This window comes from Denticeps clupeoides, chromosome 1 (assembly GCF_900700375.1).
Source record: "Denticeps clupeoides chromosome 1, fDenClu1.1, whole genome shotgun sequence".
Lineage (NCBI taxonomy): Eukaryota > Metazoa > Chordata > Actinopteri > Clupeiformes > Denticipitidae > Denticeps > Denticeps clupeoides.
This window is the reverse complement of record NC_041707.1, coordinates 19,591,715-19,811,426: the sequence shown is the minus strand read 5'-3', so window position 1 is coordinate 19,811,426 and position 219,712 is coordinate 19,591,715. Positions and strand designations below refer to the sequence as shown.

General features: G+C 39.9%; 2 protein-coding genes and 135 non-coding genes across 148 annotated transcripts; 1 reads left to right on the top strand and 136 right to left on the bottom strand.

The window, feature by feature from the left end:
* Positions 1 to 4,976: 4,976 nt before the first annotated feature.
* On the bottom strand, positions 4,977 to 7,451 carry LOC114800786 (ADP-ribosylation factor 6). The gene is made up of 2 exons (XM_028998581.1): positions 7,329 to 7,451; positions 4,977 to 7,112 (listed from the first exon to the last, which is right to left on the bottom strand). The coding sequence occupies exon 2, from the start codon at positions 6,564 to 6,566 to the stop codon at positions 6,039 to 6,041; it is 528 nt and encodes a 175-aa protein (XP_028854414.1). The 5' UTR covers positions 6,567 to 7,112; positions 7,329 to 7,451; the 3' UTR covers positions 4,977 to 6,038.
* Positions 7,452 to 9,966: 2,515 nt separating this feature from the next.
* On the top strand, positions 9,967 to 29,752 carry aspg (asparaginase homolog (S. cerevisiae)). Of its 12 annotated transcripts, XM_028998489.1 has the most exons (19): positions 10,482 to 10,874; positions 12,678 to 12,807; positions 13,402 to 13,437; positions 15,338 to 15,449; positions 15,568 to 15,693; positions 15,813 to 15,896; positions 16,016 to 16,142; positions 16,239 to 16,351; positions 16,498 to 16,683; positions 16,838 to 16,951; positions 17,431 to 17,550; positions 17,624 to 17,719; positions 18,017 to 18,180; positions 18,433 to 18,519; positions 26,797 to 26,896; positions 28,173 to 28,238; positions 28,336 to 28,359; positions 28,737 to 28,785; positions 29,039 to 29,752. In XM_028998489.1, the coding sequence occupies exons 1-18, from the start codon at positions 10,595 to 10,597 to the stop codon at positions 28,779 to 28,781; spliced, it is 2,010 nt and encodes a 669-aa protein (XP_028854322.1). In that variant the 5' UTR covers positions 10,482 to 10,594; the 3' UTR covers positions 28,782 to 28,785; positions 29,039 to 29,752. The 12 variants fall into 12 exon arrangements, with proteins under 12 accessions (XP_028854304.1, XP_028854287.1, XP_028854277.1 ...); XM_028998509.1 differs by lacking the exon at positions 28,336 to 28,359; XM_028998480.1 differs by having other exon boundaries at positions 10,483 to 10,874; positions 28,737 to 29,752.
* A 6,456-nt stretch (positions 29,753 to 36,208) lies between these two features.
* Positions 36,209 to 36,282, bottom strand: trnai-aau (transfer RNA isoleucine (anticodon AAU)). The gene has a single exon. It is a non-coding gene; the product is annotated as a tRNA-Ile (tRNA).
* A 2,906-nt stretch (positions 36,283 to 39,188) lies between these two features.
* trnat-agu (transfer RNA threonine (anticodon AGU)) lies at positions 39,189 to 39,262 on the bottom strand. The gene has a single exon. It is a non-coding gene; the product is annotated as a tRNA-Thr (tRNA).
* Positions 39,263 to 39,473: 211 nt separating this feature from the next.
* On the bottom strand, positions 39,474 to 39,547 carry trnat-agu (transfer RNA threonine (anticodon AGU)). The gene has a single exon. It is a non-coding gene; the product is annotated as a tRNA-Thr (tRNA).
* Positions 39,548 to 46,876: 7,329 nt separating this feature from the next.
* Positions 46,877 to 46,950, bottom strand: trnat-agu (transfer RNA threonine (anticodon AGU)). The gene has a single exon. It is a non-coding gene; the product is annotated as a tRNA-Thr (tRNA).
* A 403-nt stretch (positions 46,951 to 47,353) lies between these two features.
* On the bottom strand, positions 47,354 to 47,427 carry trnat-agu (transfer RNA threonine (anticodon AGU)). Its single transcript has one exon. It is a non-coding gene; the product is annotated as a tRNA-Thr (tRNA).
* Positions 47,428 to 47,952: 525 nt separating this feature from the next.
* trnat-agu (transfer RNA threonine (anticodon AGU)) lies at positions 47,953 to 48,026 on the bottom strand. The gene has a single exon. It is a non-coding gene; the product is annotated as a tRNA-Thr (tRNA).
* Positions 48,027 to 55,246: 7,220 nt separating this feature from the next.
* On the bottom strand, positions 55,247 to 55,320 carry trnat-agu (transfer RNA threonine (anticodon AGU)). Its single transcript has one exon. It is a non-coding gene; the product is annotated as a tRNA-Thr (tRNA).
* Positions 55,321 to 56,087: 767 nt separating this feature from the next.
* Positions 56,088 to 56,161, bottom strand: trnat-agu (transfer RNA threonine (anticodon AGU)). Its single transcript has one exon. It is a non-coding gene; the product is annotated as a tRNA-Thr (tRNA).
* A 1,536-nt stretch (positions 56,162 to 57,697) lies between these two features.
* trnat-agu (transfer RNA threonine (anticodon AGU)) lies at positions 57,698 to 57,771 on the bottom strand. Its single transcript has one exon. It is a non-coding gene; the product is annotated as a tRNA-Thr (tRNA).
* Positions 57,772 to 59,099: 1,328 nt separating this feature from the next.
* Positions 59,100 to 59,173, bottom strand: trnat-agu (transfer RNA threonine (anticodon AGU)). Its single transcript has one exon. It is a non-coding gene; the product is annotated as a tRNA-Thr (tRNA).
* Positions 59,174 to 59,571: 398 nt separating this feature from the next.
* trnat-agu (transfer RNA threonine (anticodon AGU)) lies at positions 59,572 to 59,645 on the bottom strand. Its single transcript has one exon. It is a non-coding gene; the product is annotated as a tRNA-Thr (tRNA).
* Positions 59,646 to 60,973: 1,328 nt separating this feature from the next.
* trnat-agu (transfer RNA threonine (anticodon AGU)) lies at positions 60,974 to 61,047 on the bottom strand. The gene has a single exon. It is a non-coding gene; the product is annotated as a tRNA-Thr (tRNA).
* An 849-nt stretch (positions 61,048 to 61,896) lies between these two features.
* Positions 61,897 to 61,970, bottom strand: trnat-agu (transfer RNA threonine (anticodon AGU)). Its single transcript has one exon. It is a non-coding gene; the product is annotated as a tRNA-Thr (tRNA).
* A 399-nt stretch (positions 61,971 to 62,369) lies between these two features.
* trnat-agu (transfer RNA threonine (anticodon AGU)) lies at positions 62,370 to 62,443 on the bottom strand. The gene has a single exon. It is a non-coding gene; the product is annotated as a tRNA-Thr (tRNA).
* Positions 62,444 to 62,973: 530 nt separating this feature from the next.
* Positions 62,974 to 63,047, bottom strand: trnat-agu (transfer RNA threonine (anticodon AGU)). Its single transcript has one exon. It is a non-coding gene; the product is annotated as a tRNA-Thr (tRNA).
* Positions 63,048 to 64,141: 1,094 nt separating this feature from the next.
* Positions 64,142 to 64,215, bottom strand: trnat-agu (transfer RNA threonine (anticodon AGU)). The gene has a single exon. It is a non-coding gene; the product is annotated as a tRNA-Thr (tRNA).
* Positions 64,216 to 65,438: 1,223 nt separating this feature from the next.
* On the bottom strand, positions 65,439 to 65,512 carry trnat-agu (transfer RNA threonine (anticodon AGU)). The gene has a single exon. It is a non-coding gene; the product is annotated as a tRNA-Thr (tRNA).
* Positions 65,513 to 65,751: 239 nt separating this feature from the next.
* Positions 65,752 to 65,825, bottom strand: trnat-agu (transfer RNA threonine (anticodon AGU)). Its single transcript has one exon. It is a non-coding gene; the product is annotated as a tRNA-Thr (tRNA).
* Positions 65,826 to 66,594: 769 nt separating this feature from the next.
* Positions 66,595 to 66,668, bottom strand: trnat-agu (transfer RNA threonine (anticodon AGU)). The gene has a single exon. It is a non-coding gene; the product is annotated as a tRNA-Thr (tRNA).
* Positions 66,669 to 67,708: 1,040 nt separating this feature from the next.
* trnat-agu (transfer RNA threonine (anticodon AGU)) lies at positions 67,709 to 67,782 on the bottom strand. Its single transcript has one exon. It is a non-coding gene; the product is annotated as a tRNA-Thr (tRNA).
* Positions 67,783 to 68,549: 767 nt separating this feature from the next.
* Positions 68,550 to 68,623, bottom strand: trnat-agu (transfer RNA threonine (anticodon AGU)). Its single transcript has one exon. It is a non-coding gene; the product is annotated as a tRNA-Thr (tRNA).
* Positions 68,624 to 69,846: 1,223 nt separating this feature from the next.
* Positions 69,847 to 69,920, bottom strand: trnat-agu (transfer RNA threonine (anticodon AGU)). The gene has a single exon. It is a non-coding gene; the product is annotated as a tRNA-Thr (tRNA).
* A 239-nt stretch (positions 69,921 to 70,159) lies between these two features.
* On the bottom strand, positions 70,160 to 70,233 carry trnat-agu (transfer RNA threonine (anticodon AGU)). Its single transcript has one exon. It is a non-coding gene; the product is annotated as a tRNA-Thr (tRNA).
* A 1,327-nt stretch (positions 70,234 to 71,560) lies between these two features.
* trnat-agu (transfer RNA threonine (anticodon AGU)) lies at positions 71,561 to 71,634 on the bottom strand. Its single transcript has one exon. It is a non-coding gene; the product is annotated as a tRNA-Thr (tRNA).
* A 398-nt stretch (positions 71,635 to 72,032) lies between these two features.
* trnat-agu (transfer RNA threonine (anticodon AGU)) lies at positions 72,033 to 72,106 on the bottom strand. Its single transcript has one exon. It is a non-coding gene; the product is annotated as a tRNA-Thr (tRNA).
* Positions 72,107 to 73,434: 1,328 nt separating this feature from the next.
* trnat-agu (transfer RNA threonine (anticodon AGU)) lies at positions 73,435 to 73,508 on the bottom strand. The gene has a single exon. It is a non-coding gene; the product is annotated as a tRNA-Thr (tRNA).
* An 849-nt stretch (positions 73,509 to 74,357) lies between these two features.
* On the bottom strand, positions 74,358 to 74,431 carry trnat-agu (transfer RNA threonine (anticodon AGU)). The gene has a single exon. It is a non-coding gene; the product is annotated as a tRNA-Thr (tRNA).
* Positions 74,432 to 74,829: 398 nt separating this feature from the next.
* Positions 74,830 to 74,903, bottom strand: trnat-agu (transfer RNA threonine (anticodon AGU)). Its single transcript has one exon. It is a non-coding gene; the product is annotated as a tRNA-Thr (tRNA).
* Positions 74,904 to 75,433: 530 nt separating this feature from the next.
* trnat-agu (transfer RNA threonine (anticodon AGU)) lies at positions 75,434 to 75,507 on the bottom strand. The gene has a single exon. It is a non-coding gene; the product is annotated as a tRNA-Thr (tRNA).
* Positions 75,508 to 76,601: 1,094 nt separating this feature from the next.
* trnat-agu (transfer RNA threonine (anticodon AGU)) lies at positions 76,602 to 76,675 on the bottom strand. Its single transcript has one exon. It is a non-coding gene; the product is annotated as a tRNA-Thr (tRNA).
* Positions 76,676 to 77,898: 1,223 nt separating this feature from the next.
* Positions 77,899 to 77,972, bottom strand: trnat-agu (transfer RNA threonine (anticodon AGU)). Its single transcript has one exon. It is a non-coding gene; the product is annotated as a tRNA-Thr (tRNA).
* A 239-nt stretch (positions 77,973 to 78,211) lies between these two features.
* trnat-agu (transfer RNA threonine (anticodon AGU)) lies at positions 78,212 to 78,285 on the bottom strand. Its single transcript has one exon. It is a non-coding gene; the product is annotated as a tRNA-Thr (tRNA).
* A 1,799-nt stretch (positions 78,286 to 80,084) lies between these two features.
* Positions 80,085 to 80,158, bottom strand: trnat-agu (transfer RNA threonine (anticodon AGU)). The gene has a single exon. It is a non-coding gene; the product is annotated as a tRNA-Thr (tRNA).
* Positions 80,159 to 80,688: 530 nt separating this feature from the next.
* trnat-agu (transfer RNA threonine (anticodon AGU)) lies at positions 80,689 to 80,762 on the bottom strand. The gene has a single exon. It is a non-coding gene; the product is annotated as a tRNA-Thr (tRNA).
* A 1,095-nt stretch (positions 80,763 to 81,857) lies between these two features.
* Positions 81,858 to 81,931, bottom strand: trnat-agu (transfer RNA threonine (anticodon AGU)). Its single transcript has one exon. It is a non-coding gene; the product is annotated as a tRNA-Thr (tRNA).
* A 1,224-nt stretch (positions 81,932 to 83,155) lies between these two features.
* On the bottom strand, positions 83,156 to 83,229 carry trnat-agu (transfer RNA threonine (anticodon AGU)). The gene has a single exon. It is a non-coding gene; the product is annotated as a tRNA-Thr (tRNA).
* Positions 83,230 to 83,468: 239 nt separating this feature from the next.
* Positions 83,469 to 83,542, bottom strand: trnat-agu (transfer RNA threonine (anticodon AGU)). The gene has a single exon. It is a non-coding gene; the product is annotated as a tRNA-Thr (tRNA).
* A 769-nt stretch (positions 83,543 to 84,311) lies between these two features.
* On the bottom strand, positions 84,312 to 84,385 carry trnat-agu (transfer RNA threonine (anticodon AGU)). Its single transcript has one exon. It is a non-coding gene; the product is annotated as a tRNA-Thr (tRNA).
* Positions 84,386 to 85,425: 1,040 nt separating this feature from the next.
* trnat-agu (transfer RNA threonine (anticodon AGU)) lies at positions 85,426 to 85,499 on the bottom strand. The gene has a single exon. It is a non-coding gene; the product is annotated as a tRNA-Thr (tRNA).
* A 767-nt stretch (positions 85,500 to 86,266) lies between these two features.
* Positions 86,267 to 86,340, bottom strand: trnat-agu (transfer RNA threonine (anticodon AGU)). Its single transcript has one exon. It is a non-coding gene; the product is annotated as a tRNA-Thr (tRNA).
* A 1,222-nt stretch (positions 86,341 to 87,562) lies between these two features.
* On the bottom strand, positions 87,563 to 87,636 carry trnat-agu (transfer RNA threonine (anticodon AGU)). The gene has a single exon. It is a non-coding gene; the product is annotated as a tRNA-Thr (tRNA).
* Positions 87,637 to 87,875: 239 nt separating this feature from the next.
* Positions 87,876 to 87,949, bottom strand: trnat-agu (transfer RNA threonine (anticodon AGU)). The gene has a single exon. It is a non-coding gene; the product is annotated as a tRNA-Thr (tRNA).
* A 1,328-nt stretch (positions 87,950 to 89,277) lies between these two features.
* Positions 89,278 to 89,351, bottom strand: trnat-agu (transfer RNA threonine (anticodon AGU)). The gene has a single exon. It is a non-coding gene; the product is annotated as a tRNA-Thr (tRNA).
* A 398-nt stretch (positions 89,352 to 89,749) lies between these two features.
* trnat-agu (transfer RNA threonine (anticodon AGU)) lies at positions 89,750 to 89,823 on the bottom strand. The gene has a single exon. It is a non-coding gene; the product is annotated as a tRNA-Thr (tRNA).
* Positions 89,824 to 91,151: 1,328 nt separating this feature from the next.
* Positions 91,152 to 91,225, bottom strand: trnat-agu (transfer RNA threonine (anticodon AGU)). Its single transcript has one exon. It is a non-coding gene; the product is annotated as a tRNA-Thr (tRNA).
* Positions 91,226 to 92,074: 849 nt separating this feature from the next.
* Positions 92,075 to 92,148, bottom strand: trnat-agu (transfer RNA threonine (anticodon AGU)). The gene has a single exon. It is a non-coding gene; the product is annotated as a tRNA-Thr (tRNA).
* Positions 92,149 to 92,547: 399 nt separating this feature from the next.
* On the bottom strand, positions 92,548 to 92,621 carry trnat-agu (transfer RNA threonine (anticodon AGU)). The gene has a single exon. It is a non-coding gene; the product is annotated as a tRNA-Thr (tRNA).
* A 530-nt stretch (positions 92,622 to 93,151) lies between these two features.
* trnat-agu (transfer RNA threonine (anticodon AGU)) lies at positions 93,152 to 93,225 on the bottom strand. Its single transcript has one exon. It is a non-coding gene; the product is annotated as a tRNA-Thr (tRNA).
* A 1,093-nt stretch (positions 93,226 to 94,318) lies between these two features.
* Positions 94,319 to 94,392, bottom strand: trnat-agu (transfer RNA threonine (anticodon AGU)). Its single transcript has one exon. It is a non-coding gene; the product is annotated as a tRNA-Thr (tRNA).
* A 1,223-nt stretch (positions 94,393 to 95,615) lies between these two features.
* trnat-agu (transfer RNA threonine (anticodon AGU)) lies at positions 95,616 to 95,689 on the bottom strand. The gene has a single exon. It is a non-coding gene; the product is annotated as a tRNA-Thr (tRNA).
* Positions 95,690 to 95,927: 238 nt separating this feature from the next.
* trnat-agu (transfer RNA threonine (anticodon AGU)) lies at positions 95,928 to 96,001 on the bottom strand. Its single transcript has one exon. It is a non-coding gene; the product is annotated as a tRNA-Thr (tRNA).
* A 405-nt stretch (positions 96,002 to 96,406) lies between these two features.
* trnat-agu (transfer RNA threonine (anticodon AGU)) lies at positions 96,407 to 96,480 on the bottom strand. The gene has a single exon. It is a non-coding gene; the product is annotated as a tRNA-Thr (tRNA).
* Positions 96,481 to 97,802: 1,322 nt separating this feature from the next.
* On the bottom strand, positions 97,803 to 97,876 carry trnat-agu (transfer RNA threonine (anticodon AGU)). Its single transcript has one exon. It is a non-coding gene; the product is annotated as a tRNA-Thr (tRNA).
* A 530-nt stretch (positions 97,877 to 98,406) lies between these two features.
* On the bottom strand, positions 98,407 to 98,480 carry trnat-agu (transfer RNA threonine (anticodon AGU)). Its single transcript has one exon. It is a non-coding gene; the product is annotated as a tRNA-Thr (tRNA).
* Positions 98,481 to 99,574: 1,094 nt separating this feature from the next.
* trnat-agu (transfer RNA threonine (anticodon AGU)) lies at positions 99,575 to 99,648 on the bottom strand. The gene has a single exon. It is a non-coding gene; the product is annotated as a tRNA-Thr (tRNA).
* Positions 99,649 to 100,869: 1,221 nt separating this feature from the next.
* On the bottom strand, positions 100,870 to 100,943 carry trnat-agu (transfer RNA threonine (anticodon AGU)). The gene has a single exon. It is a non-coding gene; the product is annotated as a tRNA-Thr (tRNA).
* Positions 100,944 to 101,182: 239 nt separating this feature from the next.
* Positions 101,183 to 101,256, bottom strand: trnat-agu (transfer RNA threonine (anticodon AGU)). Its single transcript has one exon. It is a non-coding gene; the product is annotated as a tRNA-Thr (tRNA).
* Positions 101,257 to 103,053: 1,797 nt separating this feature from the next.
* trnat-agu (transfer RNA threonine (anticodon AGU)) lies at positions 103,054 to 103,127 on the bottom strand. Its single transcript has one exon. It is a non-coding gene; the product is annotated as a tRNA-Thr (tRNA).
* A 1,328-nt stretch (positions 103,128 to 104,455) lies between these two features.
* trnat-agu (transfer RNA threonine (anticodon AGU)) lies at positions 104,456 to 104,529 on the bottom strand. Its single transcript has one exon. It is a non-coding gene; the product is annotated as a tRNA-Thr (tRNA).
* A 525-nt stretch (positions 104,530 to 105,054) lies between these two features.
* Positions 105,055 to 105,128, bottom strand: trnat-agu (transfer RNA threonine (anticodon AGU)). The gene has a single exon. It is a non-coding gene; the product is annotated as a tRNA-Thr (tRNA).
* Positions 105,129 to 105,364: 236 nt separating this feature from the next.
* On the bottom strand, positions 105,365 to 105,438 carry trnat-agu (transfer RNA threonine (anticodon AGU)). The gene has a single exon. It is a non-coding gene; the product is annotated as a tRNA-Thr (tRNA).
* A 397-nt stretch (positions 105,439 to 105,835) lies between these two features.
* trnat-agu (transfer RNA threonine (anticodon AGU)) lies at positions 105,836 to 105,909 on the bottom strand. Its single transcript has one exon. It is a non-coding gene; the product is annotated as a tRNA-Thr (tRNA).
* A 1,699-nt stretch (positions 105,910 to 107,608) lies between these two features.
* On the bottom strand, positions 107,609 to 107,682 carry trnat-agu (transfer RNA threonine (anticodon AGU)). The gene has a single exon. It is a non-coding gene; the product is annotated as a tRNA-Thr (tRNA).
* Positions 107,683 to 108,905: 1,223 nt separating this feature from the next.
* On the bottom strand, positions 108,906 to 108,979 carry trnat-agu (transfer RNA threonine (anticodon AGU)). Its single transcript has one exon. It is a non-coding gene; the product is annotated as a tRNA-Thr (tRNA).
* Positions 108,980 to 110,201: 1,222 nt separating this feature from the next.
* trnat-agu (transfer RNA threonine (anticodon AGU)) lies at positions 110,202 to 110,275 on the bottom strand. Its single transcript has one exon. It is a non-coding gene; the product is annotated as a tRNA-Thr (tRNA).
* Positions 110,276 to 110,511: 236 nt separating this feature from the next.
* Positions 110,512 to 110,585, bottom strand: trnat-agu (transfer RNA threonine (anticodon AGU)). Its single transcript has one exon. It is a non-coding gene; the product is annotated as a tRNA-Thr (tRNA).
* A 1,321-nt stretch (positions 110,586 to 111,906) lies between these two features.
* Positions 111,907 to 111,980, bottom strand: trnat-agu (transfer RNA threonine (anticodon AGU)). The gene has a single exon. It is a non-coding gene; the product is annotated as a tRNA-Thr (tRNA).
* Positions 111,981 to 114,275: 2,295 nt separating this feature from the next.
* Positions 114,276 to 114,349, bottom strand: trnat-agu (transfer RNA threonine (anticodon AGU)). The gene has a single exon. It is a non-coding gene; the product is annotated as a tRNA-Thr (tRNA).
* A 2,404-nt stretch (positions 114,350 to 116,753) lies between these two features.
* On the bottom strand, positions 116,754 to 116,827 carry trnat-agu (transfer RNA threonine (anticodon AGU)). The gene has a single exon. It is a non-coding gene; the product is annotated as a tRNA-Thr (tRNA).
* Positions 116,828 to 120,934: 4,107 nt separating this feature from the next.
* trnat-agu (transfer RNA threonine (anticodon AGU)) lies at positions 120,935 to 121,008 on the bottom strand. The gene has a single exon. It is a non-coding gene; the product is annotated as a tRNA-Thr (tRNA).
* A 986-nt stretch (positions 121,009 to 121,994) lies between these two features.
* Positions 121,995 to 122,068, bottom strand: trnat-agu (transfer RNA threonine (anticodon AGU)). The gene has a single exon. It is a non-coding gene; the product is annotated as a tRNA-Thr (tRNA).
* Positions 122,069 to 122,836: 768 nt separating this feature from the next.
* Positions 122,837 to 122,910, bottom strand: trnat-agu (transfer RNA threonine (anticodon AGU)). Its single transcript has one exon. It is a non-coding gene; the product is annotated as a tRNA-Thr (tRNA).
* Positions 122,911 to 125,859: 2,949 nt separating this feature from the next.
* Positions 125,860 to 125,933, bottom strand: trnat-agu (transfer RNA threonine (anticodon AGU)). The gene has a single exon. It is a non-coding gene; the product is annotated as a tRNA-Thr (tRNA).
* Positions 125,934 to 128,755: 2,822 nt separating this feature from the next.
* trnat-agu (transfer RNA threonine (anticodon AGU)) lies at positions 128,756 to 128,829 on the bottom strand. The gene has a single exon. It is a non-coding gene; the product is annotated as a tRNA-Thr (tRNA).
* A 1,321-nt stretch (positions 128,830 to 130,150) lies between these two features.
* trnat-agu (transfer RNA threonine (anticodon AGU)) lies at positions 130,151 to 130,224 on the bottom strand. The gene has a single exon. It is a non-coding gene; the product is annotated as a tRNA-Thr (tRNA).
* A 717-nt stretch (positions 130,225 to 130,941) lies between these two features.
* Positions 130,942 to 131,015, bottom strand: trnat-agu (transfer RNA threonine (anticodon AGU)). The gene has a single exon. It is a non-coding gene; the product is annotated as a tRNA-Thr (tRNA).
* A 399-nt stretch (positions 131,016 to 131,414) lies between these two features.
* trnat-agu (transfer RNA threonine (anticodon AGU)) lies at positions 131,415 to 131,488 on the bottom strand. Its single transcript has one exon. It is a non-coding gene; the product is annotated as a tRNA-Thr (tRNA).
* A 1,918-nt stretch (positions 131,489 to 133,406) lies between these two features.
* trnat-agu (transfer RNA threonine (anticodon AGU)) lies at positions 133,407 to 133,480 on the bottom strand. Its single transcript has one exon. It is a non-coding gene; the product is annotated as a tRNA-Thr (tRNA).
* A 904-nt stretch (positions 133,481 to 134,384) lies between these two features.
* Positions 134,385 to 134,458, bottom strand: trnat-agu (transfer RNA threonine (anticodon AGU)). The gene has a single exon. It is a non-coding gene; the product is annotated as a tRNA-Thr (tRNA).
* Positions 134,459 to 135,785: 1,327 nt separating this feature from the next.
* Positions 135,786 to 135,859, bottom strand: trnat-agu (transfer RNA threonine (anticodon AGU)). The gene has a single exon. It is a non-coding gene; the product is annotated as a tRNA-Thr (tRNA).
* Positions 135,860 to 137,174: 1,315 nt separating this feature from the next.
* On the bottom strand, positions 137,175 to 137,248 carry trnat-agu (transfer RNA threonine (anticodon AGU)). Its single transcript has one exon. It is a non-coding gene; the product is annotated as a tRNA-Thr (tRNA).
* Positions 137,249 to 139,354: 2,106 nt separating this feature from the next.
* Positions 139,355 to 139,428, bottom strand: trnat-agu (transfer RNA threonine (anticodon AGU)). The gene has a single exon. It is a non-coding gene; the product is annotated as a tRNA-Thr (tRNA).
* A 1,322-nt stretch (positions 139,429 to 140,750) lies between these two features.
* On the bottom strand, positions 140,751 to 140,824 carry trnat-agu (transfer RNA threonine (anticodon AGU)). The gene has a single exon. It is a non-coding gene; the product is annotated as a tRNA-Thr (tRNA).
* A 1,317-nt stretch (positions 140,825 to 142,141) lies between these two features.
* Positions 142,142 to 142,215, bottom strand: trnat-agu (transfer RNA threonine (anticodon AGU)). The gene has a single exon. It is a non-coding gene; the product is annotated as a tRNA-Thr (tRNA).
* A 1,228-nt stretch (positions 142,216 to 143,443) lies between these two features.
* On the bottom strand, positions 143,444 to 143,517 carry trnat-agu (transfer RNA threonine (anticodon AGU)). Its single transcript has one exon. It is a non-coding gene; the product is annotated as a tRNA-Thr (tRNA).
* Positions 143,518 to 144,846: 1,329 nt separating this feature from the next.
* Positions 144,847 to 144,920, bottom strand: trnat-agu (transfer RNA threonine (anticodon AGU)). The gene has a single exon. It is a non-coding gene; the product is annotated as a tRNA-Thr (tRNA).
* Positions 144,921 to 146,367: 1,447 nt separating this feature from the next.
* On the bottom strand, positions 146,368 to 146,441 carry trnat-agu (transfer RNA threonine (anticodon AGU)). Its single transcript has one exon. It is a non-coding gene; the product is annotated as a tRNA-Thr (tRNA).
* A 716-nt stretch (positions 146,442 to 147,157) lies between these two features.
* Positions 147,158 to 147,231, bottom strand: trnat-agu (transfer RNA threonine (anticodon AGU)). The gene has a single exon. It is a non-coding gene; the product is annotated as a tRNA-Thr (tRNA).
* A 1,321-nt stretch (positions 147,232 to 148,552) lies between these two features.
* Positions 148,553 to 148,626, bottom strand: trnat-agu (transfer RNA threonine (anticodon AGU)). Its single transcript has one exon. It is a non-coding gene; the product is annotated as a tRNA-Thr (tRNA).
* Positions 148,627 to 149,941: 1,315 nt separating this feature from the next.
* Positions 149,942 to 150,015, bottom strand: trnat-agu (transfer RNA threonine (anticodon AGU)). Its single transcript has one exon. It is a non-coding gene; the product is annotated as a tRNA-Thr (tRNA).
* A 1,228-nt stretch (positions 150,016 to 151,243) lies between these two features.
* On the bottom strand, positions 151,244 to 151,317 carry trnat-agu (transfer RNA threonine (anticodon AGU)). Its single transcript has one exon. It is a non-coding gene; the product is annotated as a tRNA-Thr (tRNA).
* A 1,326-nt stretch (positions 151,318 to 152,643) lies between these two features.
* On the bottom strand, positions 152,644 to 152,717 carry trnat-agu (transfer RNA threonine (anticodon AGU)). The gene has a single exon. It is a non-coding gene; the product is annotated as a tRNA-Thr (tRNA).
* Positions 152,718 to 153,433: 716 nt separating this feature from the next.
* On the bottom strand, positions 153,434 to 153,507 carry trnat-agu (transfer RNA threonine (anticodon AGU)). Its single transcript has one exon. It is a non-coding gene; the product is annotated as a tRNA-Thr (tRNA).
* Positions 153,508 to 154,831: 1,324 nt separating this feature from the next.
* On the bottom strand, positions 154,832 to 154,905 carry trnat-agu (transfer RNA threonine (anticodon AGU)). Its single transcript has one exon. It is a non-coding gene; the product is annotated as a tRNA-Thr (tRNA).
* Positions 154,906 to 157,016: 2,111 nt separating this feature from the next.
* trnat-agu (transfer RNA threonine (anticodon AGU)) lies at positions 157,017 to 157,090 on the bottom strand. Its single transcript has one exon. It is a non-coding gene; the product is annotated as a tRNA-Thr (tRNA).
* Positions 157,091 to 159,712: 2,622 nt separating this feature from the next.
* On the bottom strand, positions 159,713 to 159,786 carry trnat-agu (transfer RNA threonine (anticodon AGU)). Its single transcript has one exon. It is a non-coding gene; the product is annotated as a tRNA-Thr (tRNA).
* Positions 159,787 to 161,905: 2,119 nt separating this feature from the next.
* Positions 161,906 to 161,979, bottom strand: trnat-agu (transfer RNA threonine (anticodon AGU)). Its single transcript has one exon. It is a non-coding gene; the product is annotated as a tRNA-Thr (tRNA).
* Positions 161,980 to 163,301: 1,322 nt separating this feature from the next.
* trnat-agu (transfer RNA threonine (anticodon AGU)) lies at positions 163,302 to 163,375 on the bottom strand. The gene has a single exon. It is a non-coding gene; the product is annotated as a tRNA-Thr (tRNA).
* A 724-nt stretch (positions 163,376 to 164,099) lies between these two features.
* trnat-agu (transfer RNA threonine (anticodon AGU)) lies at positions 164,100 to 164,173 on the bottom strand. Its single transcript has one exon. It is a non-coding gene; the product is annotated as a tRNA-Thr (tRNA).
* Positions 164,174 to 164,890: 717 nt separating this feature from the next.
* trnat-agu (transfer RNA threonine (anticodon AGU)) lies at positions 164,891 to 164,964 on the bottom strand. The gene has a single exon. It is a non-coding gene; the product is annotated as a tRNA-Thr (tRNA).
* Positions 164,965 to 166,288: 1,324 nt separating this feature from the next.
* trnat-agu (transfer RNA threonine (anticodon AGU)) lies at positions 166,289 to 166,362 on the bottom strand. The gene has a single exon. It is a non-coding gene; the product is annotated as a tRNA-Thr (tRNA).
* A 1,317-nt stretch (positions 166,363 to 167,679) lies between these two features.
* Positions 167,680 to 167,753, bottom strand: trnat-agu (transfer RNA threonine (anticodon AGU)). The gene has a single exon. It is a non-coding gene; the product is annotated as a tRNA-Thr (tRNA).
* A 1,329-nt stretch (positions 167,754 to 169,082) lies between these two features.
* Positions 169,083 to 169,156, bottom strand: trnat-agu (transfer RNA threonine (anticodon AGU)). Its single transcript has one exon. It is a non-coding gene; the product is annotated as a tRNA-Thr (tRNA).
* A 716-nt stretch (positions 169,157 to 169,872) lies between these two features.
* trnat-agu (transfer RNA threonine (anticodon AGU)) lies at positions 169,873 to 169,946 on the bottom strand. The gene has a single exon. It is a non-coding gene; the product is annotated as a tRNA-Thr (tRNA).
* A 1,323-nt stretch (positions 169,947 to 171,269) lies between these two features.
* trnat-agu (transfer RNA threonine (anticodon AGU)) lies at positions 171,270 to 171,343 on the bottom strand. The gene has a single exon. It is a non-coding gene; the product is annotated as a tRNA-Thr (tRNA).
* A 1,329-nt stretch (positions 171,344 to 172,672) lies between these two features.
* trnat-agu (transfer RNA threonine (anticodon AGU)) lies at positions 172,673 to 172,746 on the bottom strand. The gene has a single exon. It is a non-coding gene; the product is annotated as a tRNA-Thr (tRNA).
* Positions 172,747 to 174,900: 2,154 nt separating this feature from the next.
* Positions 174,901 to 174,974, bottom strand: trnat-agu (transfer RNA threonine (anticodon AGU)). The gene has a single exon. It is a non-coding gene; the product is annotated as a tRNA-Thr (tRNA).
* A 1,321-nt stretch (positions 174,975 to 176,295) lies between these two features.
* Positions 176,296 to 176,369, bottom strand: trnat-agu (transfer RNA threonine (anticodon AGU)). The gene has a single exon. It is a non-coding gene; the product is annotated as a tRNA-Thr (tRNA).
* Positions 176,370 to 177,697: 1,328 nt separating this feature from the next.
* trnat-agu (transfer RNA threonine (anticodon AGU)) lies at positions 177,698 to 177,771 on the bottom strand. The gene has a single exon. It is a non-coding gene; the product is annotated as a tRNA-Thr (tRNA).
* A 717-nt stretch (positions 177,772 to 178,488) lies between these two features.
* trnat-agu (transfer RNA threonine (anticodon AGU)) lies at positions 178,489 to 178,562 on the bottom strand. Its single transcript has one exon. It is a non-coding gene; the product is annotated as a tRNA-Thr (tRNA).
* Positions 178,563 to 179,884: 1,322 nt separating this feature from the next.
* Positions 179,885 to 179,958, bottom strand: trnat-agu (transfer RNA threonine (anticodon AGU)). The gene has a single exon. It is a non-coding gene; the product is annotated as a tRNA-Thr (tRNA).
* Positions 179,959 to 181,287: 1,329 nt separating this feature from the next.
* Positions 181,288 to 181,361, bottom strand: trnat-agu (transfer RNA threonine (anticodon AGU)). The gene has a single exon. It is a non-coding gene; the product is annotated as a tRNA-Thr (tRNA).
* A 717-nt stretch (positions 181,362 to 182,078) lies between these two features.
* On the bottom strand, positions 182,079 to 182,152 carry trnat-agu (transfer RNA threonine (anticodon AGU)). The gene has a single exon. It is a non-coding gene; the product is annotated as a tRNA-Thr (tRNA).
* Positions 182,153 to 183,475: 1,323 nt separating this feature from the next.
* On the bottom strand, positions 183,476 to 183,549 carry trnat-agu (transfer RNA threonine (anticodon AGU)). The gene has a single exon. It is a non-coding gene; the product is annotated as a tRNA-Thr (tRNA).
* Positions 183,550 to 184,879: 1,330 nt separating this feature from the next.
* trnat-agu (transfer RNA threonine (anticodon AGU)) lies at positions 184,880 to 184,953 on the bottom strand. The gene has a single exon. It is a non-coding gene; the product is annotated as a tRNA-Thr (tRNA).
* A 1,080-nt stretch (positions 184,954 to 186,033) lies between these two features.
* On the bottom strand, positions 186,034 to 186,107 carry trnat-agu (transfer RNA threonine (anticodon AGU)). The gene has a single exon. It is a non-coding gene; the product is annotated as a tRNA-Thr (tRNA).
* Positions 186,108 to 187,435: 1,328 nt separating this feature from the next.
* On the bottom strand, positions 187,436 to 187,509 carry trnat-agu (transfer RNA threonine (anticodon AGU)). Its single transcript has one exon. It is a non-coding gene; the product is annotated as a tRNA-Thr (tRNA).
* Positions 187,510 to 188,825: 1,316 nt separating this feature from the next.
* On the bottom strand, positions 188,826 to 188,899 carry trnat-agu (transfer RNA threonine (anticodon AGU)). Its single transcript has one exon. It is a non-coding gene; the product is annotated as a tRNA-Thr (tRNA).
* Positions 188,900 to 190,228: 1,329 nt separating this feature from the next.
* trnat-agu (transfer RNA threonine (anticodon AGU)) lies at positions 190,229 to 190,302 on the bottom strand. The gene has a single exon. It is a non-coding gene; the product is annotated as a tRNA-Thr (tRNA).
* Positions 190,303 to 191,019: 717 nt separating this feature from the next.
* On the bottom strand, positions 191,020 to 191,093 carry trnat-agu (transfer RNA threonine (anticodon AGU)). The gene has a single exon. It is a non-coding gene; the product is annotated as a tRNA-Thr (tRNA).
* A 1,323-nt stretch (positions 191,094 to 192,416) lies between these two features.
* trnat-agu (transfer RNA threonine (anticodon AGU)) lies at positions 192,417 to 192,490 on the bottom strand. The gene has a single exon. It is a non-coding gene; the product is annotated as a tRNA-Thr (tRNA).
* Positions 192,491 to 193,819: 1,329 nt separating this feature from the next.
* trnat-agu (transfer RNA threonine (anticodon AGU)) lies at positions 193,820 to 193,893 on the bottom strand. The gene has a single exon. It is a non-coding gene; the product is annotated as a tRNA-Thr (tRNA).
* Positions 193,894 to 195,216: 1,323 nt separating this feature from the next.
* Positions 195,217 to 195,290, bottom strand: trnat-agu (transfer RNA threonine (anticodon AGU)). Its single transcript has one exon. It is a non-coding gene; the product is annotated as a tRNA-Thr (tRNA).
* A 1,329-nt stretch (positions 195,291 to 196,619) lies between these two features.
* trnat-agu (transfer RNA threonine (anticodon AGU)) lies at positions 196,620 to 196,693 on the bottom strand. Its single transcript has one exon. It is a non-coding gene; the product is annotated as a tRNA-Thr (tRNA).
* Positions 196,694 to 197,773: 1,080 nt separating this feature from the next.
* trnat-agu (transfer RNA threonine (anticodon AGU)) lies at positions 197,774 to 197,847 on the bottom strand. The gene has a single exon. It is a non-coding gene; the product is annotated as a tRNA-Thr (tRNA).
* Positions 197,848 to 199,175: 1,328 nt separating this feature from the next.
* On the bottom strand, positions 199,176 to 199,249 carry trnat-agu (transfer RNA threonine (anticodon AGU)). Its single transcript has one exon. It is a non-coding gene; the product is annotated as a tRNA-Thr (tRNA).
* Positions 199,250 to 200,565: 1,316 nt separating this feature from the next.
* trnat-agu (transfer RNA threonine (anticodon AGU)) lies at positions 200,566 to 200,639 on the bottom strand. Its single transcript has one exon. It is a non-coding gene; the product is annotated as a tRNA-Thr (tRNA).
* A 1,328-nt stretch (positions 200,640 to 201,967) lies between these two features.
* trnat-agu (transfer RNA threonine (anticodon AGU)) lies at positions 201,968 to 202,041 on the bottom strand. Its single transcript has one exon. It is a non-coding gene; the product is annotated as a tRNA-Thr (tRNA).
* A 904-nt stretch (positions 202,042 to 202,945) lies between these two features.
* Positions 202,946 to 203,019, bottom strand: trnat-agu (transfer RNA threonine (anticodon AGU)). The gene has a single exon. It is a non-coding gene; the product is annotated as a tRNA-Thr (tRNA).
* Positions 203,020 to 203,880: 861 nt separating this feature from the next.
* trnat-agu (transfer RNA threonine (anticodon AGU)) lies at positions 203,881 to 203,954 on the bottom strand. Its single transcript has one exon. It is a non-coding gene; the product is annotated as a tRNA-Thr (tRNA).
* A 1,318-nt stretch (positions 203,955 to 205,272) lies between these two features.
* On the bottom strand, positions 205,273 to 205,346 carry trnat-agu (transfer RNA threonine (anticodon AGU)). Its single transcript has one exon. It is a non-coding gene; the product is annotated as a tRNA-Thr (tRNA).
* Positions 205,347 to 206,674: 1,328 nt separating this feature from the next.
* Positions 206,675 to 206,748, bottom strand: trnat-agu (transfer RNA threonine (anticodon AGU)). The gene has a single exon. It is a non-coding gene; the product is annotated as a tRNA-Thr (tRNA).
* Positions 206,749 to 208,069: 1,321 nt separating this feature from the next.
* trnat-agu (transfer RNA threonine (anticodon AGU)) lies at positions 208,070 to 208,143 on the bottom strand. The gene has a single exon. It is a non-coding gene; the product is annotated as a tRNA-Thr (tRNA).
* A 2,717-nt stretch (positions 208,144 to 210,860) lies between these two features.
* On the bottom strand, positions 210,861 to 210,934 carry trnat-agu (transfer RNA threonine (anticodon AGU)). The gene has a single exon. It is a non-coding gene; the product is annotated as a tRNA-Thr (tRNA).
* Positions 210,935 to 213,817: 2,883 nt separating this feature from the next.
* trnat-agu (transfer RNA threonine (anticodon AGU)) lies at positions 213,818 to 213,891 on the bottom strand. The gene has a single exon. It is a non-coding gene; the product is annotated as a tRNA-Thr (tRNA).
* Positions 213,892 to 219,712: the final 5,821 nt, after the last annotated feature.

Genomic DNA, 219,712 nt, shown 5'->3' with positions numbered 1-219,712 from the left:
TGAAAATGCAATCCTTTCACGTCCCTCGCACTGTGATGTCCATGCTTATTATGTATGCATTAGGTTGTACGAACCCTGGGAACTCCACATGGGGCACAGTGTATCATTACTAATTATGTACTAATGTACTACAGATTGTGAGTCGCTTAGAATAAAGGTGTCTGCTAAATGTCCTGTAATTGTTAGTTTACAGGGAACTTCATGGTTAGTTTTGTAGATAAACGAAGCCCTTTGGAACATTTGAGCTGATACATGACATAAGCTCACCTAATTTCATTCTTTGTAATTGTCACGCCTAAACATGAGTAGAGACTTTTTGACAGATTTTGGCGACAGATAAACACCCAAAACCCTTGCAACATGCTCCCTTCACTGCTTATCACTACTGTTCACACATGACTTCATTCAAAGCCTCACAACAGGAAGAAGACAGCAACCTTTAAACCACTTCCTGTGTCAAATACAGAGCAACTTGCATTCTTTAGTTCTGTCTCATTGGATTTGAGCATTAAAGGCCTTCAAGCAATATCAGGGATGTCAGTGACGATATTTTGGTTAGTGCTAAAACACTCTTAATTTGTCTGATCATGATATCTGTAGATAAAACAGTGTAAAACATTTACATTATTTATCAGACGCCCTTATCCAGAGCGACTTACAATCAGTAATTACAGGGACAGTCCCCCCCTTTTGGTTCATAGGCGAGTGTGTTACCCACTAGGCTACTACCACCATCATTTCACCCATGACATGATTCTAGAGGAAGTGATCAGAAATACACAGCACTTAACATATCTTATCTCGATTATAACCCATGTGGTTAGCATAGACATCATCCCTGGAGGGCAAATGCCATAGCAACCTGCCCTACAAAAATTAGCCATGATTACAAATTTCTGATGCAAACGTGGCTGGATCAAAGGAGGACAACAGAAGCAGACTATTAACTTATTTTTTCACCTACTAGGAGTCAGAAAAAAAGTTTCTGGGCCACAGAAACCATTGTCTAATCCATATATAAATGCATACAAGATTCTCCAGAAAATTCCCATTCTTCTCTTTTTTGTCCAGGAAGTTCAACTCAAGAATCCCAAGCATTCACCAAATCCCAAGAGCTGTTTGGTCCCTTTCCTGTTGAGAGCAGAATGAGTCATTAAAAGAATGACAAGGGGAAGAAGGGCCTTTACTTTTTCCCCCTGCCTGCTTTACTCTTAGGAACTGTTTTACTCTTAGGAAGTCCATTACAAGAAAAAACATTTGTATAGGTTTCGTATGAAAGGAGTCAGAACCAAATTACTAAACTAGAGTAAGAGAAATTCATACAGATTTTTTTGTAGTTTTACTATAATAACTGGTTATTAAACTTTATGCAAATTCTTGTGTTTGTCATATGACTGGTTTTTGGGACCGTGATTGTTAACCTGGAGTTTTATTCTGCATTAAGCCAACACTGTCGGTCTTCCTCTGGGCCCCACATTAAGGGAGACTAAAGTAAAATTCTGTATAAAAGCACACATGAGAACAATCCATACCCTCCATTTTTGTTTACTCAGCCTATGTAATTGTCCCACACAAGCTGTGTTCTCTCTGATCCCTCATATGTGTTGACTGCACCTCATGAGCAGCTGGGCTGTGCTCCTCTGCACCATCTCTCGGCTGTCATGACAAATCAATACATGCTGTTGAACTATAACACCATTCCCTTACTGGTGTCTCTGCTGAACATCTGTTACTGCAGGCGGTTCGGCCTGGTCTTCAGGGTGAAGGAGGCTACAAAAATGGACGAGCAAGTCAGATGGGATCTATCCAGTATAAGATATATGAAGTGGTGCTTAGACTTTTGCATGGAAAATGAAGTGAATGTCATTGTGAAACACTGCAGCACAGCACACGGTGCACACAACAAAACATGGTCTCTGTTTTAATCACCCTTAAACCCTTTTAATGAACCATCACCAGCCACACACTGCCCGGGGATGGTTGTTGGGATAGTTGGAAATTACTATTAATGAATGACTTTTATTGTTATTCATTTAATAAATTTTTTTATATGTTTGTGTTTTTGTCTGCATGAACAGGTGAATTTAATAAATCTAATAATATATGAAGAACTGCGATCCACATACATACTCATTCCATACATAACTACGAAACTTGACCTTCTACAGATTACTGTACTTGCCAGAAAAATGCCAGAACCTCCACGATGCTCTGGAGAGCATGTAAGCCACAAATATTTCCGAAACAGGAGACCGTACAGAATTCTAGATTTGAGAGGTTCCACACACACATCCAACAACTGCAGTTGTAGATCAAACCCTAAAAAGGACATGCAGTCCTTCAGCTTGTCTGCCTCCAAGGAAAGCTGTGGAACAAAACTAATCCCATGTTTCCAGCAACAAAGTGCAGCCAACCAAGCCCACAAGCTACTCTCTGTCTTGGTGAACGCTGAATGGTGAACGCTGCTGTTGTCTTTAATCGGCTTTAATGAGAGAACTGATGCACTCGTCAGTCTCTTCCGAGTTTGCCTCAGCCCTTCATCCCGCTGTTTTCTTCCAGTTTCTCTTTCTTCAGCCACTGACTAACTGTGCTGATGCCAGATGTGTAAAATAGTTTATAGAATGAAAACGGTGAGATTAAAATGTCAGTGGTAGCAATTCCAGAGGCAGTAGAATAGTTTTAATATCTTTAAAAACTAAATTTTAATCAATACATTTAAACTGCTTGCCAAAAAAGAAATTCCAAGTTACCAGACAAACTTGCCCAAACACCAGCACTCGTTCATCACATTGCTGTAGTTTAGCTACAGCAGCAAAAATACTTGTTTTCATGTGGGTCAGTGAAGTGGACAGATGGACAGATCTTTAGTTGTATAAATCAACAATGACCAAAGGTTCACTCTGTGTACAGTTATCAGAGAAAAAGATTAAACTATTATATTTCTCAACAAAACCTTTGAAGAAATACGATGCCATGAAGGATTACCATAAAAATACATGCTGAGCTCAGCATCCAAAAATGGTCTAGTTGCATTTTGCAATCTTAAATTATTGTTCGCTTTCCCTTTAATGTACAATGGTCCATATAGTCAATTTTCCATTGAACTCAAATTCCTAATTCATTTCTGGTTAATGTTGCAATCAACTACTAGAACATTTAACTGAAATGAATGTAGCTTCTGTCATTTAAAAATGATGCCTTCAAAAATATTTAAAGGGCAAATATATTTTTATGGTTCTTACAGCCTCCTTTTTCAAGTCTGAACAACCCCCCTCACATCCGGTGTAAAAAAAATCCCTTATTACAGAGTTAAGACAGGGAGAAGCAGCTATTTATAGAGCTGCAGTTATTTGATCACCATCACCTCCATTGTCAGGCCTCTGGTCCCACCCACATACTCTCAGATCACAATGACCACTTCCTCACTAGGGCCACCCATGGCTGAAGGAGCCGACCATTCCCCTCAAGTCACAAACCTGCGTATATATAAAACTGCGTATATATAAAACATACCATAGAGAGAAGGATCCGGTTTTATAATAATCTAATTCATTGTTCAATAAAATAGTTAATCTGTCAGTTCTTCATTTTCCATGATGAGTTTTATATATAGTTTGTAACATGGTAAGTTTTTACTCGTACAAAATAAAAGTCTGAAAGGATTGCTGTTGGATCCCACACCACCGTTATGCAAAACCACCTTAACCATACAGTATTCATGGCGTGGGTAACATTAAATCTTGTCGAACTCTCGGACAACCGAACAATAGTGAGGTTCCTGCTCATGGCATGAACATGAGCCTACAAGTGCAAAATGTGGAAGAACATCTACAGAGAAGAAGGGAAGTGAAACCCAGTGGCCGTCACACAATTGGTGAGGAGGTTCCTGCTACGCATTCCTGTTACTGTGGACTAATTCCATCTTAAACATAATGCTGATCTTAAAATCTAATCTTAAAAAAGCAACAGCTATCAGAATAACTTTCCTTTAAAACATATTTCAGTCCACTCATTCACTGCAGTGTCAAAGGTTAGCACTGTTATAATGTTTAAAATGTGAATGAGGTGTATATTTAAAATCTTTCATAGAGAAAGGTAAATACTCTTTAGCTTTTAATGTGATAAATCATTAATTTCCCACATTAATTTCCCACTGGCTATTTCAAAAATAATTTAAAAGGTTCTTAACTTTTCTGTTCCACAGCTCTATAATTCAATTTATTCTGTCCAAATATGCAGACATTAATGCAGGGCACAGGGAACAAACAGAAATCCCAGACTCGACCCCTCATACCAGATTGTGGTACAGTGCGTCCAACATGATTGATTGCTCATCTATACAGGGAACAAGAAAAGAAGCAACAGCTGATTATATTGAAATCGTTCAATATGGCCAACCTTCTTAACCACATACAATCTTGCAAAATCACAAAGGCCTTGCAGTTTATATAATTTTTTAAAGACAGTGTTGCCCTTCTAACTTAACTTCAGCCTTAAAATGCAGTCAGTCAATGGCAATGCGGTCATTTTATTGGTTGGTACAGACAAGGGAGTAGAAAAAAAAAAACCTCAATATGATCAACTACCACCACTGGCATCAATTTTTTTTTTTTTGGAAGGTAGTAAGGATTGTTAACCATGAAGCTCAAATATTCTCGCAACCTAACTGCATTTCTACTAAAGGCACATGCACAACATTCATAGTGGTCAAATGCTAAATACACTCAAAATCAAGCTGAACTTCGCACTGCTGGCAAAACGGTACACAAGAAAACACAGACAACTTCCTACAAATTAAACACTCCTTCATGGGTGGGGGCGTTCCGCTGGGTTTGCTGGGATAACTGGAGTTAAAAGGTCATGAGCCTTTTGATTTTGTACTTACATCAGAAAAAAAAAAACCCGAAGCACCAACCGAAGAATTTATTAGAACTTATTCTGATAATTGTAACTGTAATGATGCCAGGACAAGTAACTAAAAACACTTAAAATGACTGCGTTTAATTCAATGGTACGGTTACATTGTTTCTTTACATGTTTCTCAGAATAAAAAGCAAAACAGGAGGAACAAAAAGAAAACAAAAGTGTTCCTGTTTGAAATGTCAACTCAAATACCAATTCAAAACTTAAAAAAGAAACTGAAAGCATCTCAGTCGCTGCAATGGAGTCACTTTTTTTTTTCTCTTCCCCTGATTAGTTTGTTGGCTACATATGCATTCAGTATCTTGCCCCACTGCCTGAAGTTTTCTTCAAAATGGTTTCTACCAGGCTACATAGCGCTTTAAACCAAGTAATCATTGTTAAATGAAACACACACAAAACACTTATTCAAGTTCTCGAGCATTTATCTGGTCATAGGGTTTAGGAGGACAATTTCCTAAACAGGTTCCAAGTACTTTTCAAAAAGTTAGTCAAAACAGACAATTTACGATGACGACGCCTCAGGGCAACGTTGTGGACTTGCAGTACACACATCATTTATTTTCAGACCCCTGACGCTCCTTCCAGCAGACCCGTTCCACTTCAGGTTGGTTCCCCCCTCCCCATATCTTTTAACTGCCTCCTCAAACCAAATTGTGCTGCAACTTGGTTTCAACTTGCTAAGACTGATGGAACACACACAAATAAAAGGAACCATAAGGCTTCCACCTCAAGGCAAAATGCACCCCCAAAAAAATAAAAAGTGACATTCATGACAGCATCTATGCCATACACTTTGAAGAAGGAAAAAAAAAAAACAGAAATACAAAACCTTCATTATAAATTCAAAATAATCTGAGTGCTTTAAATGATGCCCCCCGCCCACCCAAATGCACAGTAATTCTGAAATTATGACAGCGTGCTACCTACAAGAGCTCAAACTAAAAGCAAAAAAAAACAAAAAAAAAAATGTTAACGAGATAAATTAGTTACGGCAATAGTCAAAAAAATAAATGAATATATAAACCAAACTTCTCTTGTTTCACCGTATTCTCGCGAGAAGTCGTGTTATTTGTTGGTTAAATCTCTTGGGGTTCTAGCTAAAGCGGCGCCGGCCATTAAGACTTGTAGTTCGACGTCAGCCAGGTCAGACCCTCGTATAGTCCGTCGCCCGTGGTCGCGCACGAGGGCTGCACGTACCAATTCCGGTCCCGGATGCGCGTGAGTCCGAGCTTCTCCTGGATCTCGTGGGGCTTCATCGCGTCCGGCAGGTCTTGCTTGTTGGCGAAGATCAGGATGATGGCGTCCCGCATCTCCCGGTCGTTGATGATGCGGTGCAGCTCCTGCCGCGCCTCGTCGATGCGGTCCCGGTCCGCGCAGTCCACCACGAAGATCAAGCCCTGGGTGCCGGTGTAGTAGTGCCGCCACAGGGGACGGATCTTATCCTGGCCGCCCACGTCCCACACGTTGAACTTGACGTTTTTGTACGTCACCGTCTCCACGTTGAATCCGACGGTGGGAATGGTGGTGACCGACTGTCCCAGTTTCAGTTTGTAAAGGATGGTGGTCTTGCCGGCGGCGTCAAGTCCGAGCATCAGTATTCTCATCTCCTTGTTGCCGAATATCTTCGATAGCATTTTCCCCATGTTGTAAAGCGCGCATAAATACCTCCCCTCGGCACGAAATATCGGTCCAACGCGTCACAGTGCGCCTGGCTTTGGTTCGAGCTCAGCGGGGTTAACACGGGCGGAGGGGCGCAGAGGTGACGCCGCTCGTCTGTGCCATGTGTCCGTCACTCGTCCGTACGCTGCGAAAACAGACCCGAACTTCCCGGTCCCCCTCGGTCCTTTTCTTAACGGGAAGCGATCCGGACTGGTTACCTGGGATTAATTCGTGTACCTTCGATAATCCGCACAGGTCCTGTAAAAGGTTCGGCGAGACGCTAAATCTGCATGTTCGCGTCTTTTGTTCGGTGACGCTCCCCTTTCCCCGGACACGATCGATGGAGAATTCGGAACAGGCCCCTTTTCAAGCCTGCGGTGCTTCAGACTTCCTCTTGGCCCGAGGTCTTCCCCTCTCGCCCTTGCTCGCGAAACTGAACGCGGACCCAGCGGCTCCTCTTCCGCCCGGATCCGTCCACTCGAGCCTCGCGGGCCGCCAAATGTCAACCAGGCTCCCCCGAGAAAGCCCTCCTAGGATCAAAGGAAGGGGTGTCAAAGAGGCACAAGTTAGCAGCCGGGCTAACTCGCAGCGCTAAAACTGTGGACAAAAGAGTGCGGGAGTTAGCCGGTTAGCCGCCAAGCAGCAGCAGCCGGCGCCGTTCTAAGCCCATTCATTCGTACCACGGAGCAGAAAGGAAACAAAAAATGTACAAACATGTGTATATATATTATATACACCCCCATTACCTGCGGCGACTCCCCACTCTCCGGCAGCACCCGCCCGGGCTCGTCCCTCCTTCACAGCAGAGTGTCAGCGGCTCTCTGAGCGGAAAAGGTGTGGACCCGGATCATCCGCCACTTCCTTTCCACCATCCGCCTCGAGGATGTTGCCAAATCCGCTTATTCTGAACTCGTTCGTTTTTTCCTTCCTTTTTTTTGTAAAGTAATATTTCTTGTTTTTGAAATTGCCAGCACGACAAATGAACTGAACAAAATGCACGCATGTCTTATAATTATGCTTTAAAAACCAAACTTCATCTAATTCTCGTGTCTTTTGTATATGGCAGATCTGGCAACACCGTATAACGCAAGCAGTCGGAATGACAGCGTTGTATTCATTCACTGGAAGAGACGTCAATGAATAAAAATGCAGCAAAATTAAACTCGATACATAATCATGTTCTACCATTATATTATTATGTGCACGTAAGTATATATTGTTCTGTATGGTGGGACGCTGCAACAATGTGTTTAAGAGCAAGTGCTGCACAGCTTTTGCTTCATTCGAAGAGGGGGAAATGCAACAGAGCATTTGCAGAATGGACGACCATCATTGTGAACAACTTGGATGAGTCACTGTAGACTGCTCCTGTCTAGTGTATCTAGACAGGTTAATTCAGTACTATTTAAAAAATAAATACGTACAATCATGTAGATGTGTGCAACTTTTAAGATGACTTAAGATAACTTTTATGAATTAAGATTTGTTACCTTCACTGATTCTTTTTTTCTGTCTAGACTAGGGTCTGCAGAACCGTAACCATCTGTTCTTGAACTTCAGCTCTTGGGCCATTAATTAGGAAATGGCTCCACCACATGGTTGTTCTTAGGGATGTATTAGATTGTTTTTTTTTTTTTTTTTTACAAATCCTTTACACACACACACACACACACACACACACACACACACACACACACACACACACACACACACACACACACATATATATATTTAAAAATCTGTCACTATGCTATATTGTACTACCATATTGATTTGTTACAGAAAAACATGATCAATAAACATAAACAACATAAAGACAATGATTAATATGATCAATATGATATTATTGAGGCATTATGCAGTTTTAAGTGTATGAGATGCCTTGAGTCTCTTGTCTTCAGTGCAGGTGTCCTGTGGTCTAGATGAAATACTGGGTCTGGTAAACTGCATGGTATTTTTGGAGGTCAGCAACAAGTGGCTCCATTTTCTAAAGGGTTCTGTTGTTTCAATCCTGGCAATGTGTTTCTGCCTAATGTCACTAAATGTCAGAGTTGCCCAGGTCGGCTTTAAAAATGCCCCTGCATTTGACTTTGTTTCTGTGGAGGACCTGAGTTCATCCCTATCGTGTATAAGTGTGATTGATGGTTTCCCTGTCTCGCTTCCTTCTGTAAAGAGATGGAGCTGTTGTCCGGGTCTCCCCACTAGACTCCTGGTCCATACTGCAGTCTTCTGAAGGGCAGGATGGGATTTTCTCAGATGGTTTTTCTTCAGTTGACTGAAGGTTATGAGGTCAGCTGAAATCTTCATCTCTTGCTTTTCCAACTCTCTCAGCTTCCAGCGGTACTCCAGCTCCAGGCTTCGAACGAGGTCCTTGTGTTGCTGGCTGTGGTATCTGTAGATGTGGTGTCTATTTGTGGTGGAGCTCAGTGGCTTCTGCATTTTGCAGCACTATTTGTTTAATCTCTAAATATACATGTTGAAACATAGAGCCATGCAAGCAGATTTAGAACATAAATCAATTCAAATGATCACCAAAATGTGTGTTTTTGAAACTCACCTGGGCAAAGAGCAGAACGTCTACAGTTGTAAAGCACAGAGCCCAGCAGTGCCAGATCTGTCATCCACCCTGATCATTTCTGGACTGAAAAATACGGAGTTGAATCCTGTACTCAAGCTGTGCCTCAGGGGGGATGGCGACAGTAACCTTATACCTCACTGTTGGAATTTCTTCATAAGCAAACCTTTTTTTTTATTTTAGCCATACATACAGCTTGCAAGGCATATTACCCGAAATAAACTGAATTAAATAATGAACTAATTATTATAGCGCATTCGTTCAACGTCCTGAATGACAATTGGCTTTAGTTTGAGCCTTATATTGAGGGAGGTCTTTTTTTTTTTACAAATCATTAATGGCCCACAGAGAAAGGGACAATGATAGACTATTGGCAATTAAATATTGAACATAGCGTTCAGGTAACAAGAGCTTCTGTTTAGGCAACAGCACGCTCAAGCCGCTTCATCAAAGTTTTACCAACTGTGCTTCATTCATTACCTGGCCTTAAGAGTGAATTATACAGATATAAGATCGCTAAATTAAAATGGGATTTTAGCACATAACATCTGACATTTAAATCAGTTACTTGTTATGCTGAAATGAAGGTCCAATTCTGTGAGTTAATCGACTACTCAGACTGCATCGGAATTTATGATGCGGCGGAGTTGAGTCACAGTTTGCAGTAAGTGTGAAAAAGCCCTGGAGGACACTGGCGTTCGGAATCCGTCAGCGCACGTCGCACAAACCGGTCCTAAAATCAAAGGAGACCTGGCGCACGACGCGACCGGGACGCGTGTTGCGCGTCACTGCGCCACCTGGTGGCTGGAAGACGTTCAGCGTCCGCCGCGACTGGGCTGGCGGGGAAGGGAGGCTGCGTTTGCCTGCGTTTGCCTGCGTTTGATGGTGATTATATATAAAGTCAGTGCACTCGCAGCGGTCTCTTATATAATGTACGAAAGTGCGATTCCAAAAACACCGCGGACCCCCAACGAGGCATCCTGAAGGGCTCAAATGCAGAACTTTTTCTCCCGTGTGTTTGCCGATGGCCATCAAAATGTGAGGTAAGTGGATGTTAGGGTATATTTTACACATTTGAGTAAATTCTAGACTCGACTCAACTCAACACGCAAAAAAAAATAAAAACCCTCCACACATAAACAATGGTTTACAGTTGAGTAATGAACTTTGAAGGTGAGATTTAACTGGAGATTTAATGCAGGTCCCTGCATGGTGCTTTAACGTTCTTTTGAACGTTTTTTTTTTTTTTTTGGTTGTTGTTGGTGTCATTGAAACATTTTTCCAAGTTTGTGTGTGAATGGAGGGATCATTCCGTCCTACTCATCACCGTATCTCCTGAAATGCCACTCTCGCCTAAAAAAAAGACCCGGGCTGCCTCGTGTCGCACGGTCCCTTTAAGAAGGGCCGACGTTCCGACCAGGTTCACTCGTAGCGGCCATGGCGGAGTGTACGCGTCCCACCGCCGTCTTCTCCTCCTCCGCCGGGGACCTGAGCTCCCTGGCCAGGGCTCTGTCGCAGACGCGCCTGAACTCGATAGACAGGCTGGATATTTGCAGTTCGCAGACGTCGCTGCACCGGAGCGCCATGGGCCAGCAGGGACGGAGGAGGAGGCTGTCGAGCAGCGCCAGCGACCCCGCGGAGGTGAGCCCCGGCGCCGAGGCGAGGGTCCTGGTCATCAACACCGGCGGCACCATCGGAATGATGTACCACGACAACGGTAAGCACGGACCTCCGGCTCTGGAGATTAGTCCGAGGCGCATCCTTGTCTTGTGGATTAATCTACTTAGTGAGGCGACAATAGCCGCCTTTGTGTTCAGTGACTGGCAGGTTAATGCACTTTTAAACATCTTTGCATGACCGAAGAGAGTCGTGTGGGAGAAAGAAGGGATGCAGGGAAAGATAAGTCCCCCAAAAAAGTCACCTGGATCTATGCCAGCAGTACAGTATTAAAAAGTGCTGATAAAATGTCATTATGGAAGAGCCACCGTGTCCTGCTGACACCCAGAAACAGTTGCCCTTACTGCGTCACTCTGACGAAAGCAACGTCTCTTTTGAAAAGGCAGTAAGTTTAGAGTAACGGCCGTAATGACAGTGCTCTCAGAATCCACCTGCTTTGTGTCTCTTGTCTCTCGAAATGGAAAAAAAATCGGAGACCTGCACCGAGTGCTGAATTGAGTCAAGGTGGCATTAGAAATTTGAGGTGCTAACTCCAAATTCTCTAGGTCCAAGAGCGTAGACCAATGTCCTTTTGACAGTCATCCCGATCCAGTTGCCGCCATTGGTGTGGACAGTTCAATGATCGCCGATTCCACACCCGGGTTGAGAGATGCCGAATGTGCTGGAAAAACGAGTCCGGTCCATGAAGGTCCAGCCTTGCAATTTAAGGATTTTCTTTTTATGTTTTTGTGCCACATACCACAGCAGGGTGGTCGTAGCCTAGGGGGTAACCAGAACACCATAAAGTCACAGTTTGGAACCCCACCTACTACCATTGTTTCTCTGAGCAAGACACTCAACACTGAGTGCCTCCTGAGGGACTGTCCCCTGTAACTACTGATTATAAGTCCCTCTGGATAAGGGCGTCTGATAAATACCATCTAAAGTCCCATGATTGGGACTGACTCACTATTAGGTGGGTGATCAGTATTAATCTCTGTGTATAAATGCATTTTATAAATATTAGTAACTAAACATTCAAACATTTTGCTTTCATTGTGTAAAAGTACTCATTAATTATATTGTGAACGGTAAATGTCTGGCAACTCCAATGCAGTTTGACATTTTTACTGTCAGTATAATGCCAATTGTTCTGTATAAAAACAAGAAACCATTGTAATGATTGAAGTCAATTTTGAGAAGGTTACATGTAACTTTATCTTTTAACAACGGTTACAGCAGGTATCCTCACAGTTATTCTCAAGGATACTCCACCTTAAACCCCTCCAGCTTAGATTGTGTCTGAACATGAAATATTCATCATTATTGAATAATAATCATAGTTGCCATTTGTTGCAAAGACTGATTAGGCTATGTTCCATAAGAAAAGTATAATTTGTTTAAACCAAGGTCATTTTAAATTCCGGATGTGCTTACATAAATGTGCCAACCTCTCTCTGCCCTCTTTTAATAATTAGGCTGGGTATATAATTCATTGTTGTCATTTGGCGTGTTTTTTTTTTTTTTCTTGACCTGGATCAGTCATTTGTTCTATGTGCAAGGTTATTACAATCACTTGCTCACTCATTTTAACTTGAAATACTTGAAAAACACAGAAAGGACACCTTCATCTATGAAAAATGCAGTCCTGATTTGAAGGACCTGTTCCATATTCCCCTCAGGGAAAGAGCAATGGTAGTTAGTGGTGATGGTATCACATGACATTTCAAATGAGGAAATAGAATATTAGGAAATGGCTTAGGGTGAGAAATATGCTGATGTGATCTTTCTGAAGTATTTTGTGTGTAAAATATTTCTCTTCATTAAACACTTAACCACATGGCAAAATGTTTTCCTTCCTCAGTGTTGAGCCCAGAGCCCAACGCATTGGTCAAAGCTCTGAAGAAACTTCCCATCTTGCACGATGAGCTGTACACTCAGCAAACCAGGCTCTATGACCACTATGGGCCTTCAGAAAATACTCTTGTCCTGCCGTAAGTGTCCCACACAAAGACCTTAGCTCTGAGTAACTGTTGAATTATTATATCCAATTTAACAGAATTGATATTTAGATCATGTTTTCAGCTGCAGTAATCTAATTTTACACTCTCCATTGCCTTAGCGTCAATCATTTGTACTGTACATAATTTTATGTACATTTGCTAGAAAGTATGTGAACCCCCTGTAATTATATGAAATTCTGCAGAAATTGGTCATGAAATGTGTCCTGATCTTCCTCTGAAGTCACAGCAATAGACAAACACAGTCTCAAAACCTGGTGTGTTTTTTTAAAGGGCAGAACTGCTTTAACTAAAACCTCCAATTTCATCTCATTGATTGGACTTCAGTTTGGCTCCTGACTCCAATTAGATCTTGGAGATGTCATTGGCCAAGTGGTTCACATACCTTTTATGCACTGAAATTTTCAATTAAAACATGAAACATATAATAATAATATTTTTCACGTGTTTAAACTGAGCAGACTGATAAGTCTTTATCAACAGTATTCATGTGTATACACACATACATACATACTAACACCAACCATTTGTTTGCTGTGGGCCATTTTCTTCTATGTGTTTTGACAGGATGCCAACACACCATGCTGATGAGCTCTCTAAAGGGTCTGGTAGTACTGATAGCCTACGTTTTGGCTGCTTGCACAAAATGCATCTGCAAAATTGTCTATCTGTGAATGTATGCGTTTGTGTGAGGCATCAATACAGAAAAATAGGTTGGTCCATCTTATCAATGGACACAAATGCCAGTTCACCTCTATGTGGATATACTGCTGTGCTCCTGAAAAAGATATGGGTCCCTTCTGGCTAATCTTAACATGTGCAGGCTAGTACACCCACATAATCAACACAGTCCGTTGGAAATGTACCCGTATGTGGGCTTGCTTGGATTATAAATTAAAACTCTGAAATGGTAACCAAAGGGCACCTACAGTTAAAGCACATGAATGCATGATTACATAATGGTCATGTGGGAGTTTCTGTATTTAGCATACATGCTGACTTGTGCATGCGATTGAAACAAGAGCTGTGTTGCCAAATGTGAAAGTGTGGAGTTTTTTTTTTTTTCCCATCTGTTTTTTGCAGACCTGTGAGAGATGTCTTAAGCACTAGGTCTTCATAGGTCTTCAGTACTGCATATATTTCACATGTAACTGCAATGCCGGATTTTTTTTTTGTTAAGCAAATCAGATTTTTTTTTTGTCTGTCTTATGTTCTAGAACTAAATATAATATCTAACTGGTAAGCATGAATGCATTATTAGATAAAATCCTTGCCCAAAAATATATGGAATTCCTACAGTTCTGGAATGTACAAACAATTCACAGATTTGACAGCATTTTTGTCTAATGATTCTGACCTTGTAGAACATACCATAAATGTATTGCGTGTACTAATTAATAGTAAATATTTTGCCTGATCAGGGGAATTAAGATCAATTTCTGACAGTGTCAGGAATGTAGGATGACCATCCCATGGGGTGTGGGCTGTTACAATTGTAGTGGTTTCATATTTTACCAGGCTTTATAGCGAAAAGTTGTAATCTCATAAGGTTTGTGGTGTGTGTGTGTGTTTTGGGAGGTGGTTACAGGGGGTGTGAACCATATATGGTGGACTTTGGGCTGCGTGGGGTGGTGGTGTTGAGAGAATCACTGTGGTTGGTGGACTATGGATGAGAGAAGAGTGTTTTTTTTATAGTTAAAAAAAACACAAGGTCAACTAGAACTACCAGACTGGTTTGTACAATAACAAGCAGTATCAATGTTTTATTTTATATACATTTTTGTTTTATTGTCTTTTAATTATTTTGGTCATGGTGTTTTATTTTATTGTATCACTAAGCACCTTTTATCATTATATTGCACAAGGCATTATATAAATGAAGTTTGATTGATGGAATAAATCATTTATATACCACCACAGGATTTCTTTTAAGGTGCATACAATAAAGTGTGAATAGGTTATCAGTCAATTTTATACATTTACACAGATAAGTCAGAACATTATTACCATGGATCCAAACATTTAATCCAACCTGTTGAGGGCTCCATATATTAAGTGGAAGTAAAGTGAGTCCTTGAAAGAAAAATGGGTCTCAAGTAGCTTTTCTTTTTTTTTTTTAAATTTTTTTTTTTTATTTCGAGATATTCAGTGTAGTTGAATATATCAGACTGCAACTTGATCTGCTGCTATCCTTTATATAGCTGATTGACAGCAAAATCATTTTGTCAGTTTTTATGGTGCTTGTCTGTTAAACTTGTAATATTAATGATTATAATAGAAATATTTATAAAACCACTTTACCAAGCCCTCTGTGTATATGTAGACAGTCTTCAAGGTAACTTGAATATTTTTTGCTTTTTCCCCAAAAGGAATGCTAACTGGCTTGATTGTTCACTGATATAAATCGGCTTGCCTTTTCTGCTTGTTTTTGGTTTGCTGTGATTTTTGATTATCTTTAGTTACCTCTTCTCTAACAGTGTCTCGTCTCCTTTGTCTAACCCAGGCTCTCTAAACAAAACAAAAGGATAGTGTACACAGTAATGGAGTATTCGCCATTACTGGACTCTTGCAATATGACCACAGATGACTGGGCCAGTATTGGAAAAGATATTGAGGTGCTCATTTAACCCTTTAACTCCTTACTCTTGTAGATATGGCAAACTTCAAATAAAGCTGTGATTACAATACATTGTTCTATTTATAAATTTTGTGTGTGTTTTTTTTGGTCCACAGAAAAATTATGAGAAGTATGATGGGTTTGTCATCCTGCATGGTACAGACACGATGGCTTACACTGCATCTGCCCTGTCCTTCATGTGTGAACACCTTGGGAAGCCAGTCATCCTGACTGGCTCACAGGTAAGCCATATCAACAGCTTTTCGCAAAAGTTTTTGTTTTGCATTCTAAAAATTATTATTTTGTTCTTCTGCTTGATGTGTCGGGTGAAACACTGGGTGACTTGAAATTTTTGTGTTAGGTTCCCATTTATGAAATGAGAAATGATGGCAGAGACAACCTCCTGGGGGCGCTGCTGATTGCCGGCCAGTTTGTGATTCCCGAGGTGAAGGCTTAAATCAATTTGTGTTAAACCTCACCAATTCCATTTCAAAAGCATTCCAAAAATTGTTCATAGTGGGGTTTTTTTTTTTTTTTTTTTTTTTTTTTTTTTTTTTTTTTTAGGTTTGTTTATACTTCCATCACAAGCTGTACAGGGGCAATCGTGTCACAAAAGTGGATGCTGGGAGTTTTAATGCCTTCAGTTCTCCAAATCTTGCTCCACTGGCTAATGCTGAAGTTGATATCAAAAGTAAAACCTACACACAAGCAATGCCTTGTCATATTGTTAATATTATTTAATCACATACTCATTGTCAATTTATTGTTTTATTGTTTTGTTACATAGTCAACTGGGACACAGTTTGGAGGGCCAACACAACCGCTAAATTTACAGTGAGCACCGAGATGAATCGCAATGTGGGCCTTCTGCGTCTGTTTCCTGGCATCACAGCGGAAACTGTAAGATCCAGGTTTTTGTTTTTATAGTTAATGACTACATAAAATAGAAAAATCAAAATGTGTAGTTTCCATACATTTTTGTGGCCACTCCTGTAAGGATTAGTTTAAAAACGCTCCTTCTGATGAAATACTGTTTGTTTTTTCAGGTCCGTGCTTTCCTGCAGCCCCCCATGGAAGGTATTGTACTGGAGACATATGGTAGCGGAAATGCCCCTAACAATCGCCCTGACCTGTTAGCTGAGTTTCGAAAAGCCACAGAAAGAGGAGTGGTTATTGTCAATTGCACTCAGTGTCTCAGAGGATCTGTGACCACATCATATGCTACTGGAAAGGTCTGGGTTTGCTTTTTGAATTTGCATATCTGTATGCTTGCAGTTTCTTATCTTTTAATTTCTAATCGTCTGTGTCAATCATGAGCACAATGAACTCTCAGTTGTTTTGATTTATCAACCAGGAACAAATCAATAATGTCCTTTCATTTTGCAGGCTCTTTGTGATGCTGGTCTTATGCCAGGCTGTGATATGACCCCTGAGGCTGCATTGTCAAAGCTGTCCTATGTGCTGGCCCGTAAGAACCTCAGTCTTCAGCAGAAGAAGAAGGTATGTAGTAAAACAACTGCCATGACCCTGTTTCACTCGTATGCCATATACGTTTCAGAATTGATACATAATTGATGTGGTCCACTGAAACATTAAAATGACTTCAGAGTCTATTTGTAGGTCTATTGTAGGTCTGTGGCCTATGACTGGAATCTACGTGAATTATTTGTACAACTGTTACATGGTGGTTTTCCTGGTATTTGAAAATCTGTCTTTGTAGAAACATTTCATTGAATTATTTGACAGCACGCCCTAGTTACATACAGAAATGTGAGGGGGTGGGCAAGGAAAGTAAATATTTACTCACTAGAGTAAACAGTAATTTCAAAAGAGAGTACACTTGTTCTTGGGAGGTAGATAGACAACCTGTCCCCCAGGACAAGTGGAGCAAAAGTTCTCGGTATGTATATGTTAAGGCTTTTTTTTTTTTTTTTTCTTGTACTCAATCACACTTTTTGCAATGAATTAACACTTTTCAGATGCTGAGCCGTAACCTTCGTGGAGAGATGATAGCTGACCTAGAGGGTGCCAAGCTAACTCTCAGTGACAGTCGTTTTATTCAAATAATTGCAAAGTCCCTCAGTATCAGCTGCAAAGAGGTGAGGAAACATGATCTTTGTCCAATTAGTAAAAGAAAGGAAATGATGACAGTCATGTATCTAAAATTGCTAGGAGCTGGAAGCGATCCGTGATGCTCTCAATCCAACATTAGCTTGTGCTGCAGCCAAGATTGGAGACATTGAGGCCCTGGAAGCAATCAGGGAAATGGTGAGGCTTGTTTTGTACTCTACTATAATAGCACTAACTGAGAATGAAGCTGATCACTTCCCTGTGCAGCAATACATGTAGTTTTGTATAGTTTTTTCCCCTTAATAAATAATCATCATATAAAAAATTTACATCTGTATAAAGAAATACTGGCAGAGATTGCGTTGAACTGTATAAAAAATATATATTTTTCACAGTTGCTTTTTCCAGTTTTAGTCCGTGGTATGGCAGCATACCATGTAGCAAAATGTGAATATGTTCTGATTTCCTGGCAGCCATTTTTTTTTGTCATTTTAGGGCAGTAGTCTAAGCATGGCAGATTATGATGGCCGCACTCCTCTACATATTGCAGCCTGTGAGGGTAACCTGAAAGTTGTGCAGTACCTTCTGGAGCAGGGTGCCACTGTCTATGCAAGAGATCGTTATGGTGACACACCCCTGACCAATGCTGTGCGCTTTAGGTACAGTGTGTTCTTTTGTGTGTGGATGAGCATGAGTGGAGTTTCAAATTCAAAGTAAACCTTAGTCATCTTGGCTATATACAGTCCATTAAATTCTGACCCAAATAGAAACACAAGCAAAGAACTGATATGGGTTGTAACTGACACACATACAGACTGAAGTATATAATGTTACCATATCAATGTTACCATAAATGCTCTCTTTCTGCCTGTCTTTGCCCCTCTCTCTTGTGTCTCTCTCTCCTGCTCCAGGCACAAAGATGTTGTAAAGCTTCTAAGGAAAACTGGTGCCCATTTCTGTCAAAGTGAGATAGAAGATGCAGGGAATGAGCTGTGCTGGTGAGAATCAATTACATTTTATTTTTACTATGCTGACATACAGTGGGGCAAAAAATTATTTGGCAGCAAACTGTTTCATACTTAAAAAGATGAGAGTTCTGTAATTTTCATCATGGGTAAACTTCAACTGTGGGAGAAAGAATCTAAAAAAAAATCCAGGAATCACATTAAATGATTTGTAAAGAATTTGTTTGGATGTGATGCAGAAAATAAGTAATAAGCACCAGCAAACAAGGAAGAATTCTGACCCTCGCAGACCTGTTACTTATTTAAGATCTTCTATCCTCCACTCGTTAGCTGTATTAATGGCGCCTGTCCACACCTTCAAACAGTCAGACTCCAACCTCCACCAGGGCCAAGACCAGAGAGCTGTCTAAGGATACCAAGGACAAGATTGGCTCATCCCAGTCTTGTGCAGGTGTAAAATCTACAATAGGCAAGCAGCTTGGTGAGAAGAGATCAACTGTTGGAGTAAACGGAATCACTGACAATCTCCCTCAACTTGCGGCTCCGTTCTCAAGATCATTTGTACCCCACGAGATCAAGTCTTGCATGGTGAGGAAACTGCCCCGAACTACATTTTGGAAACTGGCCAATGATTTAATCAGGCTGAATCAGGGCTGCTTTTCTACAAAGGGGACAGGACAATTGAATTGTATTAAGGAAAGGATGAATGGGACATGAATTGTGAGAGTTTTGACTCGGTGAGTGCATTAAAGGTGAAACATGGCTGGATCTTCCAGCATGACAATAATCCCAATGAAGGAATGGCTACTTAAAAAGAATTATAATGTTCTGGCCTAGCCAGTCTCTAGGCCTTAATCCAGTAGAGAATCTGTGCCCAGCAACAGCCCCAAAACATCACAGCTCTTGAAAAGATCTGCTTGGACGAATGGGCCTAAATACCAACTACAGTATGTGCAAACCTGGGGAAGACCTACAGGAAATGTTTGACTTCTGTCATTGACAATTAAGGTTGCATTACAAAGTATTGAGGTGAACTTTTGCTATTGACCAAATACTTTATTTTCTGCACTATTATACAAATAAATTCTTTAAAAAAAACCATACAATGTGATTTCTTTTATATTCTGTCTCTCACAGTTGAGGTGTACCTATGATGAAGATTACAACCCTCCCTCATCTTTTTTTAATAGAAATTTAAATGACTAATATCATTTGACAGGAAAGCTTTTAAGGTAAAAAAAAAAAAAGCCAGCCCACACAATAAACTATCAAGTATATAATAAATATATACATAAAAATGAATAATAATACCCCCCCCCCCCAAGACATCTAACAAACATTATGTACAAAGCAGACATAAACATTCCAAATAGTACCAAGGCTATAAAAAATTTATAAAATAAAAACAAGCAGGAATGGGTTGAAACAAAAAGAAATGTGCAAAAATTAAAATTAAATGAAATAAATACCTGCAGCCGGTAATCATGTCAATAAGGGCATGATCAAAACATATGATCTGTGAGTAGCCAAATCCTGACAACATCTCTCACAGGTGGGATCAACACCCTCATAGATCTAGGAAATCCTGACTAAAATGTTTTACTGAATCAAGTCTAGCACAGTAAAATGGCCTCCCTTTCCACTTCTGAAATGCCTTCACTCACTGAGCTGTAACATTATCAAGAAATGATGGACTGAATGAATGAACAAGATTATACAGATGAGAAATCACCCATTTCATGGGAAGAAATGGGGTCAGGAGGGAGTCTATGGATGAGGCCCCTGGGAGACCCAGAAAATGGGGTTTCAAATTAAGGACTAATCTTTACACCTGCGAATACCTAAAACAAATTGTACTTGTGCAATATAAACTTCTGTGAAAGCTGCTGAAATTATGCAAATGTATTATTGATATACAGTTGTGGCCAAAAGTTTTAAGAATGATATGCTGTTTTTCACAAAATGTACAAGTTTCAAAGGCTTTTTTTGAAAATTACATCAAGTTTATGCAGTGCTTTTTCAAGACCTCAGCAATTTGCCCTGGCATGCTGGCAATAACTTCTGGGCCAAATCCTGACTGATGGCAACTCATGCCTTCATAATCAGTGCTTGGAGTTTGTCAGAATTTGTGGGTTTTTGTTTGTCCACCCTTAATGATTTATCACAAGTTCTCAATTGGATTAAGGTCCAGAGAGTTTCCTGGCCACGGACCCAAAATTTCAATGTGCCACCATTCTGGAAAAGGATGTTTTGGTACCATTCTGTATTCATGGCTGTGTTCTTAGGCAAAATTGTGACTCAGAGGTAAAATGAGTCAGAGGTTGGAAGATGTGAAAGAGTGTAGGAAAAAACAGATGAAGGTGAGACAGTAAAGGTTATGTCGAATGAAGAATGGATGATAGTCATTCTTGGATCCAGAAGACAGAGTGAGGGCAAAGGACAACGCGGTGGTCAGAGATGTGAAGTAGAGTAGAAGAATGGTCTGTAGTTTGGGAGGGACGATTGAAGACCCGGTCCAGGACATTCCCTCCTTTGTGTGTGGAAGAGCTGATGCTATTGGCTAAGGACATAGAGTGGAGAAGGGGGAAGTAGACAAAACTATGTAGTTTGTCTTGTGGAAATGTGTGATGTGTGAGAGGCAGTGGTGTGAACGACCAATTACGTGATAGTAAGAGGTCAGTACCCCCACCTCTTTCCTAGGAAGTATAGGCAGAAGAGAGGGCAGCAGGTGTAGTTGTATTCTGAGGGGATATCCAGGTCTCTGTTAATGTCAAGAAGTCCAGGGAGTGGAGCGTAGTGAGGTCAAAGAAGAAGTCAGCTTTTTTAAAAGCAGACTGGCAGTTCCAGAGCCCACCTAGCACCCTTGTTTGAGAAATAGATGGCAACAGTAAACTGTCAAACGAAGATGGACCGGTCTCAAGCTCTGAGGTATACAAAGAGGAGTAAAACTGTTCATTCGTTTCCGATGGATCAGTTTTTAGGCTACTAGACGCGCGGATTTCTAATAATTGATGAGATGAGGAGGCCTGCTGCAACTGATGAGCTAAAAGTTTGCTGGATTTGTCAACATGTTCATAGTTTTGAGTGTTTAGCTTTGAGTAACAGGTTACCAACTTTACTTTTCTTGGCAGACGCTTTTATCCAAGCGACTTACAAGGAGAAGGCACAAGCAATTCTCATTCAGTTTCCATAGATTGTGAGTCAAAAAAGAGCCCTGATTAGGCATAACTTGTCAAGAATAGAACATGCTAGGGAATTGTTAAGTTCTAGACAAATTTTTGTGTGTGTGTGTTAGTGTTAGACTTGTTTCAAATAGTTTCTAACAAGTAAGTTTTCAAAGGTTTCTTAAAGGTGGTAGTCTCGGCTAGTCGAATGGAACAGGACAAGTTGTTCCACCAGCTAGGGACAACAAAGGAGAATAGAGTTGATTTGGATCGAAGACCCCATGAAGAGGGATTTTCTCATTTTGTTTGCTGATCTGAGAGGGCATACAGGGGTAAAGCTGGCTAGTTGTGTATTGATATTAGAGGGTGCACTTCCATTTACAGCCCTATAGGCAAGAATCAAGGATTTGAACTCAATGCGAGCAGCTACCGGGAGCCAGTGGAGAGAGGTGAGAAGAAGTGTGACATGGGTGTGTTTCGGCTGGTTGAAAACGAGGCGGGCTGCCACATTTTGGAACATCTGGAGGGGTTTTAGGGTAACTGCAGAAGCTCCAGCCATAGTCGAGTTTAGAGATGACCATTGCCTGGACGAGGAGCTGTGTAGCCTGAAAGGAAAGGCCTAATCTTGCAAATGTTGTAGAGAGTGAACCTGCAGGCTCTGGAGATCGCAGCAACATGATGGTTCAGACTCAGTTTGTTATCAATCCAAACTCCAAGGCTTTTTGCAGACGCAGTAGGTGTTAACAGTAGCGAGCCAATTGAGAAGTTTTGCTGAGGGGAGTTGTTGCTCGGAAAGATCAGAATCTTCAGTTGGAGGTGTCACTCAGACATCCATGCCGATATGTCTGAGAGACAGGCCGAAATTTTTGTTGCAATAATGGCATCTTCTGGTGGGAAAGACATATAGAGTTTGGTGTCATCAGCGTAGGAGTGATAGGAAAAGCCATGCGATTGGATGATGTGACCAAGTGAGCGAGTGTATATTGAGAATAGAAGGGGGCCAAGGACAGAGCCTTGAGGAACATGTCATTACCCTAGAGAGGGCAGATGTCTCACCTCCCGGTGATACCTTGAAGGACCTGTCTTGGATGTAAGAAGTGAACCAATTTAGTACAGTTCCTGTAATTCCTAAATCTGAGAGTGTGGTGAGTAGAATTTTGTGATTAACTGTGTCAAAGGCAGCAAAGTAAGATGAGGACAGATGATCTGCGGGCAGCTCTTGCAGCACCAAGGTCATCCACCATTGACAGGAGGGAGGTTTCAGTCGAATGTCCTTTCCTGAAACCAGACTGAAAAGGGTCGAGTAGATCATGGTCATGGAGAAATGAAAAAAGTTGAGCCAGGACTGCTTTTTCAAGAATTTCTGAAAGAAAAGGAAGGTTGGAGACTGGGCGGTAGCTGTCCAGTACAGACTATTTTAGTGTGTTTTTTTTTAGCAGGGGAGCAATGATGGCCTGTTTGAAAGCAGTGGGAAATGTTCCTGTTGTGAGTGAGGAATTTAAGACGTGTGTCAGCAGATGTTATGTTGGGTTGTATCGACTGAAGGAGGTGTGAGGGGATGGGATCCAGGGAGCAGGTGGTGGGGTAACTTGACTGGAGAAGTTTAGACACGTCCGATTCAGAGAGCGGAATGAAGGAAGACAGTGTTTTGGTTTCAGAGGTAACAGCGGGATGAGGTATGGGGTTAGGGTGTGAGAATTGTTTGCTAATGACAGCCACCTTCTCTGTGAAGAAGAAGTCTTCAGATGAGAGAGAAGTAGAGAGTGGTGGAGGATTCAGGAGGTGGATAAAGTAGAAAATAGTTTACAAGAGTCTGCAGTTGCTTACCTTGTCCTGGAAGTATCTAGTTTTTGCTGTAGTGACAGCAGGAGAAGGACTTACTAGAAGAACTAAGTTGAACCAGGCACTTGGAATGAGTACTGAGATGAAATCAGCTGTTTGTGGCTTGTGGAGGTTGAGATTGAAGTCTCTCAGTAGCACAAGGGGCAGTTCCTCATCTACAATGGTGGAGAGAGTTATGTCTAGATCCTCTACAAAGCTCCCCAGCAGACCTATGGACATTTTTAAAGGATGTGTAATAGTTACTGCATGGAATTCAAAACTGGTAGTCTGTGTAGCAGAAACTGGAGTGAATCTCCATTCCTTGGAAATTAGCAAGCCTGTGCCACCTCCCCTACCAGTGGGGCGGGCGGTATGAGAGAGAGGTAGAAGTCTGTGGAAAGGGCTGCAGGTGTAGCTGAGTCATTGGGGCGGATCCAGGTCTCAGTCAGTGCGAGTATATGGAGGTTGCGTTCTGTTGCAAAAGCGGGAATGAAGTCAGCTTTGTTGACCGCCGACTGACAGTTCCACAGCCCGAACGAGTAGAAAGAAGTTGGAAAAGAACATACGTGATTTTACCTGTTTTTGGTTTTACTGCTCGGATTAGTCGTGCAGGTCTTTACCCAAGTGGGTCTTCACTCAAGGGCTGATGAGAGTAATACCCAAAGTACAGGTTAACTTCATTAGTAGAGAGGACATCAAACTCTGCCCAGAGAGACAGGCACTCTTTATGTAGGTTTGGAGACGGAAAAGAGGCATAAATATAATCAAGCCGACCAATACGCTGACTTAGTTCTAGTAACTTCAAAACTGCAAATAATTTCACCTTTTATGTATGCCTTCAAAGTTTCCCAAGGAAGAGAAGCTGACATCCCTGGAGTCCTATTAACAGAAAGAAAAAACAAAATCAGTTTGAGGGGAGACAAAAACAACAAAATTCCTGATAAGAAAAGCTGTGTATTAAAAAGCCAAGGGGATGCAGGCAATCATGCTCCCTCATTTACAATGTTACTGGGGCATGAGCCAATACTAACATGACCTAACTGAATGAAGAAGTTGTTTGTTCAGGAGGAAATAATCAATACGGGTAATGATATGATGGACATGCGAAAAGGAGTATTGTCTCCCAGATGGATTTATGGAAATGCCAAGGATCGGAAACAGAAATCTCATCATTAATTTAAGTTTTGGCAAATTTCGTGCCCAACATTTAGAAGAAGAACTGAGTGGCACTGAGTCAAACACAGTCCCCACACACTGCTACCCTGGGCACCTGTCATTGCTGCCCACTGCTCACCAAGGGTGATGGGTCAAAAGCAGAGGAAACATTTTGTTGTGTTCACCGTGTTGCAGTGTATCATAATGACAATCACTTCACTTTCTTTCACTTTCATTCCTGGAGTCCCTTCAGCCTTGGAGTTCCATGCCTCAGACTGGCCCACTTTAGATCCCAACATATTATTATTAAAATCATGCAATTTATAACCTTACAAGTTTATTCAGCAATAGTGTGCTGTTCTGAAAATCCAGTGTATTTTGTGCAAGTTAGGGTTGCTTCACAATGTAGACTATTTCAACATCTCCAACACTATTCTTTACAACACATCCTTTTCAACATCAGAATCTTTATTCTGTTCAAATAAGTGTTCACAGATGTTAAAACTTAAATAGCTACTTGTAAGCCAGTCCAATCACATGGTAGACATCAGTTAGCAGGTTCTACTGAGAGAGGATGAGATGAACACAAATGACAGTTTTTTGGGTTGCTGCATTGGGTTGTTGTGTTTTTCCCCACACATGAGCAGAGTTTGGGGTTTTAGACAGGCAAAATCTGAGCAGATTTTTTCCATTGGCAAAAAAGCTGTTATGTCGGGCACCGAGTCCACAATGACATTGTGAACTTCAACCTTGCAGTCTGTATAAGGTGATGCTAGCTGCTCATCTTCTGTAAGCTTTTCTTTTTCTCAGGAAGGGCAGTCTGCACTACCACCACCTCACACTCTTTCTCCTCTGGCAACTTTTCATTAGCCCAATCTCATCAGCTGTGTACTTAACTCCTGCAAAGGTCCTAGCACATTCCTTGAGACCCTCCTCTGTCCCATTGAGCTGTGATATTCATTCCCCCTGTCTTAAGTATTTTGAAAGGGGGGTGTGTGCCCAAAATGTGAATGATAAATTGAGCAGTGAGCACTGTGTTAAGTTTTGTCATCTACAAGGTTATGTATATCCTGTGACTGAGTGCAAAATAATCCAGACTCATCTTCATCTCATTCCTAACTTGTGGTTCAGGGCTGCTGGATCTATAATCATTCCCTGAGTAGACTCTGCTCTCTCTTTCAAACTTCCTCTAGTTTTCCTTGCCTCGCCTACTCCTTTATCAATAGTACATTTGGAAATATACATTTTGACTTAACCAATTTAAGATATTTTCAATGGCAAAATATGCAGGCTTATTTCATATTACTTTCATTCCATTCCCTTTCAATTGTGGGCTTTGCATATTTACTATCTTACTTTTAATGATAAAAAATATAATGGGCCACTACTATCTTTGGCCATAGAAAGTGGCTATATTGGAACTAATGCTTTCTTTTTTCACATACTCTGTTACAACAGCTCACCTGTTCCTTCCATACTGACAGGAGCTATCCCCTCATCACTACTGGCTCCTTGCTCGACTTCTGGCACTAAATCACATTTTAAAAATTCATGTCATAATTCTTAGCACAAATCTTTTTTTTTTATAAAGCTTTCTGATCAAGTTAGTTTGATTTAATGTAGTACTGAATGACCTAGCATCTTGGGGCACCAGTATGTACAACGTCTTCAGTACGTCCAACATAGCTCATAGCAACATACTGGGGCAGTGGTGGCCTAGCAGTTAAGGAAGCAGCCCTGTAATCAGAAGGTTGCCGGTTTGAATCCCGATCCGCCAAGGTGACACTGTGGTGCCACTGAGCAAAGCACCGTCCCCACACACTGCTCCCCCGTCAACTTTTGTGAAGTTGACATTGATGTTCAAAAAGCAAAGACAAATAAATTAAAACGGTCCTCACTCTTTAATTAACTAATAAATGTGAAGAAAACATATCACAAACCTACATAGCAGCTTAGATGCTCGACTGCGCCCACCTCTCTCATTTTTTTGAAATAGGAAAACTTGCACACTCGATGGCTCTCAAATTTTGACCCACTGTATAAACTGTTGCTTCTTGAGGGAGAAATATGGATTTGCATACGGCTGAAACAATGTTTAAAAAAAGAGAAATTTATACTTTCAGAAAGTACACTTAACGTGTATGTATGTGGTCTTCATATGTATGTGAAGTCTTGTGTCAAGCACAGATGTGGAGGGGCTGGAAATCTGGCTTCTTGCTGGAGCGGACTTCAACATTCCCAGTTTTGATGGACGCACTGCTTTAGATGTGGTGAGTGTGCATATGGGATGTGTTTTACCAAAATTAACAGTAGAATAACAGGAGGTCATGGTAGGTCATTAAGGTTTATTTAATATTGAGTAGATTGTTCCGGATTGGTTTACTGCATGACAAACCTACCCTGTGACGTAGGAAAAAAATAATGTAGGGATTACGTATCATAGCCATAATTTCTCTCTCTCTCACACACACACACAGCAGCTGCTTACTTATTTATCCCCTTAATTTATTTATGTCTTGATTCTTTATAGTTTTCTTGTGGGTACCAACTTTTTGTAAATTTGTAAGTTTGTTCCAGTGGTAGGATTGGGATTGTCATTAGCAATATGCACTACAAAGATATTTTTTGGAGTTTTGGTGTTCTAACGGTCCAATTTATGCCTGTTAACTTGTATACAGGTCGTGGCCAAAAGTTTTGAGAATTACACAAATATTCCCATTGAACCATTTGTGATGTGAGACATGAAGGGGATATGGTCAGGAGAGATTTTGTGAAGTATTGTGAAGGGGATTGGATCCAGTGGACAGGTGGTTTGATTGCCTGTAGATATGATCTGGATGATTTAATCTGATGTGAGTTTTGAAAATTGTTCTAGGGTAGTCAGTGAGTCTTCAGAGGGTAAAGTAGGGATTGTGGTGGTGAAGAATGTCTGGCAGATTTCCCCTGTGAAGAAGTTGTAAAAATGTTCAAGTAGCCTAGTGGGTAACACACTTGCCTATAAACCAGAAGACCCAGGTTCAAATCCCACTTACTACCATTGTGTCCCTGAGCAAGACACTTAACCCTTTGCCTTTTATTTTTTTTTGATTGATTGACCTTGTTTTATGCTCTTTACCCTTTGACCCTGACAACGACTTTGAAATGTTCCCTTTTTGCCATTGTTTTTGAACCCGATGTTTTCGACCAGGAATATGTCCTGCTGCCTTCCGGTACCAGTACTCAGAAGTTAGCACTGAATCCTCCCACGCTTTTCACTGAACTCCTCGAATTCCCCTGTTTCCTCGTCACTGACCACCACAGCACCTGTACCAACCCACAAACTGCCAACCGAGACCAAAGCACCGGTTGCTATTGCGTCTGACCTCCATCGCTCTGACACATTCTCAAAAATTGTCCATGACTGTAGGAAAACTAATAATATGCCTATGATATATAAACTGCAAGTTAACCAAATATTTTAGTAAGTAGTGCCCTAACACTGACTAGCCAAATTGTTGCATAGTCCTGAAAGAGCAATTGTACTCACTATGTGTTTCTTGTCTTTAGGCCATAGCTGCTGGTAATATGGAGGTGATTAATTTTCTTCAGCAGGTTGATCAGTTTAAATATCAGGTAAGGATATGCATTTTTAAAAAATCTTTTTTTTTTTCTCAAATTTTTATAATTGTCTTTTCATTATTTTGTTTGTTTTTTGTGTTTTCAATTGCAGCCAGTATTTGATGAAAATGATGAGGTAAAATGTGTGATATTTAGCTCAGGAAGTGTGTTTGACACTAGATTTGATTATAATGTTTTATAAATATTATGTTTTAACATAATATTTTTAGTGTCCCCATTTTATTTTTAGGTTTTAGAATTTTTTGTTAAAACAACATTAAATACATACACTTCATAGTCATATTTTATGCTGTGAACAGGAAGAATAATATTTTAAAAAACTAGAAAATTACTGCAGGAGTACAGGGGCAAAGGAATGTCATTACAAAGGGGTATACAGCAGAACAAAAGCTGTTGTTAAATTGTCATTGTTAAGTCACTCAGGTCACTAAGTGATTCTTTTGAATGATAAAACTTTAAATTTTTTAAAATTGGTTTAATGTCTGTTCACAGGATGGAGAATTCATCAAGTTCACTGCCAATCCCGTGGGATCTTAAGGAGGTGAACTCCGCAAACTGTTGTGCACTCATTTCGCTCTTTTGACACATTCTCTCTCTTGGTAGACTTTAAGCAGGTTCAACAACCCAAAATAAGATTTTTTTTTTCCCCTCAACATAAACGTGAAATGTTAACATGATGATATTTTTAAATTGGTCCGAACTCTAAAAGTGCCCAATGCTATCAAGAATTTATGCTGAATATGTTGATGTATTGATCAGTACTTAACAATTCTATTTTTGTGTAATATCTTTAGAGCAACACTGTTACAAAGCACACTAACCCTGTGTGCATGGGTTGGTAAATGTCCGTCCTTGCACGAGGGAGCAGCACTGAATGTCAGAACCAGTCCAGGGTGAACTGAATATCTGTAAAATTACTAGATGACTCAAAAGCATAAAATGTTTAAAAAGTTTAAATGTGAATTTATTCAGTACAACTTAAGAACTAGGCTGATACAATAGGACTTAATACCTCAGACTGCACAATTGTAATAACACATTGTCAGGTGTGTATGACTGACATTTAATGTGCAATATGAATGTGTTACATATGGCCGAATGTCACATTTTTGACTATCATAAATTGTTATAATATCTGTTCCTCTTGGAGCATCTTAATTCAGGTTAATTATTTTTGTGTTTATAGTAGAATGCAGATGGACTCCTTTTTGTTGTCTGTATTTATACATTTTAAACTCATTTCTGCAGTTATCCATATGACCTCACCCAACAAAACAATGTATGTGTGTGTTTTATTACTTGTCATATGATTGGGTTGTTTTGAGTAGTGTGAAAATTATACCTTTTTGATTTGAATGTATAATGGAAATTGGGCTTCTGCAATTTTCTCAATTTCGTATTATATAAAATGGATGTTAATGTTTATGATTTTAAGTTCTGGCAGAGCAGACACAATTAAAAATCTAAAGCACAAAGATGCCAATAAAAGGCGGTCTGGTAATAAAGAAGAGTCAGAAATGTTTCTTGAGTGAATAATGATTGTCCTCAGTCTTTTTTGTATTTATTCATGTTTTTGTTGTTTTTGTTTTCATTGGGCAACTTCACTCATTACTTCCATGCAAATCTAATTTCTTTGCTTAAAATTTTCAAAAAGGGCAAAATCACATCAACAATATAATTCCATCATACACTACAATTCAGAAGCATATCCCTGTCCTGGAGAGAGGTGACAAAATAAGGAAAGGACTCCACAATATCTACAGTATATTAATAGCAACACTGGTTATGAAAAATAATGACAGAAATAAGTAATTACTGTAAGACTCCGTTCTTTACTGCCGCATACTTCTTTTATGATTATTTCTGCAGACACTGCTAGGATTCAAACAGGTATGTGCTGTGTTTTTAGACGCATGTAATAAGCCACACCAACCAAGTCGCATTAATCTCTTTTCTTTTACTTTACTTTATTCTGCAGATGCTTTTATCCAAAGCGACTTACAAGAGGAAGACACCAGCAATTCCCGTTCGATTTCTATAGATTTTGAGTTTACAAAAACTAAGAGCCCCGATAAGGCCTAACTTGTCAGCAAAGAGCATGCTCGGAGATTAAGTGCTAGATGAAGAAAAAAATATTATATATATATATATATATATATATAATATAATATATATTGGTATTATTTTGTTCAGTGTGTACGCATGTGTGTGTGTGTTGGTGTTAGATGTGTCTGAAATACTTTTTGAATAAGAGGGTTTTCAACTGCTTTTTTAAGGTGGTAGTAGTCTCGGCTAGTCGAAGAGAAGGGCAGCCAGGGACAACAAGGGAGAACAGAGTTGATTGGAATCGGAGACCCCGTGAAGAGGGAACTTTCAGTCTCATTTCATTTGCAGATCTGAGAGGGCGTGCAGGAGTGTAGCTAGGTAGTATTGTATTGATATAGGAGGGTGCAGTTCCATTTACAGCCCTGTAGGCAGCATTGAGGATTTGAACTCAATGCAAGCAGCTACCGGGAGCCAGTGGAGAGAGGGGAGAAGAGGCGTGGCATGGGTGTATTTTGGCTGATTGAAGATGAGATGGGATGCCATATTTTAGATCATCTGGAGTGGTTTTATGGTGACTGCAGAGGCTCCAGCCAGGAGAGAGTTACAATAGTCGAGTTTCGAGATGACCATTGCCTGGACGAGGAGCTGTGTAGCCTGTTGTGAGAGAGTGAACCTGCAGGATCTGGAGATCGCCGCAACGTGATGGTTCAGACTCAGTTTGTCTTTTCCTGGTCAGTGGGGAACTGTCTTGTTATTTGGGTACTTGGAAATTATTGCACCATCAGGAGATTGAGAATACAATTACAACAGCGTGTGATAAATATGGCATTTTATTCCTTTCATTTCATAATAGAAAATTTTCACTTCTGATTCAAAGTTAACAAATTGTAGTGTGACTATGTTTTCCATGAAGCATTAGGGCAAAATCAGATAAAAGCATATACTGTTGGGTCAAGCTACTCACACTGTTAGAATACCAAAATATTTGGGGTCTCGTTTATAACCTTTGTGTATGCACAAAATTGACCTGCATAACCGTTGCATCCTCATAAAAACTCACATAAATGATGCATATGTCTCATGGGGAGCAGTGTGTGTGGATGGTGCTTTGCTCAGTGGCACCTCAGTGGCACCATTGAGATTTGAAAAGAGGGATTTCGCTCCCTCTATTGGCCAAGATGCCACTGAAAATAGCACCGTCCCCACACACTGCTCCCCGGCGCCTGTCATGGCTGCCCACTGTTTTTAACTGGGTTAAAAACAGAGGACATATTTCTTTGTGTGCACTGTGTGCTGTGCTGTGTATCCCAGTGACAATGAATTCACTTTCATGTTTGGGACTTGAACCAGCAACATTCCGCTTATGGGTCTGTTTCCTTACTCGTCGGGTCACCACTTCTGGATTTTCCTCTGCTTCCAATGTGTTCATATTGATTGTGTAGTGTGAGCAGTCAGATCACATGACAGTACAATGTGGGCACATAAATCTTGAGGTTTTTTTGCATGTCATTTATTGGTACAGTTTGAGATGGGTGTTTACCCCACGGCAGGAAACAACCAGGGAAAAATTGCAGTGTATGCTTAAATCTAGTGATCAGAGCTGGGCTTTTAAAGCTGTACTTGTCAGGTCAGGCTCAGGCCAAATTCTGTTGGGTTCAACATTTTTATTTCTTTTTGTTAATCACCCTGCTACTGTAACCACCACATTTTTTTCAGTTTTCCACTTCACCCACAAGCACATATATTTCAGTTCCATGTGCAAATCTATGTGTGAACAATCACAGGTAGAGTTCAATTTATAAAGTGTATGTTGTGTGCGGGTGTGCGTGCACATGTTTTCATTGTGTGCCTCATTTTCATCTTTTGATCATATGTACACTATTAGTTCTTCACAATTTTTTTATAAATGTAACCCCCGATGAGGTTAGATCTCCTGTATACTACACAGGCACTTTAACCAACTAAGCCATGGCACCAAATTCTCTATATATTGTATTTTTTATATATTGTTTTTTGCTTTTCTGTCAAATTGTAGTGGCGCATAGTTCTAAAAAAGGTTCAATTCAATTCCTCTAAATCAGGCATAGTTTTTGTTCATGGCAAAGGTGTCTGTTGGAACTAACAGTTTATGGCATTTCTATCAAGTTGTAATGGTATCTATTTTTTTTTTTTTCGTTTTTTTTAATAAATGAAGGCACCGCTGTGATTTGAACCCAGGATTTCCTTTTTACAAGACTGGCACTTAAATCAACTAAGCCATGGTGCTAAAGGCCTTGCATATTGTTTTCTGGTTATAACGGCATAGGGTTCACAAGGTGTCCTTGAAAGCTTGAGCAATTTTAAGGAACATCAGTTCAAAGGCAGGCAACACTGGCATTCAATCGCAGGATCTTTGGATTAGTAGACAGACACTTTAACTAACTAAGCCATGGCGTCAAAGCCATTGTACATTATTTCTCATTTCATCATAGAGTGCTGTTTTTTGATTACAAGAGCATAGGGTTCAGATAGTTTCCTTGAAGGCTTGAGCATTTTTAATAAAAAGCTCTCCAAAGGCAGGCACTGCTGGGATTTGAACCCAGGAGCTTCGGTTTCCTTTACAGGCACCTTAACCAACTAAGCCATGGCCCCAAAGCCAGTGCAAATTTAAGAAAAATCTGTCCGAAGTTGAAGTTTCACTGTCCCTTTCAGCTATACATGTTAGAAATAAAATTTCTCTGGAACCTTGTGCTAACATTTAAACAATTCGTTTAATTAGACAAAGTTACATACTGACATAAAGTGCACATGTGCGACACAGACAGTCTGGGCTACATAAAGTGTGGGAATGTAAATGGGACACAGGCAGTGCAAGAGTAACATTTAACAAAAAAAATGTACACAATGAGACAGACAGCACTTAACAGGTGAAATGAATAATAAATGTGTGAATTAAAATAGTGCAAATATTGCTGTGCAAAATGGAATGGTGCATTAATAGATCTCCACACAAGAACCTTTGATGTTAGGTGGAGAGTGGTCAACAGTCATCTTCTTCGTCTTGTCCATGTTCAGAAACAAATTGTTGACCTTACACCAGTCCATCAGTCGTTGCGCCTCCATGATGTGGTTGGAGTTATGCATCGCTGCACAGTCGTGGGTCATCAGGGTGAACAGCATTGGACTGAGCCCTGATGAGCTCCAGTGCTCAGTCTGGTGGTGCTGGAGATGCTGTTCCCGAACCGAACAGACTGAGGTCTCTCAGTCAGGAAGTCCAAGATGCAGTTGCAGTGGGAGGTGTTGAGTCCCAGTAGGCTCAGCTTCTCGACCAGGTGCTGAGGAATGATGGAGTTGAATGCTGAACTGAAGTCTATGAACTGCATGCGTATGTGTCCTTATTCTCCAGATGGGTGAGGGTCAGATGCATGGTGGTGGTGATGTCATCGTCTGTGAAGCGAATTGCAGTGGCTCCAGGGTAGAGGGCAGCAGGGTCTTCATATGTTTCATAACCAGCCTCTCAAAATGTTGCTGTCAAAATGTAAATGTTGCTTTTGTTTTGGTTATAACAGTATAAGGTTCACATTGTTTCTTTGAAAGATTCAGCAATTTTAAGAGAAATACGCCAAATGAAGGCACCACTGGGATTCAAACCCAGGATCTCCTGTTTACTAGACAGGCACTTTAACCAACTAAGCTACGGCACCAAAGTCAGTGGAAGTGTTTTCACGATTAAGAAATTTCAGAAAAAATTGTCCAAACGCAAGCACCACCGGGGCTCGAACCAAAGATCTCCTGTTTACTAGACAGGCACTTTAACCAACTAAGCCATAGCACCAAAAGCACTGTAAACACTATATACATAGAGCGCTGTATTTGCTTTTAAAAACAGTGGCTTCACAAGGTCTTACTTGAAAGATTCAGTAATTTTAAGAAAAGTTACTCCAAATGAAGGCACCACTGGGATTCGAACCCAGGATCTCCTGTTTACTAGACAGGCACTTTAACCAACTATGCCATGGCGCCAAAGTTAGTGAAGGTATTACCTTAATTCCTCAAAGAGAGCTGTGCATGCTCACTCTACCCTGGAAGTGGGTCCCTCTCTGTAGCACTCCTTCCCAATGTTTGTTCCTTTCTTTTTTCTCTCTCTCCTATAGTTTTTTTGTGTCTGGAGTTTTTCTTTGTGTGCAGTAGGGTCAAGTGTGCTGGCTGTCAACTAAAGGTCCTGTCAAACCCCATTGAGACATACTGTATGTAATTTTGTGCTATTTAAGATTTAAATGTTGCTTTTGTTTTGGTTATCACAGAATAAGGTTCACATTGTTTCTTTGAAAGATTCAGCAATTTCAAGAAAAATTACTCAAAATAAAGGCAGCACTAAAATTCAAACCCAGTATCTCCTGTTTACTAGACAGGCACCTTAACCAACTAAGCCACGGCACCAAAAAGGCGGTAATAGTTATATACATAGAGAGCTGGTTATAACAGCATTAGCTTAAAAAGGTCTTATTTGAAATAATCAGCATTTTTAAGAAAAATTACTCCAAATGAAGGTGCAACTGGGATTCAAACCGACGACCTCCTGTTTACTAGACAGGCACTTTAACCAACTAAGCCACGGCGCCAAAGTCAGTGGAAGGGTTTCCACGATTAAGAAATTTCAGAAAAAATTGTCCAAACGAAAGCACCACCGGGGCTCGAACCAAAGATCTCCTGTTTACTAGACAGGCACTTTAACCAACTAAGCCAAAGCACCAAAAGCACTGTAAACACTATATACATAGAGCGCTGTATTTGCTTTTAACAACATTGGCTTCACAAGGTCTTACTTGAAAGATTCAGTAATTTTAAGAAAAGTTACTCCAAATGAAGGCACCGCTGGGATTCGAACCCAGGATCTCCTATTTACTAGACAGGCACTTTAACCAACTAAGCCACGGCACCAAAGACAGTGGAAGAGTTTTCTTATTTCATCTTGGAGACCTTTGCATGCTCACTCTACCCTGGAAGGGGGTCCCTTTTTAAACAACTAAGGTACAGTACTGAAACAACTGCAAGATTTATCTTTCTTTTCTTGCTTATAACAGTATTAGCTTCACAAGGTCATATTTGAAAGGTTCAGCAATTTTAAGAAAAGTTTGTCCAAACGCAGGCACCACTGGGATTCCAACCCAGGATCTTATGTTTAATACACTGGTGCTTTAACCAAACAATCCAAGCCAAAAAATGCTCAATTGCTTGTATATTATTTGGTCGGTGGAAAGCTGTTGGTTTTCTATGGAGTTCAAGGCCTATTGCAATTCTAACATATTGTAAAGAATTTTAGTTTTTTTAAATAAATGAAGGCACCACTGGGATTCGAACCCAGGATCTCCTGTTTACTAGAGAGGCACTTTAACTAACTAAGCCATGGCGCCAAAGTTAGTGAACGTGTTACCTTAATTCCTCAAAGAGAGCTGTTCATGCTCACTCTACCCTGGAAGTGGGTCCCTCTCTGTAGCACTCCTGCCCAATGTTTGTTCCTTTCTTTTTTCTCTCTCTCCTATAGTTTTTTTGTGTCTGGAGTTTTTCTTTGTGTGCAGTAGGGTCAAGTGTGCGGGCTGTCAACTAAAGGTCCTGTCAAACCCCATTGAGACATACTGTATGTAATTTTGTGCTATATAAGATTTAAATGTTGCTTTTGTTTTGGTTATAATAGTATAAGGTTCACATTGTTTCTTTGAAAGATTCAGCAATTTCAAGAAAACTTACTCAAAATGAAGGCAGCACTAAAATTCAAACCCAGTATCTCCTGTTTACTAGACAGGCACCTTAACCAACTAAGCCACGGCACCAAAAAGGCGGTAATAGTTATATACATAGAGAGCTGGTTATAACAGCATTAGCTTCAAAAGGTCTTATTTGAAATAATCAGCATTTTTAAGAAAAATTACTCCAAATGAAGGCGCCACTGGGATTCAAACCGAGGACCTCCTGTTTATTAGACAGGCACTTTAACCAACTAAGCCACGGCGCCAAAGTCAGTGGAAGAGTTTCCACGATTAAGAAATTTCAGAAAAAATTGTCCAAACGCAAGCACCACCGGGGTTCGAACCAAAGATCTCCTGTTTACTAGACAGGCACTTTAACCAACTAAGCCAAAGCACCAAAAGCACTGTAAACACTATATACATGGAGTGCTGTATTTGCTTTTAACAACATTGGCTTCACAAGGTCTTACTTGAAAGATTCAGTAATTTTAAGAAAAGTTACTCCAAATGAAGGCACCGCTGGGATTCGAACCCAGGATCCCCTGGTTACTAGACAGGCACTTTAACCAACTAAGCCACGGCACCAAAGACAGTGGAAGAGTTTTCTTATTTCATCTTGGAGACCTTTGCATGCTCACTCTACCCTGGAAGGGGGTCCCTTTTTAAACAACTAAGGTACAGTACTGAAACAACTGCAAGATTTATCTTTCTTTTCTTTTCTTGCTTATAACAGTATTAGCTTCACAAGGTCATATTTGAAAGGTTCAGCAATTTTAAGAAAAATTTGTCCAAACGCAGGCACCACTGGGATTCCAACCCAGGATATTGTGTTTAATACACTGGTGCCTTAACCAAACAATCCAAGCCAAAAAATGCTCAATTGCTTGTATATTATTTGGTCGGTGGAAAGCTGTTGGTTTTCTATAGAGTTCAAGGCTTATTGCAATTCTAACATATTGTAAAGAATTTTAGTTTTTTTAAATAAATGAAGGCACCACTGGGATTCGAACCCAGGATCTCCTGTTTACTAGCGAGGCACTTTAACTAACTAAGCCATGGCGCCAAAGTTAGTGAAGGTGTTACCTTAATTCCTCAAAGAGAGCTGTGCATGCTCACTCTACCCTGGAAGTGGGTCCCTCTCTGTAGCACTCCTTCCCAATGTTTGGTCCTTTCTTTTTTCTCTCTCTCCTATAGTTTTTTGTGTCTGGAGTTTTTCTTTGTGTGCAGTAGGGTCAAGTGTGCGGGCTGTCAACTAAAGGTCCTGTCAAACCCCATTGAGACATACTGTATGTAATTTTGTGCTATATAAGATTTAAATGTTGCTTTTGTTTTGGTTATAATAGTATAAGGTTCACATTGTTTCTTTGAAAGATTCAGCAATTTTAAGAAAACTTACACAAAATGAAGGCAGCAATAAAATTCAAACCCAGTATCTCCTGTTTACTAGACAGGCACCTTAACCAACTAAGCCACGGCACCAAAAACGTGGTAATAGTTATATACATAGAGAGCTGGTTATAACAGCATTAGCTTCAAAGGGTCTTATTTGAAATAATCAGCAATTTTAAGAAAAATTACTCCAAATGAAGGCACCACTGGGATTCGAACCAAGGACCTCCTTTTTACTAGACAGGCACTTTAACCAACTAAGCCACGGCGCGAAAGTCAGTGGAAGGGTTTCGACGATTAAGAAATTTCAGAAAGAATTGTCCAAACGAAAGCACCACCGGGGCTCGAACCAAAGATCTCTTATTTTCTAGACAGGCACTCTAACCAAATAAGCCATAGCACCAAAAGCACTGTAAACACTATTTACATAGAGCGCTGTATTTACTTTTAACAACATTGGCTTCACAAGGTCTTAATTGAAAGATTCAGTAATTTTAAGAAAAGTTACTCCAAATGAAGGCACCGCTAGGATTCGAACCCAGGATCTCCTGTTTACTAGACAGGCACTTTAACCAACTAAGCCACTGCGCCAAAGACAGTGGAAACGTTTTCTTATTTCATCATGGAGAGCTTTGCATGCTCACTCTACCCTGGAAGGGGGTCCCTTTTTAAACAACTAAGGTACAGTACTGAAACAACTGCAAGATTTATCTTTCTTTTCTTTTCTTGCTTATAACAGTATTAGCTTCACAAGGTTATATTTGAAAGGTTCAGCAATTTTAAGAAAAATTTGTCCAAACGCAGGCACCACTGGGATTCCAACCCAGGATCTTGTGTTTAATACACTGGTGCTTTAACCAAACAATCCAAGCCAAAAAATGCTCATTTGCTTGTATATTATTTGGTCGGTGGAAAGCTGTTGGTTTTCTATGGAGTTCAAAGCCTATTGCAATTCTAACATATTGTATAGAATATATATTTTTTTTAAATAAATGAAGGCACCACTGGGATTCGAACCCAGGATCTCCTGTTTACTAGACAGGCACTTTAACCAACTAAGCCACGGCACCAAAGACAGTGGAAGAGTTTTCTTATTTCATCATGGAGAGCTTTGCATGCTCACTCTACCCTGGAACTGGGTCCCTCTCTGTAGCACTCCTTCCCAATGTTTGTTCCTTTCTTTTTTCTCTCTCTCCTATAGTTTTTTTGTGTCTGGAGTTTTTCTTTGTGTGCAGTAGGGTCAAGTGTGCGGGCTGTCAACTAAAGGTCCTGTCAAACCCCATTGAGACATACTGTATGTAATTTTGTGCTATGTAATAAGTAAATGTTGCTTTTGTTTTGGTTATAATAGTATAAGGTTCACATTGTTTCTTTGAAAGATTCAGCAATTTTAAGAAAACTTACTCAAAATAAAGGCAGCACTAAAATTCAAACCCAGTATCTCCTGTTTACTAGACAGGCACCTTAACCAACTAAGCCACGGCACCAAAAAGGCGGTAATAGTTATATACATATAGAGCTGGTTATAACAGCATTAGCTTCAAAAGGTCTTATTTGAAATAATCAGCAATTTTAAGAAAAATTACTCCAAATGAAGGCACCACTGGGATTCGAACCAAGGACCTCCTTTTTACTAGACAGGCACTTAAACCAACTAAGCCATAGCACCAAAAGCACTGTAAACACTATATACATAGAGCGCTGTATTTGCTTTTAACAATATTGGCTTCACAAGGTCTTACTTGAAAGATTCAGTAATTTTAAGAAAAGTTACTCCAAATGAAGGCACCGCTGGGATTCGAACCCAGGATCTCCTGTTTACTAGACAGGCACTTTAACCAACTAAGCCACGGCGCCAAAGACAGTGGAAATGTTTTCTTATTTCATCATGGAGAGCTTTGCATGCTCACTCTACCCTGGAAGGGGGTCCCTTTTTAAACAACTAAGGTACAGTACTGAAACAACTGCAAGATTTATCTTTTTTTTCTTTTCTTGCTTACAACAGTATTAGCTTCACAAGGTCAAATTTGAAAGATTCAGTAATTTTAAGAAAAGTTACTCTAAATGAAGGCACCGCTGGGATTCGAACCCAGGATCTCCTGTTTACTAGACAGGCACTTTAACCAACTAAGCCACGGCGCCAAAGTCAGTGGAAGGGTTTCCACGATTAAGAAATTTTAGAAAAAATTGTCCAAACGCAAGAACCACCGGGGTTTGAACCAAAGCTCTCTTGTTTACTAGACAGGCACTTTAACCAACTAAGCCATAGCACCAAACTGCAAGATTTATCTTTCTTTTATTTTCTTGCTTATAACAGTATTAGCTTCACAAGGTCATATTTGAAAGGTTCAACAATTTTAAGAAAAATTTGTCCAAATGCAGGCACCACTGGGATTCCAACCCAGGATCTTGTGTTTAATACACTGGTGCTTTAACTAAACAATCCAAGCCAAAAAATGCTCATTTGCTTGTATATTATTTGGTCGGTGGAAAGCTGTTGGTTTTCTATGGAGTTCAAGGCCTATTGCAATTCTAACATATTGTATAGAATTTTTTTTTTAAATAAATAAATGAAGGCACCACTGGGATTCGAACCCAGGATCTCCTGTTTACTAGACAGGCACTTTAACCAACTAAGCCACGGCGCCAAAGTTACTGAAGGTGTTACCTTAATTCCTCAAAGAGAGCTGTGCATGCTCACTCTACCCTGGAAGTGGGGCCCTCTCTGTAGCACTCCTTCCCAATGTTTGTTCCTTTCTTTTTTCTCTCTCTTCTATAGTTCTTTTGTGTCTGGAGTTTTTCTTTGTGTGCAGTAGGGTCAAGTGTGCGGGCTGTCAACTAAAGGTCCTGTCAAAACCCATTGAGACAGACTGTATGTAATTTTGTGCTATGTAATAAGTAAATGTTGCTTTTGTTTTGGTTATAATAGTATAAGGTTCACATTGTTTCTTTGAAAGATTCAGCAATTTCAAGAAAACTTACTCAAAATGAAGGCAGCACTAAAATTCAAACCCAGTATCTCCTGTTTACTAGACAGGCACCTTAACCAACTAAGCCAGGGCACCAAAAAGGCGGTAATAGTTATATACATATAGAGCTGGTTATAACAGCATTAGCTTCAAAAGGTCTTATTTGAAATAATCAGCATTTTTAAGAAAAATTACTCCAAATGAAGGCGCCACTGGGATTCAAACCGAGGACCTCCTGTTTACTAGACAGGCACTTTAACCAACTAAGCCACGGCGCCAAAGTCAGTGGAAGAGTGTCCACGATTAAGAAATATCAGAAAAAATTGTCCAAACGAAAGCACCGCCGTGGCTGGAACCAAAGATCTCCTGTTTACTAGACAGGCACTTTAACCAACTAAGCCATAGCACCAAAAGCACTGTAAACACTATATACATAGAGTGCTGTATTTGCTTTTAACAACATTGGCTTCACAAGGTCTTACTTGAAAGATTCAGTAATTTTAAGAAAAGTTACTCCAAATGAAGGCACCGCTGGGATTCGAACCCAGGATCTCATGTTTACTAGACAGGCACTTTAACCAACTAAGCCACGGCGCCAAAGTCAGTGGAAGGGTTTCCACGATTAAGAAATTGTAGAAAAAATTGTCCAAACGCAAGCACCACCGGGGTTCGAACCAAAGCTCTCTTGTTTACTAGACAGGCACTTTAACCAACTAAGCCATAGCACCAAAAGCACTGTAAACACTATATACATAGAGCGCTGTATTTGCTTTTAACAATATTGGCTTCACAAGGTCTTACTTGAAAGATTCAGTTATTTTAAGAAAAGTTACTCCAAATGAAGGCGCCGCTGGGATTCGAACCCAGGATCTCCTGTTTACTAGACAGGCACTTTAACCAACTAAGCCATGGCGCCAAAGTTAGTGAAGGTGTTACCTTAATTCCTCAAAGAGAGCTGTTCATGCTCACTCTACCCTGGAAGTGGATCCCTCTCTGTAGCACTCCTTCCCAATGTTTGTTCCTTTCTTTTTTCTCTCTCTCCTATAGTTTTTTTGTGTCTGGAGTTTTTCTTTGTGTGCAGTAGGGTCAAGTGTGCGGGCTGTCAACTAAAGGTCCTGTCAAACCCCATTGAGACATACTGTATGTAATTTTGTGCTATGTAATAAGTAAATGTTGCTTTTGTTTTGGTTATCACAGAATAAGGTTTACATTGTTTCTTTGAAAGATTCAGCAATTTTAAGAAAACTTACTCAAAATAAAGGCAGCACTAAAATTCAAACCCAGTATCTCCTGTTTACTAGACAGGCACCTTAACCAACTAAGCCACGGCACCAAAATGGCGGTAATAGTTATATACATAGAGAGCTGGTTATAACAGCATTAGCTTCAAAAGGTCTTATTTGAAATAATCAGCAATTTTAAGAAAAATTACTCCAAATGAAGGCGCCACTGGGATTCAAACCGAGGACCTCCTGTTTACTAGACAGGCACTTTAACCAACTAAGCCACGGCGCCAATGTCAGTGGAAGAGTTTCCACGATTAAGAAATTTCAGAAAAAATTGTCCAAACGAAAGCACCGCCGGGGCTCGAACCAAAGATCTCCTGTTTACTAGACAGGCACTTTAACCAACTAAGCCATAGCACCAAAAGCACTGTAAACACTATATACATAGAGTGCTGTATTTGCTTTTAACAACATTGGCTTCACAAGGTCTTACTTGAAAGATTCAGTAATTTTAAGAAAAGTTACTCCAAATGAAGGCACCGCTGGGATTCGAACCCAGGATCTCCTGTTTACTAGACAGGCACCTTAACCAACTAAGCCAGGGCACCAAAAAGGCGGTAATAGTTATATACATATAGAGCTGGTTATAACAGCATTAGCTTCAAAAGGTCTTATTTGAAATAATCAGCAATTTTAAGAAAAATTACTCCAAATGAAGGCACCACTGGGATTCGAACCCAGGATCTCCTGTTTACTAGACAGGCACTTTAACCAACTAAGCCACGGCGCCAAAGACAGTGGAAACGTTTTCTTATTTCATCATGGAAAGCTTTGCATGCTCACTCTATCCTGGAAGGGGTGTTGTGTTTGCTATCTTCGAATAACAACGCGGACTCTCGACACGCGGTCTGCTTCTTTTCTCTTTTATTTCCGTATACCCAGAATCCCTTACAACAACACCCACAACCTGGAACACACAAAACGCACACTGCCCATGTGCATATGTAACATTTCCCCCCCCCCAGGAGGAGTGGCAACAACACAATATAACTAGGCGACCGGGGTCGACTACCCGGAACCCCAGCATAGCCATGTGGGTTATTCTGCCACGTGACAGGCTATGCCCTAACTACGTGGTGTGCTATTCAGTCACATAGTCCTTGAGGTAAGCCGGTCTACAGCGGACACGGACAGGGCGTGGTGAAGCTGCGCTCGCCCGGCCTCCAGCCTCCACTGGACAGTTCCGTGTATCATCGGGTAGGTCCTCCACTAGGTCCAAGTCACTAGCCATGGAGTAAGGGTCTACGGGGGTGAGCGGTGACACCTTCTTGAGCCGGCTCGCATGCCACTTCGTACCATCAGCCAGGCGGAAAGTGGCCAAGCCCAGCCGCCCCGTAATCTGCACTGGTTCAGACCAAAAGGAAAGGAGCTTGTTGTCCCGGTGAGGCCGACGAACCCTGACCCAATCATGGACTGCCAGACAGGAAGGTGTCACCTTCCGTCGGCGATCAAAGGACTGCTTCATCCGGCGCTGAGAAGCCGAAACCCTGTGACGCAGGGCCGCTGCAGTAAGCGGAGGAGGCTGTGGCCGCAGCCGGTCTAACGGAAGCTGCAGCTCCCTACCCAGCATGAGGAGAGCTGGGGAGACGCCAGTGGTGGATTGGAGAGATGATCTGTAATGAAGCAGGGTGCGCTGCAGGGCTGAGGAAAAGGCCAAGCCATCGGCCAGGTGAGCCCGAACACCGTTCTTCAAGGTCTGGTTAAACCTTTCCACACCACCGTTGGCCTCTGGGTGGTAGAAAGCGGTGCGTGTGTGTCGAATCCCCCTGTCCCCGAGGAATGTCTGAAAATCCATGGAGGTGAACTGAGGCCCATTGTCTGTTGTAATGGTGTTGGGAAGGCCCCACCTTGAGAACAGACAGTCGAGGAACTCCATGGCCGCCTGGGACGTGACCGAGCCTGTGGAGGAGATCTCGGGCCATTTTGAGTACAGGTCATAGGCAACCACTAGAAAACGCTGATGATATGGGACCCCCTGAAATGGCCCACAGATATCCAGCTGAACGTGCTGCCATGGCCCGGCCGGCCACTGCACAGGTTGCAGTGGTGGAGGTGTGGGAGGGCCCGTCTTTCCACTGACGAGACAGGCTGAGCAGTCCTTCACCGCAAATTCAATATCCCTGTCGATCCCAGGCCACCACACCCTGTCACGGCAGCGCTGCTTGACTTTTACGATGCCTAGGTGTCCCTCATGAGCCATGGCCAGGATGCGAGGTTGTAGGCTGCCAGGGATGACGGAGATGCTAATTCGGCTGCTGACTCCATCTGAAAAGCCAGTTCCACAGCTTTGGCGAGCGTGAGGTCGTCCGAGGACATAATTAACTTTTCGCGGATTCTGGGATTGTTTGTATGCTCTGCCAATTGATCCCGAATGAACTCGTCTTCCATTGTTCCAAACTTACAGAAACTCGCCAGCCCCCGCAGGTCCGTCACGTAATGGTGAACCGACTCGCCCGGTTGCTGCCTCCTCTGGCGAAAAACTACGCGGCGCAGGATAACGCTCTGTGGGGCGGCGAAATGCGCGGCCAATTTTGCGACGCCGTCCGCGTACGTTGTGTCGGCTCCCAGGGTCCTGAAGACCCGCTGCCCTTCCGTGCCCAGGTTATGGAGCAGCAAGGCTCGCAGACGCTGGTCTGGAGAATCCGCGAGGCCGACGGCCGTGAGATACGTCGAAAAGGATTCAAACCAGCGGTCCCAGGGCACCGGCGGCTCGCCGGGCAAAGCCAGAAAAGGAGGTGGAGGAGGTAGAAAAAACTCCATCCTCGTCGCCAAATGTTGTGTTTGCTATCTTCGAATAACAACGCGGACTCTCGACACGCGGTCTGCTTCTTTTCTCTTTTATTTCCGTATACCCAGAATCCCTTACAACAACACCCACAACCTGGAACACACAAAACGCACACTGCCCATGTGCATATGTAACAAGGGGGTCCCTTTTTAAACAACTAAGGTACAGTACTGAAACAACTGCAAGATTTATCTTTCTTTTCTTTTCTTGCTTATATAACAGTATTAGCTTCACAAGGTCATATTTGAAAGGTTCAGCAATTTTAAGAAAAATTTGTCCAAACGCAGGCACCACTGGGATTCCAACCCAGGATCTTGTGTTTAATACACTGGTGCTTTAACTAAACAATCCAAGCCAAAAAATGCTCAATTGCTTATATATTATTTGGTCGGTGGAAAGCTGTTGGTTTTCTATGGAGTTCAAGGCCTATTGCAATTCTAACATATTGTAAAGAATTTTAGTTTTTTTAAATAAATGAAGGCACCACTGGGATTCGAACCCAGAATCTCCTGTTTACTAGACAGGCACTTTAACCAACTAAGCCATGGCGCCAAAGTTAGTGAAGGTGTTACCTTAATTCCTCAAAGAGAGCTGTGCATGCTCACTCTACCCTGGAAGTGAGTCCCTCTCTGTAGCACTCCTTCCCAATGTTTGTTCCTTTCTTTTTTCTCTCTCTCCTATAGTTTTTTTGTGTCTGGAGTTTTTCTTTGTGTGCAGTAGGGTCAAGTGTGCGGGCTGTCAACTAAAGGTCCTGTCAAACCCCATTGAGACATACTGTATGTAATTTTGTGCTATGTAATAAGTAAATGTTGCTTTTGTTTTGGTTATAATAGTATAAGGTTCACATTGTTTCTTTGAAAGATTCAGCAATTTCAAGAAAACTTACTCAAAATAAAGGCAGCACTAAAATTCAAACCCAGTATCTCCTGTTTACTAGACAGGCACCTTAACCAACTAAGCCACGGCGCCAAAGTCAGTGGAAGGGTTTCCACGATTAAGAAATTTTAGAAAAAATTGTCCAAACGCAAGCACCACCGGGGTTCGAACCAAAGCTCTCTTGTTTACTAGACAGGCACTTTAACCAACTAAGCCATAGCACCAAAAGCACTGTAAACACTATATACATAGAGCGCTGTATTTGCTTTTAACAATATTGGCTTAACAAGGTCTTACTTGAAAGATTCAGTAATTTTAAGAAAAGTTACTCCAAATGAAGGCACCGCTGGGATTCGAACCCAGGATCTCCTGTTTACTAGACAGGCACTTTATCCAACTAAGCCACGGCGCCAAAGACAGTGGAGTTGTTTTCTTATTTCATCTTGGAGAACTTTGCATGCTCACTCTACCCTGGAAGGGGGTCCCTTTTTAAACAACTAAGGTACAGTACTGAAACAACTGCAAGATTTATCTTTCTTTTCTTTTCTTGCTTATAACAGTATTAGCTTCACAAGGTCATATTTGAAAGGTTCAGCAATTTTAAGAAAAATTTGTCCAAACGCAGGCACCACTGGGATTCCAACCCAGGATCTTATGTTTAATACACTGGTGCTTTAACCAAACAATCCAAGCCAAAAAATGCTCAATTGCTTGTATATTATTTGGTCGGTGGAAAGCTGTTGGTTTTCTATAGAGTTCAAGGCCTATTGCAATTCTAACATATTGTAAAGAATTTTAGTTTTTTTAAATAAATGAAGGCATCACTGGGATTCGAACCCAGGATCTCCTGTTTACTAGACAGGCACTTTAACCAACTAAGCCATGGCGCCAAAGTTAGTGAAGGTGTTACCTTAATTCCTCAAAGAGAGCTGTGCATGCTCACTCTACCCTGGAAGTGGGTCCCTCTCTGTAGCACTCCTTCCCAATGTTTGTTCCTTTCTTTTTTCTCTCTCTCCTATAGTTTTTTTGTGTCTGGAGTTTTTCTTTGTGTGCAGTAGGGTCAAGTGTGCGGGCTGTCAACTAAAGGTCCTGTCAAACCCCATTGAGACATACTGTATGTAATTTTGTGCTATGTAATAAGTAAATGTTGCTTTTGTTTTGGTTATAATAGTATAAGGTTCACATTGTTTCTTTGAAAGATTCAGCAATTTCAAGAAAACTTACTCAAAATGAAGGCAGCACTAAAATTCAAACCCAGTATCTCCTGTTTACTAGACAGGCACCTTAACCAACTAAGCCACGGCGCCAAAGTCAGTGGAAGGGTTTCCACGATTAAGAAATTTTAGAAAAAATTGTCCAAACGCAAGCACCACCGGGGTTCGAACCAAAGCTCTCTTGTTTACTAGACAGGCACTTTAACCAACTAAGCCATAGCACCAAAAGCACTGTAAACACCATATACATAGAGCGCTGTATTTGCTTTTAACAATATTGGCTTCACAAGGTCTTACTTGAAAGATTCAGTAACTTTAAGAAAAGTTACTCCAAATGAAGGCACCGCTGGGATTCGAACCCAGGATCTCCTGTTTACTAGACAGGCACTTTAACCAACTAAGCCACGGCGCCAAAGACAGGGGAGTTGTTTTCTTATTTCATCTTGGAGACCTTTGCATGCTCACTCTACCCTGGAAGGGGGTCCCTTTTTAAACAACTAAGGTACAGTACTGAAACAACTGCAAGATTTATCTTTCTTTTCTTTTCTTGCTTATAACAGTATTAGCTTCACAAGGTCATATTTGAAAGGTTCAGCAATTTTAAGAAAAATTTGTCCAAACGCAGGCACCACTGGGATTCCAACCCAGGATCTTGTGTTTAATACTCTGGTGCTTTAACTAAACAATCCAAGCCAAAAAATGCTCAATTGCTTGTATATTATTTGGTCGGTGGAAAGCTGTTGGTTTTCTATGGAGTTCAAGGCCTATTGCAATTCTAACATATTGTAAAGATTTTAGTTTTTTTTAATAAATGAAGGCACCACTGGGATTCGAACCCAGGATCTCCTGTTTACTAGACAGGCACTTTAACCAACTAAGCCATGGCGCCAAAGTTAGTCAAGGTGTTACCTTAATTCCTCAAAGAGAGCTGTTCATGCTCACTCTACCCTGGAAGTGGGTCCCTCTCTGTAGCACTCCTTCCCAATGTTTGTTCCTTTCTTTTTTCTCTCTCTCCTATAGTTTTTTTGTGTCTGGAGTTTTTCTTTGTGTGCAGTAGGGTCAAGTGTGCGGGCTGTCAACTAAAGGTCCTGCCAAACCCCATTGAGACATACTGTATGTAATTTTGTGCTATGTAATAAGTAAATGTTGCTTTTGTTTTGGTTATAACAGAATAAGGTTTACATTGTTTCTTTGAAAGATTCAGCAATTTTAAGAAAACTTACTCAAAATAAAGGCAGCACTAAAATTCAAACCCAGTATCTCCTGTTTACTAGACAGGCACCTTAACCAACTAAGCCACGGCACCAAAAAGGCGGTAATAGTTATATACATAGAGAGCTGGTTATAACAGCATTAGCTTCAAAAGGTCTTATTTGAAATAATCAGCAATTTTAAGAAAAGGTACTCCAAATGAAGGCACCGCTGGGATTCGAACCCAGGATCTCCTGTTTACTAGACAGGCACTTTAACCAACTAAGCCACGGCGCCAAAGTCAGTGGAAGGGTTAAGAAATTTTAGAAAAAATTGTCCAAACGCAAGCACCACCGGGGTTCGAACCAAAGCTCTCTTGTTTACTAGACAGGCACTTTAACCAACTAAGCCATAGCACCAAAAGCACTGTAAACACTATATACATAGAGCGCTGTATTTGCTTTTAAAAACAGTGGCTTCACAAGGTCTTACTTGAAAGATTCAGTAATTTTAAGAAAAGTTACTCCAAATGAAGGCACCACTGGGATTCGAACCCAGGATCTCCTGTTTACTAGACAGGCACTTTAACCAACTAAGCCACGGCGCCAAAGTCAGTGGAAGGGTTTCCACGATTAAGAAATTTTAGAAAAAATTGTCCAAACGCAAGAACCACCGGGGTTTGAACCAAAGCTCTCTTGTTTACTAGACAGGCACTTTAACCAACTAAGCCATAGCACCAAACTGCAAGATTTATCTTTCTTTTATTTTCTTGCTTATAACAGTATTAGCTTCACAAGGTCATATTTGAAAGGTTCAACAATTTTAAGAAAAATTTGTCCAAATGCAGGCACCACTGGGATTCCAACCCAGGATCTTGTGTTTAATACACTGGTGCTTTAACTAAACAATCCAAGCCAAAAAATGCTCATTTGCTTGTATATTATTTGGTCGGTGGAAAGCTGTTGGTTTTCTATGGAGTTCAAGGCCTATTGCAATTCTAACATATTGTATAGAATTTTTTTTTTAAATAAATAAATGAAGGCACCACTGGGATTCGAACCCAGGATCTCCTGTTTACTAGACAGGCACTTTAACCAACTAAGCCACGGCGCCAAAGTTACTGAAGGTGTTACCTTAATTCCTCAAAGAGAGCTGTGCATGCTCACTCTACCCTGGAAGTGGGGCCCTCTCTGTAGCACTCCTTCCCAATGTTTGTTCCTTTCTTTTTTCTCTCTCTTCTATAGTTCTTTTGTGTCTGGAGTTTTTCTTTGTGTGCAGTAGGGTCAAGTGTGCGGGCTGTCAACTAAAGGTCCTGTCAAAACCCATTGAGACAGACTGTATGTAATTTTGTGCTATGTAATAAGTAAATGTTGCTTTTGTTTTGGTTATAATAGTATAAGGTTCACATTGTTTCTTTGAAAGATTCAGCAATTTCAAGAAAACTTACTCAAAATGAAGGCAGCACTAAAATTCAAACCCAGTATCTCCTGTTTACTAGACAGGCACCTTAACCAACTAAGCCAGGGCACCAAAAAGGCGGTAATAGTTATATACATATAGAGCTGGTTATAACAGCATTAGCTTCAAAAGGTCTTATTTGAAATAATCAGCATTTTTAAGAAAAATTACTCCAAATGAAGGCGCCACTGGGATTCAAACCGAGGACCTCCTGTTTACTAGACAGGCACTTTAACCAACTAAGCCACGGCGCCAAAGTCAGTGGAAGAGTGTCCACGATTAAGAAATATCAGAAAAAATTGTCCAAACGAAAGCACCGCCGTGGCTGGAACCAAAGATCTCCTGTTTACTAGACAGGCACTTTAACCAACTAAGCCATAGCACCAAAAGCACTGTAAACACTATATACATAGAGTGCTGTATTTTCTTTTAACAACATTGGCTTCACAAGGTCTTACTTGAAAGATTCAGTAATTTTAAGAAAAGTTACTCCAAATGAAGGCACCGCTGGGATTCGAACCCAGGATCTCATGTTTACTAGACAGGCACTTTAACCAACTAAGCCACGGCGCCAAAGTCAGTGGAAGGGTTTCCACGATTAAGAAATTGTAGAAAAAATTGTCCAAACGCAAGCACCACCGGGGTTCGAACCAAAGCTCTCTTGTTTACTAGACAGGCACTTTAACCAACTAAGCCATAGCACCAAAAGCACTGTAAACACTATATACATAGAGCGCTGTATTTGCTTTTAACAATATTGGCTTCACAAGGTCTTACTTGAAAGATTCAGTTATTTTAAGAAAAGTTACTCCAAATGAAGGCGCCGCTGGGATTCGAACCCAGGATCTCCTGTTTACTAGACAGGCACTTTAACCAACTAAGCCATGGCGCCAAAGTTAGTGAAGGTGTTACCTTAATTCCTCAAAGAGAGCTGTTCATGCTCACTCTACCCTGGAAGTGGATCCCTCTCTGTAGCACTCCTTCCCAATGTTTGTTCCTTTCTTTTTTCTCTCTCTCCTATAGTTTTTTTGTGTCTGGAGTTTTTCTTTGTGTGCAGTAGGGTCAAGTGTGCGGGCTGTCAACTAAAGGTCCTGTCAAACCCCATTGAGACATACTGTATGTAATTTTGTGCTATGTAATAAGTAAATGTTGCTTTTGTTTTGGTTATCACAGAATAAGGTTTACATTGTTTCTTTGAAAGATTCAGCAATTTTAAGAAAACTTACTCAAAATAAAGGCAGCACTAAAATTCAAACCCAGTATCTCCTGTTTACTAGACAGGCACCTTAACCAACTAAGCCACGGCACCAAAATGGCGGTAATAGTTATATACATAGAGAGCTGGTTATAACAGCATTAGCTTCAAAAGGTCTTATTTGAAATAATCAGCAATTTTAAGAAAAATTACTCCAAATGAAGGCGCCACTGGGATTCAAACCGAGGACCTCCTGTTTACTAGACAGGCACTTTAACCAACTAAGCCACGGCGCCAATGTCAGTGGAAGAGTTTCCACGATTAAGAAATTTCAGAAAAAATTGTCCAAACGAAAGCACCGCCGGGGCTCGAACCAAAGATCTCCTGTTTACTAGACAGGCACTTTAACCAACTAAGCCATAGCACCAAAAGCACTGTAAACACTATATACATAGAGTGCTGTATTTGCTTTTAACAACATTGGCTTCACAAGGTCTTACTTGAAAGATTCAGTAATTTTAAGAAAAGTTACTCCAAATGAAGGCACCGCTGGGATTCGAACCCAGGATCTCCTGTTTACTAGACAGGCACCTTAACCAACTAAGCCAGGGCACCAAAAAGGCGGTAATAGTTATATACATATAGAGCTGGTTATAACAGCATTAGCTTCAAAAGGTCTTATTTGAAATAATCAGCAATTTTAAGAAAAATTACTCCAAATGAAGGCACCACTGGGATTCGAACCCAGGATCTCCTGTTTACTAGACAGGCACTTTAACCAACTAAGCCACGGCGCCAAAGACAGTGGAAACGTTTTCTTATTTCATCATGGAAAGCTTTGCATGCTCACTCTATCCTGGAAGGGGTGTTGTGTTTGCTATCTTCGAATAACAACGCGGACTCTCGACACGCGGTCTGCTTCTTTTCTCTTTTATTTCCGTATACCCAGAATCCCTTACAACAACACCCACAACCTGGAACACACAAAACGCACACTGCCCATGTGCATATGTAACATTTCCCCCCCCCCAGGAGGAGTGGCAACAACACAATATAACTAGGCGACCGGGGTCGACTACCCGGAACCCCAGCATAGCCATGTGGGTTATTCTGCCACGTGACAGGCTATGCCCTAACTACGTGGTGTGCTATTCAGTCACATAGTCCTTGAGGTAAGCCGGTCTACAGCGGACACGGACAGGGCGTGGTGAAGCTGCGCTCGCCCGGCCTCCAGCCTCCACTGGACAGTTCCGTGTATCATCGGGTAGGTCCTCCACTAGGTCCAAGTCACTAGCCATGGAGTAAGGGTCTACGGGGGTGAGCGGTGACACCTTCTTGAGCCGGCTCGCATGCCACTTCGTACCATCAGCCAGGCGGAAAGTGGCCAAGCCCAGCCGCCCCGTAATCTGCACTGGTTCAGACCAAAAGGAAAGGAGCTTGTTGTCCCGGTGAGGCCGACGAACCCTGACCCAATCATGGACTGCCAGACAGGAAGGTGTCACCTTCCGTCGGCGATCAAAGGACTGCTTCATCCGGCGCTGAGAAGCCGAAACCCTGTGACGCAGGGCCGCTGCAGTAAGCGGAGGAGGCTGTGGCCGCAGCCGGTCTAACGGAAGCTGCAGCTCCCTACCCAGCATGAGGAGAGCTGGGGAGACGCCAGTGGTGGATTGGAGAGATGATCTGTAATGAAGCAGGGTGCGCTGCAGGGCTGAGGAAAAGGCCAAGCCATCGGCCAGGTGAGCCCGAACACCGTTCTTCAAGGTCTGGTTAAACCTTTCCACACCACCGTTGGCCTCTGGGTGGTAGAAAGCGGTGCGTGTGTGTCGAATCCCCCTGTCCCCGAGGAATGTCTGAAAATCCATGGAGGTGAACTGAGGCCCATTGTCTGTTGTAATGGTGTTGGGAAGGCCCCACCTTGAGAACAGACAGTCGAGGAACTCCATGGCCGCCTGGGACGTGACCGAGCCTGTGGAGGAGATCTCGGGCCATTTTGAGTACAGGTCATAGGCAACCACTAGAAAACGCTGATGATATGGGACCCCCTGAAATGGCCCACAGATATCCAGCTGAACGTGCTGCCATGGCCCGGCCGGCCACTGCACAGGTTGCAGTGGTGGAGGTGTGGGAGGGCCCGTCTTTCCACTGACGAGACAGGCTGAGCAGTCCTTCACCGCAAATTCAATATCCCTGTCGATCCCAGGCCACCACACCCTGTCACGGCAGCGCTGCTTGACTTTTACGATGCCTAGGTGTCCCTCATGAGCCATGGCCAGGATGCGAGGTTGTAGGCTGCCAGGGATGACGGAGATGCTAATTCGGCTGCTGACTCCATCTGAAAAGCCAGTTCCACAGCTTTGGCGAGCGTGAGGTCGTCCGAGGACATAATTAACTTTTCGCGGATTCTGGGATTGTTTGTATGCTCTGCCAATTGATCCCGAATGAACTCGTCTTCCATTGTTCCAAACTTACAGAAACTCGCCAGCCCCCGCAGGTCCGTCACGTAATGGTGAACCGACTCGCCCGGTTGCTGCCTCCTCTGGCGAAAAACTACGCGGCGCAGGATAACGCTCTGTGGGGCGGCGAAATGCGCGGCCAATTTTGCGACGCCGTCCGCGTACGTTGTGTCGGCTCCCAGGGTCCTGAAGACCCGCTGCCCTTCCGTGCCCAGGTTATGGAGCAGCAAGGCTCGCAGACGCTGGTCTGGAGAATCCGCGAGGCCGACGGCCGTGAGATACGTCGAAAAGGATTCAAACCAGCGGTCCCAGGGCACCGGCGGCTCGCCGGGCAAAGCCAGAAAAGGAGGTGGAGGAGGTAGAAAAAACTCCATCCTCGTCGCCAAATGTTGTGTTTGCTATCTTCGAATAACAACGCGGACTCTCGACACGCGGTCTGCTTCTTTTCTCTTTTATTTCCGTATACCCAGAATCCCTTACAACAACACCCACAACCTGGAACACACAAAACGCACACTGCCCATGTGCATATGTAACAAGGGGGTCCCTTTTTAAACAACTAAGGTACAGTACTGAAACAACTGCAAGATTTATCTTTCTTTTCTTTTCTTGCTTATATAACAGTATTAGCTTCACAAGGTCATATTTGAAAGGTTCAGCAATTTTAAGAAAAATTTGTCCAAACGCAGGCACCACTGGGATTCCAACCCAGGATCTTGTGTTTAATACACTGGTGCTTTAACTAAACAATCCAAGCCAAAAAATGCTCAATTGCTTATATATTATTTGGTCGGTGGAAAGCTGTTGGTTTTCTATGGAGTTCAAGGCCTATTGCAATTCTAACATATTGTAAAGAATTTTAGTTTTTTTAAATAAATGAAGGCACCACTGGGATTCGAACCCAGAATCTCCTGTTTACTAGACAGGCACTTTAACCAACTAAGCCATGGCGCCAAAGTTAGTGAAGGTGTTACCTTAATTCCTCAAAGAGAGCTGTGCATGCTCACTCTACCCTGGAAGTGAGTCCCTCTCTGTAGCACTCCTTCCCAATGTTTGTTCCTTTCTTTTTTCTCTCTCTCCTATAGTTTTTTTGTGTCTGGAGTTTTTCTTTGTGTGCAGTAGGGTCAAGTGTGCGGGCTGTCAACTAAAGGTCCTGTCAAACCCCATTGAGACATACTGTATGTAATTTTGTGCTATGTAATAAGTAAATGTTGCTTTTGTTTTGGTTATAATAGTATAAGGTTCACATTGTTTCTTTGAAAGATTCAGCAATTTCAAGAAAACTTACTCAAAATAAAGGCAGCACTAAAATTCAAACCCAGTATCTCCTGTTTACTAGACAGGCACCTTAACCAACTAAGCCACGGCGCCAAAGTCAGTGGAAGGGTTTCCACGATTAAGAAATTTTAGAAAAAATTGTCCAAACGCAAGCACCACCGGGGTTCGAACCAAAGCTCTCTTGTTTACTAGACAGGCACTTTAACCAACTAAGCCATAGCACCAAAAGCACTGTAAACACTATATACATAGAGCGCTGTATTTGCTTTTAACAATATTGGCTTCACAAGGTCTTACTTGAAAGATTCAGTAATTTTAAGAAAAGTTACTCCAAATGAAGGCATCGCTGGGATTCGAACCCAGGATCTCCAGTTTACTAGACAGGCACTTTAACCAACTAAGCCACGGCACCAAAGACAGTAGAGTTGTTTTCTTATTTCATCTTGGAGACCTTTGCATGCTCACTCTACCCTGGAAGGGGGTCCCTTTTTAAACAACTAAGGTACAGTACTGAAACAACTGCAAGATTTATCTTTCTTTTCTTTTCTTGCTTTTAACAGTATTAGCTTCACAAGGTCATATTTGAAAGGTTCAGCAATTTAAAAAAAAATTTGTCCAAACACAGGCACCACTGGGATTCCAACCCAGGATCTTGTGTTTAATACACTGGTGCTTTAACTAAACAATCCAAGCCAAAAAATGCTCAATTGCTTGTATATTATTTGGTCGGTGGAAAGCTGTTGGTTTTCTATGGAGTTCAAGGCCTATTGCAATTCTAACATATTGTATAGAATTTTTTTTTTTAAATAAATGAAGGCACCACTGGGATTCGAACCCAGGACCTCCTGTTTACTAGACAGGCACTTTAACCAACTAAGCCACGGCGCCAAAGTGAGTGGAAGAGTTTCCACGATTAAGAAATTTCAGAAAAAATTGTCCAAACGCAAGCACAACCGGGGTTCGAACCAAAGCTCTCTTGTTTACTAGACAGGCACTTTAACCAACTAAGCCATAGCACCAAAAGCACTGTAAACACTATATACATAGAGCGCTGTATTTGCTTTTAACAATATTGGCTTCACAAGGTCTTACTTGAAAGATTCAGTAATTTTAAGAAAAGTTACTCCAAATGAAGGCACCGCTGGGATTCGAACCCAGGATCTCCTGTTTACTAGACAGGCACTTTAACCAACTAAGCCACGGCGCCAAAGACAGTGGAAATGTTTTCTTATTTCATCATGGAGAGCTTTGCATGCTCACTCTACCCTGGAAGGGGGTCCCTTTTTAAACAACTAAGGTACAGTACTGAAACAACTGCAAGATTTATCTTTCTTTTCTTGCTTATAACAGTATTAGCTTCACAAGGTCATGTTTGAAAGGTTCAGCAATTTTAAGAAAAATTTGTCCAAACGCAGGCACCACTGGGATTCCAACCCAGGATCTTATGTTTAATACACTGGTGCTTTAACCAAACAATCCAAGCCAAAAAATGCTCAATTGCTTGTATATTATTTGGTCGGTGGAAAGCTGTTGGTTTTCTATGGAGTTCAAGGCCTATTGCAATTCTAACATATTGTATAGAATTTTTTTTTTTAAATAAATGAAGGAACCACTGGGATTCGAACCCAGGACCTCCTGTTTACTAGACAGGCACTTTAACCAACTAAGCCATAGCACCAAAAGCACTGTAAACACTATATACATAGAGTGCTGTATTTGCTTTTAACAACATTGGCTTCACAAGGTCTTACTTGAAAGATTCAGTAATTTTAAGAAAAGTTACTCCAAATTAAGGCACCGCTGGGATTCGAACCCAGGATCTCCTGTTTACTAGACAGGCACCTTAACCAACTAAGCCAGGGCACCAAAAAGGCGGTAATAGTTATATACATATAGAGCTGGTTATAACAGCATTAGCTTCAAAAGGTCTTATTTGAAATAATCAGCAATTTTAAGAAAAGTTACTCCAAATGAAGGCACCGCTGGGATTCGAACCCAGGATCTCCTGTTTACTAGACAGGCACTTTAACCAACTAAGCCACGGCGCCAAAGTCAGTGGAATGGTTTCCACGATTAAGAAATTTTAGAAAAAATTGTCCAAACGCAAGCACCACCGGGGTTCGAACCAAAGCTCTCTTGTTTACTAGACAGGCACTTTAACCAACTAAGCCATAGCACCAAAAGCACTGTAAACACTATATACATAGAGCGCTGTATTTGCTTTTAACAATATTGGCTTCACAAGGTCTTACTTGAAAGATTCAGTAATTTTAAGAAAAGTTACTCCAAATGAAGGCATCGCTGGGATTCGAACCCAGGATCTCCAGTTTACTAGACAGGCACTTTAACCAACTAAGCCACGGCACCAAAGACAGTAGAGTTGTTTTCTTATTTCATCTTGGAGACCTTTGCATGCTCACTCTACCCTGGAAGGGGGTCCCTTTTTAAACAACTAAGGTACAGTACTGAAACAACTGCAAGATTTATCTTTCTTTTCTTTTCTTGCTTTTAACAGTATTAGCTTCACAAGGTCATATTTGAAAGGTTCAGCAATTTAAAAAAAAATTTGTCCAAACACAGGCACCACTGGGATTCCAACCCAGGATCTTGTGTTTAATACACTGGTGCTTTAACTAAACAATCCAAGCCAAAAAATGCTCAATTGCTTGTATATTATTTGGTCGGTGGAAAGCTGTTGGTTTTCTATGGAGTTCAAGGCCTATTGCAATTCTAACATATTGTATAGAATTTTTTTTTTTTAAATAAATGAAGGCACTACTGGGATTCGAACCCAGGACCTCCTGTTTACTAGACAGGCACTTTAACCAACTAAGCCACGGCGCCAAAGTGAGTGGAAGAGTTTCCACGATTAAGAAATTTCAGAAAAAATTGTCCAAACAAAAGCACCAATGGGGCTCGAACCAAAGATCTCCTGTTTACTAGACAGGCACTTTAACCAACTAAGCCATAGCACCAAAAGCACTGTAAACACTATATACATAGAGTGCTGTATTTGCTTTTAACAACATTGGCTTCACAAGGTCTTACTTGAAAGATTCAGTAATTTTAAGAAAAGTTACTCCAAATGAAGGCACCGCTGGGATTCGAACCCAGAATCTCACGTTTACTAGACAGGCACCTTAACCAACTAAGCCAGGGCACCAAAAAGGCGGTAATAGTTATATACATATAGAGCTGGTTATAACAGCATTAGCTTCAAAAGGTCTTATTTGAAATAATCAGCAATTTTAAGAAAAGGTACTCCAAATGAAGGCACCGCTGGGATTCGAACCCAGGATCTCCTGTTTACTATACAGGCACTTTAACCAACTAAGCCACGGCGCCAAAGTCAGTGGAAGGGTTAAGAAATTTTAGAAAAAATTGTCCAAACGCAAGCACCACCGGGGTTCGAACCAAAGCTCTCTTGTTTACTAGACAGGCACTTTAACCAACTAAGCCATAGCACCAAAAGCACTGTAAACACTATATACATAGAGCGCTGTATTTGCTTTTAACAATATTGGCTTCACAAGGTCTTACTTGAAAGATTCAGAAATAATTTTAAGAAAAGTTACTCCAAATGAAGGCACCGCTGGGATTCGAACCCAGGATCTCCTGTTTACTAGACAGGCACTTTAACCAACTAAGCCACGGCGCCAAAGATAGTGGAAATATTTTCTTATTTCCTCATGGAGAGCTTTGCATGCTCACTCTACCCTGGAAGGGGGTCCCTTTTTAAACAACTAAGGTACAGTACTGAAACAACTGCAAGATTTATCTTTCTTTTCTTTTCTTGCTTATAACAATATTAGCTTCACAAGGTCATATTTGAAAGGTTCAGCAATTTTAAGAAAAATTTGTCCAAACGCAGGCACCACTGGGATTCCAACCCAGGATCTTGTGTTTAATACACTGGTGCTTTAACTAAACAATCCAAGCCAAAAAATGCTCAATTGCTTGTATATTATTTGGTCGGTGGAAAGCTGTTGGTTTTCTATGGAGTTCAAGGCCTATTGCAATTCTAACATAATGTATAGAATTTTTTTTTTTTTTAAATAAATGAAGGCACCACTGGGATTTGAACCCAGGATCTCCTGTTTACTAGACAGGCACTTTAACCAACTAAGCCATGGCGCCAAAGTTAGTGAAGGTGTTACCTTAATTCCTCAAAGAGAGCTGTGCATGCTCACTCTACCCTGGAAGTGGGTCCCTCTCTGTAGCACTCCTTCCCAATGTTTGTTCCTTTCTTTTTTCTCTCTCTCCTATAGTTTTTTTGTGTCTGGAGTTTTTCTTTGTGTGCAGTAGGGTCAAGTGTGCGGGCTGTCAACTAAAGGTCCTGTCAAACCCCATTGAGACATACTGTATGTAATTTTGTGCTATGTAATAAGAAAATGTTGCTTTTGTTTTGGTTATAATAGTATAAGGTTCACATTGTTTCTTTGAAAGATTCAGCAATTTCAAGAAAACTTACTCAAAATGAAGGCAGCAATAAAATTCAAACCCAGTATCTCCTGTTTACTAGACAGGCACCTTAACCAACTAAGCCAGGGCACCAAAAAGGCGGTAATAGTTATATACATATAGAGCTGGTTATAACAGCATTAGCTTCAAATCCCAGCGGATTATTTGAAATAATCAGCAATTTTACGAAAAGTTACTCCAAATGAAAGCACCGCTGGGATTCGAACACAGGATCTCCTGTTTACTAGACAGGCACTTTAACCAACTAACCCACGGCGCCAATGTGAGTGGAAGGGTTTCCACGATTAAGAGATTTTAGAAAAAATTGTCCAAACGCAAGCACCACCGGGGTTCGAACCAAAGCTCTCTTGTTTACTAGACAGGCACTTTAACCAACTAAGCCATAGCACCAAAAGCACTGTAAACACTATATACATAGAGCGCTGTATTTGCTTTTAACAATATTGGCTTCACAAGGTCTTACTTGAAAGATTCAGTAATTTTAAGAAAAGTTACTCCGAATGAAGGCACCGCTGGGATTCGAACCCAGGATCTCCTGTTTACTAGACAGGCACTTTAACCAACTAAGCCACGGCGCCAAAGACAGTGGAAATGTTTTCTTATTTCATCATGGAGAGCTTTGCATGCTCACTCTACCCTGGAAGGGGGTCCCTTTTTAAACAACTAAGGTACAGTACTGAAACAACTGCAAGATTTATCTTTCTTTTCTTGCTTATAACAGTATTAGCTTCACAAGGTCATATTTGAAAGGTTCAGCAATTTTAAGAAAAATTTGTCCAAACGCAGGCACCACTGGGATTCCAACCCAGGATCTTATGTTTAATACACTGGTGCTTTAACCAAACAATCCAAGCCAAAAAATGCTCAATTGCTTGTATATTATTTGGTCGGTGGAAAGCTGTTGGTTTTCTATGGAGTTCAAGGCCTATTGCAATTCTAACATATTGTATAGAATTTTTTTTTTTTAAATAAATGAAGGCACCACTGGGATTCGAACCCAGGATCTCCTGTTTACTAGACAGGCACTTTAACCAACTAAGCCATGGCGCCAAAGTTAGTGAAGGTGCTACCTTAATTCCTCAAAGAGAGCTGTGCATGCTCACTCTACCCTGGAAGTGGGTCCCTCACTGTAGCACTCCTTCCCAATGTTTGTTCCTTTCTTTTTTCTCTCTCTCCTATAGTTTTTTTGTGTCTGGAGTTTTTCTTTGTGTGCAGTAGGGTCAAGTGTGCGGGCTGTCAACTAAAGGTCCTGTCAAACCCCATTGAGACATACTGTATGTAATTTTGTGCTATGTAATAAGTAAATGTTGCTTTTGTTTTGGTTATAATAGTATAAGGTTCACATTGTTTCTTTGAAAGATTCAGCAATTTCAAGAAAACTTACTCAAAATGAAGGCAGCACTAAAATTCAAACCCAGTATCTCCTGTTTACTAGACAGGCACCTTAACCAACTAAGCCAGGGCACCAAAAAGGCGGTAATAGTTATATACATATAGAGCTGGTTATAACAGCATTAGCTTCAAATCCCAGCGGATTATTTGAAATAATCAGCAATTTTAAGAAAAGTTACTCCAAATGAAAGCACCGCTGGGATTCGAACCCAGGATCTCCTGTTTACTAGACAGGCACTTTAACCAACTAACCCACGGCGCCAAAGTCAGTGGAAGGGTTTCCACGATTAAGAAATTTTAGAAAAAATTGTCCAAACGCAAGCACCACCGGGGTTCGAACCAAAGCTCTCTTGTTTACTAGACAGGCACTTTAACCAACTAAGCCATAGCACCAAAAGCACTGTAAACACTATATACATAGAGCGCTGTATTTGCTTTTAACAATATTGGCTTCACAAGGTCTTACTTGAAAGATTCAGTAATTTTAAGAAAAGTTACTCCAAATGAAGGCACCGCTGGGATTCGAACCCAGGATCTCCTGTTTACTAGACAGGAACTTTAACCAACTAAGCCACGGCGCCAAAGACAGTGGAAATGTTTTCTTATTTCCTCATGGAGAGCTTTGCATGCTTACTCTACCCTGGAAGGGGGTCCCTTTTTAAACAACTAAGGTACAGTACTGAAACAACTGCAAGATTTATCTTTCTTTTCTTTTTTCTTGCTTATAACAGTATTAGCTTCACAAGGTCATATTTGAAAGGTTCAGCAATTTTAAGAAAAATTTGTCCAAACGCAGGCACCACTGGGATTCCAACCCAGGATCTTATGTTTAATACACTGGTGCTTTAACCAAACAATCCAAGCCAAAAAATGCTCAATTGCTTGTATATTATTTGGTCGGTGGAAAGCTGTTGGTTTTCTATGGAGTTCTAGGCCTATTGCAATTCTAACATATTGTATAGAACTTTTTTTTTTTAAATAAATGAAGGCACCACTGGGATTCGAACCCAGGATCTCCTGTTTACTAGACAGGCACTTTAACCAACTAAGCCATGGCGCCAAAGTTAGTGAAGGTGTTACCTTAATTCCTCAAAGAGAGCTGTGCATGCTCACTCTACCCTGGAAGTGGGTCCCTCTCTGTAGCACTCCTTCCCAATGTTTGTTCCTTTCTTTTTTCTCTCTCTCCTATAGTTTTTTTGTGTCTGGAGTTTTTCTTTGTGTGCAGTAGGGTCAAGTGTGCGGGCTGTCAACTAAAGGTCCTGTCAAACCCCATTGAGACATACTGTATGTAATTTTGTGCTATGTAATAAGTAAATGTTGCTTTTGTTTTGGTTATAATAGTATAAGGTTCACATTGTTTCTTTGAAAGATTCAGCAATTTCAAGAAAACTTACTCAAAATGAAGGCAGCACTAAAATTCAAACCCAGTATCTCCTGTTTACTAGACAGGCACCTTAACCAACTAAGCCAGGGCACCAAAAAGGCGGTAATAGTTATATACATATAGAGCTGGTTATAACAGCATTAGCTTCAAATCCCAGCGGATTATTTGAAATAATCAGCAATTTTAAGAAAAGTTACTCCAAATGAAAGCACCGCTGGGATTCGAACCCAGGATCTCCTGTTTACTAGACAGGTACTTTAACCAACTAACCCACGGCGCCAAAGTGAGTGGAAGGGTTTCCACGATTAAGAGATTTTAGAAAAAATTGTCCAAACGCAAGCACCACCGGGGTTCGAACCAAAGCTCTCTTGTTTACTAGACAGGCACTTTAACCAACTAAGCCATAGCACCAAAAGCACTGTAAACACTATATACATAGAGCGCTGTATTTGCTTTTAACAATATTGGCTTCACAAGGTCTTACTTGAAAGATTCAGTAATTTTAAGAAAAGTTACTCCAAATGAAGGCACCGCTGGGATTCGAACCCAGGATCTCCTGTTTACTAGACAGGCACTTTAACCAACTAAGCCACGGCGCCAAAGACAGTGGAAATGTTTTCTTATTTCATCATGGAGAGCTTTGCATGCTCACTCTACCCTGGAAGGGGGTCCCTTTTTAAACAACTAAGGTACAGTACTGAAACAACTGCAAGATTTATCTTTCTTTTCTTGCTTATAACAGTATTAGCTTCACAAGGTCATGTTTGAAAGGTTCAGCAATTTTAAGAAAAATTTGTCCAAACGCAGGCACCACTGGGATTCCAACCCAGGATCTTGTGTTTAATACACTGGTGCTTTAACTAAACAATCCAAGCCAAAAAATGCTCAATTGCTTGTATATTATTTGGTCAGTGGAAAGCTGTTGGTTTTCTATGGAGTTCAAGGCCTATTGCAATTCTAACATATTGTATAGAATTTTTTTTTTTTTAAATAAATGAAGGCACCACTGGGATTCGAACCCAGGATCTCCTGTTTACTAGACAGGCACTTTAACCAACTAAGCCATGGCGCCAAAGTTAGTGAAGGTGTTACCATAATTCCTCAAAGAGAGCTGTGCATGCTCACTCTACCCTGGAAGTGGGTCCCTCTCTGTAGCACTCCTTCCCAATGTTTGTTCCTTTCTTTTTTCTCTCTCTCCTATAGTTTTTTTGTGTCTGGAGTTTTTCTTTGTGTGCAGTAGGGTCAAGTGTGCGGGCTGTCAACTAAAGGTCCTGTCAAACCCCATTGAGACATACTGTATGTAATTTTGTGCTATGTAATAAGTAAATGTTGCTTTTGTTTTGGTTATAATAGTATAAGGTTCACATTGTTTCTTTGAAAGATTCAGCAATTTCAAGAAAACTTACTCAAAATGAAGGCAGCACTAAAATTCAAACCCAGTATCTCCTGTTTACTAGACAGGCACCTTAACCAACTAAGCCAGGGCACCAAAAAGGCGGTAATAGTTATATACATATAAAGCTGGTTATAACAGCATTAGCTTCAAATCCCAGCGGATTATTTGAAATAATCAGCAATTTTAAGAAAAGTTACTCCAAATGAAGGCACCGCTGGGATTCGAACCCAGGATCTCCTGTTTACTAGACAGGCACTTTAACCAACTAAGCCACGGCGCCAAAGTCAGTGGATGGGTTTCCACGATTAAGAAATTTTAGAAAAAATTGTCCAAACGCAAGCACCACCGGGGTTCGAACCAAAGCTCTCTTGTTTACTAGACAGGCACTTTAACCAACTAAGCCATAGCACCAAAAGCACTGTAAACACTATATACATAGAGCGCTGTATTTGCTTTTAACAATATTGGCTTCACAAGGTCTTACTTGAAAGATTCAGTAATTTTAAGAAAAGTTACTCCAAATGAAGGCACCGCTGGGATTCGAACCCAGGATCTCCTGTTTACTAGACAGGCACTTTAACCAACTAAGCCACGGCACCAAAGACAGTGGAAATGTTTTCTTATTTCCTCATGGAGAGCTTTGCATGCTCACTCTACCCTGGAAGGGGGTCCCTTTTTAAACAACTAAGGTACAGTACTGAAACAACTGCAAGATTTATCTTTCTTTTCTTTTTTCTTGCTTATAACAGTATTAGCTTCACAAGGTCATATTTGAAAGGTTCAGCAATTTTAAGAAAAATTTGTCCAAACGCAGGCACCACTGGGATTCCAACCCAGGATCTTATGTTTAATACACTGGTGCTTTAACCAAACAATCCAAGCCAAAAAATGCTCAATTGCTTGTATATTATTTGGTCGGTGGAAAGCTGTTGGTTTTCTATGGAGTTCAAGGCCTATTGCAATTCTAACATATTGTATAGAATTTTTTTTTTTTAAATAAATGAAGGCACCACTGGGATTCGAACCCAGGACCTCCTGTTTACTAGACAGGCACTTTAACCAACTAAACCATAGCACCAAAAGCACTGTAAACACTATATACATAGAGCGCTGTATTTGCTTTTAACAACATTGGCTTCACGAGGTCTTACTTGAAAGATTCAGTAATTTTAAGAAAAGTTACTCCAAATTAAGGCACCGCTGGGATTCGAACCCAGGATCTCCTGTTTACTAGACAGGCACCTTAACCAACTAAGCCAGGGCACCAAAAAGGCGGTAATAGTTATATACATATAGAGCTGGTTATAACAGCATTAGCTTCAAAAGGTCTTATTTGAAATAATCAGCAATTTTAAGAAAAGTTACTCCAAATGAAGGCACCGCTGGGATTCGAACCCAGGATCTCCTGTTTACTAGACAGGCACTTTAACCAACTAAGCCACGGCGCCAAAGTCAGTGGAAGGGTTTCCACGATTAAGAAATTTTAGAAAAAATTGTCCAAACGCAAGCATCACCGGGGTTCGAACCAAAGCTCTCTTGTTTACTAGACAGGCACTTTAACCAACTAAGCCATAGCACCAAAAGCACTGTAAACACTATATACATAGAGCGCTGTATTTGCTTTTAACAATATTGGCTTCACAAGGTCTTACTTGAAAGATTCAGTAATTTTAAGAAAAGTTACTCCAAATGAAGGCACCGCTGGGATTCGAACCCAGGATCTCCAGTTTACTAGACAGGCACTTTAACCAACTAAGCCACGGCACCAAAGACAGTAGAGTAGTTTTCTTATTTCATCTTGGAGACCTTTGCATGCTCACTCTACCCTGGAAGGGGGTCCCTTTTTAAACAACTAAGGTACAGTACTGAAACAACTGCAAGATTTATCTTTCTTTTCTTTTCTTGCTTTTAACAGTATTAGCTTCACAAGGTCATATTTGAAAGGTTCAGCAATTTAAAAAAAAATTTGTCCAAACACAGGCACCACTGGGTTTCCAACCCAGGATTTTGTGTTTAATACACTGGTGCTTTAACTAAACAATCCAAGCCAAAAAATGCTCAATTGTTTGTATATTATTTGGTCGGTGGAAAGCTGTTGGTTTTCTATGGAGTTCAAGGCCTATTGCAATTCTAACATATTGTATAGAATTTTTTTTTTTTAAATAAATGAAGGCACCACTGGGATTCGAACCCAGGACCTCCTGTTTACTAGACAGGCACTTTAACCAACTAAGCCACGGCGCCAAAGTGAGTGGAAGAGTTTCCACGATTAAGAAATTTCAGAAAAAATTGTCCAAACAAAAGCACCAATGGGGCTCGAACCAAAGATCTCCTGTTTACTAGACAGGCACTTTAACCAACTAAGCCATAGCACCAAAAGCACTGAAAACACTATATACATAGAGTGCTGTATTTGCTTTTAACAACATTGGCTTCACAAGGTCTTACTTGAAAGATTCAGTAATTTTAAGAAAAGTTACTCCAAATGAAGGCACCGCTGGGATTCGAACCCAGGATCTCCTGTTTACTAGACAGGCACCTTAACCAACTAAGCCAGGGCACCAAAAAGGCGGTAATAGTTATATACATATAGAGCTGGTTATAACAGCATTAGCTTCAAAAGGTCTTATTTGAAATAATCAGCAATTTTAAGAAAAGTTACTCCAAATGAAGGCACCGCTGGGATTCGAACCCAGGATCTCCTGTTTACTAGACAGGCACTTTAACCAACTAAGCCACGGCGCCAAAGTCAGTGGAAGGGTTAAGAAATTTTAGAAAAAATTGTCCAAACGCAAGCACCACCGGGGTTCGAACCAAAGCTCTCTTGTTTACTAGACAGGCACTTTAACCAACTAAGCCATAGCACCAAAAGCACTGAAAACACTATATACATAGAGCGCTGTATTTGCTTTTAACAATATTGGCTTCACAAGGTCTTACTTGAAAGATTCAGAAATAATTTTAAGAAAAGTTACTCCAAATGAAGGCACCGCTGGGATTCGAACCCAGGATCTCCTGTTTACTAGACAGGCACTTTAACCAACTAAGCCACGGCGCCAAAGATAGTGGAAATATTTTCTTATTTCCTCATGGAGAGCTTTGCATGCTCACTCTACCCTGGAAGGGGGTCCCTTTTTAAACAACTAAGGTACAGTACTGAAACAACTGCAAGATTTATCTTTCTTTTCTTGCTTATAACAGTATTAGCTTCATAAGGTCATGTTTGAAAGGTTCAGCAATTTTAAGTAAAATTTGTCCAAACGCAGGCACCACTGGGATTCCAACCCAGGATCTTATGTTTAATACACTGGTGCTTTAACCAAACAATCCAAGCCAAAAAATGCTCAATTGCTTGTATATTATTTGGTCGGTGGAAAGCTGTTGGTTTTCTATGGAGTTCAAGGCCTATTGCAATTCTAACATATTGTATAGAATTTTTTTTTTTTTAAATAAATGAAGGCACCACTGGGATTCGAACCCAGGACCTCCTGTTTACTAGACAGGCACTTTAACCAACTAAGCCATAGCACCAAAAGCACTGTAAACACTATATACATAGAGCGCTGTATTTGCTTTTAACAACATTGGCTTCACAAGGTCTTACTTGAAAGATTCAGTAATTTTAAGAAAAGTTACTCCAAATTAAGGCACCGCTGGGATTCGAACCCAGGATCTCCTGTTTACTAGACAGGCACCTTAACCAACTAAGCCAGGGCACCAAAAAGGCGGTAATAGTTATATACATATAGAGCTGGTTATAACAGCATTAGCTTCAAAAGGTCTTATTTGAAATAATCAGCAATTTTAAGAAAAGTTACTCCAAATGAAGGCACCGCTGGGATTCGAACCCAGGATCTCCTGTTTACTAGACAGGCACTTTAACCAACTAAGCCACGGCGCCAAAGTCAGTGGAATGGTTTCCACGATTAAGAAATTTTAGAAAAAATTGTCCAAACGCAAGCACCACCGGGGTTCGAACCAAAGCTCTCTTGTTTACTAGACAGGCACTTTAACCAACTAAGCCATAGCACCAAAAGCACTGTAAACACTATATACATAGAGCGCTGTATTTGCTTTTAACAATATTGGCTTCACAAGGTCTTACTTGAAAGATTCAGTAATTTTAAGAAAAGTTACTCCAAATGAAGGCATCGCTGGGATTCGAACCCAGGATCTCCAGTTTACTAGACAGGCACTTTAACCAACTAAGCCACGGCACCAAAGACAGTAGAGTTGTTTTCTTATTTCATCTTGGAGACCTTTGCATGCTCACTCTACCCTGGAAGGGGGTCCCTTTTTAAACAACTAAGGTACAGTACTGAAACAACTGCAAGATTTATCTTTCTTTTCTTTTCTTGCTTTTAACAGTATTAGCTTCACAAGGTCATATTTGAAAGGTTCAGCAATTTAAAAAAAAATTTGTCCAAACACAGGCACCACTGGGATTCCAACCCAGGATCTTGTGTTTAATACACTGGTGCTTTAACTAAACAATCCAAGCCAAAAAATGCTCAATTGCTTGTATATTATTTGGTCGGTGGAAAGCTGTTGGTTTTCTATGGAGTTCAAGGCCTATTGCAATTCTAACATATTGTATAGAATTTTTTTTTTTAAATAAATGAAGGCACCACTGGGATTCGAACCCAGGACCTCCTGTTTACTAGACAGGCACTTTAACCAACTAAGCCACGGCGCCAAAGTGAGTGGAAGAGTTTCCACGATTAAGAAATTTCAGAAAAAATTGTCCAAACGCAAGCACAACCGGGGTTCGAACCAAAGCTCTCTTGTTTACTAGACAGGCACTTTAACCAACTAAGCCATAGCACCAAAAGCACTGTAAACACTATATACATAGAGCGCTGTATTTGCTTTTAACAATATTGGCTTCACAAGGTCTTACTTGAAAGATTCAGTAATTTTAAGAAAAGTTACTCCAAATGAAGGCACCGCTGGGATTCGAACCCAGGATCTCCTGTTTACTAGACAGGCACTTTAACCAACTAAGCCACGGCGCCAAAGACAGTGGAAATGTTTTCTTATTTCATCATGGAGAGCTTTGCATGCTCACTCTACCCTGGAAGGGGGTCCCTTTTTAAACAACTAAGGTACAGTACTGAAACAACTGCAAGATTTATCTTTCTTTTCTTGCTTATAACAGTATTAGCTTCACAAGGTCATGTTTGAAAGGTTCAGCAATTTTAAGAAAAATTTGTCCAAACGCAGGCACCACTGGGATTCCAACCCAGGATCTTATGTTTAATACACTGGTGCTTTAACCAAACAATCCAAGCCAAAAAATGCTCAATTGCTTGTATATTATTTGGTCGGTGGAAAGCTGTTGGTTTTCTATGGAGTTCAAGGCCTATTGCAATTCTAACATATTGTATAGAATTTTTTTTTTTAAATAAATGAAGGAACCACTGGGATTCGAACCCAGGACCTCCTGTTTACTAGACAGGCACTTTAACCAACTAAGCCATAGCACCAAAAGCACTGTAAACACTATATACATAGAGCGCTGTATTTGCTTTTAACAACATTGGCTTCACAAGGTCTTACTTGAAAGATTCAGTAATTTTAAGAAAAGTTACTCCAAATTAAGGCACCGCTGGGATTCGAACCCAGGATCTCCTGTTTACTAGACAGGCACCTTAACCAACTAAGCCAGGGCACCAAAAAGGCGGTAATAGTTATATACATATAGAGCTGGTTATAACAGCATTAGCTTCAAAAGGTCTTATTTGAAATAATCAGCAATTTTAAGAAAAGTTACTCCAAATGAAGGCACCGCTGGGATTCGAACCCAGGATCTCCTGTTTACTAGACAGGCACTTTAACCAACTAAGCCACGGCGCCAAAGTCAGTGGAATGGTTTCCACGATTAAGAAATTTTAGAAAAAATTGTCCAAACGCAAGCACCACCGGGGTTCGAACCAAAGCTCTCTTGTTTACTAGACAGGCACTTTAACCAACTAAGCCATAGCACCAAAAGCACTGTAAACACTATATACATAGAGCGCTGTATTTGCTTTTAACAATATTGGCTTCACAAGGTCTTACTTGAAAGATTCAGTAATTTTAAGAAAAGTTACTCCAAATGAAGGCATCGCTGGGATTCGAACCCAGGATCTCCAGTTTACTAGACAGGCACTTTAACCAACTAAGCCACGGCACCAAAGACAGTAGAGTTGTTTTCTTATTTCATCTTGGAGACCTTTGCATGCTCACTCTACCCTGGAAGGGGGTCCCTTTTTAAACAACTAAGGTACAGTACTGAAACAACTGCAAGATTTATCTTTCTTTTCTTTTCTTGCTTTTAACAGTATTAGCTTCACAAGGTCATATTTGAAAGGTTCAGCAATTTAAAAAAAAATTTGTCCAAACACAGGCACCACTGGGATTCCAACCCAGGATCTTGTGTTTAATACACTGGTGCTTTAACTAAACAATCCAAGCCAAAAAATGCTCAATTGCTTGTATATTATTTGGTCGGTGGAAAGCTGTTGGTTTTCTATGGAGTTCAAGGCCTATTGCAATTCTAACATATTGTATAGAATTTTTTTTTTTTAAATAAATGAAGGCACCACTGGGATTCGAACCCAGGACCTCCTGTTTACTAGACAGGCACTTTAACCAACTAAGCCACGGCGCCAAAGTGAGTGGAAGAGTTTCCACGATTAAGAAATTTCAGAAAAAATTGTCCAAACAAAAGCACCAATGGGGCTCGAACCAAAGATCTCCTGTTTACTAGACAGGCACTTTAACCAACTAAGCCATAGCACCAAAAGCACTGTAAACACTATATACATAGAGTGCTGTATTTGCTTTTAACAACATTGGCTTCACAAGGTCTTACTTGAAAGATTCAGTAATTTTAAGAAAAGTTACTCCAAATGAAGGCACCGCTGGGATTCGAACCCAGAATCTCACGTTTACTAGACAGGCACCTTAACCAACTAAGCCAGGGCACCAAAAAGGCGGTAATAGTTATATACATATAGAGCTGGTTATAACAGCATTAGCTTCAAAAGGTCTTATTTGAAATAATCAGCAATTTTAAGAAAAGGTACTCCAAATGAAGGCACCGCTGGGATTCGAACCCAGGATCTCCTGTTTACTAGACAGGCACTTTAACCAACTAAGCCACGGCGCCAAAGTCAGTGGAAGGGTTAAGAAATTTTAGAAAAAATTGTCCAAACGCAAGCACCACCGGGGTTCGAACCAAAGCTCTCTTGTTTACTAGACAGGCACTTTAACCAACTAAGCCATAGCACCAAAAGCACTGTAAACACTATATACATAGAGCGCTGTATTTGCTTTTAACAATATTGGCTTCACAAGGTCTTACTTGAAAGATTCAGAAATAATTTTAAGAAAAGTTACTCCAAATGAAGGCACCGCTGGGATTCGAACCCAGGATCTCCTGTTTACTAGACAGGCACTTTAACCAACTAAGCCACGGCGCCAAAGATAGTGGAAATATTTTCTTATTTCCTCATGGAGAGCTTTGCATGCTCACTCTACCCTGGAAGGGGGTCCCTTTTTAAACAACTAAGGTACAGTACTGAAACAACTGCAAGATTTATCTTTCTTTTCTTTCTTGCTTATAACAATATTAGCTTCACAAGGTCATATTTGAAAGGTTCAGCAATTTTAAGAAAAATTTGTCCAAACGCAGGCACCACTGGGATTCCAACCCAGGATCTTGTGTTTAATACACTGGTGCTTTAACTAAACAATCCAAGCCAAAAAATGCTCAATTGCTTGTATATTATTTGGTCGGTGGAAAGCTGTTGGTTTTCTATGGAGTTCAAGGCCTATTGCAATTCTAACATAATGTATAGAATTTTTTTTTTTTTTAAATAAATGAAGGCACCACTGGGATTTGAACCCAGGATCTCCTGTTTACTAGACAGGCACTTTAACCAACTAAGCCATGGCGCCAAAGTTAGTGAAGGTGTTACCTTAATTCCTCAAAGAGAGCTGTGCATGCTCACTCTACCCTGGAAGTGGGTCCCTCTCTGTAGCACTCCTTCCCAATGTTTGTTCCTTTCTTTTTTCTCTCTCTCCTATAGTTTTTTTGTGTCTGGAGTTTTTCTTTGTGTGCAGTAGGGTCAAGTGTGCGGGCTGTCAACTAAAGGTCCTGTCAAACCCCATTGAGACATACTGTATGTAATTTTGTGCTATGTAATAAGAAAATGTTGCTTTTGTTTTGGTTATAATAGTATAAGGTTCACATTGTTTCTTTGAAAGATTCAGCAATTTCAAGAAAACTTACTCAAAATGAAGGCAGCAATAAAATTCAAACCCAGTATCTCCTGTTTACTAGACAGGCACCTTGACCAACTAAGCCAGGGCACCAAAAAGGCGGTAATAGTTATATACATATAGAGCTGGTTATAACAGCATTAGCTTCAAATCCCAGCGGATTATTTGAAATAATCAGCAATTTTAAGAAAAGTTACTCCAAATGAAAGCACCGCTGGGATTCGAACCCAGGATCTCCTGTTTACTAGACAGGCACTTTAACCAACTAACCCACGGCGCCAAAGTGAGTGGAAGGGTTTCCACGATTAAGAGATTTTAGAAAAAATTGTCCAAACGCAAGCACCACCGGGGTTCGAACCAAAGCTCTCTTGTTTACTAGACAGGCACTTTAACCAACTAAGCCATAGCACCAAAAGCACTGTAAACACTATATACATAGAGCGCTGTATTTGCTTTTAACAATATTGGCTTCACAAGGTCTTACTTGAAAGATTCAGTAATTTTAAGAAAAGTTACTCCGAATGAAGGCACCGCTGGGATTCGAACCCAGGATCTCCTGTTTACTAGACAGGCACTTTAACCAACTAAGCCACGGCGCCAAAGACAGTGGAAATGTTTTCTTATTTCATCATGGAGAGCTTTGCATGCTCACTCTACCCTGGAAGGGGGTCCCTTTTTAAACAACTAAGGTACAGTACTGAAACAACTGCAAGATTTATCTTTCTTTTCTTGCTTATAACAGTATTAGCTTCACAAGGTCATATTTGAAAGGTTCAGCAATTTTAAGAAAAATTTGTCCAAACGCAGGCACCACTGGGATTCCAACCCAGGATCTTATGTTTAATACACTGGTGCTTTAACCAAACAATCCAAGCCAAAAAATGCTCAATTGCTTGTATATTATTTGGTCGGTGGAAAGCTGTTGGTTTTCTATGGAGTTCAAGGCCTATTGCAATTCTAACATATTGTATAGAATTTTTTTTTTTTAAATAAATGAAGGCACCACTGGGATTCGAACCCAGGATCTCCTGTTTACTAGACAGGCACTTTAACCAACTAAGCCATGGCGCCAAAGTTAGTGAAGGTGCTACCTTAATTCCTCAAAGAGAGCTGTGCATGCTCACTCTACCCTGGAAGTGGGTCCCTCTCTGTAGCACTCCTTCCCAATGTTTGTTCCTTTCTTTTTTCTCTCTCTCCTATAGTTTTTTTGTGTCTGGAGTTTTTCTTTGTGTGCAGTAGGGTCAAGTGTGCGGGCTGTCAACTAAAGGTCCTGTCAAACCCCATTGAGACATACTGTATGTAATTTTGTGCTATGTAATAAGTAAATGTTGCTTTTGTTTTGGTTATAATAGTATAAGGTTCACATTGTTTCTTTGAAAGATTCAGCAATTTCAAGAAAACTTACTCAAAATGAAGGCAGCACTAAAATTCAAACCCAGTATCTCCTGTTTACTAGACAGGCACCTTAACCAACTAAGCCAGGGCACCAAAAAGGCGGTAATAGTTATATACATATAGAGCTGGTTATAACAGCATTAGCTTCAAATCCCAGCGGATTATTTGAAATAATCAGCAATTTTAAGAAAAGTTACTCCAAATGAAAGCACCGCTGGGATTCGAACCCAGGATCTCCTGTTTACTAGACAGGCACTTTAACCAACTAAGCCACGGCGCCAAAGTCAGTGGAAGGGTTTCCACGATTAAGAAATTTTAGAAAAAATTGTCCAAACGCAAGCACCACCGGGGTTCGAACCAAAGCTCTCTTGTTTACTAGACAGGCACTTTAACCAACTAAGCCATAGCACCAAAAGCACTGTAAACACTATATACATAGAGCGCTGTATTTGCTTTTAACAATATTGGCTTCACAAGGTCTTACTTGAAAGATTCAGTAATTTTAAGAAAAGTTACTCCAAATGAAGGCACCGCTGGGATTCGAACCCAGGATCTCCTGTTTACTAGACAGGAACTTTAACCAACTAAGCCACGGCGCCAAAGACAGTGGAAATGTTTTCTTATTTCCTCATGGAGAGCTTTGCATGCTTACTCTACCCTGGAAGGGGGTCCCTTTTTAAACAACTAAGGTACAGTACTGAAACAACTGCAAGATTTATCTTTCTTTTCTTTTTTCTTGCTTATAACAGTATTAGCTTCACAAGGTCATATTTGAAAGGTTCAGCAATTTTAAGAAAAATTTGTCCAAACGCAGGCACCACTGGGATTCCAACCCAGGATCTTATGTTTAATACACTGGTGCTTTAACCAAACAATCCAAGCCAAAAAATGCTCAATTGCTTGTATATTATTTGGTCGGTGGAAAGCTGTTGGTTTTCTATGGAGTTCTAGGCCTATTGCAATTCTAACATATTGTATAGAACTTTTTTTTTTTAAATAAATGAAGGCACCACTGGGATTCGAACCCAGGATCTCCTGTTTACTAGACAGGCACTTTAACCAACTAAGCCATGGCGCCAAAGTTAGTGAAGGTGTTACCTTAATTCCTCAAAGAGAGCTGTGCATGCTCACTCTACCCTGGAAGTGGGTCCCTCTCTGTAGCACTCCTTCCCAATGTTTGTTCCTTTCTTTTTTCTCTCTCTCCTATAGTTTTTTTGTGTCTGGAGTTTTTCTTTGTGTGCAGTAGGGTCAAGTGTGCGGGCTGTCAACTAAAGGTCCTGTCAAACCCCATTGAGACATACTGTATGTAATTTTGTGCTATGTAATAAGTAAATGTTGCTTTTGTTTTGGTTATAATAGTATAAGGTTCACATTGTTTCTTTGAAAGATTCAGCAATTTCAAGAAAACTTACTCAAAATGAAGGCAGCACTAAAATTCAAACCCAGTATCTCCTGTTTACTAGACAGGCACCTTAACCAACTAAGCCAGGGCACCAAAAAGGCGGTAATAGTTATATACATATAGAGCTGGTTATAACAGCATTAGCTTCAAATCCCAGCGGATTATTTGAAATAATCAGCAATTTTAAGAAAAGTTACTCCAAATGAAAGCACCGCTGGGATTCGAACCCAGGATCTCCTGTTTACTAGACAGGTACTTTAACCAACTAACCCACGGCGCCAAAGTGAGTGGAAGGGTTTCCACGATTAAGAGATTTTAGAAAAAATTGTCCAAACGCAAGCACCACCGGGGTTCGAACCAAAGCTCTCTTGTTTACTAGACAGGCACTTTAACCAACTAAGCCATAGCACCAAAAGCACTGTAAACACTATATACATAGAGCGCTGTATTTGCTTTTAACAATATTGGCTTCACAAGGTCTTACTTGAAAGATTCAGTAATTTTAAGAAAAGTTACTCCAAATGAAGGCACCGCTGGGATTCGAACCCAGGATCTCCTGTTTACTAGACAGGCACTTTAACCAACTAAGCCACGGCGCCAAAGACAGTGGAAATGTTTTCTTATTTCATCATGGAGAGCTTTGCATGCTCACTCTACCCTGGAAGGGGGTCCCTTTTTAAACAACTAAGGTACAGTACTGAAACAACTGCAAGATTTATCTTTCTTTTCTTGCTTATAACAGTATTAGCTTCACAAGGTCATGTTTGAAAGGTTCAGCAATTTTAAGAAAAATTTGTCCAAACGCAGGCACCACTGGGATTCCAACCCAGGATCTTGTGTTTAATACACTGGTGCTTTAACTAAACAATCCAAGCCAAAAAATGCTCAATTGCTTGTATATTATTTGGTCAGTGGAAAGCTGTTGGTTTTCTATGGAGTTCAAGGCCTATTGCAATTCTAACATATTGTATAGAATTTTTTTTTTTTAAATAAATGAAGGCACCACTGGGATTCGAACCCAGGATCTCCTGTTTACTAGACAGGCACTTTAACCAACTAAGCCATGGCGCCAAAGTTAGTGAAGGTGTTACCATAATTCCTCAAAGAGAGCTGTGCATGCTCACTCTACCCTGGAAGTGGGTCCCTCTCTGTAGCACTCCTTCCCAATGTTTGTTCCTTTCTTTTTTCTCTCTCTCCTATAGTTTTTTTGTGTCTGGAGTTTTTCTTTGTGTGCAGTAGGGTCAAGTGTGCGGGCTGTCAACTAAAGGTCCTGTCAAACCCCATTGAGACATACTGTATGTAATTTTGTGCTATGTAATAAGTAAATGTTGCTTTTGTTTTGGTTATAATAGTATAAGGTTCACATTGTTTCTTTGAAAGATTCAGCAATTTCAAGAAAACTTACTCAAAATGAAGGCAGCACTAAAATTCAAACCCAGTATCTCCTGTTTACTAGACAGGCACCTTAACCAACTAAGCCAGGGCACCAAAAAGGCGGTAATAGTTATATACATATAAAGCTGGTTATAACAGCATTAGCTTCAAATCCCAGCGGATTATTTGAAATAATCAGCAATTTTAAGAAAAGTTACTCCAAATGAAGGCACCGCTGGGATTCGAACCCAGGATCTCCTGTTTACTAGACAGGCACTTTAACCAACTAAGCCACGGCGCCAAAGTCAGTGGATGGGTTTCCACGATTAAGAAATTTTAGAAAAAATTGTCCAAACGCAAGCACCACCGGGGTTCGAACCAAAGCTCTCTTGTTTACTAGACAGGCACTTTAACCAACTAAGCCATAGCACCAAAAGCACTGTAAACACTATATACATAGAGCGCTGTATTTGCTTTTAACAATATTGGCTTCACAAGGTCTTACTTGAAAGATTCAGTAATTTTAAGAAAAGTTACTCCAAATGAAGGCACCGCTGGGATTCGAACCCAGGATCTCCTGTTTACTAGACAGGCACTTTAACCAACTAAGCCACGGCACCAAAGACAGTGGAAATGTTTTCTTATTTCCTCATGGAGAGCTTTGCATGCTCACTCTACCCTGGAAGGGGGTCCCTTTTTAAACAACTAAGGTACAGTACTGAAACAACTGCAAGATTTATCTTTCTTTTCTTTTTTCTTGCTTATAACAGTATTAGCTTCACAAGGTCATATTTGAAAGGTTCAGCAATTTTAAGAAAAATTTGTCCAAACGCAGGCACCACTGGGATTCCAACCCAGGATCTTATGTTTAATACACTGGTGCTTTAACCAAACAATCCAAGCCAAAAAATGCTCAATTGCTTGTATATTATTTGGTCGGTGGAAAGCTGTTGGTTTTCTATGGAGTTCAAGGCCTATTGCAATTCTAACATATTGTATAGAATTTTTTTTTTTTAAATAAATGAAGGCACCACTGGGATTCGAACCCAGGACCTCCTGTTTACTAGACAGGCACTTTAACCAACTAAACCATAGCACCAAAAGCACTGTAAACACTATATACATAGAGCGCTGTATTTGCTTTTAACAACATTGGCTTCACGAGGTCTTACTTGAAAGATTCAGTAATTTTAAGAAAAGTTACTCCAAATTAAGGCACCGCTGGGATTCGAACCCAGGATCTCCTGTTTACTAGACAGGCACCTTAACCAACTAAGCCAGGGCACCAAAAAGGCGGTAATAGTTATATACATATAGAGCTGGTTATAACAGCATTAGCTTCAAAAGGTCTTATTTGAAATAATCAGCAATTTTAAGAAAAGTTACTCCAAATGAAGGCACCGCTGGGATTCGAACCCAGGATCTCCTGTTTACTAGACAGGCACTTTAACCAACTAAGCCACGGCGCCAAAGTCAGTGGAAGGGTTTCCACGATTAAGAAATTTTAGAAAAAATTGTCCAAACGCAAGCATCACCGGGGTTCGAACCAAAGCTCTCTTGTTTACTAGACAGGCACTTTAACCAACTAAGCCATAGCACCAAAAGCACTGTAAACACTATATACATAGAGCGCTGTATTTGCTTTTAACAATATTGGCTTCACAAGGTCTTACTTGAAAGATTCAGTAATTTTAAGAAAAGTTACTCCAAATGAAGGCACCGCTGGGATTCGAACCCAGGATCTCCAGTTTACTAGACAGGCACTTTAACCAACTAAGCCACGGCACCAAAGACAGTAGAGTAGTTTTCTTATTTCATCTTGGAGACCTTTGCATGCTCACTCTACCCTGGAAGGGGGTCCCTTTTTAAACAACTAAGGTACAGTACTGAAACAACTGCAAGATTTATCTTTCTTTTCTTTTCTTGCTTTTAACAGTATTAGCTTCACAAGGTCATATTTGAAAGGTTCAGCAATTTAAAAAAAAATTTGTCCAAACACAGGCACCACTGGGTTTCCAACCCAGGATTTTGTGTTTAATACACTGGTGCTTTAACTAAACAATCCAAGCCAAAAAATGCTCAATTGTTTGTATATTATTTGGTCGGTGGAAAGCTGTTGGTTTTCTATGGAGTTCAAGGCCTATTGCAATTCTAACATATTGTATAGAATTTTTTTTTTTTAAATAAATGAAGGCACCACTGGGATTCGAACCCAGGACCTCCTGTTTACTAGACAGGCACTTTAACCAACTAAGCCACGGCGCCAAAGTGAGTGGAAGAGTTTCCACGATTAAGAAATTTCAGAAAAAATTGTCCAAACAAAAGCACCAATGGGGCTCGAACCAAAGATCTCCTGTTTACTAGACAGGCACTTTAACCAACTAAGCCATAGCACCAAAAGCACTGTAAACACTATATACATAGAGTGCTGTATTTGCTTTTAACAACATTGGCTTCACAAGGTCTTACTTGAAAGATTCAGTAATTTTAAGAAAAGTTACTCCAAATGAAGGCACCGCTGGGATTCGAACCCAGGACCTCCTGTTTACTAGACAGGCACCTTAACCAACTAAGCCAGGGCACCAAAAAGGCGGTAATAGTTATATACATATAGAGCTGGTTATAACAGCATTAGCTTCAAAAGGTCTTATTTGAAATAATCAGCAATTTTAAGAAAAGTTACTCCAAATGAAGGCACCGCTGGGATTCGAACCCAGGATCTCCTGTTTACTAGACAGGCACTTTAACCAACTAAGCCACGGCGCCAAAGTCAGTGGAAGGGTTAAGAAATTTTAGAAAAAATTGTCCAAACGCAAGCACCACCGGGGTTCGAACCAAAGCTCTCTTGTTTACTAGACAGGCACTTTAACCAACTAAGCCATAGCACCAAAAGCACTGAAAACACTATATACATAGAGCGCTGTATTTGCTTTTAACAATATTGGCTTCACAAGGTCTTACTTGAAAGATTCAGAAATAATTTTAAGAAAAGTTACTCCAAATGAAGGCACCGCTGGGATTCGAACCCAGGATCTCCTGTTTACTAGACAGGCACTTTAACCAACTAAGCCACGGCGCCAAAGATAGTGGAAATATTTTCTTATTTCCTCATGGAGAGCTTTGCATGCTCACTCTACCCTGGAAGGGGGTCCCTTTTTAAACAACTAAGGTACAGTACTGAAACAACTGCAAGATTTATCTTTCTTTTCTTTTCTTGCTTATAACAATATTAGCTTCACAAGGTCATATTTGAAAGGTTCAGCAATTTTAAGAAAAATTTGTCCAAACGCAGGCACCACTGGGATTCCAACCCAGGATCTTGTGTTTAATACACTGGTGCTTTAACTAAACAATCCAAGCCAAAAAATGCTCAATTGCTTGTATATTATTTGGTCGGTGGAAAGCTGTTGGTTTTCTCTGGAGTTCAAGGCCTATTGCAATTCTAACATAATGTATAGAATTTTTTTTTTTTTTAAATAAATGAAGGCACCACTGGGATTTGAACCCAGGATCTCCTGTTTACTAGACAGGCACTTTAACCAACTAAGCCATGGCGCCAAAGTTAGTGAAGGTGTTACCTTAATTCCTCAAAGAGAGCTGTGCATGCTCACTCTACCCTGGAAGTGGGTCCCTCTCTGTAGCACTCCTTCCCAATGTTTGTTCCTTTCTTTTTTCTCTCTCTCCTATAGTTTTTTTGTGTCTGGAGTTTTTCTTTGTGTGCAGTAGGGTCAAGTGTGCGGGCTGTCAACTAAAGGTCCTGTCAAACCCCATTGAGACATACTGTATGTAATTTTGTGCTATGTAATAAGAAAATGTTGCTTTTGTTTTGGTTATAATAGTATAAGGTTCACATTGTTTCTTTGAAAGATTCAGCAATTTCAAGAAAACTTACTCAAAATGAAGGCAGCAATAAAATTCAAACCCAGTATCTCCTGTTTACTAGACAGGCACCTTAACCAACTAAGCCAGGGCACCAAAAAGGCGGTAATAGTTATATACATATAGAGCTGGTTATAACAGCATTAGCTTCAAATCCCAGCGGATTATTTGAAATAATCAGCAATTTTAAGAAAAGTTACTCCAAATGAAAGCACCGCTGGGATTCGAACCCAGGATCTCCTGTTTACTAGACAGGCACTTTAACCAACTAACCCACGGCGCCAAAGTGAGTGGAAGGGTTTCCACGATTAAGAGATTTTAGAAAAAATTGTCCAAACGCAAGCACCACCGGGGTTCGAACCAAAGCTCTCTTGTTTACTAGACAGGCACTTTAACCAACTAAGCCATAGCACCAAAAGCACTGTAAACACTATATACATAGAGCGCTGTATTTGCTTTTAACAATATTGGCTTCACAAGGTCTTACTTGAAAGATTCAGTAATTTTAAGAAAAGTTACTCCGAATGAAGGCACCGCTGGGATTCGAACCTAGGATCTCCTGTTTACTAGACAGGCACTTTAACCAACTAAGCCACGGCGCCAAAGACAGTGGAAATGTTTTCTTATTTCATCATGGAGAGCTTTGCATGCTCACTCTACCCTGGAAGGGGGTCCCTTTTTAAACAACTAAGGTACAGTACTGAAACAACTGCAAGATTTATCTTTCTTTTCTTGCTTATAACAGTATTAGCTTCACAAGGTCATATTTGAAAGGTTCAGCAATTTTAAGAAAAATTTGTCCAAACGCAGGCACCACTGGGATTCCAACCCAGGATCTTATGTTTAATACACTGGTGCTTTAACCAAACAATCCAAGCCAAAAATGCTCAATTGCTTGTATATTATTTGGTCGGTGGAAAGCTGTTGGTTTTCTATGGAGTTCAAGGCCTATTGCAATTCTAACATATTGTATAGAATTTTTTTTTTTTAAATAAATGAAGGCACCACTGGGATTCGAACCCAGGATCTCCTGTTTACTAGACAGGCACTTTAACCAACTAAGCCATGGCGCCAAAGTTAGTGAAGGTGTTACCATAATTCCTCAAAGAGAGCTGTGCATGCTCACTCTACCCTGGAAGTGGGTCCCTCTCTGTAGCACTCCTTCCCAATGTTTGTTCCTTTCTTTTTTCTCTCTCTCCTATAGTTTTTTTGTGTCTGGAGTTTTTCTTTGTGTGCAGTAGGGTCAAGTGTGCGGGCTGTCAACTAAAGGTCCTGTCAAACCCCATTGAGACATACTGTATGTAATTTTGTGCTATGTAATAAGTAAATGTTGCTTTTGTTTTGGTTATAATAGTATAAGGTTCACATTGTTTCTTTGAAAGATTCAGCAATTTCAAGAAAACTTACTCAAAATGAAGGCAGCACTAAAATTCAAACCCAGTATCTCCTGTTTACTAGACAGGCACCTTAACCAACTAAGCCAGGGCACCAAAAAGGCGGTAATAGTTATATACATATAAAGCTGGTTATAACAGCATTAGCTTCAAATCCCAGCGGATTATTTGAAATAATCAGCAATTTTAAGAAAAGTTACTCCAAATGAAGGCACCGCTGGGATTCGAACCCAGGATCTCCTGTTTACTAGACAGGCACTTTAACCAACTAAGCCACGGCGCCAAAGTCAGTGGATGGGTTTCCACGATTAAGAAATTTTAGAAAAAATTGTCCAAACGCAAGCACCACCGGGGTTCGAACCAAAGCTCTCTTGTTTACTAGACAGGCACTTTAACCAACTAAGCCATAGCACCAAAAGCACTGTAAACACTATATACATAGAGCGCTGTATTTGCTTTTAACAATATTGGCTTCACAAGGTCTTACTTGAAAGATTCAGTAATTTTAAGAAAAGTTACTCCAAATGAAGGCACCGCTGGGATTCGAACCCAGGATCTCCTGTTTACTAGACAGGCACTTTAACCAACTAAGCCACGGCACCAAAGACAGTGGAAATGTTTTCTTATTTCCTCATGGAGAGCTTTGCATGCTCACTCTACCCTGGAAGGGGGTCCCTTTTTAAACAACTAAGGTACAGTACTGAAACAACTGCAAGATTTATCTTTCTTTTCTTTTTTCTTGCTTATAACAGTATTAGCTTCACAAGGTCATATTTGAAAGGTTCAGCAATTTTAAGAAAAATTTGTCCAAACGCAGGCACCACTGGGATTCCAACCCAGGATCTTATGTTTAATACACTGGTGCTTTAACCAAACAATCCAAGCCAAAAAATGCTCAATTGCTTGTATATTATTTGGTCGGTGGAAAGCTGTTGGTTTTCTATGGAGTTCAAGGCCTATTGCAATTCTAACATATTGTATAGAATTTTTTTTTTTTTAAATAAATGAAGGCACCACTGGGATTCGAACCCAGGACCTCCTGTTTACTAGACAGGCACTTTAACCAACTAAACCATAGCACCAAAAGCACTGTAAACACTATATACATAGAGCGCTGTATTTGCTTTTAACAACATTGGCTTCACGAGGTCTTACTTGAAAGATTCAGTAATTTTAAGAAAAGTTACTCCAAATTAAGGCACCGCTGGGATTCGAACCCAGGATCTCCTGTTTACTAGACAGGCACCTTAACCAACTAAGCCAGGGCACCAAAAAGGCGGTAATAGTTATATACATATAGAGCTGGTTATAACAGCATTAGCTTCAAAAGGTCTTATTTGAAATAATCAGCAATTTTAAGAAAAGTTACTCCAAATGAAGGCACCGCTGGGATTCGAACCCAGGATCTCCTGTTTACTAGACAGGCACTTTAACCAACTAAGCCACGGCGCCAAAGTCAGTGGAAGGGTTTCCACGATTAAGAAATTTTAGAAAAAATTGTCCAAACGCAAGCATCACCGGGGTTCGAACCAAAGCTCTCTTGTTTACTAGACAGGCACTTTAACCAACTAAGCCATAGCACCAAAAGCACTGTAAACACTATATACATAGAGCGCTGTATTTGCTTTTAACAATATTGGCTTCACAAGGTCTTACTTGAAAGATTCAGTAATTTTAAGAAAAGTTACTCCAAATGAAGGCACCGCTGGGATTCGAACCCAGGATCTCCAGTTTACTAGACAGGCACTTTAACCAACTAAGCCACGGCACCAAAGACAGTAGAGTAGTTTTCTTATTTCATCTTGGAGACCTTTGCATGCTCACTCTACCCTGGAAGGGGGTCCCTTTTTAAACAACTAAGGTACAGTACTGAAACAACTGCAAGATTTATCTTTCTTTTCTTTTCTTGCTTTTAACAGTATTAGCTTCACAAGGTCATATTTGAAAGGTTCAGCAATTTAAAAAAAAATTTGTCCAAACACAGGCACCACTGGGTTTCCAACCCAGGATTTTGTGTTTAATACACTGGTGCTTTAACTAAACAATCCAAGCCAAAAAATGCTCAATTGTTTGTATATTATTTGGTCGGTGGAAAGCTGTTGGTTTTCTATGGAGTTCAAGGCCTATTGCAATTCTAACATATTGTATAGAATTTTTTTTTTTTTAAATAAATGAAGGCACCACTGGGATTCGAACCCAGGACCTCCTGTTTACTAGACAGGCACTTTAACCAACTAAGCCACGGCGCCAAAGTGAGTGGAAGAGTTTCCACGATTAAGAAATTTCAGAAAAAATTGTCCAAACAAAAGCACCAATGGGGCTCGAACCAAAGATCTCCTGTTTACTAGACAGGCACTTTAACCAACTAAGCCATAGCACCAAAAGCACTGTAAACACTATATACATAGAGTGCTGTATTTGCTTTTAACAACATTGGCTTCACAAGGTCTTACTTGAAAGATTCAGTAATTTTAAGAAAAGTTACTCCAAATGAAGGCACCGCTGGGATTCGAACCCAGGATCTCCTGTTTACTAGACAGGCACCTTAACCAACTAAGCCAGGGCACCAAAAAGGCGGTAATAGTTATATACATATAGAGCTGGTTATAACAGCATTAGCTTCAAAAGGTCTTATTTGAAATAATCAGCAATTTTAAGAAAAGTTACTCCAAATGAAGGCACCGCTGGGATTCGAACCCAGGATCTCCTGTTTACTAGACAGGCACTTTAACCAACTAAGCCACGGCGCCAAAGTCAGTGGAAGGGTTAAGAAATTTTAGAAAAAATTGTCCAAACGCAAGCACCACCGGGGTTCGAACCAAAGCTCTCTTGTTTACTAGACAGGCACTTTAACCAACTAAGCCATAGCACCAAAAGCACTGAAAACACTATATACATAGAGCGCTGTATTTGCTTTTAACAATATTGGCTTCACAAGGTCTTACTTGAAAGATTCAGAAATAATTTTAAGAAAAGTTACTCCAAATGAAGGCACCGCTGGGATTCGAACCCAGGATCTCCTGTTTACTAGACAGGCACTTTAACCAACTAAGCCACGGCGCCAAAGATAGTGGAAATATTTTCTTATTTCCTCATGGAGAGCTTTGCATGCTCACTCTACCCTGGAAGGGGGTCCCTTTTTAAACAACTAAGGTACAGTACTGAAACAACTGCAAGATTTATCTTTCTTTTCTTGCTTATAACAGTATTAGCTTCATAAGGTCATGTTTGAAAGGTTCAGCAATTTTAAGAAAAATTTGTCCAAACGCAGGCACCACTGGGATTCCAACCCAGGATCTTATGTTTAATACACTGGTGCTTTAACCAAACAATCCAAGCCAAAAAATGCTCAATTGCTTGTATATTATTTGGTCGGTGGAAAGCTGTTGGTTTTCTATGGAGTTCAAGGCCTATTGCAATTCTAACATATTGTATAGAATTTTTTTTTTTTTAAATAAATGAAGGCACCACTGGGATTCGAACCCAGGACCTCCTGTTTACTAGACAGGCACTTTAACCAACTAAGCCATAGCACCAAAAGCACTGTAAACACTATATACATAGAGCGCTGTATTTGCTTTTAACAACATTGGCTTCACAAGGTCTTACTTGAAAGATTCAGTAATTTTAAGAAAAGTTACTCCAAATTAAGGCACCGCTGGGATTCGAACCCAGGATCTCCTGTTTACTAGACAGGCACCTTAACCAACTAAGCCAGGGCACCAAAAAGGCGGTAATAGTTATATACATATAGAGCTGGTTATAACAGCATTAGCTTCAAAAGGTCTTATTTGAAATAATCAGCAATTTTAAGAAAAGTTACTCCAAATGAAGGCACCGCTGGGATTCGAACCCAGGATCTCCTGTTTACTAGACAGGCACTTTAACCAACTAAGCCACGGCGCCAAAGTCAGTGGAATGGTTTCCACGATTAAGAAATTTTAGAAAAAATTGTCCAAACGCAAGCACCACCGGGGTTCGAACCAAAGCTCTCTTGTTTACTAGACAGGCACTTTAACCAACTAAGCCATAGCACCAAAAGCACTGTAAACACTATATACATAGAGCGCTGTATTTGCTTTTAACAATATTGGCTTCACAAGGTCTTACTTGAAAGATTCAGTAATTTTAAGAAAAGTTACTCCAAATGAAGGCACCGCTGGGATTCGAACCCAGGATCTCCTGTTTACTAGACAGGCACTTTAACCAACTAAGCCACGGCACCAAAGACAGTAGAGTTGTTTTCTTATTTCATCTTGGAGACCTTTGCATGCTCACTCTACCCTGGAAGGGGGTCCCTTTTTAAACAACTAAGGTACAGTACTGAAACAACTGCAAGATTTATCTTTCTTTTCTTTTCTTGCTTTTAACAGTATTAGCTTCACAAGGTCATATTTGAAAGGTTCAGCAATTTAAAAAAAAATTTGTCCAAACACAGGCACCACTGGGATTCCAACCCAGGATCTTGTGTTTAATACACTGGTGCTTTAACTAAACAATCCAAGCCAAAAAATGCTCAATTGCTTGTATATTATTTGGTCGGTGGAAAGCTGTTGGTTTTCTATGGAGTTCAAGGCCTATTGCAATTCTAACATATTGTATAGAATTTTTTTTTTTAAATAAATGAAGGCACCACTGGGATTCGAACCCAGGACCTCCTGTTTACTAGACAGGCACTTTAACCAACTAAGCCACGGCGCCAAAGTGAGTGGAAGAGTTTCCACGATTAAGAAATTTCAGAAAAAATTGTCCAAACGCAAGCACAACCGGGGTTCGAACCAAAGCTCTCTTGTTTACTAGACAGGCACTTTAACCAACTAAGCCATAGCACCAAAAGCACTGTAAACACTATATACATAGAGCGCTGTATTTGCTTTTAACAATATTGGCTTCACAAGGTCTTACTTGAAAGATTCAGTAATTTTAAGAAAAGTTACTCCAAATGAAGGCACCGCTGGGATTCGAACCCAGGATCTCCTGTTTACTAGACAGGCACTTTAACCAACTAAGCCACGGCGCCAAAGACAGTGGAAATGTTTTCTTATTTCATCATGGAGAGCTTTGCATGCTCACTCTACCCTGGAAGGGGGTCCCTTTTTAAACAACTAAGGTACAGTACTGAAACAACTGCAAGATTTATCTTTCTTTTCTTGCTTATAACAGTATTAGCTTCACAAGGTCATGTTTGAAAGGTTCAGCAATTTTAAGAAAAATTTGTCCAAACGCAGGCACCACTGGGATTCCAACCCAGGATCTTATGTTTAATACACTGGTGCTTTAACCAAACAATCCAAGCCAAAAAATGCTCAATTGCTTGTATATTATTTGGTCGGTGGAAAGCTGTTGGTTTTCTATGGAGTTCAAGGCCTATTGCAATTCTAACATATTGTATAGAATTTTTTTTTTTAAATAAATGAAGGAACCACTGGGATTCGAACCCAGGACCTCCTGTTTACTAGACAGGCACTTTAACCAACTAAGCCATAGCACCAAAAGCACTGTAAACACTATATACATAGAGCGCTGTATTTGCTTTTAACAACATTGGCTTCACAAGGTCTTACTTGAAAGATTCAGTAATTTTAAGAAAAGTTACTCCAAATTAAGGCACCGCTGGGATTCGAACCCAGGATCTCCTGTTTACTAGACAGGCACCTTAACCAACTAAGCCAGGGCACCAAAAAGGCGGTAATAGTTATATACATATAGAGCTGGTTATAACAGCATTAGCTTCAAAAGGTCTTATTTGAAATAATCAGCAATTTTAAGAAAAGTTACTCCAAATGAAGGCACCGCTGGGATTCGAACCCAGGATCTCCTGTTTACTAGACAGGCACTTTAACCAACTAAGCCACGGCGCCAAAGTCAGTGGAATGGTTTCCACGATTAAGAAATTTTAGAAAAAATTGTCCAAACGCAAGCACCACCGGGGTTCGAACCAAAGCTCTCTTGTTTACTAGACAGGCACTTTAACCAACTAAGCCATAGCACCAAAAGCACTGTAAACACTATATACATAGAGCGCTGTATTTGCTTTTAACAATATTGGCTTCACAAGGTCTTACTTGAAAGATTCAGTAATTTTAAGAAAAGTTACTCCAAATGAAGGCATCGCTGGGATTCGAACCCAGGATCTCCAGTTTACTAGACAGGCACTTTAACCAACTAAGCCACGGCACCAAAGACAGTAGAGTTGTTTTCTTATTTCATCTTGGAGACCTTTGCATGCTCACTCTACCCTGGAAGGGGGTCCCTTTTTAAACAACTAAGGTACAGTACTGAAACAACTGCAAGATTTATCTTTCTTTTCTTTTCTTGCTTTTAACAGTATTAGCTTCACAAGGTCATATTTGAAAGGTTCAGCAATTTAAAAAAAATTTGTCCAAACACAGGCACCACTGGGATTCCAACCCAGGATCTTGTGTTTAATACACTGGTGCTTTAACTAAACAATCCAAGCCAAAAAATGCTCAATTGCTTGTATATTATTTGGTCGGTGGAAAGCTGTTGGTTTTCTATGGAGTTCAAGGCCTATTGCAATTCTAACATATTGTATAGAATTTTTTTTTTTTAAATAAATGAAGGCACCACTGGGATTCGAACCCAGGACCTCCTGTTTACTAGACAGGCACTTTAACCAACTAAGCCACGGCGCCAAAGTGAGTGGAAGAGTTTCCACGATTAAGAAATTTCAGAAAAAATTGTCCAAACAAAAGCACCAATGGGGCTCGAACTAAAGATCTCCTGTTTACTAGACAGGCACTTTAACCAACTAAGCCATAGCACCAAAAGCACTGTAAACACTATATACATAGAGTGCTGTATTTGCTTTTAACAACATTGGCTTCACAAGGTCTTACTTGAAAGATTCAGTAATTTTAAGAAAAGTTACTCCAAATGAAGGCACCGCTGGGATTCGAACCCAGAATCTCACGTTTACTAGACAGGCACCTTAACCAACTAAGCCAGGGCACCAAAAAGGCGGTAATAGTTATATACATATAGAGCTGGTTATAACAGCATTAGCTTCAAAAGTCCTTATTTGAAATAATCAGCAATTTTAAGAAAAGGTACTCCAAATGAAGGCACCGCTGGGATTCGAACCCAGGATCTCCTGTTTACTAGACAGGCACTTTAACCAACTAAGCCACGGCGCCAAAGTCAGTGGAAGGGTTAAGAAATTTTAGAAAAAATTGTCCAAACGCAAGCACCACCGGGGTTCGAACCAAAGCTCTCTTGTTTACTAGACAGGCACTTTAACCAACTAAGCCATAGCACCAAAAGCACTGTAAACACTATATACATAGAGCGCTGTATTTGCTTTTAACAATATTGGCTTCACAAGGTCTTACTTGAAAGATTCAGAAATAATTTTAAGAAAAGTTACTCCAAATGAAGGCACCGCTGGGATTCGAACCCAGGATCTCCTGTTTACTAGACAGGCACTTTAACCAACTAAGCCACGGCGCCAAAGATAGTGGAAATATTTTCTTATTTCCTCATGGAGAGCTTTGCATGCTCACTCTACCCTGGAAGGGGGTCCCTTTTTAAACAACTAAGGTACAGTACTGAAACAACTGCAAGATTTATCTTTCTTTTCTTTTCTTGCTTATAACAATATTAGCTTCACAAGGTCATATTTGAAAGGTTCAGCAATTTTAAGAAAAATTTGTCCAAACGCAGGCACCACTGGGATTCCAACCCAGGATCTTGTGTTTAATACACTGGTGCTTTAACTAAACAATCCAAGCCAAAAAATGCTCAATTGCTTGTATATTATTTGGTCGGTGGAAAGCTGTTGGTTTTCTATGGAGTTCAAGGCCTATTGCAATTCTAACATAATGTATAGAATTTTTTTTTTTTTTAAATAAATGAAGGCACCACTGGGATTTGAACCCAGGATCTCCTGTTTACTAGACAGGCACTTTAACCAACTAAGCCATGGCGCCAAAGTTAGTGAAGGTGTTACCTTAATTCCTCAAAGAGAGCTGTGCATGCTCACTCTACCCTGGAAGTGGGTCCCTCTCTGTAGCACTCCTTCCCAATGTTTGTTCCTTTCTTTTTTCTCTCTCTCCTATAGTTTTTTTGTGTCTGGAGTTTTTCTTTGTGTGCAGTAGGGTCAAGTGTGCGGGCTGTCAACTAAAGGTCCTGTCAAACCCCATTGAGACATACTGTATGTAATTTTGTGCTATGTAATAAGAAAATGTTGCTTTTGTTTTGGTTATAATAGTATAAGGTTCACATTGTTTCTTTGAAAGATTCAGCAATTTCAAGAAAACTTACTCAAAATGAAGGCAGCAATAAAATTCAAACCCAGTATCTCCTGTTTACTAGACAGGCACCTTAACCAACTAAGCCAGGGCACCAAAAAGGCGGTAATAGTTATATACATATAGAGCTGGTTATAACAGCATTAGCTTCAAATCCCAGCGGATTATTTGAAATAATCAGCAATTTTAAGAAAAGTTACTCCAAATGAAAGCACCGCTGGGATTCGAACCCAGGATCTCCTGTTTACTAGACAGGCACTTTAACCAACTAACCCACGGCGCCAAAGTGAGTGGAAGGGTTTCCACGATTAAGAGATTTTAGAAAAAATTGTCCAAACGCAAGCACCACCGGGGTTCGAACCAAAGCTCTCTTGTTTACTAGACAGGCACTTTAACCAACTAAGCCATAGCACCAAAAGCACTGTAAACACTATATACATAGAGCGCTGTATTTGCTTTTAACAATATTGGCTTCACAAGGTCTTACTTGAAAGATTCAGTAATTTTAAGAAAAGTTACTCCGAATGAAGGCACCGCTGGGATTCGAACCCAGGATCTCCTGTTTACTAGACAGGCACTTTAACCAACTAAGCCACGGCGCCAAAGACAGTGGAAATGTTTTCTTATTTCATCATGGAGAGCTTTGCATGCTCACTCTACCCTGGAAGGGGGTCCCTTTTTAAACAACTAAGGTACAGTACTGAAACAACTGCAAGATTTATCTTTCTTTTCTTGCTTATAACAGTATTAGCTTCACAAGGTCATATTTGAAAGGTTCAGCAATTTTAAGAAAAATTTGTCCAAACGCAGGCACCACTGGGATTCCAACCCAGGATCTTATGTTTAATACACTGGTGCTTTAACCAAACAATCCAAGCCAAAAAATGCTCAATTGCTTGTATATTATTTGGTCGGTGGAAAGCTGTTGGTTTTCTATGGAGTTCAAGGCCTATTGCAATTCTAACATATTGTATAGAATTTTTTTTTTTTAAATAAATGAAGGCACCACTGGGATTCGAACCCAGGATCTCCTGTTTACTAGACAGGCACTTTAACCAACTAAGCCATGGCGCCAAAGTTAGTGAAGGTGCTACCTTAATTCCTCAAAGAGAGCTGTGCATGCTCACTCTACCCTGGAAGTGGGTCCCTCTCTGTAGCACTCCTTCCCAATGTTTGTTCCTTTCTTTTTTCTCTCTCTCCTATAGTTTTTTTGTGTCTGGAGTTTTTCTTTGTGTGCAGTAGGGTCAAGTGTGCGGGCTGTCAACTAAAGGTCCTGTCAAACCCCATTGAGACATACTGTATGTAATTTTGTGCTATGTAATAAGTAAATGTTGCTTTTGTTTTGGTTATAATAGTATAAGGTTCACATTGTTTCTTTGAAAGATTCAGCAATTTCAAGAAAACTTACTCAAAATGAAGGCAGCACTAAAATTCAAACCCAGTATCTCCTGTTTACTAGACAGGCACCTTAACCAACTAAGCCAGGGCACCAAAAAGGCGGTAATAGTTATATACATATAGAGCTGGTTATAACAGCATTAGCTTCAAATCCCAGCGGATTATTTGAAATAATCAGCAATTTTAAGAAAAGTTACTCCAAATGAAAGCACCGCTGGGATTCGAACCCAGGATCTCCTGTTTACTAGACAGGCACTTTAACCAACTAACCCACGGCGCCAAAGTCAGTGGAAGGGTTTCCACGATTAAGAAATTTTAGAAAAAATTGTCCAAACGCAAGCACCACCGGGGTTCGAACCAAAGCTCTCTTGTTTACTAGACAGGCACTTTAACCAACTAAGCCATAGCACCAAAAGCACTGTAAACACTATATACATAGAGCGCTGTATTTGCTTTTAACAATATTGGCTTCACAAGGTCTTACTTGAAAGATTCAGTAATTTTAAGAAAAGTTACTCCAAATGAAGGCACCGCTGGGATTCGAACCCAGGATCTCCTGTTTACTAGACAGGAACTTTAACCAACTAAGCCACGGCGCCAAAGACAGTGGAAATGTTTTCTTATTTCCTCATGGAGAGCTTTGCATGCTTACTCTACCCTGGAAGGGGGTCCCTTTTTAAACAACTAAGGTACAGTACTGAAACAACTGCAAGATTTATCTTTCTTTTCTTTTTTCTTGCTTATAACAGTATTAGCTTCACAAGGTCATATTTGAAAGGTTCAGCAATTTTAAGAAAAATTTGTCCAAACGCAGGCACCACTGGGATTCCAACCCAGGATCTTATGTTTAATACACTGGTGCTTTAACCAAACAATCCAAGCCAAAAAATGCTCAATTGCTTGTATATTATTTGGTCGGTGGAAAGCTGTTGGTTTTCTATGGAGTTCTAGGCCTATTGCAATTCTAACATATTGTATAGAACTTTTTTTTTTTAAATAAATGAAGGCACCACTGGGATTCGAACCCAGGATCTCCTGTTTACTAGACAGGCACTTTAACCAACTAAGCCATGGCGCCAAAGTTAGTGAAGGTGTTACCTTAATTCCTCAAAGAGAGCTGTGCATGCTCACTCTACCCTGGAAGTGGGTCCCTCTCTGTAGCACTCCTTCCCAATGTTTGTTCCTTTCTTTTTTCTCTCTCTCCTATAGTTTTTTTGTGTCTGGAGTTTTTCTTTGTGTGCAGTAGGGTCAAGTGTGCGGGCTGTCAACTAAAGGTCCTGTCAAACCCCATTGAGACATACTGTATGTAATTTTGTGCTATGTAATAAGTAAATGTTGCTTTTGTTTTGGTTATAATAGTATAAGGTTCACATTGTTTCTTTGAAAGATTCAGCAATTTCAAGAAAACTTACTCAAAATGAAGGCAGCACTAAAATTCAAACCCAGTATCTCCTGTTTACTAGACAGGCACCTTAACCAACTAAGCCAGGGCACCAAAAAGGCGGTAATAGTTATATACATATAGAGCTGGTTATAACAGCATTAGCTTCAAATCCCAGCGGATTATTTGAAATAATCAGCAATTTTAAGAAAAGTTACTCCAAATGAAAGCACCGCTGGGATTCGAACCCAGGATCTCCTGTTTACTAGACAGGTACTTTAACCAACTAACCCACGGCGCCAAAGTGAGTGGAAGGGTTTCCACGATTAAGAGATTTTAGAAAAAATTGTCCAAACGCAAGCACCACCGGGGTTCGAACCAAAGCTCTCTTGTTTACTAGACAGGCACTTTAACCAACTAAGCCATAGCACCAAAAGCACTGTAAACACTATATACATAGAGCGCTGTATTTGCTTTTAACAATATTGGCTTCACAAGGTCTTACTTGAAAGATTCAGTAATTTTAAGAAAAGTTACTCCAAATGAAGGCACCGCTGGGATTCGAACCCAGGATCTCCTGTTTACTAGACAGGCACTTTAACCAACTAAGCCACGGCGCCAAAGACAGTGGAAATGTTTTCTTATTTCATCATGGAGAGCTTTGCATGCTCACTCTACCCTGGAAGGGGGTCCCTTTTTAAACAACTAAGGTACAGTACTGAAACAACTGCAAGATTTATCTTTCTTTTCTTGCTTATAACAGTATTAGCTTCACAAGGTCATGTTTGAAAGGTTCAGCAATTTTAAGAAAAATTTGTCCAAACGCAGGCACCACTGGGATTCCAACCCAGGATCTTGTGTTTAATACACTGGTGCTTTAACTAAACAATCCAAGCCAAAAAATGCTCAATTGCTTGTATATTATTTGGTCAGTGGAAAGCTGTTGGTTTTCTATGGAGTTCAAGGCCTATTGCAATTCTAACATATTGTATAGAATTTTTTTTTTTTTAAATAAATGAAGGCACCACTGGGATTCGAACCCAGGATCTCCTGTTTACTAGACAGGCACTTTAACCAACTAAGCCATGGCGCCAAAGTTAGTGAAGGTGTTACCATAATTCCTCAAAGAGAGCTGTGCATGCTCACTCTACCCTGGAAGTGGGTCCCTCTCTGTAGCACTCCTTCCCAATGTTTGTTCCTTTCTTTTTTCTCTCTCTCCTATAGTTTTTTTGTGTCTGGAGTTTTTCTTTGTGTGCAGTAGGGTCAAGTGTGCGGGCTGTCAACTAAAGGTCCTGTCAAACCCCATTGAGACATACTGTATGTAATTTTGTGCTATGTAATAAGTAAATGTTGCTTTTGTTTTGGTTATAATAGTATAAGGTTCACATTGTTTCTTTGAAAGATTCAGCAATTTCAAGAAAACTTACTCAAAATGAAGGCAGCACTAAAATTCAAACCCAGTATCTCCTGTTTACTAGACAGGCACCTTAACCAACTAAGCCAGGGCACCAAAAAGGCGGTAATAGTTATATACATATAAAGCTGGTTATAACAGCATTAGCTTCAAATCCCAGCGGATTATTTGAAATAATCAGCAATTTTAAGAAAAGTTACTCCAAATGAAGGCACCGCTGGGATTCGAACCCAGGATCTCCTGTTTACTAGACAGGCACTTTAACCAACTAAGCCACGGCGCCAAAGTCAGTGGAAGGGTTTCCACGATTAAGAAATTTTAGAAAAAATTGTCCAAACGCAAGCACCACCGGGGTTCGAACCAAAGCTCTCTTGTTTACTAGACAGGCACTTTAACCAACTAAGCCATAGCACCAAAAGCACTGTAAACACTATATACATAGAGCGCTGTATTTGCTTTTAACAATATTGGCTTCACAAGGTCTTACTTGAAAGATTCAGTAATTTTAAGAAAAGTTACTCCAAATGAAGGCACCGCTGGGATTCGAACCCAGGATCTCCTGTTTACTAGACAGGCACTTTAACCAACTAAGCCACGGCACCAAAGACAGTGGAAATGTTTTCTTATTTCCTCATGGAGAGCTTTGCATGCTCACTCTACCCTGGAAGGGGGTCCCTTTTTAAACAACTAAGGTACAGTACTGAAACAACTGCAAGATTTATCTTTCTTTTCTTTTTCTTGCTTATAACAGTATTAGCTTCACAAGGTCATATTTGAAAGGTTCAGCAATTTTAAGAAAAATTTGTCCAAACGCAGGCACCACTGGGATTCCAACCCAGGATCTTATGTTTAATACACTGGTGCTTTAACCAAACAATCCAAGCCAAAAAATGCTCAATTGCTTGTATATTATTTGGTCGGTGGAAAGCTGTTGGTTTTCTATGGAGTTCAAGGCCTATTGCAATTCTAACATATTGTATAGAATTTTTTTTTTTTAAATAAATGAAGGCACCACTGGGATTCGAACCCAGGACCTCCTGTTTACTAGACAGGCACTTTAACCAACTAAACCATAGCACCAAAAGCACTGTAAACACTATATACATAGAGCGCTGTATTTGCTTTTAACAACATTGGCTTCACGAGGTCTTACTTGAAAGATTCAGTAATTTTAAGAAAAGTTACTCCAAATTAAGGCACCGCTGGGATTCGAACCCAGGATCTCCTGTTTACTAGACAGGCACCTTAACCAACTAAGCCAGGGCACCAAAAAGGCGGTAATAGTTATATACATATAGAGCTGGTTATAACAGCATTAGCTTCAAAAGGTCTTATTTGAAATAATCAGCAATTTTAAGAAAAGTTACTCCAAATGAAGGCACCGCTGGGATTCGAACCCAGGATCTCCTGTTTACTAGACAGGCACTTTAACCAACTAAGCCACGGCGCCAAAGTCAGTGGAAGGGTTTCCACGATTAAGAAATTTTAGAAAAAATTGTCCAAACGCAAGCATCACCGGGGTTCGAACCAAAGCTCTCTTGTTTACTAGACAGGCACTTTAACCAACTAAGCCATAGCACCAAAAGCACTGTAAACACTATATACATAGAGCGCTGTATTTGCTTTTAACAATATTGGCTTCACAAGGTCTTACTTGAAAGATTCAGTAATTTTAAGAAAAGTTACTCCGAATGAAGGCACCGCTGGGATTCAAACCCAGGATCTCCAGTTTACTAGACAGGCACTTTAACCAACTAAGCCACGGCACCAAAGACAGTAGAGTAGTTTTCTTATTTCATCTTGGAGACCTTTGCATGCTCACTCTACCCTGGAAGGGGGTCCCTTTTTAAACAACTAAGGTACAGTACTGAAACAACTGCAAGATTTATCTTTCTTTTCTTTTCTTGCTTTTAACAGTATTAGCTTCACAAGGTCATATTTGAAAGGTTCAGCAATTTAAAAAAAAATTTGTCCAAACACAGGCACCACTGGGTTTCCAACCCAGGATTTTGTGTTTAATACACTGGTGCTTTAACTAAACAATCCAAGCCAAAAAATGCTCAATTGTTTGTATATTATTTGGTCGGTGGAAAGCTGTTGGTTTTCTATGGAGTTCAAGGCCTATTGCAATTCTAACATATTGTATAGAATTTTTTTTTTTTAAATAAATGAAGGCACCACTGGGATTCGAACCCAGGACCTCCTGTTTACTAGACAGGCACTTTAACCAACTAAGCCACGGCGCCAAAGTGAGTGGAAGAGTTTCCACGATTAAGAAATTTCAGAAAAAATTGTCCAAACAAAAGCACCAATGGGGCTCGAACCAAAGATCTCCTGTTTACTAGACAGGCACTTTAACCAACTAAGCCATAGCACCAAAAGCACTGTAAACACTATATACATAGAGTGCTGTATTTGCTTTTAACAACATTGGCTTCACAAGGTCTTACTTGAAAGATTCAGTAATTTTAAGAAAAGTTACTCCAAATGAAGGCACCGCTGGGATTCGAACCCAGGATCTCCTGTTTACTAGACAGGCACCTTAACCAACTAAGCCAGGGCACCAAAAAGGCGGTAATAGTTATATACATATAGAGCTGGTTATAACAGCATTAGCTTCAAAAGGTCTTATTTGAAATAATCAGCAATTTTAAGAAAAGTTACTCCAAATGAAGGCACCGCTGGGATTCGAACCCAGGATCTCCTGTTTACTAGACAGGCACTTTAACCAACTAAGCCACGGCGCCAAAGTCAGTGGAAGGGTTAAGAAATTTTAGAAAAAATTGTCCAAACGCAAGCACCACCGGGGTTCGAACCAAAGCTCTCTTGTTTACTAGACAGGCACTTTAACCAACTAAGCCATAGCACCAAAAGCACTGAAAACACTATATACATAGAGCGCTGTATTTGCTTTTAACAATATTGGCTTCACAAGGTCTTACTTGAAAGATTCAGAATAATTTTAAGAAAAGTTACTCCAAATGAAGGCACCGCTGGGATTCGAACCCAGGATCTCCTGTTTACTAGACAGGCACTTTAACCAACTAAGCCACGGCGCCAAAGATAGTGGAAATATTTTCTTATTTCCTCATGGAGAGCTTTGCATGCTCACTCTACCCTGGAAGGGGGTCCCTTTTTAAACAACTAAGGTACAGTACTGAAACAACTGCAAGATTTATCTTTCTTTTCTTTTTCTTGCTTATAACAGTATTAGCTTCACAAGGTCATATTTGAAAGGTTCAGCAATTTTAAGAAAAATTTGTCCAAACGCAGGCACCACTGGGATTCCAACCCAGGATCTTATGTTTAATACACTGGTGCTTTAACCAAACAATCCAAGCCAAAAAATGCTCAATTGCTTGTATATTATTTGGTCGGTGGAAAGCTGTTGGTTTTCTATGGAGTTCAAGGCCTATTGCAATTCTAACATAATTGTATAGAATTTTTTTTTTTTAAATAAATGAAGGCACCACTGGGATTCGAACCCAGGATCTCCTGTTTACTAGACAGGCACTTTAACCAACTAAGCCATGGCGCCAAAGTTAGTGAAGGTGTTACCTTAATTCCTCAAAGAGAGCTGTGCATGCTCACTCTACCCTGGAAGTGGGTCCCTCTCTGTAGCACTCCTTCCCAATGTTTGTTCCTTTCTTTTTTCTCTCTCTCCTATAGTTTTTTTGTGTCTGGAGTTTTTCTTTGTGTGCAGTAGGGTCAAGTGTGCGGGCTGTCAACTAAAGGTCCTGTCAAACCCCATTGAGACATACTGTATGTAATTTTGTGCTATGTAATAAGTAAATGTTGCTTTTGTTTTGGTTATAATAGTATAAGGTTCACATTGTTTCTTTGAAAGATTCAGCAATTTCAAGAAAACTTACTCAAAATGAAGGCAGCACTAAAATTCAAACCCAGTATCTCCTGTTTACTAGACAGGCACCTTAACCAACTAAGCCAGGGCACCAAAAAGGCGGTAATAGTTATATACATATAGAGCTGGTTATAACAGCATTAGCTTCAAATCCCAGCGGATTATTTGAAATAATCAGCAATTTTAAGAAAAGTTACTCCAAATGAAAGCACCGCTGGGATTCGAACCCAGGATCTCCTGTTTACTAGACAGGCACTTTAACCAACTAACCCACGGCGCCAAAGTGAGTGGAAGGGTTTCCACGATTAAGAGATTTTAGAAAAAATTGTCCAAACGCAAGCACCACCGGGGTTCGAACCAAAGCTCTCTTGTTTACTAGACAGGCACTTTAACCAACTAAGCCATAGCACCAAAAGCACTGTAAACACTATATACATAGAGCGCTGTATTTGCTTTTAACAATATTGGCTTCACAAGGTCTTACTTGAAAGATTCAGTAATTTTAAGAAAAGTTACTCCGAATGAAGGCACCGCTAGGATTCGAACCCTAGGATCTCCTGTTTACTAGACAGGCACTTTAACCAACTAAGCCACGGCGCCAAAGACAGTGGAAATGTTTTCTTATTTCATCATGGAGAGCTTTGCATGCTCACTCTACCCTGGAAGGGGGTCCCTTTTTAAACAACTAAGGTACAGTACTGAAACAACTGCAAGATTTATCTTTCTTTTCTTGCTTATAACAGTATTAGCTTCACAAGGTCATAGTTTGAAAGGTTCAGCAATTTTAAGAAAAATTTGTCCAAACGCAGGCACCACTGGGATTCCAACCCAGGATCTTGTGTTTAATACACTGGTGCTTTAACTAAACAATCCAAGCCAAAAATGCTCAATTGCTTGTATATTATTTGGTCGGTGGAAAGCTGTTGGTTTTCTATGGAGTTCAAGGCCTATTGCAATTCTAACATATTGTATAGAATTTTTTTTTTTTAAATAAATGAAGGCACCACTGGGATTCGAACCCAGGATCTCCTGTTTACTAGACAGGCACTTTAACCAACTAAGCCATGGCGCCAAAGTTAGTGAAGGTGTTACCATAATTCCTCAAAGAGAGCTGTGCATGCTCACTCTACCCTGGAAGTGGGTCCCTCTCTGTAGCACTCCTTCCCAATGTTTGTTCCTTTCTTTTTTCTCTCTCTCCTATAGTTTTTTTGTGTCTGGAGTTTTTCTTTGTGTGCAGTAGGGTCAAGTGTGCGGGCTGTCAACTAAAGGTCCTGTCAAACCCCATTGAGACATACTGTATGTAATTTTGTGCTATGTAATAAGTAAATGTTGCTTTTGTTTTGGTTATAATAGTATAAGGTTCACATTGTTTCTTTGAAAGATTCAGCAATTTCAAGAAAACTTACTCAAAATGAAGGCAGCACTAAAATTCAAACCCAGTATCTCCTGTTTACTAGACAGGCACCTTAACCAACTAAGCCAGGGCACCAAAAAGGCGGTAATAGTTATATACATATAAAGCTGGTTATAACAGCATTAGCTTCAAATCCCAGCGGATTATTTGAAATAATCAGCAATTTTAAGAAAAGTTACTCCAAATGAAGGCACCGCTGGGATTCGAACCCAGGATCTCCTGTTTACTAGACAGGCACTTTAACCAACTAAGCCACGGCGCCAAAGTCAGTGGATGGGTTTCCACGATTAAGAAATTTTAGAAAAAATTGTCCAAACGCAAGCACCACCGGGGTTCGAACCAAAGCTCTCTTGTTTACTAGACAGGCACTTTAACCAACTAAGCCATAGCACCAAAAGCACTGTAAACACTATATACATAGAGCGCTGTATTTGCTTTTAACAATATTGGCTTCACAAGGTCTTACTTGAAAGATTCAGTAATTTTAAGAAAAGTTACTCCAAATGAAGGCACCGCTGGGATTCGAACCCAGGATCTCCTGTTTACTAGACAGGCACTTTAACCAACTAAGCCACGGCACCAAAGACAGTGGAAATGTTTTCTTATTTCCTCATGGAGAGCTTTGCATGCTCACTCTACCCTGGAAGGGGGTCCCTTTTTAAACAACTAAGGTACAGTACTGAAACAACTGCAAGATTTATCTTTCTTTTCTTTTTTCTTGCTTATAACAGTATTAGCTTCACAAGGTCATATTTGAAAGGTTCAGCAATTTTAAGAAAAATTTGTCCAAACGCAGGCACCACTGGGATTCCAACCCAGGATCTTATGTTTAATACACTGGTGCTTTAACCAAACAATCCAAGCCAAAAAATGCTCAATTGCTTGTATATTATTTGGTCGGTGGAAAGCTGTTGGTTTTCTATGGAGTTCAAGGCCTATTGCAATTCTAACATATTGTATAGAATTTTTTTTTTTTAAATAAATGAAGGCACCACTGGGATTCGAACCCAGGACCTCCTGTTTACTAGACAGGCACTTTAACCAACTAAACCATAGCACCAAAAGCACTGTAAACACTATATACATAGAGCGCTGTATTTGCTTTTAACAACATTGGCTTCACGAGGTCTTACTTGAAAGATTCAGTAATTTTAAGAAAAGTTACTCCAAATTAAGGCACCGCTGGGATTCGAACCCAGGATCTCCTGTTTACTAGACAGGCACCTTAACCAACTAAGCCAGGGCACCAAAAAGGCGGTAATAGTTATATACATATAGAGCTGGTTATAACAGCATTAGCTTCAAAAGGTCTTATTTGAAATAATCAGCAATTTTAAGAAAAGTTACTCCAAATGAAGGCACCGCTGGGATTCGAACCCAGGATCTCCTGTTTACTAGACAGGCACTTTAACCAACTAAGCCACGGCGCCAAAGTCAGTGGAAGGGTTTCCACGATTAAGAAATTTTAGAAAAAATTGTCCAAACGCAAGCATCACCGGGGTTCGAACCAAAGCTCTCTTGTTTACTAGACAGGCACTTTAACCAACTAAGCCATAGCACCAAAAGCACTGTAAACACTATATACATAGAGCGCTGTATTTGCTTTTAACAATATTGGCTTCACAAGGTCTTACTTGAAAGATTCAGTAATTTTAAGAAAAGTTACTCCAAATGAAGGCACCGCTGGGATTCGAACCCAGGATCTCCAGTTTACTAGACAGGCACTTTAACCAACTAAGCCACGGCACCAAAGACAGTAGAGTAGTTTTCTTATTTCATCTTGGAGACCTTTGCATGCTCACTCTACCCTGGAAGGGGGTCCCTTTTTAAACAACTAAGGTACAGTACTGAAACAACTGCAAGATTTATCTTTCTTTTCTTTTCTTGCTTTTAACAGTATTAGCTTCACAAGGTCATATTTGAAAGGTTCAGCAATTTAAAAAAAATTTGTCCAAACACAGGCACCACTGGGTTTCCAACCCAGGATTTTGTGTTTAATACACTGGTGCTTTAACTAAACAATCCAAGCCAAAAAATGCTCAATTGTTTGTATATTATTTGGTCGGTGGAAAGCTGTTGGTTTTCTATGGAGTTCAAGGCCTATTGCAATTCTAACATATTGTATAGAATTTTTTTTTTTAAATAAATGAAGGCACCACTGGGATTCGAACCCAGGACCTCCTGTTTACTAGACAGGCACTTTAACCAACTAAGCCACGGCGCCAAAGTGAGTGGAAGAGTTTCCACGATTAAGAAATTTCAGAAAAAATTGTCCAAACAAAAGCACCAATGGGGCTCGAACCAAAGATCTCCTGTTTACTAGACAGGCACTTTAACCAACTAAGCCATAGCACCAAAAGCACTGTAAACACTATATACATAGAGTGCTGTATTTGCTTTTAACAACATTGGCTTCACAAGGTCTTACTTGAAAGATTCAGTAATTTTAAGAAAAGTTACTCCAAATGAAGGCACCGCTGGGATTCGAACCCAGGATCTCCTGTTTACTAGACAGGCACCTTAACCAACTAAGCCAGGGCACCAAAAAGGCGGTAATAGTTATATACATATAGAGCTGGTTATAACAGCATTAGCTTCAAAAGGTCTTATTTGAAATAATCAGCAATTTTAAGAAAAGTTACTCCAAATGAAGGCACCGCTGGGATTCGAACCCAGGATCTCCTGTTTACTAGACAGGCACTTTAACCAACTAAGCCACGGCGCCAAAGTCAGTGGAAGGGTTAAGAAATTTTAGAAAAAATTGTCCAAACGCAAGCACCACCGGGGTTCGAACCAAAGCTCTCTTGTTTACTAGACAGGCACTTTAACCAACTAAGCCATAGCACCAAAAGCACTGAAAACACTATATACATAGAGCGCTGTATTTGCTTTTAACAATATTGGCTTCACAAGGTCTTACTTGAAAGATTCAGAAATAATTTTAAGAAAAGTTACTCCAAATGAAGGCACCGCTGGGATTCGAACCCAGGATCTCCTGTTTACTAGACAGGCACTTTAACCAACTAAGCCACGGCGCCAAAGATAGTGGAAATATTTTCTTATTTCCTCATGGAGAGCTTTGCATGCTCACTCTACCCTGGAAGGGGGTCCCTTTTTAAACAACTAAGGTACAGTACTGAAACAACTGCAAGATTTATCTTTCTTTTCTTTTCTTGCTTATAACAATATTAGCTTCACAAGGTCATATTTGAAAGGTTCAGCAATTTTAAGAAAAATTTGTCCAAACGCAGGCACCACTGGGATTCCAACCCAGGATCTTGTGTTTAATACACTGGTGCTTTAACTAAACAATCCAAGCCAAAAAATGCTCAATTGCTTGTATATTATTTGGTCGGTGGAAAGCTGTTGGTTTTCTATGGAGTTCAAGGCCTATTGCAATTCTAACATAATGTATAGAATTTTTTTTTTTTTAAATAAATGAAGGCACCACTGGGATTTGAACCCAGGATCTCCTGTTTACTAGACAGGCACTTTAACCAACTAAGCCATGGCGCCAAAGTTAGTGAAGGTGTTACCTTAATTCCTCAAAGAGAGCTGTGCATGCTCACTCTACCCTGGAAGTGGGTCCCTCTCTGTAGCACTCCTTCCCAATGTTTGTTCCTTTCTTTTTTCTCTCTCTCCTATAGTTTTTTTGTGTCTGGAGTTTTTCTTTGTGTGCAGTAGGGTCAAGTGTGCGGGCTGTCAACTAAAGGTCCTGTCAAACCCCATTGAGACATACTGTATGTAATTTTGTGCTATGTAATAAGAAAATGTTGCTTTTGTTTTGGTTATAATAGTATAAGGTTCACATTGTTTCTTTGAAAGATTCAGCAATTTCAAGAAAACTTACTCAAAATGAAGGCAGCAATAAAATTCAAACCCAGTATCTCCTGTTTACTAGACAGGCACCTTAACCAACTAAGCCAGGGCACCAAAAAGGCGGTAATAGTTATATACATATAGAGCTGGTTATAACAGCATTAGCTTCAAATCCCAGCGGATTATTTGAAATAATCAGCAATTTTAAGAAAAGTTACTCCAAATGAAAGCACCGCTGGGATTCGAACCCAGGATCTCCTGTTTACTAGACAGGCACTTTAACCAACTAACCCACGGCGCCAAAGTGAGTGGAAGGGTTTCCACGATTAAGAGATTTTAGAAAAAATTGTCCAAACGCAAGCACCACCGGGGTTCGAACCAAAGCTCTCTTGTTTACTAGACAGGCACTTTAACCAACTAAGCCATAGCACCAAAAGCACTGTAAACACTATATACATAGAGCGCTGTATTTGCTTTTAACAATATTGGCTTCACAAGGTCTTACTTGAAAGATTCAGTAATTTTAAGAAAAGTTACTCCGAATGAAGGCACCGCTGGGATTCGAACCTAGGATCTCCTGTTTACTAGACAGGCACTTTAACCAACTAAGCCACGGCGCCAAAGACAGTGGAAATGTTTTCTTATTTCATCATGGAGAGCTTTGCATGCTCACTCTACCCTGGAAGGGGGTCCCTTTTTAAACAACTAAGGTACAGTACTGAAACAACTGCAAGATTTATCTTTCTTTTCTTGCTTATAACAGTATTAGCTTCACAAGGTCATATTTGAAAGGTTCAGCAATTTTAAGAAAAATTTGTCCAAACGCAGGCACCACTGGGATTCCAACCCAGGATCTTATGTTTAATACACTGGTGCTTTAACCAAACAATCCAAGCCAAAAATGCTCAATTGCTTGTATATTATTTGGTCGGTGGAAAGCTGTTGGTTTTCTATGGAGTTCAAGGCCTATTGCAATTCTAACATATTGTATAGAATTTTTTTTTTTAAATAAATGAAGGCACCACTGGGATTCGAACCCAGGATCTCCTGTTTACTAGACAGGCACTTTAACCAACTAAGCCATGGCGCCAAAGTTAGTGAAGGTGCTACCTTAATTCCTCAAAGAGAGCTGTGCATGCTCACTCTACCCTGGAAGTGGGTCCCTCTCTGTAGCACTCCTTCCCAATGTTTGTTCCTTTCTTTTTTCTCTCTCTCCTATAGTTTTTTTGTGTCTGGAGTTTTTCTTTGTGTGCAGTAGGGTCAAGTGTGCGGGCTGTCAACTAAAGGTCCTGTCAAACCCCATTGAGACATACTGTATGTAATTTTGTGCTATGTAATAAGTAAATGTTGCTTTTGTTTTGGTTATAATAGTATAAGGTTCACATTGTTTCTTTGAAAGATTCAGCAATTTCAAGAAAACTTACTCAAAATGAAGGCAGCACTAAAATTCAAACCCAGTATCTCCTGTTTACTAGACAGGCACCTTAACCAACTAAGCCAGGGCACCAAAAAGGCGGTAATAGTTATATACATATAAAGCTGGTTATAACAGCATTAGCTTCAAATCCCAGCGGATTATTTGAAATAATCAGCAATTTTAAGAAAAGTTACTCCAAATGAAGGCACCGCTGGGATTCGAACCCAGGATCTCCTGTTTACTAGACAGGCACCTTAACCAACTAAGCCACGGCGCCAAAGTCAGTGGATGGGTTTCCACGATTAAGAAATTTTAGAAAAAATTGTCCAAACGCAAGCACCACCGGGGTTCGAACCAAAGCTCTCTTGTTTACTAGACAGGCACTTTAACCAACTAAGCCATAGCACCAAAAGCACTGTAAACACTATATACATAGAGCGCTGTATTTGCTTTTAACAATATTGGCTTCACAAGGTCTTACTTGAAAGATTCAGTAATTTTAAGAAAAGTTACTCCAAATGAAGGCACCGCTGGGATTCGAACCCAGGATCTCCTGTTTACTAGACAGGCACTTTAACCAACTAAGCCACGGCACCAAAGACAGTGGAAATGTTTTCTTATTTCCTCATGGAGAGCTTTGCATGCTCACTCTACCCTGGAAGGGGGTCCCTTTTTAAACAACTAAGGTACAGTACTGAAACAACTGCAAGATTTATCTTTCTTTTCTTTTTTCTTGCTTATAACAGTATTAGCTTCACAAGGTCATATTTGAAAGGTTCAGCAATTTTAAGAAAAATTTGTCCAAACGCAGGCACCACTGGGATTCCAACCCAGGATCTTATGTTTAATACACTGGTGCTTTAACCAAACAATCCAAGCCAAAAAATGCTCAATTGCTTGTATATTATTTGGTCGGTGGAAAGCTGTTGGTTTTCTATGGAGTTCAAGGCCTATTGCAATTCTAACATATTGTATAGAATTATTTTTTTTTAAATAAATGAAGGCACCACTGGGATTCGAACCCAGGACCTCCTGTTTACTAGACAGGCACTTTAACCAACTAAGCCATGGCGCCAAAGTTAGTGAAGGTGTTACCTTAATTCCTCAAAGAGAGCTGTGCATGCTCACTCTACCCTGGAAGTGGGTCCCTCTCTGTAGCACTCCTTCCCAATGTTTGTTCCTTTCTTTTTTCTCTCTCTCCTATAGTTTTTTTGTGTCTGGAGTTTTTCTTTGTGTGCAGTAGGGTCAAGTGTGCGGGCTGTCAACTAAAGGTCCTGTCAAACCCCATTGAGACATACTGTATGTAATTTTGTGCTATGTAATAAGTAAATGTTGCTTTTGTTTTGGTTATAATAGTATAAGGTTCACATTGTTTCTTTGAAAGATTCAGCAATTTCAAGAAAACTTACTCAAAATGAAGGCAGCACTAAAATTCAAACCCAGTATCTCCTGTTTACTAGACAGGCACCTTAACCAACTAAGCCAGGGCACCAAAAAGGCGGTAATAGTTATATACATAGAGAGCTGGTTATAACAGCATTAGCTTCAAAAGGTCTTATTTGAAATGATCAGCAATTTTAAGAAAAGGTACTCCAAATGAAGGCACCGCTGGGATTCGAACCCAGGATCTCCTGTTTACTAGACAGGCACTTTAACCAACTAAGCCACGGCGCCAAAGTCAGTGGAAGGGTTAAGAAATTTTAGAAAAAATTGTCCAAACGCAAGCACCACCGGGGTTCGAACCAAAGCTCTCTTGTTTACTAGACAGGCACTTTAACCAACTAAGCCATAGCACCAAAAGCACTGTAAACACTATATACATAGAGCGCTGTATTTGCTTTTAACAATATTGGCTTCACAAGGTCTTACTTGAAAGATTCAGTAATTTTAAGAAAAGTTACTCCAAATGAAGGCACCGCTGGGATTCGAACCCAGGATCTCCTGTTTACTAGACAGGCACTTTAACCAACTAAGCCACGGCGCCAAAGACAGTGGAAATGTTTTCTTATTTCATCATGGAGAGCTTTGCATGCTCACTCTACCCTGGAAGGTGGTCCCTTTTTAAACAACTAAGGTACAGTACTGAAACAACTGCAAGATTTATCTTTCTTTTCTTGCTTATAACAGTATTAGCTTCACAAGGTCATGTTTGAAAGGTTCAGCAATTTTAAGAAAAATTTGTCCAAACGCAGGCACCACTGGGATTCCAACCCAGGATCTTGTGTTTAATACACTGGTGCTTTAACTAAACAATCCAAGCCAAAAAATGCTCAATTGCTTGTATATTATTTGGTCGGTGGAAAGCTGTTGGTTTTCTATGGAGTTCAAGGCCTATTGCAATTCTAACATATTGTATAGAATTTTTTTTTTTAAATAAATGAAGGCACCACTGGGATTCGAACCCAGGATCTCCTGTTTACTAGACAGGCACTTTAACCAACTAAGCCATGGCGCCAAAGTTAGTGAAGGTGTTACCTTAATTCCTCAAAGAGAGCTGTGCATGCTCACTCTACCCTGGAAGTGGGTCCCTCTCTGTAGCACTCCTTCCCAATGTTTGTTCCTTTCTTTTTTCTCTCTCTCCTATAGTTTTTTTTGTGTCTGGAGTTTTTCTTTGTGTGCAGTAGGGTCAAGTGTGCGGGCTGTCAACTAAAGGTCCTGTCAAACCCCATTGAGACATACTGTATGTAATTTTGTGCTATGTAATAAGTAAATGTTGCTTTTGTTTTGGTTATAATAGTATAAGGTTCACATTGTTTCTTTGAAAGATTCAGCAATTTCAAGAAAACTTACTCAAAATGAAGGCAGCACTAAAATTCAAACCCAGTATCTCCTGTTTACTAGACAGGCACCTTAACCAACTAAGCCAGGGCACCAAAAAGGCGGTAATAGTTATATACATATAAAGCTGGTTATAACAGCATTAGCTTCAAATCCCAGCGGATTATTTGAAATAATCAGCAATTTTAAGAAAAGTTACTCCAAATGAAAGCACCGCTGGGATTCGAACCCAGGATCTCCTGTTTACTAGACAGGCACTTTAACCAACTAAGCCACGGCGCCAAAGTCAGTGGATGGGTTTCCACGATTAAGAAATTTTAGAAAAAATTGTCCAAACGCAAGCACCACCGGGGTTCGAACCAAAGCTCTCTTGTTTACTAGACAGGCACTTTAACCAACTAAGCCATAGCACCAAAAGCACTGTAAACACTATATACATAGAGCGCTGTATTTGCTTTTAACAATATTGGCTTCACAAGGTCTTACTTGAAAGATTCAGTAATTTTAAGAAAAGTTACTCCAAATGAAGGCACCGCTGGGATTCGAACCCAGGATCTCCTGTTTACTAGACAGGCACTTTAACCAACTAAGCCACGGCACCAAAGACAGTGGAAATGTTTTCTTATTTCCTCATGGAGAGCTTTGCATGCTCACTCTACCCTGGAAGGGGGTCCCTTTTTAAACAACTAAGGTACAGTACTGAAACAACTGCAAGATTTATCTTTCTTTTCTTTTTTCTTGCTTATAACAGTATTAGCTTCACAAGGTCATATTTGAAAGGTTCAGCAATTTTAAGAAAAATTTGTCCAAACGCAGGCACCACTGGGATTCCAACCCAGGATCTTATGTTTAATACACTGGTGCTTTAACCAAACAATCCAAGCCAAAAAATGCTCAATTGCTTGTATATTATTTGGTCGGTGGAAAGCTGTTGGTTTTCTATGGAGTTCAAGGCCTATTGCAATTCTAACATATTGTATAGAATTTTTTTTTTTTAAATAAATGAAGGCACCACTGGGATTCGAACCCAGGACCTCCTGTTTACTAGACAGGCACTTTAACCAACTAAACCATAGCACCAAAAGCACTGTAAACACTATATACATAGAACGCTGTATTTGCTTTTAACAACATTGGCTTCACGAGGTCTTACTTGAAAGATTCAGTAATTTTAAGAAAAGTTACTCCAAATTAAGGCACCGCTGGGATTCGAACCCAGGATCTCCTGTTTACTAGACAGGCACCTTAACCAACTAAGCCAGGGCACCAAAAAGGCGGTAATAGTTATATACATATAGAGCTGGTTATAACAGCATTAGCTTCAAAAGGTCTTATTTGAAATAATCAGCAATTTTAAGAAAAGTTACTCCAAATGAAGGCACCGCTGGGATTCGAACCCAGGATCTCCTGTTTACTAGACAGGCACTTTAACCAACTAAGCCACGGCGCCAAAGTCAGTGGAAGGGTTTCCACGATTAAGAAATTTTAGAAAAAATTGTCCAAACGCAAGCATCACCGGGGTTCGAACCAAAGCTCTCTTGTTTACTAGACAGGCACTTTAACCAACTAAGCCATAGCACCAAAAGCACTGTAAACACTATATACATAGAGCGCTGTATTTGCTTTTAACAATATTGGCTTCACAAGGTCTTACTTGAAAGATTCAGTAATTTTAAGAAAAGTTACTCCAAATGAAGGCACCGCTGGGATTCGAACCCAGGATCTCCAGTTTACTAGACAGGCACTTTAACCAACTAAGCCACGGCACCAAAGACAGTAGAGTAGTTTTCTTATTTCATCTTGGAGACCTTTGCATGCTCACTCTACCCTGGAAGGGGGTCCCTTTTTAAACAACTAAGGTACAGTACTGAAACAACTGCAAGATTTATCTTTCTTTTCTTTTCTTGCTTTTAACAGTATTAGCTTCACAAGGTCATATTTGAAAGGTTCAGCAATTTAAAAAAAAATTTGTCCAAACACAGGCACCACTGGGTTTCCAACCCAGGATTTTGTGCTTAATACACTGGTGCTTTAACTAAACAATCCAAGCCAAAAAATGCTCAATTGTTTGTATATTATTTGGTCGGTGGAAAGCTGTTGGTTTTCTATGGAGTTCAAGGCCTATTGCAATTCTAACATATTGTATAGAATTTTTTTTTTTTAAATAAATGAAGGCACCACTGGGATTCGAACCCAGGACCTCCTGTTTACTAGACAGGCACTTTAACCAACTAAGCCACGGCGCCAAAGTGAGTGGAAGAGTTTCCACGATTAAGAAATTTCAGAAAAAATTGTCCAAACAAAAGCACCAATGGGGCTCGAACCAAAGATCTCCTGTTTACTAGACAGGCACTTTAACCAACTAAGCCATAGCACCAAAAGCACTGTAAACACTATATACATAGAGTGCTGTATTTGCTTTTAACAACATTGGCTTCACAAGGTCTTACTTGAAAGATTCAGTAATTTTAAGAAAAGTTACTCCAAATGAAGGCACCGCTGGGATTCGAACCCAGGATCTCCTGTTTACTAGACAGGCACCTTAACCAACTAAGCCAGGGCACCAAAAAGGCGGTAATAGTTATATACATATAGAGCTGGTTATAACAGCATTAGCTTCAAAAGGTCTTATTTGAAATAATCAGCAATTTTAAGAAAAGTTACTCCAAATGAAGGCACCGCTGGGATTCGAACCCAGGATCTCCTGTTTACTAGACAGGCACTTTAACCAACTAAGCCACGGCGCCAAAGTCAGTGGAAGGGTTAAGAAATTTTAGAAAAAATTGTCCAAACGCAAGCACCACCGGGGTTCGAACCAAAGCTCTCTTGTTTACTAGACAGGCACTTTAACCAACTAAGCCATAGCACCAAAAGCACTGAAAACACTATATACATAGAGCGCTGTATTTGCTTTTAACAATATTGGCTTCACAAGGTCTTACTTGAAAGATTCAGTAATTTTAAGAAAAGACAGTGGAGTTGTTTTCTTATTTCATCTTGGAGACATTTGCATGCTCACTCTACCCTGGAAGGGGGTCCCTTTTTAAACAACTAAGGTACAGTACTGAAACAACTGCAAGATTTATCTTTCTTTTCTTTTCTTGCTTATAACAGTATTAGCTTCACAAGGTCATATTTGAAAGGTTCAGCAATTTTAAGAAAAATTTGTCCAAACGCAGGCACCACTGGGATTCCAACCCAGGATCTTGTGTTTAATACACTGGTGCTTAAACTAAACAATCCAAGCCAAAAAATGCTCAATTGCTTGTATATTATTTGGTCGGTGGAAAGCTGTTGGTTTTCTATGGAGTTCAAGGCCTATTGCAATTCTAACATATTGTATAGAATTTTTTTTTTTTTAAATAAATGAAGGCACCACTGGGATTTGAACCCAGGATCTCCTGTTTACTAGACAGGCACTTTAACCAACTAAGCCATGGCGCCAAAGTTAGTGAAGGTGTTACCTTAATTCCTCAAAGAGAGCTGTGCATGCTCACTCTACCCTGGAAGTGGGTCCCTCTCTGTAGCACTCCTTCCCAATGTTTGTTCCTTTCTTTTTTCTTTCTCTCCTATAGTTTTTTTGTGTCTGGAGTTTTTCTTTGTGTGCAGTAGGGTCAAGTGTGCGGGCTGTCAACTAAAGGTCCTGTCAAACCCCATTGAGACATACTATATGTAATTTTGTGCTATGTAATAAGTAAATGTTGCTTTTGTTTTGGTTATAATAGTATAAGGTTCACATTGTTTCTTTGAAAGATTCAGCAATTTCAAGAAAACTTACTCAAAATGAAGGCAGCACTAAAATTCAAACCCAGTATCTCCTGTTTACTAGACAGGCACCTTAACCAACTAAGCCAGGGCACCAAAAAGGCGGTAATAGTTATATACATAGAGAGCTGGTTATAACAGCATTAGCTTCAAAAGGTCTTATTTGAAATAATCAGCAATTTTAAGAAAAGGTACTCCAAATGAAGGCACCGCTGGGATTCGAACCCAGGATCTCCTGTTTACTAGACAGGCACTTTAACCAACTAAGCCACGGCGCCAAAGTCAGTGGAAGGGTTAAGAAATTTTAGAAAAAATTGTCCAAACGCAAGCACCACCGGGGTTCGAACCAAAGCTCTCTTGTTTACTAGACAGGCACTTTAACCAACTAAGCCATAGCACCAAAAGCACTGTAAACACTATATACATAGAGCGCTGTATTTGCTTTTAACAATATTGGCTTCACAAGGTCTTACTTGAAAGATTCAGTAATTTTAAGAAAAGTTACTCCAAATGAAGGCACCGCTGGGATTCGAACCCAGGATCTCCTGTTTACTAGACAGGCACTTTAACCAACTAAGCCACGGCGCCAAAGACAGTGGAAATGTTTTCTTATTTCATCATGGAGAGCTTTGCATGCTCACTCTACCCTGGAAGGGGGTCCCTTTTTAAACAACTAAGGTACAGTACTGAAACAACTGCAAGATTTATCTTTCTTTTCTTGCTTATAACAGTATTAGCTTCACAAGGTCATATTTGAAAGGTTCAGCAATTTTAAGAAATATTTGTCCAAACGCAGGCACCACTGGGATTCCAACCCAGGATCTTATGTTTAATACACTGGTGCTTTAACCAAACAATCCAAGCCCAAAAATGCTCAATTGCTTGTATATTATTTGGTCGGTGGAAAACTGTTGGTTTTCTATGGAGTTCAAGGCCTATTGCAATTCTAACATATTGTATAGAATTTTTTTTTTTTAAATAAATGAAGGCACCACTGGGATTCGAACCCAGGATCTCCTGTTTACTAGACAGGCACTTTAACCAACTAAGCCATGGCGCCAAAGTTAGTGAAGGTGTTACCATAATTCCTCAAAGAGAGCTGTGCATGCTCACTCTACCCTGGAAGTGGGTCCCTCTCTGTAGCACTCCTTCCCAATGTTTGTTCCTTTCTTTTTTCTCTCTCTCCTATAGTTTTTTTGTGTCTGGAGTTTTTCTTTGTGTGCAGTAGGGTCAAGTGTGCGGGCTGTCAACTAAAGGTCCTGTCAAACCCCATTGAGACATACTGTATGTAATTTTGTGCTATGTAATAAGTAAATGTTGCTTTTGTTTTGGTTATAATAGTATAAGGTTCACATTGTTTCTTTGAAAGATTCAGCAATTTCAAGAAAACTTACTCAAAATGAAGGCAGCACTAAAATTCAAACCCAGTATCTCCTGTTTACTAGACAGGCACCTTAACCAACTAAGCCAGGGCACCAAAAAGGCGGTAATAGTTATATACATATAAAGCTGGTTATAACAGCATTAGCTTCAAATCCCAGCGGATTATTTGAAATAATCAGCAATTTTAAGAAAAGTTACTCCAAATGAAAGCACCGCTGGGATTCGAACCCAGGATCTCCTGTTTACTAGACAGGCACTTTAACCAACTAAGCCACGGCGCCAAAGTCAGTGGATGGGTTTCCACGATTAAGAAATTTTAGAAAAAATTGTCCAAACGCAAGCACCACCGGGGTTCGAACCAAAGCTCTCTTGTTTACTAGACAGGCACTTTAACCAACTAAGCCATAGCACCAAAAGCACTGTAAACACTATATACATAGAGCGCTGTATTTGCTTTTAACAATATTGGCTTCACAAGGTCTTACTTGAAAGATTCAGTAATTTTAAGAAAAGTTACTCCAAATGAAGGCACCGCTGGGATTCGAACCCAGGATCTCCTGTTTACTAGACAGGCACTTTAACCAACTAAGCCACGGCGCCAAAGACAGTGGAAATGTTTTCTTATTTAATCATGGAGAGCTTTGCATGCTCACTCTACCCTGGAAGGGGGTCCCTTTTTTAAACAACTAAGGTACAGTACTGAAACAACTGCAAGATTTATCTTTCTTTTCTTTTCTTGCTTTTAACAGTATTAGCTTCACAAGGTCATATTTGAAAGGTTCAGCAATTTAAAAAAAAATTTGTCCAAACACAGGCACCACTGGGATTCCAACCCAGGATCTTGTGTTTAATACACTGGTGCTTTAACTAAACAATCCAAGCCAAAAAATGCTCAATTGCTTGTATATTATTTAGTCGGTGGAAAGCTGTTGGTTTTCTATGGAGTTCAAGGCCTATTGCAATTCTAACATATTGTATAGAATTTTTTTTTTTTAAATAAATGAAGGCACCACTGGGATTCGAACCCAGAACCTCCTGTTTACTAGACAGGCACTTTAACCAACTAAGCCACGGCGCCAAAGTGAGTGGAAGAGTTTCCACGATTAAGTAATTTCAGAAAAAATTGTCCAAACAAAAGCACCAATGGGGCTCGAACCAAAGATCTCCTGTTTACTAGACAGGCACTTTAACCAACTAAGCCATAGCACCAAAAGCACTGTAAACACTATATACATAGAGTGCTGTATTTGCTTTTAACAACATTGGCTTCACAAGGTCTTACTTGAAAGATTCAGTAATTTTAAGAAAAGTTACTCCAAATGAAGGCACCGCTGGGATTCGAACCCAGGATCTCCTGTTTACTAGACAGGCACCTTAACCAACTAAGCCAGGGCACCAAAAAGGCGGTAATAGTTATATACATATAGAGCTGGTTATAACAGCATTAGCTTCAAAAGGTCTTATTTGAAATAATCAGCAATTTTAAGAAAAGTTACTCCAAATGAAGGCACCGCTGTGATTCGAACCCAGGATCTTCTATTTACTAGACAGGCACTTTAACCAAGTAAGCCACGGCGCCAAAGACAGTGGAAATGTTTTCTTATTTCATCATGGAGAGCTTTGCATGCTCACTCTACCCTGGAAGGGGGTCCGTTTTTAAACAACTAAGGTACAGTACTGAAACAACTGCAAGATTTATCTTTCTTTTCTTGCTTTTAACAGTATTAGCTTCACAAGGTCATGTTTGAAAGGTTCAGCAATTTAAAAAAAATTTGTCCAAACGCAGGCACCACTGGGATTCCAACCCAGGATCTTGTGTTTAATACACTGGTGCTTTAACTAAACAATCCAAGCCAAAAAATGCTCAATTGCTTGTATATTATTTGGTCGGTGGAAAGCTGTTGGTTTTCTATGGAGTTCAAGGCCTATTGCAATTCTAAAATATTGTAAAGATTTTAGTTTTTTTAAATAAATGAAGGCACCACTGGGATTCGAACCCAGGATCTCCTGTTTACTAGACAGGCACTTTAACCAACTAAGCCATGGCGCCAAAGTTAGTGAGGGTGTTACCTTAATTCCTCAAAGAGAGCTGTTCATGCTCACTCTACCCTGGAAGTGGGTCCCTCTCTGTAGCACTCCTTCCCAATGTTTGTTCCTTTCTTTTTTCTCTCTCTCCTATAGTTTTTTTTGTGTCTGGAGTTTTTCTTTGTGTGCAGTAGGGTCAAGTGTGCGGGCTGTCAACTAAAGGTCCTGTCAAACCCCATTGAGACATACTGTATGTAATTTTGTGCTATGTAATAAGTAAATGTTGCTTTTGTTTTGGTTATCACAGAATAAGGTTTACATTGTTTCTTTGAAAGATTCAGCAATTTTAAGAAAACTTACTCAAAATAAAGGCAGCACTAAAATTCTAACCCAGTATCTCCTGTTTACTAGACAGGCACCTTAACCAACTAAGCCACGGCACCAAAAAGGCGGTAATAGTTATATACATAGAGAGCTGGTTATAACAGCATTAGCTTCAAAAGGTCTTATTTGAAATAATCAGCAATTTTAAGGAAAATTACTCCAAATGAAGGCGCCACTGGGATTCAAACCGAGGACCTCCTTTTTACTAGACAGGCACTTTAACCAACTAAGCCACGGCGCCAAAGTCAGTGGAAGAGTTTCCACGATTAAGAAATTTCAGAAAATATTGTCCAAACGAAAGCACCGCCGGGGCTCGAACCAAAGATCTCCTGTTTACTAGACAGGCACTTTAACCAACTAAGCCATAGCACCAAAAGCACTGTAAACACTATATACATAGAGTACTGTATTTGCTTTTAACAACATTGGCTTCACAAGGTCTTACTTGAAAGATTCAGTAATTTTAAGAAAAGTTACTCCAAATTGAGGCACCGCTGGGATTCGAACCCAGGATCTCCTGTTTACTAGACAGGCACTTTAACCAACTAAGCCACGGCGCCAAAGACAGTGGAAATGTTTTCTTATTTAATCATGGAGAGCTTTGCATGCTCACTCTACCCTGGAAGGGGGTCCCTTTTTAAACAACTAAGGTACAGTACTGAAACAACTGCAAGATTTATCTTTCTTTTCTTTTCTTGCTTATAACAGTATTAGCTTCACAAGGTCATATTTGAAAGGTTCAACAATTTTAAGAAAAGTTTGTCCAAACGCAGGCACCACTGGGATTCCAACCAGTGTTCCTGTGTTTAATACACTGGTGCTTTAACCAAACAATCCAAGCCAAAAAATGCTCATTTGCTTGTATATTATTTGGTCGGTGGAAAGCTGTTGGTTTTCTATGGAGTTCAAGGCCTATTGCAATTCTAACATATTGTATAGAATATATATTTAAAAAAAAAAATGAAGGCACCACTGGGATTCGAACCCAGGATCTTCTGTTTACTAGACAGGCACTTTAACCAAGTAAGCCATGGCGCCAAAGTTAGTGAAGGTGTTACCATAATTCCTCAAAGAGAGCTGTGCATGCTCACTCTACCCTGGAAGTGGGTCCCTCTCTGTAGCACTCCTTCCCAATGTTTGTTCCTTTCTTTTTTCTCTCTCTCCTATAGTTTTTTGTGTCTGGAGTTTTTCTTTGTGTGCAGTAGGGTCAAGTGTGCGGGCTGTCAACTAAAGGTCCTGTCAAACCCCATTGAGACATACTGTATGTAATTTTGTGCTATGTAATAAGTAAATGTTGCTTTTGTTTTGGTTATAATAGTATAAGGTTCACATTGTTTCTTTGAAAGATTCAGCAATTTCAAGAAAACTTACTCAAAATGAAGGCAGCACTAAAATTCAAACCCAGTATCTCCTGTTTACTAGACAGGCACCTTAACCAACTAAGCCAGGGCACCAAAAAGGCGGTAATAGTTATATACATATAGAGCTGGTTATAACAGCATTAGCTTCAAATCCCAGCGGATTATTTGAAATAATCAGCAATTTTAAGAAAAGTTACTCCAAATGAAAGCACCGCTGGGATTCGAACCCAGGATCTCCTGTTTACTAGACAGGCACTTTAACCAACTAACCCACGGCGCCAAAGACAGTGGAAATGTTTTCTTATTTCATCATGGAGAGCTTTGCATGCTCACTCTACCCTGGAAGGGGGTCCCTTTTTAAACAACTAAGGTACAGTACTGAAACAACTGCAAGATTTATCTTTCTTTTCTTGCTTATAACAGTATTAGCTTCACAAGGTCATGTTTGAAAGGTTCAGCAATTAAAAAAAAAATTTGTCCAAACGCAGGCACCACTGGGATTCCAACCCAGGATCTTGTGTTTAATACACTGGTGCTTTAACTAAACAATCCAAGCCAAAAAATGCTCAATTGCTTGTATATTATTTGGTCGGTGGAAAGCTGTTGGTTTTCTATGGAGTTCAAGGCCTATTGCAATTCTAACATATTGTATAGAATATATATTTTTTTTTTAAAAAAGAAGGCACCACTGTGATTCGAACCCAGGATCTTCTATTTACTAGACAGGCACTTTAACCAAGTAAGCCATGGCGCCAAAGTTAGTGAAGGTGTTACCATAATTCCTCAAAGAGAGCTGTTCATGCTCACTCTACCCTGGAAGTGGGTCCCTCTCTGTAGCACTCCTTCCCAATGTTTGTTCCTTTCTTTTTTCTCTCTCTCCTATAGTTTTTTTGTGTCTGGAGTTTTTCTTTGTGTGCAGTAGGGTCAAGTGTGCGGGCTGTCAACTAAAGGTCCTGTCAAACCCCATTGAGACATACTGTATGTAATTTTGTGCTATATAAGATTTAAATGTTGCTTTTGTTTTGGTTATCACAGAATAAGTTTCACGTTGTTTCTTTGAAAGATTCAGCAATTTTAAGAAAACTTACTCAAAATGAAGGCAGCACTAAAATTCAAACCCAGTATCTCCTGTTTACTAGACAGGCACCTTAACCAACTAAGCCAGGGCACCAAAAAGGCGGTAATAGTTATATACAAATAGAGCTGGTTATAACAGCATTAGCTTCAAATCCCAGCGGATTATTTGAAATAATCAGCAATTTTAAGAAAAGTTACTCCAAATGAAAGCACCGCTGGGATTCGAACCCAGGATCTCCTGTTTACTAGACAGGCACTTTAACCAACTAACCCATGGCGCCAAAGTGAGTGGAAGGGTTTCCACGATTAAGAGATTTTAGAAAAAATTGTCCAAACGCAAGCACCACCGGGGTTCGAACCAAAGCTCTCTTGTTTACTAGACAGGCACTTTAACCAACTAAGCCATAGCACCAAAAGCACTGTAAACACTATATACATAGAGCGCTGTATTTGCTTTTAACAATATTGGCTTCACAAGGTCTTACTTGAAAGATTCAGTAATTTTAAGAAAAGTTACTCCAAATGAAGGCACCGCTGGGATTCGAACCCAGGATCTCCTGTTTACTAGACAGGCACTTTAACCAACTAAGCCACGGCGCCAAAGACAGTGGAAATGTTTTCTTATTTCATCATGGAGAGCTTTGCATGCTCACTCTACCCTGGAAGGGGGTCCCTTTTTAAACAACTAAGGTACAGTACTGAAACAACTGCAAGATTTATCTTTCTTTTCTTGCTTATAACAGTATTAGCTTCACAAGGTCATGTTTGAAAGGTTCAGCAATTTAAAAAAAATTTTGTCTAAACGCAGGCACCACTGGGATTCCAACCCAGGATCTTGTGTTTAATACACTGGTGCTTTAACTAAACAATCCAAGCCAAAAAATGCTCAATTGCTTGTATATTATTTGGTCGGTGGAAAGCTGTTGGTTTTCTATGGAGTTCAAGGCCTATTGCAATTCTAAAATATTGTAAAGATTTTAGTTTTTTTAAATAAATGAAGGCACCACTGGGATTCGAACCCAGGATCTCCTGTTTACTAGACAGGCACTTTAACCAACTAAGCCATGGCGCCAAAGTTAGTGAGGGTGTTACCTTAATTCCTCAAAGAGAGCTGTTCATGCTCACTCTACCCTGGAAGTGGGTCCCTCTCTGTAGCACTCCTTCCCAATGTTTGTTCCTTTCTTTTTTCTCTCTCTCCTATAGTTTTTTTGTGTCTGGAGTTTTTCTTTGTGTGCAGTAGGGTCAAGTGTGCGGGCTGTCAACTAAAGGTCCTGTCAAACCCCATTGAGACATACTGTATGTAATTTTGTGCTATATAAGATTTAAATGTTGCTTTTGTTTTGGTTATCACAGAATAAGTTTCACGTTGTTTCTTTGAAAGATTCAGCAATTTTAAGAAAACTTACTCAAAATGAAGGCAGCACTAAAATTCAAACCCAGTATCTCCTGTTTACTAGACAGGCACCTTAACCAACTAAGCCAGGGCACCAAAAAGGCGGTAATAGTTATATACAAATAGAGCTGGTTATAACAGCATTAGCTTCAAATCCCAGCGGATTATTTGAAATAATCAGCAATTTTAAGAAAAGTTACTCCAAATGAAAGCACCGCTGGGATTCGAACCCAGGATCTCCTGTTTACTAGACAGGCACTTTAACCAACTAACCCATGGCGCCAAAGTGAGTGGAAGGGTTTCCACGATTAAGAGATTTTAGAAAAAATTGTCCAAACGCAAGCACCACCGGGGTTCGAACCAAAGCTCTCTTGTTTACTAGACAGGCACTTTAACCAACTAAGCCATAGCACCAAAAGCACTGTAAACACTATATACATAGAGCGCTGTATTTGCTTTTAACAATATTGGCTTCACAAGGTCTTACTTGAAAGATTCAGTAATTTTAAGAAAAGTTACTCCAAATGAAGGCACCGCTGGGATTCGAACCCAGGATCTCCGGTTTACTAGACAGGCACTTTAACCAACTAAGCCACGGCGCCAAAGACAGTGGAAATGTTTTCTTATTTCATCATGGAGAGCTTTGCATGCTCACTCTACCCTGGAAGGGGGTCCCTTTTTAAACAACTAAGGTACAGTACTGAAACAACTGCAAGATTTATCTTTCTTTTCTTGCTTATAACAGTATTAGCTTCACAAGGTCATGTTTGAAAGGTTCAGCAATTTAAAAAAAAATTTGTCTAAACGCAGGCACCACTGGGATTCCAACCCAGGATCTTGTGTTTAATACACTGGTGCTTTAACTAAACAATCCAAGCCAAAAAATGCTCAATTGCTTGTATATTATTTGGTCGGTGGAAAGCTGTTGGTTTTCTATGGAGTTCAAGGCCTATTGCAATTCTAAAATATTGTAAAGATTTTAGTTTTTTTAAATAAATGAAGGCACCACTGGGATTCGAACCCAGGATCTCCTGTTTACTAGACAGGCACTTTAACCAACTAAGCCATGGCGCCAAAGTTAGTGAGGGTGTTACCTTAATTCCTCAAAGAGAGCTGTTCATGCTCACTCTACCCTGGAAGTGGGTCCCTCTCTGTAGCACTCCTTCCCAATGTTTGTTCCTTTCTTTTTTCTCTCTCTCCTATAGTTTTTTTGTGTCTGGAGTTTTTCTTTGTGTGCAGTAGGGTCAAGTGTGCGGGCTGTCAACTAAAGGTCCTGTCAAACCCCATTGAGACATACTGTATGTAATTTTGTGCTATATAAGATTTAAATGTTGCTTTTGTTTTGGTTATCACAGAATAAGTTTCACGTTGTTTCTTTGAAAGATTCAGCAATTTTAAGAAAACTTACTCAAAATGAAGGCAGCACTAAAATTCAAACCCAGTATCTCCTGTTTACTAGACAGGCACCTTAACCAACTAAGCCAGGGCACCAAAAAGGCGGTAATAGTTATATACAAATAGAGCTGGTTATAACAGCATTAGCTTCAAATCCCAGCGGATTATTTGAAATAATCAGCAATTTTAAGAAAAGTTACTCCAAATGAAAGCACCGCTGGGATTCGAACCCAGGATCTCCTGTTTACTAGACAGGCACTTTAACCAACTAACCCATGGCGCCAAAGTGAGTGGAAGGGTTTCCACGATTAAGAGATTTTAGAAAAAATTGTCCAAACGCAAGCACCACCGGGGTTCGAACCAAAGCTCTCTTGTTTACTAGACAGGCACTTTAACCAACTAAGCCATAGCACCAAAAGCACTGTAAACACTATATACATAGAGCGCTGTATTTGCTTTTAACAATATTGGCTTCACAAGGTCTTACTTGAAAGATTCAGTAATTTTAAGAAAAGTTACTCCAAATGAAGGCACCGCTGGGATTCGAACCCAGGATCTCCTGTTTACTAGACAGGCACTTTAACCATCTAAGCCATGCCGCCAAAGACAGTGGAAATGTTTTCTTATTTCATCATGGAGAGCTTTGCATGCTCACTCTACCCTGGAAGGGGGTCCCTTTTTAAACAACTAAGGTACAGTACTGAAACAACTGCAAGATTTATCTTTCTTTTCTTGCTTATAACAGTATTAGCTTCACAAGGTCATGTTTGAAAGGTTCAGCAATTTAAAAAAAAATTTGTCCAAACGCAGGCACCACTGGGATTCCAACCCAGGATCTTGTGTTTAATACACTGGTGCTTTAACTAAACAATCCAAGCCAAAAAATGCTCAATTGCTTGTATATTATTTGGTCGGTGGAAAGCTGTTGGTTTTCTATGGAGTTCAAGGCCTATTGCAATTCTAAAATATTGTAAAGATTTTAGTTTTTTTAAATAAATGAAGGCACCACTGGGATTCGAACCCAGGATCTCCTGTTTACTAGACAGGCACTTTAACCAACTAAGCCATGGCGCCAAAGTTAGTGAGGGTGTTACCTTAATTCCTCAAAGAGAGCTGTTCATGCTCACTCTACCCTGGAAGTGGGTCCCTCTCTGTAGCACTCCTTCCCAATGTTTGTTCCTTTCTTTTTTCTCTCTCTCCTATAGTTTTTTTTGTGTCTGGAGTTTTTCTTTGTGTGCAGTAGGGTCAAGTGTGCGGGCTGTCAACTAAAGGTCCTGTCAAACCCCATTGAGACATACTGTATGTAATTTTGTGCTATGTAATAAGTAAATGTTGCTTTTGTTTTGGTTATCACAGAATAAGGTTTACATTGTTTCTTTGAAAGATTCAGCAATTTTAAGAAAACTTACTCAAAATAAAGGCAGCACTAAAATTCTAACCCAGTATCTCCTGTTTACTAGACAGGCACCTTAACCAACTAAGCCACGGCACCAAAAAGGCGGTAATAGTTATATACATAGAGAGCTGGTTATAACAGCATTAGCTTCAAAAGGTCTTATTTGAAATAATCAGCAATTTTAAGGAAAATTACTCCAAATGAAGGCGCCACTGGGATTCAAACCGAGGACCTCCTTTTTACTAGACAGGCACTTTAACCAACTAAGCCACGGCGCCAAAGTCAGTGGAAGAGTTTCCACGATTAAGAAATTTCAGAAAATATTGTCCAAACGAAAGCACCGCCGGGGCTCGAACCAAAGATCTCCTGTTTACTAGACAGGCACTTTAACCAACTAAGCCATAGCACCAAAAGCACTGTAAACACTATATACATAGAGTACTGTATTTGCTTTTAACAACATTGGCTTCACAAGGTCTTACTTGAAAGATTCAGTAATTTTAAGAAAAGTTACTCCAAATTGAGGCACCGCTGGGATTCGAACCCAGGATCTCCTGTTTACTAGACAGGCACTTTAACCAACTAAGCCACGGCGCCAAAGACAGTGGAAATGTTTTCTTATTTCATCATGGAGAGCTTTGCATGCTCACTCTACCCTGGAAGGGGGTCCCTTTTTAAACAACTAAGGTACAGTACTGAAACAACTGCAAGATTTATCTTTCTTTTCTTTTCTTGCTTATAACAGTATTAGCTTCACAAGGTCATATTTGAAAGGTTCAACAATTTTAAGAAAAGTTTGTCCAAACGCAGGCACCACTGGGATTCCAACCAGTGTTCCTGTGTTTAATACACTGGTGCTTTAACCAAACAATCCAAGCCAAAAAATGCTCATTTGCTTGTATATTATTTGGTCGGTGGAAAGCTGTTGGTTTTCTATGGAGTTCAAGGCCTATTGCAATTCTAACATATTGTATAGAATATATATTTAAAAAAAAAAAATGAAGGCACCACTGGGATTCGAACCCAGGATCTTCTGTTTACTAGACAGGCACTTTAACCAAGTAAGCCATGGCGCCAAAGTTAGTGAAGGTGTTACCATAATTCCTCAAAGAGAGCTGTGCATGCTCACTCTACCCTGGAAGTGGGTCCCTCTCTGTAGCACTCCTTCCCAATGTTTGTTCCTTTCTTTTTTCTCTCTCTCCTATAGTTTTTTTGTGTTTACATTGTTTCTTTGAAAGATTCAGCAATTTCAAGAAAACTTACTCAAAATGAAGGCAGCACTAAAATTCGAAACCCAGTATCTCCTGTTTACTAGACAGGCACTTTAACCAACTAAGCCACGGCGCCAAAGTCAGTGGAAGGGTTAAGAAATTTTAGAAAAAATTGTCCAAACGCAAGCACCACCGGGGTTCGAACCAAAGCTCTCTTGTTTACTAGACAGGCACTTTAACCAACTAAGCCATAGCACCAAAAGCACTGTAAACACTATATACATAGAGCGCTGTATTTGCTTTTAACAATATTGGCTTCACAAGGTCTTACTTGAAAGATTCAGTAATTTTAAGAAAAGTTACTCCAAATGAAGGCACCGCTGGGATTCGAACCCAGGATCTCCTGTTTACTAGACAGGCACTTTAACCAACTAAGCCACGGCGCCAAAGACAGTGGAAATGTTTTCTTATTTCATCATGGAGAGCTTTGCATGCTCACTCTACCCTGGAAGGGGGTCCCTTTTTAAACAACTAAGGTACAGTACTGAAACAACTGCAAGATTTATCTTTCTTTTCTTGCTTATAACAGTATTAGCTTCACAAGGTCATGTTTGAAAGGTTCAGCAATTTTAAGAAAAATTTGTCCAAACGCAGGCACCACTGGGATTCCAACCCAGGATCTTATGTTTAATACACTGGTGCTTTAACCAAACAATCCAAGCCAAAAAATGCTCAATTGCTTGTATATTATTTGGTCGGTGGAAAGCTGTTGGTTTTCTATGGAGTTCAAGGCCTATTGCAATTCTAACATATTGTATAGAATTTTTTTTTTTTAAATAAATGAAGGCACCACTGGGATTCGAACCCAGGACCTCCTGTTTACTAGACAGGCACTTTAACCAACTAAGCCATAGCACCAAAAGCACTGTAAACACTATATACATAGAGCGCTGTATTTGCTTTTAACAACATTGGCTTCACAAGGTCTTACTTGAAAGATTCAGTAATTTTAAGAAAAGTTACTCCAAATTAAGGCACCGCTGGGATTCGAACCCAGGATCTCCTGTTTACTAGACAGGCACCTTAACCAACTAAGCCAGGGCACCAAAAAGGCGGTAATAGTTATATACATATAGAGCTGGTTATAACAGCATTAGCTTCAAAAGGTCTTATTTGAAATAATCAGCAATTTTAAGAAAAGTTACTCCAAATGAAGGCACCGCTGGGATTCGAACCCAGGATCTCCTGTTTACTAGACAGGCACTTTAACCAACTAAGCCACGGCGCCAAAGTCAGTGGAATGGTTTCCACGATTAAGAAATTTTAGAAAAAATTGTCCAAACGCAAGCACCACCGGGGTTCGAACCAAAGCTCTCTTGTTTACTAGACAGGCACTTTAACCAACTAAGCCATAGCACCAAAAGCACTGTAAACACTATATACATAGAGCGCTGTATTTGCTTTTAACAATATTGGCTTCACAAGGTCTTACTTGAAAGATTCAGTAATTTTAAGAAAAGTTACTCCAAATGAAGGCACCGCTGGGATTCGAACCCAGGATCTCCAGTTTACTAGACAGGCACTTTAACCAACTAAGCCACGGCACCAAAGACAGTAGAGTTGTTTTCTTATTTCATCTTGGAGACCTTTGCATGCTCACTCTACCCTGGAAGGGGGTCCCTTTTTAAACAACTAAGGTACAGTACTGAAACAACTGCAAGATTTATCTTTCTTTTCTTTTCTTGCTTTTAACAGTATTAGCTTCACAAGGTCATATTTGAAAGGTTCAGCAATTTAAAAAAAAATTTGTCCAAACACAGGCACCACTGGGATTCCAACCCAGGATCTTGTGTTTAATACACTGGTGCTTTAACTAAACAATCCAAGCCAAAAAATGCTCAATTGCTTGTATATTATTTGGTCGGTGGAAAGCTGTTGGTTTTCTATGGAGTTCAAGGCCTATTGCAATTCTAACATATTGTATAGAATTTTTTTTTTTTAAATAAATGAAGGCACCACTGGGATTCGAACCCAGGACCTCCTGTTTACTAGACAGGCACTTTAACCAACTAAGCCACGGCGCCAAAGTGAGTGGAAGAGTTTCCACGATTAAGAAATTTCAGAAAAAATTGTCCAAACAAAAGCACCAATGGGGCTCGAACCAAAGATCTCCTGTTTACTAGACAGGCACTTTAACCAACTAAGCCATAGCACCAAAAGCACTGTAAACACTATATACATAGAGTGCTGTATTTGCTTTTAACAACATTGGCTTCACAAGGTCTTACTTGAAAGATTCAGTAATTTTAAGAAAAGTTACTCCAAATGAAGGCACCGCTGGGATTCGAACCCAGGATCTCACGTTTACTAGACAGGCACCTTAACCAACTAAGCCAGGGCACCAAAAAGGCGGTAATAGTTATATACATATAGAGCTGGTTATAACAGCATTAGCTTCAAATCCCAGCGAATTATTTGAAATAATCAGCAATTTTAAGAAAAGTTACTCCAAATGAAAGCACCGCTGGGATTCGAACCCAGGATCTCCTGTTTACTAGACAGGCACTTTAACCAACTAACCCACGGCGCCAAAGTCAGTGGATGGGTTTCCACGATTAAGAAATTTTAGAAAAAATTGTCCAAACGCAAGCACCACCGGGGTTCGAACCAAAGCTCTCTTGTTTACTAGACAGGCACTTTAACCAACTAAGCCATAGCACCAAAAGCACTGTAAACACTATATACATAGAGCGCTGTATTTGCTTTTAACAATATTGGCTTCACAAGGTCTTACTTGAAAGATTCAGTAATTTTAAGAAAAGTTACTCCAAATGAAGGCACCGCTGGGATTCGAACCCAGGATCTCCTGTTTACTAGACAGGCACTTTAACCAACTAAGCCACGGCACCAAAGACAGTGGAAATGTTTTCTTATTTCCTCATGGAGAGCTTTGCATGCTCACTCTACCCTGGAAGGGGGTCCTTTTTTAAACAACTAAGGTACAGTACTGAAACAACTGCAAGATTTATCTTTCTTTTCTTTTTTCTTGCTTATAACAGTATTAGCTTCACAAGGTCATATTTGAAAGGTTCAGCAATTTTAAGAAAAATTTGTCCAAACGCAGGCACCACTGGGATTCCAACCCAGGATCTTATGTTTAATACACTGGTGCTTTAACCAAACAATCCAAGCCAAAAAATGCTCAATTGCTTGTATATTATTTGGTCGGTGGAAAGCTGTTGGTTTTCTATGGAGTTCAAGGCCTATTGCAATTCTAACATATTGTATAGAATTTTTTTTTTTTAAATAAATGAAGGCACCACTGGGATTTGAACCCAGGATCTCCTGTTTACTAGACAGGCACTTTAACCAACTAAGCCATGGCGCCAAATTTAGTAAAGGTGTTACCTTAATTCCTCAAAGAGAGCTGTGCATGCTCACTCTACCCTGGAAGTGGGTCCCTCTCTGTAGCACTCCTTCCCAATGTTTGTTCCTTTCTTTTTTCTCTCTCTCCTATAGTTTTTTTGTGTCTGGAGTTTTTCTTTGTGTGCAGTAGGGTCAAGTGTGCGGGCTGTCAACTAAAGGTCCTGTCAAACCCCATTGAGACATACTGTATGTAATTTTGTGCTATGTAATAAGTAAATGTTGCTTTTGTTTTGGTTATAATAGTATAAGGTTCACATTGTTTCTTTGAAAGATTCAGCAATTTCAAGAAAACTTACTCAAAATGAAGGCAGCACTAAAATTCAAACCCAGTATCTCCTGTTTACTAGACAGGCACCTTAACCAACTAAGCCAGGGCACCAAAAAGGCGGTAATAGTTATATACATATAGAGCTGGTTATAACAGCATTAGCTTCAAATCCCAGCGGATTATTTGAAATAATCAGCAATTCTAAGAAAAGTTACTCCAAATGAAAGCACCGCTGGGATTCGAACCCAGGATCTCCTGTTTACTAGACAGGCACTTTAACCAACTAACCCACGGCGCCAAAGTCAGTGGAAGGGTTTCCACGATTAAGAAATTTTAGAAAAAATTGTCCAAACGCAAGCACCACCGGGGTTCGAACCAAAGCTCTCTTGTTTACTAGACAGGCACTTTAACCAACTAAGCCATAGCACCAAAAGCACTGTAAACACTATATACATAGAGCGCTGTATTTGCTTTTAACAATATTGGCTTCACAAGGTCTTACTTGAAAGATTCAGTAATTTTAAGAAAAGTTACTCCAAATGAAGGCACCGCTGGGATTCGAACCCAGGATCTCCTGTTTACTAGACAGGCACTTTAACCAACTAAGCCACGGCGCCAAAGACAGTGGAAATGTTTTCTTATTTCATCATGGAGAGCTTTGCATGCTCACTCTACCCTGGAAGGGGGTCCCTTTTTAAACAACTAAGGTACAGTACTGAAACAACTGCAAGATTTATCTTTCTTTTCTTGCTTATAACAGTATTAGCTTCACAAGGTCATGTTTGAAAGGTTCAGCAATTTTAAGAAAAATTTGTCCAAACGCAGGCACCACTGGGATTCCAACCCAGGATCTTGTGTTTAATACACTGGTGCTTTAACTAAACAATCCAAGCCAAAAAATGCTCAATTGCTTGTATATTATTTGGTCGGTGGAAAGCTGTTGGTTTTCTATGGAGTTCAAGGCCTATTGCAATTCTAAAATATTGTAAAGATTTTAGTTTATTTAAATAAATGAAGGCACCACTGGGATTCGAAGCCAGGATCTCCTGTTTACTAGACAGGCACTTTAACCAACTAAGCCATGGCGCCAAAGTTAGTGAAGGTGTTACCTTAATTCCTCAAAGAGAGCGGTTCATGCTCACTCTACCCTGGAAGTGGGTCCCTCTCTGTAGCACTCCTTCCCAATGTTTGTTCCTTTCTTTTTTCTCTCTCTCCTATAGTTTTTTTTGTGTCTGGAGTTTTTCTTTGTGTGCAGTAGGGTCAAGTGTGCGGGCTGTCAACTAAAGGTCCTGTCAAACCCCATTGAGACATACTGTATGTAATTTTGTGCTATGTAATAAGTAAATGTTGCTTTTGTTTTGGTTATCACAGAATAAGGTTTACATTGTTTCTTTGAAAGATTCAGCAATTTTAAGAAAACTTACTCAAAATAAAGGAAGCACTAAAATTCTAACCCAGTATCTCCTGTTTACTAGACAGGCACCTTAACCAACTAAGCCACGGCACCAAAAAGGCGGTAATAGTTATATACATAGAGAGCTGGTTATAACAGCATTAGCTTCAAAAGGTCTTATTTGAAATAATCAGCAATTTTAAGAAAAGTTACTCCAAATGAAAGCACCGCTGGGATTCAAACCCAGGATCTCCTGTTTACTAGACAGGCACTTTAACCAACTAACCCACAGCGCCAAAGTCAGTGGAAGGGTTTCCACGATTAAGAAATTTTAGAAAAAATTGTCCAAACGCAAGCACCACCGGGGTTCGAACCAAAGCTCTCTTGTTTACTAGACAGGCACTTTAACCAACTAAGCCATAGCACCAAAAGCACTGTAAACACTATATACATAGAGCGCTGTATTTGCTTTTAACAATATTGGCTTCACAAGGTCTTACTTGAAAGATTCAGTAATTTTAAGAAAAGTTACTCCAAATGAAGGCACCGCTGGGATTCGAACCCAGGATCTCCTGTTTACTAGACAGGAACTTTAACCAACTAAGCCACGGCGCCAAAGACAGTGGAAATGTTTTCTTATTTCCTCATGGAGAGCTTTGCATGCTCACTCTACCCTGGAAGGGGGTCCCTTTTTAAACAACTAAGGTACAGTACTGAAACAACTGCAAGATTTATCTTTCTTTTCTTTTCTTGCTTATAACAGTATTAGCTTCACAAGGTCATATTTGAAAGGTTCAGCAATTTTAAGAAATATTTGTCCAAACGCAGGCACCACTGGGATTCCAACCCAGGATCTTGTGTTTAATACACTGGTGCTTTAACTAAACAATCCAAGCCAAAAAATGCTCAATTGCTTGTATATTATTTGGTCGGTGGAAAGCTGTTGGTTTTCTATGGAGTTGAAGGCCTATTGCAATTCTAACATATTGTATAGAATTTTTTTTTTTTTAAATAAATGAAGGCACCACTGGGTTTTGAACCCAGGATCTCCTGTTTACTAGACAGGCACTTTAACCAACTAAGCCATGGCGCCAAAGTTAGTGAAGGTGCTACCTTAATTCCTCAAAAAGAGCTGTGCATGCTCACTCTACCCTGGAAGTGGGTCCCTCTCTGTAGCACTCCTTCCCAATGTTTGTTCCTTTCTTTTTTCTCTCTCTCCTATAGTTTTTTGTGTCTGGAGTTTTTCTTTGTGTGCAGTAGGGTCAAGTGTGCGGGCTGTCAACTAAAGGTCCTGTCAAACCCCATTGAGACATACTGTATGTAATTTTGTGCTATGTAATAAGTAAATGTTGCTTTTGTTTTGGTTATAATAGTATAAGGTTCACATTGTTTCTTTGAAAGATTCAGCAATTTCAAGAAAACTTACTCAAAATGAAGGCAGCACTAAAATTCAAACCCAGTATCTCCTGTTTACTAGACAGGCACCTTAACCAACTAAGCCAGGGCACCAAAAAGGCGGTAATAGTTACCCTCAAAATGAAGGCAGCACTAAAATTCAAACCCAGTATCTCCTGTTTACTAGACAGGCACCTTAACCAACTAAGCCAGGGCACCAAAAAGGCGGTAATAGTTATATACATATAGAGCTGGTTATAACAGCATTAGCTTCAAATCCCAGCGGATTATTTGAAATAATCAGCAATTTTAAGAAAAGTTACTCCAAATGAAAGCACCGCTGGGATTCGAACCCAGGATCTCCTGTTTACTAGACAGGCACTTTAACCAACTAACCCACGGCGCCAAAGTCAGTGGAAGGGTTTCCACGATTAAGAAATTTTAGAAAAAATTGTCCAAACGCAAGCACCACCGGGGTTCGAACCAAAGCTCTCTTGTTTACTAGACAGGCACTTTAACCAACTAAGCCATAGCACCAAAAGCACTGTAAACACTATATACATAGAGCGCTGTATTTGCTTTTAACAATATTGGCTTCACAAGGTCTTACTTGAAAGATTCAGTAATTTTAAGAGAAGTTACTCCAAATGAAGGCACCGCTGGGATTCGAACCCAGGATCTCCTGTTTACTAGACAGGCACTTTAACCAACTAAGCCACGGCGCCAAAGACAGTGGAAATGTTTTCTTATTTCATCATGGAGAGCTTTGCATGCTCACTCTACCCTGGAAGGGGGTCCCTTTTTAAACAACTAAGGTACAGTACTGAAACAACTGCAAGATTTATCTTTCTTTTCTTGCTTATAACAGTATTAGCTTCACAAGGTCATATTTGAAAGGTTCAGAAATTTTAAGAAATATTTGTCCAAACGCAGGCACCACTGGGATTCCAACCCAGGATCTTATGTTTAATACACTGGTGCTTTAACCAAACAATCCAAGCCAAAAAATGCTCAATTGCTTGTATATTATTTGGTCGGTGGAAAGCTGTTGGTTTTCTATGGAGTTCAAGGCCTATTGCAATTCTAACATATTGTATAGAATTTTTTTTTTTTAAATAAACGAAGGCACCACTGGGATTCGAACCCAGGATCTCCTGTTTACTAGACAGGCATTTTAACCAACTAAGCCATGGCGCCAAAGTTAGTGAAGGTGTTACCTTAATTCCTCAAAGAGAGCTGTGCATGCTCACTCTACCCTGGAAGTGGGTCCCTCTCTGTAGCACTCCTTCCCAATGTTTGTTCCTTTCTTTTTTCTCTCTCTCCTATAGTTTTTTTGTGTCTGGAGTTTTTCTTTGTGTGCAGTAGGGTCAAGTGTGCGGGCTGTCAACTAAAGGTCCAGTCAAACCCCATTGAGACATACTGTATGTAGTTTTGTGCTATGTAATAAGTAAATGTTGCTTTTGTTTTGGTTATAATAGTATAAGGTTCACATTGTTTCTTTGAAAGATTCAGCAATTTCAAGAAAACTTACTCAAAATGAAGGCAGCACTAAAATTCAAACCCAGTATCTCCTGTTTACTAGACAGGCACCTTAACCAACTAAGCCAGGGCACCAAAAAGGCGGTAATAGTTATATACATATAGAGCTGGTTATAACAGCATTAGCTTCAAATCCCAGCGGATTATTTGAAATAATCAGCAATTTTAAGAAAAGTTACTCCAAATGAAAGCACCGCTGGGATTCGAACCCAGGATCTCCTGTTTACTAGACAGGCACTTTAACCAACTAACCCACGGCGCCAAAGTCAGTGGAAGGGTTTCCACGATTAAGAAATTTTAGAAAAAATTGTCAAAACGCAAGCACCACCGGGGTTCGAACCAAAGCTCTCTTGTTTACTAGACAGGCACTTTAACCAACTAAGCCATAGCACCAAAAGCACTGTAAACACTATATACATAGAGCGCTGTATTTGCTTTTAACAATATTGGCTTCACAAGGTCTTACTTGAAAGATTCAGTAATTTTAAGAAAAGTTACTCCAAATGAAGGCACCGCTGGGATTCGAACCCAGGATCTCCTGTTTACTAGACAGGCACTTTAACCAACTAAGCCACGGCGCCAAAGACAGTGGAAATGTTTTCTTATTTCATCATGGAGAGCTTTGCATGCTCACTCTACCCTGGAAGGGGGTCCCTTTTTAAACAACTAAGGTACAGTACTGAAACAACTGCAAGATTTATCTTTCTTTTCTTGCTTATAACAGTATTAGCTTCACAAGGTCATATTTGAAAGGTTCAGAAATTTTAAGAAATATTTGTCCAAACGCAGGCACCACTGGGATTCCAACCCAGGATCTTATGTTTAATACACTGGTGCTTTAACCAAACAATCCAAGCCAAAAAATGCTCAATTGCTTGTATATTATTTGGTCGGTGGAAAGCTGTTGGTTTTCTATGGAGTTCAAGGCCTATTGCAATTCTAACATATTGTTTAGAATTTTTTTTTTTTAAATAAATGAAGGCACCACTGGGATTCGAACCCAGGATCTCCTGTTTACTAGACAGGCACTTTAACCAACTAACCCACGGCGCCAAAGTCAGTGGAAGGGTTTCCACGATTAAGAAACTTTAGAAAAAATTGTCCAAACGCAAGCACCACCGAGGTTCGAACCAAAGCTCTCTTGTTTACTAGACAGGCACTTTAACCAACTAAGCCATAGCACCAAAAGCACTGTAAACACTATATACATAGAGCGCTGTATTTGCTTTTAACAATATTGGCTTCACAAGGTCTTACTTGAAAGATTCAGTAATTTTAAGAAGAGTTACTCCAAATGAAGGCACCGCTGGGATTCGAACCCAGGATCTCCTGTTTACTAGACAGGCACTTTAACCAACTAAGCCACGGCGCCAAAGAGAGTGGAAATGTTTTCTTATTTCATCATGGAGAGCTTTGCATGCTCACTCTACCCTGGAAGGGGGTCCCTTTTTAAACAACTAAGGTACAGTACTGAAACAACTGCAAGATTTATCTTTCTTTTCTTGCTTATAACAGTATTAGCTTCACAGGGTCATATTTGAAAGGTTCAGCAATTTTAAGAAAAATTTGTCCAAACGCAGGCACCACTGGGATTCCAACCCAGGATCTTATGTTTAATACACTGGTGCTTTAACCAAACAATCCAAGCCAAAAAATGCTCAATTGCTTGTATATTATTTGGTCGGTGGAAAGCTGTTGGTTTTCTATGGAGTTCAAGGCCTATTGCAATTCTAACATATTGTATAGAATTTTTTTTTTTTTAAATAAATGATGGCACCACTGGGATTCGAACCCAGGATCTCCTGTTTACTAGACAGGCACTTTAACCAACTAAGCCATGGCGCCAAAGTTAGTGAAGGTGTTACCTTAATTCCTCAAAGAGAGCTGTGCATGCTCACTCTACCCTGGAAGTGGGTCCCTCTCTGTAGCACTCCTTCCCAATGTTTGTTCCTTTCTTTTTTCTCTCTCTCCTATAGTTTTTTTGTGTCTGGAGTTTTTCTTTGTGTGCAGTAGGGTCAAGTGTGCGGGCTGTCAACTAAAGGTCCTGTCAGACCCCATTGAGACATACTGTATGTAGTTTTGTGCTATGTAATAAGTAAATGTTGCTTTTGTTTTGGTTATAATAGTATAAGGTTCACATTGTTTCTTTGAAAGATTCAGCAATTTCAAGAAAACTTACTCAAAATGAAGGCAGCACTAAAATTCAAACCCAGTATCTCCTGTTTACTAGACAGGCACCTTAACCAACTAAGCCAGGGCACCAAAAAGGCGGTAATAGTTATATACATGTAGAGCTGGTTATAACAGCATTAGCTTCAAATCCCAGCGGATTATTTGAAATAATCAGCAATTTTAAGAAAAGTTACTCCAAATGAAAGCACCGCTGGGATTCGAACCCAGGATCTCCTGTTTACTAGACAGGCACTTTAACCAACTAACCCACGGCGCCAAAGTCAGTGGAAGGGTTTCCACGATTAAGAAATTTTAGAAAAAATTGTCCAAACGCAAGCACCACCGGGGTTCGAACCAAAGCTCTCTTGTTTACTAGACAGGCACTTTAACCAACTAAGCCATAGCACCAAAAGCACTGTAAACACTATATACATAGAGCGCTGTATTTGCTTTTAACAATATTGGCTTCACAAGGTCTTACTTGAAAGATTCAGTCATTTTAAGAAAAGTTACTCCAAATGAAGGCACCGCTGGGATTTGAACCCAGGATCTCCTGTTTACTAGACAGGCACTTTAACCAACTAAGCCACGGCGCCAAAGAGAGTGGAAATGTTTTCTTATTTCATCATGGAGAGCTTTGCATGCTCACTCTACCCTGGAAGGGGGTCCCTTTTTAAACAACTAAGGTACAGTACTGAAACAACTGCAAGATTTATCTTTCTTTTCTTTTCTTGCTTATAACAGTATTAGCTTCACAAGGTCATATTTGAAAGGTTCAGCAATTTTAAGAAAAATTTGTCCAAACGCAGGCACCACTGGGATTCCAACCCAGGATCTTGTGTTTAATACACTGGTGCTTTCTCTCTCTCTCCTATAGTTTTTTTTGTGTCTGGAGTTTTTCTTTGTGTGCAGTAGGGTCAAGTGTGCGGGCTGTCAACTAAAGGTCCTGTCAAACCCCATTGAGACATACTGTATGTAATTTTGTGCTATGTAATAAGTAAATGTTGCTTTAGTTTTGGTTATCACAGAATAAGGTTTACATTGTTTCTTTGAAAGATTCAGCAATTTTAAGAAAACTTACTCAAAATAAAGGCAGCACTAAAATTCAAACCCAGTATCTCCTGTTTACTAGACAGGCACCTTAACCAACTAAGCCAGGGCACCAAAAAGGCGGTAATAGTTATATACATAGAGAGCTGGTTATAACAGCATTAGCTTCAAAAGGTCTTATTTGAAATAATCAGCAATTTTAAGAAAAATTACTCCAAATGAAGGCGCCACTGGGATTCAAACCGAGGACCTCCTGTTTACTAGACAGGCACTTTAACCAACTAAGCCACGGCGCCAAAGTCAGTGGAAGAGTTTCCACGATTAAGAAATTTCAGAAAATATTGTCCAAACGAAAGCACCGCCGGGGCTCGAACCAAAGATCTCCTGTTTACTAGACAGGCACTCTAACCAACTAAGCCATAGCACCAAAAGCACTGTAAACACTATATACATAGAGCACTGTATTTGCTTTTAACAATATTGGCTTCACAAGGTCTTACTTGAAAGATTCAGTAATTTTAAGAAAAGTTACTCCAAATGAAGGCGCCGCTGGGATTCGAACCCAGGATCTCCTGTTTACTAGACAGGCACTTTAACCAACTAAGCCACGGCGCCAAAGACAGTGGAGTTGTTTTCTTATTTCATCTTGGAGACCTTTGCATGCTCACTCTACCCTGGAAGGGGGTCCCTTTTTAAACAACTAAGGTACAGTACTGAAACAACTGCAAGATTTATCTTTCTTTTCTTTTCTTGCTTATAACAGTATTAGCTTCACAAGGTCATATTTGAAAGGTTCAGCAATTTTAAGAAAAATTTGTCCAAACGCAGGCACCACTGGGATTCCAACCCAGGATCTTGTGTTTAATACACTGGTGCTTTAACTAAACAATCCAAGCCAAAAAATGCTCAATTGCTTGTATATTATTTGGTCGGTGGAAAGCTGTTGGTTTTCTATGGAGTTCAAGGCCTATTGCAATTCTAACATATTGTATAGAATTTTTTTTTTTTAAATAAATGAAGGCACCACTGGGATTCGAACCCAGGATCTCCTGTTTACTAGACAGGCACTTTAACCAACTAAGCCACGGCGCCAAAGTCAGTGGAAGTGTTTCCACGATTAAGAAATTTCAGAAAAAATTGTCCAAACGAAAGCACCGCCGGGGCTCGAACCAAAGATCTCCTGTTTACTAGACAGGCACTTTAACCAACTAAGCCATAGCACCAAAAGCACTGTAAACACTATATACATAGAGTGCTGTATTTGCTTTTAACAACATTGGCTTCACAAGGTCTTACTTGAAAGATTCAGTAATTTTAAGAAAAGTTACTCCAAATGAAGGCACCGCTGGGATTCGAACCCAGGACCTCCTGTTTACTAGACAGGCACCTTAACCAACTAAGCCAGGGCACCAAAAAGGCGGTAATAGTTATATGCATATAGAGCTGGTTATAACAGCATTAGCTTCAAAAGGTCTTATTTGAAATAATCAGAAATTTTAAGAAAAGTTACTCCAAATGAAGGCACCGCTGGGATTCGAACCCAGGATCTCCTGTTTACTAGACAGGCACTTTAACCAACTAAGCCACGGCGCCAAAGACAGTGGAAAAGTTTTCTTATTTCATCATGGAGAGCTTTGCATGCTCACTCTACCCTGGAAGGGGGTCCCTTTTAAACAACTAAGGTACAGTACTGAAACAACTGCAAGATTTATCTTTCTTTTCTTTTCTTGCTTATAACAGTATTAGCTTCACAAGGTCATATTTGAAAGGTTCAACAATTTTAAGAAAAGTTTGTCCAAACGCAGGCACCACTGGGATTCCAACCAGTGTTCTTGTGTTTAATACACTGGTGCTTTAACCAAACAATCCAAGCCAAAAAATGCTCATTTCCTTGTATATTATTTGGTCGGTGGAAAGCTGTTGGTTTTCTATGGAGTTCAAGGCCTATTGCAATTCTAACATATTGTATAGAATATATATATTTTTTTAAAAAATGAAGGCACCACTGTGATTCGAACCCAGGATCTTCTATTTACTAGACAGGCACTTTAACCAAGTAAGCTATGGCGCCAAAGTTAGTGAAGGTGTTACCATAATTCCTCAAAGAGAGCTGTTCATGCTCACTCTACCCTGGAAGTGGGTCCCTCTCTGTAGCACTCCTTCCCAATGTTTGTTCCTTTCTTTTTTCTCTCTCTCCTATAGTTTTTTTGTGTCTGGAGTTTTTCTTTGTGTGCAGTAGGGTCAAGTGTGCGGGCTGTCAACTAAAGGTCCTGTCAAACCCCATTGAGACATACTGTATGTAATTTTGTGCTATATAAGATTTAAATGTTGCTTTTGTTTTGGTTATCACAGAATAAGTTTCACGTTGTTTCTTTGAAAGATTCAGCAATTTTAAGAAAACTTACTCAAAATGAAGGCAGCAATAAAATTCAAACCCAGTATCTCCTGTTTACTAGACAGGCACCTTAACCAACTAAGCCAGGGCACCAAAAAGGCGGTAATAGTTATATACAAATAGAGCTGGTTATAACAGCATTAGCTTCAAATCCCAGCGGATTATTTGAAATAATCAGCAATTTTAAGAAAAGTTACTCCAAATGAAAGCACCGCTGGGATTCGAACCCAGGATTTCCTGTTTACTAGACAGGCACTTTAACCAACTAACCCATGGCGCCAAAGTGAGTGGAAGGGTTTCCACGATTAAGAGATTTTAGAAAAAATTGTCCAAACGCAAGCACCACCGGGGTTCGAACCAAAGCTCTCTTGTTTACTAGACAGGCACTTTAACCAACTAAGCCATAGCACCAAAAGCACTGTAAACACTACATACATAGAGCGCTGTATTTGCTTTTAACAATATTGGCTTCACAAGGTCTTACTTGAAAGATTCAGTAATTTTAAGAAAAGTTACTCCAAATGAAGGCACCGCTGGGATTCGAACCCAGGATCTCCTGTTTACTAGACAGGCACTTTAACCAACTAAGCCACGGCGCCAAAGACAGTGGAAATGTTTTCTTATTTCATCATGGAGAGCTTTGCATGCTCACTCTACCCTGGAAGGGGGTCCCTTTTTAAACAACTAAGGTACAGTACTGAAACAACTGCAAGATTTATCTTTCTTTTCTTGCTTATAACAGTATTAGCTTCACAAGGTCATGTTTGAAAGGTTCAGCAATTTAAAAAAAAATTTGTCCAAACGCAGGCACCACTGGGATTCCAACCCAGGATCTTGTGTTTAATACACTGGTGCTTTAACTAAACAATCCAAGCCAAAAAATGCTCAATTGCTTGTATATTATTTGGTCGGTGGAAAGCTGTTGGTTTTCTATGGAGTTCAAGGCCTATTGCAATTCTAAAATATTGTAAAGATTTTAGTTTTTTAAATAAATGAAGGCACCACTGGGATTCGAACCCAGGATCTCCTGTTTACTAGACAGGCACTTTAACCAACTAAGCCATGGCGCCAAAGTTAGTGAGGGTGTTACCTTAATTCCTCAAAGAGAGCTGTTCATGCTCACTCTACCCTGGAAGTGGGTCCCTCTCTGTAGCACTCCTTCCCAATGTTTGTTCCTTTCTTTTTTCTCTCTCTCCTATAGTTTTTTTTGTGTCTGGAGTTTTTCTTTGTGTGCAGTAGGGTCAAGTGTGCGGGCTGTCAACTAAAGGTCCTGTCAAACCCCATTGAGACATACTGTATGTAATTTTGTGCTATGTAATAAGTAAATGTTGCTTTTGTTTGGTTATCACAGAATAAGGTTTACATTGTTTCTTTGAAAGATTCAGCAATTTTAAGAAAACTTACTCAAAATAAAGGCAGCACTAAAATTCTAACCCAGTATCTCCTGTTTACTAGACAGGCACCTTAACCAACTAAGCCACGGCACCAAAAAGGCGGTAATAGTTATATACATAGAGAGCTGGTTATAACAGCATTAGCTTCAAAAGGTCTTATTTGAAATAATCAGCAATTTTAAGAAAAATTACTCCAAATGAAGGCGCCACTGGGATTCAAACCGAGGACCTCCTTTTTACTAGACAGGCACTTTAACCAACTAAGCCACGGCGCCAAAGTCAGTGGAAGAGTTTCCACGATTAAGAAATTTCAGAAAATATTGTCCAAACGAAAGCACCGCCGGGGCTCGAACCAAAGATCTCCTTTTTACTAGACAGGCACTTTAACCAACTAAGCCATAGCACCAAAAGCACTGTAAACACTATATACATAGAGTGCTGTATTTGCTTTTAACAACATTGGCTTCACAAGGTCTTACTTGAAAGCTTCAGTAATTTTAAGAAAAGTTACTCCAAATTGAGGCACCGCTGGGATTCGAACCCAGGATCTCCTGTTTACTAGACAGGCACTTTAACCAACTAAGCCACGGCGCCAAAGACAGTGGAAATGTTTTCTTATTTCATCATGGAGAGCTTTGCATGCTCACTCTACCCTGGAAGGGGGTCCCTTTTTAAACAACTAAGGTACAGTACTGAAACAACTGCAAGATTTATCTTTCTTTTCTTTTCTTGCTTATAACAGTATTAGCTTCACAAGGTCATATTTGAAAGGTTCAACAATTTTAAGAAAAGTTTGTCCAAACGCAGGCACCACTGGGATTCCAACCAGTGTTCCTGTGTTTAATACACTGGTGCTTTAACCAAACAATCCAAGCCAAAAAATGCTCATTTGCTTGTATATTATTTGGTCGGTGGAAAGCTGTTGGTTTTCTATGGAGTTCAAGGCCTATTGCAATTCTAACATATTGTATAGAATATATATTTAAAAAAAAAAAAATGAAGGCACCACTGGGATTCAAACCCAGGATCTTCTGTTTACTAGACAGGCACTTTAACCAAGTAAGCCATGGCGCCAAAGTTAGTGAAGGTGTTACCATAATTCCTCAAAGAGAGCTGTGCATGCTCACACTACCCTGGAAGTGGGTCCCTCTCTGTAGCACTCCTTCCCAATGTTTGTTCCTTTCTTTTTTCTCTCTCTCCTATAGTTTTTTTGTGTCTGGAGTTTTTCTTTGTGTGCAGTAGGGTCAAGTGTGCGGGCTGTCAACTAAAGGTCCTGTCAAACCCCATTGAGACATACTATATGTAATTTTGTGCTATGTAATAAGTAAATGTTGCTTTTGTTTTGGTTATAATAGTATAAGGTTCACATTGTTTCTTTGAAAGATTCAGCAATTTCAAGAAAACTTACTCAAAATGAAGGCAGCACTAAAATTCAAACCCAGTATCTCCTGTTTACTAGACAGGCACCTTAACCAACTAAGCCAGGGCACCAAAAAGGCGGTAATAGTTATATACATATAGAGCTGGTTATAACAGCATTAGCTTCAAATCCCAGCGGATTATTTGAAATAATCAGCAATTTTAAGAAAAGTTACTCCAAATGAAAGCACCGCTGGGATTCGAACCCAGGATCTCCTGTTTACTAGACAGGCACTTTAACCAACTAACCCACGGCGCCAAAGTCAGTGGAAGGGTTTCCACGATTAAGAAATTTTAGAAAAAAATTGTCCAAACGCAAGCACCACCGGGGTTCGAACCAAAGCTCTCTTGTTTACTAGACAGGCACTTTAACCAACTAAGCCATAGCACCAAAAGCACTGTAAACACTATATACATAGAGCGCTGTATTTGCTTTAACAATATTGGCTTCACAAGGTCTTACTTGAAAGATTCAGTAATTTTAAGAAAAGTTACTCCAAATAAAGGCACCGCTGGGATTCGAACCCAGGATCTCCTGTTTACTAGACAGGCACTTTAACCAACTAAGCCACGGCGAAATGTTTTCTTATTTTATCATGGAGAGCTTTGCATGCTCACTCTACCCTGGAAGGGGGTCCCTTTTTAAACAACTAAGGTACAGTACTGAAACAACTGCAAGATTTATCTTTCTTTTCTTGCTTATAACAGTATTAGCTTCACAGGGTCATATTTGAAAGGTTCAGCAATTTTAAGAAAAATTTGTCCAAACGCAGGCACCACTGGGATTCCAACCCAGGATCTTATGTTTATTACACTGGTGCTTTAACCAAACAATCCAAGCCAAAAAATGCTCAATTGCTTGTATATTATTTGGTCGGTGGAAAGCTGTTGGTTTTCTATGGAGTTCAAGGCCTATTGCAATTCTAACATATTGTATAGAATTTTTTTTTTTAAATAAATGAAGGCACCACTGGGATTCGAACCCAGGATCTCCTGTTTACTAGACAGGCACTTTAACCAACTAAGCCACGGCGCCAAAGTCAGTGGAAGAGTTTCCACGATTAAGAAATTTCAGAAAAAATTGTCCAAACGAAAGCACCGCCGGGGCTCGAACCAAAGATCTCCTGTTTACTAGACAGGCACTTTAACCAACTAAGCCATAGCACCAAAAGCACTGTAAACACTATATACATAGAGTGCTGTATTTGCTTTTAACAACATTGGCTTCACAAGGTCTTACTTGAAAGATTCAGTAATTTTAAGAAAAGTTACTCCAAATTGAGGCACCGCTGGGATTCGAACCCAGGATCTCCTGTTTACTAGACAGGCACTTTAACCAACTAAGCCACGGCGCCAAAGACAGTGGAAATGTTTTCTTATTTCATCATGGAGAGCTTTGCATGCTCACTCTACCCTGGAAGGGGGTCCCTTTTTAAACAACTAAGGTACAGCACTGAAACCACTGCAAGATTTATCTTTCTTTTCTTTCTTGCTTATAACAGTATTAGCTTCACAAGGTCATATTTGAAAGGTTCAATAATTTTAAGAAAAGTTTGTCCAAACGCAGGCACCACTGGGATTCCAACCAGTGTTCTTGTGTTTAATACACTGGTGCTTTAACCAAACAATCCAAGCCAAAAAATGCTCATTTGCTTGTATATTATTTGGTCGGTGGAAAGCTGTTGGTTTTCTATGGAGTTCAAGGCCTATTGCAATTCTAACATATTGTATAGAATATATATTTTTTTTTAAAAAATGAAGGCACCACTGTGATTCGAACCCAGGATCTTCTATTTACTAGACAGGCACTTTAACCAAGTAAGCCATGGCGCCAAAGTTAGTGAAGGTGTTACCATAATTCCTCAAAGAGAGCTGTTCATGCTCACTCTACCCTGGAAGTGGGTCCCTCTCTGTAGCACTCCTTCCCAATGTTTGTTCCTTTCTTTTTTCTCTCTCTCCTATAGTTTTTTTGTGTCTGGAGTTTTTCTTTGTGTGCAGTAGGGTCAAGTGTGCGGGCTGTCAACTAAAGGTCCTGTCAAACCCCATTGAGACATACTGTATGTAATTTTGTGCTATATAAGATTTAAATGTTGCTTTTGTTTTGGTTATCACAGAATAAGTTTCACGTTGTTTCTTTGAAAGATTCAGCAATTTTAAGAAAACTTACTCAAAATGAAGGCAGCACTAAAATTCAAACCCAGTATCTCCTGTTTACTAGACAGGCACCTTAACCAACTAAGCCACGGCACCAAAAAGGCGGTAATAGTTATATACATAGAGAGCTGGTTATAACAGCATTAGCTTCAAAAGGTCTTATTTGAAATAATCAGCAATTTTAAGAAAAATTACTCCAAATGAAGGCGCCACTGGGATTCAAACCGAGGACCTCCTTTTTACTAGACAGGCACTTTAACCAACTAAGCCACGGCGCCAAAGTCAGTGGAAGAGTTTCCACGATTAAGAAATTTCAGAAAATATTGTCCAAACGAAAGCACCGCCGGGGCTCGAACCAAAGATCTCCTGTTTACTAGACAGGCACTTTAACCAACTAAGCCATAGCACCAAAAGCACTGTAAACACTATATACATAGAGTGCTGTATTTGCTTTTAACAACATTGGCTTCACAAGGTCTTACTTGAAAGATTCAGTAATTTTAAGAAAAGTTACTCCAAATGAAGGCACCGCTGGGATTCGAACCCAGGATCTCCTGTTTACTAGACAGGCACTTTAACCAACTAAGCCACGGCGCCAAAGACAGTGGAAATGTTTTCTTATTTCATCATGGAGAGCTTTGCATGCTCACTCTACCCTGGAAGGGGGTCCCTTTTTAAACAACTAAGGTACAGTACTGAAACAACTGCAAGATTTATCTTTCTTTTCTTGCTTATAACAGTATTAGCTTCACAAGGTCATATTTGAAAGGTTCAGCAATTTTAAGAAAAATTTGTCCAAACGCAGGCACCACTGGGATTCCAACCCAGGATCTTATGTTTAATACACTGGTGCTTTAACCAAACAATCCAAGCCAAAAAATGCTCAATTGCTTGTATATTATTTGGTCGGTGGAAAGCTGTTGGTTTTCTATGGAGTTCAAGGCCTATTGCAATTCTAACATATTGTATAGAATTTTTTTTTTTTAAATAAATGAAGGCACCACTGGGATTCGAACCCAGGATCTCCTGTTTACTAGACAGGCACTTTAACCAACTAAGCCATGGCGCCAAAGTTAATGAAGGTGTTACCTTAATTCCTCAAAGAGAGCTGTTCATGCTCACTCTACCCTGGAAGTGGGTCCCTCTCTGTAGCACTCCTTCCCAATGTTTGTTCCTTTCTTTTTTCTCTCTCTCCTATAGTTTTTTTTGTGTCTGGAGTTTTTCTTTGTGTGCAGTAGGGTCAAGTGTGCGGGCTGTCAACTAAAGGTCCTGTCAAACCCCATTGAGACATACTGTATGTAATTTTGTGCTATGTAATAAGTAAATGTTGCTTTAGTTTTGGTTATCACAGAATAAGGTTTACATTGTTTCTTTGAAAGATTCAGCAATTTTAAGAAAACTTACTCAAAATAAAGGCAGCACTAAAATTCAAACCCAGTATCTCCTGTTTACTAGACAGGCACCTTAACCAACTAAGCCAGGGCACCAAAAAGGCGGTAATAGTTATATACATAGAGAGCTGGTTATAACAGCATTAGCTTCAAAAGGTCTTATTTGAAATAATCAGCAATTTTAAGAAAAATTACTCCAAATGAAGGCGCCACTGGGATTCAAACCGAGGACCTCCTGTTTACTAGACAGGCACTTTAACCAACTAAGCCACGGCGCCAAAGTCAGTGGAAGAGTTTCCACGATTAAGAAATTTCAGAAAATATTGTCCAAACGAAAGCACCGCCGGGGCTCGAACCAAAGATCTCCTGTTTACTAGACAGGCACTCTAACCAACTAAGCCATAGCACCAAAAGCACTGTAAACACTATATACATAGAGCACTGTATTTGCTTTTAACAATATTGGCTTCACAAGGTCTTACTTGAAAGATTCAGTAATTTTAAGAAAAGTTACTCCAAATGAAGGCGCCGCTGGGATTCGAACCCAGGATCTCCTGTTTACTAGACAGGCACTTTAACCAACTAAGCCACGGCGCCAAAGACAGTGGAGTTGTTTTCTTATTTCATCTTGGAGAGCTTTGCATGCTCACTCTACCCTGGAAGGGGGTCCCTTTTTAAACAACTAAGGTACAGTACTGAAACAACTGCAAGATTTATCTTTCTTTTCTTTTCTTGCTTATAACAGTATTAGCTTCACAAGGTCATATTTGAAAGGTTCAGCAATTTTAAGAAAAACTTGTCCAAACGCAGGCACCACTGGGATTCCAACCCAGGATCTTGTGTTTAATACACTGGTGCTTTAACTAAACAATCCAAGCCAAAAAATGCTCAATTGCTTGTATATTATTTGGTCGGTGGAAAGCTGTTGGTTTTCTATGGAGTTCAAGGCCTATTGCAATTCTAACATATTGTATAGAATTTTTTTTTTTTAAATAAATGAAGGCACCACTGGGATTCGAACCCAGGATCTCCTGTTTACTAGACAGGCACTTTAACCAACTAAGCCACGGCGCCAAAGTCAGTGGAAGAGTTTCCACGATTAAGAAATTTCAGAAAAAATTGTCCAAACGAAAGCACCGCCGGGGCTCGAACCAAAGATCTCCTGTTTACTAGACAGGCACTTTAACCAACTAAGCCATAGCACCAAAAGCACTGTAAACACTATATACATAGAGTGCTGTATTTGCTTTTAACAACATTGGCTTCACAAGGTCTTACTTGAAAGATTCAGTAATTTTAAGAAAAGTTACTCCAAATGAAGGCACCGCTGGGATTCGAACCCAGGACCTCCTGTTTACTAGACAGGCACCTTAACCAACTAAGCCAGGGCACCAAAAAGGCGGTAATAGTTATATACAAATAGAGCTGGTTATAACAGCATTAGCTTCAAATCCCAGCGGATTATTTGAAATAATCAGCAATTTTAAGAAAAGTTACTCCAAATGAAAGCACCGCTGGGATTCGAACCCAGGATCTCCTGTTTACTAGACAGGCACTTTAACCAACTAACCCATGGCGCCAAAGTGAGTGGAAGAGTTTCCACGATTAAGAAATTTCAGAAAATATTGTCCAAACGAAAGCACCGCCGGGGCTCGAACCAAAGATCTCCTGTTTACTAGACAGGCACTTTAACCAACTAAGCCATAGCACCAAAAGCACTGTAAACACTATATACATAGAGTGCTGTATTTGCTTTTAACAACATTGGCTTCACAAGGTCTTACTTGAAAGATTCAGTAATTTTAAGAAAAGTTACTCCAAATTGAGGCACCGCTGGGATTCGAACCCAGGATCTCCTGTTTACTAGACAGGCACTTTAACCAACTAAGCCACGGCGCCAAAGACAGTGGAAATGTTTTCTTATTTCATCATGGAGAGCTTTGCATGCTCACTCTACCCTGGAAGGGGGTCCCTTTTTAAACAACTAAGGTACAGTACTGAAACAACTGCAAGATTTATCTTTCTTTTCTTTTCTTGCTTATAACAGTATTAGCTTCACAAGGTCATATTTGAAAGGTTCAACAATTTTAAGAAAAGTTTGTCCAAACGCAGGCATCACTGGGATTCCAACCAGTGTTCCTGTGTTTAATACACTGGTGCTTTAACCAAACAATCCAAGCCAAAAAATGCTCATTTGCTTGTATATTATTTGGTCGGTGGAAAGCTGTTGGTTTTCTATGGAGTTCAAGGCCTATTGCAATTCTAACATATTGTATAGAATATATATTTTAAAAAAAAAAAATGAAGGCACCACTGGGATTCGAACCCAGGATCTTCTGTTTACTAGACAGGCACTTTAACCAAGTAAGCCATGGCGCCAAAGTTAGTGAAGGTGTTACCATAATTCCTCAAAGAGAGCTGTGCATGCTCACTCTACCCTGGAAGTGGGTCCCTCTCTGTAGCACTCCTTCCCAATGTTTGTTCCTTTCTTTTTTCTCTCTCTCCTATAGTTTTTTTGTGTCTGGAGTTTTTCTTTGTGTGCAGTAGGGTCAAGTGTGCGGGCTGTCAACTAAAGGTCCTGTCAAACCCCATTGAGACATACTGTATGTAATTTTGTGCTATGTAATAAGTAAATGTTGCTTTTGTTTTGGTTATAATAGTATAAGGTTCACATTGTTTCTTTGAAAGATTCAGCAATTTCAAGAAAACTTACTCAAAATGAAGGCAGCACTAAAATTCAAACCCAGTATCTCCTGTTTACTAGACAGGCACCTTAACCAACTAAGCCAGGGCACCAAAAAGGCGGTAATAGTTATATACATATAGAGCTGGTTATAACAGCATTAGCTTCAAATCCCAGCGGATTATTTGAAATAATCAGCAATTTTAAGAAAAGTTACTCCAAATGAAAGCACCGCTGGGATTCGAACCCAGGATCTCCTGTTTACTAGACAGGCACTTTAACCAACTAACCCACGGCGCCAAAGTCAGTGGAAGGGTTTCCACGATTAAGAAATTTTAGAAAAAATTGTCCAAACGCAAGCACCACCGAGGTTCGAACCAAAGCTCTCTTGTTTACTAGACAGGCACTTTAACCAACTAAGCCATAGCACCAAAAGCACTGTAAACACTATATACATAGAGCGCTGTATTTGCTTTTAACAATATTGGCTTCACAAGGTCTTACTTGAAAGATTCAGTAATTTTAAGAAAAGTTACTCCAAATAAAGGCACCGCTGGGATTCGAACCCAGGATCTCCTGTTTACTAGACAGGCACTTTAACCAACTAAGCCACGGCGCCAAAGACAGTGGAAATGTTTTCTTATTTTATCATGGAGAGCTTTGCATGCTCACTCTACCCTGGAAGGGGGTCCCTTTTTAAACAACTAAGGTACAGTACTGAAACAACTGCAAGATTTATCTTTCTTTTCTTGCTTATAACAGTATTAGCTTCACAGGGTCATATTTGAAAGGTTCAGCAATTTTAAGAAAAATTTGTCCAAACGCAGGCACCACTGGGATTCCAACCCAGGATCTTATGTTTATTACACTGGTGCTTTAACCAAACAATCCAAGCCAAAAAATGCTCAATTGCTTGTATATTATTTGGTCGGTGGAAAGCTGTTGGTTTTCTATGGAGTTCAAGGCCTATTGCAATTCTAACATATTGTATAGAATTTTTTTTTTTTAAATAAATGAAGGCACCACTGGGATTCGAACCCAGGATCTCCTGTTTACTAGACAGGCACTTTAACCAACTAAGCCATGGCGCCAAAGTCAGTGGAAGAGTTTCCACGATTAAGAAATTTCAGAAAAAATTGTCCAAACGAAAGCACCGCCGGGGCTCGAACCAAAGATCTCCTGTTTACTAGACAGGCACTTTAACCAAGTAAGCCATGGCGCCAAAGTTAGTGAAAGTGTTACCATAATTCCTCAAAGAGAGCTGTTCATGCTCACTCTACCCTGGAAGTGGGTCCCTCTCTGTAGCACTCCTTCCCAATGTTTGTTCCTTTCTTTTTTCTCTCTCTCCTATAGTTTTTTTGTGTCTGGAGTTTTTCTTTGTGTGCAGTAGGGTCAAGTGTGCGGGCTGTCAACTAAAGGTCCTGTCAAACCCCATTGAGACATACTGTATGTAATTTTGTGCTATATAAGATTTAAATGTTGCTTTTGTTTTGGTTATCACAGAATAAGTTTCACGTTGTTTCTTTGAAAGATTCAGCAATTTTAAGAAAACTTACTCAAAATGAAGGCAGCACTAAAATTCAAACCCAGTATCTCCTGTTTACTAGACAGGCACCTTAACCAACTAAGCCACGGCACCAAAAAGGCGGTAATAGTTATATACATAGAGAGCTGGTTATAACAGCATTAGCTTCAAAAGGTCTTATTTGAAATAATCAGCAATTTTAAGAAAAATTACTCCAAATGAAGGCGCCACTGGGATTCAAACCGAGGACCTCCTTTTTACTAGACAGGCACTTTAACCAACTAAGCCACGGCGCCAAAGTCAGTGGAAGAGTTTCCACGATTAAGAAATTTCAGAAAATATTGTCCAAACGAAAGCACCGCCAGGGCTCGAACCAAAGATCTCCTGTTTACTAGACAGGCACTTTAACCAACTAAGCCATAGCACCAAAAGCACTGTAAACACTATATACATAGAGTGCTGTATTTGCTTTTAACAACATTGGCTTCACAAGGTCTTACTTGAAAGATTCAGTAATTTTAAGAAAAGTTACTCCAAATTGAGGCACCGCTGGGATTCGAACCCAGGATCTCCTGTTTACTAGACAGGCACTTTAACCAACTAAGCCACGGCGCCAAAGACAGTGGAAATGTTTTCTTATTTTATCATGGAGAGCTTTGCATGCTCACTCTACCCTGGAAGGGGGTCCCTTTTTAAACAACTAAGGTACAGTACTGAAACAACTGCAAGATTTATCTTTCTTTTCTTGCTTATAACAGTATTAGCTTCACAGGGTCATATTTGAAAGGTTCAGCAATTTTAAGAAAAATTTGTCCAAACGCAGGCACCACTGGGATTCCAACCCAGGATCTTATGTTTATTACACTGGTGCTTTAACCAAACAATCCAAGCCAAAAAATGCTCAATTGCTTGTATATTATTTGGTCGGTGGAAAGCTGTTGGTTTTCTATGGAGTTCAAGGCCTATTGCAATTCTAACATATTGTATAGAATTTTTTTTTTTAAATAAATGAAGGCACCACTGGGATTCGAACCCAGGATCTCCTGTTTACTAGACAGGCACTTTAACCAACTAAGCCATGGCGCCAAAGTCAGTGGAAGAGTTTCCACGATTAAGAAATTTCAGAAAAAATTGTCCAAACGAAAGCACCGCCGGGGCTCGAACCAAAGATCTCCTGTTTACTAGACAGGCACTTTAACCAACTAAGCCATAGCACCAAAAGCACTGTAAACACTATATACATAGAGTGCTGTATTTGCTTTTAACAACATTGGCTTCACAAGGTCTTACTTGAAAGATTCAGTAATTTTAAGAAAAGTTACTCCAAATTGAGGCACCGCTGGGATTCGAACCCAGGATCTCCTGTTTACTAGACAGGCACTTTAACCAACTAAGCCACGGCGCCAAAGACAGTGGAAATGTTTTCTTATTTCATCATGGAGAGCTTTGCATGCTCACTCTACCCTGGAAGGGGGTCCCTTTTTAAACAACTAAGGTACAGCACTGAAACCACTGCAAGATTTATCTTTCTTTTCTTTCTTGCTTATAACAGTATTAGCTTCACAAGGTCATATTTGAAAGGTTCAATAATTTTAAGAAAAGTTTGTCCAAACGCAGGCACCACTGGGATTCCAACCAGTGTTCTTGTGTTTAATACACTGGTGCTTTAACCAAACAATCCAAGCCAAAAAATGCTCATTTGCTTGTATATTATTTGGTCGGTGGAAAGCTGTTGGTTTTCTATGGAGTTCAAGGCCTATTGCAATTCTAACATATTGTATAGAAAATATATATTTTTTTAAAAAATGAAGGCACCACTGTGATTCGAACCCAGGATCTTCTATTTACTAGACAGGCACTTTAACCAAGTAAGCCATGGCGCCAAAGTTAGTGAAGGTGTTACCATAATTCCTCAAAGAGAGCTGTTCATGCTCACTCTACCCTGGAAGTGGGTCCCTCTCTGTAGCACTCCTTCCCAATGTTTGTTCCTTTCTTTTTTCTCTCTCTCCTATAGTTTTTTTGTGTCTGGAGTTTTTCTTTGTGTGCAGTAGGGTCAAGTGTGCGGGCTGTCAACTAAAGGTCCTGTCAAACCCCATTGAGACATACTGTATGTAATTTTGTGCTATATAAGATTTAAATGTTGCTTTTGTTTTGGTTATCACAGAATAAGTTTCACGTTGTTTCTTTGAAAGATTCAGCAATTTTAAGAAAACTTACTCAAAATGAAGGCAGCACTAAAATTCAAACCCAGTATCTCCTGTTTACTAGACAGGCACCTTAACCAACTAAGCCACGGCACCAAAAAGGCGGTAATAGTTATATACATAGAGAGCTGGTTATAACAGCATTAGCTTCAAAAGGTCTTATTTGAAATAATCAGCAATTTTAAGAAAATTACTCCAAATGAAAGCGCCACTGGGATTCAAACCGAGGACCTCCTTTTTACTAGACAGGCACTTTAACCAACTAAGCCACGGCGCCAAAGTCAGTGGAAGAGTTTCCACGATTAAGAAATTTCAGAAAATATTGTCCAAACGAAAGCACCGCCGGGGCTCGAACCAAAGATCTCCTGTTTACTAGACAGGCACTTTAACCAACTAAGCCATAGCACCAAAAGCACTGTAAACACTATATACATAGAGTGCTGTATTTGCTTTTAACAACATTGGCTTCACAAGGTCTTACTTGAAAGATTCAGTAATTTTAAGAAAAGTTACTCCAAATTGAGGCACCGCTGGGATTCGAACCCAGGATCTCCTGTTTACTAGACAGGCACTTTAACCAACTAAGCCACGGCGCCAAAGACAGTGGAAATGTTTTCTTATTTCATCATGGAGAGCTTTGCATGCTCACTCTACCCTGGAAGGGGGTCCCTTTTTAAACAACTAAGGTACAGTACTGAAACAACTGCAAGATTTATCTTTCTTTTCTTGCTTATAACAGTATTAGCTTCACAAGGTCATATTTGAAAGGTTCAGCAATTTTAAGAAAAATTTGTCCAAACGCAGGCACCACTGGGATTCCAACCCAGGATCTTATGTTTAATACACTGGTGCTTTAACCAAACAATCCAAGCCAAAAAATGCTCAATTGCTTGTATATTATTTGGTCGGTGGAAAGCTGTTGGTTTTCTATGGAGTTCAAGGCCTATTGCAATTCTAACATATTGTATAGAATTTTTTTTTTTAAATAAATGAAGGCACCACTGGGATTCGAACCCAGGATCTCCTGTTTACTAGACAGGCACTTTAACCAACTAAGCCATGGCGCCAAAGTTAATGAAGGTGTTACCTTAATTCCTCAAAGAGAGCTGTTCATGCTCACTCTACCCTGGAAGTGGGTCCCTCTCTGTAGCACTCCTTCCCAATGTTTGTTCCTTTCTTTTTTCTCTCTCTCCTATAGTTTTTTTTGTGTCTGGAGTTTTCTTTGTGTGCAGTAGGGTCAAGTGTGCGGGCTGTCAACTAAAGGTCCTGTCAAACCCCATTGAGACATACTGTATGTAATTTTGTGCTATGTAATAAGTAAATGTTGCTTTAGTTTTGGTTATCACAGAATAAGGTTTACATTGTTTCTTTGAAAGATTCAGCAATTTTAAGAAAACTTACTCAAAATAAAGGCAGCACTAAAATTCAAACCCAGTATCTCCTGTTTACTAGACAGGCACCTTAACCAACTAAGCCAGGGCACCAAAAAGGCGGTAATAGTTATATACATAGAGAGCTGGTTATAACAGCATTAGCTTCAAAAGGTCTTATTTGAAATAATCAGCAATTTTAAGAAAAATTACTCCAAATGAAGGCGCCACTGGGATTCAAACCGAGGACCTCCTGTTTACTAGACAGGCACTTTAACCAACTAAGCCACGGCGCCAAAGTCAGTGGAAGAGTTTCCACGATTAAGAAATTTCAGAAAATATTGTCCAAACGAAAGCACCGCCGGGGCTCGAACCAAAGATCTCCTGTTTACTAGACAGGCACTCTAACCAACTAAGCCATAGCACCAAAAGCACTGTAAACACTATATACATAGAGCACTGTATTTGCTTTTAACAATATTGGCTTCACAAGGTCTTACTTGAAAGATTCAGTAATTTTAAGAAAAGTTACTCCAAATGAAGGCGCCGCTGGGATTCGAACCCAGGATCTCCTGTTTACTAGACAGGCACTTTAACCAACTAAGCCACGGCGCCAAAGACAGTGGAGTTGTTTTCTTATTTCATCTTGGAGACCTTTGCATGCTCACTCTACCCTGGAAGGGGGTCCCTTTTTAAACAACTAAGGTACAGTACTGAAACAACTGCAAGATTTATCTTTCTTTTCTTTTCTTGCTTATAACAGTATTAGCTTCACAAGGTCATATTTGAAAGGTTCAGCAATTTTAAGAAAAATTTGTCCAAACGCAGGCACCACTGGGATTCCAACCCAGGATCTTGTGTTTAATACACTGGTGCTTTAACTAAACAATCCAAGCCAAAAAATGCTCAATTGCTTGTATATTATTTGGTCGGTGGAAAGCTGTTGGTTTTCTATGGAGTTCAAGGCCTATTGCAATTCTAACATATTGTATAGAATTTTTTTTTTTTAAATAAATGAAGGCACCACTGGGATTCGAACCCAGGATCTCCTGTTTACTAGACAGGCACTTTAACCAACTAAGCCACGGCGCCAAAGTCAGTGGAAGAGTTTCCACGATTAAGAAATTTCAGAAAAAATTGTCCAAACGAAAGCACCGCTGGGGCTCGAACCAAAGATCTCCTGTTTACTAGACAGGCACTTTAACCAACTAAGCCATAGCACCAAAAGCACTGTAAACACTATATACATAGAGTGCTGTATTTGCTTTTAACAACATTGGCTTCACAAGGTCTTACTTGAAAGATTCAGTAATTTTAAGAAAAGTTACTCCAAATGAAGGCACCGCTGGGATTCGAACCCAGGACCTCCTGTTTACTAGACAGGCACCTTAACCAACTAAGCCAGGGCACCAAAAAGGCGGTAATAGTTATATACAAATAGAGCTGGTTATAACAGCATTAGCTTCAAATCCCAGCGGATTATTTGAAATAATCAGCAATTTTAAGAAAAGTTACTCCAAATGAAAGCACCGCTGGGATTCGAACCCAGGATCTCCTGTTTACTAGACAGGCACTTTAACCAACTAACCCATGGCGCCAAAGTGAGTGGAAGAGTTTCCACGATTAAGAAATTTCAGAAAATATTGTCCAAACGAAAGCACCGCCGGGGCTCGAACCAAAGATCTCCTGTTTACTAGACAGGCACTTTAACCAACTAAGCCATAGCACCAAAAGCACTGTAAACACTATATACATAGAGTGCTGTATTTGCTTTTAACAACATTGGCTTCACAAGGTCTTACTTGAAAGATTCAGTAATTTTAAGAAAAGTTACTCCAAATTGAGGCACCGCTGGGATTCGAACCCAGGATCTCCTGTTTACTAGACAGGCACTTTAACCAACTAAGCCACGGCGCCAAAGACAGTGGAAATGTTTTCTTATTTCATCATGGAGAGCTTTGCATGCTCACTCTACCCTGGAAGGGGGTCCCTTTTTAAACAACTAAGGTACAGTACTGAAACAACTGCAAGATTTATCTTTCTTTTCTTTTCTTGCTTATAACAGTATTAGCTTCACAAGGTCATATTTGAAAGGTTCAACAATTTTAAGAAAAGTTTGTCCAAACGCAGGCACCACTGGGATTCCAACCAGTGTTCCTGTGTTTACTACACTGGTGCTTAACCAAACAATCCAAGCCAAAAAATGCTCATTTGCTTGTATATTATTTGGTCGGTGGAAAGCTGTTGGTTTTCTATGGAGTTCAAGGCCTATTGCAATTCTAACATATTGTATAGAATATATATTTAAAAAAAAAAAATGAAGGCACCACTGGGATTCGAACCCAGGATCTTCTGTTTACTAGACAGGCACTTTAACCAAGTAAGCCATGGCGCCAAAGTTAGTGAAGGTGTTACCATAATTCCTCAAAGAGAGCTGTGCATGCTCACTCTACCCTGGAAGTGGGTCCCTCTCTGTAGCACTCCTTCCCAATGTTTGTTCCTTTCTTTTTCTCTCTCTCCTATAGTTTTTTTGTGTCTGGAGTTTTTCTTTGTGTGCAGTAGGGTCAAGTGTGCGGGCTGTCAACTAAAGGTCCTGTCAAACCCCATTGAGACATACTGTATGTAATTTTGTGCTATGTAATAAGTAAATGTTGCTTTTGTTTTGGTTATAATAGTATAAGGTTCACATTGTTTCTTTGAAAGATTCAGCAATTTCAAGAAAACTTACTCAAAATGAAGGCAGCACTAAAATTCAAACCCAGTATCTCCTGTTTACTAGACAGGCACCTTAACCAACTAAGCCAGGGCACCAAAAAGGCGGTAATAGTTATATACATATAGAGCTGGTTATAACAGCATTAGCTTCAAATCCCAGCGGATTATTTGAAATAATCAGCAATTTTAAGAAAAGTTACTCCAAATGAAAGCACCGCTGGGATTCGAACCCAGGATCTCCTGTTTACTAGACAGGCACTTTAACCAACTAACCCACGGCGCCAAAGTCAGTGGAAGGGTTTCCACGATTAAGAAATTTTAGAAAAAATTGTCCAAACGCAAGCACCACCGGGGTTCGAACCAAAGCTCTCTTGTTTACTAGACAGGCACTTTAACCAACTAAGCCATAGCACCAAAAGCACTGTAAACACTATATACATAGAGCGCTGTATTTGCTTTTAACAATATTGGCTTCACAAGGTCTTACTTGAAAGATTCAGTAATTTTAAGAAAAGTTACTCCAAATAAAGGCACCGCTGGGATTCGAACCCAGGATCTCCTGTTTACTAGACAGGCACTTTAACCAACTAAGCCACGGCGCCAAAGACAGTGGAAATGTTTTCTTATTTTATCATGGAGAGCTTTGCATGCTCACTCTACCCTGGAAGGGGGTCCCTTTTTAAACAACTAAGGTACAGTACTGAAACAACTGCAAGATTTATCTTTCTTTTCTTGCTTATAACAGTATTAGCTTCACAGGGTCATATTTGAAAGGTTCAGCAATTTTAAGAAAAATTTGTCCAAACGCAGGCACCACTGGGATTCCAACCCAGGATCTTATGTTTAATACACTGGTGCTTTAACCAAACAATCCAAGCCAAAAAATGCTCAATTGCTTGTATATTATTTGGTCGGTGGAAAGCTGTTGGTTTTCTATGGAGTTCAAGGCCTATTGCAATTCTAACATATTGTATAGAATTTTTTTTTTTAAATAAATGAAGGCACCACTGGGATTCGAACCCAGGATCTCCTGTTTACTAGACAGGCACTTTAACCAACTAAGCCACGGCGCCAAAGTCAGTGGAAGAGTTTCCACGATTAAGAAATTTCAGAAAAAATTGTCCAAACGAAAGCACCGCCGGGGCTCGAACCAAAGATCTCCTGTTTACTAGACAGGCACTTTAACCAACTAAGCCATAGCACCAAAAGCACTGTAAACACTATATACATAGAGTGCTGTATTTGCTTTTAACAACATTGGCTTCACAAGGTCTTACTTGAAAGATTCAGTAATTTTAAGAAAAGTTACTCCAAATTGAGGCACCGCTGGGATTCGAACCCAGGATCTCCTGTTTACTAGACAGGCACTTTAACCAACTAAGCCACGGCGCCAAAGACAGTGGAAATGTTTTCTTATTTCATCATGGAGAGCTTTGCATGCTCACTCTACACTGGAAGGGGGTCCCTTTTTAAACAACTAAGGTACAGCACTGAAACCACTGCAAGATTTATCTTTCTTTTCTTTTCTTGCTTATAACAGTATTAGCTTCACAAGGTCATATTTGAAAGGTTCAATAATTTTAAGAAAAGTTTGTCCAAACGCAGGCACCACTGGGATTCCAACCAGTGTTCTTGTGTTTAATACACTGGTGCTTTAACCAAACAATCCAAGCCAAAAAATGCTCATTTGCTTGTATATTATTTGGTCGGTGGAAAGCTGTTGGTTTTCTATGGAGTTCAAGGCCTATTGCAATTCTAACATATTGTATAGAATAAATATTTTTTTTTAAAAAATGAAGGCACCACTGTGATTCGAACCCAGGATCTTCTATTTACTAGACAGGCACTTTAACCAAGTAAGCCATGGCGCCAAAGTTAGTGAAGGTGTTACCATAATTCCTCAAAGAGAGCTGTTCATGCTCACTCTACCCTGGAAGTGGGTCCCTCTCTGTAGCACTCCTTCCCAATGTTTGTTCCTTTCTTTTTCTCTCTCTCCTATAGTTTTTTTGTGTCTGGAGTTTTTCTTTGTGTGCAGTAGGGTCAAGTGTGCGGGCTGTCAACTAAAGGTCCTGTCAAACCCCATTGAGACATACTGTATGTAATTTTGTGCTATATAAGATTTAAATGTTGCTTTTGTTTTGGTTATCACAGAATAAGTTTCACGTTGTTTCTTTGAAAGATTCAGCAATTTTAAGAAAACTTACTCAAAATGAAGGCAGCACTAAAATTCAAACCCAGTATCTCCTGTTTACTAGACAGGCACCTTAACCAACTAAGCCACGGCACCAAAAAGGCGGTAATAGTTATATACATAGAGAGCTGGTTATAACAGCATTAGCTTCAAAAGGTCTTATTTGAAATAATCAGCAATTTTAAGAAAAATTACTCCAAATGAAGGCGCCACTGGGATTCAAACCGAGGACCTCCTTTTTACTAGACAGGCACTTTAAACCAACTAAGCCACGGCGCCAAAGTCAGTGGAAGAGTTTCCACGATTAAGAAATTTCAGAAAATATTGTCCAAACGAAAGCACCGCCAGGGGCTCGAACCAAAGATCTCCTGTTTACTAGACAGGCACTTTAACCAACTAAGCCATAGCACCAAAAGCACTGTAAACACTATATACATAGAGTGCTGTATTTGCTTTTAACAACATTGGCTTCACAAGGTCTTACTTGAAAGATTCAGTAATTTTAAGAAAAGTTACTCCAAATTGAGGCACCGCTGGGATTCGAACCCAGGATCTCCTGTTTACTAGACAGGCACTTTAACCAACTAAGCCACGGCGCCAAAGACAGTGGAAATGTTTTCTTATTTTATCATGGAGAGCTTTGCATGCTCACTCTACCCTGGAAGGGGGTCCCTTTTTAAACAACTAAGGTACAGTACTGAAACAACTGCAAGATTTATCTTTCTTTTCTTGCTTATAACAGTATTAGCTTCACAGGGTCATATTTGAAAGGTTCAGCAATTTTAAGAAAAATTTGTCCAAACGCAGGCACCACTGGGATTCCAACCCAGGATCTTATGTTTATTACACTGGTGCTTTAACCAAACAATCCAAGCCAAAAAATGCTCAATTGCTTGTATATTATTTGGTCGGTGGAAAGCTGTTGGTTTTCTATGGAGTTCAAGGCCTATTGCAATTCTAACATATTGTATAGAATTTTTTTTTTTAAATAAATGAAGGCACCACTGGGATTCGAACCCAGGATCTCCTGTTTACTAGACAGGCACTTTAACCAACTAAGCCATGGCGCCAAAGTCAGTGGAAGAGTTTCCACGATTAAGAAATTTCAGAAAAAATTGTCCAAACGAAAGCACCGCCGGGGCTCGAACCAAAGATCTCCTGTTTACTAGACAGGCACTTTAACCAACTAAGCCATAGCACCAAAAGCACTGTAAACACTATATACATAGAGTGCTGTATTTGCTTTTAACAACATTGGCTTCACAAGGTCTTACTTGAAAGATTCAGTAATTTTAAGAAAAGTTACTCCAAATTGAGGCACCGCTGGGATTCGAACCCAGGATCTCCTGTTTACTAGACAGGCACTTTAACCAACTAAGCCACGGCGCAAAGACAGTGGAAATGTTTTCTTATTTCATCATGGAGAGCTTTGCATGCTCACTCTACCCTGGAAGGGGGTCCCTTTTTAAACAACTAAGGTACAGCACTGAAACCACTGCAAGATTTATCTTTCTTTTCTTTTCTTGCTTATAACAGTATTAGCTTCACAAGGTCATATTTGAAAGGTTCAATAATTTTAAGAAAAGTTTGTCCAAACGCAGGCACCACTGGGATTCCAACCAGTGTTCTTGTGTTTAATACACTGGTGCTTTAACCAAACAATCCAAGCCAAAAAATGCTCATTTGCTTGTATATTATTTGGTCGGTGGAAAGCTGTTGGTTTTCTATGGAGTTCAAGGCCTATTGCAATTCTAACATATTGTATAGAAATATATATTTTTTTTAAAAAATGAAGGCACCACTGTGATTCGAACCCAGGATCTTCTATTTACTAGACAGGCACTTTAACCAAGTAAGCCATGGCGCCAAAGTTAGTGAAGGTGTTACCATAATTCCTCAAAGAGAGCTGTTCATGCTCACTCTACCCTGGAAGTGGGTCCCTCTCTGTAGCACTCCTTCCCAATGTTTGTTCCTTTCTTTTTTCTCTCTCTCCTATAGTTTTTTTGTGTCTGGAGTTTTTCTTTGTGTGCAGTAGGGTCAAGTGTGCGGGCTGTCAACTAAAGGTCCTGTCAAACCCCATTGAGACATACTGTATGTAATTTTGTGCTATATAAGATTTAAATGTTGCTTTTGTTTTGGTTATCACAGAATAAGTTTCACGTTGTTTCTTTGAAAGATTCAGCAATTTTAAGAAAACTTACTCAAAATGAAGGCAGCACTAAAATTCAAACCCAGTATCTCCTGTTTACTAGACAGGCACCTTAACCAACTAAGCCACGGCACCAAAAAGGCGGTAATAGTTATATACATAGAGAGCTGGTTATAACAGCATTAGCTTCAAAAGGTCTTATTTGAAATAATCAGCAATTTTAAGAAAATTACTCCAAATGAAAGCGCCACTGGGATTCAAACCGAGGACCTCCTTTTTACTAGACAGGCACTTTAACCAACTAAGCCACGGCGCCAAAGTCAGTGGAAGAGTTTCCACGATTAAGAAATTTCAGAAAATATTGTCCAAACGAAAGCACCGCCGGGGCTCGAACCAAAGATCTCCTGTTTACTAGACAGGCACTTTAACCAACTAAGCCATAGCACCAAAAGCACTGTAAACACTATATACATAGAGTGCTGTATTTGCTTTTAACAACATTGGCTTCACAAGGTCTTACTTGAAAGATTCAGTAATTTTAAGAAAAGTTACTCCAAATTGAGGCACCGCTGGGATTCGAACCCAGGATCTCCTGTTTACTAGACAGGCACTTTAACCAACTAAGCCACGGCGCCAAAGACAGTGGAAATGTTTTCTTATTTCATCATGGAGAGCTTTGCATGCTCACTCTACCCTGGAAGGGGGTCCCTTTTTAAACAACTAAGGTACAGTACTGAAACAACTGCAAGATTTATCTTTCTTTTCTTGCTTATAACAGTATTAGCTTCACAAGGTCATATTTGAAAGGTTCAGCAATTTTAAGAAAAATTTGTCCAAACGCAGGCACCACTGGGATTCCAACCCAGGATCTTATGTTTAATACACTGGTGCTTTAACCAAACAATCCAAGCCAAAAAATGCTCAATTGCTTGTATATTATTTGGTCGGTGGAAAGCTGTTGGTTTTCTATGGAGTTCAAGGCCTATTGCAATTCTAACATATTGTATAGAATTTTTTTTTTTAAATAAATGAAGGCACCACTGGGATTCGAACCCAGGATCTCCTGTTTACTAGACAGGCACTTTAACCAACTAAGCCATGGCGCCAAAGTTAATGAAGGTGTTACCTTAATTCCTCAAAGAGAGCTGTTCATGCTCACTCTACCCTGGAAGTGGGTCCCTCTCTGTAGCACTCCTTCCCAATGTTTGTTCCTTTCTTTTTTCTCTCTCTCCTATAGTTTTTTTTGTGTCTGGAGTTTTTCTTTGTGTGCAGTAGGGTCAAGTGTGCGGGCTGTCAACTAAAGGTCCTGTCAAACCCCATTGAGACATACTGTATGTAATTTTGTGCTATGTAATAAGTAAATGTTGCTTTAGTTTTGGTTATCACAGAATAAGGTTTACATTGTTTCTTTGAAAGATTCAGCAATTTTAAGAAAACTTACTCAAAATAAAGGCAGCACTAAAATTCAAACCCAGTATCTCCTGTTTACTAGACAGGCACCTTAACCAACTAAGCCAGGGCACCAAAAAGGCGGTAATAGTTATATACATAGAGAGCTGGTTATAACAGCATTAGCTTCAAAAGGTCTTATTTGAAATAATCAGCAATTTTAAGAAAAATTACTCCAAATGAAGGCGCCACTGGGATTCAAACCGAGGACCTCCTGTTTACTAGACAGGCACTTTAACCAACTAAGCCACGGCGCCAAAGTCAGTGGAAGAGTTTCCACGATTAAGAAATTTCAGAAAATATTGTCCAAACGAAAGCACCGCCGGGGCTCGAACCAAAGATCTCCTGTTTACTAGACAGGCACTCTAACCAACTAAGCCATAGCACCAAAAGCACTGTAAACACTATATACATAGAGCACTGTATTTGCTTTTAACAATATTGGCTTCACAAGGTCTTACTTGAAAGATTCAGTAATTTTAAGAAAAGTTACTCCAAATGAAGGCAGCCGCTGGGATTCGAACCCAGGATCTCCTGTTTACTAGACAGGCACTTTAACCAACTAAGCCACGGCGCCAAAGACAGTGGAAGTTGTTTTCTTATTTCATCATTGGAGACCTTTGCATGCTCACTCTACCCTGGAAGGGGGTCCCTTTTTAAACAACTAAGGTACAGTACTGAAACAACTGCAAGATTTATCTTTCTTTTCTTTTCTTGCTTATAACAGTATTAGCTTCACAAGGTCATATTTGAAAGGTTCAGCAATTTTAAGAAAAATTTGTCCAAACGCAGGCACCACTGGGATTCCAACCCAGGATCTTGTGTTTAATACACTGGTGCTTTAACTAAACAATCCAAGCCAAAAAATGCTCAATTGCTTGTATATTATTTGGTCGGTGGAAAGCTGTTGGTTTTCTATGGAGTTCAAGGCCTATTGCAATTCTAACATATTGTATAGAATTTTTTTTTTTTAAATAAATGAAGGCACCACTGGGATTCGAACCCAGGATCTCCTGTTTACTAGACAGGCACTTTAACCAACTAAGCCACGGCGCCAAAGTCAGTGGAAGAGTTTCCACGATTAAGAAATTTCAGAAAAAATTGTCCAAACGAAAGCACCGCTGGGGCTCGAACCAAAGATCTCCTGTTTACTAGACAGGCACTTTAACCAACTAAGCCATAGCACCAAAAGCACTGTAAACACTATATACATAGAGTGCTGTATTTGCTTTTAACAACATTGGCTTCACAAGGTCTTACTTGAAAAGATTCAGTAATTTTAAGAAAAGTTACTCCAAATGAAGGCACCGCTGGGATTCGAACCCAGGACCTCCTGTTTACTAGACAGGCACCTTAACCAACTAAGCCAGGGCACCAAAAAGGCGGTAATAGTGATATACAAATAGAGCTGGTTATAACAGCATTAGCTTCAAATCCCAGCGGATTATTTGAAATAATCAGCAATTTTAAGAAAAGTTACTCCAAATGAAAGCACCGCTGGGATTCGAACCCAGGATCTCCTGTTTACTAGACAGGCACTTTAACCAACTAACCCATGGCGCCAAAGTGAGTGGAAGAGTTTCCACGATTAAGAAATTTCAGAAAATATTGTCCAAACGAAAGCACCGCCGGGGCTCGAACCAAAGATCTCCTGTTTACTAGACAGGCACTTTAACCAACTAAGCCATAGCACCAAAAGCACTGTAAACACTATATACATAGAGTGCTGTATTTGCTTTTAACAACATTGGCTTCACAAGGTCTTACTTGAAAGATTCAGTAATTTTAAGAAAAGTTACTCCAAATTGAGGCACCGCTGGGATTCGAACCCAGGATCTCCTGTTTACTAGACAGGCACTTTAACCAACTAAGCCACGGCGCCAAAGACAGTGGAAATGTTTTCTTATTTCATCATGGAGAGCTTTGCATGCTCACTCTACCCTGGAAGGGGGTCCCTTTTTAAACAACTAAGGTACAGTACTGAAACAACTGCAAGATTTATCTTTCTTTTCTTTTCTTGCTTATAACAGTATTAGCTTCACAAGGTCATATTTGAAAGGTTCAACAATTTTAAGAAAAGTTTGTCCAAACGCAGGCACCACTGGGATTCCAACCAGTGTTCCTGTGTTTAATACACTGGTGCTTAAACCAAACAATCCAAGCCAAAAAATGCTCATTTGCTTGTATATTATTTGGTCGGTGGAAAGCTGTTGGTTTTCTATGGAGTTCAAGGCCTATTGCAATTCTAACATATTGTATAGAATATATATTTAAAAAAAAAAAAATGAAGGCACCACTGGGATTCGAACCCAGGATCTTCTGTTTACTAGACAGGCACTTTAACCAAGTAAGCCATGGCGCCAAAGTTAGTGAAGGTGTTACCATAATTCCTCAAAGAGAGCTGTGCATGCTCACTCTACCCTGGAAGTGGGTCCCTCTCTGTAGCACTCCTTCCCAATGTTTGTTCCTTTCTTTTTTCTCTCTCTCCTATAGTTTTTTTGTGTCTGGAGTTTTTCTTTGTGTGCAGTAGGGTCAAGTGTGCGGGCTGTCAACTAAAGGTCCTGTCAAACCCCATTGAGACATACTGTATGTAATTTTGTGCTATGTAATAAGTAAATGTTGCTTTTGTTTTGGTTATAATAGTATAAGGTTCACATTGTTTCTTTGAAAGATTCAGCAATTTCAAGAAAACTTACTCAAAATGAAGGCAGCACTAAAATTCAAACCCAGTATCTCCTGTTTACTAGACAGGCACCTTAACCAACTAAGCCAGGGCACCAAAAAGGCGGTAATAGTTATATACATATAGAGCTGGTTATAACAGCATTAGCTTCAAATCCCAGCGGATTATTTGAAATAATCAGCAATTTTAAGAAAAGTTACTCCAAATGAAAGCACCGCTGGGATTCGAACCCAGGATCTCCTGTTACTAGACAGGCACTTTAACCAACTAACCCACGGCGCCAAAGTCAGTGGAAGGGTTTCCACGATTAAGAAATTTTAGAAAAAATTGTCCAAACGCAAGCACCACCGGGGTTCGAACCAAAGCTCTCTTGTTTACTAGACAGGCACTTTAACCAACTAAGCCATAGCACCAAAAGCACTGTAAACACTATATACATAGAGCGCTGTATTTGCTTTTAACAATATTGGCTTCACAAGGTCTTACTTGAAAGATTCAGTAATTTTAAGAAAAGTTACTCCAAATAAAGGCAACCGCTGGGATTCGAACCCAGGATCTCCTGTTTACTAGACAGGCACTTTAACCAACTAAGCCACGGCGCCAAAGACAGTGGAAATGTTTTCTTATTTTATCATGGAGAGCTTTGCATGCTCACTCTACCCTGGAAGGGGGTCCCTTTTTAAACAACTAAGGTACAGTACTGAAACAACTGCAAGATTTATCTTTCTTTTCTTGCTTATAACAGTATTAGCTTCACAGGGTCATATTTGAAAGGTTCAGCAATTTTAAGACAAATTTGTCCAAACGCAGGCACCACTGGGATTCCAACCCAGGATCTTATGTTTATTACACTGGTGCTTTAACCAAACAATCCAAGCCAAAAAATGCTCAATTGCTTGTATATTATTTGGTCGGTGGAAAGCTGTTGGTTTTCTATGGAGTTCAAGGCCTATTGCAATTCTAACATATTGTATAGAATTTTTTTTTTTTAAATAATGAAGGCACCACTGGGATTCGAACCCAGGATCTCCTGTTTACTAGACAGGCACTTTAACCAACTAAGCCACGGCGCCAAAGTCAGTGGAAGAGTTTCCACGATTAAGAAATTTCAGAAAAAATTGTCCAAACGAAAGCACCGCCGGGGCTCGAACCAAAGATCTCCTGTTTACTAGACAGGCACTTTAACCAACTAAGCCATAGCACCAAAAGCACTGTAAACACTATATACATAGAGTGCTGTATTTGCTTTTAACAACATTGGCTTCACAAGGTCTTACTTGAAAGATTCAGTAATTTTAAGAAAAGTTACTCCAAATTGAGGCACCGCTGGGATTCGAACCCAGGATCTCCTGTTTACTAGACAGGCACTTTAACCAACTAAGCCACGGCGCCAAAGACAGTGGAAATGTTTTCTTATTTCATCATGGAGAGCTTTGCATGCTCACTCTACACTGGAAGGGGGTCCCTTTTTAAACAACTAAGGTACAGCACTGAAACCACTGCAAGATTTATCTTTCTTTTCTTTTCTTGCTTATAACAGTATTAGCTTCACAAGGTCATATTTGAAAGGTTCAATAATTTTAAGAAAAGTTTGTCCAAACGCAGGCACCACTGGGATTCCAACCAGTGTTCTTGTGTTTAATACACTGGTGCTTTAACCAAACAATCCAAGCCAAAAAATGCTCATTTGCTTGTATATTATTTGGTCGGTGGAAAGCTGTTGGTTTTCTATGGAGTTCAAGGCCTATTGCAATTCTAACATATTGTATAGAATATATATTTTTTTTAAAAAATGAAGGCACCACTGTGATTCGAACCCAGGATCTTCTATTTACTAGACAGGCACTTTAACCAAGTAAGCCATGGCGCCAAAGTTAGTGAAGGTGTTACCATAATTCCTCAAAGAGAGCTGTTCATGCTCACTCTACCCTGGAAGTGGGTCCCTCTCTGTAGCACTCCTTCCCAATGTTTGTTCCTTTCTTTTTTCTCTCTCTCCTATAGTTTTTTTGTGTCTGGAGTTTTTCTTTGTGTGCAGTAGGGTCAAGTGTGCGGGCTGTCAACTAAAGGTCCTGTCAAACCCCATTGAGACATACTGTATGTAATTTTGTGCTATATAAGATTTAAATGTTGCTTTTGTTTTGGTTATCACAGAATAAGTTTCACGTTGTTTCTTTGAAAGATTCAGCAATTTTAAGAAAACTTACTCAAAATGAAGGCAGCACTAAAATTCAAACCCAGTATCTCCTGTTTACTAGACAGGCACCTTAACCAACTAAGCCACGGCACCAAAAAGGCGGTAATAGTTATATACATAGAGAGCTGGTTATAACAGCATTAGCTTCAAAATGTCTTATTTGAAATAATCAGCAATTTTAAGAAAAATTACTCCAAATGAAGGCGCCACTGGGATTCAAACCGAGGACCTCCTTTTTACTAGACAGGCACTTTAACCAACTAAGCCACGGCGCCAAAGTCAGTGGAAGAGTTTCCACGATTAAGAAATTTCAGAAAATATTGTCCAAACGAAAGCACCGCCGGGGCTCGAACCAAAGATCTCCTGTTTACTAGACAGGCACTTTAACCAACTAAGCCATAGCACCAAAAGCACTGTAAACACTATATACATAGAGTGCTGTATTTGCTTTTAACAACATTGGCTTCACAAGGTCTTACTTGAAAGATTCAGTAATTTTAAGAAAAGTTACTCCAAATTGAGGCACCGCTGGGATTCGAACCCAGGATCTCCTGTTTACTAGACAGGCACTTTAACCAACTAAGCCACGGCGCCAAAGACAGTGGAAATGTTTTCTTATTTCATCATGGAGAGCTTTGCAATGCTCACTCTACACCCTGGAAGGGGGTCCCTTTTTAAACAACTAAGGTACAGTACTGAAACAACTGCAAGATTTATCTTTCTTTCTTTTCTTGCTTATAACAGTATTAGCTTCACAAGGTCATATTTGAAAGGTTCAACAATTTTAAGAAAAGTTTGTCCAAACGCAGGCACCACTGGGATTCCAACCAGTGTTCCTGTGTTTAATACACTGGTGCTTTAACCAAACAATCCAAGCCAAAAAATGCTCATTTGCTTGTATATTATTTGGTCGGTGGAAAGCTGTTGGTTTTCTATGGAGTTAAAGGCCTATTGCAATTCTAACATATTGTATAGAATATATATTTAAAAAAAAAAAAATGAAGGCACCACTGGGATTCGAACCCAGGATCTTCTGTTTACTAGACAGGCACTTTAACCAAGTAAGCCATGGCGCCAAAGTTAGTGGAAGGGTTTCCACGATTAAGAAATTTTAGAAAAAATTGTCCAACGCAAGCACCACCGGGGTTCGAACCAAGCTCTCTTGTTTACTAGACAGGCACTTTAACCAACTAAGCCATAGCACCAAAGCACTGTAAACACTATATACATAGAGCGCTGTATTTGCTTTTAACAATATTGGCTTCACAAGGTCTTACTTGAAAGATTCAGTAATTTTAAGAAAAGTTACTCCAAATGAAGGCACCGCTGGGATTCGAACCCAGGATCTCCTGTTTACTAGACAGGCACTTTAACCAACTAAGCCACGGCGCCAAAGACAGTGGAAATGTTTTCTTATTTTATCATGGAGAGCTTTGCATGCTCACTCTACCCTGGAAGGGGGTCCCTTTTTAAACAACTAAGGTACAGTACTGAAACAACTGCAAGATTTATCTTTCTTTTCTTGCTTATAACAGTATTAGCTTCACAGGGTCATATTTGAAAGGTTCAGCTAATTTTAAGAAAAATTTGTCCAAACGCAGGCACCACTGGGATTCCAACCCAGGATCTTATGTTTATTACACTGGTGCTTTAACCAAACAATCCAAGCCAAAAAATGCTCAATTGCTTGTATATTATTTGGTCGGTGGAAAGCTGTTGGTTTTCTATGGAGTTCAAGGCCTATTGCAATTCTAACATATTGTATAGAATTTTTTTTTTTAAATAAATGAAGGCACCACTGGGATTCGAACCCAGGATCTCCTGTTTACTAGACAGGCACTTTAACCAACTAAGCCACGGCGCCAAAGTCAGTGGAAGAGTTTCCACGATTAAGAAATTTCAGAAAAAATTGTCCAAACGAAAGCACCGCCGGGGCTCGAACCAAAGATCTCCTGTTTACTAGACAGGCACTTTAACCAACTAAGCCATAGCACCAAAAGCACTGTAAACACTATATACATAGAGTGCTGTATTTGCTTTTAACAACATTGGCTTCACAAGGTCTTACTTGAAAGATTCAGTAATTTTAAGAAAAGTTACTCCAAATTGAGGCACCGCTGGGATTCGAACCCAGGATCTCCTGTTTACTAGACAGGCACTTTAACCAACTAAGCCACGGCGCCAAAGACAGTGGAAATGTTTTCTTATTTCATCATGGAGAGCTTTGCATGCTCACTCTACACTGGAAGGGGGTCCCTTTTTAAACAACTAAGGTACAGCACTGAAACCACTGCAAGATTTATCTTTCTTTTCTTTTCTTGCTTATAACAGTATTAGCTTCACAAGGTCATATTTGAAAGGTTCAATAATTTTAAGAAAAGTTTGTCCAAACGCAGGCACCACTGGGATTCCAACCAGTGTTCTTGTGTTTAATACACTGGTGCTTTAACCAAACAATCCAAGCCAAAAAATGCTCATTTGCTTGTATATTATTTGGTCGGTGGAAAGCTGTTGGTTTTCTATGGAGTTCAAGGCCTATTGCAATTCTAACATATTGTATAGAATATATATTTTTTTTTAAAAAATGAAGGCACCACTGTGATTCGAACCCAGGATCTTCTATTTACTAGACAGGCACTTTAACCAAGTAAGCCATGGCGCCAAAGTTAGTGAAGGTGTTACCATAATTCCTCAAAGAGAGCTGTTCATGCTCACTCTACCCTGGAAGTGGGTCCCTCTCTGTAGCAGTCCTTCCCAATGTTTGTTCCTTTCTTTTTTCTCTCTCTCCTATAGTTTTTTTGTGTCTGGAGTTTTTCTTTGTGTGCAGTAGGGTCAAGTGTGCGGGCTGTCAACTAAAGGTCCTGTCAAACCCCATTGAGACATACTGTATGTAATTTTGTGCTATATAAGATTTAAATGTTGCTTTTGTTTTGGTTATCACAGAATAAGGTTTACAGTTGTTTCTTTGAAAGATTCAGCAATTTTAAGAAAACTTACTCAAAATGAAGGCAGCACTAAAATTCAAACCCAGTATCTCCTGTTTACTAGACAGGCACCTTAACCAACTAAGCCACGGCACCAAAAAGGCGGTAATAGTTATATACATAGAGAGCTGGTTATAACAGCATTAGCTTCAAAAGGTCTTATTTGAAATAATCAGCAATTTTAAGAAAAATTACTCCAAATGAAGGCGCCACTGGGATTCAAACCGAGGACCTCCTGTTTACTAGACAGGCACTTTAACCAACTAAGCCACGGCGCCAAAGTCAGTGGAAGAGTTTCCACGATTAAGAAATTTCAGAAAATATTGTCCAAACGAAAGCACCGCCGGGGCTCGAACCAAAGATCTCCTGTTTACTAGACAGGCACTTTAACCAACTAAGCCATAGCACCAAAAGCACTGTAAACACTATATACATAGAGTGCTGTATTTGCTTTTAACAACATTGGCTTCACAAGGTCTTACTTGAAAGATTCAGTAATTTTAAGAAAAGTTACTCCAAATTGAGGCACCGCTGGGATTCGAACCCAGGATCTCCTGTTTACTAGACAGGCACTTTAACCAACTAAGCCACGGCGCCAAAGACAGTGGAAATGTTTTCTTATTTCATCATGGAGAGCTTTGCATGCTCACTCTACCCTGGAAGGGGGTCCCTTTTTAAACAACTAAGGTACAGTACTGAAACAACTGCAAGATTTATCTTTCTTTTCTTGCTTATAACAGTATTAGCTTCACAAGGTCATATTTGAAAGGTTCAATAATTTTAAGAAAAGTTTGTCCAAACGCAGGCACCACTGGGATTCCAACCAGTGTTCTGTGTTTAATACACTGGTGCTTTAACCAAACAATCCAAGCCAAAAAATGCTCATTTGCTTGTATATTATTTGGTCGGTGGAAAGCTGTTGGTTTTCTATGGAGTTCAAGGCCTATTGCAATTCTAACATATTGTATAGAATATATATTTTTTTTTAAAAAAATGAAGGCACCACTGTGATTCGAACCCAGGATCTTCTATTTACTAGACAGGCACTTTAACCAAGTAAGCCATGGCGCCAAAGTTAGTGAAGGTGTTACCATAATTCCTCAAAGAGAGCTGTTCATGCTCACTCTACCCTGGAAGTGGGTCCCTCTCTGTAGCACTCCTTCCCAATGTTTGTTCCTTTCTTTTTTCTCTCTCTCCTATAGTTTTTTTGTGTCTGGAGTTTTTCTTTGTGTGCAGTAGGGTCAAGTGTGCGGGCTGTCAACTAAAGGTCCTGTCAAACCCCATTGAGACATACTGTATGTAATTTTGTGCTATATAAGATTTAAATGTTGCTTTTGTTTTGGTTATCACAGAATAAGTTTCACGTTGTTTCTTTGAAAGATTCAGCAATTTTAAGAAAACTTACTCAAAATGAAGGCAGCACTAAAATTCAAACCCAGTATCTCCTGTTTACTAGACAGGCACCTTAACCAACTAAGCCACGGCACCAAAAAGGCGGTAATAGTTATATACATAGAGAGCTGGTTATAACAGCATTAGCTTCAAAAGGTCTTATTTGAAATAATCAGCAATTTTAAGAAAAATTACTCCAAATGAAGGCGCCACTGGGATTCAAACCGAGGACCTCCTTTTACTAGACAGGCACTTTAACCAACTAAGCCACGGCGCCAAAGTCAGTGGAAGAGTTTCCACGATTAAGAAATTTCAGAAAATATTGTCCAAACGAAAGCACCGCCGGGGCTCGAACCAAAGATCTCCTGTTTACTAGACAGGCACTTTAACCAACTAAGCCATAGCACCAAAAGCACTGTAAACACTATATACATAGAGTGCTGTATTTGCTTTTAACAACATTGGCTTCACAAGGTCTTACTTGAAAGATTCAGTAATTTTAAGAAAAGTTACTCCAAATTGAGGCACCGCTGGGATTCGAACCCAGGATCTCCTGTTTACTAGACAGGCACTTTAACCAACTAAGCCACGGCGCCAAAGACAGTGGAAATGTTTTCTTATTTCATCATGGAGAGCTTTGCATGCTCACTCTACCCTGGAAGGGGGTCCCTTTTTAAACAACTAAGGTACAGTACTGAAACAACTGCAAGATTTATCTTTCTTTTCTTTTCTTGCTTATAACAGTATTAGCTTCACAAGGTCATATTTGAAAGGTTCAACAATTTTAAGAAAAGTTTGTCCAAACGCAGGCACCACTGGGATTCCAACCAGTGTTCCTGTGTTTAATACACTGGTGCTTTAACCAAACAATCCAAGCCAAAAAATGCTCATTTGCTTGTATATTATTTGGTCGGTGGAAAGCTGTTGGTTTTCTATGGAGTTCAAGGCCTATTGCAATTCTAACATATTGTATAGAATATATATTTAAAAAAAAAAAAATGAAGGCACCACTGGGATTCGAACCCAGGATCTTCTGTTTACTAGACAGGCACTTTAGCCAAGTAAGCCATGGCGCCAAAGTTAGTGAAGGTGTTACCATAATTCCTCAAAGAGAGCTGTGCATGCTCACTCTACCCTGGAAGTGGGTCCCTCTCTGTAGCACTCCTTCCCAATGTTTGTTCCTTTCTTTTTTCTCTCTCTCCTATAGTTTTTTTGTGTCTGGAGTTTTTCTTTGTGTGCAGTAGGGTCAAGTGTGCGGGCTGTCAACTAAAGGTCCTGTCAAACCCCATTGAGACATACTGTATGTAATTTTGTGCTATGTAATAAGTAAATGTTGCTTTTGTTTTGGTTATAATAGTATAAGGTTCACATTGTTTCTTTGAAAGATTCAGCAATTTCAAGAAAACTTACTCAAAATGAAGGCAGCACTAAAATTCAAACCCAGTATCTCCTGTTTACTAGACAGGCACCTTAACCAACTAAGCCAGGGCACCAAAAAGGCGGTAATAGTTATATACATATAGAGCTGGTTATAACAGCATTAGCTTCAAATCCCAGCGGATTATTTGAAATAATCAGCAATTTTAAGAAAAGTTACTCCAAATGAAAGCACCGCTGGGATTCGAACCCAGGATCTCCTGTTTACTAGACAGGCACTTTAACCAACTAACCCACGGCGCCAAAGTCAGTGGAAGGGTTTACACGATTAAGAAATTGTAGAAAAAATTGTCCAAACGCAAGCACCACCGGGGTTCGAACCAAAGCTCTCTTGTTTACTAGACAGGCACTTTAACCAACTAAGCCACAGCACCAAAAGCACTGTAAACACTATATACATAGAGCGCTGTATTTGCTTTTAACAATATTGGCTTCACAAGGTCTTACTTGAAAGATTCAGTAATTTTAGGAAAAGTTACTCCTAATAAAGGCACCGCTGGGATTCGAACCCAGGATCTCCTGTTTACTAGACAGGCACTTTAACCAACTAAGCCACGGCGCCAAAGACAGTGGAAATGTTTTCTTATTTTATCATGGAGAGCTTTGCATGCTCACTCTACCCTGGAAGGGGGTCCCTTTTTAAACAACTAAGGTACAGTACTGAAACAACTGCAAGATTTATCTTTCTTTTCTTGCTTATAACAGTATTAGCTTCACAGGGTCATATTTGAAAGGTTCAGCAATTTTAAGAAAAATTTGTCCAAACGCAGGCACCACTGGGATTCCAACCCAGGATCTTATGTTTATTACACTGGTGCTTTAACCAAACAATCCAAGCCAAAAAATGCTCAATTGCTTGTATATTATTTGGTCGGTGGAAAGCTGTTGGTTTTCTATGGAGTTCAAGGCCTATTGCAATTCTAACATATTGTATAGAATTTTTTTTTTTAAATAAATGAAGGCACCACTGGGATTCGAACCCAGGATCTCCTGTTTACTAGACAGGCACTTTAACCAACTAAGCCACGGCGCCAAAGTCAGTGGAAGAGTTTCCACGATTAAGAAATTTCAGAAAAAATTGTCCAAACGAAAGCACCGCCGGGGCTCGAACCAAAGATCTCCTGTTTACTAGACAGGCACTTTAACCAACTAAGCCATAGCACCAAAAGCACTGTAAACACTATATACATAGAGTGCTGTATTTGCTTTTAACAACATTGGCTTCACAAGGTCTTACTTGAAAGATTCAGTAATTTTAAGAAAAGTTACTCCAAATTGAGGCACCGCTGGGATTCGAACCCAGGATCTCCTGTTTACTAGACAGGCACTTTAACCAACTAAGCCACGGCGCCAAAGACAGTGGAAATGTTTTCTTATTTCATCATGGAGAGCTTTGCATGCTCACTCTACCCTGGAAGGGGGTCCCTTTTTAAACAACTAAGGTACAGCACTGAAACCACTGCAAGATTTATCTTTCTTTTCTTTTCTCTCTTATAACAGTATTAGCTTCACAAGGTCATATTTGAAAGGTTCAATAATTTTAAGAAAAGTTTGTCCAAACGCAGGCACCACTGGGATTCCAACCAGTGTTCTTGTGTTTAATACACTGGTGCTTTAACCAAACAATCCAAGCCAAAAAATGCTCATTTGCTTGTATATTATTTGGTCGGTGGAAAGCTGTTGGTTTTCTATGGAGTTCAAGGCCTATTGCAATTCTAACATATTGTATAGAATATATATTTTTTTTTAAAAAATGAAGGCACCACTGTGATTCGAACCCAGGATCTTCTATTTACTAGACAGGCACTTTAACCAAGTAAGCCATGGCGCCAAAGTTAGTGAAGGTGTTACCATAATTCCTCAAAGAGAGCTGTTCATGCTCACTCTACCCTGGAAGTGGGTCCCTCTCTGTAGCACTCCTTCCCAATGTTTGTTCCTTTCTTTTTTCTCTCTCTCCTATAGTTTTTTTGTGTCTGGAGTTTTTCTTTGTGTGCAGTAGGGTCAAGTGTGCGGGCTGTCAACTAAAGGTCCTGTCAAACCCCATTGAGACATACTGTATGTAATTTTGTGCTATATAAGATTTAAATGTTGCTTTTGTTTTGGTTATCACAGAATAAGTTTCACGTTGTTTCTTTGAAAGATTCAGCAATTTTAAGAAAACTTACTCAAAATGAAGGCAGCACTAAAATTCAAACCCAGTATCTCCTGTTTACTAGACAGGCACCTTAACCAACTAAGCCACGGCACCAAAAAGGCGGTAATAGTTATATACATAGAGAGCTGGTTATAACAGCATTAGCTTCAAAAGGTCTTATTTGAAATAATCAGCAATTTTAAGAAAAATTACTCCAAATGAAGGCGCCACTGGGATTCAAACCGAGGACCTCCTTTTTACTAGACAGGCACTTTAACCAACTAAGCCACGGCGCCAAAGTCAGTGGAAGAGTTTCCACGATTAAGAAATTTCAGAAAATATTGTCCAAACGAAAGCACCGCCGGGGCTCGAACCAAAGATCTCCTGTTTACTAGACAGGCACTTTAACCAACTAAGCCATAGCACCAAAAGCACTGTAAACACTATATACATAGAGTGCTGTATTTGCTTTTAACAACATTGGCTTCACAAGGTCTTACTTGAAAGATTCAGTAATTTTAAGAAAAGTTACTCCAAATTGAGGCACCGCTGGGATTCGAACCCAGGATCTCCTGTTTACTAGACAGGCACTTTAACCAACTAAGCCACGGCGCCAAAGACAGTGGAAAGGTTTTCTTATTTCATCATGGAGAGCTTTGCATGCTCACTCTACCCTGGAAGGGGGTCCCTTTTTAAACAACTAAGGTACAGTACTGAAACAACTGCAAGATTTATCTTTCTTTTCTTTTCTTGCTTATAACAGTATTAGCTTCACAAGGTCATATTTGAAAGGTTCAACAATTTTAAGAAAAGTTTGTCCAAACGCAGGCACCACTGGGATTCCAACCAGTGTTCCTGTGTTTAATACACTGGTGCTTTAACCAAACAATCCAAGCCAAAAAATGCTCATTTGCTTGTATATTATTTGGTCGGTGGAAAGCTGTTGGTTTTCTATGGAGTTCAAGGCCTATTGCAATTCTAACATATTGTATAGAATATATATTTAAAAAAAAAAAAATGAAGGCACCACTGGGATTCGAACCCAGGATCTTCTGTTTACTAGACAGGCACTTTAGCCAAGTAAGCCATGGCGCCAAAGTTAGTGAAGGTGTTACCATAATTCCTCAAAGAGAGCTGTGCATGCTCACTCTACCCTGGAAGTGGGTCCCTCTCTGTAGCACTCCTTCCCAATGTTTGTTCCTTTCTTTTTTCTCTCTCTCCTATAGTTTTTTTGTGTCTGGAGTTTTTCTTTGTGTGCAGTAGGGTCAAGTGTGCGGGCTGTCAACTAAAGGTCCTGTCAAACCCCATTGAGACATACTGTATGTAATTTTGTGCTATGTAATAAGTAAATGTTGCTTTTGTTTTGGTTATAATAGTATAAGGTTCACATTGTTTCTTTGAAAGATTCAGCAATTTCAAGAAAACTTACTCAAAATGAAGGCAGCACTAAAATTCAAACCCAGTATCTCCTGTTTACTAGACAGGCACCTTAACCAACTAAGCCAGGGCACCAAAAAGGCGGTAATAGTTATATACATATAGAGCTGGTTATAACAGCATTAGCTTCAAATCCCAGCGGATTATTTGAAATAATCAGCAATTTTAAGAAAAGTTACTCCAAATGAAAGCACCGCTGGGATTCGAACCCAGGATCTCCTGTTTACTAGACAGGCACTTTAACCAACTAACCCACGGCGCCAAAGTCAGTGGAAGGGTTTCCACGATTAAGAAATTTTAGAAAAAATTGTCCAAACGCAAGCACCACCGGGGTTCGAACCAAAGCTCTCTTGTTTACTAGACAGGCACTTTAACCAACTAAGCCATAGCACCAAAAGCACTGTAAACACTATATACATAGAGCGCTGTATTTGCTTTTAACAATATTGGCTTCACAAGGTCTTACTTGAAAGATTCAGTAATTTTAAGAAAAGTTACTCCAAATAAAGGCACCGCTGGGATTCGAACCCAGGATCTCCTGTTTACTAGACAGGCACTTTAACCAACTAAGCCACGGCGCCAAAGACAGTGGAAATGTTTTCTTATTTTATCATGGAGAGCTTTGCATGCTCACTCTACCCTGGAAGGGGGTCCCTTTTTAAACAACTAAGGTACAGTACTGAAACAACTGCAAGATTTATCTTTCTTTTCTTGCTTATAACAGTATTAGCTTCACAGGGTCATATTTGAAAGGTTCAGCAATTTTAAGAAAAATTTGTCCAAACGCAGGCACCACTGGGATTCCAACCCAGGATCTTATGTTTATTACACTGGTGCTTTAACCAAACAATCCAAGCCAAAAAATGCTCAATTGCTTGTATATTATTTGGTCGGTGGAAAGCTGTTGGTTTTCTATGGAGTTCAAGGCCTATTGCAATTCTAACATATTGTATAGAATTTTTTTTTTTAAATAAATGAAGGCACCACTGGGATTCGAACCCAGGATCTCCTGTTTACTAGACAGGCACTTTAACCAACTAAGCCACGGCGCCAAAGTCAGTGGAAGAGTTTCCACGATTAAGAAATTTCAGAAAAAATTGTCCAAACGAAAGCACCGCCGGGGCTCGAACCAAAGATCTCCTGTTTACTAGACAGGCACTTTAACCAACTAAGCCATAGCACCAAAAGCACTGTAAACACTATATACATAGAGTGCTGTATTTGCTTTTAACAACATTGGCTTCACAAGGTCTTACTTGAAAGATTCAGTAATTTTAAGAAAAGTTACTCCAAATTGAGGCACCGCTGGAATTCATTTTAAGAAAGTTACTCCAAATTGAGGGCACCGCTGGGATTCGAACCCAGGATCTCCTGTTTACTAGACAGGCACTTTAACCACTAAGCCACGGCGCCAAAGACAGTGGAAATGTTTTCTTATTTCATCATGGAGAGCTTTGCATGCTCACTCTAAACCCTGGAAGGGGGTCCCTTTTAAACAACTAAGGTACAGCACTGAAACCACTGCAAGATTTATCTTTCTTTTCTTTTCTTGCTTATAACAGTATTAGCTTCACAAGGTCATATTTGAAAGGTTCAATAATTTTAAGAAAAGTTTGTCCAAACGCAGGCACCACTGGGATTCCAACCAGTGTTCTTGTGTTTAATACACTGGTGCTTTAACCAAACAATCCAAGCCAAAAAATGCTCATTTGCTTGTATATTATTTGGTCGGTGGAAAGCTGTTGGTTTTCTATGGAGTTCAAGGCCTATTGCAATTCTAACATATTGTATAGAATATATATTTTTTTTAAAAAATGAAGGCACCACTGTGATTCGAACCCAGGATCTTCTATTTACTAGACAGGCACTTTAACCAAGTAAGCCATGGCGCCAAAGTTAGTGAAGGTGTTACCATAATTCCTCAAAGAGAGCTGTTCATGCTCACTCTACCCTGGAAGTGGGTCCCTCTCTGTAGCACTCCTTCCCAATGTTTGTTCCTTTCTTTTTTCTCTCTCTCCTATAGTTTTTTTGTGTCTGGAGTTTTTCTTTGTGTGCAGTAGGGTCAAGTGTGCGGGCTGTCAACTAAAGGTCCTGTCAAACCCCATTGAGACATACTGTATGTAATTTTGTGCTATATAAGATTTAAATGTTGCTTTTGTTTTGGTTATCACAGAATAAGTTTCACGTTGTTTCTTTGAAAGATTCAGCAATTTTAAGAAAACTTACTCAAAATGAAGGCAGCACTAAAATTCAAACCCAGTATCTCCTGTTTACTAGACAGGCACCTTAACCAACTAAGCCACGGCACCAAAAAGGCGGTAATAGTTATATACATAGAGAGCTGGTTATAACAGCATTAGCTTCAAAAGGTCTTATTTGAAATAATCAGCAATTTTAAGAAAAATTACTCCAAATGAAGGCGCCACTGGGATTCAAACCGAGGACCTCCTTTTACTAGACAGGCACTTTAACCAACTAAGCCACGGCGCCAAAGTCAGTGGAAGAGTTTCCACGATTAAGAAATTTCAGAAAATATTGTCCAAACGAAAGCACCGCCGGGGCTCGAACCAAAGATCTCCTGTTTACTAGACAGGCACTTTAACCAACTAAGCCATAGCACCAAAAGCACTGTAAACACTATATACATAGAGTGCTGTATTTGCTTTTAACAACATTGGCTTCACAAGGTCTTACTTGAAAGATTCAGTAATTTTAAGAAAAGTTACTCCAAATTGAGGCACCGCTGGGATTCGAACCCAGGATCTCCTGTTTACTAGACAGGCACTTTAACCAACTAAGCCACGGCGCCAAAGACAGTGGAAATGTTTTCTTATTTCATCATGGAGAGCTTTGCATGCTCACTCTACCCTGGAAGGGGGTCCCTTTTTAAACAACTAAGGTACAGTACTGAAACAACTGCAAGATTTATCTTTCTTTCTTTTCTTGCTTATAACAGTATTAGCTTCACAAGGTCATATTTGAAAGGTTCAACAATTTTAAGAAAAGTTTGTCCAAACGCAGGCACCACTGGGATTCCAACCAGTGTTCCTGTGTTTAATACACTGGTGCTTTAACCAAACAATCCAAGCCAAAAAATGCTCATTTGCTTGTATATTATTTGGTCGGTGGAAAGCTGTTGGTTTTCTATGGAGTTCAAGGCCTATTGCAATTCTAACATATTGTATAGAATATATATTTTTTTTAAAAAAATGAAGGCACCACTGTGATTCGAACCCAGGATCTTCTATTTACTAGACAGGCACTTTAACCAAGTAAGCCATGGCGCCAAAGTTAGTGAAGGTGTTACCATAATTCCTCAAAGAGAGCTGTTCATGCTCACTCTACCCTGGAAGTGGGTCCCTCTCTGTAGCACTCCTTCCCAATGTTTGTTCCTTTCTTTTTTCTCTCTCTCCTATAGTTTTTTTGTGTCTGGAGTTTTTCTTTGTGTGCAGTAGGGTCAAGTGTGCGGGCTGTCAACTAAAGGTCCTGTCAAACCCCATTGAGACATACTGTATGTAATTTTGTGCTATATAAGATTAAATGTTGCTTTTGTTTTGGTTATCACAGAATAAGTTTCACGTTGTTTCTTTGAAAGATTCAGCAATTTTAAGAAAACTTACTCAAAATGAAGGCAGCACTAAAATTCAAACCCAGTATCTCCTGTTTACTAGACAGGCACCTTAACCAACTAAGCCACGGCACCAAAAAGGCGGTAATAGTTATATACATAGAGAGCTGGTTATAACAGCATTAGCTTCAAAAGGTCTTATTTGAAATAATCAGCAATTTTAAGAAAAATTACTCCAAATGAAGGCGCCACTGGGATTCAAACCGAGGACCTCCTTTTTACTAGACAGGCACTTTAACCAACTAAGCCACGGCGCCAAAGTCAGTGGAAGAGTTTCCACGATTAAGAAATTTCAGAAAATATTGTCCAAACGAAAGCACCGCCGGGGCTCGAACCAAAGATCTCCTGTTTACTAGACAGGCACTTTAACCAACTAAGCCATAGCACCAAAAGCACTGTAAACACTATATACATAGAGTGCTGTATTTGCTTTTAACAACATTGGCTTCACAAGGTCTTACTTGAAAGATTCAGTAATTTTAAGAAAAGTTACTCCAAATTGAGGCACCGCTGGGATTCGAACCCAGGATCTCCTGTTTACTAGACAGGCACTTTAACCAACTAAGCCACGGCGCCAAAGACAGTGGAAATGTTTTCTTATTTCATCATGGAGAGCTTTGCATGCTCACTCTACCCTGGAAGGGGGTCCCTTTTTAAACAACTAAGGTACAGTACTGAAACAACTGCAAGATTTATCTTTCTTTTCTTTTCTTGCTTATAACAGTATTAGCTTCACAAGGTCATATTTGAAAGGTTCAACAATTTTAAGAAAAGTTTGTCCAAACGCAGGCACCACTGGGATTCCAACCAGTGTTCCTGTGTTTAATACACTGGTGCTTTAACCAAACAATCCAAGCCAAAAAATGCTCATTTGCTTGTATATTATTTGGTCGGTGGAAAGCTGTTGGTTTTCTATGGAGTTCAAGGCCTATTGCAATTCTAACATATTGTATAGAATATATATTTAAAAAAAAAAAATGAAGGCACCACTGGGATTCGAACCCAGGATCTTCTGTTTACTAGACAGGCACTTTAGCCAAGTAAGCCATGGCACCAAAGTTAGTGAAGGTGTTACCATAATTCCTCAAAGAGAGCTGTGCATGCTCACTCTACCCTGGAAGTGGGTCCCTCTCTGTAGCACTCCTTCCCAATGTTTGTTCCTTTCTTTTTTCTCTCTCTCCTATAGTTTTTTTGTGTCTGGAGTTTTTCTTTGTGTGCAGTAGGGTCAACTGTGCGGGCTGTCAACTAAAGGTCCTGTCAAACCCCATTGAGACATACTGTATGTAATTTTGTGCTATGTAATAAGTAAATGTTGCTTTTGTTTTGGTTATAATAGTATAAGGTTCACATTGTTTCTTTGAAAGATTCAGCAATTTCAAGAAAACTTACTCAAAATGAAGGCAGCACTAAAATTCAAACCCAGTATCTCCTGTTTACTAGACAGGCACCTTAACCAACTAAGCCAGGGCACCAAAAAGGCGGTAATAGTTATATACATATAGAGCTGGTTATAACAGCATTAGCTTCAAATCCCAGCGGATTATTTGAAATAATCAGCAATTTTAAGAAAAGTTACTCCAAATGAAAGCACCGCTGGGATTCGAACCCAGGATCTCCTGTTTACTAGACAGGCACTTTAACCAACTAACCCACGGCGCCAAAGTCAGTGGAAGGGTTTCCACGATTAAGAAATTTTAGAAAAAATTGTCCAAACGCAAGCACCACCGGGGTTCGAACCAAAGCTCTCTTGTTTACTAGACAGGCACTTTAACCAACTAAGCCATAGCACCAAAAGCACTGTAAACACTATATACATAGAGCGCTGTATTTGCTTTTAACAATATTGGCTTCACAAGGTCTTACTTGAAAGATTCAGTAATTTTAAGAAAAGTTACTCCAAATAAAGGCACCGCTGGGATTCGAACCCAGGATCTCCTGTTTACTAGACAGGCACTTTAACCAACTAAGCCACGGCGCCAAAGACAGTGGAAATGTTTTCTTATTTTATCATGGAGAGCTTTGCATGCTCACTCTACCCTGGAAGGGGGTCCCTTTTTAAACAACTAAGGTACAGTACTGAAACAACTGCAAGATTTATCTTTCTTTTCTTGCTTATAACAGTATTAGCTTCACAGGGTCATATTTGAAAGGTTCAGCAATTTTAAGAAAAATTTGTCCAAACGCAGGCACCACTGGGATTCCAACCCAGGATCTTATGTTTATTACACTGGTGCTTTAACCAAACAATCCAAGCCAAAAAATGCTCAATTGCTTGTATATTATTTGGTCGGTGGAAAGCTGTTGGTTTTCTATGGAGTTCAAGGCCTATTGCAATTCTAACATATTGTATAGAATTTTTTTTTTTTAAATAAATGAAGGCACCACTGGGATTCGAACCCAGGATCTCCTGTTTACTAGACAGGCACTTTAACCAACTAAGCCACCGCGCCAAAGTCAGTGGAAGAGTTTCCACGATTAAGAAATTTCAGAAAAAATTGTCCAAACGAAAGCACCGCCGGGGCTCGAACCAAAGATCTCCTGTTTACTAGACAGGCACTTTAACCAACTAAGCCATAGCACCAAAAGCACTGTAAACACTATATACATAGAGTGCTGTATTTGCTTTTAACAACATTGGCTTCACAAGGTCTTACTTGAAAGATTCAGTAATTTTAAGAAAAGTTACTCCAAATTGAGGCACCGCTGGGATTCGAACCCAGGATCTCCTGTTTACTAGACAGGCACTTTAACCAACTAAGCCACGGCGCCAAAGACAGTGGAAATGTTTTCTTATTTCATCATGGAGAGCTTTGCATGCTCACTCTACCCTGGAAGGGGGTCCCTTTTTAAACAACTAAGGTACAGCACTGAAACCACTGCAAGATTTATCTTTCTTTTCTTTTCTTGCTTATAACAGTATTAGCTTCACAAGGTCATATTTGAAAGGTTCAATAATTTTAAGAAAAGTTTGTCCAAACGCAGGCACCACTGGGATTCCAACCAGTGTTCTTGTGTTTAATACACTGGTGCTTTAACCAAACAATCCAAGCCAAAAAATGCTCATTTGCTTGTATATTATTTGGTCGGTGGAAAGCTGTTGGTTTTCTATGGAGTTCAAGGCCTATTGCAATTCTAACATATTGTATAGAATATATATTTTTTTAAAAAAATGAAGGCACCACTGTGATTCGAACCCAGGATCTTCTATTTACTAGACAGGCACTTTAACCAAGTAAGCCATGGCGCCAAAGTTAGTGAAGGTGTTACCATAATTCCTCAAAGAGAGCTGTTCATGCTCACTCTACCCTGGAAGTGGGTCCCTCTCTGTAGCACTCCTTCCCAATGTTTGTTCCTTTCTTTTTTCTCTCTCTCCTATAGTTTTTTTGTGTCTGGAGTTTTTCTTTGTGTGCAGTAGGGTCAAGTGTGCGGGCTGTCAACTAAAGGTCCTGTCAAACCCCATTGAGACATACTGTATGTAATTTTGTGCTATATAAGATTTAAATGTTGCTTTTGTTTTGGTTATCACAGAATAAGTTTCACGTTGTTTCTTTGAAAGATTCAGCAATTTTAAGAAAACTTACTCAAAATGAAGGCAGCACTAAAATTCAAACCCAGTATCTCCTGTTTACTAGACAGGCACCTTAACCAACTAAGCCACGGCACCAAAAAGGCGGTAATAGTTATATACATAGAGAGCTGGTTATAACAGCATTAGCTTCAAAAGGTCTTATTTGAAATAATCAGCAATTTTAAGAAAAATTACTCCAAATGAAGGCGCCACTGGGATTCAAACCGAGGACCTCCTTTTTACTAGACAGGCACTTTAACCAACTAAGCCACGGCGCCAAAGTCAGTGGAAGAGTTTCCACGATTAAGAAATTTCAGAAAATATTGTCCAAACGAAAGCACCGCCGGGGCTCGAACCAAAGATCTCCTGTTTACTAGACAGGCACTTTAACCAACTAAGCCATAGCACCAAAAGCACTGTAAACACTATATACATAGAGTGCTGTATTTGCTTTTAACAACATTGGCTTCACAAGGTCTTACTTGAAAGATTCAGTAATTTTAAGAAAAGTTACTCCAAATTGAGGCACCGCTGGGATTCGAACCCAGGATCTCCTGTTTACTAGACAGGCACTTTAACCAACTAAGCCACGGCGCCAAAGACAGTGGAAATGTTTTCTTATTTCATCATGGAGAGCTTTGCATGCTCACTCTACCCTGGAAGGGGGTCCCTTTTTAAACAACTAAGGTACAGTACTGAAACAACTGCAAGATTTATCTTTCTTTTCTTTTCTTGCTTATAACAGTATTAGCTTCACAAGGTCATATTTGAAAGGTTCAACAATTTTAAGAAAAGTTTGTCCAAACGCAGGCACCACTGGGATTCCAACCAGTGTTCCTGTGTTTAATACACTGGTGCTTTAACCAAACAATCCAAGCCAAAAAATGCTCATTTGCTTGTATATTATTTGGTCGGTGGAAAGCTGTTGGTTTTCTATGGAGTTCAAGGCCTATTGCAATTCTAACATATTGTATAGAATATATATTTAAAAAAAAAAAAATGAAGGCACCACTGGGATTCGAACCCAGGATCTTCTGTTTACTAGACAGGCACTTTAACCAAGTAAGCCATGGCGCCAAAGTTAGTGAAGGTGTTACCATAATTCCTCAAAGAGAGCTGTGCATGCTCACTCTACCCTGGAAGTGGGTCCCTCTCTGTAGCACTCCTTCCCAATGTTTGTTCCTTTCTTTTTTCTCTCTCTCCTATAGTTTTTTTGTGTCTGGAGTTTTTCTTTGTGTGCAGTAGGGTCAACTGTGCGGGCTGTCAACTAAAGGTCCTGTCAAACCCCATTGAGACATACTGTATGTAATTTTGTGCTATGTAATAAGTAAATGTTGCTTTTGTTTTGGTTATAATAGTATAAGGTTCACATTGTTTCTTTGAAAGATTCAGCAATTTCAAGAAAACTTACTCAAAATGAAGGCAGCACTAAAATTCAAACCCAGTATCTCCTGTTTACTAGACAGGCACCTTAACCAACTAAGCCAGGGCACCAAAAAGGCGGTAATAGTTATATACATATAGAGCTGGTTATAACAGCATTAGCTTCAAATCCCAGCGGATTATTTGAAATAATCAGCAATTTTAAGAAAAGTTACTCCAAATGAAAGCACCGCTGGGATTCGAACCCAGGATCTCCTGTTTACTAGACAGGCACTTTAACCAACTAACCCACGGCGCCAAAGTCAGTGGAAGGGTTTCCACGATTAAGAAATTTTAGAAAAAATTGTCCAAACGCAAGCACCACCGGGGTTCGAACCAAAGCTCTCTTGTTTACTAGACAGGCACTTTAACCAACTAAGCCATAGCACCAAAAGCACTGTAAACACTATATACATAGAGCGCTGTATTTGCTTTTAACAATATTGGCTTCACAAGGTCTTACTTGAAAGATTCAGTAATTTTAAGAAAAGTTACTCCAAATAAAGGCACCGCTGGGATTCGAACCCAGGATCTCCTGTTTACTAGACAGGCACTTTAACCAACTAAGCCACGGCGCCAAAGACAGTGGAAATGTTTTCTTATTTTATCATGGAGAGCTTTGCATGCTCACTCTACCCTGGAAGGGGGTCCCTTTTTAAACAACTAAGGTACAGTACTGAAACAACTGCAAGATTTATCTTTCTTTTCTTGCTTATAACAGTATTAGCTTCACAGGGTCATATTTGAAAGGTTCAGCAATTTTAAGAAAAATTTGTCCAAACGCAGGCACCACTGGGATTCCAACCCAGGATCTTATGTTTATTACACTGGTGCTTTAACCAAACAATCCAAGCCAAAAAATGCTCAATTGCTTGTATATTATTTGGTCGGTGGAAAGCTGTTGGTTTTCTATGGAGTTCAAGGCCTATTGCAATTCTAACATATTGTATAGAATTTTTTTTTTTTAAATAAATGAAGGCACCACTGGGATTCGAACCCAGGATCTCCTGTTTACTAGACAGGCACTTTAACCAACTAAGCCACCGCGCCAAAGTCAGTGGAAGAGTTTCCACGATTAAGAAATTTCAGAAAAAATTGTCCAAACGAAAGCACCGCCGGGGCTCGAACCAAAGATCTCCTGTTTACTAGACAGGCACTTTAACCAACTAAGCCATAGCACCAAAAGCACTGTAAACACTATATACATAGAGTGCTGTATTTGCTTTTAACAACATTGGCTTCACAAGGTCTTACTTGAAAGATTCAGTAATTTTAAGAAAAGTTACTCCAAATTGAGGCACCGCTGGGATTCGAACCCAGGATCTCCTGTTTACTAGACAGGCACTTTAACCAACTAAGCCACGGCGCCAAAGACAGTGGAAATGTTTTCTTATTTCATCATGGAGAGCTTTGCATGCTCACTCTACCCTGGAAGGGGGTCCCTTTTTAAACAACTAAGGTACAGCACTGAAACCACTGCAAGATTTATCTTTCTTTTCTTTTCTTGCTTATAACAGTATTAGCTTCACAAGGTCATATTTGAAAGGTTCAATAATTTTAAGAAAAGTTTGTCCAAACGCAGGCACCACTGGGATTCCAACCAGTGTTCTTGTGTTTAATACACTGGTGCTTTAACCAAACAATCCAAGCCAAAAAATGCTCATTTGCTTGTATATTATTTGGTCGGTGGAAAGCTGTTGGTTTTCTATGGAGTTCAAGGCCTATTGCAATTCTAACATATTGTATAGAATATATATTTTTTTTTAAAAAATGAAGGCACCACTGTGATTCGAACCCAGGATCTTCTATTTACTAGACAGGCACTTTAACCAAGTAAGCCATGGCGCCAAAGTTAGTGAAGGTGTTACCATAATTCCTCAAAGAGAGCTGTTCATGCTCACTCTACCCTGGAAGTGGGTCCCTCTCTGTAGCACTCCTTCCCAATGTTTGTTCCTTTCTTTTTTCTCTCTCTCCTATAGTTTTTTTGTGTCTGGAGTTTTTCTTTGTGTGCAGTAGGGTCAAGTGTGCGGGCTGTCAACTAAAGGTCCTGTCAAACCCCATTGAGACATACTGTATGTAATTTTGTGCTATATAAGATTTAAATGTTGCTTTTGTTTTGGTTATCACAGAATAAGTTTCACGTTGTTTCTTTGAAAGATTCAGCAATTTTAAGAAAACTTACTCAAAATGAAGGCAGCACTAAAATTCAAACCCAGTATCTCCTGTTTACTAGACAGGCACCTTAACCAACTAAGCCACGGCACCAAAAAGGCGGTAATAGTTATATACATAGAGAGCTGGTTATAACAGCATTAGCTTCAAAAGGTCTTATTTGAAATAATCAGCAATTTTAAGAAAAATTACTCCAAATGAAGGCGCCACTGGGATTCAAACCGAGGACCTCCTTTTTACTAGACAGGCACTTTAACCAACTAAGCCACGGCGCCAAAGTCAGTGGAAGAGTTTCCACGATTAAGAAATTTCAGAAAATATTGTCCAAACGAAAGCACCGCCGGGGCTCGAACCAAAGATCTCCTGTTTACTAGACAGGCACTTTAACCAACTAAGCCATAGCACCAAAAGCACTGTAAACACTATATACATAGAGTGCTGTATTTGCTTTTAACAACATTGGCTTCACAAGGTCTTACTTGAAAGATTCAGTAATTTTAAGAAAAGTTACTCCAAATTGAGGCACCGCTGGGATTCGAACCCAGGATCTCCTGTTTACTAGACAGGCACTTTAACCAACTAAGCCACGGCGCCAAAGACAGTGGAAATGTTTTCTTATTTCATCATGGAGAGCTTTGCATGCTCACTCTACCCTGGAAGGGGGTCCCTTTTTAAACAACTAAGGTACAGTACTGAAACAACTGCAAGATTTATCTTTCTTTTCTTTTCTTGCTTATAACAGTATTAGCTTCACAAGGTCATATTTGAAAGGTTCAACAATTTTAAGAAAAGTTTGTCCAAACGCAGGCACCACTGGGATTCCAACCAGTGTTCCTGTGTTTAATACACTGGTGCTTTAACCAAACAATCCAAGCCAAAAAATGCTCATTTGCTTGTATATTATTTGGTCGGTGGAAAGCTGTTGGTTTTCTATGGAGTTCAAGGCCTATTGCAATTCTAACATATTGTATAGAATATATATTTAAAAAAAAAAAAATGAAGGCACCACTGGGATTCGAACCCAGGATCTTCTGTTTACTAGACAGGCACTTTAGCCAAGTAAGCCATGGCACCAAAGTTAGTGAAGGTGTTACCATAATTCCTCAAAGAGAGCTGTGCATGCTCACTCTACCCTGGAAGTGGGTCCCTCTCTGTAGCACTCCTTCCCAATGTTTGTTCCTTTCTTTTTTCTCTCTCTCCTATAGTTTTTTTGTGTCTGGAGTTTTTCTTTGTGTGCAGTAGGGTCAAGTGTGCGGGCTGTCAACTAAAGGTCCTGTCAAACCCCATTGAGACATACTGTATGTAATTTTGTGCTATGTAATAAGTAAATGTTGCTTTTGTTTTGGTTATAATAGTATAAGGTTCACATTGTTTCTTTGAAAGATTCAGCAATTTCAAGAAAACTTACTCAAAATGAAGGCAGCACTAAAATTCAAACCCAGTATCTCCTGTTTACTAGACAGGCACCTTAACCAACTAAGCCAGGGCACCAAAAAGGCGGTAATAGTTATATACATATAGAGCTGGTTATAACAGCATTAGCTTCAAATCCCAGCGGATTATTCGAAATAATCAGCCATTTTTTAGAAAAGTTACTCCAAATGAAAGCACCGCTGGGATTCGAACCCAGGATCTCCTGTTTACTAGACAGGCACTTTAACCAACTAACCCATGGCGCCAAAGTCAGTGGAAGGGTTTCCACGATTAAGAAATTTTAGAAAAAATTGTCCAAACGCAAGCACCACCGGGGTTCGAACCAAAGCTCTCTTGTTTACTAGACAGGCACTTTAACCAACTAAGCCATAGCACCAAAAGCACTGTAAACACTATATACATAGAGCGCTGTATTTGCTTTTAACAATATTGGCTTCACAAGGTCTTACTTGAAAGATTCAGTAATTTTAAGAAAAGTTACTCCAAATAAAGGCACCGCTGGGATTCGAACCCAGGATCTCCTGTTTACTAGACAGGCACTTTAACCAACTAAGCCACGGCGCCAAAGACAGTGGAAATGTTTTCTTATTTTATCATGGAGAGCTTTGCATGCTCACTCTACCCTGGAAGGGGGTCCCTTTTTAAACAACTAAGGTACAGTACTGAAACAACTGCAAGATTTATCTTTCTTTTCTTGCTTATAACAGTATTAGCTTCACAGGGTCATATTTGAAAGGTTCAGCAATTTTAAGAAAAATTTGTCCAAACGCAGGCACCACTGGGATTCCAACCCAGGATCTTATGTTTATTACACTGGTGCTTTAACCAAACAATCCAAGCCAAAAAATGCTCAATTGCTTGTATATTATTTGGTCGGTGGAAAGCTGTTGGTTTTCTATGGAGTTCAAGGCCTATTGCAATTCTAACATATTGTATAGAATTTTTTTTTTTTAAATAAATGAAGGCACCACTGGGATTCGAACCCAGGATCTCCTGTTTACTAGACAGGCACTTTAACCAACTAAGCCACGGCGCTAAAGTCAGTGGAAGAGTTTCCACGATTAAGAAATTTCAGAAAAAATTGTCCAAACGAAAGCACCGCCGGGGCTCGAACCAAAGATCTCCTGTTTACTAGACAGGCACTTTAACCAACTAAGCCATAGCACCAAAAGCACTGTAAACACTATATACATAGAGTGCTGTATTTGCTTTTAACAACATTGGCTTCACAAGGTCTTACTTGAAAGATTCAGTAATTTTAAGAAAAGTTACTCCAAATGAAGGCACCGCTGGGATTCGAACCCAGGACCTCCTGTTTACTAGACAGGCACCTTAACCAACTAAGCCAGGGCACCAAAAAGGCGGTAATAGTTATATGCATATAGAGCTGGTTATAACAGCATTAGCTTCAAAAGGTCTTATTTGAAATAATCAGAAATTTTAAGAAAAGTTACTCCAAATGAAGGCACCGCTGGGATTCGAACCCAGGACCTCCTGTTTACTAGACAGGCACCTTAACCAACTAAGCCAGGGCACCAAAAAGGCGGTAATAGTTATATGCATATAGAGCTGGTTATAACAGCATTAGCTTCAAAAGGTCTTATTTGAAATAATCAGAAATTTTAAGAAAGGTACTCCAAATAAAGGCACCGCTGGGATTCGAACCCAGGATCTCCTGTTTACTAGACAGGCACTTTAACCAACTAAGCCACGGCGCCAAAGACAGTGGAAAAGTTTTCTTATTTCATCATGGAGAGCTTTGCATGCTCACTCTACCCTGGAAGGGGGTCCCTTTTTAAACAACTAAGGTACAGCACTGAAACAACTGCAAGATTTATCTTTCTTTTCTTTTCTTGCTTATAACAGTATTAGCTTCACAAGGTCATATTTGAAAGGTTCAATAATTTTAAGAAAAGTTTGTCCAAACGCAGGCACAACTGGGATTCCAACCAGTGTTCTTGTGTTTAATACACTGGTGCTTTAACCAAACAATCCAAGCCAAAAAATGCTCATTTGCTTGTATATTATTTGGTCGGTGGAAAGCTGTTGGTTTTCTATGGAGTTCAAGGCCTATTGCAATTCTAACATATTGTATAGAATATATATTTTTTTTAAAAAAATGAAGGCACCACTGTGATTCGAACCCAGGATCTTCGATTTACTAGACAGGCACTTTAACCAAGTAAGCCATGGCGCCAAAGTTAGTGAAGGTGTTACCATAATTCCTCAAAGAGAGCTGTTCATGCTCACTCTACCCTGGAAGTGGGTCCCTCTCTGTAGCACTCCTTCCCAATGTTTGTTCCTTTCTTTTTTCTCTCTCTCCTATAGTTTTTTTGTGTCTGGAGTTTTTCTTTGTGTGCAGTAGGGTCAAGTGTGCGGGCTGTCAACTAAAGGTCCTGTCAAACCCCATTGAGACATACTGTATGTAATTTTGTGCTATATAAGATTTAAATGTTGCTTTTGTTTTGGTTATCACAGAATAAGTTTCACGTTGTTTCTTTGAAAGATTCAGCAATTTTAAGAAAACTTACTCAAAATGAAGGCAGCACTAAAATTCAAACCCAGTATCTCCTGTTTACTAGACAGGCACCTTAACCAACTAAGCCAGGGCACCAAAAAGGCGGTAATAGTTATATACAAATAGAGCTGGTTATAACAGCATTAGCTTCAAATCCCAGCGGATTATTTGAAATAATCAGCAATTTTAAGAAAAGTTACTCCAAATGAAAGCACCGCTGGGATTCGAACCCAGGATCTCCTGTTTACTAGACAGGCACTTTAACCAACTAACCCATGGCGCCAAAGTGAGTGGAAGAGTTTCCACGATTAAGAGATTTTAGAAAAAATTGTCCAAACGCAAGCACCACCGGGGTTCGAACCAAAGCTCTCTTGTTTACTAGACAGGCACTTTAACCAACTAAGCCATAGCACCAAAAGCACTGTAAACACTATATACATAGAGCGCTGTATTTGCTTTTAACAATATTGGCTTCACAAGGTCTTACTTGAAAGATTCAGTAATTTTAAGAAAAGTTACTCCAAATGAAGGCACCGCTGGGATTCGAACCCAGGATCTCCTGTTTACTAGACAGGCACTTTAACCAACTAAGCCACGGCGCCAAAGACAGTGGAAATGTTTTCTTATTTCATCATGGAGAGCTTTGCATGCTCACTCTACCCTGGAAGGGGGTCCCTTTTTAAACAACTAAGGTACAGTACTGAAACAACTGCAAGATTTATCTTTCTTTTCTTGCTTATAACAGTATTAGCTTCACAAGGTCATGTTTGAAAGGTTCAGCAATTTAAAAAAAAAATTGTCCAAACGCAGGCACCACTGGGATTCCAACCCAGGATCTTGTGTTTAATACACTGGTGTTTAACTAAACAATCCAAGCCAAAAAATGCTCAATTGCTTGTATATTATTTGGTCGGTGGAAAGCTGTTGGTTTTCTATGGAGTTCAAGGCCTATTGCAATTCTAAAATATTGTAAAGATTTTAGTTTTTTTAAATAAATGAAGGCACCACTGGGATTGGAACCCAGGATCTCCTGTTTACTAGACAGGCACTTTAACCAACTAAGCCATGGCGCCAAAGTTAGTGAGGGTGTTACCTTAATTCCTCAAAGAGAGCTGTTCATGCTCACTCTACCCTGGAAGTGGGTCCCTCTCTGTAGCACTCCTTCCCAATGTTTGTTCCTTTCTTTTTTCTCTCTCTCCTATAGTTTTTTTTGTGTCTGGAGTTTTTCTTTGTGTGCAGTAGGGTCAAGTGTGCGGGCTGTCAACTAAAGGTCCTGTCAAACCCCATTGAGACATACTGTATGTAATTTTGTGCTATGTAATAAGTAAATGTTGCTTTTGTTTTGGTTATCACAGAATAAGGTTTACATTGTTTCTTTGAAAGATTCAGCAATTTTAAGAAAACTTACTCAAAATAAAGGCAGCACTAAAATTCTAACCCAGTATCTCCTGTTTACTAGACAGGCACCTTAACCAACTAAGCCACGGCACCAAAAAGGCGGTAATAGTTATATACATAGAGAGCTGGTTATAACAGCATTAGCTTCAAAAGGTCTTATTTGAAATAATCAGCAATTTTAAGAAAAATTACTCCAAATGAAGGCGCCACTGGGATTCAAACCGAGGACCTCCTTTTTACTAGACAGGCACTTTAACCAACTAAGCCACGGCGCCAAAGTCAGTGGAAGAGTTTCCACGATTAAGAAATTTCAGAAAATATTGTCCAAACGAAAGCACCGCCGGGGCTCGAACCAAAGATCTCCTGTTTACTAGACAGGCACTTTAACCAACTAAGCCATAGCACCAAAAGCACTGTAAACACTATATACATAGAGTGCTGTATTTGCTTTTAACAACATTGGCTTCACAAGGTCTTACTTGAAAGATTCAGTAATTTTAAGAAAAGTTACTCCAAATTGAGGCACCGCTGGGATTCGAACCCAGGATCTCCTGTTTACTAGACAGGCACTTTAACCAACTAAGCCACGGCGCCAAAGACAGTGGAAAGGTTTTCTTATTTCATCATGGAGAGCTTTGCATGCTCACTCTACCCTGGAAGGGGGTCCCTTTTTAAACAACTAAGGTACAGTACTGAAACAACTGCAAGATTTATCTTTCTTTTCTTTTCTTGCTTATAACAGTATTAGCTTCACAAGGTCATATTTGAAAGGTTCAACAATTTTAAGAAAAGTTTGTCCAAACGCAGGCACCACTGGGATTCCAACCAGTGTTCCTGTGTTTAATACACTGGTGCTTTAACCAAACAATCCAAGCCAAAAAATGCTCATTTGCTTGTATATTATTTGGTCGGTGGAAAGCTGTTGGTTTTCTATGGAGTTCAAGGCCTATTGCAATTCTAACATATTGTATAGAATATATATTTAAAAAAAAAAAAATGAAGGCACCACTGGGATTCGAACCCAGGATCTTCTGTTTACTAGACAGGCACTTTAACCAAGTAAGCCATGGCGCCAAAGTTAGTGAAGGTGTTACCATAATTCCTCAAAGAGAGCTGTGCATGCTCACTCTACCCTGGAAGTGGGTCCCTCTCTGTAGCACTCCTTCCCAATGTTTGTTCCTTTCTTTTTTCTCTCTCTCCTATAGTTTTTTTGTGTCTGGAGTTTTTCTTTGTGTGCAGTAGGGTCAACTGTGCGGGCTGTCAACTAAAGGTCCTGTCAAACCCCATTGAGACATACTGTATGTAATTTTGTGCTATGTAATAAGTAAATGTTGCTTTTGTTTTGGTTATAATAGTATAAGGTTCACATTGTTTCTTTGAAAGATTCAGCAATTTCAAGAAAACTTACTCAAAATGAAGGCAGCACTAAAATTCAAACCCAGTATCTCCTGTTTACTAGACAGGCACCTTAACCAACTAAGCCAGGGCACCAAAAAGGCGGTAATAGTTATATACATATAGAGCTGGTTATAACAGCATTAGCTTCAAATCCCAGCGGATTATTTGAAATAATCAGCAATTTTAAGAAAAGTTACTCCAAATGAAAGCACCGCTGGGATTCGAACCCAGGATCTCCTGTTTACTAGACAGGCACTTTAACCAACTAACCCACGGCGCCAAAGTCAGTGGAAGGGTTTCCACGATTAAGAAATTGTAGAAAAAATTGTCCAAACGCAAGCACCACCGGGGTTCGAACCAAAGCTCTCTTGTTTACTAGACAGGCACTTTAACCAACTAAGCCATAGCACCAAAAGCACTGTAAACACTATATACATAGAGCGCTGTATTTGCTTTTAACAATATTGGCTTCACAAGGTCTTACTTGAAAGATTCAGTAATTTTAAGAAAAGTTACTCCAAATAAAGGCACCGCTGGGATTCGAACCCAGGATCTCCTGTTTACTAGACAGGCACTTTAACCAACTAAGCCACGGCGCCAAAGACAGTGGAAATGTTTTCTTATTTTATCATGGAGAGCTTTGCATGCTCACTCTACCCTGGAAGGGGGTCCCTTTTTAAACAACTAAGGTACAGTACTGAAACAACTGCAAGATTTATCTTTCTTTTCTTGCTTATAACAGTATTAGCTTCACAGGGTCATATTTGAAAGGTTCAGCAATTTTAAGAAAAATTTGTCCAAACGCAGGCACCACTGGGATTCCAACCCAGGATCTTATGTTTATTACACTGGTGCTTTAACCAAACAATCCAAGCCAAAAAATGCTCAATTGCTTGTATATTATTTGGTCGGTGGAAAGCTGTTGGTTTTCTATGGAGTTCAAGGCCTATTGCAATTCTAACATATTGTATAGAATTTTTTTTTTTTAAATAAATGAAGGCACCACTGGGATTCGAACCCAGGATCTCCTGTTTACTAGACAGGCACTTTAACCAACTAAGCCACCGCGCCAAAGTCAGTGGAAGAGTTTCCACGATTAAGAAATTTCAGAAAAAATTGTCCAAACGAAAGCACCGCCGGGGCTCGAACCAAAGATCTCCTGTTTACTAGACAGGCACTTTAACCAACTAAGCCATAGCACCAAAAGCACTGTAAACACTATATACATAGAGTGCTGTATTTGCTTTTAACAACATTGGCTTCACAAGGTCTTACTTGAAAGATTCAGTAATTTTAAGAAAAGTTACTCCAAATTGAGGCACCGCTGGGATTCGAACCCAGGATCTCCTGTTTACTAGACAGGCACTTTAACCAACTAAGCCACGGCGCCAAAGACAGTGGAAATGTTTTCTTATTTCATCATGGAGAGCTTTGCATGCTCACTCTACCCTGGAAGGGGGTCCCTTTTTAAACAACTAAGGTACAGCACTGAAACCACTGCAAGATTTATCTTTCTTTTCTTTTCTTGCTTATAACAGTATTAGCTTCACAAGGTCATATTTGAAAGGTTCAATAATTTTAAGAAAAGTTTGTCCAAACGCAGGCACCACTGGGATTCCAACCAGTGTTCTTGTGTTTAATACACTGGTGCTTTAACCAAACAATCCAAGCCAAAAAATGCTCATTTGCTTGTATATTATTTGGTCGGTGGAAAGCTGTTGGTTTTCTATGGAGTTCAAGGCCTATTGCAATTCTAACATATTGTATAGAATATATATTTTTTTTTTAAAAATGAAGGCACCACTGTGATTCGAACCCAGGATCTTCTATTTACTAGACAGGCACTTTAACCAAGTAAGCCATGGCGCCAAAGTTAGTGAAGGTGTTACCATAATTCCTCAAAGAGAGCTGTTCATGCTCACTCTACCCTGGAAGTGGGTCCCTCTCTGTAGCACTCCTTCCCAATGTTTGTTCCTTTCTTTTTTCTCTCTCTCCTATAGTTTTTTTGTGTCTGGAGTTTTTCTTTGTGTGCAGTAGGGTCAAGTGTGCGGGCTGTCAACTAAAGGTCCTGTCAAACCCCATTGAGACATACTGTATGTAATTTTGTGCTATATAAGATTTAAATGTTGCTTTTGTTTTGGTTATCACAGAATAAGTTTCACGTTGTTTCTTTGAAAGATTCAGCAATTTTAAGAAAACTTACTCAAAATGAAGGCAGCACTAAAATTCAAACCCAGTATCTCCTGTTTACTAGACAGGCACCTTAACCAACTAAGCCACGGCACCAAAAAGGCGGTAATAGTTATATACATAGAGAGCTGGTTATAACAGCATTAGCTTCAAAAGGTCTTATTTGAAATAATCAGCAATTTTAAGAAAAATTACTCCAAATGAAGGCGCCACTGGGATTCAAACCGAGGACCTCCTTTTTACTAGACAGGCACTTTAACCAACTAAGCCACGGCGCCAAAGTCAGTGGAAGAGTTTCCACGATTAAGAAATTTCAGAAAATATTGTCCAAACGAAAGCACCGCCGGGGCTCGAACCAAAGATCTCCTGTTTACTAGACAGGCACTTTAACCAACTAAGCCATAGCACCAAAAGCACTGTAAACACTATATACATAGAGTGCTGTATTTGCTTTTAACAACATTGGCTTCACAAGGTCTTACTTGAAAGATTCAGTAATTTTAAGAAAAGTTACTCCAAATTGAGGCACCGCTGGGATTCGAACCCAGGATCTCCTGTTTACTAGACAGGCACTTTAACCAACTAAGCCACGGCGCCAAAGACAGTGGAAAGGTTTTCTTATTTCATCATGGAGAGCTTTGCATGCTCACTCTACCCTGGAAGGGGGTCCCTTTTTAAACAACTAAGGTACAGTACTGAAACAACTGCAAGATTTATCTTTCTTTTCTTTTCTTGCTTATAACAGTATTAGCTTCACAAGGTCATATTTGAAAGGTTCAACAATTTTAAGAAAAGTTTGTCCAAACGCAGGCACCACTGGGATTCCAACCAGTGTTCCTGTGTTTAATACACTGGTGCTTTAACCAAACAATCCAAGCCAAAAAATGCTCATTTGCTTGTATATTATTTGGTCGGTGGAAAGCTGTTGGTTTTCTATGGAGTTCAAGGCCTATTGCAATTCTAACATATTGTATAGAATATATATTTAAAAAAAAAAAAATGAAGGCACCACTGGGATTCGAACCCAGGATCTTCTGTTTACTAGACAGGCACTTTAACCAAGTAAGCCATGGCGCCAAAGTTAGTGAAGGTGTTACCATAATTCCTCAAAGAGAGCTGTGCATGCTCACTCTACCCTGGAAGTGGGTCCCTCTCTGTAGCACTCCTTCCCAATGTTTGTTCCTTTCTTTTTTCTCTCTCTCCTATAGTTTTTTTGTGTCTGGAGTTTTTCTTTGTGTGCAGTAGGGTCAACTGTGCGGGCTGTCAACTAAAGGTCCTGTCAAACCCCATTGAGACATACTGTATGTAATTTTGTGCTATGTAATAAGTAAATGTTGCTTTTGTTTTGGTTATAATAGTATAAGGTTCACATTGTTTCTTTGAAAGATTCAGCAATTTCAAGAAAACTTACTCAAAATGAAGGCAGCACTAAAATTCAAACCCAGTATCTCCTGTTTACTAGACAGGCACCTTAACCAACTAAGCCAGGGCACCAAAAAGGCGGTAATAGTTATATACATATAGAGCTGGTTATAACAGCATTAGCTTCAAATCCCAGCGGATTATTTGAAATAATCAGCAATTTTAAGAAAAGTTACTCCAAATGAAAGCACCGCTGGGATTCGAACCCAGGATCTCCTGTTTACTAGACAGGCACTTTAACCAACTAACCCACGGCGCCAAAGTCAGTGGAAGGGTTTCCACGATTAAGAAATTTTAGAAAAAATTGTCCAAACGCAAGCACCACCGGGGTTCGAACCAAAGCTCTCTTGTTTACTAGACAGGCACTTTAACCAACTAAGCCATAGCACCAAAAGCACTGTAAACACTATATACATAGAGCGCTGTATTTGCTTTTAACAATATTGGCTTCACAAGGTCTTACTTGAAAGATTCAGTAATTTTAAGAAAAGTTACTCCAAATAAAGGCACCGCTGGGATTCGAACCCAGGATCTCCTGTTTACTAGACAGGCACTTTAACCAACTAAGCCACGGCGCCAAAGACAGTGGAAATGTTTTCTTATTTTATCATGGAGAGCTTTGCATGCTCACTCTACCCTGGAAGGGGGTCCCTTTTTAAACAACTAAGGTACAGCACTGAAACCACTGCAAGATTTATCTTTCTTTTCTTTTCTTGCTTATAACAGTATTAGCTTCACAAGGTCATATTTGAAAGGTTCAATAATTTTAAGAAAAGTTTGTCCAAACGCAGGCACCACTGGGATTCCAACCAGTGTTCTTGTGTTTAATACACTGGTGCTTTAACCAAACAATCCAAGCCAAAAAATGCTCATTTGCTTGTATATTATTTGGTCGGTGGAAAGCTGTTGGTTTTCTATGGAGTTCAAGGCCTATTGCAATTCTAACATATTGTATAGAATATATATATTTTTTTAAAAAATGAAGGCACCACTGTGATTCGAACCCAGGATCTTCTATTTACTAGACAGGCACTTTAACCAAGTAAGCCATGGCGCCAAAGTTAGTGAAGGTGTTACCATAATTCCTCAAAGAGAGCTGTTCATGCTCACTCTACCCTGGAAGTGGGTCCCTCTCTGTAGCACTCCTTCCCAATGTTTGTTCCTTTCTTTTTTCTCTCTCTCCTATAGTTTTTTTGTGTCTGGAGTTTTTCTTTGTGTGCAGTAGGGTCAAGTGTGCGGGCTGTCAACTAAAGGTCCTGTCAAACCCCATTGAGACATACTGTATGTAATTTTGTGCTATATAAGATTTAAATGTTGCTTTTGTTTTGGTTATCACAGAATAAGTTTCACGTTGTTTCTTTGAAAGATTCAGCAATTTTAAGAAAACTTACTCAAAATGAAGGCAGCACTAAAATTCAAACCCAGTATCTCCTGTTTACTAGACAGGCACCTTAACCAACTAAGCCACGGCACCAAAAAGGCGGTAATAGTTATATACATAGAGAGCTGGTTATAACAGCATTAGCTTCAAAAGGTCTTATTTGAAATAATCAGCAATTTTAAGAAAAATTACTCCAAATGAAGGCGCCACTGGGATTCAAACCGAGGACCTCCTTTTTACTAGACAGGCACTTTAACCAACTAAGCCACGGCGCCAAAGTCAGTGGAAGAGTTTCCACGATTAAGAAATTTCAGAAAATATTGTCCAAACGAAAGCACCGCCGGGGCTCGAACCAAAGATCTCCTGTTTACTAGACAGGCACTTTAACCAACTAAGCCATAGCACCAAAAGCACTGTAAACACTATATACATAGAGTGCTGTATTTGCTTTTAACAACATTGGCTTCACAAGGTCTTACTTGAAAGATTCAGTAATTTTAAGAAAAGTTACTCCAAATTGAGGCACCGCTGGGATTCGAACCCAGGATCTCCTGTTTACTAGACAGGCACTTTAACCAACTAAGCCACGGCGCCAAAGACAGTGGAAATGTTTTCTTATTTCATCATGGAGAGCTTTGCATGCTCACTCTACCCTGGAAGGGGGTCCCTTTTTAAACAACTAAGGTACAGTACTGAAACAACTGCAAGATTTATCTTTCTTTTCTTTTCTTGCTTATAACAGTATTAGCTTCACAAGGTCATATTTGAAAGGTTCAACAATTTTAAGAAAAGTTTGTCCAAACGCAGGCACCACTGGGATTCCAACCAGTGTTCCTGTGTTTAATACACTGGTGCTTTAACCAAACAATCCAAGCCAAAAAATGCTCATTTGCTTGTATATTATTTGGTCGGTGGAAAGCTGTTGGTTTTCTATGGAGTTCAAGGCCTATTGCAATTCTAACATATTGTATAGAATATATATTTAAAAAAAAAAAAATGAAGGCACCACTGGGATTCAAACCCAGGATCTTCTGTTTACTAGACAGGCACTTTAGCCAAGTAAGCCATGGCACCAAAGTTAGTGAAGGTGTTACCATAATTCCTCAAAGAGAGCTGTGCATGCTCACTCTACCCTGGAAGTGGGTCCCTCTCTGTAGCACTCCTTCCCAATGTTTGTTCCTTTCTTTTTTCTCTCTCTCCTATAGTTTTTTTGTGTCTGGAGTTTTTCTTTGTGTGCAGTAGGGTCAACTGTGCGGGCTGTCAACTAAAGGTCCTGTCAAACCCCATTGAGACATACTGTATGTAATTTTGTGCTATGTAATAAGTAAATGTTGCTTTTGTTTTGGTTATAATAGTATAAGGTTCACATTGTTTCTTTGAAAGATTCAGCAATTTCAAGAAAACTTACTCAAAATGAAGGCAGCACTAAAATTCAAACCCAGTATCTCCTGTTTACTAGACAGGCACCTTAACCAACTAAGCCAGGGCACCAAAAAGGCGGTAATAGTTATATACATATAGAGCTGGTTATAACAGCATTAGCTTCAAATCCCAGCGGATTATTCGAAATAATCAGCCATTTTTTAGAAAAGTTACTCCAAATGAAAGCACCGCTGGGATTCGAACCCAGGATCTCCTGTTTACTAGACAGGCACTTTAACCAACTAACCCATGGCGCCAAAGTCAGTGGAAGGGTTTCCACGATTAAGAAATTTTAGAAAAATTGTCCAAACGCAAGCACCACCGGGGTTCGAACCAAAGCTCTCTTGTTTACTAGACAGGCACTTTAACCAACTAAGCCATAGCACCAAAAGCACTGTAAACACTATATACATAGAGCGCTGTATTTGCTTTTAACAATATTGGCTTCACAAGGTCTTACTTGAAAGATTCAGTAATTTTAAGAAAAGTTACTCCAAATAAAGGCACCGCTGGGATTCGAACCCAGGATCTCCTGTTTACTAGACAGGCACTTTAACCAACTAAGCCACGGCGCCAAAGACAGTGGAAATGTTTTCTTATTTTATCATGGAGAGCTTTGCATGCTCACTCTACCCTGGAAGGGGGTCCCTTTTTAAACAACTAAGGTACAGTACTGAAACAACTGCAAGATTTATCTTTCTTTTCTTGCTTATAACAGTATTAGCTTCACAGGGTCATATTTGAAAGGTTCAGCAATTTTAAGAAAAATTTGTCCAAACGCAGGCACCACTGGGATTCCAACCCAGGATCTTATGTTTATTACACTGGTGCTTTAACCAAACAATCCAAGCCAAAAAATGCTCAATTGCTTGTATATTATTTGGTCGGTGGAAAGCTGTTGGTTTTCTATGGAGTTCAAGGCCTATTGCAATTCTAACATATTGTATAGAATTTTTTTTTTTTAAATAAATGAAGGCACCACTGGGATTCGAACCCAGGATCTCCTGTTTACTAGACAGGCACTTTAACCAACTAAGCCACGGCGCTAAAGTCAGTGGAAGAGTTTCCACGATTAAGAAATTTCAGAAAAAATTGTCCAAACGAAAGCACCGCCGGGGCTCGAACCAAAGATCTCCTGTTTACTAGACAGGCACTTTAACCAACTAAGCCATAGCACCAAAAGCACTGTAAACACTATATACATAGAGTGCTGTATTTGCTTTTAACAACATTGGCTTCACAAGGTCTTACTTGAAAGATTCAGTAATTTTAAGAAAAGTTACTCCAAATGAAGGCACCGCTGGGATTCGAACCCAGGACCTCCTGTTTACTAGACAGGCACCTTAACCAACTAAGCCAGGGCACCAAAAAGGCGGTAATAGTTATATGCATATAGAGCTGGTTATAACAGCATTAGCTTCAAAAGGTCTTATTTGAAATAATCAGAAATTTTAAGAAAAGTTACTCCAAATGAAGGCACCGCTGGGATTCGAACCCAGGACCTCCTGTTTACTAGACAGGCACCTTAACCAACTAAGCCAGGGCACCAAAAAGGCGGTAATAGTTATATGCATATAGAGCTGGTTATAACAGCATTAGCTTCAAAAGGTCTTATTTGAAATAATCAGAAATTTTAAGAAAGGTACTCCAAATAAAGGCACCGCTGGGATTCGAACCCAGGATCTCCTGTTTACTAGACAGGCACTTTAACCAACTAAGCCACGGCGCCAAAGACAGTGGAAAAGTTTTCTTATTTCATCATGGAGAGCTTTGCATGCTCACTCTACCCTGGAAGGGGGTCCCTTTTTAAACAACTAAGGTACAGCACTGAAACAACTGCAAGATTTATCTTTCTTTTCTTTTCTTGCTTATAACAGTATTAGCTTCACAAGGTCATATTTGAAAGGTTCAATAATTTTAAGAAAAGTTTGTCCAAACGCAGGCACAACTGGGATTCCAACCAGTGTTCTTGTGTTTAATACACTGGTGCTTTAACCAAACAATCCAAGCCAAAAAATGCTCATTTGCTTGTATATTATTTGGTCGGTGGAAAGCTGTTGGTTTTCTATGGAGTTCAAGGCCTATTGCAATTCTAACATATTGTATAGAATATATATTTTTTTTAAAAAAATGAAGGCACCACTGTGATTCGAACCCAGGATCTTCGATTTACTAGACAGGCACTTTAACCAAGTAAGCCATGGCGCCAAAGTTAGTGAAGGTGTTACCATAATTCCTCAAAGAGAGCTGTTCATGCTCACTCTACCCTGGAAGTGGGTCCCTCTCTGTAGCACTCCTTCCCAATGTTTGTTCCTTTCTTTTTTCTCTCTCTCCTATAGTTTTTTTGTGTCTGGAGTTTTTCTTTGTGTGCAGTAGGGTCAAGTGTGCGGGCTGTCAACTAAAGGTCCTGTCAAACCCCATTGAGACATACTGTATGTAATTTTGTGCTATATAAGATTTAAATGTTGCTTTTGTTTTGGTTATCACAGAATAAGTTTCACGTTGTTTCTTTGAAAGATTCAGCAATTTTAAGAAAACTTACTCAAAATGAAGGCAGCACTAAAATTCAAACCCAGTATCTCCTGTTTACTAGACAGGCACCTTAACCAACTAAGCCAGGGCACCAAAAAGGCGGTAATAGTTATATACAAATAGAGCTGGTTATAACAGCATTAGCTTCAAATCCCAGCGGATTATTTGAAATAATCAGCAATTTTAAGAAAAGTTACTCCAAATGAAAGCACCGCTGGGATTCGAACCCAGGATCTCCTGTTTACTAGACAGGCACTTTAACCAACTAACCCATGGCGCCAAAGTGAGTGGAAGAGTTTCCACGATTAAGAGATTTTAGAAAAAATTGTCCAAACGCAAGCACCACCGGGGTTCGAACCAAAGCTCTCTTGTTTACTAGACAGGCACTTTAACCAACTAAGCCATAGCACCAAAAGCACTGTAAACACTATATACATAGAGCGCTGTATTTGCTTTTAACAATATTGGCTTCACAAGGTCTTACTTGAAAGATTCAGTAATTTTAAGAAAAGTTACTCCAAATGAAGGCACCGCTGGGATTCGAACCCAGGATCTCCTGTTTACTAGACAGGCACTTTAACCAACTAAGCCACGGCGCCAAAGACAGTGGAAATGTTTTCTTATTTCATCATGGAGAGCTTTGCATGCTCACTCTACCCTGGAAGGGGGTCCCTTTTTAAACAACTAAGGTACAGTACTGAAACAACTGCAAGATTTATCTTTCTTTTCTTGCTTATAACAGTATTAGCTTCACAAGGTCATGTTTGAAAGGTTCAGCAATTTAAAAAAAAAATTGTCCAAACGCAGGCACCACTGGGATTCCAACCCAGGATCTTGTGTTTAATACACTGGTGTTTAACTAAACAATCCAAGCCAAAAAATGCTCAATTGCTTGTATATTATTTGGTCGGTGGAAAGCTGTTGGTTTTCTATGGAGTTCAAGGCCTATTGCAATTCTAAAATATTGTAAAGATTTTAGTTTTTTTAAATAAATGAAGGCACCACTGGGATTGGAACCCAGGATCTCCTGTTTACTAGACAGGCACTTTAACCAACTAAGCCATGGCGCCAAAGTTAGTGAGGGTGTTACCTTAATTCCTCAAAGAGAGCTGTTCATGCTCACTCTACCCTGGAAGTGGGTCCCTCTCTGTAGCACTCCTTCCCAATGTTTGTTCCTTTCTTTTTTCTCTCTCTCCTATAGTTTTTTTTGTGTCTGGAGTTTTTCTTTGTGTGCAGTAGGGTCAAGTGTGCGGGCTGTCAACTAAAGGTCCTGTCAAACCCCATTGAGACATACTGTATGTAATTTTGTGCTATGTAATAAGTAAATGTTGCTTTTGTTTTGGTTATCACAGAATAAGGTTTACATTGTTTCTTTGAAAGATTCAGCAATTTTAAGAAAACTTACTCAAAATAAAGGCAGCACTAAAATTCTAACCCAGTATCTCCTGTTTACTAGACAGGCACCTTAACCAACTAAGCCACGGCACCAAAAAGGCGGTAATAGTTATATACATAGAGAGCTGGTTATAACAGCATTAGCTTCAAAAGGTCTTATTTGAAATAATCAGCAATTTTAAGAAAAATTACTCCAAATGAAGGCGCCACTGGGATTCAAACCGAGGACCTCCTTTTTACTAGACAGGCACTTTAACCAACTAAGCCACGGCGCCAAAGTCAGTGGAAGAGTTTCCACGATTAAGAAATTTCAGAAAATATTGTCCAAACGAAAGCACCGCCGGGGCTCGAACCAAAGATCTCCTGTTTACTAGACAGGCACTTTAACCAACTAAGCCATAGCACCAAAAGCACTGTAAACACTATATACATAGAGTGCTGTATTTGCTTTTAACAACATTGGCTTCACAAGGTCTTACTTGAAAGATTCAGTAATTTTAAGAAAAGTTACTCCAAATTGAGGCACCGCTGGGATTCGAACCCAGGATCTCCTGTTTACTAGACAGGCACTTTAACCAACTAAGCCACGGCGCCAAAGACAGTGGAAATGTTTTCTTATTTCATCATGGAGAGCTTTGCATGCTCACTCTACCCTGGAAGGGGGTCCCTTTTTAAACAACTAAGGTACAGTACTGAAACAACTGCAAGATTTATCTTTCTTTTCTTTTCTTGCTTATAACAGTATTAGCTTCACAAGGTCATATTTGAAAGGTTCAACAATTTTAAGAAAAGTTTGTCCAAACGCAGGCACCACTGGGATTCCAACCAGTGTTCCTGTGTTTAATACACTGGTGCTTTAACCAAACAATCCAAGCCAAAAAATGCTCATTTGCTTGTATATTATTTGGTCGGTGGAAAGCTGTTGGTTTTCTATGGAGTTCAAGGCCTATTGCAATTCTAACATATTGTATAGAATATATATTTTAAAAAAAAAATGAAGGCACCACTGGGATTCGAACCCAGGATCTTCTGTTTACTAGACAGGCACTTTAACCAAGTAAGCCATGGCGCCAAAGTTAGTGAAGGTGTTACCATAATTCCTCAAAGAGAGCTGTGCATGCTCACTCTACCCTGGAAGTGGGTCCCTCTCTGTAGCACTCCTTCCCAATGTTTGTTCCTTTCTTTTTTCTCTCTCTCCTATAGTTTTTTTTGTGTCTGGAGTTTTTCTTTGTGTGCAGTAGGGTCAAGTGTGCGGGCTGTCAACTAAAGGTCCTGTCAAACCCCATTGAGACATACTGTATGTAATTTTGTGCTATGTAATAAGTAAATGTTGCTTTTGTTTTGGTTATAATAGTATAAGGTTCACATTGTTTCTTTGAAAGATTCAGCAATTTCAAGAAAACTTACTCAAAATGAAGGCAGCACTAAAATTCAAACCCAGTATCTCCTGTTTACTTGACAGGCACCTTAACCAACTAAGCCAGGGCACCAAAAAGGCGGTAATAGTTATATACATATAGAGCTGGTTATAACAGCATTAGCTTCAAATCCCAGCGGATTATTTGAAATAATCAGCAATTTTAAGAAAAGTTACTCCAAATGAAAGCACCGCTGGGATTCGAACCCAGGATCTCCTGTTTACTAGACAGGCACTTTAACCAACTAACCCACGGCGCCAAAGTCAGTGGAAGGGTTTCCACGATTAAGAAATTTTAGAAAAAATTGTCCAAACACAAGCACCACCGGGGTTCGAACCAAAGCTCTCTTGTTTACTAGACAGGCACTTTAACCAACTAAGCCATAGCACCAAAAGCACTGTAAACACTATATACATAGAGCGCTGTATTTGCTTTTAACAATATTGGCTTCACAAGGTCTTACTTGAAAGATTCAGTAATTTTAAGAAAAGTTACTCCAAAAGAAGGCACCGCTGGGATTCGAACCCAGGATCTCCTGTTTACTAGACAGGCACTTTAACCAACTAAGCCACGGCGCCAAAGACAGTGGAAATGTTTTCTTATTTTATCATGGAGAGCTTTGCATGCTCACTCTACCCTGGAAGGGGGTCCCTTTTTAAACAACTAAGGTACAGTACTGAAACAACTGCAAGATTTATCTTTCTTTTCTTTTCTTGCTTATAACAGTATTAGCTTCACAAGGTCATATTTGAAAGGTTCAGCAATTTTAAGAAAAATTTGTCCAAACGCAGGCACCACTGGGATTCCAACCCAGGATCTTATGTTTAATACACTGGTGCTTTAACCAAACAATCCAAGCCAAAAAATGCTCAATTGCTTGTATATTATTTGGTCGGTGGAAAGCTGTTGGTTTTCTATGGAGTTCAAGGCCTATTGCAATTCTAACATATTGTATAGAATTTTTTTTTTTTAAATAAATGAAGGCACCACTGGGATTCGAACCCAGGATCTCCTGTTTACTAGACAGGCACTTTAACCAACTAAGCCACGGCGCCAAAGTCAGTGGAAGAGTTTCCACGATTAAGAAATTTCAGAAAAAATTGTCCAAACGAAAGCACCGCCGGGGCTCGAACCAAAGATCTCCTGTTTACTAGACATGCACTTTAACCAACTAAGCCATAGCACCAAAAGCACTGTAAACACTATATACATAGAGTGCTGTATTTGCTTTTAACAACATTGGCTTCACAAGGTCTTACTTGAAAGATTCAGTAATTTTAAGAAAAGTTACTCCAAATGAAGGCACCGCTGGGATTCGAACCCAGGACCTCCTGTTTACTAGACAGGCACCTTAACCAACTAAGCCAGGGCACCAAAAAGGCGGTAATAGTTATATGCATATAGAGCTGGTTATAACAGCATAAGCTTCAAAAGGTCTTATTTGAAATAATCAGCAATTTTAAGAAAAGTTACTCCAAATGAAGGCACCGCTGGGATTCGAACCCAGGATCTCCTGTTTACTAGACAGGCACTTTAACCAACTAAGCCACGGCGCCAAAGACAGTGGAAATGTTTTCTTATTTCATCATGGAGAGCTTTGCATGCTCACTCTACCCTGGAAGGGGGTCCCTTTTTAAACAACTAAGGTACAGTACTGAAACAACTGCAAGATTTATCTTTCTTTTCTTGCTTATAACAGTATTAGCTTCACAAGGTCATATTTGAAAGGTTCAGCAATTTTAAGAAAAATTTGTCCAAACGCAGGCACCACTGGGATTCCAACCCAGGATCTTATGTTTAATACACTGCTGCTTTAACCAAACAATCCAAGCCAAAAAATGCTCAATTGCTTGTATATTATTTGGTCGGTGGAAAGCTGTTGGTTTTCTATGGAGTTCAAGGCCTATTGCAATTCTAACATATTGTATAGAATTTTTTTTTTTAAATAAATGAAGGCACCACTGGGATTCGAACCCAGGATCTCCTGTTTACTAGACAGGCACTTTAACCAACTAAGCCATGGCGCCAAAGTTAGTGAAGGTGTTACCTTAATTCCTCAAAGAGAGCTGTGCATGCTCACTCTACCCTGGAAGTGGGTCCATCTCTGTAGCACTCCTTCCCAATGTTTGTTCCTTTCTTTTTTCTCTCTCTCCTATAGTTTTTTTGTGTCTGGAGTTTTTCTTTGTGTGCAGTAGGGTCAAGTGTGCGGGCTGTCAACTAAAGGTCCTGTCAAACCACCGGGGTTCGAACCAAAGCTCTCTTGTTTACTAGACAGGCACTTTAACCAACTAAGCCATAGCACCAAAAGCACTGTAAACACTATATACATAGAGCGCTGTATTTGCTTTTAACAATATTGGCTTCACAAGGTCTTACTTGAAAGATTCAGTAATTTTAAGAAAAGTTACTCCAAATGAAGGCACCGCTGGGATTCGAACCCAGGATCTCCTGTTTACTAGACAGGCACTTTAACCAACTAAGCCACGGCGCCAAAGACAGTGGAAATGTTTTCTTATTTCATCATGGAGAGCTTTGCATGCTCACTCTACCCTGGAAGGGGGTCCCTTTTTAAACAACTAAGGTACAGTACTGAAACAACTGCAAGATTTATCTTTCTTTTCTTGCTTATAACAGTATTAGCTTCACAAGGTCATGTTTGAAAGGTTCAGCAATTTTAAGAAAAATTTGTCCAAACGCAGGCACCACTGGGATTCCAACCCAGGATCTTGTGTTTAATACACTGGTGCTTTAACTAAACAATCCAAGCCAAAAAAATGCTCAATTGCTTGTATATTATTTGGTCGGTGGAAAGCTGTTGGTTTTCTATGGAGTTCAAGGCCTATTGCAATTATAAAATATTGTAAAGATTTTAGTTTTTTTAAATAAATGAAGGCACCACTGGGATTCGAACCCAGGATCTCCTGTTTACTAGACAGGCACTTTAACCAACTAAGCCATGGCGCCAAAGTTAGTGAAGGTGTTACCTTAATTCCTCAAAGAGAGCTGTTTATGCTCACTCTACCCTGGAAGTGGGTCCCTCTCTGTAGCACTCCTTCCCAATGTTTGTTCCTTTCTTTTTTCTCTCTCTCCTATATTTTTTTTTGTGTCTGGAATTTTTCTTTGTGTGCAGTAGGGTCAAGTGTGCGGGCTGTCAACTAAAGGTCCTGTCAAACCCCATTGAGACATACTGTATGTAATTTTGTGCTATGTAATAAGTAAATGTTGCTTTTGTTTTGGTTATCACAGAATAAGGTTTACATTGTTTCTTTGAAAGATTCAGCAATTTTAAGAAAACTTACTCAAAATAAAGGCAGCACTAAAATTCTAACCCAGTATCTCCTGTTTACTAGACAGGCACCTTAACCAACTAAGCCACGGCACCAAAAAGGCGGTAATAGTTATATACATAGAGAGCTGGTTATAACAGCATTAGCTTCAAAAGGTCTTATTTGAAATAATCAGCAATTTTAAGAAAAATTACTCCAAATGAAGGCGCCACTGGGATTCAAACCGAGGACCTCCTTTTTACTAGACAGGCACTTTAACCAACTAAGCCACGGCGCCAAAGTCAGTGGAAGAGTTTCCACGATTAAGAAATTTCAGAAAATATTGTCCAAACGAAAGCACCGCCGGGGCTCGAACCAAAGATCTCCTGTTTACTAGACAGGCACTTTAACCAACTAAGCCATAGCACCAAAAGCACTGTAAACACTATATACATAGAGCGCTGTATTTGCTTTTAACAACATTGGCTTCACAAGGTCTTACTTGAAAGATTCAGTAATTTTAAGAAAAGTTACTCCAAATTGAGGCACCGCTGGGATTCGAACCCAGGATCTCCTGTTTACTAGACAGGCACTTTAACCAACTAAGCCACGGCGCCAAAGACAGTGGAAATGTTTTCTTATTTCATCATGGAGAGCTTTGCATGCTCACTCTACCCTGGAAGGGGGTCCCTTTTTAAACAACTAATGTACAGTACTGAAACAACTGCAAGATTTATCTTTCTTTTCTTTTCTTGCTTATAACAGTATTAGCTTCACAAGGTCATATTTGAAAGGTTCAACAATTTTAAGAAAAGTTTGTCCAAACGCAGGCACCACTGGGATTCCAACCAGTGTTCCTGTGTTTAATACACTGGTGCTTTAACCAAACAATCCAAGCCAAAAAATGCTCATTTGCTTGTATATTATTTGGTCGGTGGAAAGCTGTTGGTTTTCTATGGAGTTCAAGGCCTATTGCAATTCTAACATATTGTATAGAATATATATTTAAAAAAAAAAAATGAAGGCACCACTGGGATTCGAACCCAAGATCTTCTGTTTACTAGACAGGCACTTTAACCAAGTAAGCCATGGCGCCAAAGTTAGTGAAGGTGTTACCATAATTCCTCAAAGAGAGCTGTGCATGCTCACTCTACCCTGGAAGTGGGTCCCTCTCTGTAGCACTCCTTCCCAATGTTTGTTCCTTTCTTTTTTCTCTCTCTCCTATAGTTTTTTTGTGTCTGGAGTTTTTCTTTGTGTGCAGTAGGATCAAGTGTGCGGGCTGTCAACTAAAGGTCCTGTCAAACCCCATTGAGACATACTGTATGTAATTTTGTGCTATGTAATAAGTAAATGTTGCTTTTGTTTTGGTTATAATAGTATAAGGTTCACATTGTTTCTTTGAAAGATTCAGCAATTTCAAGAAAACTTACTCAAAATGAAGGCAGCACTAAAATTCAAACCCAGTATCTCCTGTTTACTAGACAGACACCTTAACCAACTAAGCCAGGGCACCAAAAAGGCGGTAATAGTTATATACATATAGAGCTGGTTATAACAGCATTAGCTTCAAATCCCAGCGGATTATTTGAAATAATCAGCAATTTTAAGAAAAGTTACTCCAAATGAAAGCACCGCTGGGATTCGAACCCAGGATCTCCTGTTTACTAGACAGGCACTTTAACCAACTAACCCACGGCACCAAAGTCAGTTGAAGGGTTTCCACGATTAAGAAATTTTAGAAAAAATTGTCCAAACGCAAGCACCACCGGGGTTCGAACCAAAGCTCTCTTGTTTACTAGACAGGCACTTTAACCAACTAAGCCATAGCACCAAAAGCACTGTAAACACTATATACATAGAGCGCTGTATTTGCTTTTAAAAATATTGGCTTCACAAGGTCTTACTTGAAAGATTCAGTAATTTTAAGAAAAGTTACTCCAAATGAAGGCACCGCTGGGATTCGAACCCAGGATCTCCTGTTTACTAGACAGGCACTTTAACCAACTAAGCCACGGCGCCAAAGACAGTGGAAGTGTTTTCTTATTTCATCATGGAGAGCTTTGCATGCTCACTCTACCCTGGAAGGGGGTCCCTTTTTAAACAACTAAGGTACAGTACTGAAACAACTGCAAGATTTATCTTTCTTTTCTTGCTTATAACAGTATTAGCTTCACAAGGTCATATTTGAAAGGTTCAGCAATTTTAAGAAAAATTTGTCCAAACGCAGGCACCACTGGGATTCCAACCCAGGATCTTATGTTTAATACACTGCTGCTTTAACCAAACAATCCAAGCCAAAAAATGCTCAATTGCTTGTATATTATTTGGTCGGTGGAAAGCTGTTGGTTTTCTATGGAGTTCAAGGCCTATTGCAATTCTAACATATTGTATAGAATTTTTTTTTTTTAAATAAATGAAGGCACCACTGGGATTCGAACCCAGGATCTCCTGTTTACTAGACAGGCACTTTAACCAACTAAGCCATGGCGCCAAAGTTAGTGAAGGTGTTACCTTAATTCCTCAAAGAGAGCTGTGCATGCTCACTCTACCCTGGAAGTGGGTCCCTCTCTGTAGCACTCCTTCCCAATGTTTGTTCCTTTCTTTTTTCTCTCTCTCCTATAGTTTTTTTGTGTCTGGAGTTTTTCTTTGTGTGCAGTAGGGTCAAGTGTGCGGGCTGTCAACTAAAGGTCCTGTCAAATCCCATTGAGACATACTGTATGTAATTTTGTGCTATGTAATAAGTAAATGTTGCTTTTGTTTTGGTTATAATAGTATAAGGTTCACATTGTTTCTTTGAAAGATTCAGCAATTTCAAGAAAACTTACTCAAAATGAAGGCAGCACTAAAATTCAAACCCAGTATCTCCTGTTTACTAGACAGACACCTTAACCAACTAAGCCAGGGCACCAAAAAGGCGGTAATAGTTATATACATATAGAGCTGGTTATAACAGCATTAGCTTCAAATCCCAGCGGATTATTTGAAATAATCAGCAATTTTAAGAAAAGTTACTCCAAATGAAAGCACCGCTGGGATTCGAACCCAGGATCTCCTGTTTACTAGACAGGCACTTTAACCAACTAACCCACGGCACCAAAGTCAGTTGAAGGGTTTCCACGATTAAGAAATTTTAGAAAAAATTGTCCAAACGCAAGCACCACCGGGGTTCGAACCAAAGCTCTCTTGTTTACTAGACAGGCACTTTAACCAACTAAGCCATAGCACCAAAAGCACTGTAAACACTATATACATAGAGCGCTGTATTTGCTTTTAAAAATATTGGCTTCACAAGGTCTTACTTGAAAGATTCAGTAATTTTAAGAAAAGTTACTCGAAATGAAGGCACCGCTGGGATTCGAACCCAGGATCTCCTGTTTACTAGACAGGCACTTTAACCAACTAAGCCACGGCGCCAAAGACAGTGGAAATGTTTTCTTATTTCATCATGGAGAGCTTTGCATGCTCACTCTACCCTGGAAGGGGGTCCCTTTTTAAACAACTAAGGTACAGTACTGAAACAACTGCAAGATTTATCTTTCTTTTCTTGCTTATAACAGTATTAGCTTCACAAGGTCATATTTGAAAGGTTCAGCAATTTTAAGAAAAATTTGTCCAAACGCAGGCACCACTGGGATTCCAACCCAGGATCTTATGTTTAATACACTGGTGCTTTAACCAAACAATCCAAGCCAAAAAATGCTCAATTGCTTGTATATTATTTGGTCGGTGGAAAGCTGTTGGTTTTCTATGGAGTTCTAGGCCTATTGCAATTCTAACATATTGTATAGAATTTTTTTTTTTTTAAATAAATGAAGGCACCACTGGGATTTGAACCCAGAATCTCCTGTTTACTAGACAGGCACTTTAACCAACCAAGCCATGGCGCCAAAGTTAGTGAAGGTGTTACCTTAATTCCTCAAAGAGAGCTGTGCATGCTCACTCTACCCTGGAAGTGGGTCCCTCTCTGTAGCACTCCTTCCCAATGTTTGTTCCTTTCTTTTTTCTCTCTCTCCTATAGTTTTTTTTGTGTCTGGAGTTTTTCTTTGTGTGCAGTAGGGTCAAGTGTGCGGGCTGTCAACTAAAGGTCCTGTCAAACCCCATTGAGACATACTGTATGTAATTTTGTGCTATGTAATAAGTAAATGTTGCTTTTGTTTTGGTTATAATAGTATAAGGTTCACATTGTTTCTTTGAAAGATTCAGCAATTTCAAGAAAACTTACTCAAAATGAAGGCAGCACTAAAATTCAAACCCAGTATCTCCTGTTTACTAGACAGGCACCTTAACCAACTAAGCCAGGGCACCAAAAAGGCGGTAATAGTTATATACATATAGAGCTGGTTATAACAGCATTAGCTTCAAATCCCAGCGGATTATTTGAAATAATCAGCAATTTTAAGAAAAGTTACTCCAAATGAAAGCGCCGCTGGGATTCGAACCCAGGATCTCCTGTTTACTAGACAGGCACTTTAACCAACTAACCCACGGCGCCAAAGTCAGTGGAAGGGTTTCCACGATTAAGAAATTTTAGAAAAAATTGTCCAAACGCAAGCACCACCGGGGTTCGAACCAAAGCTCTCTTGTTTACTAGACAGGCACTTTAACCAACTAAGCCATAGCACCAAAAGCACTGTAAACACTATATACATAGAGCGCTGTATTTGCTTTTAACAATATTGGCTTCACAAGATCTTACTTGAAAGATGCAGTAATTTTAAGAAAAGTTACTCCAAATGAAGGCACCGCTGGGATTCAAACCCAGGATCTCCTGTTTACTAGACAGGCACTTTAACCAACTAAGCCACGGCGCCAAAGACAGTGGAAATGTTTTCTTATTTCATCATGGAGAGCTTTGCATGCTCACTCTACCCTGGAAGGGGGTCCCTTTTTAAACAACTAAGGTACAGTACTGAAACAACTGCAAGATTTATCTTTCTTTTCTTGCTTATAACAGTATTAGCTTCACAAGGTCATATTTGAAAGGTTCAGCAATTTTAAGAAAAATTTGTCCAAACGCAGGCACCACTGGGATTCCAACCCAAGATCTTATGTTTAATACACTGGTGCTTTAACCAAACAATCCAAGCCAAAAAATGCTCAATTGCTTGTATATTATTTGGTCGGTGGAAAGCTGTTGGTTTTCTATGGAGTTCAAGGCCTATTGCAATTCTAACATATTGTATAGAATTTTTTTTTTTTAAATAAATGAAGGCACCACTGGGATTTGAACCCAGGATCTCCTGTTTACTAGACAGGCACTTTAACCAACTAAGCCATGGCGCCAAAGTTAGTGAAGGTGTTACCTTAATTCCTCAAAGAGAGCTGTGCATGCTCACTCTACCCTGGAAGTGGGTCCCTCTCTGTAGCACTCCTTCCCAATGTTTGTTCCTTTCTTTTTTCTCTCTCTCCTATAGTTTTTTGTGTCTGGAGTTTTTCTTTGTGTGCAGTAGGGTCAAGTGTGCGGGCTGTCAACTAAAGGTCCTGTCAAACCCCATTGAGACATACTGTTCGTAATTTTGTGCTATGTAATAAGTAAATGTTGCTTTTGTTTTGGTTATAATAGTATAAGGTTCACATTGTTTCTTTGAAAGATTGAGCAATTTCAAGAAAACTTACTCAAAATGAAGGCAGCACTAAAATTCAAACCCAGTATCTCCTGTTTACTAGACAGGCACCTTAACCAACTAAGCCAGGGCACCAAAAAGGCGGTAATAGTTATATACATATAGAGCTGGTTATAACAGCATTAGCTTCAAATCCCAGCGGATTATTTGAAATAATCAGCAATTTTAAGAAAAGTTACTCCAAAAGAAAGCACCGCTGGGATTCGAACCCAGGATCTCCTGTTTACTAGACAGGCACTTTAACCAACTAACCCACGGCGCCAAAGTCAGTGGAAGGGTTTCCACGATTAAGAAATTTTAGAAAAAATTGTCCAAACGCAAGCACCACCGAGGTTCGAACCAAAGCTCTCTTGTTTACTAGACAGGCACTTTAACCAACTAAGCCATAGCACCAAAAGCACTGTAAACACTATATACATAGAGCGCTGTATTTGCTTTTAACAATATTGGCTTCGCAAGGTCTTACTTGAAAGATGCAGTAATTTTAAGAAAAGTTACTCCAAATGAAGGCACCGCTGGGATTCGAACCCAGGATCTCCTGTTTACTAGACAGGCACTTTAACCAACTAAGCCACGGCGCCAAAGACAGTGGAAGGGTTTTCTTATTTCATCATGGAGAGCTTTGCATGCTCACTCTACCCTGGAAGGGGGTCCCTTTTAAACAACTAAGGTACAGTACTGAAACAACTGCAAGATTTATTAGCTTCACAAGGTCATATTTGAAAGGTTCAGCAATTTTAAGAAAAATTTGTCCAAATGCAGGCACCACTGGGATTCCAACCCAGGATCTTGTGTTTAATACACTGGTGCTTTAACTAAACAATCCAAGCCAAAAAATGCTCAATTGCTTGTATATTATTTGGTCGGTGGAAAGCTGTTGGTTTTCTATGGAGTTCAAGGCCTATTGCAATTCTAACATATTGTAAAGATTTTAGTTTTTTTAAATAAATGAAGGCACCACTGGGATTCGAACCCAGGATCTCCTGTTTACTAGACAGGCACTTTAACCAACTAAGCCATGGCGCCAAAGTTACTGAAGGTGTTACCTTAATTCCTCAAAGAGAGCTGTTCATGCTCACTCTACCCTGGAAGTGGGTCCCTCTCTGTAGCACTCCTTCCCAATGTTTGTTCCTTTCTTTTTTCTCTCTCTCCTATAGTTTTTTTTGTGTCTGGAGTTTTTCTTTGTGTGCAGTAGGGTCAAGTGTGCGGGCTGTCAACTAAAGGTCCTGTCAAACCCCATTGAGACATACTGTATGTAATTTTGTGCTATGTAATAAGTAAATGTTGCTTTTGTTTTGGTTATAATAGTATAAGGTTCACATTGTTTCTTTGAAAGATTCAGCAATTTTAAGAAAACTTACTCAAAATAAAGGCAGCACTAAAATTCAAACCCAGTATCTCCTGTTTACTAGACAGGCACCTTAACCAACTAAGCCACGGCACCAAAAACGCGGTAATAGTTATATACATAGAGAGCTGGTTATAACAGCATTAGCTTCAAAAGGTCTTATTTGAAATAATCAGCAATTTTAAGAAAAATTACTCCAAATGAAGGCGCCACTGGGATTCAAACCGAGGACCTCCTGTTTACTAGACAGGCACTTTAACCAACTAAGCCACGGCGCCAAAGTCAGTGGAAGAGTTTCCATGATTAAGAAATTTCAGAAAATATTGTCCAAACGAAAGCACGGCCGGGGCTCGAAACAAAGATCTCCTGTTTACTAGACAGGCACTCTAACCAACTAAGCCATAGCACCAAAAGCACTGTAAACACTATATACATAGAGCGCTGTATTTACTTTTAACAACATTGGCTTCACAAGGTCTTACTTGAAAGATTCAGTAATTTTAAGAAAAGTTACTCCAAATGAAGGCACCGCTGAGATTCAAACCCAGGATCTCCTGTTTACTAGACAGGCACTTTAACCAACTAAGCCACGGCGCCAAAGACAGTGGAAATGTTTTCTAATTTCATCATGGAGAGCTTTGCATGCTCACTCTACCCTGGAAGGGGGTCCCTTTTTAAACAACTAAGGTACAGTACTGAAACAACTGCAAGATTTATCTTTCTTTTCTTTTCTTGCTTATAACAGTATTAGCTTCACAAGGTCATATTTGAAAGGTTCAGCAATTTTAAGAAAAATTTGTCCAAACGCAGGCACCACTGGGATTCCAACCCAGGATCTTATGTTTAATACACTGGTGCTTTAACCAAACAATCCAAGCCAAAAAATGCTCAATTGCTTGTATATTATTTGGTCGGTGGAAAGCTGTTGGTTTTCTATGGAGTTCAAGGCCTATTGCAATTCTAACATATTGTATAGAATTTTTTTTTTTAAATAAATGAAGGCACCACTGGGATTCCAACCCAGGATCTTATGTTTAATACACTGGTGCTTTAACCAAACAATCCAAGCCAAAAAATGCTCATTTGCTTGTATATTATTTGGTCGGTGGAAAGCTGTTGGTTTTCTATGGAGTTCAAGGCCTATTGCAATTCTAACATATTGTATAGAATATATATTTAAAAAAAAAAAATGAAGGCACCACTGGGATTCGAACCCAGGATCTTCTGTTTACTAGACAGGCACTTTAACCAAGTAAGCCATGGCGCCAAAGTTAGTGAAGGTGTTACCATAATTCCTCAAAGAGAGCTGTGCATGCTCACTCTACCCTGGAAGTGGGTCCCTCTCTGTAGCACTCCTTCCCAATGTTTGTTCCTTTCTTTTTTCTCTCTCTCCTATAGTTTTTTTGTGTCTGGAGTTTTTCTTTGTGTGCAGTAGGGTCAAGTGTGCGGGCTGTCAACTAAAGGTCCTGTCAAACCCCATTGAGACATACTGTATGTAATTTTGTGCTATGTAATAAGTAAATGTTGCTTTTGTTTTGGTTATAATAGTATAAGGTTCACATTGTTTCTTTGAAAGATTCAGCAATTTCAAGAAAACTTACTCAAAATGAAGGCAGCACTAAAATTCAAACCCAGTATCTCCTGTTTACTAGACAGGCACCTTAACCAACTAAGCCAGGGCACCAAAAAGGCGGTAATAGTTATATACATATAGAGCTGGTTATAACAACATTAGCTTCAAATCCCAGCGGATTATTTGAAATAATCAGCAATTTTAAGAAAAGTTACTCCAAATGAAAGCACCGCTGGGATTCGAACCCAGGATCTCCTGTTTACTAGACAGGCACTTTAACCAACTAACCCACGGCGCGAAAATCAGTGGAAGGGTTTCCACGATTAAGAAATTTCAGAAAAAATTGTCCAAACGAAAGCACCACCGGGGCTCGAACCAAAGATCTCCTGTTTACTAGACAGGCACTCTAACCAACTAAGCCATAGCACCAAAAGCACTGTAAACACTATATACATAGAGCGCTGTATTTACTTTTAACAACATTGGCTTCACAAGGTCTTACTTGAAAGATTTAGTAATTTTAAGAAAAGTTACTCCAAATGAAGGCACCGCTGGGATTCGAACCCAGGATCTCCTGTTTACTAGACAGGCACTTTAACCAACTAAGCCACGGCGCCAAAGACAGTGGAAATGTTTTCTTATTTCATCATGGAGAGCTTTGCATGCTCACTCTACCCTTGAAGGGGGTCCCTTTTTAAACAACTAAGGTACAGTACTGAAACAACTGCAAGATTTATCTTTCTTTTCTTTTCTTGCTTATAACAGTATTAGCTTCACAAGGTCATATTTGAAAGGTTCAGCAATTTTAAGAAAAATTTGTCCAAATGCAGGCACCACTGGGATTCCAACCCAGGATCTTATGTTTAATACACTGGTGCTTTAACCAAACAATCCAAGCCAAAAAATGCTCAATTGCTTGTATATTATTTGGTCGGTGGAAAGCTGTTGGTTTTCTATGGAGTTCAAGGCCTATTGCAATTCTAACATATTGTATAGAATTTTTTTTTTTAAAATAAATGAAGGCACCACTGGGATTTGAACCCAGGATCTCCTGTTTACTAGACAGGTACTTTAACCAACTAAGCCATGGCGCCAAAGTTAGTGAAGGTGTTACCTTAATTCCTCAAAGAGAGCTGTGCATGCTCACTCTACCCTGGAAGTGGGTCCCTCTCTGTAGCACTCCTTCCCAATGTTTGTTCCTTTCTTTTTTCTCTCTCTCCCATAGTTTTTTTGTGTCTGGAGTTTTTCTTTGTGTGCAGTAGGGTCAAGTGTGCGAGCTGTCAACTAAGGGTCCTGTCAAAACCCATTGAGACATACTGTATGTAATTTTGTGCTATGTAATAAGTAAATGTTGGTTTTGTTTTGGTTATCACAGAAGTAGTGATTAAAATATACTTTATGTCAAAAATGATTGATGACATATCGGCATAAGGAAAAAGCGCGTAATTTATGACCTCCTAGCCTTCTACCTTCTCCACCGGACACCCTGCGCGTAATTTATGACCTCCTTCCCTTCTACCTTCTTCCTGACCTTTCTCTAACCCAACCCATACCTATGGCTAAGGTGTTGTGTGTGTGTGTTTACCACGGTGGCATAGGGTAATAAAAGAGGCGTAGGATGTCTCTGAACAGAGTACGACAGATTCTGTTACAATGGCCAGCCCGCTTGGTGCAGCTATGAAGAGACGTATTACGCCTACGCCTGTTACAAACAGGATAGTTTGTGATACACCATTTGCGCCAAAAAGGAGAAGGCCTCGATCCTTGGTGAATTTTCTTCAGAACCCTGGTGGCTGTGAAGAATATGAATGGATGTTATCCGATGGACGTGTCGGCGGTTATATTTTTGACAAGAAGGAACGTCATGTGAGACTGTACTCGGTGGACACGGACCAGGAGTTTACACCGGACGACCAATTGTGTGTGTCGTTTTATGCTGAAGACTGGTGTTTGTTCAAGAATAACGGGTGGAAAAAGATTGAAGATGTAAATATGGGGCCTTTCTACATATCGTGGACCGGTGCTACAGATCAAAACCACTACTACGTGTGTGGTGGATGTCAAGAGCGGAAATCAGAGTCTTACATTTACGTGTGTAGTGGTAAGAATGTCAGTCGTGTGGTGCCAGACTGTGAACGCCATGTGTATGGATCGCCACAGGATGTGAAAGTGATGTACCCGTGGTGTGATGTGGCCATACTCCACAACGTCTTCAAGAAGATTGACAGATTGTTTAAATGGAGTGAGATTTGGGCCGGATACAACGAAATCAGGGTGTGCCTTTTTCATGGGGAGGTGGAGTGTGACAATGCCACGTCACACCCTGAACCACCGCCCATGCCGGCTAACCATTAAAAAGCAGAACAGGCCCTCAGACCCCTAACACAATCTGAGTGATCACAGGTTCTGTTAAGTCATGGCTGTTAGACTGAATGGTGCAGCTGATGCTGCTGAAGACTGTTGTTGGATCGAAAAACTGGGTGACAGTCTGGGGTTGCAGAATTTGACATACATGCCTGGACCATTGGTAGACATCCCGTCGCTGCAAACCTCTGATGAGAAGCCACCACCAGCGGCGGCACATGCGGGCGATGTCTCAAACCCGTGGGATGGCGACGAATTGGATTGTTCCACACTAAAAGCTTTTAAAATCATAAAGTTTTGCGTGTGCAGAATCCTCCAAAACATCGTCGGACGACTGCTACGGGAGACCTGTTACGGCTGCATGGTGGACCATCCGAGTCAGACCCAACACCCGTGTCTCTATGAGCCGGAGGGATATTTCTACATGACCAACATGGACAAGATAAAGCAGAGACTTTTCCAGCCTGAGACACACCACCTCATCACAAGCGTTCTAACAGCGTGCGGCCTCTATGTACATCCTCAGAAAATCAACGGTGCTGTGGGGGCGCTGGCCTACGAATTAGAAGATGAACCTTTCTTTTTCCAGAGGCTGGATCAGATGACTGAGAGGCTTGCTGACTCACAAAGTGCTGGTGTAATTTATGAAGCGCTAAAGAGCTGGGGTGAGAAGGCTGTTCTGTAAACATGGGTTTCAGTCTGTCAAAAGATTTTGTTAAATCTGAACTAACATCATTGTTGTGTAATGTTATTGCGGATGAAGTGATTGATTTTAACAGTATTTATGTGACATCTAGCATACGTTTGGACAATCTCAAAAAACACATGACGTTAGCCAGAAGAATTTCTATAGTATGGTGTAATCTTGTACACATGTGTGTAAATGGTGACGGGTGTTGTCATGCATCTATATGTAGGATCATAGAAAGCATGTTGTGTAATCATAGTTTTAAAATAGGCCACATCATAACGCTGTGTGCTTACGTAACCGATGTCTGTATTGTTAAACTGCGTGAAAATGTTATAATGAATGTTTATACCATCGTCGAGACGCTGGTTTCATACCTTATTGAGAGAGATTTAGATATATGTGTGAAATTTTTACAATACCTCGACAACGCATAATTTGAAAATAAATGATGTGTAACCAAAATAGATTGTGTCATTATTTCACGAAGCAACCCATCATGACTGACCTTTTAAAAACATACTACTATACGCCAGACAGCGAGGGCTCCTTCGGTGGTAAAACAAGGTTAAAAGATGCTGTGTTTAAAAATACAGGGGTCAGGTTGTCTAATAAGATGGTTTCTGACTGGTTATCAGGGGAGGATGCATACACGTTACACAAACCAGCGCGTTTAAAATACAAGCGGAATAGAGTCGTGGTGTATGGTATAGACAAACAATTCCAAGCAGATCTTGTTGACATGTCTATGTATTCAAAGGAAAATGATGGTTATAAATTTATGTTAACGTGTATAGATGTTTTTAGTAAACATGCGTGGGCTCGTATTTTAAAAAACAAGACCGGAGCCGAGGTGACTAGAGCATTTGAAACTATTCTAAAGGAAGGACGAGTACCTCAAAAATTACAGACCGATCGAGGAAAGGAGTTTTTCAACAAAGGATTTCAAAATCTAATGAGAAAACAAGGCATCACCCATTTTGCCACAGGTAGCGAATTAAAGGCAAGCGTTATCGAACGTTTTAACAGGACTATTAAGGGTAGAATGTGGCGATATCTGACATCGGTCAATTCTAAAAGGTATATAGACGTACTCCTTGATTTAATAAAATCATACAATGCCAGCTACCATCGTAGCATTAAAATGAAACCTGCACAGGTCTGCTCTACAAATGAAGCACGAGTGTTTCAGTCATTGTACGGTGTGAACGATGCGAAGCAGAAAAATGTTACGTTTAATTACAAAACAGGCGACATTGTAAGAATTTCTATAGCAAGAGGTGCATTCACAAAAGGATATGAACAAAACTTCACAGATGAATTCTTTACTATATCAGCATGTATCCCACGTAATCCACCGGTCTACAAATTGGTAGATTATGACGGCGATATAATAGACGGTACCTTTTATGAAGAAGAATTGCAAAAGATCAAACTAATCAGTAACAAACCATTTATAGTTGAGAAAATTTTGGAAAGGAAGAACATGGTAGCGCTGATTGATCAATAATATAACAGGGGAGAGATTGGATGTTACAATACGCGTAGGTTATTACACAAGCATTACAGACATAGTCAGAGAGATAAGCGGCTATACCAGGGTACACGGCGTTACATTTGGTTATGATGACCTTATTAATAAGGTTTATGTCTATACGGACAAACCTGTCACCATAGCGATATCAGGCAAGCTTAGGATTATTTTAGGATTTAAGAACAACAAATTTTTTGACACAAGCATTACTGTGGATCCGTTGAGTCGATCATATGCATCATATCCGGCCGACCTGTATGGTGGCGAATATATCCTTTTTGTCTATACAGACTTTATAGAATATTAGGCGGTGGGTGACTATTTTGTACCCCTTCTACGATGTGTACATATAACCGGGAAAAACAAAGAGTTTGTCACAGTCAAGTATGACAGAGCGCACTACGTACGTGTTTCGAAATCACACATCAGCGATATAGCTGTAGAAGTGAAATCAGATCAGAATTGTGTCATACCATTTAAGTACGGCAAGGTGGTTACAAAACTACACTTCAGACCCACGAAACAATCTCAAAGAATTTGAGAAACTATGAAGGCTTTTAATCCGTACACGATAGACCCTCATCGTTATGTGACGTATTATCAAAACCAAGCGGGCGGTGGGATTCCAGGTTTTTATGGCGCCCCTTCCATGTACGGCGCAGGGCTTGGCGGTATTTTCCGAGGTCTTTTCCGAATGGCACTACCGCTATTGAAAAAAGGTTTCGCTATAACAAAACCCCATCTAAAATCGGCGGCAAAGAACATTGTTACCGATGTAGTAACGAATGTCATGAGACCTAGACAAAATGATGTTGGACAAGATGGTTCAGGTATGATGGTAATGAACAGGCGATATGAACACAAACCACCGGGTGTAAAACGAATCACACATGGCAAGAAAAGCAAAGTAAAGAAGAAACAAAACTCAGTGTCTAAAAGAAACTCGAGGGGGTAAACAACGCATGCATGAGTATCGGACTAAAAGAAATTTAAAAAACATCTTTTAGTCATGGCGTTAATACACGGGATGTCCGATGAATGCGTAAAGTCAGAGTTGGATTTGTTTACAGTCCCCATGACGCAGTTGTCTATAGAAAAAAGTACATACATCGAAGTACCGCCTATCTCGGCACTGACTGACTCTGCACCCCTGGAGTTTTTCATAGCTGGAAACGGTGAAGACTATGTTGATTTAAACAATACACTTTTATACACAAGACTCAAGATCACTAAACCGGATGGCACCGATATAGAAGAGGGTGCACCAGTCGGCTTGGTTAATTACCCCGGAGCTACAATATTTTCACAGGTCGACGTATCCCTGGGGGATCGGCTGATCTCACAGAGTTCAAATACATACCCGTACAGAAGTATTATTGAGTGTTTGATAAATTATGACCGTCATGCGCTCGAAACGCTTTTCTCAGCGGGCCTATTTTACAAGGATACTGCGGGTCATATGGATACTGCGGATCCGGCTGGAGCAAACCGGGGGTTGAACAAGAGGGCCGCATTCACTAATGCTAGTAGCGTTGTTGAATTATTATCTCCCATACACAGTGATATCTTTTTTCAAGAAAAACTCATGTTGAACGGTATTGATATAAAAATTCGATTAACACGTGCTAAAGATGAATTTTGCTTAATGCGCAGTGACAATTTGGGGTATAAAATAAACATACTGGCAGCGTCCATGTTTGTTAAAAAGGTTTCAGTGTCACCAGCTGTCAGGTTGGGACACGCGCAGGCATTACTCACAGCAACAGCTAAATATCCTATCGACAGGGTATACTTAAAAAATTTCTCCGTGCCCACCGGAACACGCGTCGCTAATCAGGAAAACCTGTTTTTG

What these genes read in the sequence shown, in the direction of transcription:
- LOC114800786 (XM_028998581.1), bottom strand. Translation starts at nt 6,566, where the DNA reads ATGGGGAAAATGCTATCGAAGATATTCGGCAACAAGGAGATGAGAATA.
- aspg (XM_028998444.1), top strand. Translation starts at nt 10,595, where the DNA reads ATGGCGGAGTGTACGCGTCCCACCGCCGTCTTCTCCTCCTCCGCCGGG. An exon ending in GCTGATGAGCTCTCTAAAGG is followed by an intron (nt 13,438 to 15,337) that starts GTCTGGTAGTAC and finishes TGTCTAACCCAG; the next exon opens with GCTCTCTAAACAAAACAAAA. An exon ending in GTATTGGAAAAGATATTGAG is followed by an intron (nt 15,450 to 15,567) that starts GTGCTCATTTAA and finishes TTTGGTCCACAG; the next exon opens with AAAAATTATGAGAAGTATGA.